At 44.4% G+C, this 288,358-nt stretch overlaps 1 protein-coding gene and 2 pseudogenes across 1 annotated transcript; 1 reads left to right on the top strand and 2 right to left on the bottom strand.

Moving 5' to 3' along the window:
* Positions 1–19,503: 19,503 nt before the first annotated feature.
* LOC144762621 (microphthalmia-associated transcription factor pseudogene) lies at positions 19,504–19,851 on the bottom strand (annotated as a pseudogene).
* A 49,932-nt stretch (positions 19,852–69,783) lies between these two features.
* LOC144763304 (myelin and lymphocyte protein-like) lies at positions 69,784–263,957 on the bottom strand. The gene is made up of 4 exons (XM_078648771.1): positions 263,750–263,957; positions 188,812–188,979; positions 149,789–149,920; positions 69,784–70,468 (listed from the first exon to the last, which is right to left on the bottom strand). Exons 1-4 carry the CDS (start codon positions 263,864–263,866, stop codon positions 70,391–70,393), a joined length of 495 nt encoding a protein of 164 aa, XP_078504897.1. The 5' UTR covers positions 263,867–263,957; the 3' UTR covers positions 69,784–70,390.
* LOC144765535 (18S ribosomal RNA) lies at positions 151,174–152,865 on the top strand (annotated as a pseudogene).
* Positions 263,958–288,358: the final 24,401 nt, after the last annotated feature.

Below are 288,358 nucleotides of genomic sequence, written 5' to 3'. Positions count from 1 at the left end.
CTGTATGTGGTCACAACTGCTTAACTTACAACACCTCTGAAGTAAAGCCCCTCTGCTCGTGCCAAGGTACCAAGGGGGTGAGCAGGGCTTATTTTAGGAGTGTAATCCCCTTATCCTGACTAGAGGAGAGGGTTCCTATTTGTCACAAGTACCTACCTGTGCCAACTAGAGACCCCCAAATCTAACAAGTATATACAATCTAACAAGTATATACAGAGCCACCTTCCTACACTTGGCCAGAGATATTGCCCTGAGCCAGTCAAATCCGCTTAATTAAGGGGTGCGTGAGAGCAATCTCGGGAATAAACCTCAACCCTATCTAATATGAAATTTGCCCCATGGGATCAGAAGGTTGATCCTATTGCTGAGACTGGATTTGCTCCCTTTATGTGTGATTACTGGCATTTGGGACAAAATCCTAAAAAACGACAGAAGATGCGAGCTGTGCCAGATGTACATCCAGCATCTTAATCACATATTATTTCTATGCTCCGTGTTGCAGAATGGTTGTCGTCATTTGTTAAGGCCAATGTTTACTAAACATAAAATCCATTCTGCCTTGGAGGCCCATAAATTTGCTTTGTCCTCTCCAAATGAAATGACATGTAATAAGATTTACCAATTTTTTAAGTTTTTGGGGAATATCTATTAGGGCTTTGGGATAGGCCTGTTGGGTGTTTTAAACATTTTTCCGAGATCCTTTAAGAACTTCTCTTAGGGCTTTGGTGTAATACTGCTGGGTGCTTAAAACTAATGTAATGTTTCCCAGGAATGATTCAATAACAGGATGGCTGAGTGTGACAAGATCTATTACATTTTTTAAGATTCTCATCTGTTCTTAATCTTTAGACATGCAATACCAGTACATTCCAATTCTGAGTCTGTATGCTGCTATTCTTTAACAATGTACTTATAAGAATGTTTTATGCATTATTTGCAGACTGCATATTGCACTATGCAAAATGCACTTTATAAAGTCTCAAATATGAATTTACTGAATAAGATATTTATATGCTTTATTTGCTTTTCTATTGTCTCTTGAAAACAAGTGAGCATAAAACTCATTCTTCTAGTGTGTTGTAAATTGAAATGTGATGTTATGTGGTGCTATGCATGTCGTTAATTTATAAAGGAAGCTTATTGTCATTCTCAGATGATGTATGTAACAGATTGAAGATTTTATACTTTTAAAATTGTTGACCTCAATATATATTATGTGCCACAATTTTATCATTGTTTTAGGTTACGTGGACCTTCGTAGTAGTTCTGCATCAAAATAAACTTAAAACAGAATACTGAAACTGAAACGCCCTTTTTAATACATAAGTCACCCTTATACTTGACCCTAAAACAAACGGAGCAGGCTGCATCGTATTTAAAATGTAGTACATGTGTTTTTAAAGTTTACATGTCCTGGTAGTGAAAAACTCCCAGATTCGATTTCACTACTCTGAGGTCTACCACTCCTATAGGATAACATTTGATTACCTTATTACATTTAATAAGTGCTCACTTTTCATTGGGAACCGGTAGAAATATAATGTTTGTTCTCAAATAAATTGTAATTTAAAATACTCTTTATTGGTAAAGTTGGACTGTTAGTCACAATGCTGAAAATCCCACTTTTAGCAAGTTGGCATTTTCTTGTCCCAACCATATAATGAATGCAGCCTGTGTCCTGGGTCATCTGACAGTGAATAGTTGGCAGTTGGCCCAACAAGATGTTGACAGGATGGGCAGGCAGAGCTATTCTCTGCCCCACTTACATTTTGAAGGAATACCTCCAGCATACTCAGAAAGCCTTTTGTCACCCTTGGTCACTTGGAACCTTGGCAGGAGAAGGAAGGACATCTCCAGATCCTTTGGGGATTTAGCCTAGAAGTTTCTCCTGTTTCAAAGGCTGGCACCAAGCATAAATAATAGACCCTCAGACCAACTCTTCAGTACACTCCTGGACCTGATGGTGATGGCCTGAAGGACTGCCTTGTGCTTTAGAGGACTGTCCTTCTGCTTGAGGCCTGGCTTCTACCTCAGAGGACTGCCCTGCTGCTTGAGGCCTGACTTGCTGCCTTATCCCATGACTTCTAGAGTGACTTCAAGGGCTAGTTGGCCTGCCTCACATGTGACCTACTGGGATATATGAAGCTCCAGAGGCCTTGGATGCTGCCTGAAGTGAGTCCTAACCCCACCCCCCAAGTGATTCCCAACCAGTCATGGACCCTTGAAAGTGGTGCTAAAGGTAGTTATCCAGCCAAAACCTGAAATCTGAGACATAGAAAATGTTTAATCAAAAAGTGGCTTGAGAACCAAAAGAAGAGCAGAACCTACCAGCTTGCCGACCCATCCAAAGTGCATCACTCGTAGGCCTGACTTCACAGTAATTCCCAAAATGGTCTTCTCCGCAGCAGCAAATCCTGTCCAGCTGGACCTCTTGGAAGAGGTATCCATCCTTGTGGAGCTTTCATCTGCCACAGCGTGCAGCTTTGTCCCACTAGAGATTTTCAACTTCCAAAAAAGTGACAATCGCTATATCAAAACATGGGGATGTATGGGTGGAAAGACACATTAAATCACCAGACCAACAAGCTACAGCCTTTACTCTTCACAAGAGTCAATTTTCTTCATATATCTTTAAATCAGGCACACAGTGGAGTGCCACGGTGATGCCCTTTAAGAGATCTCTGATTTCCACTCCCTGGAGGCATGGATGACTATGGCACAGATTAGGGGGGAAAGTATCTCAGCGGTTGATATTTAACTCTCCATACTCCTTCCTAAATCTCAAAGAAAAGAGAGAGGAGTATACTGGAGACATAGATGAGGAGGTTACTGGAGACATAGATGAGGACGATACTGGAGACATAGATGAGGAGGATACAGGAGACATAGATGAGGACAATACTGGAGACATGGAGGATACTGGAGACATAGATGAGGAGGATACTGGAGACATAGATGAGAAGGACACTGGAGCCATAGATACTGGAGACATAGATGAGGAGGATACTGGAGACATAGATGAGGAGGATACTAGAGCCATAGATGAGGAGGATACTGGAGCCATAGATGGGGAGGATACTGGAGACATAAATGAGGAGTACACTTGAGGCATAGCTGAGGAGGATACTGGAGACATAGATGAGAAGGACACTGGAGCCATAGATACTGGAGACATAGATGAGGAGGATACTGGAGACATAGATGAGGAGGATACTACAGCCATAGATGAGGAGGATACTGGAGACATAAATGAGGAGTACACTGGAGGCATAGCTGAGGAGGATACTGGAGACATAGATGAGGACGATACTGGAGACACAGATGAGGAGGATACTGGAGACACAGATGAGGAGGATACTTGAGACATGGAGGATACTGGAGACATAGATGAGGAGATACCGGAGACATAGATGAGGAGGATACTGGAGACATAAATGAGGAGAATACCTGAGCCATAGATTAGGAGGATACTAGAGCCATAGATGAGCAGGACACTGGAGCCATGGATGAGGAGTATATTGGTGACATAGATGAGGAGGATACTGGAGACATAGATGAGGACAATACTGGAGACATAGATGAGGAGGATACTGGAGACACATATGAGGAGGATACTGAAGACATAGATGAGCACAATACTGGAGACATAGATGAGGATGATACTGGAGACACAAATGAGGAGGATACTGGAGACACAGATGAGTTGGATACTGGAGGCACAGATGAGGAGGGTACTGGAGACGTAGATGAGGAGGATACTGGAGACATAGATAAGCACAATACTGGAGACATAGATAAGGAGGATACTGGGTAGATGACGATGAGTGGATAGAAGGAAGAAAGGCAACTTGTGCCTTGGCCACCTCCGCGTGTCTTAGACTGATACAATTCAATTATCTGCCGAGATTTTATTTTCATTCCCCTGGATTATGGAGGATGGAAAGGACTCCCATCCAGGCATGTCAACAATGTGGGAATGCCCAGGGTTCATTTCTGCATACTGTGTGTGGGTCTCTGGTTAGTTCCCAATACTGGTCGAAGGTTCATGATTGCTTGTAGGTGGTGGTGAGTCATGCCTTTCCCGTTATATCAAGGTCTCTTTGCTGGGAATAAAGGATTGTTTGGATGATAGACATAGCACTCAGATATTGGCAGAATTTGGACTTGTTGGTTGCCTAATGTGGCATAGCAAAGAGGTGGAGGGAGATGGTCCCCACCTCCCACACTTGAGGAATGGCGGAGGGGGGATGGACTATTGCACCCTCGCGGAGGAAAGTGTGTATAACAACAGAGGCTGCCCTTCCAAGCAATGGGCAAACTGATTCAGATGGAGGCAACAGGGCGAGAATGTATTGATTTCCAAATGAGAGTCTCTTATTTGTTTCAGATGTATGTCCTGCGGGTTGATGTATGGGCAGAGCTGTGGATTTCCGGTCTGGGAGCTGAATTGGCAATTTGAATGTATCTGATAATAATAATAATACTGTAATGAAAGTGAATGATGCCAACAATCTTTTCTGGTTTAAAAATGCTAATTATTTTTGACAACAAAAGATATGCAACAAATAACCGTTTCCTTGCGGCCGGAATTCGCCCATGGTGCTGAAAATGACGCATGTGCAGTCCTCCGCACACGCCCACTGTGGCGTCAGACCCACGATAAAAAATAGATTTAAAGTAAAGCACAACAAGACACATGCTTGTAAAACATTATGAATTTAGCTACCGGTAATCTCTGCAAAGCATTTACAACAGATTTCAGGCCTAATGGTTCTGTGCAATATGTGTTTTGAAGCTGAGATCGCTATCGAGTTGGAAGAAGGGGCCCGATTCACATAATGAACTTAAGACTAAATCTTAAACTTACTACTATTTGGTATTCACAGAATGCACTTACTACTTTTGGGATTCACAGAGTGAACTTACTACTTTCGGTATTCACAGAATAAACTTACTACTTTCGGTATTCACAGAATATATTTAAGACTACTAACTTTACGTCCGAACTCGGTCCGGAAATTCCGGCCCGGAGGCGGAGCTTCCGTCTTGGGGGCAGAGCTTGCAGGCCAGAGGCGGAGCTTGCGGCTTGCAGGCGGAGCTTGTGGCTTGGAGGCGGAGCTTCCGGCTCGGAGGTGGGGATTTTAGCCATGGCTGAAATCTCCACCTCTGGGCCGCAAGCTCCGACTCCGGGCCGGAAGCTCTGCCTCCGGGCCGCAAGTTCCGCCTGCAAGCTGCAAGCTCCGCCTCTGGGCTGCAATCTCCGCCCCCAAGCCGCAAGCTCCGCCTGCAAGCCGCAAGCTCCGCCTCTGGGCTGCAAGCTCCGCCCCCAAGCCAGAAGCTCCGCCTCTGGGCCGGAATTTCCGGCCCGAGTTCGGACGTAAAGTTAGTAGTCTTAAATATATTCTGTGAATACCGAAAGTAGTAAGTTCATTCTGTGAATCCCGAAAGTAGTAAGTTCACTCTGTGAATCCCGAAAGTAGTAAGTGCATTCTGTGAATACCAAATAGTAGTAAGTTTAGAATTTAGTCTTAAGTTCATTCTGTGAATCGGGCCCAAGGACTTTGCACCACGGACAAGAGACCTGTGATATCGAGTGCTATTTTGGGTACTGCGCAAATTGCCTTTCAACCCATTTTTTTTTACATTCCTCGTAATCTGCCCTGGAGGAAATAGCACCCAGAAAACAGTGCCGTGCATTGAACACTGTGCAACATTACAGTCGCAAAACCATTTGGAAGCATACTCATAAACAAAGGCGGCAACTCAAGTCCGCACCATCCCTGAGGTATTGTTGCCTAACATCTGAATTATTCTTATAGCGTTTAATTAGCACGGATATAATAAAGGATACATTACAACACTGACAAATAAATCATCTCCAACTAAACAAACGTTCTTTAAACAGATACCTTACCTGGAGTTGCCAAACCACATATTTGACATTGCTGATCTTGGAAGTGTTTCTCTGTATATTGTACAACGCAGTAAACATTCAAATGAAATTCCATCCTGCTCGTGTTTGTGGATACCTCTCCGTCCCTGATAGTCTTACTAACACATTCTGTACATTGCTCAGGATTGCAATTGAAGGGCACATAGCAAAGGGACGTAGGTTTGGGACTCCATAGTAACGGGACAATATCAACGTCACCTACTTTCAAACTAGTTTGGGTTGAGTGAAAGCGCATATTGACGCTAAAGGGCAATTAACAGCTGTTTGCGTCTGATAACATGTGGGCATCAATGCTGCTAGTAGCAGACTTCTCCCTGACATATGTCAGCACAGACAAATACACATGCTAACTTTTGATGCCTTCTTCCAGCCACTTAACCTAGCACGCAGGCAAACAACAGTAGTTAGTGGCAGCATTCCAAGCATTTTGATTGGCTCTTCCAATATCAGCATTTGGTCCAAGGTGTTAAGGCAAATATGTATTTTTACTGCCTATGTTGCTCTTCCTTCGACATGCTCTCATCTCTCTCCACCATGTTGATTTTCCGTGCAATGCATTTGTTACCCCCGGGTCATGGAAAATCTCTAGTAGATGCAGATAGCACAAGCAGCAGTTTCATCAGCTTTCTCGTGCGCTGTAAAATAGAAAAATAAAAACATTTATGCTATCGCAACCATAATGGCATTGTGTAAGATTGCATCCAACACAAAATAATGAGTGAGGAGCCTCGCCGAAGAGGAAGTCTACAAACCTCCCTACGAATTCAGGCAAAATCCAATTCTACTAAAGAAGCACGACCTGGTCGGACATGAAATCCTAATGCCAAATAAAACCCGGCACGAACAATGGGGACACACAATATTCTCACTTGTAGCATGTGTTTTCCTTGAAATTAGACTTTTTTTGCGGTTTAAATCTAGCCAACCATCTCAAGAGAGATAGAATTTATGCCAGGAAAAGGATCCCAAATCAGGAGTCAAAATACATTAACTCACGTAGATTTGCTCACCCACTTATCGCAACCTTAGAAGCACTGGGATTCCAGGTCCTTAATGGCCATTTTCTGCCAGAGACTATATTCATATGGTGAATAAGAGACCACAGCGCTAGATTACATCACATATCAGTATATCTGTTTGCTAAAATTGGACGTTTTACAGTAGTTGCAAGATGCGACAGTGACCACTATACTTAGCTGGTCCTTATCAGAAACAATAGCATGCCTGCACCATCTATAACATCTATGGGTCACAATCCAGCCAACATCAATGGAAAAGAATATCTTGGAATCGTCACTCCTTATCAAAGTATAATCAATGGAAGAAAGCAACAACCATCCTAATCTGGCAGACAATAGACCCAATTTAAGCTTGGAACGCTTGCAAAAGGAGCTAAAGGCTTCTCATGGCCTTCAAATGGCTCTTGAATTATCACATGTGATTACTTAAACACAAATGGAATGGAGGGCGTGGCTTGGAAGCCGACGATGGTGGCCGCCTAAGCGGAGGGCTCCGCAACTGAGCCCCTATTTATCCTGGACAGCCGAAGCTCCAGACCCTTACCTCCCGCGAAACAGTAGGGGACGGGACGACCCTCCCTTGGGACCAGGAACCGGAGGGGTTGACCGACGTGGAGACCAGCAGGAGCCCAATTAAGAGCTGACCGGAGGGCCTCGAGAGGAGAGCCAAAATGGCGCCCACGGCGGAAAGTTGAGGTCCCGAGGAGCTGCAAAAGGAAGAGCGACTAAGGGCTGGCGAGACGCCTGCTCATGAGGAGGGAGCTAGCAGACACACCTGGTGATCCCTCTGACCCATAGCCGAAGAAGGGCGCGGTCCGGAAAAACACAAGACATCAGTGGGGATGTTGCTGTGGCTGCCGTACTGCCGAGCAGAGATCCCTGCTGCCGCCCCGAGAGGCGGTGACGACATCGGTGAACACTGCCGGGGAGAAGAGGAGCGCTGCGGGCGGCTGGACGGCGGAATAGTGAAGTCCCCAGAGACAAAGTGCAGAGCAGGACTGGCGGCATAGGCGAGCGAAACCAGAGGCGCAAGAGCAGGGAGCTCCATGCCAGTGAGCCAGCAGGACAGCGGGGGACGCGAGGACGCCGCAATTGAAGCTGACACACTCCCAGCAACAACTTAGGACACCATTGTAGGCAAAGTGGAAAGCGGCGCTGGGGTGCTGGATAACAGCTGTGTGCAATAGCCGCTGTGGCAGTCCTGGTGCACCCCCCCCCCCCTTCTGGAAAAACAAACAAAAAATAATTTAATAAATAAAAAAGAGCACAGAACAGGCACTAAACAACACAGTGGGCAATTAAAACCTCGAGGCACGATACGAACATAAGCTCTGAGGCCGACGGGGAAAAGCGCCCTGGAGGTAGGGCATGGTGAGAGCCCCCCCCCCAACCCCCCTCCCATAGGAACTACCACCGCAGGACGACAACAAATACAACCACCGGCGGGGGTACTCCTGGGGGTCGTAAAAGGGGATGAGGAGCGGAAGAACGCGGATTTACTGGCGCCAACTGCTACTGGCGTAGTTACACTACCAACGGGCTCGACATCAGAGCGGAGCTGCGTGGTGCCCATACGTGCCATATTGTACATTAGGCCGTGACGTCTGAAGTGCGGAACAAGCGGAGCACGGGCTTGCAGCCTGCAGGGGCTGTGCTATACCATATACCCTAGAGATCAGTTCTACAGCACTATCCACTGGGGAGTAACACATGCTGGTTGCTGTTGGAGCACCTGACAATGGGGAAGCTAAAGGGCAGCAAGAGCGGTACTCAGACGACTTTGGAGGGCGAGCCCACTGAACGGGAGGAGCAAATAGAACCTGGACAGATGCGGGACCCCCATCTACAGCAACAGCTAGACAGAATACTAACGGCCATAGCTGATACCCGCACAGCGCTCCAGCAGGATATATCACAAGTAGCCATAGGACTGGGCTTGCTGAAAGCCGATCATGGTAAACTAGTTGATAAAGTCAAGGTGATGGAGGGAACACTCCAAACCATTGAACCAGCGCAAAAAGATCTCAGAACCACGGTGGAGAACATGCGGGAGCGTGTGGACACCCTAGAACAAAGAGCGGAGGATGCTGAGGGACGCAATCGGCGGAACAACATCCGGGTAGTGGGTCTGCCGGAGAAAATCGAAGGGGCGGACATGGTATGATACCTTGAAGAATGGATTAAAACAAGGGTGGCACCAGAGGGCCTGTCCACCTTCTACACTCTGGAACGAGCCCTCAGGATACCGTCCCGACCGCCACAGCAGGGACGACCTCCGAGGCCAGTGGTAGCCCGGCTATTACATTTTCGAGACCGGGACTTGATTCTACAGAAAGCGCGAATGAATGGCCCTTTTCAGGTGGAGAATAGTAGGGTACATTTATTCCCAGACTACACTTATGAGACCCAGCGACGTCGCACTTCTTTCCTGGCCGTCAAGAGGGAATTACGCAGTGAGGGTTTACAATATTCCCTCCTTTTTCCGGCCAAGCTGAGGGTCATTGTTGATGGTAAAACATATTTCTTTGATACCTCAGAAGATGCCTATGTTTGGCTGGAACAATACAAGGCGGGGAAGGATGATGGCGGGCGAGGACCGCAGATCATAATGGAGGGATTACCTCAACGAAAGTCGCGTTGACTCCGCAACAGACAGCGGGGGAGGGGTCAACCATCTTCATCACAGGCAGAAGCGGAACGACGGGATGTGCTGGCAGTGGTATCCACAATGTCGGGGGCGCAGGAGTCCCAATCGCCGGACGGCACAGAATCGGAGAAGGACAACCTCCAATCCGACTCCGAACACTCTGAAGCGGACAGTCTGCGTCTACCGAAGGTCACTCCAGGGACGGCTGAGGGCATATTGGATGAAGGGTGAACAGGCCGGAGAAGGCGGCGGAGTTGAGGACTTAAAGCCAATATGAACTCCCAGGTGTGGGGTGTCAGGGGGGTGTGGCTCTATATTGTTGAGAGGGAGGGGGATGTTAAAGGGGTCCACTTATTAGGGGCTCAGTTGGACAGAGAGCACAGGAGGAGAAGGGTAGCTACCCGTTGGTGCACAAGCCCCCTTCTTCGCCCTTAAGGTGTGCCTGCAGTGTCTACTGCTGGGCTTCATAGTTATTAGGTAGTTATAATGGTTTAGATGGGAACTAGAAGGGTGCTCCTAGGTCCTGTTCTTGGAGGGGTGGGACGTTTGGGGAGTTTGGAGGGAAGTTGGGGAGGGGTAATCACCGATGCACACACAGAGCTACAAATTTCACTGCGCAGGACACTAATGGAGAATGGATGACACAGCTAACTTGCGATGTATAACCTGGAATGTGAGGGGACTTCATATCATGACAAGACGACACAAAATTCACGTCTATCTAGTTCGCAGGGGCATACACATTGCACTACTCCAGGAAACGCACCTGACTAAGGCTGAAGGTATAGCGCTACAGCGTAGGTGGAGGGGTCAAGTGTACAACACCACATACTCAGCTTTTGCTAGAGGAACACTGATATGGATTCGAGCGGGGGTCCCTTTTCAGTTGACTAAGCAAACGATAGACCCAGAGGGCAGGTTCGTTGCCATCGAAGGGAAACTTGGGGGAAGGGACATTGCTTTCTGTAGCATTTATGCACCCAATAAGGAGCAATTGGGCTTCCTGGCGAGGATGTCTGGGACACTATCTGACAAGACCTCTTGTGATGGGAGGTGACTTCAATTCCATAACGGATATATCACTAGACAGATCGCATCCACCACTGGCCGATTCCCCGACACATAGGGTGATCAAAGGAAGGGTAGATTGGCAGATGAGATGGGAGCTAACGGACGCTTGGCATGCGCAACACCCGCTCGACCGTGACTACTCCTATTATTCAGGAATGCACAAGTTACACGTCAGATTAGGTACGGTGCTGTGCCCCTCTACGGTAATACCAGCTATAGTACAATCTGAGTACTTGACTAGAACGATCTCTGATCATAATCCTTTGCTGTTTACCATGCAATGGATGACCGGAATCTCATGTGTCCCCACGTGGAGACTACACCCCGAAACAATGGATGACCTGGTCTTCCAGGAGGCGCTGAAGGAAGGAATTACCCACTACTTTGCGGAGAATGCTGGTTCAACTGCCACACGGGCAATGGATTGGGACGCCTTCAACGTGGTAGTAAGGAGGATCTGTATAGGGAAACACGCGGGAGCACGCAAAGTGCTCTTAAGTGATCTGAACAAAGCTGAAGATCACTTACGCAAGGCAGAATTGGCGAGACCTGGCCACCCTGAACTACAAGAGGAGATTAGTGCAGCGAAAGAAGCAGTAGCTACGGAAATGGAACGGTTACGTAGCTTTGACCATAAGGCTTATACGATGAGGGCCCATGCAGAGGAAGACAAAGCAGGGACTTTGCTGGCCTGGCTGGCCAATCCCACACAAAAAAACTCCCCATCCTGGAGTTAGAAACGGAGGCGGAGAAGATAGTTAACACCCAAAATGAGATCCCACAGTGCTTCCAGCGCTACTATGAGAAACTATATAAAAGCATGTTACAGGCTGGAGACCCTGCCGTCCAGGTCTTCCTGGAGACACTGCGCGTACCAGGCCTCGACCAGGGACAGGCAAAAGACTTGGGGAAAGATGTGGAACTGAGAGAAATTAGGGGTGCCATTAAGCGGATGGCCCGCAACAAAACCCCGGGATTAGATAGATTACCCATAGAATTCTATGGGAAATATGTGGATTTATTGGCACCGAGACTCCAGGAGGTCTATAAAGAGGCGAAAGAGCTAGGACAACTGCCCCAATCTATGAGGGAAGCACTGGTGATCCCATTGTTGAAACCAGGTCGGGAGAGCAGGACATTGTCGATGTTAACCACCGACTATAAAATATTGAGCAGTATCCTAGCGACCCGACTGTTTCAATATATGACCAGATTGATCCATGAAGATCAGGCTGGTTTTATACCTACGCGAAACACAACAATGAACATTAGACGATTGACCCGGCTACTAGAGCAAGACCACCCAGAGGGGCAACAACCAATGATATTATCAGTAGATATCGAGAAAGCGTTCGATAGCTTAGAGTGGGGATATTTATACAAAGTAATGGGACGGTTTGGGTTGGGAGAGGGCTTTTTACGATGGACGAAGGTGTTGTATACGTCGGCGGTGGCCAGAGTGAGAGTAGGCACGCAGATTTCACTGCAATATCCGGTAGCCTGAGGCACATGACAGGGATGCTCGCTATCCCCGTTATTGTTCCCCTTGGCAGTGGAGCCATTGGCAGTTACGATTAGGTCGGGAGACCACTATGGAGGGTTGGGTAGTCGAGAGGGGCAACAGTACACATCGCTGTACGCGGACGATCTGCTGCTTTTCCTTGAGAATGCTGGAGAAGCGTTAACGAAAGCTGGAAATCTGCTCTCGAGCTTTGGAGAAGTTTCGGGATTGAGAGTAAACTGGTCTAAGACATGCCTGTTTCCGGTACGACAGGGGGAGACCCAACCTGACGTGGCTAGAGCAGTGAGGTGGGAACCCACCTGTTTGAAATACCTGGGAATACACATCTACCACACTGCAATAGACATGCTGGAGGGGAACGTGGGTCGCAGAGTGAGAGCATTGAAGAGCAGTATGGCATTTTGGGCCACCCTCCCGCTATCTGTGACGGGCCAAATAGCACTATTGAAAATGATAGCACTTCCACGATGTTTATACTACTTTAGAACACTGCCAGTGTGGGTACCGAGTTCAATGTTCAAATTGCTGAGATCGATGGTAGTGTCTTTCCTCTGGGGGGCAGGCAGACGAAGAGTGGCACAGGCAACGCTTATACGACCTAAGGCTGAAGGAGGGCTGGCGGTCTCAGACTTTGAGATATATTATTTAGCAGCCCAACTGCAGTTTTTTACACAATCTGTAGCAAGAGAATTTAGAAGGCCAGACCAAGAGAGAGGCAGGGGAACACCGCGACACATCCTATCGTTTATCACGTTGCAGCAGAAGTTGGACCTTAGGGATCTCCTAACGGAGGAGAAAACACTCAGACTCTGCTGGAATCGATCCCAGCGTAGGGCGGGAGTATTGCACCCATATGCACTGGAAATTCCGATAGGAATGGTGACAGCACTACCACACGGTGGAGATTGGTCACAGTTGCAATCCTGGGAAGAGGCGGGACTTCAAATGGTGGGGGACCTATATGAAGATGCGTCCATGTTGCCATACCGGACGTTACAGGAAAGGTTTGATCTACCACGTGGAGATTTCCTAATGCATGCAGCGATAACGAGAGCAATACAGGCACACTGGCAGGAGGGATTGAAGGAGCCCAAGACAACAATGGCATGCCAATATGCCATGTTGGTTGCTGGGACCTTTAAGGCGGTAACATGTCTATACTCCAGAATGCTCAACGAAGGGTTAGTGCCCCTGGAGACATTGAAAGGAAAGTGGGAGATAGACATAGGAAAAGAAATCCCTGGTGCTGCTTGGACGCAGATAGTGCGAAGAGCCTGGAAGAGCACGAGGAATGCGAGGTTCTAACTGGTGCACTTTTACATACTCCACAGGGCATATGTGACCCCGGGGAAGATCCAAAAATGTTTTAAGAACACAGAGGCGGCATGCCCCAGATGTACGTGACCTGGGGTGGAATTAGAACATATGTTGTGGTCCTGCCCAGCGATGGGACTATATTGGAAGGAAGTAGGAGACACACTAAATGCGATAACAGAGAGACAACTGGTGTTTGATATGGCTACTAGCGTCCTGCACTGGTTCCCCCACACATCCAAGAATAAGATAACAAGCAAATTTGTGGATATGGGGCTCATATTCGCAAAGCACGAAATCACGAAACACTGGAAGACAACAGTGAGTCCTAGCAGCAAAAGATGGAGGAGCGAGTTCACGAAGTGGCAAATAGTGAGAGTGTGCTAAGATACCAGCTAGCGTGCAGACGAAACAATAACAGAGAGTTGGAGGTGGCGACAGAATGGGAGATATTAGTGCAAGCACTGCGAGAAAACGAGCAGCAAGATGAGAGAGTAGAATAGATTATAACATGAGGAGAATCCCGAGACACGACAGGAACATTGAGCGAACAATGATATAGCACCTCCTGAGCGAACCCAATACAGAGAATTGAAACGGGTGTCAGCGTGGGTGAGGGGGGTGGTGGGAGGGAGGGAGGAAATGTACATTTTGCAAGTTAGAAGTGAGTTGGGGGTGTAAATCAAAGGACTATGTTTAGTTTGTATACAGACATCATAGGGGTCATACAACGGTATATCATGTAAATGAACAGCGGACTGGGGATTTCCCACTGATATAGTGATGTTAATCGGGTCATTGAGATACCCAAGTGTATGTGTGTATTGTGCAGAAAACCAATAAACTACGTCTAAAAAAATTTTTTTTTAACACAAATGGAATTAGGAAGCCCTGCAAACCCAGATAAGAAATTTGGATAAAGAAATCAAGAGGTCAAAAAATCTTCAGGATCCTGTAGCACAAACTAAGAAGGTTGACAAGCTAAGAAAACTTTATAAAAATAAGCTCCATGGGCCACCAGATACGTTTTCCGAGAAATTAATACCAGGACCACGTTCTGCATACACGCGATAGTGGGAGTCGCTTGGAATCCACTCCCGGGTCTTTGCATCCTTTCTGGCTGATTCTAAGCCCTTTCTCACCACTGATAAACTCCCGGACGCAAGACTATTTATGTGATTGGTACATTGGAGCCCACCACACCTTGAGGGAACATTCGCTGATACACGAATACGGGCTTAAACAGATCTTTTTCGACATAGTCACGGGCCCTGCCGGGTCGGAAATATCACCGGTAGAGCGACTTAATAGCAAGTTGACCGCCAGAACAGCCCTGAGGAGTCACAGTGACACTGTTCCCACGCGACGAAACATGTGTCGGCTGGTTGTGGAACAATTAAACCGTTTAAAGTACCTGTGCGAGAAAATCTGGCGTTTTGTTCTGCAGTCTTTGGCTTCTACATGAATTTTATGACATCACTGTGCACTACTGTGAATTGAATTAATTGTTTATGTGTGCATAGGCAACCCTGTTTAGTATTGTTTTGTGTGTTAGTTTTGCTAACATACTGTTGAGCGGTTAGAGGGTCTTCTCCGCTCGCCTCTTTGCACCATACCTACTCTGTCTGAAGTTTACTTTCTTAGCGTCCAAATCTGGAAGAGCGCCTGATATAATCTGAATTACTAAAAACCCTTCTCCTGTTTGTACAACTTTGAAATATGTTCCCATTCCCCTTACCAACTGGAATTGCAACACAGTGAAATAAAAGATCAATATAGTAAAGGCAGGGGGACACAGGGCAACTGGCCTCAATAGTCTACCTGCAGCCATTTATAATTAAGATCTTCAGTTTGGGTCTGAATGCTTCTATACGCTATTTATCTTCTGCTTGGCTACAAAAACTATACTGGATTCCTGACGAAGGTCAGTGCTTCGTCCAATCTATAAAATAGTGCACACTCAATCCCTGATAGCTTTCTTTTTGTAGCATTACTGAATATGGAATTGAAGTACTTTGCAAGGCTACTTTTGAAAGACCGGGATCAGTGGGCTTTCAAAGAAAGATTATTCCTGTATAACCACAAGGGGTTCAAAGCTAAGTCAAGCGCAAATGACTATTTGGTAGCCTTATTGATGATAATCGAGAAGTCAATTAAGAGAAACAACTACCCTATACTTGCTTAACAGATTTCCCTAAGGCATATATTCATGTCAAAAGTAACTTGCTATGGAAGAAACTGACCACCTGGAATATTCCAGCTAATTTGCTCAACTTTTGTATACCAGTAGATGGATCCAAATAAAACTGGGCGAGAATCAGTCACTCTTACTACAAGTGCCCGCTCAGAGAGGGCTTAAGCAATAGTGCCCACACCGCCATACGCTCCCGCCCACTTGTACTGTACAACACATAATTACGATTCCCACCCAAAGGAAACTCAGGAGACATATTTGTGGGAAAGAACTGCTGCAGGTTTATTTCATACAACACAGGTATGACGTTATGGTGGGTCATCTTACGGGCGATCCAAAGCAGGCAGCCCCTCGCTGTCCCGCATGCCTAAGGAGCCATCTTGCACGGCGAGTCGATGCTCTGACGGTGCAGCACATTACCATCTTCGTTATAATCTGCTTCCAGATCGCCCTGTAACTCCGCCTGCAACACAAACCAGATCATTACATCGTTCAAAACTTCGCCTCGCCGCTCTAGCTGCTGGGTCAGGGTTCAGGGTGGGACAAAGCAGCGCCGCAGGAGAATCAGGAAGGAGAGAGGCCGAGCTATGGCTGCTGCTGAATAAATAGCGAGGCGCCCCTCATCACCTCGGTGAGCCCTCCCCTTTGGCCAATGAGAGGTGGACGCGGGGAGGGGCCCTGATAGGTAGGCTCGTGCTAGTCGGGTGGGACTAAAGCGCTGCCCCGCCCATGCTCCCCTGCGGGTCACGCGGTCAGCGGCATAGTGCCCACACCGCTATATGCTCCTGCCCACTTGTACTGTACAACACATAATTACGATTCCCACCCAAAGGAAAGTCAGGAGACATATTTGTGGGAAAGAACTGCTGCAGGTTTATTTCATACAACACAGGTATGACGTTATGGTGGGTCATCTTACGGGCGATCCAAAGCAGGCAGCCCCTCGCTGTCCCGCATGCCTAAGGAGCCATCTTGCACGGCGAGTCGATGCTCTGACGGTGCAGTACATTACCATCTTTGTTATACTCCCGCCCCCCCTGTCAGGGCGGAGCGGTGTGGCACACCCCCGATCGGTTCAGGCCCCCCGACCGCCCGAAGGACTAACGGGGCGCCGACGCGGTTTCCCGGAACCTCCTTCGGCTCCTGGTCCTTGGCTCAGGCACCCTTACTGTGCCAGGCAGAGGTACCCTTACTGTACCCTTCTGCCGCAGAGGTACCCTTACTGTACCCTTCTGCCGCAGAGGTACCCTTACTGTACCCGTCTGCTTCCAGATCGCCCTGTACTCCGCCACAGCTCTGGAGGAGGCCCCCGTCGATGACAGAGCCCCCCCACCTACTTAGCTATTTACATCCTGCCGCTGTTAGTGCCTCTTGTACGTCCAGGAGGGACATATCCATTCCCAATCTAGACAGTGTACCCCGTCTTTATCGTAGCACCCTACGGTTTGTGCATGCCTGATAAACCCCAGGCCTCTCCTTTGCCTCCTTACCCTGACTTTGAGAAGGGGTTTTGGGCCCAGCTCCCACCAGTCTATGTTTCCAACCTTTCTCTCCCTTACCGGCTCCAGCTGATGTGGGCGGCAGTCTCTACCCTGGCTCCAGCTGATGTGGGCGGCTGACTCTACCCTGGCTAGGCACAACAATGACCATATCCGTGCGAGAACCTGGGTCTAATACTACATGAAGTTATGTGCCCATTTTTCTCAAGTGTGACTTCATTGCTTACAGCGGTGTCGCACTACCCCGGAAAGTAAAGTCGTGCCTCCCCAGTGAATGCCAACTTGAGCGCAAGCTGTTCCAACGCCTGCTATGGGTCCCAACCAAACTGACGCAGTAGAGAGCGGCAGCTTCCCCTAAGCTACGGACACGCGTGCCTCCCTTTCTAGCCCAGACCTAACTGCTGGCATCCTAACGGGCATTGCACACCATTCTTAACCAGTTACCAAGTCTCACACCTACTCGCATGGTCGTTAGCCCGGTGCCATGCCACTGATTGGTATACAAGGACGCAGAAAGTGGGTGGTGACAGTCCTATACAACCTTCCTCCTCTTGCCGCCTAGCCGCATACGCTGCGCAAGTCTAAAGTACCACGAGCGTTCATCGAATCCGCTTGTTAACAGCTAAACTTGGTCATACAGTGATATGCTTTGTTAATCCCAATGAAGATTATGATTTATTATAGGTGTTGTGAGAAAACAACTGGGAAAATTTAGCGAACTTTCCACACTATTATATTAAGATATAGTACTGCGCCTGGCGAACACAAAGGTGAGGATGTCCCACTGAGATCAGGGGTCAATTGACCGAGATGTTAAATGTGATGTGTTCCCTAGTGTGATACCTTAGACGGCTCTAAATGGGTTCCTCCCATGGTGGAGTTGTGTGTCGATCTAACCAATGTTACTAAACAAATCGTGGTTGATTGCCATCCTCTCTCACATATACCTGTTCTGTTTGCACCGTTGGATGGTGTTATGTCGACAGCCCATTGGCCCTTCAATTGGAATACCCTCCATTGCCCTCACCAAGTAACCTCGAGAAATCATCCTGTTCATGATACTCCACATAAACATACCAGGATACCTTTTGCTTCCCCTTCCGCGGTTTCGCATTTAACCAATAATGCATTATTGATTTGGGAAGACCGAAGGTTTTTTCTCAATTGCATCATAAAGGATAACATGACAGGCTAAAGGCATGACAGATCAGCTGGAGGAGTAGGCATTTTTTAACAGCTGCACCCTAAGACTTATTCCTGGGAATGGAGCTACATTTTAATTTGGCCAGGAAGATGTCGTTGGTACTCCTTGGGGTTGTGCGAACCTCCCTCACAATTGTGCATACCTTTACAGAAACAGCTGCACACCAAGGAATTATTCCTAGGGAATGGCGCTACCTCTTAAGTTGCCCAGGAAGATGTCGTTAGTCAAATTAAATCTGGTGAGGTCACTGTAGCCTTCACCTTACAATCTTTATCCCAACCTGAACTGAAGTACTTCCATCGAGAGGGATGACCTGGCATGTGCTTGGCATGTGTAGCGTTCTAACATGTACCTATTGGTACAATATTTATTAACCGAACAGGTCGCAAACCGTTGTTATCCCTATGAAATAGCAGTGGGCAACCTGAACTGGAGTATTTTCCATTGAGAGGGTGACCTGGCATGTGCTTGGCATGTTTAGCATTTTAACATGTACATATTGGGGAAATTATTTATTAACCGAACAGATCGCAAACCGTTGTTATCACTATGCCATAGCAGTGTTAAAATAGAGAACAGTATGTTTGCTTTTGTAGGAGCTAAAGAGTTACCTATTTCTGAAATATGCATCGATATTTTTATTGCATATGTGGAGAAATTATTTACACAGGGTTTCAGCTCGCTGTTAAATTCTAGGCACCTTCCCTGCACATCAGTTTACTATTTCGCATTACTACCATAATGTGAGCAACCCTTGAATTTAAATTATGAAACACGTGGAGGTAAAGCTACTTCTGTAGTTTGTCGAGGGGCCAAAGTCACACAGATTTTTCTGTAACTTACTCTTGTTTAAGGAGCGTTACAAAAGTTACCCATACTACTCCTACAAAACCTTGGTGAACCTGCCTATTGATTATTTGTTATACTCTGCTTTATTATCACTGGCCATTTTGCAATTTTCTTCCAGGGATAAAATCTCTACAACATATCAAACAAAGCAATAAAGCCCTAATGTGGCTGTAATGTGTCAGTAAACAGAATTGTTAGTAGTCCCCTGGATGTCACTTAATGAAGGGCTCATTAACAGACACCTTGTGAGTCTAACACAGCAATAATCGAACCTCGCTTCTCCAGCCTAAAATGGAGGCGCCACACCATGCCACGTGCACCTCTTACCTCTTTTTCACAGCGGGAGCTGAGGGTAAGAAGCGCCAGTGGGCTGTTCGATGCGCTGCTTCCGAGCCCGGGTTGCATCATATGGTCGCCGGGCTGGTTAGGGCATGGCAAGCTCAGCACTTGGTTGGCATGTTTACTTCCCAAAGTAGTAGAGAAGTACTGCTTTACCTGATGCCGCTGGGCTTGCTAAATGTGGTACTTGGTCGGATTTTCAAGGTGGGTCTGCACCTGGTAATGATTGTAGTCCAACATGGTGATAGTCTGAAAATTGTGTGGTTTGCTACGCAGGCTGGCAGGCGACTATCTTACTAAGCTGTTCCTCACTGGAGATTAGTGCATGAGACCATAACAACCTAGGCTAATTAGTTATGCGTGTGTAATGAAACAGATCATTCCTGTCCTTGTTACCGCAGTCTCTCAACCCCTGTAAAGCGAAGATTTAAAGTTTCGAACGCATGGCTGCGCGCCAACGGCAGCCACCTCAAGAAAACGAGTTTTAAAGCGCAAAGCATGATCCACCTCGAAATATCGGCCCTCCTGTACCAGCGCGTAAAGGTCCTGGCACCAGCTTTAACCGCAGCGGTGGTTTGCAATTTACATAAGACAAACACCGAAGAGGGCGCGTGATCTAGGACCGACACCACGGCGTAACTTTAATCTTAGAGACTAAGGCTATTACCCGATTGGCGTCAAACACGTTGACGCACACAACGGGCACAGAGCGGCCATGCCAATGTCAAAGTCTCATTCATTGGCAGGGGCGGGGAAAATTGTTATCCTAGGCCCCAGCCAAAAGTAAAACTGAGACCCACAACACAGACCCATAAAGAAACGTGGGATACAAGCATATAAGGCATGGGGCGATGAGGTGCTTTGCTCAGAATCACAGGATGTTCGGCGCCGAAACCGAGACTCGAACCCAGCTCCCCAGGTTGAGCGCCTTAACCGATTCGCCCAACTGGCAGGTCAGTGTAAGTGCGGTAAATGTGGCTGAACTTGGCCCGATGGATGACTTTCGAGCAACCCATTTCAAAATGCATCCTGTCCCACCGTGCTGCAGACTCTAAAACCGGACACCCAAGCTAACTGCGGCACACTTGTGCACTCACCTGCGTGAACAGGTCTTAAAGCCTACAGTGAGACTAATTGATAGGATGGGAAGCGGTCAGGCCAGCAGCCGCAGTGCCGTCACAACTAACAAATGACATCTTCGATGGCCGCACGCGTTACCCCCTGCTTGACTAAATTGTGCCCGCTGCACCAAAGCCCCAAGATCCCAAACGGACACCTACGAAGCGCGATGTACCAACAGACTATATTCAAACTGACTGAAAATCCATAAAATTAAAAGTTCCAAGAGTTAACGGATGAGACGCGTATTGAAATGTAAAAGTGCCCGACTGCTACTGGCTACCGCCCGAAGCAAAAACGCCCCCAAGACACAGGTAACCTTATCCTCTGTAAGGCGCACGTGTTCCTAAACAAAACGTAAAAGCCAAATAAAGTGGGAAAAGAGAAGTGAAGTAATGCCAGCATCCAATTACTGTAAGATCTACGCTGGAATCGCTGGGACTCGAACACGGGTCTCCCAGCCCAAAGGCGGATGCTTCATTTCTTACGCCACCCCCCTAACTATTGTGTAGTGGAGCCAAAAGCAACTTGCCAATGTAAATGTACTGTAAGACGCTAGTCGCGCTAGAGAAGCTGCAAAGCAACTGTAAACCTATACAAATCTGCCCCACTTCGAAGGCATCCTACAACTACCCATGCCGCTGCTGATGAGTTCTTCTCGCCTAGACGCCAATTGCATGTTAATAGTGCCCGACTGTTGCTGTGAGGTCTACGCTGGGACTCGAACCCAGGTCTCCCAGCCTGAAGGCAGATGCTTAGTGTCTTACGCCACACCCCTAACTATTGTGTTGTGGAGCCAAATGCAACTCGGCATTGTAAACGTACTGTAAAACGGTAGTCGGGCTAGTGAAGTTGCCAAGCGACTACAAAGCTTTACAAATCTGCCCCTACTTCGAAGGCACCCTACAACTACCAACGCAGCTGCTGATGAGTTCCACTCGGATTACGTTGGCCACGTGGTGAAAAACTATTGCTCCCTATTCGTGTGGGGCAGCTCACCCGCACTTCATACATGCTCATTCATCACTACAAGTAATTAAATGTCACAGTGCGGCTGAGCCCCATTTTTGTAGTTTCATAAACCAAAGGAACACACTTACACATTGAGAAGGATATGCGCTGGCGGGATATTTCAATGCGTAATAATAATAAGTCACACACGTGGCAGATAGTGGGGTGATCACATTTTAAATTGCCAAAGAAACCCGCTTTTAAATTGCATCGATTTAGTGAAAGCCACCTCCAATATTTATCGGCAAAGCAACCAACCACATATGAAGTTACACATGACAAGTTCAATGAACACAAAGCAGTTCTGACCTGGACACGTTAATCTACACCTTTCTTCTGCTCAATAGGGCGTAATATCTAATACCTACTTGTTGACCACATCTTAACGCTCGTCGAGAACTGAATAGCAATATGCTAATGTATTCCTATGCCTAATGGAATACGCTAGCCATCCATATTACAGGTGGCAGGACATTAGACCAGGTGAAACTGCACATAGAGCCAAGTTCTTCACCATGTGACATTTAGATGGTATTCAATTCCGAATTAAAAGAAACTTTAAGCAAGTAAATCAAATAAGCACATAAATCAAGTCTTGTAACTTTACACACACCGAGGACTAGATCCACAATTCTAAATGAAGACCAAGCTTACGACCCCAATAAAAGCCAGCACTAGCTACAGCAAGATAGTTGCGATATAACAATGGCAGAACGGTCCCCGAAAATTCCTTCAAGCCCCACGTGTGTCGGGCGCTTCAGATGACCGATGCATTACTTGGGGAAGGGCATGTCCCGACGCACGTGAAGGACTCAGCCCCAGTCAACAACCACCTCTGCCTGCCAACTGAGCACACTGACCCTGCGCTAACTCGAATATTTTGAGGCACAAGCGGAGGTGCCAATGTGTCGAGAAGCCCAGCGCGTGCCTGGCCAGGAGGCCCCCACACCAACCACAACCTGGTGTGCACCGCAAAAGGGGGGGCCTAAGCGAGACCCGCTATAAGCCCAGCCAAGCGCATCTCAGCCGTGTCCAAACCGTCGAACACGCACAAAGAGAGGCCTGTTTCCAAAATGTTGCCTGATTACAGACTGGACTAGCTGGAACTCGAGATGTTCCCCACGGTTGCCTGCGAAACAAGACACAGTGCCTGAGATCTGCATCCCCACTCCCCGACCGGCCCCAAAAAGAGGCGTAACACCGGGAATGGAGATTCTCGATACGAAGGTAGAGAAGGGATGCAGGGAACCCCTTGAACTAATAACCTAAGCTCTGTCGTGCAGGAGCAATGGCCGAGGGACAGCGCCACCCCGTGGTAAAGGCGCCATATGCACCCGGAGATCACCCATGCACGACCACACCGTAAAACATTAAGGCACCCAGAAGGTTTTCCTAGAATAGTGGCAGAAGCCTCATAGTCTACAGTCCCAATACAAAGAAGCCTAACGCTCCCAGTATACCATCCCTAATAAAGTAAAATTAACCTCGCCCTACACCTACACAGCTCCGCTTGCTGATCAAAGTCTGCCCGGCAGCGTAACAAAATTACCAGGCAGGACAGAGAGAAAGCCCGCTGACCTCACTACCACCAAAATGTCTGCCCAAGTCTCGGAAGTTCAGGAAACACCCTTCGGTAGACTTCTTACTCGAAAACAGAGTCAGTTGATGAGCACGAGTGCAAAATGCGCAAAGTTAAAACACGTAAACAGTTTAAAATCCAGCGAGTAACGGGTGTACTGTGTAAAAACAGCCATAATGGGCGAATACAATGTAGGTCTCTCCCGGCGCAAGCCTAAGGAGGACCTCACAGCAGGTTCCCAGCAGTCCCCGTGTACGTTCGTTCGCAGTGTCGTATAACTCACTGAGCCATCCGGCCAAAGCAGCGCCGCGGGAGAATCAGGAAGGAGAGGCGCCGAGCTATGGCTGCTGCTGAATAAATAGCGAGGCGCCCCTCATCACCTCGGTGAGCCCTCCCCTTTGGCCAATGAGAGGTGGACGCGGGGAGGGGCCCTGATAGGTAGGCTCGTGCTAGTCGGGTGGGACTAAAGCGCTGCCCCGCCCATGCTCCCCTGCGGGTCACGCGGTCAGCGGCAGAGTGAATGCTTGCTTCAATACTTTCCTAACCCGTTCATTTCAGACCTGAGCATGTACCTAGATAATGCGGACTCGCATCCTCAGAATATTGGTGGCCAGGCGGTCACTTCCTTTCAATATGCTAACGATGTGGTGCTTTTCAACCAAACAGGAACAGACCTTCAAAAACTCTTAAATATTCTGAATAAATATATCTGCTGCTATATCCTCCACACTAGAGACAGTCCAATTAAAAAAATGGAAAACACACAGTCGCACTTTCACACAACCAGCTCCAAAAATTTGGAATTCCCTACCGCCCCAAACGAGAGCAACACCTCACTCAGGCTCTTCAACAAAGAAGTAAAAGCACTTTGGCTAAAAAAAAAAAGCATGAGCCGTAAAAGAGCTCTTTTGAAAATGTCACTCATCCTGTTGCATATTGTATATTATTATCATTAATATTTCTTATTGTATCCTATGGTGTTGTACCTTTCTCTTTGTTTGCCATGTATAACATATCATTAAAAAAACGCGATTGGCTGTGCTGCAAACCTCATCAGCTCAGAGCTCTCTATGTACAGCGCTCTGATACCTTGGTGGTCATGTTCGCACTTTATAAAACACAATAAATACATAAATAAATAAAATTGCAACAAAAAAATATCAGTAAGAAAAACTGTGACGTTCAGCAAATAGCTTAAAAAGAAAGGCAATTGGCACTTGGGAGGCATGCTGGTTATGGTAAACTACAAAAGTATGGCCGCAGGATAGAAGGTCACACCTTTTGCATCTCAATGCATTAAAACCCAAGCTCGCATCATTAGTCGTTGCCTTTCAGGAGTTATTTCGCAAGACCTCCAGCCAGTCTCTGATTCCACCTTCCAGAGTCATGAAAGCAAAACTTGTTCCAGCGTTGGCCTTTGGCACAGAAGCCTACCCATTACCCATATCAATTCTGGCCATTCCTCAACATCTCACGATATAAGACGTATATCGCTCGTATTCCATCTTCCTCAAAACGCTTCACAAACCCAAATAATATTGGTGTTTGGTCAAATCTATCAACTCTTTCAGAAAGCAGCCCTTCTCAAATATTTATTTTTTACTGAAGCAGGCAGAAGTGACAACACTAACTAAAAGCTTTTACCTGAAGGAGATTTATTTGGGAGACAAAACAAATGCTTGCCAGCGCAGCAGTTATTAATTGGGACTCTTCGAACCCTGGAGGCTAAGGCCCAGATGTAGGTAAAATAGATTTACCGATTTTTAATTACCGAATCCTACCGATTCGGTAATTAAAAATCGGTAAATCTAAGGGGTGGATATGTAGGAACATCCAGATGTTCCTTTTACCGAATCGGTAAAAATCGGTATTTACCGATTCGGTAAATACCGACCGGTAATGCCCCATTCATTCCTATGGGCTTTGAAGCCCATAGGAATGAATGGGGCATTACCGGTCGGTATTTACCGAATCGGTAAATACCGATTTTGACAAGGGTGCAGGGGGTGTCACTTTGACACCCTCTAGCACCCCCAAAAAAGATTCAGGGGCCATGTGGCAGGCATACCTGCCCTAAGGGCAGGTCTGCCTGTCATATGGCACAGGTGTGCATGCACACATGTGCATGCACACCGGAATCGGTTTTTTACCATGAAGTTGGATTTCATGGTAAAATACCGATTCTGTAAGGCTTGTGGGACTCAGAAGAGTCCCACCTACATATCAAAAATACCGAATAGGTATAAATACCGATTCGGTATTTTACAGATTCGGTAAATTTACCGATCGGTAAATTTACCGAATCTGTAAAATTCTGGGCCCTACATACCATTTACTAAATACCGGTCGGTAACGGCCGAAAATACCGATTTTCGGCCGTTACCGACCGACCTACATCGGGCCCTTACATCTTTATGGGAACAAGACTTACTGTGCACTGGTTTTAAAAAAACCGCTGCACAAACAAGTAACATGAGCTTCCCTTATTAATGATAAAGAAAAGTTGAGCAAAAGGAGCCACGTTTGGCTCACAATTCATTGATACACATGCCTCCAACCATAAAGGTCTTTTGTCAAAGCGTTTAAATGCCGTTTTAGAATTAGTTCACTACAATTACGTTTTTGGCAATTTTCCTGCTATGATCTGTTTCCAAAATGGTCTGACTCAAGAGCACGTAAACTGCGTCTACAACAAAAAGAATTGTTAAATCATTTAATATATATATCTGACCTTTTTAAAAAAAATGAAAGTAGATATTGGCTCCGTAATGTTTTTTTCAATATGGCACCAGAAGGTTTTGCCCAACAATAATTTTTTTAATGAGTGAAGAACTTGCTATTGTCACTGTACGATTTATTCAATTTATGAACAGAGTAGGAAGGTTTTTAACAGAAAAAAATTTGTCATAAGGAATACTTGTTTAATATCTGTAAGTGACCGTTCAATGTGTAAAATGTAAGCTTTGGGGTTAGGCTGCGAGCAACATAACACTCTGAGGTTCGTATAGACAGACGATGGGCCTCATTTTGCGCTTGGCAGTGCGGGACCGCCCCGCTCCCACACTGCCAAACTTGTGTACGAACCTCCCGCCAAATCAGGAGTTTTCTCCTGGTCTGGCTGGCGGTTCCTTGGCATTCCAAAGGCGGTGCCTATAAAATAGGCACCGCAATGGGAATATCAAAGGCAGTACCTGCTTGGTATGGACTGCTGCTGTCCATGGCTGTTCGAGCAGTAGCGCTGGCTGTTCGAGCAGTAGCGGACCCCTTCCCCCAAGCGCCTTGAGACCCCCCGGGTGAGTAGCGCGCTATACAAGTGTTATGATTGATTGATTGATTGATGGTGTCCCCCTGTGTGGATCCACATGTCGTGTGGCACCAGGGAGCCCCCTTTGTTTCCCCTCTGCCACAGTTTTAATGGCGGACTCACCGCCATGAAAACAGTGGTGGAGAGGAAACTTGTAATATGCTTGGCGGGACTATGGTGGTCCCGCAAAGCATATTGCTGCCTCAGGACCGATGCGCAACTGCCAGGGAATGGCGGTTTCCTGGCGGTTGCGATGGTTGCTACGGTCCCAGTGTGGCCTGAACGCCCTAGTCATGTTAGGGCGGTTGCGACACTACCACCATGAGTCCGGTGTCCATGGACCGCCAGACTCATAATAAGGCCCTATGCTTTACAATATGCCTGCACTGCCTACAAACTTCATGGTATCAATTGCCCCTCGTCTTTTGCTGATAATGGCAAGCTTTAATTGTTATGGCTTTAAAATATGTTGGATGACTTTAAACTTTTTATATCTATTTTAATAATTTGCACAACGTGTTTATGGTTTTTATTAATTGAAATAAAAAGATTTGCTTGATTACTTGCTTTTGCCACTGTGCTATCTAGCCCTGTGAACTCCCTGAATACGAGTCATAATTCGCCATAATTCAGTGATTGGTGCATATGTTGGCTGGCCTGGGAAATCTGGTAGCACCATTCTATCAAATTTCAAGCTCCACAGATCAGAAAATTACAGACATTACTCCATCATATTGCCAAGGTTCACAAAATCTGCCTCTATAGTAGTTCCCCACAGTATTCAGCAATATTAAAAACACACTGCCCTGCACAACCTTAGACGCAGGCTTCAATTTCTGTTATTAATTAAAAATGCTTTTCTTGTCAATTCCTATTAGTTTTAGGATCTCTGACCGACAGATAAGGTGCTGATGTTAGTTCACTACCTTCACGAGTTAAGGTGCAGATTTACTATTATTTTGTGTTGGTGTTCAGTCACTTTTGTACCACAGACCCAATGCAAAATCCTTTTTGGCAGTTTCTAAGCCACTCCTTACTTGGCTTTGGTTGAGTAGCAAAGAAATCCAATGCAGCACATTTCCTTGACTGGCATCACTTTGAACTGGGTCAGCATTACATAGGTGGAACATGCATCAACCCATGTAGTTTGATACAAACCCAGATTTACAGATTTGTAAACCTGTGTTTGCATCAAAATAGTGTGCCTAATCAACAGAGACAGTACGAGGAGAAATATCTTTGTTTTACCATTCAGGACCCTTAGAATGCGAGGGCACCAAGTGGTATTTGACTGCGTTATTTTCTTAGGTAAAATGCATCCTTTAATTAATTTTTGAATGGAAGGGTGCATTTTGCATTATGAAAATAGTGTTAAATGTCCACTTCACCCCATCACAGAATCCCACAGAATCTGGTAGCATTTTAATGTAATTGTTATGTTATGTTATTGGTATTTGTAACGCTCACGACTACTCAAGAGTGTCCCGGCGCAAAAGCCAACAAAAAGCAGTGAAAAGTAAGGAGCGCGCAGCTTAGTTGAACAACACAGGCTTTAGGTGTTTCTTAAATAGTCTGAGGTCCTGAATAAAACGAAGTTCAAAAGCGCATTCCATGCTACCACAGAGTTAACACCTTCAGCGCGGCGCGAATTTTCGCGCTGTGCTGAAGGTTCTAAAAAACGGGCGTGGCCGTGACGGAACGGTTCCGTCATAAGCACAGCCCAACCGGCGCTCATGACGGAACCGTTCCGTCACAAGCATCGAAGGGGTAAAAGATAAGGAGCAGCCCCCCATACGGGCTGGGTAAAAGCGGAGAACCTCCACTACACGCTGTGCAGCTGAGCGCAGTTGTCTCTTTGGCTCATAAAAACTGAAACGCCTTCTGAGGTAAGGCGGCCCAAGCCATGCAGCGCTCCATGGGTGAGGATGAGAGCTTTAAACTGAACACGGCAGGCCACGTGGAGCCAATGTAGGCCCGAAGGTGTTGTTTCATGCTAGATCTACTGGTAATGCCCAGCAAAACTCTAGTAGCGGCATTTTGAACTGTGTGTAGTTTTCTCAGCTGATAGCCCGACAAGCCAATGTACAATGCATTGGCGTAATCAATGCGTCAAAGGATAAGGGCTTGTGTCACCATCTCCTTTGCAGGTCTAGGAAGCAAAGGTAAGAACTTTCTAAGAGAATGCCGAAACACATCCCAGGAAGTCTCTTTATCTGAGGGGAGAACCAAAGGTCCTCGCAGAACCCCCCCCCCAGATTCTTAACTGGATTGCCGATGGATTTAGGCATGGGATACTCAGTGGGCCAGATGGACTTTCTAAAATGTGGGAGGAAGAAACCATACAGTAGTATATTTGACTTGTCCTCATTGCACTTAAGCTGTGAGAGTGCAAGCCATTTAAAAACGGTAGAGAGACAGTTTTTTGCTAGATCTTGGGAAAAGTCATTTTCCTTCCAAGTAAAAAGAAGCTGAGTATCATCAGCATAGGCTATGATCTTCGCTCCCAATTCTTCTGCTAAGTAGATCAGGGGCGTAACATAAAGATTAAAGAGGAGAGGACTCAAAGTAGAGCCCTGTGGAATGCCTGTGGATAACCTTCTGGGGGCCGAAGAGAACGGAGGTATCCATACCTGCTGAGTTCGCTCCTCCAGAAGCGAGACCAGAAATGCCAAGGCTTGAGAGACGCAAGAGTAATTGCTGGTGGGGCACTGTATTGAATGCGGCGGAGAGGTCCAACAAAATGAGGGCTGCTCTACCGCCAGCGTCCAGGCACTCTCTAATCGCCTCCGATATTTCTACCAAGGCTGTCTCGGTACTATACGAAGCCCTAAATCCCGATTGAGCCAGGTGAAGGGCTCCAGATGTCTCCCCAAAGGTGGCCAGCTGCTTAAAGACAGCTTTTCCGCACACCTTTTTCATGGCCGGAAGGAGAGATATAGGTCGATAGCTGGCTGGTATGTTAGGGTAGAGGGAGGGCTTTTTTAATAAAGGTAGCCATTTGGCCTGCTTCCACTCAAGTGGAACTGTGGCTGTCTGAAGTGACAGGTTTATGATGATAATGACTTCCGAATTGACCACCTCAGACACTGCTGCTAGCAATCTGGCTTGACAGGGGTCCACAAGATCGTTAAAGAGTCAAACATGGCTGATAGGAGAGAACCCTGCCAAGTGGGACACCTGAAAATTAGACCCCATACCGTTGCCATAGGAAACTAATTCCTGGCCAGGTGAGCTAGACTCAAAGTAGTCCTGAATCGCCTGAATCTTATGGATAAAAAAGCAGGACAGCCTTTCACACCAAGCGACGGAAGCAGAAAGGGCACTACTCTCAGCTTCTGGGGTCAAAAAGCTCTTCACAATAGAAAACATTTCCTTTGCATTGTTTTTGGACATGGCAATCCGTTCAGTGTAGTAGCTGCTTTTGGCCTCCCTAATTGCAGCATAATAGTCTCTCTGGGCTTTCTTCAGAGCAGATTTGGCAAGGGGCCAGTAGGCTAATCTCTGGCTATGTTCTAGTTTTTTTGCAAAGTTGTTTTATGTCCCTGAGTTTGCTGGTGTACCAGGGTTTTGAAGGGGCATTTCTAACTCGCTTATTGGCGAGAGACAGAGATAAGTAACGTACTGCCTGAGAGATCCAATTACCAAACCTCTCTAGAGCTCCCTCCAAATTAGTGGCCTCAGAGGGGTGAGTATCTACCAGAACTCCACTCAGGGCCAAAGGGTCAATTCTTGGAGTTGGTCTACTTTGGAAATGATCCTTAGTAAAATGCGGCATCTGAATAGTCCAAGAAAATTGGATCAGATAGTGATCCGACCAGGATGTTTGAATGGGTTCTTTGATGCTAAACGGAAAATTGGTGCAAATCAGGTCTAAAATGTATCCCCACTGTGGGATGGACCGTTAGTCCATTGGGTGAGTTGGGCCAGGTTAAGCAAGTCGCGTAGGACCCCTGTATTGCTTACCTCCCCTCGATCCCAGTGAATATTGAAATCCCCAAGGAGGAGAAATCTTGAGAAGCGCAGATCCCTGGGGGCAATTGCCTCATCCAAGGCTTTCAGAAAGGCTCCCGCGGGGCCAGGGGGTCTGTACATCAGTGTTTCACCCAGTGGTAAAGTGGGGCGATATGACGATGGAAAAATTGAGTACCTCACCGTCACCAATCGCTTGGGACTCTTCTCGGGTGAAAGCCCACGTCTCTCTCACCACCACCGATATTCTACTACCTCTTCCTACTTTGAGGTCTACCCTGGCTATTTAATACCCCCTAGGCATGGCCAATTCAATAACTGGGTTAGAAAATTAATTAAGCCATGTTTCTGTCACAAAGAGTAGGTCCAGCTGCTCATCTGACAGAAGCTCAAATATATCAAAAGCGTGTTTCACTTATGAGCGGGCATTAATTAAAGCCGCCCGAATGCAGTGTCCTTTCCGAGTGGTTAAAGGGAGAACCATGGATTGAAAGCCATTTCCCAGATCAGTGCAAAAGCTAAAGTTGAAGAAAGGGCAATTCCAGTGAATATTGTCAAGAACCTCCCAATGGTGATCACACTTAGCCCGGAGAGAATCCAACAGTAATAAATCATTGTGCCTATAGGATCTGCGGCCCCCATGCAGCTGAGGTTTGAAGCGGGCAGCGTGGCCCTCTGCGCTCATCTACTGCGCGTCCTCGCAGCACGCATCTTTATGGGAATCCCCATAAACAACTAGAGGGCGACCAACCCAAAATGGCGCCCGAAGTGTCGACCCCAGTTGGAGTCGTGATGCGTGGTGAGAGGAGCAATGCTGTATTTTGTTGGAGTCAGAGACGTATGTCGATAATTTTAAAAGCTAATCAGAGCATTTAAAAACAATTTCTTTTTGGCCAAAATGTGGCTAAGCAATAATACATTTTCAAACAGAAGACAAAGATAAAATGTGGCTCAGAAAAATGCAGAAGCACCAAACTAGCGCCTGTGCCTCTCAAATTGCTGCTCTCAAAGGCACTGGCATCCACGCAGCGTGCATCTTTATGGGAATACCCCTGAACAACTAGAGCGCGACCAACCCAAAATGGCGCCCACAAGTGTCGACCCCAGTTGGAGTTGTGATGCGTGGTGAGTAGAGCAATGCAGTATTTCATTGGATTTTCTGTGTGATTCTGCAGAATCAAACTAAACAAATTACATCTACCCCTGGTCCTCATTCATTTGACCACTTTTGGGTGTGAGCCTGTGACCTTCAGCTCACTCACTAATCTCAGCCATATGTGCTTACCTCACTGGTCAATATTATAGTATCATAGCCTGGTGACACGATGTAGACCGGTTATTAAAGACACCTTGCTTGATTTATAGACTTATTTTTTTAATGGTACTCTGGTACCATGGTAAAATACATCAGGGTGCCTAGGGCATCAGTGCATTTTTTTTAAATTTTTTATGGGAAGGGGGCATATGTGCCCCTCACCCCAGGCCACTTATTGGCCCCTGGGAACACATCCCCCAGGGCCTGACTTCATATTTTTTTCATTAAAATGGGGAGTGTATATGCCCCCCCCCCCCCCCCCCCCCCCCCACCGAATAACGAATTGACCCTGGGACTTCATCCGCCGGGGCTGACAATTAACATTGGTCCTGCCTCAGCCCGGAGCACAAAACAACACCATTGCCTGTGAGATTGCGGTCTGTGAGCAGTGATTGTGATTCTGCAGCAGGAGCAGAAATTAAGCTCCTGCCTGGTCCAAAAACAGATTTTATTTTTAACTTACTGCGATACAGTGGCAACATTTGTTTTTAAAAAAGGGATGGCTCCCCCACCCTTTCTAATAAGAATCCCTCCCAGGTGGGCCAGTACCTGGGGGGAGTGGAGTCACATCATTCTTTAATCAACTATATGGAGAGGGACACTGCAGGAGTGGATTAAACATGCTGGAATGTGTTCCACAAGACAGTCAACCCGTTTCTGTCATTGTACCCTCAAAGAAGGTTTGTGTGTCATTTGTCAGGACCTAAGGTGCAAGTGCTGCTGCTCCACAGATTTGTGAATAATATGGGAGCATCCTTTGTTTTCAATTCTGCCCCAGGGGCACCCTAATAAAACTGTATGCACACCCTGTAGCCAGTTTTAGCCATCACATTACCACTTTGCACTCCCTGTTCACCTCACCACCCACAAGCTCTTACTTGGGCATCTACCTAATCTCTTGAAAACATCTGTTAAGCTTCTGCTACTTAGTGGAAGAGTTGGAGCCCGGACCATGACTAGGTTTCATGCTACAAGGAGATTCCAAATGATGAAGCATGCCACCTCTGGTGGGTGAGGAAAACTGTCCTTAAAAAGGAATACTTTTTTCCGATTGGGTTGACTTAGTTTCCTGGATCTGTTCCTTTTCTTTCTCTCTCTCTCTTTATCCCTCTTATTCTTGTTACAGACCCAGGTGTTTATTTGTGTGATATATTGGCTGTATCTTCTGCCTGTAGAACACATCAAATACTACAAATTGCAAGTTAGCCCAATAATTTTCTAATGTACATCACCAATTGATATGCACATATACTCTGCAAAAAAGTGAGATATCAAACGATAGGAATGTATGGACATGGGGCACTGCACATGAGGCCATGTTAGCAAGGTGGAATACAGTGTGATGCCAAGGAACATATTACTTGGGGAAGGAGTGTGTGGAACAGGACATTGTGTATGCGCAGGAGAGTGTGATTGGAAACAGTATTTGAAGTAGAAATGGACCACAAGCATATAAATGAAAGTTCCCGCCAAAAAGCTTGTATGTGTGAAACAGAGATCTACATCACACCCAATCTGTACATCTATTGTGTGCTACATATTGTTGTAGTGGAAGCCTAGCTTCCTAGCTCCATGGGCAACAAGTATGACATTGATGCAATCAATGCAGAATACCACATGTTGGATTCCAGCAACTGCATAAAGCTTGGCTTAAACAGCATTTGCTATCTTGCAAAGACAACCTGCTGGTCAATGACAATAATCTGGGGATAAATGACCCATGTATAGATCTTCGAGAAGGTGGTGCTGTGAGAAACCATGCAGCAAGCCCTCTATATATTGGGTGCAACCATTAGCAAAACATCCAGTGCAGCAACCAGCTTATGAGGAGAGTATGGCAATATGTATACACACATTGGGGTTCAAAGCATCCAAATTGAAGACCGAATGTGGTGCATGGAGTTCATGTCAAGCTGATATGTTCTCAAGAACTGGGCTGCAAGCATGTTTAGGGTGGAATTAGACTTATCTTGTGCATCTTGGCTATTCCCCAGCATATTTGCACACAAATTTGCCTTAGATGCTTAGCTGCCCAGTGCCTTTTCTTTTGCAGCAGGGAAAGATCCATCAGCATGGGGATCGGGTGAAGCAGAATCAAATTACCAAGAATGAGTGGAGTTCTTCAGTGAATGTGAGTGAGGGATGCTCATGTAGGCTTGTGTATTTTGTTTCAGAGTGGATTATGTTCAGGTGTTCCACATATTAGTTTTAATTTCAATGCTGGTCAATGATGGTGTGTCCCTCTAAATATGAATGTGTGTTTGTGTGTCGGATGTTTCTTTAGAGTTTTGTATTTTATGATATTGTCATGTGCTATTTGGAAGTGTGCCAAATTAAATGATCAGGGCCGGCTCTAGGCTCATGGTGGCCCTGTGCAGGGAGCGTAGATGGGGGCCCCGGAAGAGGGGGTCTGGACGGGGTGGAACTCAGGAAGGTGTTTTAATGATCTAGGGGTCTACAGTCTAATCCCCTGCAATAAACTATTTTAAAGTGAAGCCTGCTCGAGAGAAAACAAAGTATAATTAGAGGAGGTATAATACAGCAATATATGGTAGACACTCGAGCACAAGAACAAACGTTACGTTCGTAGGCAAAGGCAATGGTGGCACTTGTGCAAGTGTCAAAGCAAACAAAATGCCATTCCCATGCCGTCCCCAGCCTAGGGACGGCCTTGCTTACCTTGCTGCCAACACCAATGGTTAATCTTTTATGTCCAAGAGGGACAATTCATGAGGTGAAAGTAATTTTAACAATAAATGAGCCAAACAAGCCAGGATCCACAAAGACAAATCCAACATCTGTAGATATGAAGTTTGTGCTGCCAACATAGTCAGATCCAAGAACGAAAGTAAGACCTGCCTAGTGAGCACCAATTCTATCCTGCCTGAAGTCGCCTTCTTTTAATGTTCAACAATGAAACTGAGTTACCACTACCCAGTGACACTAGCAGTAGTACCTGTGGCCTAACAGGAGTATCCCCAGGGTTTTACTGACCCAAGGTCAGTAAAGCTTCCACAGCATGTCTCTGCCCCTGCTCAGATTAATGCACCAACCCCAGGTTGCACCACTGTCCACCCAAAAAAGAAATCTAAACAAAAGGGCCCGCAATTAGGCCATTCCAAATTCGGAAAACTAAAGTGGAGATAAGAGGCTTGATAATACGCCCTTGAGAATTCCAATAGAAGCCCATGTTCTGCTGTGAACATGGGCTTCTATTGGAATTCTCAAGGGCGTATTCTCAAGCCCATCATTGCCGATTTAGGGACAGTTTTCTGCCGCTAAAGCGGCGATAATTTTAACTCAGTTTCTAGATGATATGCCCCTCAGTGTGTGAGGTCATTTTTTCCAGCCATTAGATCACAAGGAACCCCATATTCCATGTGGATTTGCCACATACATTTACCACCTGCTGTAAGTAGGTTGAACATTTATAGGGGGACCTGTGCATAGGGTAAGGGGTGAGAAAGGGTGTGGGTGTTTGGGGGGGGTGATGCATTGTATGATTTTTCTGGTTAAAAAAAAGTGGGTCAAGATCTTTCACATCAAGTAAATCCAGATCCGGAAAACCTAAATACTAATAATCAGTCAGAGAGAAATTAAGGCGCAAACATCCCTTAATTTTGCCATATATTTAACTAAAGCCAGGCAGTCGTCAGGAAGGGAACCTAGCCAAACAGCCAGTTTACTTTACAATTAAATGTCATTGTAATGATAAGAAGTGTGTCCCTTTTAATGTCTGAAAAGTCTTTGACTACTTCCAGAAGGACGTTTGATGTCACACTTTTCTTTCGGCGCTCTTCCCTATTTATCATTAACATGGTACATTGCCAGGAAAATAATAAATAGCCTGTGAACACTGATTTGGAAGAAAGAAAGCAAAAGACTTAGTGATATCTAGCCAGCATCTGCATTACAAATATGTGCAAGATTTCACCGCAGTGACAATGTCGCTCTGTAAAGAAGGCATGTGCTGCGGGATGGTGACAATGTCCTCAGTCATAGTAATTGTAAAGATGCAGTAAGTGTACTGTACACATGAGCGCATTGCAGAACTGCCGGCAATACCTGGCAATCCGGAGACTCGGAGTCGGACACGGGACAGGTGTTCTTCTCTGATGATCGTCGTGGCCGCGTAATTGTTCTTTATTCTCACAGTCACACTGCAGACACGATGACGACGCACAGTCAGTGGCACCACCACTCACGTACTCTCCCTGGCGGGAGCGTGACCCACCGTGACGCGTCAGAGCGGCAGCAGGTGTGCAGTTCCGCACTGCGCACAGCGCGCGGCCGCGGGGGCTGTCCCAGGGCCGTCACGTCATACGGTCATTGGTAGTAGGGCTAGATTGACGGCCCTGGGACCCCGTCGCTGGGCAAAGTGAAACTGTAACAACAAGATTTAACAACGCTGCCATTGCTAGCCGGGGTCGGAGCCGGAGGCCGCCAAATCCTGCCAGGGGGCCGCCATTGCCACGATTATCAGATCCTAAGTTCCAATCCGATCCTCGTCGTGGCGGCCCCTGGGGTTTGGCGGCCCTGTGCAGGTGCACACTTTGCACATGCCTAGGACCGGCCCTGAAATGATTTTTCTGCAGTTTGTGCCGTCTCACTACAGACAGCTTTTTTTATGCAGACACATGGTTCCCAATACTTTACTTAGAGTGGGCTTCGAGACTGACTTTGATCTCTTGCCTACATCAGCTTTCTGCTGATGATTAAAGGGCATTCAATCCTTATTCTTTTGTTTTACTCACCTCTAAATGTTAGACCTGTCAGCCTTGGGTGGTCTTCCCCCAAAATGTTTGCCTCTATCCCTCCATTTTGCTGTCTTATTTTTGTTGGCCTTATGACTCTGTGCACTTTACTACTTCTAACTAGACCTAACACACTTGTGATCACTTCCCATAAATATTGTTACATTGGGTTCTACCCAATTAGCATATTTTATTTATGTATAAGTCCCATGTAGACTGGTATAAAATATACTCGGTCTTTAAATGCTACCAGTGGGTCTGCAGCACCTATTGTGGGATCCACTTAATTTGCACCTTAATACGTGTCCCAGGCCTGCCACTGCATCCTGAATGCAGTTTTCAACTACCGTGTCGACTTTGCAAGAAAACTCTTTTACTCCTTCGCCGCCTGTAGCCTTCCTTGAACTCTCAGAGGCCAGCCTTGATGTTGAGCACATCTATATCGGAACCCAGGACTACAACAGTGACTCCAAGGGCTAGTTTGGTGGCCTGTTGATCAGAGCCCCAGGGACACCCAAGGTTCCCACTATCTTGAAGCCACACCTGAACCCAGCCTAAGTGAGTCCCACCAGTCCTGAACCCCCTAGTTGTGCTGCTAAAGGTGCCCAGAGGGCCAAACCTCAAAACTGAGTAGTTAGAACATTTTGACCAAAAAAAGCTTTGAGAACCAGTAGGAGACCGGAAACCAACCTGCTCGCCTATTCACCCGAGGTGCATCGCCGGTCAGATTGAATTTGCAGCTTCTCCCGCTATGTTCTTCTCCACAGCAATAAATCCTGTTCAAAGATTGATTTGTTGATGGGATATCTGGCCTTGTGGAACAGTCTTTGGCTGCAGCCCTCTGCCTCACCTGCTGGAGATTTACAACTTCCAAAAAAAGAGACTAAGTCTGAACATAGAAATCTTCACTGTGGCTTCAACCCAAGGCTATCCAGCGACAATGCTTCCTCCTTGGACACCTTCTGCAGCCTTGGCCTGTTGAACTTTACCTTCTCAGAACTGTTTTCTCAAAATTTCTTCAAAGTTCAAAGGTAAGAATGAACCGGACCAAATCCACTTCTTATATCCAAACTGCTCTCCTTCACAGTCAGCAATATTTTTTTACTTTGACTGGGTCTCACACAACTAAATGTCCATAGTTGACGCTTTACCTTTTAGACACTAGTTTTTACTAAAAACTATGCAAATCATAACTCCAGTTCCGCTGATTTTGTTGTTTTAGTGTCAAATAATTTATAAAAATGTACTCTATTTTTCTAAATTGGTGTTTCTTGTCTTGTGTTTCAGTTTATTATTGTCTGTGTGCTGCATAAATGCTTTACACTTTACTTAACACTTTTCCTTTAAGTTAAGTCTGACTGTTTTTTGTGCCAAGCTACCTAGGGCTAGGAACAAGTTAATTTAGTAACTTTTTGTCGTTCAGACTCCAAGGAATTGTGGCTGTTGCTTGACCGGTCCTCACACCCCAGTCAACCAATAGCCCAATTACTCTTGCCGGAGTATTTTGGTTTTATCATGTTATTGATTGGACAAGTTGTATACTTCCGTTGCTGCGTCAGGGCCGTTTTTTTGTATCTTCATGTTTCCACACTATTTGCATTTTAGCCCTCAATGGAAGTGCACGATCCTCCTGTGTTTACACCTGATTGCTCCCTCCCACTCTCTCTTTCCCCTGTGAGTGCCCGTTGACTCTCAATTCTCTCTCATGCTGGTCTTGCTCCCCCCTTCTTCTTTCCCTAGACTCCGCATCATCACTTGTCATCTTCCAGCTCAACTCACATTCATCTCCAAACACTGACTCTGCTTGATCTCTCTCTCTCCCACCTGCTATTGCTTCCCAACCCCTGCCTCCCTGAATAAGTCATGCCCATTGTCATTGCCTTATTGAGACTTGTAGTGTCTGCTTTGCCCCAAGACTTGAGATGATCACACAATCAGGTGAGAGGGAATAAGCTTTGTTGCTCTCTATTTCCTCTCCAAGACTCATTGCTTTCCACTTCACCAAAATGCTCTGAGAGCAAGCCAATTTCAAGCAAAGGAGTTTTCTTTCTTGGCAGCATGTACTATTGCTTATGGCTAAAGAAAACATTTGAACATGAACTTTGAAAGCAATCATAATTTCTCTTTAATAGTTTATTTTGCAGGATTAAAGTGGGTGATATTTTAAGCTGGGAAGGTCCTGGTTGCGTAAACACTATCTACATAGAATTGGGGTATACTGTAAACTGTGCAGATTTTTTGTAATATAGCAATACAAAGTGGCATAAGTTTCCCCTCTAGCCTTTCACCTCCTAGGAACTAACATGGCAGGGGCAGGCATGAACCAACCACCCCCTTTTTTTAATGAGTTAGGGGAGCCTGACATACCGTGGAGAAGGTGGGAAGGTATATTCAAATCGTATCTGATTGCCATAGGAGGAGGGAATTTCTCAAACGTAAGGAAACAGCACATATTGTTGCACAATTTAGAAATACAGGGTAGAAAAGACTATGAGGACATCACTGGGAGGTTAGTTGAAGATGAACCTTCTGAGAAAGAAAGTGGAGGAGACATGTATGAATACACTTTAAGGAAGCTTGAAGCACATTTCAGAGTAAAAGTAAATGTGGTACTGGAAAGACATACATTTTACAAAAGGGTCCAAAAGAAAGATGAAAAGGTGTCATCATACAGTGCGGTACTAAGAGGAATGTCAGCCACTTGTGAGTTTGGGGCGTTGACCGATTCCTTGATAAGGGACCAGTTAGTCAGGTGTACAAATGACCAGAAAGTGCAAGAGGAGCTACTTACTAGGAATCCTGATTCGGAAGAATCAATTAGCATTGCTAAGGGGATAGAACACACAGCAATATGTATGAGAGAAATGAGAATGTCAGAAACATCCAAGGATAACAGTGGGACTAAAGTGTCTAGTAGTGATGAGGCTGTTTGCAAAGTGGGTTTAAAAAAACAAAGAGGAAACTAAGAAGAGAAGTGAGGGTTTACAATGCTTTAGATGTGGTAGTGGTAACCACTTAGCAAATAATTGGAAGTGCCCGGCCAGGAACATGATGTGCAGAAAATGTAATAGGAGGGGGCATTTCTCAAAAGTGTGCAATGTCTTTGGTCCAAAAGTGCATTGGGTAGAAAATCCAGAGGGGGAGAAGGAAGAAACAAAAAGTTTTATTTTTCAGATTAAGGAGTCAGAGTCTGAAGAGGTTACACAGTACCCCACATGTGAAATAAGTTTAGATGGTCAGAAATTTGTCATGTATACAGATTCATGTTCACCGTTTATGCTAATAGACAAGGAGGTTTTCGGAGAGAAGTTTCCCAAGGGGGACATAGAAATGGAAAAATCTGACATTTGTCCTGCAGGCTATAATAAAGAACCTTTACCATTAGTGGGCATGACAAGAATGAGGATTTCTTTTAAAAATAGACACATGGTGGGGAAAGTGTACATAACAAAGCAGGGTTCTAGTTTACTGGGGTGGAAACACCAGAAGGAATTAGGTATCACTTTAGATCCTAACAACCGTGAACAAGTTTTGTTGATTGAACCTCCAGTAATTGGTACACACTTAATTGATGAATTTCCAGAAGTGTTTAATGACAATCTTGGCCTATTGAAAAATTATTTGCATAAAATTGTACTTAAAGAGGGGGCAGTATCAGTTGTTCACAAAACGCGCTCTATCCCTTTGATGATGAGAGAACCCCTAAGATTGGAAATTGAAAAGTTGAAGAGTCAAGGAGTAATCCAAGAAATAGAAAGCTCTGCTTGGTTGGCGCCCATTGTCATCACGACTAAGGATGGTGGGCGGAGCATAAGACTATGTGTGAATTTGAGATCGCTCAATGCCAACATTCAGGTTGACAGACATCCCCTCCCGAGGATAAATCAAATGTTGAGCACCATTGAGGGAGCCAAATTCTTCAGTGTCCTGGATCTATCCTCAGCCTATTATCAAATTAAATTGCATCCGGATTCTCAGCCCCTCACAGCTTTCACCACCCCATTTGGAAACTTTACGTTTTTAAGGATGCCGTTTGAGCTGGCTTCGGCAGCTTCAGCGTTTCAAAGGGCAATGCAGCATGTATTAAAAGTTTGCAAAAAGACATTATGCTTTCAGGACGATATACTGATATATGGCTCGGATGAAAGAGAACACAATCTCAATGCATGCAATGTTTTGAAGGAGCTAAGGAATGTAGGGTTCACAACGAAAAAAAGTAAATGTAAATTGGGTGTATCTTCAGTTGACTATCTAGGTCATACAATTTCAGAAGATGGGATAAAACCCAAAATAGACTTAGTAGAAGCAGTCATGAGAGCTCCAGTTCCAACAAACAAAGATGAAATTCTGGCATTCCTTGGGCTGGTAGAATATATGTCTAAGTATATAAAAGACTTTGCTAGGATTTCTCAACCACTCAGAGATCTAATAAAGAAAAATGCAGAATTTACATGGGGAGAAAAGCAAGCGAAGGCCTTAGAAAGAATTAAAGAATCCATAATTTCAGCGCCATTTATTGGAAAATTCAATGTGGAGAAGGACACAGTAATTACAACAGATGCTAGTGCCAAAGGCATCAGGGCAACTCTTCCACAAAGTCAGCAGTCCAAGATCAATATAGTGCCGTTTCCATCAAGAACTCTCACAGGGGCTGAATTGAATTATTCAACTGTGGAAAAAGAAGCTCTGGCGGTGTTCTGGGCAGTAAAACACTTCAGCTTTTATGTGTGGGGATTACCTTTTGAAATCCACACGGATCATAAACCCCTATTATCGCTGTTCAGAAAAAAGGAGGTTGAAAACATAACACCCAGGATTGCAAAGTGGTCCATTGGTCTTCAAGGGCACAACTTCAAAATAGTGCACGTTCCAGGACAACAGAATAAAGTAGCAGATTTCTTGTCGAGGGCACCTGTCCAAAATGATCCTGAGGAGAACATGGATTTTGATAAAGTTTTAGAAATAAGATTACCAGCGGTCAATAAGGAACTTTGGAGTGATAATTTGGGAAATGATAATGTAATCAAAAATGTAAGAAAATATGTTATTGATGGGTGGCCTGACAAATGTAAAGAACTGTCCAGTGACTTACAACCATTTTGGAACGTCAGAGATGACCTATCCATAGTGGGGGATAATTTGTACAAGCAGGGAAAATTGTTCCTCCTGAAGGTTTACAAAGTAGAATTATTGATCTCACACACTAGGGACATCTGGGTAGAAGCCTCTGTAAGGCAAGATTCAGGTCAGAGTATTGGTTCCCGAAAATGGATCAGTTGATGGAAGAAAGGGTGAAAGACTGTTATGCATGTGGTCTGAGTGACAAGACAAGAACGATAAGGAAGGCTCCCCTAGGTCCAGTACAGATCCCAGAGGTACCTTGGGACAAGTTAGGATTTGATATTACAGGGCCCATACAAGTCAAGGGTTCTCTGAATTGGTATCTGCTAGTGATGGTGGATTAATATTCAAACTGGATCTCCTGCAAATTTGTAAACAATGTCAACACTAAAGGTATCATAGAGTTCCTTAGTGACATTTTCTCGAAAGAAGGTATTCCCTCTACATTAGTGACAGACAATGGAGTACAGTTGGTGTCGGAGGAAATGAGGGAATTTCTTAAAGACATGGCTGTAAGTCATATACGCACTCCACTCTACTGTCCCAAGGCTAATGGCAAGGTGGAAAGGGCCAACAGAATGTTGAAGGAGTGCATACAGTTGGCAGTGAGATCAGGAAAGAGGGTGGAACAAGCTATTAGAGTCATGTTATGGTCGTATCATACGACACCTTGTCTTAGCACAGGTTACTCTCCTTTTGAGCTGTTAAGAGGGAGAAAGGCGGGCTCAAAGTTGTCTCCTAATTGGTTGTGTCCCAAAGAGTCTGTAACGATCAATAAGGAGGAGTTTAAAAGGAATGTAGAGGCACGTCAAGGGAGATACAAAGCTTGGTATGACAAGAAGTGGTATACCAAAGAGAGGATCTTGAAACCGGGCCAGATGGTTTACATAAGGAAACCAGTAGGCCTAGGAAAAAAAGGAAACAAATACTATGCCCCAGGAAGGATAAGGGAAGTGGGGAGAAATGTAGTTACCTTGGAAGATGGGAAGATGTGGAGCATGGACAGGGTGGCCACTGGTGACACAAGAGTCACAGATGAAGGGTGAGCAGATACTAGAGGGGGCAGCAGTGAGGAGTCTCAAGAGGGTCAAGAAGAGGTGTCCCCATTGAGAAGAGGTTCCAGGATACGCCAAACTCCCGGGTGGCATAGGGAGTATCACACAGAATAATGTTGGCATTTTTTCACACATGTTATTGTAGTGTTGGTCCTAGAGGTGTGACTTCTTAAACTTACATACTGTTCTCTTTTTTCCCCTTCCACTTTTTCTATCTTCCCTTGGGAAGGAAGAGGTGTTGTAACCTACAATGGTATGTTCCTGGTTCCCCCCCCTCCTTTCCGCCTTCTTGGTCCCTCCCTGGAATGTTGGAGTGAAGGCTGGTGTAGAATGTTGACAGCCTTCACCGAATGAACCCAGGAACCAGCAAGCAGAGGGTGCGTCCTCTTATACTTCAATAAACTACAATTCAAACTGTCTTAATTGTGGACTTACTGTATAACATGTATTTCTTACAGTTTCTACTTTTACAGCCGCTTGACCTTGTTTGTTTGACTGAGATTAATGTGGGGCTTTATCTGGCAGCTCTTGGGCAAATTTCCCAGCAAAGGCAGAGCATAATTATCAGTGGTGCATCTGGACCCGTTACTGTGGGGAGCAGAGGGTTGGTGGCCTATGTTACCCTACATCAGCCAAAGTTTACTGAACAAGCGAGTTCACCACTTACTTGGGGCCTGGCTCTGCGTGCCATGACCTCCTCCACCATCATCCCCCATCCAGTCCTTACCTGAGAGATCTTGTCTCCATACTGCAGAACCTGTTCCCTAGCTGACTTGAAAATCCTCCCAACATCACTGCTACTACCCAGCAGCCAGTTGAAAAGGGATGAACACTGACATCACTTCCTGCCATTTTCTTTCTGTATCCTGTGACTCTAGCTGATGCAGGTAAGTGTTTATATTTATTACTAATTTGTAATTGTTTTATTTTGATGAGGGCTTGCTTTAGCAGCTCTCATTTATACATGGTGTCCACTATACCCTGCTCCAGCAGGTGGAACAGCCACATCATGAGGCGCCCCAGTGTGACCTCTTGGGTCTGGTAAGTGCAGGCTGAAAGTTTGTTGGGTTTCCCTGTTTTTTAATCGAGTAATTTGTGAGCAGAACCTTCTTACCGATCTGCGCTTAGCGCGTTTAAGCGGTATTGTTTCAAGCAGACCATTTCATCCTGACTTGTTTGCAGGTAACTCTTACAATAAATGTGGCTGCTTAGAAACCTATTGAAATAGGAAGTTTAAGTTGGTTTCAAATCTTTTGGCGGTGCCCTGTTTCTGCTAAAGTTTCTGGCTTACTTACAGCTTTGGAGAATAATCACGATATGGAAGAAGCAGTTAAGGTGGCTTCAGGGCCCCCTTCAGGCTCCCTATTAATGGCCTCAACCCAACAAATTATTGAGCAGGCAGTAGAAGGTGCATTAAAGCAATGGAGGGGCCTCTACCATTCAAAGTGCCTCATATCCAAGAGATAGTTCATCCTGATATAAATGCGGAGGGTGATCAGAAGAAAGGCCCCTTTATTCAGGGGTCTGAGCTCTCTGATTCATCAATGCATTTAACGTAAAATGTACCTGCCTGCATGCATCTGAGCCTACGGTTAGAGAGGAGGACTTCCTTTCACAATGTATGCACAGTCGACCAGAATCACTACCAATGGATGCTACTATCAAATGTGTGTTGGATAATGAATGGAAGGAGGAGCATATGTCTTCTTTGCCTCATTTCCTGGCCAGGAAATAGCCTGTTGATATATTTTCAGAGGAATTTCCAGGTGTAGTTAAAGTGGATAACCTCATAGCGGGTCTTTCCTTCCAAGTTAACATCATTGCAGAGTATGCTGTCCCACCGGATCTCATTGACAAGAAGGTGGAGAGTGCTGCAAAAAGTAATTTGCAGCCATTAACATTGCCCTTAGAGTAAATACACATAGTAAATAAATAGACTAATTAAACACTGCAGATTTTCTGGAAAATGCTGACTATACGTCCAAAGGCACGAACTGTACTTCTGTCCTGAGAGTCATGGACAAGCAGGTCAATTTTTTTTATCAGATTTGTTCTTTGATAATCTTTCTGCTGCAGCTGCAGCCTCAGGGGCTGGGGTTTCAGCACATTATCACCTGTGGATGCAGGCCTGGAAAGCTGATGCCTCTCAGAAATCCATTTTGATGAAGTTACCATTTGATGGCTATGTGCTTTTTTGCCAGCAATTGGAGGAAATGATTAAAAAGACTGCTTAAAACATGAAATTGGTAGCAAAGCCTTGCCTATGGCAAGAAAGCTTTCCTGCCAGTTGCCGCTAAAGGGTGTTTCCAGCCCTTTAGAGGAAGGGGTTGTAGCCAGGGAACTCCAACTCCAGTATATTCCAGTCCCAGAATCCAGCTTTCACCGCCAGCTCTTCAGCCTCTTCTAAACCATGACAATCAACAAGATCAGTGGGGGATCATCTGCCTTTCTTCACGAAAATCTAGTCCCAGTTTCAGATCCATGCTCAGTCAATCTGGTGACAGAAGGCTATCGCTTGTCGCACAGAAAGCTGCCTTTAGCACAGTTTCAGACAACAACACTCTCAAGGGACCTAAGGAACAGTACGCCCTTATGGAGGAAGTCCACAAAGACCCTTTGAAAAATGCATTTTGCCCGGTGTTACCCCATGAACAGGGCAGACAGAATTATTCAATTCTTGTTTTTGGTACAAAAGCTCTTCGGGTGATTTTATCCTGTGCTAGATCCCAAGGGTGAACATCAAACTTTCAAGATGACCACACTGCAGAGTATCTTTCCACTGCTAGCACAGGGAGATTGCCTTGTACCACTAAATATGCAGGATGCATACCTCCAAGTTTCTACTTTTGTATCCCACCAGAGGTGTTCGCATTTTGCTGTGGGCCTGCAGCATTATCAATTCCAGGTCCTTCAGTTCAGCCCCAAGAGTTTTTACAAAACTCTTCGCTCCGTTGGTGGGTATTTTGCATTCTCGAGGTATCGATGGGTGTCTTTATCTTGATGCTTAAAAAAGGTGGAGGGTCCCCTGTTATTAATATCAGGGAGGGGGATTTCGATTACACAATTAGTGGTGTTCCCTGTTTTAGTTGTAGCAGACTGGGATCGCTGAAGTGAACTGGGGGGGGTTATTTGAGGTTTTAGACTATACTCAAATATGGCCTAGGTAGGATCTTACATAAACAACAAGAAAAATGGATATACAGAAGTAACTGACGGACACAAGAATTTAAAAAAGGGGGAATGTGCAAAATTTATTTCAAACCTCCCGATCTGGGTTACAATCTAAAACATAATATAAAATAATTTTAAAAAACACTCAAGGCGGTGGTACAATTTATAAAAAATAGTCAAAATGTACAAAGTCGACGCGGCGTTTCGGTGTATGTCAGTCTTGACACCTTCTTCAGGACATTAAGGACATTTGACTTGATATCTACAAACAAATAACAATATTTTAGAATCATTGTGTCATTTTTTTATTTAATTCTACTAACATGTTACTTCATGATTGTTTTTTAGATCCTTTCCTATTGGTTCCCCTTAGTAGCTAACGTTCACATCTTATATGCATACTAACAAAGAAATGTATTGCTAGTTTTTCATTACTCTAAGTTATGGCTTAATGTACCTGTGTCTGTATTTTATGTAGAGACTGCTTATCAATTGCAGTTCAGTTTGATATCGAATTCAAAAGGCAGATCACCGGATATATATAAATCCTAAAACAGGAGAAATGGAGATCAATGTATCCCATTTGTTACTCATTAGGGCTCAATACTACACCTATACTCTCAAAGGCACATTAGTTTACCTTAAAGATAGATCATCAGAATATTATCTTTGCACGGAGGGGCCACCGAGGTCAGTAGAAGTTGATTCTTTATGTTGATATACGAAAATATAATTCCTCTTGTTTCCTAATTGTGGAGAATGTTACCAAAGGATTAAACTCATTAACTCATTTTTCTATAAGGATTTGATCTTTTTTGTTACATATTAATCGGATGAGTGAGTACTCACCAACATCAATGCTTGCAATTATGTGGGTCTATGGATATCCACAAAACAGAAAGTCCTTTAGATCAGGAGATTATGATTTCTGTGAAAAATAAAATAAATTTTTTTTCTTATATCTCTGTGTTGCTGGTTTTTCATGGTATATTGATATCTAAGCTACTCAGTGTTGAGATATTCTTACTGACCCTATTGCTCTATTAAGTAAATGGAAACGAGGTATATATCTATTGATTGTGCTCCCAAGTCGGTAAGAATACCGTCATCATGACTAGTTGGAGTTAGACCTCAATATAACCCGCCCAGCGGTCGACTGGCCCTGATTGTGGTTGTAGACAGACTTATACTAAGGGCAAGATTTATTCAGTTGGAAATCAAAGAGGATTTAAGATTTAAAGTATCAAGAGCCCACTAGGTCCTCCCATGCAAACGGGTTTAATCTAGCATGCGCGTCATTTCCATACCTCTTGTTTTAAAAGCGGCCTCCCTGCTCCTCCGTGCGCGGTCCTTCCTTCCGATGTGGAATGAGAAGGTCGCTTCCAAATGCGGCGTTTTTGTACTGCCGCTGCCGGGCTTAACCCGGAAGGAGTGCTCTCTATTGTGCTGTTATTCTCCGCATCGTTTTTGTTTTCAGAAGTGTGTGTAAAAGCCTTTACTCTTTATTGAAAGTAAATTGTTGGGGCACTTACTACTACTGAAAAAAGTCCTTTTCAATTTTACGGAGCTTATGACCCGGAAGTGAATTAAAATATGTAAGCCCTCGTCATATGTGAACATTTATTCGCATTGTGACAAGCCTATAGTTTAGATTTTTTTAAAGGTCTGTACTTATTTCCTTGCGGTATTTAAAAATAATTTTAACAAATGATTTAATGCTAAGGTTGGTCTTTGTAAATTACGGCTATTATAGTGGCCATTTTGGATCTGGACCAACTCGTGAAAACCCATTCTAATATTGCTTCTCGTTTAACTTCCATTTCGATGTAGGAAAGCAGGATACCATGTGCAATATCTTGACCGAGTAATGTGCTCTAATCAGAGATACCCTTTGAACTATACATAGAATAGGATATACTAGCTACAAACATTCGAAAATCGATTAGTATTCGCTATGTACGTGGTCATTTTCATTTATTAAATTATAGTTGGCTGTAATCACAACGGTACTCTATTATAGTATTCCGCACCATCCTCTGTATTTTTGTCACCAAACTATTGCTATCTGGAATATAATACATATTTGACAACAAACATCATTTACAATTCGATATCTTATTTTCAAAGCATGGCATTAGTCATTGTCCTTTTACTTCTATAGGATGTTGCTTCCATTATTCATAAATAGTTTCGCAGTTACAACAACTTATTACAGGACAACTATCTGACAGTGTCTCAAACAATGGTCATTAGTATGTCGTCACTGATAAACTTACAATACATTAGGTTTTCATCTACTATGTTGATCAACTTTGTGGTCTACGTGTACATTTGCCATAAATTATGAACACATATATTTACATCATTGCAATAGTCAAATCATGTGGTACTTATCCCTGTCCTCAGAAACCCGTTATCATAACTAATAATCTTATGTGTACATTCGATTTTCATTTGATATATTAATACACTTTGTGGTCTATGATTATAGTTATCATGATTTATACCCCCAGTTATATTTCTCGTAAAGATAGGAGTAGTCAAATCACGTAGCTCTGTTATTCTGTACTCAAAGCTCCATTTATCATCATAGAATCAATCTTTCCCACTCCTCTCTATTATTGAGACCGGTTCTAAAGGTATTAAAGAGGGACATATAAAATTGTTCTCTTTTTTTCCTTTTAATGCTGTCTTTACCACCTCTCATATTATGTGATATGGCTTCTAGTCCGCACCACTTCAGATCTTCCAATTTATGATTGAAGGTTAGCCAATGTTCGACTAAGGGGGCATTTTTCTTCTTTGTCCTAATTGCGGATTTATGTTCGGTTATTCTCGTTTTTACCTCTCTGGCTGTTTCACCAATATATGCGTTGTCACACGGGCATATTATAATATAAATCAAGTTTTTGCTTTTACAATTGATGAAACTTTTGATGTTATGCTTAATGCCATTATGGGTGATCGTATTCCCCTTCATCTGTGATATGCAGTTGGAACACATATTACATGCAAAATTACCTGTGGGGAGTGGGGTGTTGTAAATGGTTCCTTGTGTTACTTGATGGTTCTCTTTGAAAGTATGAACCAGACAGTTCTTTATGGTTCTGTTTCTGTGGAAACTGAACATAGGCCTAGGGATGGTCACTCCCTGTCTGTCGTTTAGTAATGACCAGTTACGATTGATGATATTTTTGATTTTGTTACTAATTGTACTATAGTTAGTGACAAAGATCAGTTTATCTTTAGTCTTGTCCGTTCTATGTTCATCCTTATTAAACAAAGTATCCCTGTTATAATATTTGGCACGTTTGTATGCTTTCTTAATCAAGTTTTTTGGGTATCCCCGATTTTTAAGTTTTTCGGAGAGAGCATCTGCATGTTTATTAAAATCCTTCAAATTCGTGCAATTACGTCTGATTCTTAGATACTGGCCAAATGGTATATTATTTTTCTGGCTGTTGGGGTGATTACTTTTATAATGCAGAAGAGTGTTCCTGTCGGTTGGCTTAGTGTACAGGTCCACTACTAATGCTGCATTCTCCGCTCTAATTTTGATATCTAGGAATTCAATAGTATCCCTATGGTAATTTGAAGTAAATTTGAGGTTCTCGTCCCCAAGATTTAACCAAAGAATAAACTCAGTTAGGGTTTCAAGGGCGCCTGTCCATATAAAGAAAATGTCGTCGATATACCTCGACCAGCATGTTATATTTTCACTGAAAGGTGCTATGTTGTTAAATATATGCTTATTCTCGAAGCCCGCCACATACAGACATGCCTGACTTGGGGCGCAAGTTGCGCCCATACTGGTACCTTTAATTTGTTTAAAAAAATTATTTTTAAATAAGAAAATATTATTTTTCAAAATTATTTCTGCACATTCCAAAATAAATGTTGCATGATTGCTCAAATCTTCTTGTCCTATTTTTAGGAGGCCCTCTAACATCTTGATGGTATCATCCTGAGGGATGTTTGTATAGAGGGCCTCAATGTCAAGAGTGACAAGCCACTGCTTCGTAACATCATAAGGTAAGCCTTCAATTTTTTCAATCATGCTGGTTGTGTCTTTTATGTATGCTCTTTGTTCAGTTACGATGGGCTGAAGAAATTTATCTATGTATTTACTAAGGGGCTCGGTTATAGAATTAATGCTAGATACAATGGGCCGCATGGGGGGGTTTGTAATATTCTTGTGGACTTTGGGAAGTCCATACAATGCCGGAATGATAGGTGCCTCATTTTTTAAAAATTTGTATTCATCCTGGCAAATTATCTCATCTTCTTTTGCAAAATTAACAAGGCTATTCACTTTTGTAATCAAGGCATTCCACTCTTGTTTATTGGATTGGCAATAATGATCCGTATTATTTAAAAGGAGCATCATCCTGTTGTTATAGTCGTCAGTTTGCATTAATACAATGCTCCCTCCCTTATCCCCAGGTTTGATTGTTAAATTATTGTTATTTTCCAGGTTTTTAAGTGCTGCTCTTTCTTCGCGACTCAAGTTGTTATTGACTGAAATGGGATGCATAAGTAGGTCTGCAATATTACACTCAACGACCTTTTCAAAAAGTTCAACCTGTTTGTGTACCATGGTTATATTAGGAGTCCAATCAGATTTGGGTTTAAGGCCAGATTTGTTCAGGGGACCTACTCTAGGGGGTTTATCTCTAAAAAAATCTTCAAGTCTAATTTTTCTGAAAAATCCTTGTAGATCTCTCTCTAGGTTATATCTATCTATCTTAGAGCTGATGGCAAATCCTAATCCCTTTTCAAGGACAGCCTTTTCTGTTTTTGAAAGGGTGATGTTAGAAAGATTAATGATGGCTGCTTTTTGATTCAGTCCCATTTGGGTTGACTCCGTGTATAATATCTCCTCTGTTGTTGAGGTTGAGGGTAGAACTTCCCTCTCCCATTGTTTCTCGATTGGTTTTGATGGTTCCCTCGGCCCCGTTGTCCTAAAAAAGACAATGATTCTCTATTGGGGGTTGAGGTCGATTCAACTGCTTTGTTTTTATCGCCCATATTTTCATTGTCAGAATCTGTGCTGGTATACGACGAATCAGTGAAAGTTACTCGCTTTTTAGGATATGCACGTCGTGGTGCCTGCCATTGATTTCTATTGGCGAAGTTTTCCCGAGGGCGATCAAAAAAGTCTTTTTGGGTATATGGGTACACTATCTCGGTATTGTAATTATTCACATCCTTCATAAACGTATTAGTTTTCTTACCGAAGAGATAATCTCTGTATCCGGAGACATACTTTTGGATTTCCTCCAGTTTTTTCTTTGCGTCCTCATACGCTGAGGTATCCAATTTTGCCTCTAACTCATCTATCTCTCTTCTTTCTATTATTAAAATTGCATTAGCTGTCTCAATTATGAGCAGCATCCAATCCCTGCTGCATCTGTTTGCAATCAGGGTCCAATTTTCAATACATTTTTCGTGTCGTATAAACACTCCTGGTTCATTTTTGATCTGTAGGCCACTGGGGATTATGGCCCCTCCGTGCAAAGATAATATTCTGATGATCTATCTTTAAGGTAAACTAATGTGCCTTTGAGAGTATAGGTGTAGTATTGAGCCCTAATGAGTAACAAATGGGATACATTGATCTCCATTTCTCCTGTTTTAGGATTTATATATATCCGGTGATCTGCCTTTTGAATTCGATATCAAACTGAACTGCAATTGATAAGCAGTCTCTACATAAAATACAGACACAGGTACATTAAGCCATAACTTAGAGTAATGAAAAACTAGCAATAAATTTCTTTGTTAGTATGCATATAAGATGTGAACGTTAGCTACTAAGGGGAACCAATAGGAAAATTCCCGCTTTTTTAAATTCTTGTGTCCGTCAGTTACTTCTCTATATCCATTTTTCTTGTTGTTTATGTAAGATCCTACCTAGGCCATATTTGAGTATAGTCTAAAACCTCAAATAACCCCCCCCCAGTTCACTTCAGCGATCCCAGTCTGCTACAACTAAAACAGGGAACTCCACTAATTGTGTAGTCTTTATCTTGATGACAGGTAATCATTTCTTCTTCTTTTCTAAGATGGAGCGCTATGTCAAGTAGATGTTCACTCTTCTTCAGGATTATGGTTTCCTACTCAATTTTGAGAAGTTTTTGCTCCTCCCGACTCAGATGATTCAGTTCTTTGGAGCCCTGGTTTTTATGGACTAAGGGGAACTCTTTCTTTCTCCGGACTGGATCTGCTAGTTGGTATCTCATCTGAGGGAGCCTTTGCATGAGCAACAGGCCTTTGCAAGACTGCGGTTACTTAGTCAGGGAGAGATGGCCTAAGGTCTAGCCATAGCTTACCGGAGCCGGCTTCACCTTTATCCATTGGTACATCATGTCTTGTCCCATTGGAACCCACTCTCACTGGACTACAAGTGACTCTGATTAGAGTCACACCACAGATAAAGTTGGATCTTCAGTGGTGCCTCAATCCAGTAACTCTTTACAAGGGACACCAGTGGAGACAGACTACTCCAGTTGAGACAGTGTACTCCAATGGACATACCTACTGATGCCAGCTGCAAGATAGGGTGGGGGCTGTTCTGGGGTCTTGTACAGCCCAAGATAGATGGACATTCCAGGAGTCTCAGTGTTGGAGGGAGTTGGCTACAGCCAGTGCAGCTCTTGTATTCTTTCCTCCTCATATCAGGTATCAGTCGGTATGCATGCAGATGGACAATCAGGTTGTAGTGGCTCCTTATCAACCATCAGGGTGGAATTATCCTTTTATCTGTATCTTCTATCCAGGGAAATATTTACTTGGGCAGAGACCAATCTCCAATCTCTGAAGGCAGTGTATCTTATGGAGAGGGAAAATAGGCCTGCCGACAAGCTGAGCAGAAGCTTTTCCCCCTCGATCTCCTTGTGTCTCTAGCACACAGTCCTTCAGGAGATTTGTCTCCGATTCATCCTTGCTTGGTTAGACCTCTATGTGACCATGGTAAATCTCCTCTCCCTCACTTTTGTTCTCTGGTCCTTGCCAGGGAGGCATAGGCAATAGGCATATTTTCAGTCAATTGACCTCAGAGCCTTCTTGTGAGAAGTTGGCCTGGTAGGGGATGTTTCCAATTCTGGAACCACCTACTACCTGACCAAACAATCCCTTATGGTGTCTGGTTGTAAGTCAACCTTATTAGACAAGCTATCCTAGGGGTAGCATGGACTAAGCAGCCTAAAGGCTTAACTTAAGAGGTCGTGTTAAGCGAGCTGTTTTACCACATACAATCCTGTAATACCAAATGAAAGGACACCACACAAGTATATATTATAAAAATATATGTGTTTATTACTAAAAACAATCCCCAGTATTCTTTATGAATAAAGGGGCACAAGCGTTAAATCAAAAGCACTGTTTAAACATACAAGTTGCACAATTATGGATGAGGGCGGGTGGCCACTCAAACCATATACTAAACAAGTGGTATAAGAGAGGCCACTCGAACAGTGGTTAGGCCTAGGGCCTAGGGAATCGCTGGGAGCAGTCAGGACAAGCAATGCTGAAGTCGGGAATGGCCCTCGGGATTCGGGAGATGTGCGGAAAGCGCACGCATGCACCAATGTTAACCAATGGTGCGTAAAAGTCGTAGAGTTAAAGTTTAAGGACACTTCCGCTGAACCTAGAGGAACAAAACTTAACACACAGACCCTAGAGGTGTGCACCAGTGTGGGAACACCGGCGGAGCAAAGTTACCTCACCCACAGGAAGTGGGTGCACAGGGTCGAAGTGGCGTCGGGTTTTGACACGCAGGCTCTTGGTGCTTGGAGCTGAAAGGGCTGCAGGCAGGTTGAAGATGAAGTGTCCGGTGGAGTCCAAGGGTGGACTCAAGTTGTAGAGTACCTGAAAGCAGAGGGGACAGAGTCTGGGTCACTCAGCAGTGACCAGGGTGGAACCAGGACGGAACCAGGCAATGTCGGGCGCAATCAGGTGGTCGTCGAGGAGCTTCTCTCCGCTGTCACGTGGGCTCTGGGGCATCTGCGACGTCCAGGAGCAGGTCACGATCTGTCCCACGCAGGCTCTCACCGTCGGTGCAGTCGGCTTCAAGTTTGGAGCAAACAAGCCTTGGTAAGAGCAATCCACGCGGGATCGGAAGATTGCTTCTCACTCGGACCAGGAAGGTCAGAGTCGGGGCTCCTTTTCAGGGGAGCTGGTGTGGATCCGGAGCAACCAGATTCACGAGTCTTCTTTGTAGTTTCGTCGGCACAGGGACCACTAGCCAGCTGGCAAGTGACCGGGCCAACGCGTTGAGCCAAATAGAGCCAAAGGGCCCCACGCAGCACTCGTCGAGTGTGGAGGGCTGAACTTCGGCTCAGGAGCAGCTCAGGGTGGGGGCTTCTCAAACCCCGGTGCACAGCTTCGAGGGTCACTCGTGGGCTGCACGGTCAGCGTCTCGTGGTCAATTCAAGATGGCGTGCCCCACGCTTCCGGTCGCTTCCACGGGTCTCAGCTCTGCAGGGACTGTGGATCGGGCTGTTGGAAGGCAGGCAAGCTTAATCTCGTCGATCTCAGTCGCTCGAGTTCCGGCGGGAACTGCAACTAAGTAGACGTCGAGGGCTGGATGGTGCCTGCTGCTGCAGGGTGGTCACTCCTTGACCACAAGGGAGATTCTTCGGGCTTCCACGTTGAGATGGAGGTCCAAGGGTCCAGAGTTTCGTTTCTAATGTTTCTTCCAGGAAATCTGATGTGCATTGGCACTGCTCCCACTCTTATTCCAATCTGGGGGGCGTGATTACCTGCTAGGTCCCCTCCTATGGGTGGGACCCAGAAAGTGGGTGGATACACCCCCTTCCTTTGATCCAGGCCGCCCTGGCACGAGGGCTGGAGTGCCCCAGAACCGGTTTGGCCGGATTATGCAAGGGGCAGCCTTGTGCGCCCCAGGCAGTGTCTGGTTTCTTTCAAACCTCCCTGCTACAATCCACTATCTCCTGTCTGGAGGGTGGTGACACCCTCCTGTGACAGGAAACCCTTTGTCCAGGCCCCATCTGCTGAGTTTCGGTCAACTGCAGGGGTCCAGACATTTGTCTGTGGCAGAGGCATCCATTTTGTGGATCTTAAGGTCTTTGGAGAAATTAACCGCATTTAGTAAAGGAACATGTCTTACCCCTCTAGAGGGGTGGAATGCCATCCCCGTCGCCAGAACTGGCGAGGGGATGGTATTCCAAATCGTATGACACCTTACACGACATGTTTTGATAAAGCCAAACCAAAGTTGCTATTTAACCGCGAGGATTATAAGGCACTTAAGAGTATATGGTATGGCATTATCCTGAAACAGCTTAGGGAGTTGTTCCCGACAGCTGCAGACAGGCTCAGCTCATGCTAGAGCTCCATCTCACATAAAACCACGCACCCTGCCTCCAGGATTGATGAGGCCTTCCATAGGAGTGGCTCACAGGTTTACATGTGTCCAGATATAGGTTTAGATATAGGTATACTATACCTAAGCAAGGGGTGATTACACCACCTTACCCCAGCTGACTGATCAGCCAGTTGTGTCAATTTAAGAACCAGCCAGGGGTGGCAAAAGATATGCTGCAGCCCCTGGTAGGCCTTGGTGGCCCCTATGCCCTGGGCACCTATAGTGCATTATACAGGGGCTGACAAGGAGTCCATTTCCAATTGGTATGTGCCTATAGCACATGTGTCAATAATTTAGTGAGAGAACAGCAGGCTGGGGGTCTGATCAGCAGGCCCACAGCCTCAGTAGTCGAAAACCAGTGAAGCAAAAAGCAAAAATTTGGGGTGACCATAGGATAGCAGACCCTACTCTCCTACACAACCCCCCCCCCAAACGCAGGGACATTAAACTAACCTTGACCAGATAAGTCTTCATGTTCTAAGTGGAAGTACCTGGAGAGACCATCTGCATTACCATGGTCAGTCCCTGGGCGGTGCTCCACTGTAAAGTCCATCCCCTGTAGGGAAATGGACCACCTGAGCAGTTTGGGATTTTCACCCTTCATCTGATTAAGCCATAAGAGGGGCTTATGGTCTGTCTGCACCAGGAAGTGAGTTCCAAACAAGTAGGACCTCAACTTCTTTAATGCCCAAACCACAGCAAAGGCCTCCCTCTCAATGGCTGACCAACGTTTCTCTCTGGGAGTCAGCCTCCTGCTAATGAAAGCAATAGGCTGGTCTTGACCATCTTGATTAAGTTGTGAGAGCACAGCTCCCACCCCCAACTCAGAAGCATCTGTCTGAACAATGAACTGTTTGGAGTAGTCAGGACTCTTCAGGATAGGTGCAGAGCACATGGCCTTCTTCAGGTCATCAAATGCCTTCTGACAGCTAACTGTCCACTGAACCTTTTTTGGCATCTTCTTGGATGTCAAGTCATTTAATGGTGTCACTATAGACCCATAGTTTTTCACAAACTTTCTGTAATACCCAGTCAGGCCCAAGAAGGCTCTGACTTGTGTCTGGGTAACTGGAGGAGCCCAGTCCTGTATGGCCTGGATTTTGCTTTCCAGTGGCTGAACCTGGCCTCCACCTACTAGGTGGCCCAGGTATACAACCTTACTCTGCCCTATCTGGCACTTTGTGGCCTTGATAGTTAGGCCTGCCTTTTGCAGGGCCTCCAAAACTTTCTTCAGGTGGATCAGGTGATCCTCCCAGGTGGAGCTAAAGACAGCAATATCATCTAGATAAGCTGCACAAATGTCATCCAACCCAGTAAGGACTTGGTTCACCAACCTTTGGAAAGTGGCAGGTGCATTCTTCAAACCAAAGGGCATTACCACAAACTGATAATGTCCACTAGGGGTAGAGAATGCTGTTTTGGCTTTTGACTCCTCAGCTAGTCTGATTTGCCAGTAGCCAGCTGTCAGATCAAATGTGCTCAGAAACTTGGCAGAAGCCAATCTGTCAATGAGCTCATCTGCTCTTGGAATGGGGTGAGCATCTGTCCTAGTGACAGCATTGAGACCCCTGTAGTCCACGCAAAACCTAATTTCTCTCTTTCCATCTTGGGTATGAGGTTTTGGCACCAGGACTACTGGGCTGGCCCATGGGCTCTCTGATGGCTCAATCACTCCAAGCTCCAACATCTTTTGCACCTCAGCCTTGATGCAATCCCTGACATGATCAGGTTGCCTGTAGATCTTATTCTTGACAGGCAGACTGTCACCAGTGTCCACAACATGGGTACACCAGTCAGTCTGGCTGGGTGTGAGTGAAAACAAATGCCTGTGGGCCTGCAAAACTTGTCTGCAGTCCATCTGTTGCTGGTCAGTGAGGCTGCCTGCCAAGGCTACTCCATCAACTGAACCATCATCAGGGTTCTGAGAAAGCAGGTCTGGGAGAGGGTCACTCTCTTCCTCCTGTTCCCCATCTGTGGCCATGAGCAAGCTCATGTCCTCCCTGTCCACAAATGCTTTCAAGCGATTCACATGGATTACCCTGTGAGGGCTCCTGGGTGTTCCAAAGTCTACCAAGTAGGTGACTTCCCCCTTCTTCTCAATAATAGGATAGGGTCCACTCCATTTGTCTTGGAGTGCTGCTGGAGCCACTGGCTCCAGTACCCATACCTTCTGTCCTGGTTGGAACTCTACCAGCACAGCCTTTTGGTCATGCCAAGCTTTCTGTAATTCTTGGCTGGCCTCCAGGTTTTTGGATGCTCTTTCCATGTACTCAGCCATCCTGGAGCGGAGACCAAGTACATAGTCCACTATGTCTAGTTTGGGCTTTTTGAGAGGTAACTCCCATCCTTCCTTCACCAAACACAATGGACCTCTCACAGGGTGGCCAAACAAAAGTTCAAAAGGGCTGTAGCCAACCCCCTTCTGTGGGACCTCTCTGTAAGCAAAGAGCAGGCAGGGTAAAAGAATGTCCCATTTCCGCCTGAGCTTCTCTGGTAATCCTTTTATCATGCCTTTAAGGGTCTTGTTAAATCTCTCCACAAGCCCATTGCATTGTGGATGATATGGGGTGGTAAACTTATAGTTTACTCCACATTCCTTCCACATTGCTTTCAGATAGCTGGACATAAAATTGGTGCCCCTATCTGATAACACCTCCTTTGGAAAGCCCACTCTTGAGAAAACTGCAATGAGGGCTTTTGCCACCACAGGTGCTGTGGTGGTCCTCAGGGGAATAGCCTCTGGATACCTGGTGGCATGATCCACTACCACCAGTATGAATCTGTTCCCAGATGCTGTTTGGGGGTCCATTGGACCCACAATATCAATTCCAACTCTTTCAAAGGGGACCCCCACCACAGGTAGTGGTATTAGGGGGGCCTTTGTTGTGCCACCTGACTTACCACTGGCTTGGCAAGTGACACAGGAGCGACAAAACTCCTTGACATCCTCTGACATGTGAGGCCAGTGAAAGTGTGAAACAAGCCTGTCCCACGTCTTGTTCTGGCCTAAGTGTCCTGCAAGGGGAATATCATGGGCCAAGGTAAGAAGGAACCCCCTAAACTGCAGAGGTATGACCAACCTCCTGGTCATGCCAGGCTTGGGGTCTCTAGCCTCTGAGTAAAGGAGTCCATCATCCCAATACACAGTATGGGTACCTTGGGCATCCCCAGCAGCCTCAGCAGCAGCCTGCTGTCTGAGGGGTTCAAGGGAAGGGCAATCTAATTGAGCCTGCCTCAGGTCTGCCCTTGAGGGTCCCCCTGTCCCCAGAAACTCAACCTGGTCAGGTTCAAGCTCCTCAGAGACAGTCTCCTCTTGGACTGCAGAATCAGTTTCCTCTGAAACTTGATCCTCAACCTGGGGCAAGGTGGAAGGCTGAGCCTTTCCTCTCTTGCTCCTTCTCTTGGGTTGTGGCTGGTCTATTGTTTCAAGATCCACCACTGGTTCAGGAAGGCACTTCTTAGCCTGAGCCCTTGTCATGGCAAGGACATGCTCTGAAATCCCTAGCATTTCTGCATGAGTCCTGTACTCCACTTCTGACCATGCTGAGCTTTCAAGGTCATTGCCTAACAGACAGTCTACTGGTAGGTCTGCACTCACCACAACCTTCTTTAGGCCATCAACCCCTCCCCAGGAGAAGTTCACAACTGCCACACTATGGGAGGTAGTGGAGTTGCTGGCGTTGGTCACTAGGTAGCTCTCACCTAGTACAATCTGTCCAGGGTCCACAAAGTCAGGTGTCACCATTGTGACACTGGCACATGTGTCCCTGTATGCTTGAGCCAGTTTCTCATTAATTAAGGGAGTCTGCCTGTATTTGCCCAGGTTAGTGGGGCTTACTGCAGTGGGCAACTCAATGTCCACATCATACAGGAGAACTGCCTGTGTAGGGATTCTGACTAGGCCAGATCCTACTTCAATACCCAGGGTCAACCCAGCTACACCCTTGGACTGTGTTCCACCACTGCTTACTGTACTTGGGGTTGCAGTTGCTTTAGGAGCTGTAGTGGTGGGAACTGGATTTGCCTTGGTGCACTCACTGCCCCAGTGTGAAACTGATTTGCAGGTATTACACCAAGGTGTCTTTGGACCTTTATTCTTCTTCTTCTTGTTACCATTTTGGGAACCACCCTCCTTAGTATTAGTTTGGGGGCCTGAAGACTTCTGGTCTTTTTCTTTATCTTTCTGATTCTGGTTACCACCCTTCTGGTCTGTTTTCTTCTGGTCACCACCTTGGTTCTGGGGTTTCTGCTTAATCCTTGTTCTGACCCATTTGTCTGCCTTCTTGCCCAATTCTTGGGGAGAGGTCAGATCAGAGTCAATAAGGTATTGATGCAACAGCTGGTTTGTGCAGTTATTAAGGATCTGTTCTCTCATCATAAGATTGTACAATCCTGTATAGTCTGAAACTTTACTTCCCTGCAACCAACCCTCCAAAGCCTTAGTGGCACACTCCACAAAATCAGTCCAGTCTTGAGTCTGTGCTTTTTGGGTGTCTCTGAACAACAACCTGTATTGCTCAGTGGTTAGGCCATACCCTTCAATAAGAGCACTCTTCAAAACAGAGTAGTTTTTGGCATCCTCAGGTCTAACTGTGAGGAGCCTGTCCCTCCCTTTCTCAGAAAAGGAGTACCACAAAATTGCAGCCCACTGATTCTCAGGAACCTGCTGTACCATGCAGGCTCTCTCAAGAGCAGTCATCCATTTGTGGATGTCATCCCCTTCTTTAAAGGGGGGCACAATTTTGGTCAGGTTTCTATTGTCATAGGCCCTGTCTTTTTCTCTTGGAAAATTGCTGCCACCAGTGACATCTAAGCCACTTAATTTCTGCTCTCTTGCCAAGGCAAGTCTAGCTTGAGCCAAGGCTACCTCCTCCCTCTCTATCTGGAGTTTGACAGCCCTCATTCTGGCCCTATGCTCTAGCTTTTGAGAAGCATTCATGCCTCTCTGTGATTCTCTGGAGGCACTAGAAACATGAGAGTCCCCTGAGGGAGATCTCACTCTTCTGTTGCCTGGGAGAATAACATGTTGGGTTCTGGGGAGGTGCTGGCCCTCTCCATTCCGCAGTAGGTCCAAGTTGGCCTGGCTAAGCCTGGCAACTGGAACCTGGCTACCCTGATCCTGAACTTCTAAGTCCTCAACATCTGAGTCCTCATCTAAGTCATCATCATCCTCCTCCTCCTGAGGGGGATCAGTTTCAGGGGGGTTCCCTCCATTTCCTGTTTCTAGGGAAGCTTGCTTCGCCTTGTCTAAGTCATCCTGTTCTAGGATTTCTACCAGGATTAGGCAGGTGGGGCTTCTGCCCCTTTTTAACCCTCTTGCTTTGCACAAGGCAATCAAGTCTCTGCGGGTTAGTTTGTCATATCCAAAAGTTGCCTGGGTAGGGTCAACTGTCACAGGAGTAGACCCTGAGGCTTTTCCTGTGTCAGACATGGTTACTAGTGAGGTGTAAGTGGTGCACTTACCTACACTAAGTGTTTTCCTACTGTACCTTGCTAGTGAGTTGTAGTCAGGGTGTGCTAATCCCTTCAACCTACAACTACTAAGTTCAGTAGAACTTAATATGCTAAGCTTTTGATTTATATGTACCTAGAGGTACTTGATGTGATCTTTCAATTTGATATAAAGATTGCAATGGTAAAACAACAGCAAGCTCAAATCCGCACCGCTGCTCACCAATGTGAGAAGTTGGCCTGGTAGGGGATGTTTCCAATTCTGGAACCACCTACTACCTGACCAAACAATCCCTTATGGTGTCTGGTTGTAAGTCAACCTCATTAGACAAGCTATCCTAGGGGTAGCATGGACTAAGCAGCCTAAAGGCTTAACTTAAGAGGTCGTGTTAAGCGAGCTGTTTTACCACATACAATCCTGTAATACCAAATGAAAGGACACCACACAAGTATATATTATAAAAATATATGTGCTTATTACTAAAAACAATCCCCAGTATTCTTTATGAATAAAGGGGCACAAGCGTTAAATCAAAAGCACTGTTTAAACATACAAGTTGCACAATTATGGATGAGGGCGGGTGGCCACTCAAACCATATACTAAACAAGTGGTATAAGAGAGGCCACTCGAACAGTGGTTAGGCCTAGGGCCTAGGGAATCGCTGGGAGCAGTCAGGACAAGCAATGCTGAAGTCAGGAATGGCCCTCGGGATTCGGGAGATGTGCGGAAAGCGCACGCATGCACCAATGTTAACCAATGGTGCGTAAAAGTCGTAGAGTTAAAGTTTAAGGACACTTCCGCTGAACCTAGAGGAACAAAACTTAACACACAGACCCTAGAGGTGTGCACCAGTGTGGGAACACCGGCGGAGAAAAGTTACCTCACCCACAGGAAGTGGGTGCACAGGGTCGAAGTGGCGTCGGGTTTTGACACGCAGGCTCTTGGTGCTTGGAGCTGAAAGGGCTGCAGGCAGGTTGAAGATGAAGTGTCCGGTGGAGTCCAAGGGTGGACTCAAGTTGTAGAGTACCTGAAAGCAGAGGGGACAGAGTCTGGGTCACTCAGCAGTGACCAGGGTGGAACCAGGACGGAACCAGGCAATGTCGGGCGCAATCAGGTGGTCGTCGAGGAGCTTCTCTCCGCTGTCACGTGGGCTCTGGGGCATCTGCGACGTCCAGGAGCAGGTCACGATCTGTCCCACGCAGGCTCTCACCGTTGGTGCAGTCGGCTTCAAGTTTGGAGCAAACAAGCCTTGGTAAGAGCAATCCACGCGGGATCGGAAGATTGCTTCTCACTCGGACCAGGAAGGTCAGAGTCGGGGCTCCTTTTCAGGGGAGCTGGTGTGGATCTGGAGCAACCAGATTCACGAGTCTTCTTTGTAGTTTCGTCGGCACAGGGACCACTAGCCAGCTGGCAAGTGACCGGGCCAACGCGTTGAGCCAAATAGAGCCAAAGGGCCCCACGCAGCACTCGTCGAGTGTGGAGGGCTGAACTTCGGCTCAGGAGCAGCTCAGGGTGGGGGCTTCTCAAACCCCGGTGCACAGCTTCGAGGGTCACTCGTGGGCTGCACGGTCAGCGTCTCGTGGTCAATTCAAGATGGCGTGCCCCACGCTTCCGGTCGCCTCCACGGGTCTCAGCTCTGCAGGGACTGTGGATCGGGCTGTTGGAAGGCAGGCAAGCTTGATCTCGTCGATCTCAGTCGCTCGAGTTCCGGCGGGAACTGCAACTAAGTAGACGTCGAGGGCTGGATGGTGCCTGCTGCTGCAGGGTGGTCACTCCTTGACCACAAGGGAGATTCTTCGGGCTTCCACGTTGAGATGGAGGTCCAAGGGTCCAGAGTTTCGTTTCTAATGTTTCTTCCAGGAAATCTGATGTGCATTGGCACTGCTCCCACTCTTATTCCAATCTGGGGGGCGTGATTACCTGCTAGGTCCCCTCCTATGGGTGGGACCCAGGAAGTGGGTGGATACACCCCCTTCCTTTGATCCAGGCCGCCCTGGCACGAGGGCTGGAGTGCCCCAGAACCGGTTTGGCCGGATTATGCAAGGGGCAGCCTTGTGCGCCCCAGGCAGTGTCTGGTTTCTTTCAAACCTCCCTGCTACAATCCACTATCTCCTGTCTGGAGGGTGGTGACACCCTCCTGTGACAGGAAACCCTTTGTCCAGGCCCCATCTGCTGAGTTTCGGTCAACTGCAGGGGTCCAGACATTTGTCTGTGGCAGAGGCATCCATTTTGTGGATCTTAAGGTCTTTGGAGAAATTAACCGCATTTAGTAAAGGAACATGTCTTACCCCTCTAGAGGGGTGGAATGCCATCCCCGTTGCCAGAACTGGCGAGGGGATGGTATTCCAAATCGTATGACACCTTACACGACATGTTTTGATAAAGCCAAACCAAAGTTGCTATTTAACCGCGAGGATTATAAGGCACTTAAGAGTATATGGTATGGCATTATCCTGAAACAGCTTAGGGAGTTGTTCCCGACAGCTGCAGACAGGCTCAGCTCATGCTAGAGCTCCATCTCACATAAAACCACGCACCCTGCCTCCAGGATTGATGAGGCCTTCCATAGGAGTGGCTCACAGGTTTACATGTGTCCAGATATAGGTTTAGATATAGGTATACTATACCTAAGCAAGGGGTGATTACACCACCTTACCCCAGCTGACTGATCAGCCAGTTGTGTCAATTTAAGAACCAGCCAGGGGTGGCAAAAGATATGCTGCAGCCCCTGGTAGGCCTTGGTGGCCCCTATGCCCTGGGCACCTATAGTGCATTATACAGGGGCTGACAAGGAGTCCATTTCCAATTGGTATGTGCCTATAGCACATGTGTCATTAATTTAGTGAGAGAACAGCAGGCTGGGGGTCTGATCAGCAGGCCCACAGCCTCAGTAGTCGAAAACCAGTGAAGCAAAAAGCAAAAATTTGGGGTGACCATAGGATAGCAGACCCTACTCTCCTACACTTCTCTATTGCTTTTCTCTTATCCCACGGATTACTTTGGTTTTGCTAAAGATTCGGGAGGATCAGGCACAAGCCCAGGTCCTCTTGACAGTGTCAGGTTGGTCACAGAGACCCCGATTTACATAGTGAAGGTAAACGGCTGTGGTTCCTCCATGGATATTTTCTTAGCCATCCCCTTTGAGTCAGCTGCAGTTTTCTCAGGAATCTCTCAGGCAGTTGAAATTGGGGGTTGAACAGGTTCTCCTGTTATCAAAGGGTTACGCTTCAGAGGTAGCAGATGCTATAAAAAAGTCATGTCATGCTTTTACTATAAAATCTTAAAGTCGCCATTGGCAAAACTTTGAGGAACTATGTCTGGCCATATTATTGTAGGCTACTCTTTGTGATCCAGTAAAGATTTTGGATTTTTAGCAGGATGGTGTCAGTTTGGGATTGACAGTCTCCACCATCAGATCTCATTGGGCTGCAGTTTAAGCTTTCAAAGGGGAGGTTGTAGCAGGGATCACCCCTTTAGCATCTTGCAGTCTTTTTGTCTGCATCATCCTTCTGTACATTATCCAGTTCCACCGTTGGGTTTACCCCTAGTTCTTCAGGTCCTGACTCTTCCTCTATTTGAGCCACTAGAATTGGTTGATCTTAAATTATTGACACAAAAGATGTTTTTTCTGGTGGCAATTGTTTAGGATGAAGGGTTGGGGAATTGGATGCATTTCTTCGGTTTCACTTTCATTTGTTTTTTCTAGATGAGGTGGTTCTTCATCCTTGTTCCACTTCTTTACTAAACGTTCCATCTACATTTCACAGGTCTCAGGATATTTTCCTAGCAGTCTTTTACCCAGAGCCCTCCTTGGCTAAGGAGATGCTTCATGCTCTGTAGTTGCATAGAGCCCTTTCTGTGTATTAGAACGAATGGCTTAATTTCACAAAATAGTTGCATTATTTGTCACCAGTGTTTTTCTGAATAGAGGTTCTTGTCCTTCAACATCAACTCTCTGTAGGTGGATTAAGTCCACCATCATCATGTGTTACGAGTTGGCTCCGGCTTTTATTCCTGAGCCATTAAAGACAGATCAGTTAGAGGAGTGTTTCCCAAATTGTGGGTTGCAAGCCGATTTTTTGGGTGGTCGTGAAAGGTCGACCCCCAAAAAAATCAGTTTGCGACACACAGTTTGGGAAATAATGCCTTCAAATTCTGTATTTATCTTGTCACATTAGCCCTGCTTCAATAACAGAGGTCAAATGTCAGGCTATGTCTTATGACAAGTTGCTGCTTATTCTTTTAACAAGTGACTTGTGTTTGCTTTTCTTTGTCTGACGGCAAAGTGAGAGGAGGTTTTAAAGTGAATTATATAACAATCTTAGGATGATTTTTGTTTGCAAAAGTAATTATCTGCAAATTAACTGTATGAATTCATTCATAATTCTGAAGTGTGCTGAAAACATGGGGCATCATTTATGAAAAATGACGCATTGCTGCGTGAAAGCAGCGATGCGTCACTTCTCAGTGCGCACTCCTTGCGACATACCTGGTGCGTCATATTTAATGTATGACACATCATGTCGCAAGGAGTTACAGATACGTTAATATTTCTGACGTATCTGTAAGCGCAAAAGTAACGCATTGCTGGAGTGTGTCACAAAAGTGACGCAACTCCAGCAATGCATCCTTTCACATAGGGCAAGCCCCATGTGAAAGTGCCTGCGTCAGTCTTACGCCTGCTGTGAGGCAGGCGCAAGATTTTGACGCAATGGTGTCCTAGAAGTGATGCAGTGAAATCTCATAGATTTCACTGCGTCACTTCTACGACCCTTTCTTGCGACAATATGCCCCCTTGCATACATTATACCTGGCGCAGGTATAATGTGGTGCAGGGGTTTACAAAGTAACGCATCTAACTAGATGCGTCACTTTGTAAATATGGTGCAACAGGGCGCATTTTTTACGCCACTGGTGCGTCACAAAAAGTCACGCACTGGCAGCGTAAAAGTGACGCACAGCCTCATAAATGAGCCCCATAGATTTTAAAAGGATCAAAACTAATAAAGCCACTTTAATTGGTGAAGCACAAATACTCAATACTCACAGAAACCTGATTTTCACACATTATCATTTCAGTGCTGTGTGCTATATAGTTTTATCAGTAAAACTGTGTGCCCGTGGAAAGCCAGTGGCTCTTTCAATGGAAAATATGCTGTCTTTAAAAGACAGTGTGCTACCACATGATCCATTGTTACTTTAAAAAATCATCCCTCATGCCCAATAAAGATAGGGAGATCACGAAGGTGTTCCATTCTAACCAGTGGGCCATGGTTCTCAAACGTTTGGGAACTACTGGCCTAGAAGACTGTCAGCCTCTTGGACTTCTTTTAGGTGGGCTTCTTTAAGAGACATTTGTTGTGCCGCCACATAGTACAATTTCCTTTCATATTATCAAGTTCAGTTGGGTGAAGGGTGTTCTGCTTCTTTTGGAGATTCAGAGGCATTGAGTTGAGGGTAGAGTGGTGATATACAAGAAAGGATGAAGGCATACAGAGCGTATAGGGAAGAGTATGGGAAAGTGAACAGATACAGAGGACAGAGTGAAAAGGACGACAGATGCAGAAGACAAGGGAGAAAGGGGACCTTGGGCAATATAACCATCAGTTGAGAATGGGGAGAGGAGGGTAAATGGAGAGATACAAGAAGTGTGTGGCACCAGTGTGGATGAAACGTAGTGTGATTCAGAACACATGAAGAATGGGATGATCAGGAGATGTTTAGGATTGATGCAGGGCTTGATGGGAGCAAATAGTTACAGAATAGGAGACCCAGAGACTGTCACAGGCCATATAGGCTGTGCTCAGAGGACTCCGTTAACAGAGTCCTCGGGTGTGGCTGAGCTGTATGCACCACAGAGAATGTTTAACACTTTTATGGCTCATGCTAAAGTACAGTTCAACTCACCCTCCATTGCCATAGTTAATGAGGTAGCTGCATGGGTAGAACAATTGTGTCACACCTCCAGAATCTTGTTTTCATAATCTGGAAGATGTCCATACCTTTGCACCATAGTGCAAAGTTTCGTACTTGATGTTTAGCATAGGAGTTTTCACTGGAAGGATAACCTTCCACTACAAAATACTATGCCTAGACAATCTTAAACTTTTCATATATTTGATGTTTGGCATACAGTGCAGTACATATCCAACATGTGAAGGTTGGGAGAAATTAAAAGTTTCTCTTACTAAGAACGTGCCTCATGGAGATGTTATTTTTTTGGCACAAAGTCCTGCCTAACAATTTAGTTGAGTTTTATTTCAAAACCATGGGTGCTAACTTGGGAACAATCATTAAACACCCAGGGCTTGATGCAAAGTGCTGCAAAGCAGCACAAATTACTATTTGTGTTCCTGTTACACTGCATGGATAACCTTGCAACCCTGCCTGTCGCAATTGAGAATAGGGACAAGCATTGGTGCGCAAAGCAAGGCCAATTGATTTTGTCAATGCTTGTTTCATTAGCTGTCATAATTTTTCAGCGACATTTGGAAGGGGGCGGTTTGATTGGGTACTGCATGATAGTTAACAATACCATAAAGTACATATTGTAGTTGAATGCACCAGATGCAATTAGTTCCACTTGTGGCAAACATTGCTTGTGCACTGACCACAGACATACAGTAAATAACGATCCATGTAGTATTGCCGGAGCTCCCACCCTCCTCCCCCCAGCGCCTTGAGACCCTCACGGGTGAGTAGTGCGCTTTACAAACCCCTGATTGATTGATTGATTGATATTGCCATTATTGCATGACTAGCGTAATGGGGATTTAGTTGTTGGTCTTTTTTCAATAGTATTCATATTGAAAACAGTACACGGAGCCTACATAGTTAAATAATACAAATTATCTTTATTATTCTGACAAATCTATTAAATTATAGAACAAGATATATGACATGGTACAATCTAAAAATGTGTTTTTTACAGTTTAAGAAATACAAAAGAAATACATAGTGAGAGAATGACAGAAAAGTAGGGCTTCTGGGAGATCCTGTAACATGAAGCAAAATTAAGAATAGTCAGATTGTTTTTAAGCCACCTGGACCGTTTTAATCTGAAGATAGAGGCACGCGAGTAAACTACTTCATTATTTTAGGTTTAAGGGAAAAGGATGATGTATCTAACTACACGTATTACAGATATCGAAGCGATATTTAATGGTTCCCTTTTGCAGGAATCGGAAACATGAAATCATTGCAGAATTAAATAAATAGTGTTGTCTAAAGGAAAGTTAATGGTTGTTCAATATGTACATTTTGTTCACAAGAATGGAATCTTTTCATCTATCAAGGTTGTTAGTAGGGTACAAAAAGAGCACACTATAAGACACTTTCAGAGCATTAACCAGACAAAAAAAATGTTTTTTCAGCCACCCGATCTACGTCAGCATGTTGAGTTACTGAACCTAATCCAGAGTTTGGCAGATGTAAAGAAAAAGGGCTGGACGCTCCATCCGTCCTGTTTAGTGGCTTTCAGTGCACTGTTTTGCAGTGTATGAAGCAGGCATTTGACCTTAAAGCATCAGAGGGCTTTATAAGAGAACCAGATGATATTACACTATTTGTTAGTCACGGGAAGATTAAGTGTCACCATGAATCACTCCATGTGGCAGATGGGACATATGCCAATTTTTGACAGATTGTCTGTGTTCTGCAAACCCTAAATCCACCCTAAAGTGAGGCATTGTGCTAGCAAGGTGTGTAACTTAAGGGTGCAACGAAACATGCCTGGCATATTTTCGAGGTCACAAACTTGACTATATGCCAAAGTGTATCAAAGAGTACTGAGGCAATACATGGCACCGTAGCAGCCAGGGTTACGACACAGTTTGCCTTTAATGGACACATTCCCATTCGTTAACAGGGTCGTTGTTTGTGAAACTAATACAGAAGACCTGTGTGTTTGTCACTGTTTCTGTGTCGCACCTACACAATAAAAGCAGATCACGTTAAGAGGACTTGTAAAAAGTTAAAAATACTTTGCCAATTGTTCTTTTCAAGGTGCATTGTACATCGGTGCACATATGTATTTCTTGCTGACCAGCGATGCTTTGCTGCCTGAAGGTAAAGCTGCTTTGAAAGTCAGAGGCCGGGATCTCTACATCCCTCACTTATTTTTGTGAGAATAGCAAGAGCCAGTGAAGGCTCTTTGAAGAGTGCAACGAATTCTTTGGGCCATAAGAGTTCATTATGGGCACTCATTTCAAATTAGAGTTCTGGGGTATCTGCACAGCCAGCAAATAAGGGTTCAAAAGGCATGATTGTACACGATATAGCTCATGCGAGATTCTGAGAGCCTCTTCTACCTGTAGACTTCCTATATATTTGTGTGTATATATATATATATATATATATATATATATATATATGTATATATATATATATATATATATATATATATATATATATATACACACACACACACATATTACGGGGCGGTATGCATTTTGAAAGCAAAATGAGTCTCGGTTAAGCCTAATATGTAAGGATTTAAAATGCGGCGTTCCTCCCTGATTAAACGCTGTTTGCGAGATTGATTTAGACCTACAACATTCCAACGCATGACTTTTAAATCAGAGATTGCATTGTTTTAATTTGAGCCCCTCCCGCATGGCTCCAACCTCTGGTGTCTTGATTTTAACCTCTACACTTCTAGCTGTTAAATGGGTATTTAACCCCACCACCCTCACCCGCCCCCCCCAGGCGGTACGCATTTTGTGTGCATGAGCTACCCAAAATACATGCCCAATAACTGTTCTGCTGCACAGAGACAGGTTCAGTGGGTGAATAAGGCTGAGCATCCGGTCAGGGCTCGAAACTTTGCGTTCACTGTATGCAATAGACATTTTAGACTCTGCGGATATGCGTAGTTTCGCAGAGGAGCAGTTTTTGTGGATATAGTTTTATATATAGTGTGTGTGTGTTTGTGATTTATTTTCGTTTTTTGTATTTGTCTTTTACTGCAAAGAAACTCTAATGTAGTGTGTCACTCAAGCAGAAAGGTCCAAAACATAACCAGAGCTGCTAGAGTGTGCGGATCTCAAAATCACACTCAAAAAGTGTTATCACATTATTTAAAAAGGAAGTCACAGTATGTACTAGCAGTAGACTCCTCTTTAACAGAATCCAAAGTTAGTAGAATGCCAAAGAAGCAACAGAGGGACCATGAAATTAGAAGCCCCCAAGATTTACACTGAGGATTTTTTTTTCAAAATAGCCTACTTTTTGAACACACACATTTATATATATATATACCATTTATAAATCCTACAATGTAACATGCCGATTAGGGACAATCACTTGCTCGACAGCAGGAGGACATTCCTAGTAAGAGCAAAAGTACTGGACAGTGGCAAAACACAAGTGTTGCAGCTGGAATTTACAGCATTGTTTTTTTTTTAAAGTCCTTTATCTTGGTCAGTCATAGAGAGCATTTGTATTCACTTCGGTATGGATATTGTCTTAACAAGAGTAATATATTCCAATGACTACATTAGGTGCATCTCAAAAACATCTTCCCTCCATTCTTCTTCAACTTTATCCAGCCCGCTTCCATCTGATAAGAGAGAACAGCGCATGGATGACATAAGATAGGGTAGCAACATAGGCAAACACCTAAAAAAAACCAAAAAAACATTATAGGTTGAGAGAATGGCAAACACCTAAAAAAAAACAAAAAAACATTATAGGTTGAGAGAATGTAAAATAATGTTCAAGATACTAGACAGTATTTCAACTACTTTTCATTTAGACATTCTATGCTTTTATAATGTTATAGCATTTTGTGTTCTATTGAGAATCCTTGTCACACTGAATATCTTCACAATGCATTACAAGATGGGTATTAGACTAGAACCTGCAATCTGCAATTTTCACAGTCAACATCTGTTGATGAAAGTGAAGATTGTCTCAAGAACATTTGGACTAGTATAAGACTGATGCTTAGCACTAGAGATGAGCCGACTGAATTACCACAGTAAGTTAGGTCATACCTACTTCTAGGATCCGCCAAAGCATGTGAACAAATTCAAGAACAATCACCTGGGTGGTTAGTGGACCATGATGACAATGTTTACTAGCCATGACTAAAGTGCCATGTCATTTGGAACAAGAAATCCCAGCCCAGTTTGCTTTTCTAAAAAACACATTAGTGTACAAACTAAGCTGCTTTATTCTGCCCAGTCTGCCTGTTAACCTTGTGCATTTACCCTTTCCCATACCAGTGCAGCTGTTTTGCCTGTTATGTTGTTTCATATATTGCTCTACAATCCATAAAGAGATGCAAGTGCCACAAATATAATCTTCAGAAAAGTAATGAAAAGTGAATTTTTCAGTCAATCGGGCCTGAGATCAAGACATATAGATGCAGCAACAAGTGGGGCCAGATGAACAGGCAGAAATTATGTACACATCTTACTTGAAATTCCAATATTACCGGTAATCCTTGATTTTCTATGCAGGAAGGACATCCATACAATTACTGTCAAACTGGATGTTGATGGGCGAATTAGTTTAATTACTGCCTTGGCCACAGTATCCCAACTATAAATCAACAACATCATTTGAATGGATGCATGGCTCTTCAAAGTGGATGTAAGGTGGCATACTTCAGCGGTAGTAAAAAGCAATTTACATTTTCCAAGCCTTAGCCCCTTACCCAAAGAGGATGGTGGAACAAGTGATGGAAGTTTGCAGATGCAAACGTGACATTGCAAGAAATGGCCATATTTGTACTTGTGTAGCAGTGGCAATGCATTAAAGTGTAATTGTAACACTGTCACTCACAGAATAGTATGACACTTTGTGACTGAGGAGGACACTGCAAGACAATAGAGATGTTGTGCCTTTCGCCTCCATTTCTTCTCCATTTCCTGAATATAAAGCCTATCATAAAGGGGGTTGTTTCACTGCAAACGAAATCTGCTGATGCCTCTCCCAATTTTACCCACGGCTGACGCGGCAATTACAGCCCTTCAATTTGGTTTCTTGAGGGTTATTCATATGGGTGGCGTCGAGCAGGTAACTCTGGTTTGTCAGTGTCTATTTGCATCTGATAAATGGTGAGGTTTTATATGAAACTATGGTTGACATCAGTCCTTAATTCAGACTTGTCAGTGGTTTTACTGAGGCCTGGCCCTAAAAAACATAATGAAGAGGCCACTGAACACTTCTTTGGTTTATGCCAGGTGCCATCAGCATCTGTTTCTAAGTATTTAAGCAAAGGATTCCAGGAAAAGAGAAAACACAACATCTGGAATCTTATAGTGGCATGGTAATGTAAGCGGTCTCATTATTAACGAAGATGGCAGGCTGGCTCTCCATTAAAAATCTATGAATGCATTTTGCGGACGGATTGTAGAGTCCAGGAAATCAAGTGGCCTGGGGCATAATGCCCCTTAAACACCAATTCCACTCTCCATTTGCATGGTTCTGGCTAAATTTGTTAAGGCAATAAATGCAGAGACCCAAACAGTCGCGGCTGACATGACTGGCGGGTGGGGGTGGGGGGGTGGAATGGGTGCGTGCGGGGCGGTTACTTTGAAAACAAAAAAAGTTAACTTACCTCCGCCACCTGGTCCTGCATCGTCTCTCCTGCCTCCTGCAGGAGCAGGAAGCAGGAAGGAAACAGGCAGCCTCCCTCCCCTAAGCAAATCACAATGCTGCACTGGCAGGACTAGGGCGAGGTTTAGGTAAAAGAGGCAAGGATAAAAGATGCCACGGTCATTCTGCTTAACCAACTGTCCACCTATATAATACAATTTTTTTAAGTGCTTCATTTCAACTCAACGTCGCAAACTTCTTTACAGAAATATTAATTAGCTCTGGTTGTTGGGAGTGTTTTCCATGTGTATTTACTTTTCTAGTAGCATTATTATCTTAATCTGGTGTATGTATGTTACATTAACTGCGTAGCCCTGGTGATGTAATGTGTTACTGGAATGTTTCAAGGTGTCGGCCCTGTGCCAGATGGGTTATATATTGTTTGGTTAGTGAATATTTTGTTGTGCATTAACGACTGCCTTGTCTGCTATTTGTTTGAGCATGAGAGATAATATACAAACAAATAAACATGTTAAGAGATTTGCTATATATAGTACAGTGGCCGAGTTGCTACTGTGAAACACGAGACATTTGTTATTATCCTGATTTCTCCAATTGACCATACACTGTGTTATAGAGGACCACGTAAGAAATGTACATTCACATTCTGCACACTGAACAATAGTACATATTCTCCCTATCCATGTACCATATTATTCAAGGGCCACCCTATTTTTACCATCCTGCATTCTGCTAAGAATGCTCACTGTGCCATAGGACTCAAGCTACACCTCACTGATGAGATTTGAACAGGTTGAAACCGGTCCCTTCAGGTGGAGGGCTTGCCTATCAGTTGGAACAGACTGTTCCTATGAGGAGAAGGGTCAGTACTGATTTGCATAGGGTGAGCCTTTATTAGAGAGGCATGGTCGGTGAAAAACATTGGATTTGAATGCGGCCCGAGTGATTGTCAGTGGCTGAGATTAATACAAGCATTTCATCTATCTCCTTGTTGTTGTTGTAGTTTACGCTCTAAGTGTGATAGGTATGCCCAGATATGTGTCCTGTGCTCAAGGTAACATAGGACTCAAACTGCACCTCACTGATTAAACTTAAGTAGGTACCGTATTTTCTGGCGTATAAGACGACTTTTTAACCCTTGAAAATCTTTTCAAAAGTTGGGGGTCGTCTTATACGCCGGTATCATTTAATAAGCAAGTGAATATAGCCCAAACCCTATATTTTAAAAGGAAAAGTAGGGGGTCGTCTTATATGCCCAGTCGTCTTATACGCCAGAAAATACGGTAGATGCCGGTCTCAAGTTGCTTTGGTCACTTCTAGAGGGGGTGGGGTTGGGGGGGGGCTTGCCTGCCATCTTGGGACAGACTGTTCTCATAAGGAGCATGCTCAATACTGATTTGCATAAGGCCGGCCTTTGTTTAGAGTGGCATGGTGGGTGAAAAATGATTGACTGGAATGAGGCCCCAGTGATTGACAGAGTCTGAGATTAACTCAAGCCTTCGATCCATCATCTTGTTGTTGTTGCACTAATAATGGCCTTATTAAGTTTTGCAAAGAAATTGGGTTCCAAACCAATTGACACACTTATTAACATCTGTGTTGCATGCTCCAACTCTGTCATTATGTGTGGGGCAGGAGTTTGGGGCTTTCGCAACTTTTCACCTTTGCAGACAACAGAAAACATTTTTCTCAGAAGGCTTCTGGCAGGTTCTACTAGCTTGCCAATCATATTATGCCACAAGGAATAAGGCTTGGTGCCTCTGACTCACAGTATTTAATTTGCCACAATCATGTTATGGAGATCTATTTGGTCGAAAGAGGAAACTGCACTTAATAGAGCAATTATTCAGGATTTCTTAGGCCTTGACCACATGCATACAATACCATGGCTCACCCATGTTAGAAAGCAGCTTGAGCTTATGGGGAGAGCAGACTGTTTTTCTAAACCACAACTCATTGCAAATATCTTAAAAGGTCAGTTAAAACAGGCTCTTCTAACTTTTGTACGGGAACATAGGGAATGTGCAGTGCTGGGTAAGAAGAGGTGGTTGAATACTTACTTCTGATCACGAATGAAAGCATAGACATTTTGTGAGGAGGTTACCAATATTTTCCGAAGGCTGTGCATTGGCATTGTAACTTAAAAATATTTATATATAACAGAAATGTGAGGATCTTATTAAGATTGCATTTTGTAGACTCATACTGGAGTTTATTTTTTGGTGTTTCATAATTATTGTGATCTGTATCTTAGTTTTATGGTTGCATAAACTGAATAAAGAATTTGACTAACTTACACTAATAATAACCAGGCATTTATGCCAGGTTTGCTCACTCCTGGTAGATCTCCCTTGGCTCCAAGATTCATAGTTGTAGCTAGTAAGGTCGGTAGAGAATAGACAAAGGTCTTGTGGGCTCTCCTATGGGCTATATGACAAGTAAGATCATGATAGAGATTTGTAACAACTCTACCAGAAACTCAGAAGGCTATTTGTTGGGTGGCCTTTTGTTCAGCCTTCCATAGTCAACAGATACAAACACAGTCCAGTCTCAACAGTTCTCTCCTATACCCAATAATAGTACAGAAAAGGTGCAATAGACGCATTGTGGTGTTTTTCATGGCATTAGCACAAACAAATGTTAAGATGGTAAATGATACAAAACACCAAACATTGTATATCCAGTTTAAAAGATATCCACCTTCTTGGTCTGCCCTAATGAGGAATGTAGCCTTTGCAGCCAAAGAAGGTGCTTGAGTTACCTGCTCATATGAAAGGGACATCTTTTTTAATGGCTTCCGGTTCTTAGATGTTCCAGACTATACAGTGATTCATTGCAGGCAAAACATGTGTGAAGAGCTATTTGTCTGTTTTGATGATTTCTGTGAGAATGCGGGATGAGATTTATACAATACTAACAAGGAGTACTTATTTTCTATGCAGCTCACAGATGATACACTATATAATGAAGGTTTAGTTTGCAGAATGTTTGAATTTTTCCCGAGCCTTTAGAAAATACAGAAATAAGGAGTTTGAAGATATTTCCTCTAACACCTGAGAAAGGCATGGTTAGGGGCACATTTCCACTACTCTTAGGCAAGGTGTGGGGTATCCAAAGTTCCCCCTACAAATCTCTACTCCAAACCACCATTTAGAGAGGCAGTGCCAATGGGAAGGGTTATTCAGAAGTACCTCACACCCTTAAGCAAGGCAAGCAGTGGAACAAAATCCCTCTTCCCTTCACTTCAATATAGGTTAAGAGTGAATGGGAACACTCTACTCCTTTCTGGTCTTTAGGTAAGGCCAATGAGGGAAGAAATGAAATCCACTCCTCCTGTTGGGAAAGTCAAAAGAGGTATGGATGTAGCCCCCAGTCCTGGCCAGGACGAGATGACATGGAGGGTGAAGGCCCTTTTTATTTTTCACCTGACCAGTGCATGCGCTTGTAGTGTCGCGCTCCAGTCTTTGCGTGCTACGTCATGACGTAGCGCGCGAAGACGCCATTTTCGGAGCATTTGCACATGCGCGCAGATCGCGATAAACCTCCGAGAACGCCGGACGCTCGGCGCTCTCCCGTTGGAGTAATTAATAAATGTATAAGTGTTCAACCACAACCTCATGTCTCTGGGGTAATTGTTCCTGGGCATAAAACACATCTTTACAGTGGCGACGAGGGCTGGGATGCCTGCATGTATAAAACGAGTGGCAGGAGAGACCAGCAGGAACCAGAAATAGCACAGGGAGGCATAGACCCAATCAGAGGCCTACCACGAGGGCTACAGGAAGGTGGGCAACCACCACAGCAACACAGAACAGCAGGGGAGCGTGGCAGAAGCGTGCAGGAAAGGGAAGAGCGCCACCCACACGTCAAAGTTCCAGAAGCAGGGGTACAAGCAGCAGAAGGTACAGCAAAGGAATAGCGACGATCTGCAGAGGCCCTGGCGTAGTTAGCGGGATGCAGAGAAAGGGGAGCAGGAGAGCCCCGACCGAACCAAGCGCAAGGTGAGAGCGCGAACGCGCCAGGCAGCCCGAGAGGTCCAGGGGCGGAGCTAGAAAGACGCGCCACAATGAGCGCGCAGGCGTCTTCACTCACGACACCGATCCCGTTCTTGTCGAAACCTGGAGAACCTCAAATGAAGTGGGAGGACTGGAGAGAGTACTTCAAGAACTATATTGAAGCCCTAGAAGACGAAAATGGGGAGGCATTCCCCAGTGCGAGAAAGAGAAGGATACTCCTGCACAACCTAGGCCCGGAAGGAATAAGGGTCTTTCAGAACCTGGTGCCAACACCCAGACCACAAGCAGACGATGACGTATTTAAGCAGGCCATAGAAGATCTCGACAACCACTACCGTCCTGCGGTGTGCGTTTCGATCGACCATTGCAATTTCCAGCAGAGGAGACAAGAAGCCGGCGAATCCATAGATGACTATGTCGCAGCGTTGAGGAAGTTGGCGGTAACGTGCAAGTATGGGGTCCTGCACCACGAGATCATAAAAGATCAAATAGTCATGCACACCATCAACAAGACAGTACAGGACAAATTGTGGGTAAATGGAGAGGTATCGCTTAAGAAAGTAATAGCCATGGTAAAAAAGGCAGAGTTGTCGAAACGGTGTGCCAACGCGGCTAAAAGAGGGACTGTCCAGAAGACCATGGTGAACAAGGTGGATGACGCGGAGCCACCGGGAAGGAGTAAAGCCATGACGACGGAAGGAAAAGGGCCAAATAAGTGGATGGGGAAACCAGGACAACCATGGAAACAGAACAAAGAAAGCAAGACCACGTGCTACAGGTGCGGAAGCCAGGCACATGCGGCCCAAGACAAGCGTTGTCCGGCGTTCAGAGCAAAATGCATGTTCTGCGGCATAGTAGGTCACTACGAAAAGGTATGTCGCCGAAAGACGAAGAGACCCACTGTAAAGTACGTGATGCAGGATCAACAGGAGGAAGAAGAAGAACTGGATGAGGAGGACAATGTACTATGTGTGGAAGAACAAGTGCTGGGCATTGACTGCAAGCGTTCCCGCAAACCACAATGTGACATGGTGATAGGAGGAGTGAAAATCAAGATCGTAGCGGACTCGGGATCCCCGTACACCATTGTCCAGAGAGCAGTGTGGAATGAAAAATTCAGGCCCAGCTTGGGCCCAAGATTAGAACCACCTGATATACGACCGGTGTCGTACACGGGCGAGCTCATCCCCATGGTCGGATACAGAACTCTAAAATGCGAATTCAGAGGTAGGAGTGCGGAGTGCAAATTGTATGTAGCTCAGAAGGACCCATCAGTCTTAGGATGGATGGACTAAGGCGATCTGGGGATAAAATTGGACCCGGGGGGGACACACAAGCGCTGATGACAGCCCCCGAGAGCTGGCCGGACCTAGAGAAGATGAAGAGCAACTTCCCGAAAGTGTTTGGCGGGAAGTTCGGCAAGCTGGAGAAGTTCACACGTAAGATTGTACTCAAGGAGGGCTCCAAACCCGTATCCCACAAGATCAGGAACGTGCCCTCAGCTGTAAGGGAAGCAGTACAGCAGGAACTGCGCAGATTAGAATAAAATGGAATAATCGAGCCAATAGACAGCTCGGAGTGGCTGGCACCCTAGGTGGTAGCGATGAAACCTAACGGCAAGGTCCGCCTCTGTGTAGACCTTCGAGAACTGAACAAGTGCCTAATAGTGGAAAAGTTCCCGTTGCCTCGCATAGAAGAAATGCTGGCCAAGACAAAGGGGGTAAATTGGTTCTCCACCATTGACCTTACTTCCGCCTATCACCAGATAGACCTACATCCTTCTAGCCGGAAACTGACATTCTTCATAACACCCTTCGGATGCTATAAATTCCGCAGAATGCCCTTTGGCTTTGCTTCGGCAGCCGCGGTGTTCCAGAAACTAATGCACCGCCTCTTCAAGGACATCGAGGGCATCCAGTACTTCCAGGATGATATACTGGTGATGGGGACAGACCGGAAAGATCATGACAAGAAGCTAGACAAGGTACTTCGAGTGCTAGAGGGCAATGGCCTGACAGCAGAATGGGAGAAATGTCGACTCGGAATGACGTCGGTCACCTACTTGGGGCACGAGATAGGAGGACACGGCATCACGTCGAAACGAGCGAATGTGAAAGCAATCTGCAATGCCTTGGCCCCAACCAACAAAGAGGAGGTGAGACCCTTCCTAGGGATGGCTGAATATTATAGTAAGTTTGTACAACACTTTGCCACCAAGATGTACTACCTGAGGCAGCTGATAAGGGACAAAACGGTGTTCAAGTGGACAGAAAAGACTCAAAAGGAATTTGAAGCCTTAAAGAAGGACATTAGTCAAGCTGTACCACTACAGGGATACAACCCTCTTGGACAGACGATATTAATGACGGATGGCAGCGAGAAAGGACTGGGAGCGGTCCTCATGCAGGAGAGGAAAGATGGGACGATGGAGACCCTCAGTTTTGCCTCGAGATCCCTATCGCCCACTGAACAGAAATTCAGTGTGATCGAAAAGGAGATGCTGGCAGTGGTATGGGCCATGGGGAAGTTCCGCCAATTCCTATGGGGCACGAGATTCCAACTCAAGACAGACCACAAGCCGTTGGTCAAAGTGCTCACCTCGAGGGGGCATGCGAGTGCCATGCCACGCATTGCCAAGATGACATTAAAATTGCTAGAGTGCAGGTATGATGTGGAATACATACCGGGGACATAAAACAAAGTGGCAGACTACCTTAGCAGAGCTTCAGCTATGGAAGGAGCTCCCAACCCATCTACTGAGAACGAAGAGATGGTAGCAGTGATGGAAGATTCAGAACGGGTGATAAGCAACCAGGAATGGACACAAGCGTATGAAGAAGACAAGGACATCAACGAGGTCAAGGAGTGCATAGTACAGGGGTGGCCAGAGAAGAGACGGTTGCGAGAAGAGCTCCGGAAATTCTATGAAGTCAGAGAGGAGCTGTCAGTGGGTGATAATGGAATATTCGTGTACAGAGGTGATAAGGTGGTCCTCCCGGCAACGCTGGTTCCTCACCTGTTGGCGTTACTGCACGAAGGTCATCTAGGAATCGTGAAAACCAAGATGAGAGCGAAACAGATGTACTAGTGGCCTGGAGTGGACATCCAAGTGGAGAGGCACGTGAGAGAGTGTGATCAATGCCAAAGAGCGGACAAAACTCTGAAGCCCTTAAGGCCGGCTTTGGGAAAGTTTGCCCAAATGAGTAACCCCTGGGAAGAAGTGTCTGTAGACATTCTGGGACCCATGCTTGACACCCAATGAACGCCTAAATATCTCTGCGTCCTCGTCGACAAGTATTCGGAAGTGCACATACAGGAAGAGATGGACACGGAGACAGTGCTAAAGTTCCGTACTTACGTCTTCCTCAGGGAAGGTATTCCCAGATCCATTCTGAGTGACAATGGACCGCAATTCACCTCAGAGAAGTGGCATAAGTACGCGGAGAGGAACAGGATAAAAATCAAGCATACCTCCATATACCATCCTTCGAGTAATGGACAGGTGGAATGGTTCAATAGAGTCATAATGGGGTCCATCCAAGACGCGATCACGATGGGTAAAGATTGGGAGAAAGAAGTCCAAAGCATGATATGGGCCTACCGCATCACCCCCGACAGCACAGGGTACAGCCCTTTCCAAATACTGAGAGGAAGACAACCCTTCACCAAGGACAACGTAGCATGGAGGGAGAAGACGATCACCAGCAAGTGGTCTCCTGCAGTGGTGCAGGACAACCTAGAGAAGGCCCAGAGGATATATACCGAGCACTACAGCCAAAGGAGAAATGTGAAGGAAACAACCCTTGAGAGAGGGGAATGGGTGAGAGTCAAATCAGTGGTACTAAGAAAAAAAGGAGACAGCAAATACAGTCAACCGTTACAAGTGAAAAAAGTGTACGATAGAGCAGCACTGCTCAGCGACCGGAACGTATGGTCCCAAGACCGCGTGTCTAAATGCAACAAGATCCTACAATGGTCCCCTGAGGAGAGCCGGAGGACACCACAAGACCAAAGACCAAGAGAGAAGGAAGAGAGTACCCCTGCTGAAGAAGAGGACTTGGGAGCAGAAAGAAACTGTGACCATGGTATGCCGGAGATGGAGGAGCAACCTGGAGGGGAGAGTGTGACCCCAAGGAGAGAATGAATGAATGAATGAAAATATTTTTTGTATAGCGCAACATTCACTCCAAGCAGCATCTTGGGTACCCTGAGAGACAAGGTGGGGATCCCTGCTGAGAGTTGTGTCGGGAAAGCCCTCTCCACTCCGGTAAGACGCACCCGAGCAGGCAGAGTGGTGGTAAGGCCCACCCGCTTCCGAGACTTTGTACTGGGGGAAAATTTAGCTTCCTGAAGGGCGTTGAGTGACAATTGTTTCTGTTGTTAATAAATAGAGGGAGATATGTAGAGTCGTGCTCCAGTCTTCGCGTGCTACGTCACGACGTTGCGCACGAGGATGTCATTTTAGGAGCATCTGCGCATGCGCGCAGATCACGATAAACCTCCGAGAACGCCGGACACTCGGCGCTCTCCCGTTGGACTAATTAATAAATTTATAAGTGTTCAACCACAACCTCGTGTCTCTGGGGTAATTGTTCCAGGGCATAAAAAACATCTTTACAGCGCTGCGCTTGAGAAATCTATTGTATTTAATATAAATCTTAAAAGGGGCATACATACCGCCTCCTTGCTTTCATTGGTTCCTGTGCTTGACACTTACATTTCCTCCATTTCTATTGACTGGAGCATACTGTTTCCTGCATTTACCCATGCTTGTTCCTGTGTGCTTCTCTTATCATTTTCCGTCGTCAAAGCACTGTTTACATGCGCTTTTGATGCACTTTTTAAAATTGTTTTGCATTCACAGAAATGTTTTGCGTGCACTGCGCTTGCGTACCTAATCTCCCCAGTACAGCATGTTTATAGAGTCATTCTCACCCTGGATGCACGCATTTGAAGGGTGCATACAGTCTCAGTTTTTTTGCCTTTCATTAATATTACACGAGGCTTGGAACAAATTGTGCTCCAAGCCTCGATTTCAGTGCTGAGCCCCGCCTTCCCCAAAGCCTAAAAGTTATTTGCTCTCCCTGTTTGTTTCACTTCATGTTTCTTTGCAGTGATTTTCTGATGCTACTGATGCACCGAGCACTACATCATATGTTTCAATTGTATTGTATATGTATATATAGTGTGGATGGTTAATTGTCTGAACAATGATAAGATGATGCTGTAGGTCCATGTGATGCATAGCTTCCACTAGGTTACATATATTAGTTATTTTTTTCTCTTTGCGCGTTCGACACAGTCCGGTTGGACTTCATTTATTCTGGTAAATGGGTAGTTTTCACCACTCCATCATGGCACCCTTACTCTGTGTCACTACAGAGTCAGAAACCTAGTACTCTCTTTATTTTTACTCCTACCTTGGGAGATCCATAGTGGGCACTGGGCAGCACACGCGTCCCATTCACCGTACGGTGAACCCTGCACGATGCACGGAAGTGAACGGCATGGCACTGCCCATTTCTTTCATTTATCAAGTTTTCATTTCTGGATAAATTCTTTTCAGCCCAGATAGTTGATGCAGAGCTCAGAAGGCTCGCTTCTGGATGTTCAAGAGCAAAGTAACACGTGGTAAGGGCCACAACAGGCAGAGTACCTAACCTGCATGGGCATTCAGGGCCAGCAGAGAGCTTGCATAGTCCACCTCTGCAGCCGCTTAATGTGCCTATTAGGCACTCTACCCCAATCCACTACACGGCCGGGGCCACTTCCTACTAGTTCGGAACTGTCACCAGTTTATCGCCACCAGTGCTTAATTTGTAAAGCATGCAGTGCAGGTGTTCAAATTGTTTTAGGAGGCTACACACACACTTCCCTTAGCTCCACCCACTTCCACCAGTGGCTCCAGCCACTTACTCTAGTTGCTCCGCCCCAGTGCTTAATTTGTAAAAAAAAATATGTCAGGACCCTTTTCGGGAGAGCACGACAGCCTGCACCACCCGTTGCCCCTGCCAGTGACAGTACCAACACAACTACATAACATCTCAGTCCTAAAAGTGATACAATTCAGACCATTTTTATGTATTTTGACTTATTAAGCACAGTTGTTGTGCTCTTGTGGGCAATGGTTGGGATTTTAATTTCAAGGTAAATAAAAAAATAAGAAAAAAGAGACAGAAAGAAAAGAAAACTACTGAGGAAATCATCCAAAACTGGGGTTTTCCCTTTTGCAACATACACTTTAAAAAAATATATACACAGGAATAATACAATTCAAATCAGTTTTAGACCCATATCATCTTTCCATAAATGATTAGTAATGCAAATAAAGACAGAACAAACTTGTTAAAAAGGTGATACAGAGGTCTGCAAGTAAGTTTGTATTGAACCTTTCAGAATTAAAAATGATGATCAAGTAAAGGAATAGTTATTCCACTGAGTAAGGGGCAGCGCTTGCCTCCAAATAGCAAGAGAGGGGCAGAATAGGGAGAAAGAAAAAGGGGAGAGATGATTGGAAAAGGACGGCGAAGAATAGAGCACATGCAATAGCGAGAAATATGAACAGAAGGGGATCAAGGTGCAGAAAGAGGAATAAGGGATATTAAGTAACCTTGCCACTGGGCTGTGCCAACAGGTCCCAGAAATGAATGAATGAATGAAGGAACATTTCTAGAGTGCATGGTAACCCAGGAGCATCCCGGCGCTAAAAAGCCCCGTGAACTCAGAGGAGGTTACTGAAAGAGAAAGGTTTTCAGCAGTTTTCTGAACTTGAGGTAATCAAATTCGGAGCGTATATAGACGGGGATACTGTTCCAGAGTCTAGATGCATTGTCGGTGAACAGTCGGCCTCTGCTACGTGCATGTTTAATCTTAGGAACTAGGATTAAACCTTTACTTCCAAACCTGAGGACTCGTTTGGGTATATATGGTTGAATCCATGGACGAGTCAAAGGTGGGCCCTTTCCTGACAGTGACTTGTGGGTGATACACAGAGCCTTAAATTGAATTATTTCTTGGACAGGAGGACAATGCAAGGAAGCGAGGGCAGGCCTTGCAGAAGAACGTTTGGAGATGTTCAACAACATACGGGCCCCACTGTTCTGTACTATTTGTAGTTTTCTAATGGTAGCCAGGGGGGCTCCCAGGTATATAGCATTGGCGTAATCGAGCCGTGATAATACGAGAGTCTGCACCAAAAGTCGTCTAGCAGCAAACGGGAGCAGGGGGAGTAGCTTTCTAAACAGTCTTAGTAAGCCGGAACAGCTTGCTGCCACTATACGTGATTGCTCTCTAAAATGGAGGTTGCAATCAATCCAGACACCTAGACTCTTTATACATTTTTTGGGGGCGAGGGACCTAGGCAACTCGGCCCTAGGTGATCTATATTTGAGGGAGCAGACTTCCCCAAAAGCAGGAGTTCAGTCTTAGATCCATTAAGTTTCAGAAAAGAACCACTAATCCAGTTAAATACTTTCTGAAGGCATGTGGCTAGATCCGGGTCTAATTGGTTGGATTGCTTCAAGGAGTTAATTAACTGTGTGCCGTCGGCATAAGTGACAATCTGTTCTCCAAATGGATGTACTGATTCAGCCAACAAACTCATATAGATGTTGAACATCGTGGGGCTTAGGGATGCTCCCTGTGGAACCCCACATGTCAACGGATTATGTTTCGAGGAGCATTCCACTTCGAAAACTGAATAGACTCTGTTTTGGAGGAAAGACTGTAGCCATTTTAGTTCCAGTCCGGACACTCCAGCCTCCCTGAGTCTTGGTATCATTAACTGGTGATTAACAGTGTCGAAGGCCGTGCGGAGGTCCAATAGAATGAGGGCAGCGCAGCCTCCATTGTCAAGGGTCTTCCTGATTTGCACTACTGCAGCTAAAATCGCAGTCACTGTTCCTTGTTGAGGTCTGAATCCAGTCTGCGTAGAATGCAGACGGTTCTTATCTTCCAAGAAGGCTGATAAAATTGAATTGCTGTATTTTCCCGCTATTTTACAAATTCCTGGCAGTAAGGAAATTGGTCAATAATTTCCCCAATTATCTGGATCAAGAAATTCTTGGGGCCCTGCTCATATAATTTTACAAGGTAAGCATTGAGCACAATGCACCTCAATCGTATCCAGCAGCAAAACATGGCAACCACGCGCAGCTTCAATGCTAATGCACCTGAACAGTAAACTCGCTTTACTCTCACTCCCACAGGTAATGCAGGGTAGAAGAGAACGGTAAAGAAGCATTACAAGATGCGAAAACTACCACAAACACCACCCACCCAGTATGGGAGCATTATACTTTATTAATCTATTGAAAAACATCCCATTCCACCTGGGCCTCCTAGGGTTAGGTCATAGCAACGAGGCTGGGGTCCCTCCCCCTGGGCTTTACTGTGGTAAAATATGGTTGTGACTGAGATGCCAACTGTTGGTCCCTACTACCATGGGTCTCGCAACAGTAGACCTTGGCATTGTACTTGTACATGGACGGTGCCGGCACCAGAGGCATGATTGCTCAGGGCAGGCCTTGGACACGCATGAAGTGAACAGTGAAGTCCACTCTCCAAAGCCTGACCCGAGCAATCATGCCTCCACAGATGGCACTGTCCGTGTGCAAGTACAATGCCATTGTAGGGGTCCCCAGTAGGCCTCGTAGTCATGTTTTACGGTACCGCTGCAAGCCTAGGGGGAGGGGCCCCAGCCTCGCAGTCACAACCCAATGCTGCCTGGGAGGCCCACTGGCCCAAGTGAGGGAAAGATGCAAAGGATGTTCTCTTCTGACTGCCAGTGCCAGGAGAAAGATGGTCTGCTGGATGAAGGGCAGCAGGGACTGGTTCAGCCTGCAGAGGCTTTAAAGTTAACCCCGGAGGGCCAGACTTCATCACCAAGTGGGAGCCAGAGCTAGCGTACGCCTACCAAGCCCTTGATCATCGGTCGCAGACAGTGTCACGCCACCCACCATGCTCCAGTCCAAAATAAAAAAGCAGCATTGCTACTTACGGTTACTGCCGGTGGTAGTGGGCAAGTGGGCACCAGACTGCCTGACATTAATCAATAGGCTGTCTAGGCGTGCAGCTGCCTGCACTCGACGTCAGGCTAACTAACTGCCTGTGAACCGCTGATGAGTGATGGCGAGGACACGCATGGGCATGGGTGTGCCGGGGATTGGCATACTGAAAGCAAGCATTGGCATAGCCAATAGGTCTTGCCTTTGGGACCTTATGTGTTTAGTCAGAACTTTTGGCTATGTTGTAGAGCATTGTGGCTGCTGTGCATTACGTTGAAAAGTTATAATAAAAAGTGTTAAGCATTTTTGTTACCTTTATACAAACGAAGACGATAATATATACAACTGAAAAACATGATAAAAAAAGATTTTAACATAAAAAATATTTTCTCGTTTTTTTGTATGTGCTCTGCTGGCAACTTCTTCCTGCCTGTTCTCATGCTTGTTTGTTATAAAAAAAAATTGTTATGGGGAGTGGGACATAAATAACAGGGGAGTGGAGGTTGGAAAACAGTAATTTAGTTAGAACACGCGCAGGGGACAGACACTAGGGGAGAGTCAACAGATGCCAGATTCCAAGGGCAGACTGACATAATGCTTAGCTGGTGCGCTGATGCAAAATGGTGGTGGTGAATGATGTTTGGTGCTCAGGTGGTGACACTATATGGTGTGGATTGGAGGTACATTGTGAATTGTGGAGTTGTGGAGTTGAAATAAGTTGTTTGGTGTGTAATTATGTGGTGTGGATTGGAAAAGTGTGGAGTTGGATTGTATGGCCTGGAACAGTGGTGTTGAGTGAAATTATGTTTAGTGAAATTGTTTCATGGTGCGGAGTGCATTTATGTTGATTGGTGCTATGTGGTATAGAGTGCATTTATGTGGAGTGTATTCATGTTTCAATGTGTAGAGTGCAATTATGTGGCATGTAATTATGTGGCACTGAGTGGTATATTGTGGAGTGTATATAAGTGGCATTGAGTAGAGTGTAATTATGTGGCGCATAATTATGTGGTACTGAGTGGTATGTGCAGTGTATTTATGTTGCATTGAATAGAGTGTAATTATGTGGTGTGTAACTATATCACACTGAGTGGTATTTTGTGGGGTGTATTTATGTTGCATTGAGTAGAGTGTACTTATGTGGCATCCAATTATGTGCCACGGTGGTATTATGTGGAGTGTATTTATGTTGCATTGAATAGAGTGTAATTATGTGGCATGTAATTATGTGGTACTGAGTGGTATTATGTTGAGTCTATTTATGTTGCATTGAGAAGAGTGTCAAAATGTGGCATATAATTATGTGGCATTGAGTTGTATTATATGGAGTGTATTGATGTTACATTGAGTAGAGTGTTATTATGTGGTGTGTAATTATGTGGCACTGAGTGGTAATATGTGGAGTGTATTTATGTTGCATTGAGTAGAGCATATTTATGTGGCTTGTAATTATGTGGTACTGAATGGTATGTGGGGTCTATTTGTTGCATTGAGTAGTGTAATTTTGTGGCATGTAACTATGTCACACAGAGTGGTATTATGTGGAGTGCCTTTATGTTGTATTGATTAAAATGTAATTTAGTATCACTGAGTGGTATTATGTTGAGTGTATTTATGTTGCATTGAGTAGAGTGTAATTGTGACGTGTGATTATGTGGTACTGAGTGGTATTCTGTGGAGTGCATTTATGTTGCAGTCAGTAGAGTGTAATTATGTGGTGTGTAATTATGTGTTACCGAGTGGTATTATGTTGAGTGTCTTTATGTTGCATTGAGTAGAGTGTAATTATGTGGTGTGTAATTATGTGGCACCGAGTAGTATTATTTGAGTGTATGTTGCATTGAGAGCAGTGTAATTATGTAGCATATAATTATGTGGCACTGAGTGGTATTGTGTGGAGTGTATGTTGCATTCAGTAGAGTGTAATTATGTGGCATGTAATTATGTGGCACTGAGTTGTATTATTTGGAGTGTATGTTGCATTGAATGCAGTGTAAATATGTAGCATATAATTATGTGTCACTGTGTGGTATTATGTGGAGTGTATTTATGTTGCATTGAATGTAGTGTAATTATGTGACGTGTAATTATGTAGTACCGAGTGGTATTAAGTTGAGTGTATTTATGTTGCATTGAGTCGAGTGTAATTATGTGGCATGTAATTATGTGGCACTGAGTGTTATTGTGTGGAGTGTATGTTGCATTCAGTAGAGTGTAATTATGTGGTGTGTAACTATGTGGCACTGAGTTTTATTTTGAGTGTATTTTGCATTGAGTGCAATGTAATTATGTAGCATATAATTATGTGGCACTGTGTGGTATTATGTGCAGTGTACTTATGTTGCATTGAATATGCTGTAAGTAACTGGCGTGTAATTATATGGCACTGAGTGGTATTATGTGAGTGTATTTATGTTGCATTGAATTGAGTGTAATTAAGTGACGTGTAATTATTTGGTACTGAGTGGTATTATGTGGAGTGTATTTATGTTGCATTGAGTAGAGTGTAATAATGTGGCATGTAATTATGTGGCACTGAGTGGTATTGTGTGAAGTGTATGTTGCATTCAGTAGAGTGTAATTATGTGGTGTGTAATATTGTGGCACTGAGTGGTATTATGGGGAGTGTATGTTTTGCTCAGTGGAGTGTAATAATATGGCAAGTAATTATGTGGCACTGAGTGGTATTATGTGGAGTGTATTTTGCATTGAATACAGTGTAATTATGTATGAAATAATTATGTGGCACTGAGTGGTATTGTGTGGAGTGTATGTTGCTTTCAGTAGAGTGTAATTATGTGGCGGGTAAAGATGTGGCACTGAGTTCTATTTGGAGTGTATGTTGCATTGAGTGCAGTGTAATTAGGTAGCATATAATTGTGTGAAACTGTGTCTTATTATGTGGAGTATATTTATGTTGCATTGAGTAGAGTGTAAGTATGTGGCGTGTAATTATATGGCACTGAGTGGTATTATGTGGGGTGTATTTATAGTGCACAGAGTACAATGTAATTATGTGGCATGTAATTATGTTGTACTGAGTGGTATTATGGGTTAGTGTATGTTGTATTCAGTAGAGTGTAATTATTTGGTGTGTAATTATTTTGCACTGAGTGGTATTATTTGGAGTATATGTTGCATTGAGTGCAGTGCAATTATTATTTATTTATTTATTTAGCGATTTGTATAGCGCCTGGTGACCCAAGGGCATCCCCGCGCTGTAAAAAGGCTGATATAATTATGTAGCATATAAATACGTGGCACTGAGTGTTATTGTGTGGAGTGTATGCTGCATTCAGTAGAGTGTATTTATGTTGTGTGTAATTATGTGGCACTGTGTGGTATTATGTGCAGTGTACTTATTTTGCATTGAGTATGGTGTAAGTAACTGGCGTGTAATTAGATGGCACTGAGTGGTATTATGTGGAGTGTAGTTATGTTGCATTGCTTTGAGTGTAATTATTTGACGTGTAAGTATGTGGTACTGAGTGGTATTATGTGGAGTGTATGTTGTATTGAGTGCAGTGTAATTATGTAGCATATAATTATGTGGCACTGAGTGGTATTGTGTGGAGTGTATGTTGCATTCAGTAGAGTGTAATTATGTGGTGTGTAATTATGTGGCACTAAGTGGTATTATTTGGAGTGTATGTTGCATTGAATACAGTGTAAATATGTAGCATATAATTATGTGGCACTGTGTGGTATAATGTGGAGTGTATTTATGTTGCATTGAGTCTTATCAACTTCAAAAGGATGAAAGGCTGAGTGAACCTCCCGGGATGGGAATTTTCCATTTGGCAACAGGCCCATAATCTCAGATGGAAAAAGAACAACAAAGAAATGTATAAGTTGTGCCAAATGGACCACAGAAAGAATAATATTCTGGCCACTACAACACATAATGTCAGAGGAGGTGTTGGAGTTTTGGACTATGGAGAGTCCTTCTACAAGTCTTATGGTCTAAGGACTGTATCACATCACCAGTGCAGCAGTCAGCGTACATGATCACATAAGAAAGGCATGTCACATACATGTTCATATGAGCGAATTAAACACAAGAATAGCTCCCTAAATAAACAAAATCAAATGGCAAGCAGATAAATGAACAAATAAGGAGCGGAGATTAGAGCATGAAACTTTCACATGACAAACATAAAGACAGTGCGCCAAAGCCATTTGTGGTGGGTAATGATTAAGAAGGAAAAAGCAGAAAAAGAAATCCTGCACAAATGAACACGAAACAAAAGGAGCAGTGAACACGTCTGCCACACCGGCATGCCTAGCAAACAAACACAGTGCTTTTTATTAGTGTGCGAGCGGCGTTACTTTGCTGTTTGTTTGTTGCATTTAGCTTTTTACAGCTAAAAAGCAGCATGAAAGCCACGACCTAAGCAAAGCTGGTCCCCTCTGTGCCTGCTGTTATGTCACCATTCTGCAACTCTTTAAAATTGGTTACAGCGATTCTATTTCAAAGAGGTATCCGGTACATTCTGTTAAGATGCTCCTTTTAAATTGGTGTAGCAGACAGAATTCTGAGACAACGTTGAAGAAAGTCTGCAGTCTAATAAAACAAGGCAATGAGCAGGAAACAATTTAAAGACAAGTGAAAGCTCATTAGACAAGCCCGGGAGTGCGTGCTGTAAGGAATGCAGCTGCCAGAACAGATGTCACCCTGCGCACTCCCGAGACCCCTAGTCAATGGGAGGGGACATTAAGAGATAAGGTGGGACATACCCGAGCCTTTGGCCATTTTCTTGCTTTCTTTTGTGAAAACCTTACGCAAATGGCCAATCAGATGCTGGCCGAAAAGAAAAAAAAAAGACGAGGAAATGATGTGTTAGCTGGAAGTCCCTACTAGAAGCCTCGCCGTTCAGCGCATGCGCTGGTTCAGGCGAGACCTAAAAATACACGCACATGCTGCCTGCCACACAGCACAGCCATACCCCCGCAGAACCAAATCCTGCTCCCTGCCCAATCAGTGTCCCGTTGACAGCAACACTGAAGGGCCATAGGCCATCCACTGAGACGCCTAAAAGCTAATTTGAAATGCGTCATGAGCTGCATGATTGGAATAAGTAAAATGAGTCGGACTGGTGGTTTCTGGAGTCAGTAATATTAATCATTTATATTATTACATATGTGATGCGCGCCGCGCGCTGAGGGATTTTTTAATTTTATATACTAACATTCACATTGTCTGCCTATGACCAATTATATAACATGCAGAGTCAGAGTTGCAGACGCCTGGTGGTGTTATGTAGCCCCGGCCCTGTCAAATCAGTGCTGGTGCTAAGCACCGGAAAGCACTGGCACAAATTAAGCACTGAATACCACCATTGCTTGCCTTCTAGCCATATTGTAGAATGTGGCCACATTTCTGAATAGTGTCTCCGTTCTCTTCTAGGCTTATCAAAGCTGGGCTATAGCGTCAGTTCGTCCCAAGTTACCGACCCCGTTATACTCATAGGTAAGCCGTACACATTAACAGGCATGTAACTGTTCTTATGGGGCTGCTGTTTATCATATAGGAGTTCATCATTTTTGCTAGCTTTACTCTCTCCCTTTTTAGGTGTTGGCTGGACGTGGCAGGGCATGGCCCTGCTCCGCCTCTCAGAGAGAACTTGTAAATACAAGATTTGTAAAAGGGACTCTAAGCCCTCCCCTCTTTTCCATTGGGAAGCGTCACCGTTTATGGTAAACGCTGGCTTCCCATAGGAAAAGAGGGTTTTTGGGTGCCACCCTGTCCTCTTTTCGTACTGCCACTCCGGACGTGGTAGCATGTTTTGTGGGTTCCGTAAAGACTTTTCTTATCTGCTTGTTTAGTTAACAAGCAGATAAGAAAATTCTTCAGTACACCCATGAAGCAGACTATCTGTTCTGAGCACTTTCCCTTCATCTCCCACTCACCTCTGGAATTCCAGCACAGACGAGCCTCGGCTGTGACCTCCCACGCCACCCCCTCCCCGAGCTCGCTGGCAAAGGGTAGAGAGAGGGGTCTCTGGGCACACTGTGGGTTCAGCCAGGGTATGTAGGCAATAGCCCGTGCAAACACTGAACCCACAGCTCGCAAAGTGCAACATGTTATTATCTTCAAAAAGCCACGCATGAGTGGACAGCTAACACTCCATGCAGTTACTTGTTTTTGCTTGTCTCCCTTGGTCCCTGAAAGCGCGAGGCTCTTAACCAGACAGGGAGCCGCAGGACCGTCCGCAACGTTGCTGCATCTGAAAATGTTTTAAGATGCATGAAGGCAATTGTTACTCACAAGAATGATCTTAAAATACACCCTCTCTTCTCCTTTGTCTCTCCATCCAGCCATGCCTATTGGTATCACAGACAAAAGACAGATCTTGTAAACCCAGGGCTCGAGTCGGGGTACCACGCGGGTGGACGGCGTCCCCCCACTTATTTTACCGGGAGCTCCATAACTGGAGCCACACATTCACTCTTTGGCCTCTCTGGGGCGAGATCGGAGCCCATTCAGAACACTGCTCACGCCCTGGCTTCCCTGATGCAATCGCATCTAAGGGGTGAGCGAGGGGAGGCAATGAGTCTGATGGTGCAAGCCACCTTTCGTGACGTCACTTCCTATCGTGACCTCAGCATCCCCCCACTTCCTTTTTTAGGACTTGTGTCCTGTGTAAACATTTTAAGACGTTTCTCTATACTGTCGCAAGAGATGCCTTTGCGGCTCTAGGAAAGACGTATTGTTTGTTGTATCTTGGCCTTAACAATTAACACACTTCAGAAATGATGGCCGGTCTCGAAGAACGTAGGGGCATATTATCAAGGGGCTTTATCTCCGCTTTTTTGGCTTTAAAAGCCAAGAAAGCAGAGATAAAATTATCTCCCTATTACCAAGCTGTCGCTAACGCCAGTTAGCGACAGCTAATAGGAGATAGTGACCATCTTGGGCCCCGCTTTGCATGTCAGTGATATTTATCACTAATGACATGCAAAGTGGGCGTGCCAAGATGTTAGCGACTGAAAACAGTCGCTAACATCGCTATCTCCTATTACCAACTTTTGGAGATATTCGCGCTAAGCGCGAATATCTCCAAAAGCTAACACTTGCCCAGGAGCAGTTCTTAGCCATGTTATCCAATGGGAGGTGGATAACATGGCTAAGAGCATTTGCTCGATAATGCATGAATATCGCTGACTTTTCAGCGATATTCATGCATTGCGGCCGTTTTTTATCGCATTTGCGATAAACCTTGCTAATAGCAAGGTTTATCTGCGATAAAAATCGCCGATGTGCGGCGATAATTTTTGTCTCTAAACAAGTTAGAGACAAAAATTATCTCTATTGGTTGGTAATATGCCCCGTATTCCTTTCAAGCTTCTTGCGCTAACACTCGATGCTGCTGTAAACCATTTTTGCTCTTTTCAGTTAAACCAAGGCAGCGCCCACCTTTTTTTTGTTTTCGTGTGAGGAATTGTGGTTTGTGAAAGACAAGCGTCTTCCCTTCTGAGGGTTATTATTGAAGGTAAACAATACAGCATGGATTTGGGCAGTATGGTTTCCGGCGCTGAGGTATCGCCGTGTGCCCTTTCTCACACATTTGGGGGCGGTACTCCGACTATGTTTTTCTGATAGACACAGCAAACCTACAAAAAACATTAGTACCTAAAAATGCAATTTTCTCCAGAAGCAATTAATCAAACTACAAAAATCAATAGAGATTCTTTACAACAACTCGCACAGAAGCAGTATTACCAAACATAATGAAACTTTATGCCGCAGCACAGCGCCTGCTTTAATACTATCAATACTTGCACCGCGCTGCAGCAATAAGTTTATACTTCAGACCGGCACACCCTTTAATATTAGCAACACGGGCACCGCCACAGGTTTGAGCAGTAAGTCTCTCGACTGCTAAACACTGGCGTTTCTTTTGTTTTTACTTATATAAAGTGAAAGCAAAGCATAGGGCGCTTGTAAACAACAAGCATTGCGTTTTCAATGCAATAGGTCTCTCGTTTTGGAAACTTTGACCAATTGGTATTGTAAAGGACAATGCTTTTTAATATTCCAGGTTTTTAAACACATAATTAAAAGGCATTGTCATTTACAATGCCAATAGCTCAAAATCTCGCAATTGCGAGACCTATTGCATTGCAAATGCTTGTTATTCTTCACATAGGGAAAACGGATGCATTACCAATGCTTGTTTGTTTTACTTCTCTTTCCAGTCTCTCAGACAGACTGGGGAGAGATATGTGTATGTGGAAGGGCCAACGACCGTTTACTTATGAATAATGCAGTATCAAGACTCATTCAGGGTAGCTTTTTATCTTTTTTAACATATTTCCCTACCTCCCTCTGTTTACAGACAAAAGGGGACAGGGGACAGTAACTGAGAATGACAGTACACGCACAGAGATATTTATGTTTTTTAAAGTTGAATGTTCCTAGGGATTCTCCATTTTTTATCTGGAGACCATGAGTCAAAAGCAAAATATACAAGAGCCATACCCATGTAATATATATTCACATTTTGCCTTGTGACCAAGAATGTGGTTTCAACTTCTCTCATATATCACTCGTTTTCAGCCCTCTGACTTTGCCCGCATCCCAGTTAGCCACAGTGAACTGTTTGGGCACCAACGTCCTCTCCCACACAGGGCTTGTGCAATTCCACGTGTCCCCCGAAATGTCAGTGCACACTTGTTAGTTTTGCACAAAGTTTATGAAAACAACTGTTTTCTGTATTCTGTACACCGTGTAAATTTGTGTGAAAATGTGTCCTAGTTTAACAATATGCGCTCTCTATGCTTGTGAGATATACTTATACATTATTTAAACATGATTGACTGTGTTGTACTACTCAGTTGACATTTTGTCCTTTCCAAAAAGGGTGCATTACCGCCATGTCCTCTTAAGTATTTATTTTGGTGGCCCCAGGCAAGAAATATTTCAGGAGATCCTGTTGGGAAGAGCTTTCAAATACATTGCCCATTTTTTGCTAATTGAAGCCCTACGTTGCCTAATCATATTAAAATATACCTTAAAGTTTAAGATAGAGAAATACACAGAAAAAAGTTAGAGAGCAGTGCGACAGAGCACCCTATCCATGAAACTCTTGGTCTGCCTGCTTATTTAAGGTCAAGCGGATAGCTAGCAGTGGCTCTGGTGTCCTAAAATGGTAGCCAAGTAAAATAACAAGAATGTTTCTCTTAACTCCTCAGACATAGCTTTTAAATAACATTACCCTCTTCCTCACAGCCCCACGAGGTTCATAGATGAAAAGTGCCAAGACAGCCCTATTTGGGTTGAATTTGCATGTAGTACTCGAGGCATAAAAAGCCAACTCTGTGACGTAGTGTAGAATGATGAACGCCTCATACCAGTGGCAGCTGGTGACATTTAAAAGTGATGGGCGTACAATTTCAGAGTGTCCTGTGAGGAGCGAGCATAGCAAGCCAGCCCAATCGTCATAAAGGGGGTTCGATGGGGGTTCTGCCCAGAGAAACAATTGAAAAAAGAGTGGAGAAATGGTGCATTTTCAAGCAAATTTGAGAAAGCAAGAAGGTTAATACAGCAATTGTGAAAGTGTAGTTATGACATCAATAAAGAGATGTCATATGATAATGACGTAGCTAGCTTTAGTTACATCATCTCTAGAGTGCAGTGTACAGTCAAAGCTGCCGAAAACTACCCAGAGTTTTATTGGGATCTGGTTTGCATCCATACCAAAGCATGTTAAAATGACATACGACATGCCTCATTAACTGCCTTTGCCAACAAAACATGCTGCATAATGCAGCATTTTCATGCCACAGAATTTAGTAAACCATGCAACAGAATTTCCTCCTGTAAAACCACTTATTTCCATTTCCTTGGTTACAAAGATGGCACATAGTTCTTGGGTAAGAGAAGTTGACTTCTGCAGACCATACTACAGATATAGGAAATACAAGCAGAGAATGTCAGTCGGAGATCCTCTAAAAGTAACATGTGGAGGAAGGGGTCGGTGTGTTAGTGTCAGGTTAATTTGTTTATCCAGACAAGATGTTGTCCTTTATCGGACGCCTCTGTAGCCCCTGCCTGCTTCCGATTTGCCAGTTCTGGTGGTCTCTGGAGATTGATATGTATCAAGCAGGAGAGAGAGGAAAAGGTGTGCTAGTTCACTTCCCTAATAATATAAGCAAATATCAATGGGTACTAGCTATTTGGGAAGCTGTGTGTTTATGTTTCGGGAAAAATCACCTTTGTTTCTTATGAAGACCCTCACCCACCAACCTAATTGGTGGCATGCTTCATCATCGGGTCCCACCCAAGGTGCCAAATGCACCTCGGGTGTGCTTTAACACCTGATTACAGCAGAGCGGGTTATGTGCAGTGGGTGTGCAGTGAAAGTGGAAAGCGTGTAAGTTAAAAACTGTCCAAAGAGTCCCAGGAATTGGAGAAATTCAATAATGGGCCCTTGGCAGTATTAAAAACAGAAAGGTGGATATATATGGAGGTAAATTATGTCTCTAATTGTCACGCCTGCCAGTTTGCGAAGCTCAACAAAGATGGCCGCGCCGCTTTGCGCATGAGTAAGGGAGTCAGGCAGAGGTCAAAAGCCTGACTTCCCTAAACACCGATGCTTCGCGCTCTAGTGTTGGTGTACCCTATGCGTTGCGTCACTTCCGCTCTAAGCCCGTTCCGAATCTGTTCCTGTTTGTTTCCTTTTCGTGCCGGTGCTTCTTCCATCCAGCAAGTCACCGGTCCCTCCAGTAATCTGAACCCATCGGTATTCACACTGATATCGAAGGGTCTTCCGTTCGTTTCTGGCAAACTTTTACGGTTCCCGAAGGCGGTCCCGCTCTGGACCCTTTTGAGTGGTTTTAGCGCTTCTGAGTCCTTTTGTTTTTTCTCCTCAGAGCCGGCTAGGATCTCTCCTTTGCGGTTCCGCCCGTCAGCCAGACTTGGTTCCCGTTGGCCGGCCGGACTTGGGCCGAACAGGCGTGGAGTTTTTCTGGGGCATTGTGGGACTAGTAGTCTGCCTGAGGTTACCTATTATTTTATCCCCCGAGCCATTATTCTTTATTATTGTTTCGCGGCATCATCGGACCAGTCCTTGGGTGTGTCCGAATTGGCAGGGGTTGCAGCTGTGGATGCACTGAAGATTTGGTACAGGCGCCTGGCGCTATTTATATGTTATTATCTATGGTGTTACTGTAAGCCTGGGCTAATAGAGGGTTTCTTTGTGGCACAGATATCATCACCAGACCAACACCTTTTAAAGCATCAAATACCTCTCTGCCCTTACACCTCACACTAGGGTAAGTCCTGTACTAGTGGACATTTTTCTCCTAGAGTAGGAACATACCTTTATGTCTCATTGTTTGTCTCTTTCCGTTTCGGTCAACCCACAGCACTAGTGAGGAGAGTTAGCTGTGGCAGTTAACAAAGGAAACGTGTGGTGCTCAAGAGAGGAGTTTTTACTATTATCTATAGGTAATTCAAACAGGAGAGGTGAAAGACAGGGAAATATAGGCTGGTGGGGTTTTCTTCTCCTGTACATTGTTCATTGTCCTCTTTCTTTACAGTGCCCGTGTCCGACCTGCTGAAGCTTCTGGTCCAAGGTGTCTTCTCCCCTCCTTCCCTTGTTTTGTTCCCTCCTTTCCCTCTTTTCACAGTCGCGTGCTATGGTCTGATAGACGCGGTGGTGTGAGAGGGAGGGGTTGGGCCTATCATCAGTTCCTGGCACTCCTGCGGAAACAGCTTGTGGATCCTTACACTAATATCCTGTGCGGTCTACATGTTTCAGCCAGGTCTTAGAATTGTGCTGGCTTTCCTCAGGACCTAGGTGAGTGAGATACTAGTGATGGTCAAAACTATATATATTATGTATTTAGACCAAATGTGTTGCACAGGGTAAGGTGCGGTAACTGGAAGAAGAGGTATTCCTCTAATAGCTCAGTACTCCGAAATATTCAGAATGAGCCCCATGAATCCTGAGGGGGGCCGGACCTGCAGTCACACATTCATTAAGGTCTCTGGCCCTCTCTTCATACCTACTGCAGCCTGCTACTGGGATTCCATCTCTCCGTGTGGAGCAGGGCTATATTGGGAACCCAAGGAGACCCTGGTAAATTATGTCAGGCCAGCCCCTAGGGTGCATTGTGAGCAAGCCTGACCACTACAGTGGAGCTCGGGGGTTCTCCCACGCAAGACATTTTAGGGAAACAGGGGAAAAATAAGCATTCCACAAGACATAATATTCAGTTGTATTCGGTTTTAAAGCATATTAATTGATTACCTTACAGTGCACTAGATAACGCAATCTTTACTGGGGCTCTTCAATGATTCCTTCACCATTGCCCTCTAACAGTGCCTCTTATCTCTTCATAGGCCTTCTCTCAGAGATGTATTTAGTTTGTTTTTTAGAGCCTCTCTTACCAGCGGAGGGTGTTGGAGCACTTTACATAACACACATACAGAGACAATGAATTATATGTGTGTATACCAGTGTATAATATGTTACATAGACACATGGGAATGTAGGATTTATGTCATCCATACTGGTAGGCATTTTGTAATAGAGAGTTTGTTCTGTGGAAGCATAAACTCAGGATTGAGAATGTAACTCAGTGGTTAAGGTTAACTTTACAAATAACAATTTATTTTTACCCAAATAAACCCTTTTAGGATAATTAAAGACTGGGAAAAACCATAACTTTCTAACTTGTACTATGCAGTTTGCATGCAACTCTTTGATGGCAGTTCATAGCTCACTGTGCTATTACCATTGAAACTTATGAACTGCAAGTAACAAAAGGATCTCTGTGACCAAAGCGTTAACCCACTGAGCATTTCAAATAAAATACTGTTCTCTGGTCTGCATACAACACGCTCTTTGCAGGAGTCTTATAAATTCCTCTGTGCTACCTTAGATGAGTCAACACTGTCACTTGACTAAACTTCCATCCGTCTTCAGCAGGTACATTAATCACAAGAATTATCTTACCACTTTTGAAATGCCAGACTGAAATAAAATTCTCCCTCGGAAACCATTTAGAAGGCTCCTATGTGAAGCAGAAAACAATAGTTCAAGAAGTGTGCCTAATGCAGCACTGCCAACTCAATGACATGTTTCAAGGAGTAAATGTCCATCCTTGTTGTTCCAAGCTTTCGCTCTAGTAACTTTTAATGCCCTGACACTTCTTGCCTTACTTGGCAGCTGCTCTTAAAAATCATCGAAGTACAGGAGACGAAGAAGCTTATTTCGATATATGTATGAAGATACAGAGATGCTAATGGTGACTATTGAGGATGGGATACAGGAGAATACCGTGAAGATGTGTCAGGCTGCATTTTTTAAAACTATGACACAAAATGTGCTAATTCTGTTGGAAAGCCCTCAAGAGTGGTACCTTGAGGTGTAATGCTAAACAAAAACTAAGGGCCACCAGACTATATTAATGCCACAACATGGTTTTGAAGCATAAGGCATTGAGGGAGTAGTAGATAGTAAAAGATGCAAGTGTCTGAAGTGAAGCATCTCTGTACCATTCTAGAAGCCTGATCCAGTTAATTAGGGCATACAGTGGGACTTCATCATATTAGCCAGAGAGACTGTAGGGTGGTCATGCAGAACACCTCACCACACTGTTCTCTGTTCTGCAGTAATATGGGAACACCCACAGCAACACACATGGACCGCCCCTTCCACGCAAAGTGCTGCATGTGAAGGGGCCATATTTACAAGGAGAGGAAATGTCATGCAGGGTGGCTTTTCATTTCCTGGTAAATATGGAGAAGTGAAATGCTCCAGTACGTTACAAAAAGTGACGTACTGGTGGCACAGGAGGCTTGTAAATCTGCCCCTCTGTGTATTACAGAATGCGTGCATTGCTGATTTGTATGTTCATAATTAGCTATGCAGTTTATGTTAGATGTTTATTTCTATTCCTTTTGTAATGTAACATAAAACATAATCTATTCTTTTTTTATATTAATTTATTCCCAAGTGTAGTGTTGTGTGATTGAGGGATGACGGAACCCTTTTGGCTCATTATGAACTCCGTATAACTGTGACGTAAGTTTTATAGTGTAATGAAGTGAATACAGGTTTAGAATGTTGGGTCAGCGGTTAGACTCAGAAAAATAAATACGTGTTATATTAAGCTCCATGTGTGGCGGGAACCCAGGCTGGGGAGGACACTGCACTTGGGGCCATATGTATCAACATACCCTTTTGCGATTTCTTAATAGCGAATATTAAGGAATCGCTATTTAGAAATCGCAAAATGGTATGTATGAAGAAAATCGCTTTTTTTTAGCGATTCCTTAAAATTCCTTAATTGCGATTAGCAAATTGCTAATCGCAATGCCGGAATAATTTCCCATTCATTTCTATGGGCCAGGAGGCCCATAGGAATGAATGTGAAATTAATCTCAATTTGCGAATCGCAATTTGCTAATCGCAAATTGAGAATAATTTCAAGGGTGCAGGGGTGTCTCAAGAACACCCTGCTGCACCCCAGAATAATGACATGTGTGCGCATATGGCACACATACATGCCCTAAGGGCATGTATGAGCGTCACATGGCACCTTTACAAATTGCATAAAGTACATTTGTAAAGAAATCGCAAATTACCACCAACTACAAGTTGGTGGTAATTTACGATTCCTTAAGGGCATTTTGGAATTTTTTTTTGCATCATACATTGCATTTAAACAATCGCAAATTTTGCGGTTCCTTAATTGCAATCGCAAAATAAGGAATGGCAAATTTTGCAATTCCTTATTTTGCACCCAAATACTTTCATACATACCATTTTGCGAAAATGCGTTCACAAACGCCGAAATTTGCAGAATTTCGGCGTTTGCGAACCCATTTGGCCTTGATACATATGGCCCTTGGTGACTAGATAAGGATTAAGTAATCTGAAGATCGACAGTGCTCTCCCAGAGAGTCTGCAGTGGTGCAGGAAACTGCTTGTGTGTGCTACAAATGCCTCAGTCAAAGTGCAGAATCGAAGATTGACTCATATGGAGTCGAAGTGCAAATCCAGCCAGTGTAAAGCATCTGAAGATACCAAACGTCTCACTGAGAAGTCTACACATCGTTGGCCAAGAATCTGCTGGGAAGTCCATAAAGAGAAGTACTGTACTACTATGCACTTAATGCTATACATCAGTGGTTCCCAAACTTTTGACTCCTGAGGACCCCCATTGAGTCACCACTGGAAGCCGGGGACCCCCAAGCAATTTGTATGAGTTAAATTTCAAACATTAACCCCTTGCGCGCTCGTGACGGAACCATTCCGTCACGAGCCACGGTGGGGCTGTGCTGCTGACGGAATGGTTCCGTCACGGCCCGGCCGCCACGGCTGCGCGGTGCTGATTTCGTGCCTGCACGGCGCGTTCTATTGAGCGGGCGGGGCCGTGACGGAACCATTCCGTCATAAGCACAGCGCCACCGCGGCTCGTGACATAGTGGTTCCGTCACGAGCATGGCAGCGCCGTGCGCCCCCCCCTAGCGCCGCGGCGGAATTACTGCCACGGCCAAGGGTTTAAAACAGTATTTCTAAAGAAATACACACGTGTGCACACAAAACAAATACTCAAAGCACTAAGGATTTTGGGGCCAGATGTACGACCATTTCATTTAGCGCCTCGCAATTGGTGACACATTGCGAGTGGCAAATTGCAAGTCGCTAAATGAAATGTACAACAGTTTGTTTAACCCCGTTTGGGATTCCCAATGGGGTCGCGAATTGCGAGGTTCATTAATATTAATGAACCTCTCGCAATTTGCGAGCCCATTGGGAATGCCAGCCCTCCCAGCGATGGTGGCCTGCTGGGCTCTGCAGGCCACCCTGTCTCGGACTGCTTTTAAATAAAGCAGTTTTAAAAAAAAAAAAATGCAGCCTGTTTACCATGCATTTAAAAAAAAAAAATGAAACATTTTCGTTTCATTTTCTAAGGGCAGGCACAGGTCCCTGGGACCACTGCCTGACCGTAAAAAATAATTTTGCATGCATTTGGGAAGGGGTCCCCTGGGGACCCCTTCCCGTTTGTGAATGCATTACCATCTACTTGAAGTAGGTGGTAATTGTGACTGTTTTGCGAACGCAAAACATTTGTACATGGTTTTGAGACTCGCTATTTGGAAGGGAATGCCCCTTCCAAATAGCAAGTTGCAAAACCTATTTAGATAGTCGCAAACAAATTGCGACTCGCGAAATAGGCTATGTACATGGCCCAATAGGTTTTTGCATGTGCAAAAGGGTTCGCGAACCCGTTCGCGCATATAAAAATAGATCGTACATCTGGCCCTTAGTATTTTATATTGAAGTAATAGCCCCTCTGTCACATGTATTTCATTTGTTTTGTAGCATCTCTCATACCATTGTAGGATGTCAGAGCACTTTACATCACACACATATAGAGACATTGAATCATACATGTAAATCAGTGTGCATATAAAATGTTTAAAGAGAGCTTGGTCTGGAAAAGCACAAACTCAGGATTCAGAGCATAACACAGTGGCTAGCATTGACTTTAACATTAAAAATGTATTTCCATCCAAATATATATTTTTAGCAGCATCGGGATCATGAATAACTGGGGCAAAATATAAGTTACTAACTGGTACCATGCAGTTTGCAAGCAGCTCTTTGATGACAGTTTAGAGGTCCCTCTGCTAGATTACAATTGTCACTTATGAAGTGCACAGTAATAAAGAAATCTCTGTGACAAAAGCAGTGACCACGCACCTAGGCACATAAAATTCTGCTTTTTAAGATGCATGTTACACGTTCTTTGCAGTAGGAACATTAACCCTCTGTGCTACATTAGTTAAATCAAAGCTGCCACTGAACAAAACTCCCCTCGCTCTCCAGCATGTACATTAATCACTGGCATTCTCTTGACACTTTTATTGTTGCTGGAAAGTTGCTAATTTTACAAGAAATGTTTCTGTGCTTTTAAAACTGTTGCCTACGGACCCCCTGGGAATGTGTCACGGACCCCTGGGGGTCCGCGGACCACAGTTTGGGAAACACTGCTATACATCATAAAAAGTGATAACGTTAAAGGCGGATGCAACCAGGTTTTGAAAGAGCAGCAAATAGCGACAGCAAATTGTAAGGTAACGCTGTGATCAGAAGCACAGCAAGGAAGAGATCAACCAGGTGTCTTCTAAAGGCAAAGCAAGTCAAACACAAGTATTGAGTAAAGAGAGTCATCATATCACAGTGTTGTGGTCCCTGACGAAGTGCCCAGGGTTGTGTCTACAGAGCTGTCCATCTGCAAAGCAGCACACAACCAAAGTTGCTGAGTAGGTCTCAGACAACTCCAGAGGTCTTTGAATATTAGAAAGCCAAGAGCAATGATCACAATAGTGAAAGTTTTTTGTTCCCAATGGAGACCAAGAAAGAGGCCACTTTTCCAGTAATTAACAAAGATTACCCAGAGACCAGCACATTGCAAGGCCCTTAGAGATGGTTTGCACAAACAAGATCATCAAGCAGCATTGGAAAGAATGCTACTTTCCACCTCAGTATGTTCCACCAATGGTAACATCACCACTTTCTTGAAACCGCCACCACCATGCAATACCACCATGAAGCAAAACATTGGCGATAGGCGGACTGCTCTGATAAAGACATTAAATTATTTTCATTGATATGATAGAAGAAACAGATAACAAGAGGATTATCAAATAGCTTAAGGATCTTACTGGTGAAGGTGTAACAGAAGTCAGAAATAAAATGTCACAAGATGACGAGCATACATGCAGTCAAATGAAAGTAGGCTTAAATCTCAAATACAATTCAATGCCAAATGTAGATTACAAAAGGTAAATTTTCAGTCAAGTATGACAGAAAGTTAGTGAAAACACTGATTCTTATTTGGGAGAGATTGGACTTGCTCATCAAACACTGTAAGTTCAATGAATTTAATGATGAGGAAGCTATATGTCTCAGAGTTATTGATTGATGCCTGTCAGATTCATATAGATGACAAATGCTGAGAGTAACTCTTAGTCTGGAGAGAGTTCTCATGGCTGCCAGAACTGAAGCGCATGCTGATCGACAAGCTGCTGACATTGAGGCCGGAGGTACCTAGGGTGAGTCAGTCATGAACATGAAAATTAAGCAGACGTACAAGGCAGAAAGACACAGAGTGATGTCTCCATGTAAAAAGAAGTTATGCTTCAGGTTTGGGTTTTCGTTTCCATATGAAGATAAATGTCCCACCACTGGACAGATCTGCAAAGGCTGTGGGAAGGAGAATCATTTTATAGCTGTAGAAAGCTGGCTCTGTATATACTATACCAAAGTGAGAAATAGTGTGCGCAGAGTCCAGTAGAACCCCAAAGGTAGGCAAAGGTAAAAGTAGATAGCACCTTGCTCTCTATTTGTGGTAGTGTGGTCGAGCAGTAAGGCTATATTTGAGGGTAGTGCTAAGGATTTGTTGTACACACTCAATCAGCAAATTATATCACACACTCAAAGACTGAACTTAAGACCAATTGGTTTTGTATAAAATATTCTTTTTGTTATTTTATTTTCTAGAACAAAGCAAGTCTGGCACAGGTAAGCAATACATATTTTACAGTAGTCAAACAGTTTGTTTGAATTGCAATTGTATAGGCACTTTGATTTGATTACAGTAGAGCTACTAGCAGTGCAATGCTTTTGATATACTGTACATATACTTTGTATTGGCTTTTAGTGGAATGTCAAGTAGATTACTTTACAGATTAATTTTCTTACACAGTGCTGTATACTTTGACACTGCACTGGGACATTTCCTGTAAACAGGTAAGTAAAAGTGTTTTTGTTATTTAGTTACAGTTTAAAAGGGTTTCTTAGATTTTCCAACTCCACGCTTAAAACTTTTCACAGAAAAACATTTGGTGTTATCCTATGGAGAAAAATAGGATAATCGGTTCAAAGGTAAGTATTTGGTTATGGGAGTTGGTATTTTGGGGGAAGACTCAGGGGGTCCCCCAGGGTCAAGGATGCACTCTTGTTACACCCTGAACAGCACTAGGGCGGCTGGGTGCATAGTGCTGAGGCCCAATGCTATCTAATGGGGGATGGGGACCTCCGGTTGGTGGCTGCTGACGAGCAGATTAGAAGGTTGTAATGGTCAAGCTCCTTAGGTTAGGCTTAGGGCAAAGAATGATCAGTTTAGCACAAAAAGTGCACCCACAGCAGCGCAGGGGCGGATGGGTGCAGGGTGCTGTTTTGGCATTGGGTGCCCTGTTGTTTTCAATGGGGATTTTCTGTTTCATTTTTCAGCTGCAGGCTTGGTTCAGGAAGACTTCAGGGAGGAACCAACAGCTGGGCAGGTAAGTTGGAGGGTTCAGGGACATAGGTAAACCTCAGGTTGTTTTCTCCAGGGCGCAGGGTGGCTGGATGCAGGGGTGTCTTTTGAGGTTGGATTTCATCTTACCAGGCCACTCGTGGTTGAGGGGGTGTCTCTGTGCAGAGGTTGCAGGTGACATCAGGGAGTCCTGGAGGAGTCAACCCACCGTGGACTTGGACTTTGGAGTGCTGAGAGACCTCGCTTGGACTGGTGGGCCACTCGAACTTGGGCCGTAGGCTTCGGGTGCAACGGTTTTTCCAGGTTTCGGGTTTCTTTGTCCCCAGCAGGCTCAGAGTCTTTCCTGGCTGTTTCTTTTGTACAGAGCTGCTGTTCGCAGGAGATCCGGTCTATGTTGAAGGCAGTCAGTCCTCCCAGGGTCTGGAGGTCACTGACTACAGGACAGGGCGACTTCTGCCACATGATCTCTGGAACCTGCAGACGGGCTCGTAGGGATGGGGCCAAGTCAGTTGTTCTCTGCAGTCTCCTCTGCTGGATGTCTTTTTTGTCCTTCTTCTTTGTAGGTTGCAGGAATGTGCTTTCTTGGTTCAGTACTGCCCCAAAATACTTTATTTAGGGGGTGTTTTAGGGGTATCTAAGTCAGTAGCCAATGGCCTACTAACGTTAGGGTAACTACACCCTTGGTGTGCTCAATCCACGTGGGGGAATGAGCACAATCCCTAATCCTGATTAGGGAGTGCCTGCCATCTGCAAGATGGCGGGGACTGAAGAGTGAGCTTCACCTTGCCTCCCCCACCTGAGGGGTGTGATTGGCAGAGGTGGGCACACGTTCTGGGCTGGCTAATTTTTCCCGCAGGTCTTCCCACTGAAAAGGAGGGGAGACAGGAAGGGGGCCTGATCATGCTAGCAGGAGAGGCTGGGGTCACATTACAAAGGCTGCAAGGCCTTTGAAGCTCCCCTGCCACATATGGCTCTTCCTGAGGAGTTGTGAACACCTCTGCCCAGAAAAGGCTTTGTTTCTAGGTGCAGGAGCAAAGACTCCCACCCTAGGGATCAGGAAACATGTCTTGTGGTGGCAGGCTGGTGTGCACCAGTCAGGGAACCCTCCAGAGGCTGGTCGTTTTTCAGGGGGCATCTCTAAGATACCCTCTGAGTGCATTTTTCATTAAATCCCACACATGCATCAGTGTGCGTTTAATGTGCTGAGAAGTTTGATACCAAACTTCCCAGTTTCAGTAAAGCCATTATGGTGCTGTGGAGTTCGTATTGATAAACTCCCAGCACCATATACTCTTAATGGCATTACTGCACTTACAAAGTATAAGAATTGGCTTAGACACTGTAGGGTTGCAGGGCTCATGCACCTGTACCCTCACCACTGGTATAGTGCACCCAGCAAGAGGGGTGGCTGACCTATGCCAGGGCAGTGGGTTGTAGGCATGGCACACAGGGATGTGTGCCTTGTCGACTCTTCACTTTGTTCTGCACCAAAACATGCAGCCTGCAATGGCAGTGTGTGCAAAGGTACAGGGCCTTCCCTGTCCACAGTGCCCTTGGTACATGGTACCTTTTACAAGGGACTGACATGTGGCCAGAGAGGTCCAATTGGGGGTACAAGGTACAGTTTTGGGAAAGAACACATGCTCTGGGAACCTGATTGGCAGGGACCCTGGGCTCAAGGCAAAGTGCATCAGTAATCTGGAAAAAAGTGGGGCGGGGGTTACTGCAAGAGAAACCCAGCTTCCTACAGTATTGGTTTTTAAGGCGAAGGAAAAAGTAAGTGCGCCATGGCACAAAGACAAAATGGCTGAATGTTCCAGAGGTGACATTCGATGCACTCCCAAGGCCAAGTGATCACACCAGTTGAGGCAAGTACACACCAAACAAAACAAATCGTCATCTAAATCTTCAGAATCAATGTCAAGTGAAAGTGAAGAAGATGGTTGTGTAATGCCTATGTTTACCTCAGAAAAACTTTCTCATGTTGGACTAGCCGCATGGGAAGAGAAATGCATGTCAAAGAAAAGTCGACATGAAAAAGTGACAAAGTCATTCAAACATTGTCTGAAGATTACACTAAAAGTAAATGGTTATTCAATACCTTTTATTTTCGACAGTGGTGCATCAATACATATGCCTGAGATGAAACAGAGTGAACTATCTCCATTGCCACTAGTTATGAAATGCTAAAGTACACACACTGGCCACATCAACACCATTAAAAATTCAAGGTTCATTTGTAGCACGCATGAAACACAATAAAACAGAAGTATAAGCACCCATTCATGTACTTCGAGGACTTGGTATCAAGTGCCTGTTTACTCTGCTTCAGCACAGCTGTTGATATGGGACTGATATCAATGAATGCTAGAAGACATATTGTTGCATTTGCAAGAAGAAGTTTGTCCCAAACTGAACATGCTTATTCACAACCTGAGAATGAAAGCTTAGTAGTGGTGCAGGCTTGTGAACATTTCCACTTATTTTTATAAAGAAAGCCTTTCACGCTTGTGACAGATCATCAAGCATTTTTGACTATCTATGGCAATCCAAAGGCAAAGATGCCTCCTCACGTTGACCGTTGTAGTCTAAAATTTCAAGAATACAACTACACCATTGTGCACCATTCAGGAAAGGATCCAAACCTCACCACTTACTTCTCACAAGTGCCTCTACAGTGTCATGGTACCCCTTTCAAGAAGGCTGAAGCCTAAATAAATTTAACAGAGAAAACAAGCACACCAGCTGCCACGAGTCAGGATAGTGACATGCTCAAACGAAATGACATTATTAACCATCAGTCTTTGAACCACCACACTCGACCGCTTATCCATTACAGTGAGCACCAGAAGTTAAAAATGTCAAAGATGAAGTGTCTGTAACTCAAGGAGGCATTATCCTGAGAGGTTCGATAAGTTAGTCCTGAAAGTCTGTGACAACAGGTAATTGGAGTGGCCATTAAGGACTCCATATAATCGTTGCCACAAAGACCGAGTCTGGTTTCCTCATCTCAAAGAGAGAGTTGAAAGAGAATTGAAGGTTGTCATCTCTGCAACTACCTTTCTTCGAAAGCCACTTTGAACACCTTAAACATGTCAGAGTTGCCAATGCATGTATAAAAAAGAATTGCTGTTGACTTCTTCAGTCCTCTTGACAATTGACATCACCTGATGGAAATTTTTGATGAATTCTCCTGTTTTCCAATGTTAGAAGATCTCTCATCTATCACTCAAGAAAGAGTCATTGAGGGCTTAGAAGGCATTTTTTTGTGACATGGGTGTTCCTACGATCTTACAATATGGCAGCGTCCCAACATTCAACAGTCGAGAATTCAGAGACTTCCTCAGTCATACTAATGTGAAGCATCAGAAGAGCACCCCTATTTGGTCAAAGGCTGAGGGCCTGTTGAACCTTTCATGAGTGCTCTTAGGAAAGCTGTTCCAGGTACTGTATTGGATAACCTCGACCTTAAAACTATCTGGAACTCTACTCTTCAAGCTTACTGTTCGGCCCCTCAATTGGCCACAGCTGAAAACCTCGCAACCTTGATGCTCGGGGGAGCAATGACTACCAAGTTCCCTTAATGGACCAACAGATGACCATATAATGAGGAAGAAACTCATATAAACGACTTGGACCATAAATGGAAACTGTAGGCCTATTAAGACAAATGCTGATATGTAAAAGACGTTATGCTCACTAGAGGAGATGGAGTGTCTGATGCTCATGCTCCCGTCGATGATGCAATGGAAACCTGATTTTCATGTTCCCTTTGATGATGCAACCTCTCATGTTGTGACCAGCAAAGTACACATGGTGACTGCCCAACGTCGTGAGAAGTCCATTCTGCGAGATTCCTTGCATTTCCGACAAGTGGCTCCCTTTCTTCTCCGCCGACCCCACCTCACTCCAATTGGCTGCTCTCTCGAGAAGCACAGGTCGGCCCCCTTCCCTCCCACTCCCTTATGACCTCCCCTCCTATTCCTCCCCCCTCACAGTATGTCCCTTCACACATCACTTCAGCCTTACCACTAGCCAATACGCTCCTCGTCCCATCTGCACCATCCCGATTCTCCAATCTCTTCTCCTCCCCCATATTCCTTCCCATCACCCCCCTTTTTAGTCCACCTCTCCTCCAACCCTCTCCCCCAGTGAACTTTCCCTATGCTCCCCTTATCCCTTCCATCCCTCCTCCCCACCCCCTCCTCCCCTCGTTATTCACCCCGCTTCCTCCCCAATCCCACTGCATCTCTCTCCTCCCTCCTACTCCTCCAGTAATGCTGCACTACTCCCCTTCCCCGCCCAGTAACCCCTTCCACTTCCCTCCCTCGGGCTCAGCAGAACCACCTCCTTTCCTCAACGTCCCTTTCTCCCAACCCCTCTCACTCTGCCAGATGCCCGTTCCCTCACAGCCACCTCTCCTAGCTGACAGGTCCTCCACAACCACCGCACCTCTTTCCCTCCCAAACCTCCTATATTCTCATGCCTCCACACAGGCCTCCCCTCTCCTTCTACCCTACCGCCGTGTTCCGCACCCTTCTCCCCTAAATTTGTCCTCAATTCCTCTCCCTCTTGCAACACCAACAAAGACAACTCTCCCTTAACCTCCGATTCACTAACTCCCGCTCTCAACCTCCACCCTTCCCCTCTTATGTACCCCACACCCCAAATTACCTCCTGTCCTGCCACCTCTCCCTGCCCTCCACCACCAATTCCACCCCCCTTGTTTCAATCGAGCCACCCAACCTTCCGTGCTCTGCCTCATTCTCACTGGAAAACACGCTAGGCTCTCTTATCACCGCCATCTCCCAGCTTACAGCTGCCATTTCACTTTTATGCTCTAAGATTGCCACCCCTTCTTGCACCGCTACTCCTTCCCAACTTCCCACGAGATGCACCTCGCCCCCTCACCCCAGTACAGCCAAGCTCAACCTGTTGTCTGAAAACTCTGTTAACTCACTCAAGCCCTTGAACGCCACCCTTCCTCAACCGGCATACCCTAGCAACCCCACTATCTACACCATTCCGACCATCACCTCCGTCAGAACAAAGCATACACCTAAACCCTCCCGAGCACCCCCACATAAGTACAATATCCCGATCACCCTTCAGAGCCCTAGTGCCCCCGTCACCAAAACAGTCTTGACAGAGCTGCGCTGCATGCTTCACAACTGCAGATCTGCAGTAAAACACAAACTTGAAATCTCCGATACCATCACCCTTCACAATATTGACATGCTCTTCCTCACTGAGACCTTGTTCAAAGATACATCTCACTCTATATTTGATCTCCTATTACCCACAGGCTATTCTTTATTTAGGAATGACAGAACTGACAACACGGGGGGAGGTGTTGCAGTCATCTTCAGAAACGCCCTCCAACTTAAGGCCTCTCCTAACAGCTCCTCCAAAACCTTTGAATGCCTTTCTCTTGAGCTTCAATTGCAACACCGTTCACCCCTCAGATTCCATGTCATTTACCGCCCGCCTCGTAGTGGCCCTTCATTTATGGATGAACTCATCGACTTCATCAGCGACCAATACTCGCGAAGTGACAATCAGACCTTCGTTGGTGACTTCAATCTCCATTGGGGTGTACCACAAGACTCCTCTGCGAACTCACTGGCCACTTTCCTCTCTGCAAACGATCTTATCCAACACTGCACTGAATCAACACACTCTAAGGGCGCAATCCTGGACCTTGTTATTTCTAAAGCAGGCATGCTTTCTACCACTACCCCAATTCAGGTAGATTGGTCTGACCACCTCCTCATCCCATTCTCTCTTCAACTTTCACACTCTATAACTCTTGGCCAACCCAAGAGGGCCATCTCATGGTTCCGTGATGCCAAAAATATTGATGTCTGTCCCCTCTGTGAATCAGCCTTGTTATCACTTCCAAGGCTAGACCTGAACCTAGATGTTGACGGTCTCACCTCCCAATGCCTCATAGTTCTTGCAGCTGAAATTAATAACGTCGCTCCACTCAAAAGCAAAAGGTTAAGGCCCACTCCCTCAGCACCTTGGTTCAACAAATCCCTTTATGAGGAAAGGAAGCAGCTAAGATTCCTGGAGAAACAATGGAGGCAATTGCCCTCCACCGACAATTTGGCCATGCTTCGCTCAGCAAGATCCAAGTACCATAAGCACATCTTCCTTGGGAAAGCGGCGCACTTCAAAACCCTCCTTGATTCCGCCAAAAACAGACCCAAAAAACTATTCGATCTCATCAAAATGCCTACCTGCTCTCCCCCAACCTCCAAGGTGGATGATTCTACAAAGAGAGCAGCGGATTTCGCTATTTTCTTCGATGAAAAAGTGAAATCACTTGTGGATCAGGTCGCTCATCCTACCCCTCCAGAGGAGCGCAAATCCTTAGCCACTTGGCAGAGCTTTGACCCCATATCTGAAGATGCCCTTCTCAAGTGCATACGAGAAACTAAGCCCTCCAACCATTCTCTTGACCCTATCCCCAGTGCCATTGCCATTGACTTCTATACCCATTCCCTCTCATATTGGACCACTCTGATCAACCTCTCCCTCTGGCAAGGCTCCCTTCCTGCCTCCTTCAAAACTGGGCAGGTCACCCCTCTTCTTAAAAAACCCACTGATGATGCGAATGACCTCAACAACTTCCGCCCCATCACTAACCTTCCCTTTCTTGCGAAGATCACAGAAAGATGTGTAGCAAAACAACTCTCTCGTCATATCAAGGACAATGATCTTCTTGACAACTGTCAGTCCGGCTTCATCCAAAACTGCAGCACTGAAACAGCCCTACTTCAAGTGGTTGATGACGCGTTGAGGATACTCGATTCAGGGGAGTCCTGTCTTCTAATTCTCCTTGACCTTTCCGCAGCCTTTGACACTGTCAATCACAACACCCTCCTCAACATTCTTCAACAGAGAATGGGCATGGAGGGCACTGTGCTTAAATGGTTTGCATCCTTCCTTTCTGACAGATCCCAAATGATCAAAATAGCGAACAGTCTTTCACCTCCTGTGGCGGTAGGTCAAGGTGTTCCCCAAGGCTCGATACTTGCTCCCACATTGTTCAATCTCTATTTAGAACCACTGGGAAATCTCCAAAGTAAATCCGGGATTCACTATCATCTCTATGCTGACGACACTCTACTCTACCTCAAGATTGCCTCTACTCACGATCTCTCCATCCTAAGCTCCACTCTCGACTCCATTCAAAACTGGATGTCAACTCATCAATTGATTCTGAATCCCTCCAAAACTGAATTCCTCCTCTTCTCCTCCTCACTCTCTCCTCCCCCGGTTCAATCATTGATGGATCAGATGAATATACTAAACAATAAACCCATCATTGTCGACAGCGCCAAATCCCTTGGTGTCATACTAGACAAAAACTCAATCTAATTCCCCACATCAATTCCATTGCAAAATCTGCTCGATACCAACTGCGCCTTCTTTGGGGAATCCGTCGCTTCTTCCCGGAGCGGGACCTTATAACCCTGGTGCAATCACTGGTCCTCTCCAGACTCGACTACTGCAATTCTCCTCTTACTGGCCTCCCCAAATCCCACTTGTCCCCACTTAAGTCTGTTTTCCACTCAGCAGCTCGTTTCATTTATGGGGCCAAAAGAAGCGATCACATCACACCGATGTTATCTACCCTCCGCTGGCTTCCCTTTGAGGCTAGAGCTATCTACAAGACCGCTTGTATCACCCACAAAGCCTTGCACTCCTCATCCCCTCGCTACCTGGCGAATAAACTGAAACTCTCTGGAGGCTCTAGACCTTCTCGCAGTGCGGAGAATCTACTCCTTGAACCTCCCACTTTCAAGAAGGAAAGAACGATGGCCCAATCCTTCTCAGGCAACGCAGTGAGAATCTGGAACTCATTCCCGCCTCAGCTCCGGACCACCGCCTCCTCCCAGGCCTTTAAAAGGGACCTCAAAGTTCTCCTCCTCCAGAGACACCTCCAAAAGTAACTCACGTTCTCTCTTTTATCTGAAGGAAGACCTCCCACTACTGAAAATTTCTACTTTCCATGACCATGGAGTGCCTTCCCAGTGTGTTCTTGTGGTTAGAGTGTTTGCCTTTTATTGCAGTATTATCCATGTACTTGTGTTTGGTACCCTCTTGCAACTTGCACTCACCACTTTGCCCCTGTAACACATGGTTTGCTTCCTCTCACATGTTTTTTACCTTGGATACTTGCACAAGTGCCGCCTTTGCCAACGTAACGTTTGTTCTTGTGCCTGAGTGTCTAGCATATATTGCAGTATTATACCTCAAATTATACTTTGTTTTCCCTTGTAGCCTGCACACCTGTCACTTTTTCCTCCTGTGCACTTTTAACTACCTCATGTATTTTTGGTTGCTCACAATTTTTACTACCTCATGTATTTTTGTTTGCTCACAATTATCACTTTACCGTATGTAACGTAACGTTTGCTTTTGCAATCTGTTGTTCGTGTAATGTTTTCAGTTTGTATCATTTCTGTTCCTATTGTGAAGCGCTCTGACGCCTTCGGGTAAAGTCTGCGCTATATAAAATTGCATAAATAAATAAATAAATCGCTTTTCATGCACTGATGTCAATGTAGAGACTGGGTCTGAAAGGACAATTGAAAATTCCCTGACAGCTGTTGCTTCTACTTTGCCAATGCCGATTACGGACGCCTCTACTGCCTGGCCCCAGTTTCCGATGACACGATCAGGACATGTGATAAGAGTGCCACGAAAACTCATTGAAAAGCTATAATTGTGTATATAGTTATAAAAACAATTATTTTCTTTTTTTACAGAAGGGGAGATGTGGTGTTGTGTAAGTTAGCAAAGAAGGAATACTTTTGTCTCCTAATGGACTCTGTAAGACTGTGATATGTTGGAGCGTAGTGAAGTGAATGCAGATTTAGAATTCTGGGTTCGCGGTCGCATGCAGAAGATTAAAGACTTGTTGTACTTAGCTCATGTGTGACGTAGTCATTAGCAGGTATCCAGGCTGGGGAGGATGCTACAACAAGTACCATACAATGTGGTACTAATACAAAACCCTCAATGGTTCCTGAACTTAAATGAAGTAAAGCACCCTAGGATTTTCATTGAACAGAAGATTGCTAGTAAGATGAAAATTAGCCTAAGCACATTCATCCAGGATCATTTACAGAATATGCAGGAGAGAATATGCACCAAGATAATCACCAGGCTCACTCTCAGCCTCGATCTCCAGCCTGTTAAAAAACTCCTTTACTCAGCCCAAATTTCTTTTGGTCTCTGCCTAGGATATAGAACATTTCAGAAACATTCTCAAATACAGAGAGGGAAGCCTTTCGTCAGTGTGGAGAAAACAGGCAGCGACCTCCTCATCCACCTCAACGCAATCCATCCTCCCACATGCACTAAGATCCACCCCATAAAGCTGGATTCGGAGACACTGTCAGTCTCATCGGTAGATGTAGAAACCTTATAGAGCTTCTTTCCACAGGTTCCCAGGATCCTTTCAATAGCAGGTTTTCCCAGGAATAGATAATGAAATCCAGCACTTTCTCCATACAGCTCAGATGTTTGGAGTCTGAGTATGAATTAGCAGGTACATGCATCATTGTAAGATTTTGCGATTCCTAAATTGCGAAAACTAAGGAATCGCAATTTAGGAATAGCAAAATCCTATGCATCAAGAACTAGCAAAGATTTTTGCGATTTCTAAATATTCTTTATTTTCGATTCCTTATTGCGAATCGCAATTAAGGAATTGCATTACATTGATTCCTATGGGCCTAGAGGCCCATAGGAATCAATGGGTAGGCATTCTCATTTTACGAATTCGCAATTAAGGAATCGCAAAATGAGAATGCAATTTCAAGGGTGCAGATGTCATGTAAGTACATTTTACTCACACACATGTCCCAAGGGCAGGTGTGTTTGTAAAATATCAGTTTCAAAAATGCATTTATTTGCACTTTTGAAACTTTTCGCAAATTACCATGAAGGTTTACTTCATGGTAATTTTTTCCTTATAAATTGCGAATTCGCAAATTTAAAAAAATCATGCATAGCATTTAAGAAATCGAAAATGTTGCGATTTCTTAAATGCAATCGCAATTTGAGAAATCGCAAAAATTGCGACTTCTTAAATTGCGAGAAAAAAAAATGATGCATCCCAAATAAGCTGTTTGCATTCGCAAACGGCCGAATTTTGCGATTCGCACCGTTTGCGAATGCAAAACAGCTTGATGCATGTGGCTGCACATTTATGAACTCCCAGGTACGCAACTTCTAGAGAGGAATATGCACTTTGACATTAGGTATTTCAGATTCAGGAAAACCTCAATGGTATGTTGGCAAACAATTTGTCACTGTTCATTATTGAAGACAAACCCCATGCCAACATCGCATGCAGCTTTAAGAGCAACTGGTTCGTTTGTATGTTCTTTTTGGGTAGATAAAAGCCACAATGAACAGTTCTATTCCATGAACTGGTTAAAGTGTGGAATTTGAATTTGGCTACCCATTTTGGTGTTTTTTCTAATCTGTGCTGCTCGGATTCTGTATCGCATCCCATGGGTGATCTTTAAAATAAACTTTCTGCTAAACTGATTATGCCAGTTAATTTCTTAATGCTGTACGACTCACAAGGAGGGGCACTCTTCGTAATTCTTTTTAAGCATGTGACATCGTCATGAACTTTGGCAATGGGCATTCACTAGCAGTCTGGTAAAGTTATGAATAATGATGGTGCTTTGTCGGCTGCGAGGTTAATGAGTCTAATACTTAAGTAGAGAGTTGGAATCCAATTTACAGTGCAGTACCAGCTCAGCCAACAATGAAATATGTGGCTAGCATAGAAATAACCAAGAAAAATCCTCGCTATATGTGAATGTTGAGCTGATCAGAAAACAGTAACACTTCCCACTTATTTTAACAGTGTAGGTAAGTGCATTAAAGGCAGGAAGTTTACCTGAATGTAGCTTCTGTTTGCAGGCATTTCACTTCATAATCTGGTGGCATTTTTCTAAAAACTGCAAGAGATTGTTTCTACACTTTTGGAGTTTTAAAAAATGTAAACTGATTGGAAAAGACTATCCTTCACATTGAAAGAAGGGAGTATTTCTCTTCCTGATTTTCAGATTTACCATTTGGTCAACAAGATAAAGCACATGCAAATTCTTTGGAGTCTGTCTAGATCATTTTCCTAAGCCCCTGTCCTCCATAAATCCATTTTATTCCATTCCATTTTTATCCCATTTGATCCAGGCGGTTTTGTTTCAGATACACTTTCCAAGAGAAAATTAAAAGGGGTGAGTGAATTGACTTTACATCTCAAATACGTGCTTCTTGGAATATCATATGTATTACATTCTCTTCTCTTTCAATTTTTAGACCATCTTGTGCGTTGCAGCACTTCTTCTCAATGTGCTTTTTGGCTCCACTAAAAAGGAAGAGGATAGATTACCTTTGGGGATGACCCCTGGAGGTCATCTTCCTTAAACATGTAACTGGTTTTTATCTGAACTGTAATTAAATTAGGCTTATCCAGTTATAATAATGATTAATTAACATGATTCTGTATTTATACTGAAACAATGACCTGGATGACATATTGGTCATAGGATTGGCAACTTCTAATATATAAGTTCATTTTAATATGGTGTTTTCCAAATATATTTTAATTGGAATATATATTCAACAAAGACCCTGTGTGGAAGAAATGCGCATAGATCTTAGAAACAAGATAAACTAGTTAGTGTTCACGAACTAGTGTCTCAATGTTAATGCATGGGTGGCAGGTTGAATTGTATTTAAAAAGTAGGACATGTGTATTTACGTTTTATATGTCCTAGCAGTGAAAAACACCTAAAGTAATTTTTCACTGTTGTAAGGCCTTAGTCTTACTACATTTAATAAGTCCTTACTTTGGAATTGGGAGCAGATTTGCTACATCTAATAAGTGCTAACTTTGGATTTGGGAGCAGGTAGAGATATCCTGTGTGCACTTAAATGAATTGTAATGCAAAAATCCTCTTTAATGATATAGTCACCTTTTAAGTCACAATTCTGAAAATGCCACTTTTAGAAAGTTGGCATTTTCTTGGCTTAGACACTTGTGCCTTCTGCTAGTGTCCTGGGTCACATGAATGAGACTGTGCATTACTTCCTGACAATGGCACAAAGGGGGCTTATGTGTGAACAGAATGGTCTATCGGGCAGGAAGACAGGGGAGGAGCTGCACCCAGCCCCAGGTGCACTTCAAGGGGCTTTGCTTCCTGGACACACAGAGGAACCTGACACCAGGCCCGCCCTGCCTTTTGTTATCCCCAGACAGTTGGAAGCCTTGAGAGGGTAAGGGGAGGACTTTCCAGAACTAGATGTCAAGTGTAAGGGAGGGAATCTCACAAAAACAATGGCTGGTACCAGGTATAAAATTGGACCACAGGGCCACTCATCACAATGCGCTTGGACTTGTGGAAGTTACAGAAGAAGGAGTGCCCTTTTGCCAGAGGGATGCCCAGCTGTTTGAAGCACTGCCTTGGTATATGAGTGTGAAGCCAGGAGATACTTGCCTTTATTTGAGGCTAATCAGAGTGACTCCAAGGGTCAGTTGACAACCTCCAGTGCAAGCTACAGAGACACAAAAAGCTTCAGAGACCTCTTGGCAACTATCAAGCTGACCTGCTGCAATTAGACCTGCCTGGACTTGTAATTGGACCTGCCTGAGACCTGCTAGCCTCTGCTGGACTGAGCCCTGATCCCTAGGTGGTGGCTCCCCAGGTCCTGGACCCTTGCCTTTCAACATAGTATACTCCTCCTGAAGAAAAGGTGAAAATCCTAAAGTTTGGGATTACAACAGCAAACAGGCCAATGGCATTAAGACCCTGCAACTTGCAACCTCCGCCAACGTGAAGTTCTGGGGAGGCTCTTCACTCTAACAACCATAAGCTAGAACTGGAAATGTGAGAGCTACACTTCATGCTACAGAAAAGACAATCATCAAAGATAACCAACATAAAGCTACAGCCAGTGGCAGGTCCTCTGCAAAGGCGGAAGGGACTCACCCCACTGCCAGGGGCAACTAAGAAAAGGAAAAAATAAATAATAATAAATAATAATAATAACAGAATCTTATTATCATTTTTGTATTCCTCCTCCTGCGGCAGTGCGTGAGAAGGTAGGGTGGAGCTGCAAGTGAGGAGTGCTAGACACTACTATGCCCAATGGCTGTTTGGTTAGCCCTCTCGGGCCGCCCAAACAGTTATGCGCATTCCCTGTTCTCCATGCAGCCTGCATGGCGAACATGCCCACCCCTACAGCCCCTGGCTGAGTGTCGTGCCATGGCGCTTAGACCAATCAGAATGATCCAATGGAGCATTGTGGCTGGCTTAAGGATGAGAGCATGGCTGCCTGCTTCCTGTTCTGACCTGGAGTCGGACACAGGCGTGCAAGAGAGAAAACGCGGGACCCGGCGGCGGCAGGGTAAGGTTTTTTTTTTTAAACCAGCAGCCCGTGAGCCCCGCCACATCCACCACCACCCCCTCACGCCCACAACCCATGCCGGCCTCTCCTGGCTACAGCAATGAGCATCTGCGACGTTTGACCTCCATTTTGCACTACAGCGACGAGCGTCTGTGACGCCTGACCTCTTTGCGCTACAGTGACAACCATCTGCAATGCTCAGCTTCTCCACCACGAACGAAAAATTTTGCACAGGACACTGAAAGTAACTTTTCAGCAGGACTAACCTGGTCCATGTATCTGATACATACTCCAAATGTAGTCATTCTGAACTTATGACTTTCCCGCATTCTAAAGCACCCAGATGACAGTGAGTGGCACTTTGTTACTAAAAACCTTTAGAAAATGTAATATTACCAGTTCTACAAAGTGGATCTTTGTCAATCTAGTATCATTTAATTTATTACAATTTACTCTATTTTTTTTCAAAATTGTTTTGGGATTTTTCTTTGGCATTTTTCTTTTATTGTGTTGTCACTTTATCACTGTTTATCACTGATTAAGTGCTGTATAAAAACTGTACACATTACATGAAAGTTAAGTGTTACTCCCTTTATGCCAAGCTACCAGAGGGGTAAGCACAGGTTAATTTACTTCACCCTGATAAGGACTGTGGTTGTTGCTTGACTAGAGCATCCACCCCTCTCAACCAATATCACCATTTCTTATAAAGACATTTTGCCATAAAATAAAAAGATGTCTTTTTGGATAAATACATTTAATTAATCAGTCAAATAATGCCTTTTCATGAAAATAATTATTTTTTGTCTCAAAATACCAAATTGTATTATTCCTTAAATATATTTGGTCCCCAAACTTCCACTTGGTACTTTCATCAAAAACACATATGCATTACTGTTCACATGGACATATTCTGCATTTAATGTCCAGTTATCATCAACAACAAATTCCAGGGATGTCCATCAAATGGCAGGGATTTCAACTATCAATTTTCCAAGGATATCCAGACATATGTCAAGATTTTTCATGATACGTTAGGAAAAGGTACCACTCTGAATGCTATGGTTGTGCAAATGACTGCCCCAATTATTTCAAGAATGCCAACAAATTGTCAATAAAGGTCAACATTATGCCCAAATCATCTTTATGCTATTGTGTCAAGAACAGGGAAAATATGACAGGGACTGGCGCCATAATTTCAGGGATAGCTAAAATGTCATCTATTAGGCCAGGGTCACTGTTTTGTGTTCACTGTGCCTCTGGAACCAATCTGCACTTGACTGAAGAGGCCCATATACCAGAGGTCTTCAACCTTTTCTGTAACTAGATCTACTTATGTGCAATGAAAGTGATCTCAACCTGCTATTAATATTAGTGTTGTAATAGTGACCATGTAAAATAATGTTATTTTAATAGCTACCCCATACAAGATTACCAGCAATGATCACCTGAGTGCATGATGCAGAGTTGTCAGCACTAATGTAAAACGTTTTTTTCAATTTGGAATTCCTCTACATGGGTTATACTGGGCAGTAACAGTTGCCATGTCCCACAAACCAGTTTATTATTAGTAATATTGCATAATTTATCACTCAAATAAAAGCTTTAAATATATTTCAGATATCCATTTTTCTTCAAAGGTAGGCTTATGAGTTCTGCAAAGACACACCTTTCAATAGTGGGATACATATATTAATTCAACCAAACAAAATTTTATAAAGTAGCTCACGAGCTACTCGTTGGAGAAACCCGCATATATGCTGAGAACAGTCTTGGATTGCTTGTGTTCCGGTTTGGAGAGGACCTGGCTTGGCAGTTTGGGATGGACTGTTTCTTAAAGTATGTCTATGACAGATTTGCATATGTTGGGGCATTCCTCCCATCAGTTTTTGTGTGTTTTCAAAGCCACTCTTTTGCCAGAGATAACTACAATTATGTCAACAATGGCATGTCAAATACAATAATAGCAACACTATTCCAAAAAATTTCTAAAACATGTCAAAGGTGGCCACTTTTGTGCAGACAAAGTCAGAGCGTTGTTATGAATGCCCACAACATGTGAAGGATAAGCCACTATTATGTAAGAAATAGTAGGAATGATGTTAAGAATACCCACAATATGACAAGGATGGACAACATTACGCAATAAAAGTTAGAATGTTACGGAGAATAACCAGGATATGCCAAGGAGGGGCCATCATTATATCATGAATAGCCATAATGTTGCCCAAAATGCCTATGATATATCAAAAGTGTGCCACTATTATGCCATGGATAGAAATAATGTTTCTAAGAATGATCATGATATGTCTGGATTGGAACCGATAATGAAAAATAGAGCCCAACTGCCTTAACCCCCAAATCAAACCCCCTCCAACCTTAAACACATAAATTCAGAAACGCTCATCATTCATTCATCATGATACTCTTATACACTGATACAGGTGTAAACAAACATGTACAGACACTGTTAGAAATGTGGTTACTGGTTAACTGGGGTGTGAGCCCTGGTCAAGCGGCAACCACAATCATCATCAGGGTAATGCACAAGCAAACCTCAAATTAACCTGTGGTCAAACCCCTGGCAGCTTGGCAAAGAGCTGTCAGGCTTAACTTAGAGACAATGTGTAGGGTATTTGTGAAACACAAACAGTAAAACAGTGAAAACACCACACAAAAAGGATCTCACACCAGATTAGAAAATAGAGTTTAATTTAATAAATTAAGCAAGACCAGAATGACAAATATCCAAAAATAGAACTGAAGATATTGAAGTTTATAGTGAAAATAGCCCCAAAAAGCAAAAAACGCCTATTGGGGGTGTCTGGTTGCACCGGGCTTGGACAAAGTCGTAAGTTCAGGCTGACCGCAATGGAGCCTGGGTAGGTTACATATATCCTGTCATGCCCACTGAACAGAGTACCTTAAATCCTGGTTGCGGAGCATTGCATGGATCTGCCTCAAGGATGCAGCATGCTGTCAAAGCAATGAGTCATTCGGAGATGCGGCGAGACTGTGATATGAGGTCCTATTGCATCGTCGCCAAGGACCCCGTTGACGGGGCTTGCGATGAGAAGTCTGGTATCGGAGAAGCGGCACATGGCTGATGATTCATTGGCTCTGAGGAGCTGCGAGGCTCCGATGCGCATCATTGTCGATGAGAGGATCTGGGCTGTGGATACGCCACGCTGTCAGGGCGATGCTTCAGATCCGAGGACTGTAGGAGTGATCTCTGTCTTTGTGATGGTCCAATCCATGCAGAAGTAGTGATGCATTGGCTCTATTTAGAGATGTACCACTCAGACTAGGAGAACATTGGTTGTGTACAGGGATGCACCACTCAGCAGAGAAGATGTGTTGGTGGTTCCACTGGCAAGCACCTTAGGCCCACTTCCAAGAGCCAGGATAGGGGCGGCACTACTTGACAGTTTAGACTCACAGATGGCAGAGCCAAGGTGCATGGTTGTGTGAAGGCTGTTATGGCCCTAAGGCTTCAGATCAGGAGGCCATCCAACTAGCCCTTAAAGTAACTCTGGGTCTTGAGTTCAAGAGATGAAGGTTAGTCTTTCTTTCCCAGGTGAGAGTGTAGTAGGCAGTAGGCCATGACTTCAAAGCAGGAGTCTAGTAGAGTGCAATCCAGTAGAGTGGCAGTCCTTCAGCAGCACAACAGTCCTTCTTCTTGGCAAGGTATACACAGGCTCAGAACTGTACTGAAGTGGTGTTGTCAGAGGTGCCTTTGAAGAGCACCAAAGCCCTACCTTTCCTGCCCTGGCTCCAGACTAACTACAGGGGGTAGCAGCTCTTTGTGTGGAAACAGGATACAGCCTATTCAGGGGCAAGTGAGACTGGGTCCAGCTCCTCATTTCTATCCTGCCAGTGATGGCCCATTCACTTACATTTAAGCTCCCATTATGTGTGGTTGTCTTGGAGGAATACCAAAACGCCGGACTGCCAACTACACCCAGTCATGTGACCATAGACAGGCTGCAGGAACCAAATTGCTAAGTCAAGAAACTGACCATTTTTAATAGAGGCATTACCAGACTTGTCATTTAAAAACCACCTTCACCATAGAGTTTTAAAGCAGGATTCCAGAGACACAAAACTTGAATTAGTTTTTCCTCTCTTATTGGAAATTACACACATAAAATATATTAAGGCAACCCCAATGTTATCCTATGGGAAAGAGAGACCTTGCAGTAGGGAAGGACATATAAAAACTTAAAAGTACATGTCATACTTTTTAAATACATTGCACCCTTCCCTCTGGACTGTTCAGAGACTTCCTTAGTGATGTCTGGTATGTACTAAAAAGGAAGGTTTGGGCCCGGCAAAAGGTGTATTTTGCTGGGTCGACATGGCAGGTTAAAACTGCACATACAGGCTTTGCAATGTCAGGCCTGAGACATGTTTAAAGGAAAACCTAAGTGGGTAGCATATTCAGTGCTGCAGGCCCATTAGTAGTATTTTATTTACAGGCAATGTGCACATGCACTGCAATTTACCAGGGACTTATACATAAATTAAATATTCCAATTGGGTATAAGCCAATTCTACCATGCTTTAAGGAGACAGCACCAGCACTTTAGCACTGGTTAGCAGTGGTAAAGTGCACAGAGTCCTACTGCCAATAAAAACAAATTCAGCAAAAAAGGGTGGAGGAAGGAAAAAAGTTTGGAGCTAACCATGTAGAAAGGGCCATTTCCAACAGACTCATATAGCTGCAAGACTTTTCATCTTCTCCGTCTTCATATCCAATGCCAGTTGGCTCATCAGACTGTCCACCTCGGTTCTTGCCTATAGCCATGGAAGTGAGAAAAGCGTGACAGGTGGGACAGGCAGAAGCTTTCATGATTACCAAACTCTCCTTGTTCCACTGACGTTCTTGCATCATTTACTCAAGGCTGAGAATGCCACCCAGTCTGAGTCAAGCAGCTAAGAAGAAATGGATAATGGGATGTATTTGCCTGGTCCATGTTTGGGGCATGCACAACTATAAGCACGGCTAAAGCTGGTGCATGTATTTTACCAAGCACGTCATATGGAAGGAAGGTTAGGGGTCCGCTGCTCTCCATCTACCTGTAGTGTGCATGTCAGGTCTAGACATTGGGTAAAACAGATGCATGAGTTTAGATTAGGTAGGGTCCCACCAACCACTTCCTAAAATGCCTGATGCCCCAAAACAATAAGTTTCTTTATGTCAAGTATTTTGAAGATGCTGGTCACTAAGCACTTGTGAAAAATTGTGTTACTGGTTGAGGAGGTAAAGCCCTACTCAAGCAGCAACAACAATTACGGTCAGGGTGAAATACAAGCAAACCCCATTAATCTGTGCTTATCTCTCTTGCAGCCTGGCACAAAAGCAGTCAGGTATAATTTAGATGCAATATGTAAAGTATTTATGCAGCAATTAAACAGTAAAACAGTAACAAAGAAAAAACAGCATAAGAAAAATCCCATACCAAATTAGAAAAATAGGGTACGTTTAAAAAAAGCATTTGACACCAAACAATAAATATCCAATCTGTAGAACAGGAGTTGTGCAATTTTTTTCAAAATTCTTTTTATTAAAGCATGCTCATCACTAAGAATGTACAGCAGGACAGCATGAATAGCTTAATACATACACAGCACCTACAAGTGTACAATAATTAAACAATACAGTAGTGCAGTAATTCTGGATAAGAAGGTTCTTGTACGGCCCATTCATTTTGGAACTTAGTGACCCTTTTCGACCCACCACCTGCAAAGGCATCGGTCGCTCAGTGGTTGCACTCACCCTGCTAATATTCTCATAACCCTGCCTGGGGCTCCAGCTTTTCTCCCACTTCCTGCAACATCCCCATCTTAGATACACCACCATTTCCGTCTTTTGACACCAATCAAGATTGGCCTTCCAGTCTGCTATTGTAGATGGGTCAGGGCAGCCCCATGTTCGCGCTATATTCTTCTTCGCCACCCACGCAGTCAGGGTGAACCTGATTTTTTAGCATTTTGTCCAGCCTTCTTCCCCTGATATCATTGACAAGAGCCATTTTGCATCCAAAGAGCCATCAGCTACAATCACTCAGGACATCATGCCCACAATCGCCCTACAGAATTCTTGGAGTCTATGGTATTCCCACAAGACATGGTAGAAGGGGATGTATGACGTTATAACGCATACTTTTACAACGCCTACCTTTACAACGAAATTTTTACAACGCAGACTATTACAACGCATACATTTACAACGCAATTTTTTACAACGCATATACTTTTACAACGCATACCATTACAACATAAGTATTGGTAAGTATATAATTATTTTTTTAATGTAAAATAAGTAAAATTAATATAATTTAATTTAATTTAATTTAATTAATTTATTTAAATGTATTATTTTTATTTTTTTACCCTGTACCCCAAATACCCAAAACTGACTCTTAACCCTAAAAATACCCCTTTACCCAAAAACCCAAAACTGACCCTTAACGGTAAAAATACCCCTTTACCCAAAAACCCAAAACTGACCCTGAACCCTAAAAATACCCTTTTACCCAAAAACCCAAAACTGACCCTGAACCCTAAAAATACCCCTTTACCCAAAAACCCAAAACTGACCCTGAACCCTAAAAATACCCCTTTACCCAAAAAACCCAAAACTGACCCTGAACCCTAAAAATACCCCTTTACCCAAAAACCCAAAACTGACCCTGAACCCTAAAAATACCCCTTTACCCAAAAACCCAAAACTGACCCTGAACCCTAAAAATACCCCTTTACCCAAAAACCCAAAACTGACCCTGAACCCTAAAAATACCCCTTTACCCAAAAACCCAAAACTGACCCTGAACCCTAAAAATACCCCTTTACCCAAAAACCCCAAACTGACCCTGAACCCTAAAAATACCCCTTTACCCAAAAACGCAAAACTGACCCTGAACCCTAAAAATACCCCTTTACCCAAAAACCCCAAACTGACCCTGAACCCTAAAAATACCCCTTTACCCAAAATACCAAACATATAACATTTTAAATATAATTATATACTTACCAATACTTCCGTTGTAATGGTATGCGTTGTAAAAGTATCTGCGTTGTAAAAACATGCGTTGTAAATGTATGCGTTGTAATAGTTTTTGCGTTGTAAAAGTGTCGTTGTAATGGTAGTGCGTTGTAAAAGTTGCGTTGTAAACGTTACATACCGGTAGAAGGTGCTCTCTTGACCACACCCCGTAGACACCCTGTAGTTGTTGACCTCCCAATCCTAGCGAGTCTGGTCCTAGAATAGTAGGATCGGTGCAGTATTAGAAGCTGAACTAGTCAGAAAATCGTGCATATTGCAAATTTGCGGGGCTCTGTATCGCTTCCTCCCTGTCCTTGTTTTCTAAATCAACAAAATCTCCCCCCAGGCCTCCTGCAACACCACTAATGGATCAGGGGAGTTGTTCAGTAATTTTGAGCATTTAGTAGATATTGCCTTGACCTGGATGTGGTCTGTTAAGAGACGGTCCTCTAGAGGTGTAGCCTCTGGGAGCTGCTCTCCTTCCCTAATATGCCTCTGAAAGGTGTGGCTGAATTGGATATATGGGTACCTTTTGGACTCCTGTGACTTAAATTATTTGCTTAAAGAATCAATCGGTATATAGGCCTGATTATGCCAGATATCAGGCATTGATATACCAATGAGCTGCCACTTGGCTAGGTCTGTCAAGCTTTCCACCTCACTGAGGAGGTCACTGTTCCAGAGTGGTGTCATATTTGTGTGTTTCCCGGTCCAACCCAGAAAACTTGTGGCCTCCTTCCACACCTGGACCACCGTATGCATGTGGTGCTTTAATCCTCCCTTACAGTAGAGGAGGTGCTCATGGCTACCACGCGCCATCGCCTGTCTATCCGTTCTGTACGCCAGCTCCTGTCAATCTGTAAAGACCCAGGGCCCTATTCACAAGAGGTAAAGTGAGATGAAAGTCTAACCTTCTGATTTTTGGTATTCACAAAGGGCATTTACTTCTCATAAATGTCCTTTGTGAATACCAAAAGTTGAACTTTACAATTTTCAGTATTCACAAAGGGCATTTAAGAGTAGTAAATACTCTTTGTGAATACCAAAAGTCCTAAAGTTAGATATTCGTCTCACTTTACCGTTGTGAATTGGGCCCCCAGTCATTAATCACCACTAATTGGGCCACCAAGAAGTATTTAGTGGTATCTGGAATTGCCAATCCCCCCTCATAGACTCCCCTCTGAAGCTTAGCAAGTGCTATACAGGACACCTCTCCTTGCCACAACAACTTACGAACTTCAATATTTCAAAAGAACTCCCTGGGAACCGCAAATTGTGTTTTGTGCAAGACAGAAGCACTATCGTTTTATTCAAGGAAGCTCGACCCACAAAAGATGTGCTCCAGTGTCTGACATCACCTCTCAATCTTTTCAATAAGGGAAGAAGATTAACGGTCACAAATTCCTTAGGGTTGCGGGATATAGTTACACCAGCGTTTCTTGTCAATTTTGATTTATTATTCCCAACAGTAATTTGCTACTCCCTAGACAGTCCCATTTTCAAGGCTGTAGGGGATCCAATACCAGCCATAAATCGTGTAGAGCCATGCGAAGGCCTGAGCTGCCCCTCATCCTGCGTCCGTACCACTCCACCCTGTCCCTTGTCTGCCACTTTTGCCCTGGTGTGTGCGGTCCCACAAGGGGCAAACATGCATATCAGCATTGACCAGAATAACAAAAAAAGTTCAGTGGAGCTCTGTGTCCCCATCCATACTGCATGCAATAGGGGAAATTGCTTGGTGAACAACAAAAAACCTGCATATAATTAGCAAATCCCAAACTCCCCCCTCCCTGCAGCCCTATATCATGAGCTTACAACTTCCCCCTTCCCAACTTGCAGAGTACCTGTCGCCTCAAATTAGACATTCAAAGAAATGGGTGAGCTGCCCTAGTCAATCTAGTGGCAATACAGAGTTATGTACCTACTCTGTGTGATCCCTAAACATGTGACAGACATGCAACACCACCATCTCTCATGATAAGTAACCTTTCCCAATGGGCTGTGTATTCCCCTCTGAAGCTCCACCCCAAACCCCCATCGCCACAGCAAAGCTCCCATCATCCCTTCATATTAATAATAATTACTGTAACACCATGTCTCTGCATATATCATGCTTACGCGTCTCGCACAAGGTCTTCAGGCTGCCATCTATTAGGCGAAAAGAGTTGCCAGTACTGATAACATCATTTCAGTAAATAAATTTGTCATCCACATCAAGAAAAATAATTCAAGATAGGGTGTTGCTACTTAATCGCAGTTTTATTTTATAGAAATTCAATGATCATAACATAGTTTGTTTTTTCATAAAAAAGAGAGAAGCATTAGAAAAGTCATGAACACACCATACTATATTCATTTGAAACTTCAATCATCCGAAACCTCAATCATATCACAGTCAAGAACATTCAGCACACTCATACCTGATTATTGTCACACATACCACATACTGACAAACTACAATACAAATGATAATGAAATACAAGCTGGGTCTGCATTGATTATACACTAGTTCACTACAAATTTTTGGAAACCGTACAATCCAGTAAATCTTTCGAATTTTACACCATTCAATAAGATTGATTCAATGTTAGGTAATGTACAAAAGAATATAAGGGATCCAAGAGTAGCAATATCTCCTAGACGCTCAAGCAGACCAGCTGAGACATGGCCTACGCGTTTCAAATCCCCGTCTATTCGTGAGGGATTCTCATCAGGGCCTCAAACACTGCAATGTGGAGAGAGAAAAAACATGGAAAAGAGTTTTCAGAAAAGAGAATTAAAAGAAATACAATAAGTGGGTTTCTGCCGTGAAACGTGCAGTCTGTTGAAAAAACACATCAAGAGTCTCGCTTATATGCAAAACACCTGTCATAGGCTGAGGCTCCAATTTAATTGTAACTCTATGGAAATCTCCTGTTCTAATGATAACCCTACTAGGGACAAGATGGATTAAAGAACACGGTAGATTTAAAGAACATCTATCCTGGATTTGGCGTCCTGGGGATTGTCACTGCTCCTTAATTGACACTGCACTTTACTAAATACTTACCAACAAGATAACGATGATCTGGTCACAAGGGGGTAAGTCTTGGATTGTGAGAACGGGCTTCTCTCGGATAACGTGCCTGAAAATAAAGGATTTGCGGTGTTTAACTTGACTGTGGCATTAAGTATGGGTTGGAAACGATTTTGCGTAGGAAATCAAAGCAGGGTCTTACCACTACGAGAGGATATGTTGATGTTAGTGGCTAGAAGAAATAGACTGGCGGCAAGCGACGAACGATGGGTGAACCTGCACAGTAAATTAAAAAGACCCTTAGTTCGTGGTTAATTGGCCCTGGGTACTACACAGGGATAGAGCTAGCTCGGTGACAGCAAATACCTCGTATGAAGCTGAACCTGCAGCGGAAGATGTCTGGCATATGTCCGTAAGAACCAATAGCTGCTCTGGATAGCAAAACGCTAATTTTCTGCAAGGGAGAAGAGTAATACCCTGTTGTTGAACCAATACCTTATGGGCCCTAAAATAAAAAATCTAATGGCACTTGCGTTTACCTTTCAAGTGGGTTGGACATAGGGATTTACACGGTGTCTGTCTCGGTCAGAATACCGGGTTTGGCAGAGTCAGTACATTCCTGCTCCAACACGGGTGCTGAAAAAGATGTCAAATGGGAACGCAATTAATTGCAGTTCTACTAGTCTAGCACTAGCACTGGGAGCATTACGGGAGCATTGGAGGGGGGACCAAGGCAAAGCTACGAAAAGTAGCCCTCACGCTAACCACACTTACCGGCAGGCGTTGTATCTTCGGCGTCTCACTTCGCACTGACTTCTCACGCAGGCGTGTTACCCTGTCGTCAGGATCTCTATCTTATAACGGGGCGGTCACGATGGCAACTCGTTCCTTAGGGGTGGTCCTAGAGCCGCGGACTAACCGTATTGGTCTAAAGGGAAGTATACGTGATCAACGTTGTGAAGGTTCCTGGGTCTCAGCCCGTAACTCATTATTGGCGCATGCACGTTGCCGACCATAACGGAACACTCTCTAGAAAAGATATTTCACTGCTATAACTGCCCAATTGGAGGGGCTTGGCTCATGCGTGTTACGTCATGATGCACTATACTAGGACTTAGAGCCACACTGGTTCATTATAAAGAGTGTACAAAGGAGTGGACAGAAGTGAGGACACAGGACAAGGATCCTATCAAATAAAGGGAAATGCTCTCTCCATGTGTACAAAAATATGCGGCAAAGCCAATACCAGTTGTCATAGTTTCAATATCTCTGATAGTTCATTCAAGCCTGACACAGCCGTGTCAAACTTAACAATCAGTAGTGCCTCCCTTTTGGATAATTTGAGGCTCAAGTCACCCCCCCGTGGGTCTTTTTCTATCCTCGAGATGACTGTCCATTTGAACTAATTTAGACCATGTCGCATCCGTGCCCAGTGGTTAACCAACGGAGCGTTCTCTACGTTTCTTTTCAGTCTGGACTTGTGTTGTGATATGCGTTGACGCACTTCTTGTTCAGTTTTGCCAATGTACAAGCGGTCGCACGGGCAACTTATCCCATAGACTACGAATTTGGATTTACAGTTGCTAAATACCTCGTGTTTCCAAGAGATACCCTTATGCTGAAACACGGTACCCTGTATGGTGGTTTCACAGTTCTTTAATCCATCTTGTCCCTAGTAGGGTTATCATTAGAACAGGAGATTTCCATAGAGTTACAATTAAATTGGAGCCTCAGCCTATGACAGGTGTTTTGCATATAAGCGAGACTCTTGATGTGTTTTTTCAACATACTGCACATTTCACGGCAGAAACCCACTTATTGTATTTCTTTTAATTCTCTTTTCTGAAAACTCTTTTCCATGTTTTTTCTCTCTCCACATTGCAGTGTTTGAGGCCCTGATGAGAATCCCTCACGGATAGACGGGGATTTGAAATGCGTAGGCCATGTCTCAGCTGGTCTGCTTGAGCGTCTAGGAGATATTGCTACTCTTGGATCCCTTATATTCTTTTGTACATTACCTAACATTGAATCAATCTTATTGAATGGTGTAAAATTCGAAAGATTTGCTGGATTGTACGGTTTCAAAAAATTTGTAGTGAACTAGTGTATAATCAATGCAGACCCAGCTTGTATTTCATTATCATTTGTATTGTAGTTTGTCAGTATGTGGTATGTGTGACAATAATCAGGTATGAGTGTGCTGAATGTTCTTGACTGTGATATGATTGAGGTTTCGGATGATTGAAGTTTCAAATGAATATAGTATGGTGTGTTCATGACTTTTCTAATGCTTCTCTCTTTTTTATGAAAAAACAAACTATGTTATGATCATTGAATTTCTATAAAATAAAACTGTGATTAAGTAGCAACACCCTATCTTGAATTATTTTTCTTGATGTGGATGACGAATTTATTTACTGAAATGATGTTATCAGTACTGGCAACTCTTTTTGTTATGTGATATGTAGGCTCAGCCTTGCTGATCAGAGCCAACCCTATTTTGTTTTACATTGTTATAGCGGGCGTTCGCCCGCGAGGTAGTTGTGTGACTCCATTTCATTTTGGAGACAAAGAGTACCTAGTACTCTGCCCATTTCTCGATCTGAGGTTGACTGACTAGCTGCCGTTAGATCCTAATTGTTTTCTATCTCATTCTATGACATCTTGTTTTCACTTTCCTTTACACTTTTCCTTTTTTGTTTTCTAGTAATGGCAGACAAGGACACGTTTGCATACAGTGAAGAGCACATCAGGAGCCTGCTTAGCGATCCACCAGTCTTTGCTTCCGTCTCCCTCAGTGTGTCTGCAACATCCCAGAACGAATCGGATAGACTTTTGCGTCTTAAAAAGAAGCAAATTAGAACAGACCTACATGGTCATTTCCTTTTACAACATTTGAGAGAAGGGACGATTCCAGGTGGGTTACAGATTAAAAATATACCAGTAATTTTTACTGAGGACCCCATCTTTAAAAAGGGTTTCTCTCTCATTGAAACTAAGTGTAGTAGGGACCTTATGGTCTTAACAGTCGAGACAGCAGCCAGACTTTCCAAAATTGAATTAGACGAAATAGCTAAATTAGAAGCTGAGATCAGCATTAATCCCACGATAGCAGATGCTAAAGCACTGTTAGATAAAGTGGAAAAGGAGATACAGGAGTTCAAGGATTACACAGTTACACAAAAAACTAACCAGTTTGAGAAGGATAAAAAAAGTTTCTCATTGGAGAATATATATCCATACTTACAGCCGGATTTTTATATCAAATTGGAATCCAGACGCTACCTATCAGACAATCAAGGCAGGTCTAGAAAACATTTCATTTCTTTTGGGGAAACCTCCTCATCCTCGGGCACCGATAGTGACAATAGCGGGAACATCAACCGTCCCAATAGGAATAGAAACTGGAATTCCAACCAGCAACAACAAGGACAGGCCCAGAATTATTTTTTAGGGAGAGGACAAACGAGACCGAGAGCCCAGGTGAGATACACGATTCCATGGGAAATGAAGACCCGTCGACAACATTACAAGAACTAAAAGTATCCCCTATTTTTAATCTCTCACAAAGAGTATTAACCAAAGCGGAAGAGGGTATATTGTCTAAGAGACTATCCTTTGTGCCTTTCAAAAGAACGGACTTTGTCCGAATGAAGACAGAATTAATTGAATTCTGTAGAAAATTAAGGTTAACCATGTTTTTTTTGGAAAACCCCATACCACCTTCCACCGAGGTAACAGGCTTACGAAATAAGTCTACATTCTGCCCACCTGGCAATAAGATTCCCAAAGAATTAGTTATCTTTGAAAAAAAAAACTGTGCTGTCTGCTATTTCGCAAATGGAAAGAGAGAAAAAATGTGTTAAATTTAACACCACGAAAGAAGAAATGACTGCTCTAGATACTCTAAAAAATGATCCCACGGTAGTGATAAAGCAAGCCGATAAAGGCGGGTCAATAGTACTATGGGACACCGTAGACTATACCAATCAAATCAGGAGACAACTAGATGACCCCAGATGCTATCGGAAGATTGATAAGGACCCCACAAGTGAACTGCAAAATCAACTTTTTGCTATTATTCAGGAAGGATTTGAACAAGGCTTTGTCGGCACCAAAGAATGGGAGTACTTGCAGATTAAGCATCCAAAAATGCCGATGTTTTATGTACTACCAAAAGTACATAAAGACCAGAATAGACCTCCAGGGAGACCCATCGTGGCAGGATGTGGTTCTCTCTTGGAACCTATTGCCAAGTACGTGGATTGTTTTCTCAAACAATCCATGAGCCAAGTGGTGTCATATTTACAGGACACAACCGACTTTATAAATAAGTTGGAAACTGTGACATTTTGTGAAGGGACAGATTTGCTGGTCACCTTAGACGTGACATCTCTATATACGCAAATCACCCAGGAGGAGGCAGTGGCAGTGCTCTCCTACTTCTTAGATTCACGCCCAAGACCAATGCGAGTTCCAACCAAGTTCTTGGTGGACTTAGCGTCATTTGCGCTAAAGAAAAACTATTTTTGCTTCAACAAAGAGTTCTATTACCAAATCAAGGGGGTGGCAATGGGGTGCCCCTTTGCCCCGGAGTTGGCAGTATTGTTTATGTCAATGTACGAGGACACTTAAATACACAATAATAACCCTTTCGGACACCACATTGGAAAATTGTATCGTTTCATTGACGATGTTTTCATGGTATGGACTGGAGGAATCAATAATCTGGCCCTGTTCCACCAATGGCTAAACGCTAGAACACCTGATATACAATTCAGTCTTTCCCACTCAGAAACCAAGATCGCTTTCTTAGATGTGGAGGTGTTCCCCAAAGCCGGCAAGTTGGCAACCTCGTTGTTTGTGAAACCAACGGATCGCAACAAGGCGCTACTATTTCAGAGCAATCATCCAAGGAGCCTAAGAGAAAACTTGCCGTATGGGCAGTTTCTGCGCGTGCGCAGAAACTGCACGTATGAGAACGATTTCATTCACCATGCGGAAAAACTTGTTTCGAAACTTTGTGATAGAGGGTACCCCAAAAAACTTGTTAGGAACTGCACGAAGAGGGCAAGGTGGACGCCCAGAGAAACACTCCTGGAGCGAAAAAAGAAACCAGAACAAAAACGTCAGGTTTGTGTAACTACTTTTTGTCCTAATGCCAACCAGCTGAAACGCTTAATCGGGCATAACTGGCATCTAGTGAAGAATCTAGACGAAAGTCTTAGAGACCCACCGCTGTTTGCATTTAAAAGAGAGAACAGTGTTGCAAACCACGTGGTGAGAGCGGCGATGCCATCTCAAATCCAACCATCCCTTCGCCAGATGATGGGATTGGCCCCCCTGTTGGGGCACCACAAATGTGGCACATGCCTTTGCTGCGAAACCACCATACAGGGTACCGTGTTTCAGCATAAGGGTATCTCTTGGAAACACGAGGTATTTAGCAACTGTAAATCCAAATTCGTAGTCTATGGGATAAGTTGCCCGTGCGACCGCTTGTACATTGGCAAAACTGAACAAGAAGTGCACCAACGCATATCACAACACAAGTCCAGACTGAAAAGAAACGTAGAGAACGCTCCGTTGGTTAACCACTGGGCACGGATGCGACATGGTCTAAATGAGTTCAAATGGACAGTCATCTCGAGGATAGAAAAAGACCCACGGGGGGTGACTTGAGCCTCAAATTATCCAAAAGGGAGGCACTACTGATTGTTAAGTTTGACACGGCTGTGTCAGGCTTGAATGAACTATCAGAGATATTTAAACTATGACAACTGGTATTGGCTTTGCCACATATTTTTGTACACATGGAGAGAGCATTTCCCTTTATTTGATAGGATCCTTTTCCTGTGTCCTCACTTCTGTCCTCTCCTTTGTACACTCTTTATAATGAACCAGTGTGGCTCTAAGTCCTAGTATAGTGCATCATGACGTAACATGCATGACCCTCCAATTGGGCAGTTATAGCAGTGAAATATCTTTTCTAGAGAGTGTTCCGTTATGGTCGGCAACGGGCATGCGCCAATAATGAGTTACGGGCTGAGACCCAGGAACCTTCACAACGTTGATCACGTATACTTCCCTTTAGACCAATAAGGTTAGTCCGCGGCTCTAGGACCGCCCCTAAGTAACGAGTTGCCATCGTGACCGCCCCGTTATAAGATAGAGATCCTGACGACAGGGTAACATGCCTGCGTGAGAAGTCAGTGCGAAGTGAGACGCCGAAGATACAACGCCTGCCGGTAAGTGTGGTTACCGTGAGGGCTACTTTTCGTAGCTTTGCCTTGGTCCCCCCTCCAATGCTCCCGTAATGCTCCCAGTGCTAGTGCTAGACTAGTAGAACTGCAATTAATTGCGTTCCCATTTGACATCTTTTTCAGCACCCGTGTTGGAGCAGGAATGTACTGACTCTCCCAAACCCGGTATTCTGACCGAGACAGACACCGTGTAAATCCCTATGTCCAACCCACTTGAAAGGTAAACCCAAGTGCCATTAGATTTTTTATTTTAGGGCCCATAAGGTATTGGTTCAACAACAGGGTATTACTCTTCTCCCTTGCAGAAAATTAGCGTTTTGCTATCCAGAGCAGCTATTGGTTCTTACGGACATATGCCAGACATCTTCCGCTGCAGGTTCAGCTTCATACGAGGTATTTGCTGTCACCGAGCTAGCTCTATCCCTGTGTAGTACCCAGGGCCAATTAACCACGAACTAAGGGTCTTTTTAATTTACTGTGCAGGTTCACCCATCGTTCGTCGCACGCCGCCAGTCTATTTCTTCTAGCCACTAACATCAACATATCCTCTCGTAGTGGTAAGACCCTGCTTTGATTTCCTACGCAAAATCGTTTCCAACCCATACTTGATGCCACAGTCAAGTTAAACACCGCAAATCCTTTATTTTCAGGCACGTTATCCGAGAGAAGCCCGTTCTCACCATCCAAGACTTACCCCCTTGTGACCAGATCATCGTTATCTTGTTGGTAAGTATTTAGTAAAGTGCAGTGTCAATTAAGGAGCAGTGACAATCCCCAGGACGCCAAATCCAGGATAGATGTTCTTTAAATCTACCGTGTTCTTTAATCCATCTTGTCCCTAGTAGGGTTATCATTAGAACAGGAGATTTCCATAGAGTTACAATTAAATTGGAGCCTCAGCCTATGACAGGTGTTTTGCATATAAGCAAGACTCTTGATGTGTTTTTTCAACAAACTGCACGTTTCACGGCAGAAACCCACTTATTGTATTTCTTTTAATTCTCTTTTCTGAAAACTCTTTTCCATGTTTTTTCTCTCTCCACATTGCAGTGTTTGAGGCCCTGATGAGAATCCCTCACGAATAGACGGGGATTTGAAACGCGTAGGCCATGTCTCAGCTGGTCTGCTTGAGCGTCTAGGAGATATTGCTACTCTTGGATCCCTTATATTCTTTTGTACATTACCTAACATTGAATCAATCTTATTGAATGGTGTAAAATTCGAAAGATTTACTGGATTGTACGGTTTCAAAAAATTTGTAGTGAACTAGTGTATAATCAATGCAGACCCAGCTTGTATTTCATTATCATTTGTATTGTAGTTTGTCAGTATGTGGTATGTGTGACAATAATCAGGTATGAGTGTGCTGAATGTTCTTGACTGTGATATGATTGAGGTTTCGGATGATTGAAGTTTCAAATGAATATAGTATGGTGTGTTCATGACTTTTCTAATGCTTCTCTCTTTTTTATGAAAAAACAAACTATGTTATGATCATTGAATTTCTATAAAATAAAACTGCGATTAAGTAGCAACACCCTATCTTGAATTATTTTTCTTGATGTGGATGACAAATTTATTTACTGAAATGATGTTATCAGTACTGGTAACTCTTTTTGTTATGTGATATGTAGGCTCAGCCTTGCTGATCAGAGCCAACCCTATTTTGTTTTACATCTATTAGGCGAGGCAGAGCACCTCGTTTCTGTGTCTGTTTCCTGACGCCTGCCTTTGGAGTCTCTCGCACACCTCCAGAACACTGTGCACCATCCCTCAATCCAGTTCCAAGCCTCTTTGGGGGAAGCAAAGTGACAAGTTTTGCCTTCTGAAGTAACTCTCAGTTTAGCTGGGCAGAGAATCATATACTTAATCTCCTTGTCCAGTAGCTCCCTCTTGACGTCCTCAAGTCTGCGTTTCTGCCTCTGTACCTGCAAAGTAAAGTCAGGAAAGAATCTCACACTTGCGTTCTACATCTGCAAGTTTCCATGGACCCAGGCCGCCTGAATGATTGACCCCGGTACCTATAGTTGAATATCCAGGCTATATTAGTATGTGGGGGGCACCTGGCCCCGGTCAGGGGCCAAGCACCCGATGTCCTTTCTCAATGGAAAATAACATAGAAAGTTGCTTGAGACGGAGTGTGTTCAATATCAGATCATCCAGGGAGAGGTCAACACTAGATCCCTCCTCCCCCTCTGGGACCTCCACCACACTTATTTCATGTCTCCTGGACCTTCCTTCCTGGTCCTCCAACCAGGCTGTAACAATCGCATGCTGTTTTGTTGAGCTCTGGACCTGATCTTTAAGTCACTTTATTGTTGACTGGAGCAATTCCATTTCCCCCAGTTTCGATGTGGTCGCCACTTCATCTCACTAGTCATCGCAGTCCAGGTCTGACCTCTGGCTGTCGTGGGGGGCTTGGAACTGTGGCCTCCCTGCCCACCTCGAGCTCTATAGCCACAATCTTCTTGCTTATGCCACATTGGGTGTCTTATGTTGTGGTTCAATATCCTATATTTCTCGCCAAGACCCAGAATCTCCATAAGGGCAAGAAGAAGCCTCAGAAAGGCCCAGATTCTTCCCTTACTCCAGCGGTCCTCCCACCACTCCTTGGTGGCACAGGGATTAGCCGTGCACACCCAGGCCGCCCTGCAGACCAGGATCATTCAGTTCATAGTGGGACAGTTCAAAATGAAATGCGGACGAGGTGTCTCAACTGCATCGCCGACTGCCACCGGACTCTGTGCTGCACCACTATGGGCAAACACATAAGCGAGATATGCAATTTTAAAGGTTTAATTAAAAATAGTGCCTAAAAGCACAAGTGAAGTGACATTTGCTGTTATCTGATTGTGCCGGACTGAGTCAAATTCACAAGTTCAGAGCGGCCATGATGCAGCACATGCTTGACACAGGCACCTATTTAGGACTACTGAACAAGGCACCTTAAATCCTGGTTTTGGAGCATTGAGAAGTCCCGCAATGAGGATGTGCCACACAGAAGTGGTTCCAGGGAGCTGGGACGATGTGGTTGGAGGTCCTGTGTCAAGGTTGCATCATTTAGAGGCAGTTCCGGGTTGATGTGTGGATGCGATGCAAGGTCCTATGCTGAGGATGCATTGCACAGCAGCAGTTCTGAGGAGGTGCAAGGTGCAGCGTTGGGGATGAGTCACAAAGTGGTGTTCCAATACAAAGTTGTGAGGTGGTGCATTGTACTGCATTGGTCCTATGAGTACAACAGCTTGGCTGGATGAGCACCCCCAGGCCTACCTCCAAGGGTATAAGAGTTGAATGGCATTACTTGGGTGGCAGCACTCACAGCAGACTGAGTCCATGTGCTAGGGTCAAGGTGGTTGGAGTCTTTTCGGTCCCAGAGGCTCTGATCATGAGGCCAGCCAACTAGCCCTTGAAGGCACCCTGGTCGTCCTGGGCTCAAGATGCAGGTTCAGTCCTTTTTAATCAGACAGCAGGCCAGCAAATTTGGAGTATTTTGTGCAGCAGAGCAGAACAACAATACTTCACCCGAGTCTTCCACAGATCCAGGCCCAGATGTGTACTGAAGATCTGGGTCCAATATTTCTACCTTTTGATAGCTTTGAAGTGGAAGAAACTTCTCCCTACAGAGGTATCTGGAATTCACTTCCTCCCTACCCTGGCCCCATTTAATTTGGGGGCACAAAATCTAGTGTAAAACCCATTGTGAGTGTGCTGAGGCAGAGATTTTGGGATGTGCCAGTATGGTAGGTGACAGAATTGTGACTTAAAATCTGACTTTACCATTAAAGAAGGTTTTAAATTACAATTCATTAGATACCAACTTAGACGCCCTTACCTGCTTCGTTGGCCATATTACTTCTTTGCTCCTTGTTTGGATCTTTCTGTGCCCTGCTCGCCAGACCTGCTTCCACCGCTGGACCTCAGCTCTTCCCTGCCCCCCTGTGTTTCGCGGACAGCCGCCTGCCAAACTACGTTACCCAGGAGGCAGTGCGGTGCGGTCTCACGATAGGAGGAGGGGGGCAGGAGCATAAAACTCACGGTGGGCTCCCGCGACACGGGACGCATGCGGGCTCGCCCGGGAGAAGCCCAGGACAAGCGCGGGACCGTCTGTGGCCGTCAGGGGCCAAAGGAGGCCGGGCTGGGCCACCCCTCTAACCCCTCCTGTAACTGAACGTCTAGGACTTCCTCCTATTGAAGTGGTATTTTAATTAACTTACTCAGTCAAGGCTTTTGCCATACAACGTTTTGCTTCTAGTATTTCTCTCTAGAACTTTGTTGCTGGGCCTTATTATCTTTTATGGATGTTGTACACTTTTTATAAATTTAATTCAGATTTTTAGTTTGAGTCCCTGGAAAACACCATTTATTAAGAATCCTTGGGGATCACTATGGAAAAACCAAATCCTTCAGACAGCAGGCCAGCAAATTTGTAGTAATTTGTGCAGCAGAGCAGAACAACAATACTTCACCCGAGTCTTCCACAGGTCCAGGCCCATATGTGTACTGAAGATCTGGGTCCAATATTTCTACCTTTTGATAGCTTTGAAGTGAAAGAAACTTCTCCCTACAGAGGTATCTGGAATTCACTTCCTCCCTACCCTGGCCCCATTTAATTTTGGGGCACAAAATCTAGTGTAAACCTCATTGTGAGTGTGCTGAGGCAGAGATTTTGGGATGTGCCAGTATGATAGGTGACAGAATTGTGACTTAAAATCTGACATTACCAATAAAGAAGGTTTTAAATTACAATTCATTAGATACCAACCTAGACGCCCTTACCTGCTTCGTGGGCCCTGTTACTTCTTTGCTCCTTGTTTATATCTTGCTGTGCCCTGCTCGCCGGACCTGCTTCCACTGCTGGCCCTCAGCTCTTCCCTGCCCCCTTGTGTTTCGCGGACCGCCGCCTGCCAAACTACGTTACCCAGGAGGCAGTGCGGTGCGGTCTCGCGATAGGAGGAGGGGGGCAGGAGCATAAAACTCACAGCAGGCTCCCGCGACACGGGACGCGCGCAGGCTCACCCGGGCGAAGCCTGGGACAAGGGCGGGACCGTCTGTGGCCGTCAGGGGCCAAAGGAGGCCGGGCTGGGCCACCCCTCTGACCCCTCCTGTAACTGAACGTCTGGGACTTCCTCCTATTGAAGTGGTATTTTAATTAACTTACTCAGTCAAGGCTTTTGCCATACAGTGTTTTGCTTCCAGTATTTCTCTCCAGAACTTTGTTGCTGGGCCTTATTATCTTTTATGGATGTTTTACACTTTTTAAAGTGTAATTCTGATTTTTAGTTTGAGTCCCTGGAAAGCACCATTTATTAAGAATCCTTGGTGATCACTATGGGCAAACCAAATCCTTCAACTTCTCGCCCCTTAACTAGGCAAAAGGCAGCAATGAGTCAACCACTCCCGAGCTTCAAAGCTATTGATAAAATGCTCCAAAAAACAATAGGGGTGGTGGCATCGGCCATAGAAAACACTGAAAGACGACTCTCAACTACCCCTGCCATGCCCCCCCTCTGCCTAATGAGGACTTTTCCCTAGCTATAGTTAATTCCCCGGAACTAACGTCAACATTGACGCCCTCCTTCGTTGAGTTACCATGCGCACAGCTGGCCCCGGACGATAGTGTCCCTATTGACCTTGCTCTGTCCCCATCCCCCTGACAGGGATAAAGGCACCTAAACCCCGTCCCAGAACTAAGAAGGTTAAACCTGCTAAAAAAGTCGCTAAGAGAAATTATTATTATTATTATTATTAAATTGTATAAAGCGCGTAGTCACCCGTGAGTATCCCAGCGCTAGGATCCATACATCTGAAGGTCAGAGGGGCGAGGAAAGGGGAGTCAATTAGGGAAAAAGGTGCGTTTTCAGCCGCTTCCTGAATCGGAGATAGTCTGGATCTGTTCTAAGGTCGCGGGGTAACGAGTTCCAGAGACGGGCAGTGTGGACAGAGAAGCGCCTTCCACCCGTACGTGCCTTCTTGACTCTAGGGATGGTGATAAGATGTTCCTGATCGGATCGTAAGGATCTTGGAGCTTTGTAGGGTCTGATGAATTTTCTTAAAATGGGGGGACCTTTGTCTTGTAAAAGTCTATGAGCCAGACTTAGGGCCTTGAACTTCACTCGCTCTCTCACTGGGAGCCAGTGGAGGAGCTTCAGAGCTGGTTTGGCCGAAGCTCTGGCAGGGGTATTGGTGAGGATCCGAGCTGCGGAATTCTGGATCCTTTGTAATTTGTCCAAGGTTGCCTCAGGAGCGCCTAGGTAGATGGTATTACTGTAATCCAACCTTGATAAAATAAGGCCTTGGATTAGCAGTTTTTGGGAGGTCGGCGGGAGTAAAGGCAGAATCTTCCTGATCGACTTAAGGAGTCCAAAGCACGTCCCGGCAACTTTTTTGGCTTGTGTCTTAAAAGACGGATCTTTTTGGAGCCAACTACCCAGGCTTTTAATCTCGGACTTTGGATCAGGAGGTTCACCCAGGCAGGGGGGCCAGATATTCTGTGAGAGGTACAGCCCCTTCTGGCCAAGGAGGAGAATGTCTGTCTTTGAACCGTTAAGTTTCAAAGAAGAGCTGTTCATCCATCCTTGTATTAGTGTCAGACAGTTGTATAGGTCCGCTGGTTCTTGACTTGGATGAGATAAGGACACCACTAATTGAGTATCATCAGCATAGCTGACGATACTCACTCCGAACGGATTAACGATCTCCTCCAATGGGGACATGTAGACATTAAATAATGTCGGGCTTAGGGAAGAACCCTGAGGCACGCCACATTGGAGGGGTGTTTCGGGGGAGTGGGTGTCATTCTCCCAGACCTGAAAGGAGCGTTGGCCCAGGAAGGAAGAAAGCCAGGTCAGCGCAGTTCCCTCCACACCGATATACCTAAGTCGGTGAATGAGGATCCGTGGTTAACGGTGTCGAAGGCCGCACTGAGGTCCAGGAGGATCACTGCCACTGATTCTCCCGCGTCCAGAAGTACTCTGGCCTCCTCCACCGCTGCAAGAAGGGCGATGTCAGTGCCCTGCCCTGGGCGGAATCCAGTCTGCGAACTTTTCAGCAGATTGTTGGTTTCCAGATATTGTGAAAGTTTTTTATTCACGAGCTTTTCAGCAATCTTACTGGTTCCGGGGAGAAGAGAAATTGGCCTATAATTGGCCAAGTCCAGGGGGTCCAAGGAGGGTTTTTTCAGTAATGCCTTGACGACCGCTGCCTTCCAGCTAGAGGGAACAATTCCCAGTAGCAGCGAGGCGTTAATGAGATGGGTAAGGCGGGGGACGATGGTGGGCGCTACTTTCTTAAGGATACGCAGCGGAACAGGGTCCTCAGGAGATCCGCTTTTGATGGTGTCTAGCGTACTTTCGACCTCTTCGATAGTCACTGATCCCCAGGAAGTTAGGCGGGGGGAGGTGGGAGTAGTGTTGATTTCTTTTTCCTCGCTCAAGTTAGTAGATGGAATAGAGGCAAGGATTTTCTGGATCTTCTCCTCGAAGAAGATGGCCAGTTTAAGGCATTTTTCCTCATCTGCTGTGGGGTCTGGTGGAGTTCTACGTCCAGAATCTGGGACCTTAAGGAGTTCTTTCAAAATGATAAAAGACTCCTTGCTGGAGCAAGAGGAGCCTTCTATCCTTTCTTGGAAGAATAAACTTTTTGTCTTGCGGAGAGCAATCTTGTAGTTTTTTAATGCAGTATGGTAGGCATCCTTCTTAATCATGGATTTATCCTTCCTCCAGGAGCGCTCCGTTCTTTTGCATTCCTTCCGTAAAAGATGGAGCTCCGGAGTATACCAAGGGGCAGGGCTCACTCTTTTGGTATGCTTGAGGTTAGTAGTTTTGGGGAGGAGTTTATCCAACGATGATGTAAGCCAGAGGTTGAACTGTTTATCGGCGTTGACTGGGTCGGTGGTAAAGGCAGGGATAGATTCCTTAAGAATGGTGGTCCATTCGCCTGGTACAAGTTTGTGCCATCGCCGGTCGATGACCCGGGTTTTGGGATGTTGGGTGGGTGATATAAAGAAATACCAAGAAATGGGGATAAAAAAAATGATCTGTCCAGGGAAGGGGAAGAGGGGGGCCAGTGGAGATGTCCATGATGTTGGTAAGCACAGGATCTAGAAGGTGCCTCTTGTCGTGGGTCGGTCCTATGTTGACTAGCTGAATATTAAATGACCTAAGGTCAAGAAGGAGTTCAGACGCAGTTAGATCTGTAGGGTCTGATAGATGAAGATTGAAGTCACCCACGAGGAGGAAGTTGGGGGAGGAGATAGCTATCTGTGACTCAGTGTCAACAAGAGCACTGAGGAATTTCCCTGGTGTTCCCGGGGGGCGGTAGATCAGCAGCCCTGAGAGGGAGTGTGCAGGGGATATCTGAAGAGTGAAGTGACAACTTTCACAGTCTTCAATGTTGGCATTACTAGTTCTACAGGCAAGGTGTTCTCTGTGGATTATTGCAAGGCCACCCCCTCTGCCCCGAGGTCTATGAAGAGTTTGAACAAGGTATCCTGGGGGAAGGGCGTTGACAATATCAGAATCTGACCAAACAGAGAGCCAGGTTTCTGTAAGAAACAAGACGTCCAGACCTTGATCCTGTATCAGCAGGTTAGTTTCGTGGGCATGCTTAGAGAGGGACCGACAATTAAGAAGGCCCATCTGTAGTCCAGGATTGCCAGTGGTCATAGCGTCTGGGTTGCAGTGTTCGTAGTTAATATAAGGTTTACCTTCTGCGTAAATGTAGCGACAGTCCTGATTTTTTTTCGGGTGGAGAGCCCGGAGCATGTCACTCGTGTATACCAAACGGACTTTTGATAAGACGGGCAAAGTCCCTGGGCCTGGGTCCGGCTGGGCCCGGACGGGCCCAGACGGGCTTGCCTTATGCGCGCCCGCTGCGCCCGTCCGCTGCGCGAACGTGGAATGCACATCTTTGTAGCAGGTTAGGGGCGTGGCCTCGGACGAGTGGGCGTGGCCTAAAGATCGGCTCACTCGCTGCTGGCGTACGAATAAGTATTGATTCCGCAGCAGCGTTTATCTCGGCTGCGCGGATGTGCTAAAGAGGAAGCAAGTGCCCAATGAGGTGCAACAAGGGGAGAGAGTGATGTGAATTAAAATCAACTTTAGAACAAACAAATTTTAAAAATGGCGATTTTCAACAACAAGACTCCCGGCTGTGCCTCAGGAGAAGGATCTGACCCGAGCTATCAGTCAACTCGTATATGTAGGCTCGGGGGGCGTGGCCTCGGATGAGTGGGCGTGGCCTAAAGACCGGCTCGCTCGCTGCTGGCGTACGAATAAGTATTGATTCCGCAGCAGCGTTTATCTCGGCTGCGCGGATGTGCTAATGAGGAAGCAAGTGCCCAAAGAGGTGCAACAAGGGGAGAGAGTGATGTGAATTAAAATCAACTTCAGAACAAACAAATTTTAAAAATGGCGATTTTCAACAACAAGACTCCCGGCTGTGCCTCAGGAGAAGGATCTGACCCGAGCTATCAGTCAGCTCGTATATGTAGGCTCGGGGGCGTGGCCTCGGACGAGTGGGCGAGGCCTAAAGACCGGCTCACTCGCTGCTGGCGTACGAATAAGTATTGATTCCGCGGCAGCGTTTATCTCGGCTGCGCGGATGTGCTAATGAGGAAGCAAGTGCCCAAAGAGGTGCAACAAGGGGAGAGAGTGATGTGAATTAAAATAAACTTCAGAACAAACAAATTTTAAAAATGGCGATTTTCAACAACAAGACTCCCGGCTGTGCCTCAGGAGAAGGAGAAATGAACCCATACCTGATCTTCCTCAGCCTGCTCCAGGTCCCTCCTTTTCCGCTCTGGCACCCCCTGTCTGGGCTACCCACCTACTAATTGATCTTTATGCCCAAATGGAACAGCTTATCAATTCGCATTTTAAATCTTTATCTTGTAGGATTGATAAACTAGCTACCTTGATAAATAATAAATGCCCAAGCGGTGCTCAGCCAGTGACCACAACTGGGAACAACGCCGCGAAAGCGGCATCGGGTACAACTAAGCCGGCCAATAAAAGTAACAATCCAAGAGAAGGTGTTCGCTTGGACAACCCTGTACAGGATCCGGTTTCTCTAAATAGGCAGAAAAGTAACACGGCTACGTTAGTGTGTGGCCCACCATCTACATCTAAGGGGTTTCCAAATATAACCAGTCTGATCCCCTGAGACTCTTCTCAAAGTCGAAAAGTTATTGAAAAAGAGCGGCCAGAATAGATTGGAGTTAAAGTTAACCCCGCCATGAAAAATTCTGCGAAGGATCCTATAAAACTCCTCCTTGCCCCCAGCTACAACCTGAAGCATCTCCGTACGTAGTTGTTTTGACCGGAGTGCCCTCGCTGGTAGGAGAGCGAGATGAAACTTTCCTTGAGCTGAAGAATAAAATTATCTTCTGGCTGAACAATCATAGACCCCTCATGGGGGCAGGCCAAGGGGAAATTCTATTCGCCCGAAGAGTTAGTTGGTTGGGGACCAGACCTAAGGATATCATGGGGACTGTGTAATCATTAACTTTAGGGATCCAGGAGTGGTCAACCACATTTTGTTTCATGGTGGCCCTTCTAATCTGGATCCAATCAATACTCTACATTTAGGGTATTTTTATTCACGAGCTCAAGCACTGGGTAGGTCTGTTCTTTCCTATTTTTTCCAGGGAGGACAGGACCTAGAATACAATATTCCCGTAGCTAATAGTTACAGTGTGTTGAACAACGTGGATTGACTATCACCTCTTTTGGGCCCCAATGTTCTGGGAATTAACCAAGCAGGGAGTAAGGCGGAGGCGGGTGTGAGTGACGAGGTGGGGTCATATGAGTCGGGTATTGGGACTCAGGCGGTTGGCATGTCAAGATGCCATCCATCCTTAAATACCAGCCCCATTGGAGCTGGTAGGGAGTTGGACATTTACACCAACATAGAATCGCCCCCTCCCTTGGACCGCAAACCGACAACAGTCTCATCGGTCCGAGCAGAAACCCGTAGATCGCTGATTGGGTCATGGAATGTAGCATGGATAGGGTCTAAGTTGGATGATCCAGATTGGGGAGAGTTGGCGGATAGGCATGACTTGTGTTTGTTCCAAGAGACCTGGTCAGTGTCGGCCCCTGCCAGGGTGGGTTACGCAACACTATACACACCGGCAGTGCAGGGTCCCAGGTGTATCTGGGTTGCCTCCCATTTGGGGTGTTCGATTAAGCTAATAGATTCTCACTCCCCAGACATCCTTTGTATCTTACATAAATTTTTGGACGGTTTGACGCTGGTAGTGATCAATATATATCTACGCCCCACTCCACTCCAGCTGGGCTTATCCCAATTGGAGGCGCTTGAGGAACTTCTCCTTTAGTTTCCTCCATCGTCCTACAAAATCATCGGGGTGTCTTTAATTCCCATTTCGAGCCGTTCGCTGGGATCCCCTCTGTAACTGCGGATGAGGACTCCAACTGGCATATTCCGGAGTGTACTATGTATCCGGTTAAGCGTATATTGCCCTTGGCCCTTGAGATTAATAAGCTGACAGTAACTCACTCCCTCAGGGCCTGCAATGGTAGAATGCCTCCCGATGTACCTGGCACAAGTACATATGGTAGACCAGGGAAAAGTACATCCATTGACTATATCTTGTTCAATGTGGATTTCTGGGTCCAATTTAGAGCCCTTACTGTTATCTCAAGGGTAGATAGCGACCATAACCTCCTATCTCTAGAACTGAACTATACTTTGGGACACCGAAATGATTTGGGGGTACTGGAGACTATTAATGACCTGAATTTAGTTACAGCGGCGGGTGGCAGACGCATTAGGTGGCCAAAGGTTGCGCTAGCCCCAGACAAACTTGCGGAGATATATCACCTTGTTGCTTGTTCGTTAATAGAGGCAGGTGACCTCGTGGGCGCCAACCACGATTTGCCCTACTTCCAGGATCTACAACACATTCATAACAAGCTCCTTTCCAGCTTAGCGGGTTATTTCTTCAACACTGATAATATGAGGCCACGGGCAAAAGACCAGGCGCACTGGTTTAACAAAAACTGCAGGACGGCTAAAAAGACCCTTATAAAGGAAGTAAAATCAGGGTCTCTGTCGAGTATTAGATCAGCTAGGCAGAACTACAAAAGAATGATTACGCCCGCTAGGTCAGAGTGGGAGGCTTCAAGGTGGGAAAGTATAAAGGAAGCCTTGAACGGAAGAGACTACAGGGCCTTTTGGAACCTAGTTAGATCAGGTTCTGTAGAGGGGTCGACAGCCATACAGCTTACTCACTTTAGGCCCCTCTACACTCTTTCTGACCGCACTGCGGTAGATGATTTAGCCCCACCAAAGAACACTCCTGACTCACCTCAGCCGGGCGTATTGGGCCTTGAAATTCAGGCGACCTTAAAAAGTTTAACTACTGGGAAAGCTCCGGGGCTAGACAGGATCCCTGGAGACCTATATCTATATGAACAGATGGTATGGGCTCCTTACCTTTGGCTATACTTTAATGCCATTCTACAGGGTATGGAGATCCCCCAAACCTGGCTAGGTGCAGAAATTATACCCATCCACAAAAATGCTTCCCCTCTCGACCCGGCCAACTACCGCCCCATTAGTCTTATTGATGTCCTTCAGAAATTATTTGCCCGCCTCTTACTAACAAGGTTACAGAGTTGGATGGATGAGCATCACATCCTAACCTCCCTACAAGCGGGCTTCCAAGCGAAGGTCTCTACCATCGACCAACTGTTTAGATTACAGCTGGTATACTGTAAGACGGTATTCCTGGGGGCGGGTAGTTTGTATCTGATTTTTGTGGACCTTTGTTCCGCATTTGACCTGGTCCAGCGGGACAAGCTTTGGGTAATATTACAAGAGATGGGTGTGCCGGCCTATTTGTGCCACCTATTTAAACGCTTGCACCAAGGTACCTTCGCTAGGGTGAGGTTTGGGAGGAACGGGGAGCTCTCGGCTCCATTTCCGGTGGAAAAGGGAGTGAGGCAGAGGTGCGTGCTGGCCCCCACGCTCTTTTCCCTCTTCCTCCATGGGCTGATTGAACATCTATTGGGAGCGAGGGACCTTGACTCACCTACTTTAGCGGGCCGTAAGATACCAGCCCTGATGTTCGCTGATGATACCCTTTTACTATCAAAATCTTTCATGGGTATTCAGCGAACACTGGAGGCGCCTTGTTCCTTTTGTAGAATGAGGAATCTGGAGATTAAACTCTCCAAAACTAAAGTTATGGTTTATAACGCCAGATCATCCAACTGTCCCCATCCCCATTTGGATGGTCGGGGGCTGGATTGAGTGTCAACCTTTGACTACCTGGGGATAACTCTAAATGATAGAATGGATTGGGGGTCTCATATGGTGAAGGCGAATCTGAAGCTGGCCCAATCCTCTGGCGGCATCCTAAAGGTTTACAACAAGAGTTCTTTTAAGCCGTTGGGACCGCCCGTGGAAATATACAAAGCCTAAGCGAGAGGAGGAGCACTATATAGCACAGATCTGTGGGGGTCATCTCTGCGCCACTGCTCTAACCCATACTGAGAATAGCTTTATTAGGCGCCTTCTGAAACTACCCAAGAGTTCCCCTCTGACCCCCCTACGGCTAGATCTAGGTTTGCTCCCCAGCCACGAGATTGTTTCAGACCGCCCCCTGCTGTACTGGAGGCTACTTTGGTCCACCCCTGAGCTCTCGAGCTACAGGGAAGACCTAAGGGACCTTCTGTCCAGAGTGGGCGTGGGAAGAATCCCCTGGTTGAAATACATGAAACAGCTTTGTCATGCACTTGGCAAGGGTGACTTGTGGACTTCCTCAGAGGAAGCCTGCGGCCTGATCTCCAAGAGTTCAATGAGTTTGCTACTCAAGCAATATCGAACGGAAATCATGCTAGCAAATTCCCCTTTGGGTAGGCTGACTAATACCTTTGTAGATATTAAGGTTATTCCCTACTTTGAGAAATTCTTGGACGATATCCAGCCCCTACTGGCTAAGAAATTACACGTCCAGTTTAGACATGGAACTCTGCCCCTAAGGGCTGTAACACATAAGTAGTCCAATGCTCCCCAGTCTCTGAATTCTTGCCCAGGGTGTGAGGGTAGCGAAGAGACAAATCTGCACGTTCTGCTCTTCTGCCCCTCCTACTCTAGGGCTAGAGCCAAATGGATCATTCCAGTTTGCAAGTCTAGGGGTCTCAGGGATTATAGGGAGGTATTCAGAATTCTAAAATATGACACCACCCAGCAGATTGTGTTTGCAACAGCTAGATTCCTATTGTCTATGTGGTGCTTAAGAGGTGCTAAACTTAAAATGAAAAATTGTTAAATTGCTGCTTCTGTGCATCCACCAAACACTGTATTTAGCACCTGCTTTTTATAAACAAAATATAGCCCAGGGACTGTGCGTGATTACCTTTTTTTTAACTTGTACAGTTTCTTGTTATTTTTTTAATATTGTGCTTCTTTTTAATACCATATGAATTCGGGCTGTTTTATGATTGTCATATACTATTTGTCTAAATTGCTCTAATACAAATGTTCACATATGTGCTTTTATGGTTTTTAACCGATAATAAAGCTTTTTGACTGACTGACTGACTGACCAACCTAGATATTCCTAACTGCTCTGAATTGAAAGTTATCACTGTTTAAATGTAATAAAGTATCCCATTGCTAGAAGAGGTGGGCTTTGCAGCAGTAAACAATGAATTTAAGAGTTCTTCACTACCCGAAAATGTAAAACTTAACAATACATGCCCAACTTTTTAAATATACTGTACCCTACCCTTTGGGCTGTTTAAGGCCTACCGTCTGGGTGACATACATGTATAAAAATGAAGATTTCAACACAGCAAAAACTGTACACAGGCTGCAATTGAAGGCATGAGACATGTTTAAACAGGTTTCTTGAGTGGCACAATGATTGTTCTAGACCTACTGGTAGAATGTAATATACAGGCCCTGGATACCTGTAGTTCCGCTTTACTAGGGGCTTACAAATAATTAAAATGTGCCAATTGTGTGGGAGCCAATTTTATCAAATTTAAAGGGGAGATGCAGAAGTACTTTAGCATTGGTTAGCAGTAATCAAGTGTGTACAGTTCTAAAGGCAGTAAAAAAGTGTTAACAAAACAGTAGGGTAAAGATAAATAGTTTAGGGGTGACCCTGCAGAGTGGTTGAAATCCAACAGCTCTGTTTTCATTTGTGCACCTTAGAGAATTTTGACTGTTTTGGGCACAGTCTTTATCGAATTTGATGTGCAAGTTTATTAAGAGAGCAATACATAGCTTATTACATTTTATACAATAATTAAACACTTACCACCGCTGCAACATTTTCTCCATACGTTTTATAGTCCTGGATAGGATGATATCCATTTACCACAGTAACATAAGCCTGCAAAACGGCTGCACTCAAGTAAAACAGAGCAGCAATTGAATGGTAGAAAGCATCCTAGAAAAACATTAAAAACTGAGTTTAGGTGTTACCCGAAAATTATACAATTATAACAAGCACAGGAATTTGTGGAAGCAGTAATTATCAAAAACTGTTTTCTGAATAGTAGTCATAGGCAAGATCAGTACAATATGCTCAAATGTACTTTTAGTAGTCTACAAAACTAACATATCTGGTCCAGATGACCTATTTTGGAAACTATGGATGTAATTTAAGGATTGCCAGAGGACGCCGCTGGATAGCCCCTGTCTTTGCGACTTCTGGGCTCAGAGGTGGAAAACTCAGTGGCAGTAACACAGTGCAACTCATCCTTATGGGCGTCGCTTGGACCTCAACTCTCATACTTTTCTTAAAAAATTGTTTTTCCACTAATAACGAATAATGTTTCACTATTCACTATTAGTTTAATAAACATGGAGTACAATTAGCTGAAATAAGACCTTTGCTGGCAGCTAAGGTAAGTAAAAAAATGCTTTTAAATGTATATTGTGTACGTACTTGTGGGTGAGTGTGTATTTACGTGGGAAAGAGTTAGGTGTACGTGTGAATGTGTTTATGTATAACCATGTGCATGTGTGAAATTGAAGGTCAAAGGGCATGTGATGTCACTTCTGCTACCCCTGACATTTTGGTTAATTGGAAAACCTCAGATTTCTAGGTTTCAAATGAGTCTTCAATTGCTTGATTGTCTAGTCCCACCGAGAGCAAAAATACAATTACTTTTCTGCTTTGATCCCACCCTACTGGGAAACAAACGAATATCTATCATATAAAAACATATGCTTCTGTGGCAAAAACATTTTTGCTCTACATTCACAGATTTATTTAAGCCCAAGAAAAACTTTAAAATGGGTGTAAATAGCATTTGTGTCCTTTTTAGCACTTGTCCCAGTTAGGAGCCGAGAAGAAATGATTCTTTAATGAGTTTAATTTTTCCACAGGTGTGACCACAAGGCTCCAGTCCATTGCCATTCTCCACCCAGTGCAACTCCACAACATCTGACTGTTCCTTGGGAGGGCCTGGCTGCCTAGGCCTGGACTAGGCACCCCTGTGCCCTGCTTAGACTGTACCTCGACCCAGCTCTCCCTTCTGTTGTTGTGGAGCAGGTTGGGCCTTTCTATTGCCTGTGCGACTGCCTGGTCCCCAGCCGCTTAAAGGCAAGCAGGAGCCATAAAAGCAGACTCACAAGTCATGAGAAGGTCGGTCCAGTATGGGCACATGGCTCTTCCTCCTGTCCAGCAGGTGTGGCTATCTGGTTGATTCTACCAGCAGCATGTGCTTGTTCCAAATATTAAGCCATGCATGTGTACAGTCAAACTGTGAATGGCTCATTAAATCAGTGATGGTTCCTTTGAATGCTCCATCTTTTATTTGAATAACTGTGGTAATTCAAGAGCTAATATTTGCCAATGAGCAATGACCGCCTGGGATGCATGCTTGTATCAGACCAAAACTAATTTGGGTTCACCAGACCACTTTGGTGACTCTAGAGAACCTCAGGCTGAACGTATGTCCCTTTGATGGCTACGATACATTTGGATGTCAACATTCTTTGATAATTCTGTGCCTACCATGGTATCCACAGGTAGCAGGATGTAGGCTTCAACGCTAGAGAGGGATCCTGAGAAACAGCTACCACATCCAAGGAAGGCAGCAGGCATGCAAATTACAGGACTCTTTAGACACTCCGTAATTATATTGAGTATACTTTCAATTGGTTAATGAGAATCCATTGGAGGGCAAGTCTGGTGCCAGTTCCAAAACTTTGTATGAGAGTTGCAGTAGTTCAAAAGTTTGTTGTTGGAACATGAGATCGAGCCGGCGGTACAGCTTGGGCCAAACTACTACCTGTCTCAGCCTGTGCCCTCTTGATTCTCTAGAATGAGTGTCCTGGGAGTCAGAAGAATTTAAGGTGTTCAAAGTTGGTCGGTTGTTTGAGTACTTCATCTAGGAATCATGGATTAGTACTCCAGTTCTATTCGTTGCTTGTAGCAACTGGGGCCATGATTAAGAGGGATAGCTGGGGGCAGTCGTACTGTGTTGCTAGACGTGAAATTCTTCAACTGGTGCAAGACAAACCAAAGTAAAAGCATCTGCCAAGAATGTTTTAATTATTCAAGAACAAAAGTTGAAGGTTCAAAGACAATAGGATACTGATGTAGTTTGAACATTAAACAATGCTGACTAGCAAACCAGCAGGGTTATTCCCATGACCAGCTGGAGGAATTCAAATTATTTGGTTCCTGGGGGGGTGGGGTAAGTTTGCATAGCTGAAACTTAAAGGATTGAGGGAGGGGGGCCACCGGGAGTGGAGCCTTTGACTTAATTTTACTAAACACAGGAAACCTCAACTGGCCCATACACAGAAAGGATTTACAGATTGATAGCTCTTTCTCGCAAGAGTGGGTGGTGGTGTATGGCCTCTCTTAGTTGGTGGAGTGATTTGTCTGATTAATTCTAAACAAGACTCCTCCATGCTAACTAGCTAAGTTAGATGGGTGTTCAACTCCTTAGCAGGATAAGAGGTGTTCAGCTACACAAGATCATGCAATAACGGATCTGTGAATTGTGATGCCCTGATGTGACCAGGGCTGCATGCACAACACACTGAGCAGATCAGTGGGTATTTACCCTTTGCCAAAATGTGCTGGTAATGAATTGAACCCCATTTGTGATAGGGATTGGGAATTGCAATTATTTCTTATAAACAAGGAATTCCCAGTAAGTGTGGGTTACAAGCTTGCGTTGATTAAGTCCCTGGCCTTTGTACACACCACACATTGCTATTACTGATATGAGGGTTTAGTAATGGCTTTGGATCGGCCTCTCTGGGTCAGCAATTGTTCTGGTATAGTGTGGATAGGATGATCAAACTTGACTATCTAGAGGAAGTAAAAGTTGTAACAAGGTTTTTGGAGGTGAATCTGAGAAAGAATCATTAATGGTGGTCCAGTGACTGATAGTAAAAACCAGAACCCTCACACGGCCTGACCCTCTCTGTGTGTGTCATGGCCAGTTGAACAGTCTGCGGCTGCTGGGTGCTTGTATATGGACTGGGCTTGGGATGGGCTCCTCCACTTGGGAGGACCAAACCAACAAATTAGGGACCAGGGACAGGTGATGCACTAGGCCCTCTTGGAGGGGAAACCTGTGATAGATAGCCCTCCCAAAAGTAAGCCCATGCTCATCCAGAACGCTCTTAGGGGTAAACAAATTGCAGTGCCTCCCTGGGACCCCTGAAGTCCTTGCTCCCGGGTCCTCTCTAGCCCAATCCCATCCTGCCTCGATTTCAAGTGACTGAGGAGTGGCCTGTCTTGAGTGGCTGGGCTGCCTGAATGAGAAGGAGATAGGGCCATGAGAGAATTCCAGCTCCATTCTGTGGAGATGTCATGCTTCCCTCAAAGTCAGTGTGAAGTGCTCAAAGGGTGGGATGCAGTGGCCGCTCCTCCGCTATGGCGGAGGAGCATCACCCCACTGCTTTCAAGCAATGAGGGGAGAGGAAACATAACATAATATCATGGTATGTTTCCTTTGCGGGCGGGAGGTTGGGCAAGGCTGCTCTGCTCACAGAGCAGAGCAGGGGCGGAGTGGTTTGCCCACTCAAGTGCACAATGACTGGTCGGCCCTCCCAGGCCAGCCAAAACAGTCATTCGCACTTCCCTGTTCTCCATGCAGGTTGCATTACAGTCTGCATGGAGAACATGCCCACCCCTACAGCCCGTGACTTAGCGATGTGCCAAGGCGCTCAGACCAATCACAACGCTGGACTGCAGCATTGTGATTGGCTTAGGTGAGGGGGCCTAGCCGCCTGCTTCCTGTACATGGAAGCGGACTCAGGAGAGCAGGAGCACTAAAGCCATTTGACCCGGCCTCGAGGTAAGTTTTTTTTTTACATTTCTAAACCCCACTTCTCCCCCGGCGTGACACCCCCACAACCCCAGCGACACCTGCGTGACCCCCGTGGCACCCACACCCACCCCACCACCTGCAAGCCATGCCATTCACCAGTAGGTAAGTAGGTGGTTATAGTTAGGACCTAGTTTCAATAGGAAAAGCATTTTTTGACAATAACTTTGGCACTATTTGACGAATACTCATGAAATTTTCAAAACTAGTTTGAAACTCACTCCAGCTGCTGTCTTGAAGGTTTTGAGATGATTGGTCAAGCGGGGCTGGTAAAAGGGTATTGACAGCCATTTTGTGACTCGGACTCCGCCTAAGTCCCAAACAAAAAGGTAACAAAAAAGAGAAGATGGCAGGGTAGGAATAAACTGGGGACCCCCATGGCCTGGTGCTGATATCCCCTGGGACTTTGCCTGAGCCAAAAAAGCATTTTGTTTACATTTTTGCAGTAAAAATAATAGCAGATTTGTGAATTGGCATGAAAATGTGAAAAAAATCAAGTTTTCCGTGCTTGTTTCTATTTAAGCTCCCGGGTGGACCAAGTCCAGGGTACATATTTTATAATTAATATTGAGGAGGGGGCGCAAGCGGCCTCCCTCCCCATGGCTAATAACAGCTTCAGGGACTGCCACTTCCCCAGGGCCAGGACAATATTCTAAAATGGAGTAATTGAACTTCAACGGGAAGCAATTAGAAAAATAAACATGCCAGATGCCGCAGTTGAAGCTCCACTTCTGTAAAGCACAAATGATCCTAACTTCTTGGGCTTGGCAAAGGCAAAGCAAGTGTGTTTCCTCCACAATCCAAAATTATCTGAAATCCTAATGAAATGCATAGTTGATCCGTAAGCCACACAAAATCAACAGCAGAGTCAAGATGTTTCATTTGTATTGTTGGGCCAGTACCCTACACAGGTAGTGATACATGGTCCATGGTTGCTGGAGTAAGGGTCGCAAAAAGTGGTTTCACATTGTGCACTAACTTTTCATACTCAAACAGTATTTCTTTAACTGACCTATATACAAATAGGTAGATTCACAAAATATGGAATCACAGGATGTCACAGAGCTATCTGCTCAATTAATATTTGTTAGGCAGGTTGCTATTTGTGACCCCCTCAGTTTGGCCATAATTACAAGGATGCTGGGGTCATCAAGCCTCCATGTGGGTGATTGAGTTTAAATTGAGAAATATCTTCTCTGTTGATGGAGCTGTTTTCATGAAAGAAAACCAGACTGCATTTAAAACAAAATGTTTTCTGTCTGTAAAAGCTTCACTGAGGGTAGGGAGCGGTCCTGAAACTTTTTTCACAATCACCAGAGGGGAAGGGGTCCAAATGTATTGTGTTTGGATTGTGGTCACAGAACATTAAGACATCAGGATCAGAATTGCTGTTTGGAAGGGATGCCCAAAGCACGTCCCTTCCAAATAGAGATTCTGAAAGCATTAATAAATGCATTTTGAGATTCAGAAACCCTTCTCTGAATTGCTAAATAGGTTTAGTACATTTGAAAAAGGCTTCTAGCATTTGCAAACTCTCTAATTTACTGAATTAGATGGTTAGCGAAGACACGCTTTGTGTTAGCCAAACCAGTCCCTGAAGAAGAGCTGATAATCATAACCTATGCTTGCTTACCTCAGTACTTAGTGTTCATATCTACAAGCTGTTGGTGTCCAGAGTAGCCATTACAATAAAGTAAACAAAGTAGAACCTGCATAAACCATAGCCCAGGTCTACATTTGACAATGAAATCCACAAAAGGGAGTGAAGCAGCAGTTGCTTGCTAAATTGATCAAACAAGAAGTACGCATCATAAGCCGCGAGTCCTTTTTATTGAGTGTGGCCTCAGTAACACCCCCTTTTGTACCGCTCAGTAACAATAGTCATGGCAACACTCTCCATTTGCTGGAGCAGATCCCACTTCAATTTCACACCCCTGCACTGTTTTTTAGATCAAAGCCTACCAGGCAGGGGTCCTGTCTGATTGCAAAAGACATATTAGGGACATGTTGAAAGCTTCCTTAGGAATGCATTCCACCCATTGCTTACTATTGGCTTTGTGTATTGTAACTAACCTTTGCTTATATTCTATTTGCTGTCTTTATTAGGTCGAGCCTACAACAGCGCATGGGCTGTTGCTCGACTTTTAGTGAGTGGGTTTTAAAAGTGCTTCCCACTGGGTTTTGCAGGCCTAATGCTTGCGTTCAAGCAAGCGTGAACGTGCACAGCTGCCAGCTTTCTGCACCCCAGGCGCCATCTGGAGCGTGACGTGATTACTTTCACTTTGGGCACTGCTGCGCATGCACCACTCGTGTGTATGCCGGCGCGCGCGTGCATGCGTGCACACAACTCCCTCCGCCTCTGTCTCCCGCTGCAGCCCCCATCTTTGCATTCCCTGACGCCATGCTTGGTTTTTTTTTTAGCAATTGTGGCACACTCGTTTGATACTGTTGTGGCCTTAACATTTATTAAAATGCACTTTAAACTAGTTAGTAGAATAGGAATTATTTGAAAAATGAAATAAGACCGCTCAGGCATTAAATGTGGAAATAAATATAGGGGTTTAAGTTACAAAATGTTCAGGTGATTTATAATGTAGAACATTCGAGCTAATGATACAAGCTGTTCACCAACAATAACCTCAGGGTTTCCACACATAATCTGCTGGTGTTTATGGAAAGAACAGGGACAGCACTGCCGGGCACTTTCATAGGAAAGTACAAATTTAACCTGCAGGCACATTCTCAACAAAGTACATCAATTTTACTCACCAGTACTTGGACCTATCAGCTGGGATTTTATCACAAAACCACCAGCGGTGCTTCAGTAACAAACGGGTTATTAATAGGACTTTAAACCCACTCGGGAGTCAATTTCGTTAGCTAGAGCGTCGAGAATGGCAGAGAATTCGAACGTTAATACAACGCAATCTAAAATTAAATAGCATAGAATATTTCAAAAAGATTCATTACCTAAAATCATCCTTTCACTTGAGTAAACGCGAGATACGCTGGTGCCCTAGAATTTCACCTACAAAAAATCCCTACTTAATATCGAATTATTTGTAATTAACAGCTACCCAACGCGCACTTGCGGTCAGCATTTTAATGGAAAAACAACATCCTGCTGTCAAGCAGCAGGTGGCCATTTTTGTATAAAAAACTTGGAGTCCAGGGGAAAACAATTTTTTCACATACTGCTAAAATCTCTGTCCAGCGAGGAATAGTGATCGAAGTTTGCGGATTCATCATCTCGCCCTCGGAGGAAGAGTAAACAGGTGCGTAGCTTGGTTAGTGAGATTGGGGAAGCGGGGGGGGGGGGTGAAGCAGTAGAGCACATGATAGGCAGTGGAAAGGGAGGAGGGCGGATTGTTAATTGGTACTAAGAGAGAAAAAACACCATCTTTTGTAAAATAACCAACATTTTTGAAGACTTTCAAGGGAAAGAGGAGAGTGCATGTTTTAGTCTGTGTTATGTGCAAGTTCCTGGTGAAATCTGACAGACACCTCATCATACCGACTGAACGCACTTGAACCCAACTCATTCAAAAATCAGGATCAGCTGTGCAGAGCAGTGTTCGAAGGCCGGCGTACACCGCGCAAAAAAAAACGTGGAAGAGTAAACTTCAGATTCTTTTCCTCATCAGTGAGTGAGCCAGGAGTTGTGCTAGCGCGTGCACCTAAGCCTCAGCATGAGGGGCAGATTTATGAGGCCCTTGCGCCACGTTTACACCGCTGTTGCGTCACGCAAGGTGGCGTAAACGTGGCGCATCCCTACGAACGATTTACAACGTGACGCATCTAGGCAGATGCGTCACGTTGTAAAGCCCTGCGCCGCTTGTGGGCGTTCCGGCGCAGGGTGGGCGTTCCGGGGCAGGTGCGCCTCGCAAAAGTGGCTGAGTGAAATCTATAAGATTTCACTCAGTCACTTTCAGGCCAATGCTGCGTCAAAAGCCTGCGCCTGCTTGAAGCAGGCGTAGGTCTTGATGCAGCATTGGTCAGATAGGGCACCCTCGAGCCTTGCTGGAGCTGCGTCGCGCTTGCGACGCAACTCCAGCAATGCGCCGCCTTTACGGCACAGATGCGTCACGCATCTGTGCCGTTTTTGCCCCATGGTGCGCCGCATTGTAAATGCGGCGCACCATGGGTGGCGGAGCTGTGGCGCACTGTGGCGCACATTAACTGGCGCATCCCTGGGGATGCGCAAGTTAACATAAATCTGCCCCTCAGTCTTTAATGCACTATGCATAATGCAACGGCAGCTGATGTACCCCGAGCACTTAGTCCATTCCACTCCGGAAGCGCTGTACCTTGGTGCATACACCCTGAGCTCTGGCAGTCCGTGCACGCCGACTCCCAGTCCGCAGGAAGCCGCTTCACTGGATCCGGTGCACTGTGAGCCTCCAGCGGTGTGCCGGTGAGCACGGCCCCGGAGCCTGTAGTCCACTGGCGTAACGAAAAGTGAGGGGGCCTCCCTGCACGGTACTTAGAGGGGCCCCCTCAGGGATCAATCAGGAGCTCTCCGGCCACAGTGCTGTGCCGAGGGGGCCCCATGGTTCTAGGGCCTGTGTTACACCCCTGCTGTAGTCCAGGCACCCTCTAGGACGGCCCCTGCCTGCTCGATGCCCCCAGCCGTTCTTCACAGTGCACACTGCTGCAGCAAGAACCAAGCACGACAGGTCCTGCCTGGGCTTTAAATCTAGCCCACTGATTGATCCCTTTAAACACGAGGACGCTTCAGACGGGTCGGCGGGGTCGGAGCAGCAGGCCCAGTTCCCCCTTGAGCATGGGGTAAGTCCGTTGTGAGGGGGTGACACCATGAGTTACCGCTTACCGCACTGGGTGACACCAACCCCAGTGACGCCACTGATAACTGGCCAACCTGGTATACTGGAGGCATTAAGACAGTGACAAATAGTATCATCTGTCCACCATGCGCCACCGTTTGCCTTCAGTGTTATCATAGGCAGTGCTTTAATTGCACATATAGAAGTCTAGGTACTCCCTATTTACAGCATGTTTGCTTCCGAGAAGTGCTGGTACTCTCCTATTAAATATATTCCAGCCCTCCCCACCAAATTAAAGAAGTGCAGGTACTCCGTACCGGACAGTGCCTGCCCATTTAAAGCACTGATTATAGGAAATCAAATAAAAAAAACCTGTATCAACATTGTAAAACTATTTTAACAAATGGATGCCTTATAAACAGCTCGTTACTGTGTGATAAATCTGGTTACAACACCAGTTATTCATATTTTGTATTGCAATTTCCAGGGTCATGGATCAGCCTAAACCTAATCAAATGTAAGGTATGGCACATTCGCACAGCAAAGTGTGTCTTCTTGGTGCTGGTACGCGTCAAGGAGTCCTATAGCATGCTGCTCTGGGAGCCCCTCATACCAGAGCACTTGCTGCACATGCCCACAAGGACAAGGTGGTTAAGGCCTGGCGCTGATCTTTTCACAGAGAGGTGGCCCTCTTCTCTGTCATACTGTACGCATTGCCAACACTCCAGGCACATGGAGACTGAGGATCACGGTCAGGTACAGGAGTGTAACACAGGCCCCTGCTAGCTTGTGAGCCCCCTACCCTTTAGATGTGCCCTATTTCGGCCAATGCCAATGGATATCCACAGATATGGGAGACTCTGGGCACCCTCTTCACATTTCGCTTGGTGCATCATTTTATGTTACGTTTCTGGTGAGGCAGAGAAGGTATTAACTAAGGCAGGAGCAACTAAGGGCAGCTCTGAATATAGAGATACGTCATCACGTTTGTGGCATATGCATAGCACATGCCCTGTATTTACTGTGCACTGCTCAAAAGACGGCTCAGGATCAGCTTAACATCTTAAGTTGACATCTTAGGTCATCTATATGACTGGAAGTGCGTGCAAGTATCTCAGCTTCTTTAAAACCCCACCAGCTACTTACTACCTTTGCTTGCAAAAATTCTAGAAAGCCACATTAACAAACAACTAACATCGTTTCTAGAAAAATGCGAGATCCTAGACCCCTTGCAATCTGGTTTTAGAACAATACATAGTACTTTAGATGCAGGAACGCCAGGGATGTTAGTTTGACATTGTCTCCCACTCCATTCTTATCCGCAGATTACATGAAGCAGGTATTCATGGCAGAGCTCTGCTTTGGCTCAGGGACTTTCTTGACAACCGCACCCAACATGTCAAGTCAGTCAAAATCAGCTTTAGTCGAATATATATAATCACTAGCAGCCCGTCCCGACGTTGTCCGGGTATGAAATAGAATGTGTGTAATGTGTGTATTCAGATACGGTCATTCGCGTGTTCCCCCGCTTGAGGCCCAGCTGCAGCCCTGGTTGATGTTAGCAGGCACGTGTCCCCCCGCTTGAGGCCCAGCTGCAGCCCTAGTTCATGTTAGCAGGAGCATGTAATTAGTGTAGTGATCTGCCGCCTGAGCCTGGCTACAGCCCTGCCTGATGTTAGCAGGCGGGTGATAGTTCAGTAACTGCACGCATGAGAGGCTGCAGTAATTGTCCCCGCAGACATGCTCAGTCGCGTGTGCCCCCGCTTGAGGGCCAGCGGCGACCGTCTAACAATTAGAATTGTGTGAGTCTTGAATGATTGTTTCCCGCTGTTCTTATTTTTTTATGACCCACACCGATGTTCTTCGTCCCGAGTGCTTTTTAGACGCACCCAGGCCAAGCCACACACTGCGTTCGGCCCTTTCAGACGCACCCAGGCCAAGGCACACACTGCATTTGGCACCCCCAGTAAGTGTGAGACAATGGGCAGTCCCCCAAGGGAGTCTTGCGAATGGTTACTTACCACGCTTCGAGGTGAACGCCTTTGTGACGCCCCAGCACACGGCCACGGCAGACGATCTGATTAATGTACGACCCAGGTGGCATGAAGTGCGGAACGTAGTACACGCCCCCAGCGTTTGTCACGCCCCCAGCGTGCCCCTTGATGCGGCGCAATTGCGTAATTGGCGCTTCACGTGGCATGAAGGGCGGACATACGCCCACAGCGTTTGTCACGGCCCCAACGTGTCACGCCCCCAGCGTGCCCCTTGATGCGGCGCAATTACGACTCACATGGCATGAAGGGTGGAATGTACCACACGCCCCCAGCGTTTGTCACGCCCCCAGCACACGCCCACAGCAGAACGCAGACACGCACACAAGGGACTACTTTGCTGACACGGTTCTTTTACCTTTTAAATGTATATGGTGGCCGTCTGCATAGCCTATATCCTTCTGCTGCAACTGGCCTTTCCAACGCTGTATTGGGTGTTGTGATTGGTGCTGTGGATACTGAGATTACCCGCCTCAAAGGTTTGGGCTCTCTCTTTATAATATTAGTATGGATAAAAGCACACAAGATTATATACAACTATCGTCAGATTCATTATATCTTAAAACCGCAGTTTAAAACTACATAAAAACTTTACATTTAAGAATAATATAATACACCATAATATCAGACAAAGAGGACAATCCAAATATATGGTACATAGCTAATCATATTCATACACCAATTTATCATAAAAGGTAAGAGTATTCCTCACTTTTATAGCAACAGTAATAAAAAGAGAAACAGCATGACAGATGCAATAAGTCTCAAGACTGCATGGATACTTATAGGCTTCAGGCTGCGTTGTAAAATTCCTAAATAATAGGACAGGGCGTAAAACACGTTTCCTGATTTGGTAATGAAAAGCACAACATAATATAAAATCAGTTGAAGATTGACTGACACTCCATCACAAGGGATTCTAGGAAGTTTATTAGACCATATATCTCTTTTTGGGATTGCTACAGGACGATGTTCAATGCCTAATCGGAACCTGGTTAGATAAAATCTTTTCTGCATATCTGTGACTATCACAAGATAGCCCTGCAATCCACTCTGTACTAATTTACGGAAGTTTTCTGCATTTCTTTGAATTCCCTCTCGCCTGAACATTTATTGGTAAAAATGGCTTTTAGTTAATTCCTGCCATACTGCAGGATGTTCACTGGATTCTAAATTTGAAATTCTACGTCTATTTCCTTAAAAAGCCTATTGACTTACACCAGCCAAGGAATTTTATTACAGCTCGAGGGCAAGGCCATCATTAATTACATCTCTGGTAAATTTCATACCTAGTTTGCTCCAAATGTTATGCCAATCAGTAATCACACAGATCGATGTTATCTCCCACATATGTTACACCTAGTTCCCTGTGAGTAATAAAAATAGGGATTGAACGTGATACCGAAAGAAGCCTTGCCAAGAATGAGTTCTCCTGTATTTGCAAAGTATTTTGCTCCCCCCCTCCCAGAGAATTGCTCCATAGATGGCTGAGGGTATACATGTTGCTCCTGTAAAGATGCAAAACACACAAGATGATGGACGGAATTTTGCACATTGGCAAAACATTCACCCCCAGTTACAGATCTGGGTTTAATCCATCGTTATTTTGCTCACCACGCCACCCCAGTTCAGACATGGCCCTATGCAAATCAGTCTTGACCCTGTGTCTCATGGGAACAGCCCAGCCCGAACTGCCAAGCCATGTCTTCCCTGGACCGGAATCAAGCATCCTAGGACCGGTTTCTGGCTATCAGCCGTCATCAGCCAGGATAGCTTGACTCCAGTAGGCTAGTGAGCACGGGACTCATGTCTGGGCAAACCCTTCCCACATAGGACGAACAGCAAAACACAAGATGATGAACGGAATGTTGCACATTGGCAAAACATTCACCCCCAGTCAAAGATCTGGGTTTAATCCATTGTTATTTTGCTCACCACGCCACCACAGTTCAGACATGGCCATATGCAAATCAGTCTTGACCATGCGCTTCATGGGAACAGTCCAGCCCGAACTGCCAAGCCATGTCTTCCCTGGACCGGAATCAACCATCCTATGACCGGTTTCTGGCTATCAGCCGTCATCAGCCAGGATAGCTTGACTCCAGTAGCGTAGTGAGCACGGGACCCACGTCTGGGCACACCCTTCCCACATAGGGCGAACAACAAAACACACAAAATGATGGACGGAATGTTGCACATTGGCAAAACATTGACCCCCAGTCATGAGGATTATGAATCCGAAACCGGTCCCAGGATACTTGTTTCCGGTCCAGGGAAGACATGGCTTGGCAGTTCGGGCTGGACTGTTCCCATAAGGCACAGGGTCAGACTGATTTGCATATAGCCATGTCTGAACTGGGGCGGCTGAGTGAACTAAAGAATGGTGATGGATTAAACCCAGATCAGTTGACTGGGGGTGAGTGTTTGATTTGTTCAAACGCTCCGTCCATCATCCCCTTTTGTATCGCTTTGTTCACCCTAAGTGTGGCAGGGTATGCTCAGACGTGAGTCCCTTGTTCACTTGGCCACTGGATTCAAGATAGCCTGGCTGATGAGGATTATGAATCCGAAACCGGTCCCAGGATGCTTGTTTCCGGTCCAGGGAAGACATGGCTTGGCAGTTCGGGCTGGACTGTTCCCATAAGGCATAGGGTCAGACTGATTTGCATATAGCCATGTCTGACCTGGGGTGGCTGAGTGAACTAAAGAATGGTGATGGATTAAACCCAGATCAGTTGACTGGGGGTGAGTGTTTGATTTGTTCAAATGCTCCGTCCATCATCCCCTTTTGTATCGCTTTGTTCGCCCTAAGTGTGGCAGGGTATGCTCAGACGTGAGTCCCTTGTTCACTTGGCCACTGGATTCAAGATAGCCTGGCTGATGAGGATTATGAATCCTAAACCGGTCCCAGGATGCTTGTTTCCGGTCCAGGGAAGACATGGCTTGGCAGTTCGGGCTGGACTGTTCCCATAAGGCACAGGGTCAGACTGATTTGCATATAGCCATGTCTGAACTGGGGTGGCTGAGTGAACTAAAGAATGGTGATGGATTAAACCCAGATCAGTTGACTGGGGGTGAGTGTTTGATTTGTTCAAAAGCTCCGTCCATCATCCCCTTTTGTATCGCTTTGTTCGCCCTAAGTGTGGCAGGGTATGCTCAGACGTGAGTCCCTTTTTCACTTGGCCACTGGATTCAAGATAGCCTGGCTGATGAGGATTATGAATCCGAAACTGGTCCCAGGATGCTTGTTTCCGGTCCAGGGAAGACATGGCTTGGCAGTTCGGGCTGGACTGTTCCCATAAGGCACAGGGTCAGACTGATTTGCATATAGCCATGTCTGAACTGGGGTGGCTGAGTGAACTAAAGAATGGTGATGGATTAAACCCAGATCAGTTGACTGGGGGGTGAGTGTTTGATTTGTTCAAACGCTCCGTCCATCATCCCCTTTTGTATCCCTTTGTTCGCCCTAAGTGTGGCAGGGTATGCTCAGACGTGAGTCCCTTGTTCACTTGGCCACTGGATTCAAGATAGCCTGGCTGATGAGGATTATGAATCCGAAACCGGTCCCAGGATGCTTGTTTCCGGTCCAGGGAAGACATGGCTTGGCAGTTCGGGCTGGACTGTTCCCATAAGGCACAGGGTCAGACTGATTTGCATATAGCCATGTCTGAACTGGGGTGGCTGAGTGAACTAAATAATGGTGATGGATTAAACCCAGATCAGTTGACTGGGGGTGAGTGTTTGATTTGTTCAAACGCTCCGTCCATCATCCCCTTTTGTATCGCTTTGTTCGCCCTAAGTGTGGCAGGGTATGCTCAGACGTGAGTCCCTTGTTCACTTGGCCACTGGATTCAAGATAGCCTGGCTGATGAGGATTATGAATCAGAAACCGGTCCCAGGATGCTTGTTTCCGGTCCAGGGAAGACATGGCTTGGCAGTTCGGGCTGGACTGTTCCCATAAGGCACAGGGTCAGAATGATTTGCATATAGCCATGTCTGAACTGGGGTGGCTGAGTGAACTAAAGAATGGTGATGGATTAAACCCAGATCAGTTGACTGGGGGTGAGTGTTTGATTTGTTCAAACGCTCCGTCCATCATCCCCTTTTGTATCGCTTTGTTCGCCCTAAGTGTGGCAGGGTATGCTCAGACGTGAGTCCCTTGTTCACTTGGCCACTGGATTCAAGATAGCCTGGCTGATGAGGATTATGAATCCGAAACCGGTCCCAGGATGCTTGTTTCCGGTCCAGGGAAGACATCGCTTGGCAGTTCGGGCTGGACTGTTCCCATAAGGCACAGGGTCAGACTGATTTGCATATAGCCATGTCTGAACTGGGGTGGCTGAGTGAACTAAAGAATGGTGATGGATTAAACCCAGATCAGTTGACTGGGGGTGAGTGTTTGATTTGTTCAAACTCTCCGTCCATCATCCCCTTTTGTATCACTTTGTTCGCCCTAAGTGTGGCAGGGTATGCTCAGACGTGAGTCCCTTGTTCACTTGGCCACTGGATTCAAGATAGCCTGGCTGATGAGGATTATGAATCCGAAACCGGTCCCAGGATGCTTGTTTCCGGTCCAGGGAAGACATGGCTTGGCAGTTCGGGCTGGACTGTTCCCATAAGGCACAGGGTCAGACTGATTTGCATATAGCCATGTCGGAACTGGGGTGGCTGAGTGAACTAAAGAATGGTGATGGATTAAACCCAGATCAGTTGACTGGGGGTGAGTGTTTGATTTGTTCAAACGCTCCGTCCATCATCCCCTTTTGTATCGCCTCATGGGAACAGTCCAGCCTGAACTGCCAAGCCAAGTCTTCCCTGGACCAGAATCAAGCATCCTGGGACCGGGTTCTGGCTATCAGCCGTCATCAGCCAGGATAGCTTGACTCCAGTAGCGTAGTGAGCACGGGACACAAGTCTGGGCATACCCTTCCCACATAGGGCGAACAGCAAAACACACAAGATGATGGACGGAATGTTGCACATTAGCAAAACATTCACCCCAAGTCAAGATCTCTGTACTGGGGTGAATGTATGACATTGTTCTGCATTCTGTCCTCCAACTGTTGTTTTTGCATTTGTCACCCCGAGTGGGACGGGTATGCTCTAACGTGAGTCCCGTGCTCTCCATGCCACTGGAATCAAGTTATCCTGGCTGATGAGGGCTGAAAGCCCGAAACCGGTCCTAGGATGCTTGTTTCTAGTCCTGGCTTGGCAGTTCAGGCTGGACTGTTCCCATGGGGCACAGGGTCAGGACTGATTTGCATATGGCTGGGTTCAAACTGGAATGGCATGGTGAGCAAAAAAACTATGGATTTAGGCTCAGATCTCTGTATTGTGGTGAATGTATGACATTGTTCTGCATTATTTCCATCAACTGTTATTTTTGTATTTGTCACCCCAAGTGGGACGGGTATGCTCAGACGTGAGTCCTGTGCTCTCCATGCTACTGGAATCAAGCTGTCCTGGCTGATGAGGGCTGAAAGCCTGAAACCGGTCCTAGGATGCTTGTTTCTAGTCCAGGGAGGACCTGTCTTGGCAGTTCGGACTGGACTGTTCCCATGGGGCACAGGGTGAGTACTGATTTGCATATGGCTGGGTTCAAACTGGAATGGCATGGTGAGCAAAAAAAACGATGGATTTAGGCCCAGATCTCTGTACTTTGGTGAATGTATGACATTGTTCTGCATTCTGTACATCAACTGTTGTTTTTGCTCCTGTAAAGATGCAACACCTCCTGAATGTCTTTACTTCCAACTTTCTTGGCAAACCTAAACAAAGCCTCAGATGAGCTAACAAAACGTGGCTTTGTTAATTCTAAGTGTGGAGTTCATGAACCGGAACTTAAGAACAGTGCACCCAAATAAGAGAAATTCTTTACTTCTGATAATTTGTGCTCTCTAACAAAGTATGATTTATTTTTGGGTCTGCCTCTTCTGCACACCATAGTGTAGGTCTTAGCCAGATTTAATGTAAGATCTTTATGCTGCATATATCCGATGAAACCATCAATTAATTCTTGTAAACCGTTTGCGATTCAGGACATTAACACCGCATCGTCGGCATATAGGAGCACAGTGGTACAACGAGGTCCAATTTTGGGTGCATCTGCATCTATCATCTGTAGCTCCCGGTCAATCCCATTCCCATAAAGGAAGCTATGACGCACCCTTATCTTATCGCTCTTTTAACACTAATTCTTGATGTGCACTATCCCTCCAGGCAGAATCTTACACATGAGGTCATAGAAGAGTATATCTGAGAGAGATAAGAGACAATATCCATGGGAGCACCCATGTCAATCAAAGTTTTCCTTAGGTTTGAATGGTTAACTACATCAAAGGGACTAGAGAGATCAACAAAACAGAGATAAATAAACCCTGCTTTGCTAATGTATATTTACTCAGCATAAGATGGAGGTTTATACATTATTCATGTTCTCTAGATCCTTCCTGAAACCATACTGAACATCTGTCAGCACATTTGTATCCATCATCCAATCGTCCAATTGATTTAAAACAATTTTCCCCAGGAATTTGGCTGAGGAGTACAGGGAGGATATTGGGCAGTAACACCTAGGGTCCCCCCTGTCTCCTTTTTAGGTCTCAGCCTGATGTAAGCAGCGCATTCGCTGCTCTCTTCATACGAGGCTTCTTGGAATCGATATGATTCCAGAAGCCTCGTCCCTGCTCTGCCGTCAGCTTTCCTTCGTGCACGTCGTTTGGCATCATGAATTATGCCAAAGGCAGTGCAATGATTGCACTGAAGGCATGTCAATCCTTCCTTGTTGCCACCATGTCTCCTTTTAGGCACGCCCACCGGGATCGGATCTTTTACCCGCGACGTTAGACTATTGCCTTTAATTACTGGAGAAGCACTATTTGTTTTCGCCTCTGTCTGTCTATCTCAGAGGCACGTTGCTTAAATGTTGCGGTCTACCAGAATACCAATTTCTCCCCCTGTTTCCCCCTGCTTGCGATTCCGCCTCTTTTCCTTTCCGTTCCTGTCATGCTGTAATGTCGTCTATCCCCCTTCCCTCCACATCAGTCCCACAAACGGTTATTTTATTAACGTGTGGTATGCTCACTATGAGTTGTGCTCAGTGAAAGACTAGCCCCCCATCTCCTCCCTGATCCATTAAGCAGCCCTGCCCCTCCCTTTGTTGGCCTCGCTGTGCTTGAGCACTACCTTTGTTGGCCTTGGTTGCTTGAGCACTACTAACATCTCCATGGTCTTCATTTAGAGTATGGAGGGAACTAGACATCCTCCAAGTTCAGGAGGATAGTCTTAATTTGGAGTACAATGATCGGCTGAATTGTCCGGCTATCCATGTGGGGGAGGAAATTCTTCCGGTTGCTCCTACTCCGCATTTAGATTTTCTTTCAGAAACTAAAGGATTTTCAGACCTCTCCAAACTATAGATGAGTCCTTGGGAATTGTTTTCAGTGCAAACCCCAGCCAAGGCACAGTTGTGCTCAGTGAAAGAACACCACCCCCCCATAATCTCCCCAATCCATTTAGCAGCCCTGCCCCTCCCTTTGTTGGCCTCGCTGTGCTTTCACTTCCGCTCTTTTCTTTTAGAGCTGCTGTCCTTGGGTAGTGACACAGATGTCCCTCGGAGACAGAGGCGTGGTTTCATCTTCTGAGCCTGTCTCTCTACTATTCTCTCTCTACTACTCACTCTCTACAACTCACTCTCTACTACTCACTCTCTACTACTCACTCTCTACTACTCACTCTCCACTATTCACTACTACTCCCTCTCTACTACTCACTACAACTCTCCACTGTGCTCTACTCTCTACTACACTCTCTACTACTCTCTCTACTCTCTCTCTACTACTCACTCTCTACTACTCACTCTCTACTACTAACTCTCTTCTACTCACTATAACTCTACTATTCTCTACTCTCTACTACGCACTCTCTACTACTCACTGTACTACTCTCTACTACTCACTCTCTACTACTCACTACAACTCTCTACTATTCTCTACTCTCTACTACTCACTCTCTACTACTCTCTATCTACTACTCACTCTCTAATACTCACTACAACTCCACTATTCTCTACTCTCTACTCTACTACTCTCTCTCTACTACTCGCTCTCTACTACTCTCTCTCTGCTACTCACTCTCTACTACTCACTCACTACTACTCTCTTCTACCGACTCTCTACTATACCCTCTACTACACACTCTCTACTACTTTCTACTACTCTCTACTACTTACTCTACTACTCACTCTCTACTACTCACTCTACTACTCAGTCTCTACTACTCACTCTCTACTACTTACTCTTCTACTCTCTACTACTCACTCTCTACTACTCTCTCTACTACTCACTCTCTACTCTCTACTACTCACTCTCTACCACTCACTCTCTACTCTCTACTACTCACTCTCTACCTCGCTCTACAGTTCTCTCTACTCTCTACCTCTCCATCTCTACCTCTCTATCTCTACCTCTCCCTCTCTACCTCTACCTCTCTACGTCTCTCTCTCTACCTCTTCTACGCGCACACATATGCATATATATATATATATATATTACCTACTGGCGGTCGCCAGTAGGTATATATAGTTAGGATTTTTTCTCTATGGGATTTTTGAAAATTCTATGTCTAATAACTTTGGCGTTTGTGGACGGAATTGGCTGAAATTTTCAGGAAAATTGAACATTTTGTTTCTGAGCAGCTACTGAAAATTTGGGGGGGGGTTCGTCAAGGGGGGGCCGAGAAAAAAGGGGGGTCCCAAAACGCGTTTTTCCCATGTTAATTTCCATAGGGCGGTTGGCCTCACTTTTAGCCCGAACGGCTGAATGGATTTGCACGAAACTTGGCAAAATTGTAGGGACTGTTAGCCCGATGTGCCTTTGCTAGGTCTCAATATATGTGCTCCAGTGGATTATGAGAAATTAACGTTAAAAAAAAGATATATATCTGTAAGCGCGCTCTGGGCAGCGCCCCGGTTCGCGTACTTGACGCGTAACGGAACTTCGCGAAGCGAAGCTGATTGGCTCTCCGGTGTCTGTCAACATTCTAAACAGTCCGGAGCGGCCGCCATCTTGTCTCTGGGTAGGATCGAGAGACAAGAGGAGGCCAAAGCGAAGGGGCAAATGACCATAAGGGGGCATAGTAGATCCTCCCTGACCCCCTAGGTTTGATGTGGAGGCTTTAAAATGGCCCCGCGGGGCAAAAAAAAAAACAAAAATATTTTTTTTTCGTGGGGTGCGCCCGGTACGCGTAACGGAAAGCGGACTGGGGAGCGTACTACAAGGAAACAAGAATGATTGACTTTTAACTTATTGTATGTTTATAGACTTTTTTTTTTTTTTTTTTTTTTGCTGAGTGACGTCTCGGCCTATCTCCACGGGATGCAGTCCCTACCATCTCGGCGTTTAAGCCCAGGGGGACCGGTAGTGTGGGAGAGATAACGTCTGTTAACGTTCGATTCGAAGGAAATCAGGAAGTGTTGATAAACATTGTCTGCGCCATCTTGCCTTTTTTCAAATGCCACACTTTTGTCGTGCACGGCAGCCATTTTAGATGCCTTGACCAGACCCACTCTCTGCACGCTGTCGATCCTTAGCATGGCTCCCCACCCTCGCAAGCATCTCCCCCAGGCACTGGTCACCCCCGCTCTCTGTCTTATGCATGGGCAATAAACCTCCCCCCATCTGCGCTGCTCTTCCTTGAGAATCACACCCTGTGCCCGCCCGACACCTCCCTTTCGCCCTATTCACTACCGTACCCTCTGACACTCCTCTTCCTCTGTGTCCGATTGTCCAGGCCGGTCCCAGGCTATCACCTAGCCCTGCAGATGTAGTTTATGGCCCCAGCTGTAAAGAATCACCCCTCTTCAAAGGAGTTACAGTAGATCAAGGCCCCCACCCGGTGAGATCCGTCACACCACACGCGTTCCTACTATCTGAAAACCATCCTGTATTGTGATTGGGGAGGGGACCGAGCCTGAAGCGGAAGATTCCAGGGATGCCTCTTTGTACATCAAAGTTTTTACAATTATGTGTCACATTAAAAATATATAGCACTCCAACAAAGTAGTAGGATTATAAAACTTTAATAACTTATAAATATATACAACGCAACAAAAACAGTAAATACTTTTAAACATTTTTTTGAAAAAAGAAGCAACAATGGTCAGTAGCTGTGTTTTGTGCGAATAGTCCCAAGGCAGCACAACGTGCTGAGTTCTGGACGGCACCCAGGTGATGTTACCTGGGTGCCGCACTGGTTTTTGGTATCCTACAATGCAGCTCCGAAAAACGGCGCGGGGCGTCCCGGGGGGTGCGGCGGAGGCCTCGTCAGTAGCGGTCTGTTGTGCGAATAGTCCCAAGGCATCAGAACGCGGTGAGATTTGGATGGCACCCAGGTGATGTCCAGTAAGTTGCAGCACTGGTTTTGGTATCCTACAATGCTGCTCCGAATAACGGCGTGGGGCGCCCCGGGGGGGGGGGGGGGTGAGGTGGCGTGAACGGGCCTCCCCAGGTGGAGGCTCGTCTGCTGTAGTGGGGCGCCCCTTTACCGTTTCAGTTGCCATTCCGCCCGCTTTTGGTACACTGTGCCAAAATCCGCCATTCAGCTGAGTTGTGCCCACTCTTGCGGTGCAGCGATAGGCGGCTGCCACAGGACTCTCAAAATGGCAGCAGGCTCTTTCCTTTTTGGGCCTGGTCCACTGAAATGGCCCTGGGACACCTTGGAACTCGGACGCTTGTCTGCTAGGTCTTGGACCCCATTCTCGAAAGCGTCCCCTCAGCCTTGAAGATTCTACAAAAGTCTTGGGGGCCCCCGACTCCTGCAGGCTTCCGGTGGGGAGCGGCTGCCATGATTGCTCGCGGAATGACCACGACGGAGCCACGAGATGGTGGTGCTTTCATGCTGACGCCAGCTTCAGTCTGAAACATCCAGAAACAAGGTGGGGCTTTCATCGTTTGGGAAAAAAAAATGTTTTAATCCAATGAAAAGTGTTATTTTTAGGTCATATGATCAAGCCTTCCATTATTAGGAAACCAAAAGTAAAATGAACCAATGAAAAGTTTTATAAACAAGTCACATGACCTGTTATGCGGCATAGGGCTATAAAAAGCGTAGAAAATCCGTTGGCACGTGAGGCGGCGTCAGTAGCGGACCGATGTGCGAATAGGCCGAAGGCAGCACAACGCGCCAAGATCCGGATGGCACCGAGGTGGTGTCCAGCAAGTTGCCGCACTGGTGTGGCCATCCTACAATGCTGCGCCGAAAGTCGGCGTGGGGCGCCCCGTTGGCCTGTGAGCTCGCGTCAGTCAGTGGGGGCTGTTTGAGGATCTGACTGCATTGGAAAGCAATGTGATGCTGTGCGTCGCCCCCAAGATGGAGGTTCCTCGGCTGCAGTGGGGCGCCCCTTGGTGTTTCACTCGGTATGCAGCTGAGTTGCGTGCGCACTTGTGGCGAATAGGCCGAAGGCAGCACAACGCGCCGAGATCTGGATGGCACCGAGGTGGTGTCCAGCAAGTTGCCGCACTGGTGTGGCCATCCTACAATGCTGCGCCGAAAGTCGGCGTGGGGTGCCCCGTTGGCCTGTGAGGTGGCGTCAGTAGCGGACCGATGTGTGAATAGGCCGGAACCAGCAGAAGGCGCCAAGATCCGGATGGCACCGAGGTGGTGTCATAGTTGAGAGTTCTGAGCAGCGCTTGTAACACTGTCTGAAGCTTATTTGCACCTGCTGCAGCTTCACTATTTTCGGAATGGAAGACACCACAAGGCGCTGAGATTCGGTTGGCACCGAGGTGGTGTCCAGCAAGTTGCCGCACTGGTGTGGCCATCCTACAATGCTGCGCCGAAAGTCGGCGTGGGGTGCCCGAAGGGGGGGGGGGAGGCGGCGCAAACGAGCCTCTCCCGCTTCTCCATGTGGAGGCACTTCATCTGCAGTGGGGCGCCGAGATCCGGATGGCACCGAGGTGGTGTCTAGCAAGTTGCCGCACTGGTGTGGCCATCCTACAATGCTGCGCCGAAAGACGGCGTGGGGTGCCCGAAGGGGGCGGGGGGGAGGCGGCGCAAACGAGCCTCTCCCGCCTCTCCAGGTTGAGGCACTTCATCTGCAGTGGAGCGCCGTCTAGCTGAGTTTCGCCCGCTCTTGCTGCTACAGCGACAGGCGGCTGCAACAGGACTCTCAAAATGGCGGCCTGTTCTTTGGATTTGGGCCTGGTCCACTAAAATGGCCCTGGGACACCTTAGAACTCGGACGCTCGAATTTTTTTTCCTTTCCTCTACATGCAAAAAAGGTAAATGCCCGGTACGTTACCTGCCTCATCTGCCACGATGTACTCTCCAGAGGAACCGAAAAAAAATATAGTTATGTTAATTATACCATGCATCGTCATATGGAGAGGTGGCACCGATTAATTATAGTGCTGCACAAAAGAGAGATTTGGAGGACAACCCCCGACCTGCCAGTACATTCACCAAAGAAGTGGCACTAACAGCATCAGAGGCAAGGGAAACGGTCCCAAATATTCAGAAGAACTTTGGAAAGATTAAAATGACATGTTTAGATTGTGGCAAATTAATTTCATGTGGACAGATGAGTGTTACTCTAATAAATACAGCATATGAACATCATCATAGTCGATGGTTGGTGGAGACATTTTGACTATATCCTGGACCTGCCCGTCCTCGCCTAAAATGGCGCCGGAATAAATGGGACTCGTAACTCCTCGTTGTGTACTGGTTGCACAACCTTGATATCACGAGATACGTATGCAGTTTTGAAGCACATGGCGGGCGGGGACGAGAATTGATTGAATATTTCGACATCCCTATTGATATTAAGTTCTGATGTGTTATTGATTACTGTACTATTGAAAGTTCGAATTAACGTCACCCATGGTACTTGCCCGCAAATGTATATCTAGATTATTTTATTGTAACTGGCCCTGTCGTATTTTAATTATAAAATGTACGTCCACCGATTCCGCAACTGTTAGACACCTTAGTTCTTGCAACCTAATGGCCCGCCCTTTACGTTCCTCTACAGTGTAAATGTCTCCTCATCATATACGATTACAGTTTGCTCCGTGGCCGGCCCACGTGGTTATAGGCCCGTATTTGTATACTGACATTTTCACAATAAAGGTTTTTAAAAGAAAACATGGTAGCAGTATTTACATTGGTAAAGTTTTTAATAATAGTCACTGTTTTCGAATCAGTAAAAGGCAAGTGAAATAAAGCAGTCCAATTACATGAAGGGTAAAAGGTATAATACGCAGGAACGCAGTAAAGATAAATGGTCAAGGGCTGTTGTGTTTTCTACTCCTGCAACATAAAGTGATCGATAAGAATCTGATATTCAGGCGTATCGGCGACTAAGACAGCAGGCCGAGCCTCTTTTGCTCAACGGCTCAGTCATGGGACGAAGAAACGCCCTTTTTCTCGAAAAAGGAATATATTTTACTTGCAGGACAGTTGTAAATTTTCCGGGAAAGTACATTAGCCTGGAACATTATAACATATATGTTTAAGAAAAAATAATGTTCGAAAGTAATAAAAAGTGTAATTTTTAGGTCATATGACCAAGCCTTTCATCATTGGAATAAGAAAAGTAAAATGAACCAATGAAAAGTTTTATTAACAAGTCACATGACCTGTTATGCTTACGTTACGCGCTGCGCGCCGCGCCCCGCGCCCCGGATCGCTTCCGGGAAGCTGCGCTTCGCGCACCGGAGCACTTCCGGATGCGCTAACGCGGCGCGTCATATGACGCATCACGCGACAACGCAGGTCCAGAATATAGTCAAAATGTCTCCACCAACCAGCGGTCGGAACACAACCCCTTTCAGCAGGCTAAATAGTTCTGTTAAATGACAACAGAAGGGACAGGCAACAAGAACCATCAGTCAAAGAGGGGAGGGCAAGTTCTTCTCTACCGGGTCACGTTGGGGCGCTACCGGAACTGATCGAATTGGTAGTCTACAGTGTTTCTGGATGTTTCAGACTGAAGCTGGCGTCAGCATGAGAGCACCACCATCTCGTAGCTCCGTCGTGGCCATTCCACGAGCAATCATGGCAGCCGCTCCCCACCAGAAGCCTGCGGGAGTCGGGGGCCCCCAAGACTTTTGTAGAATCTTCAAGGCTGAGGGGACGCTTTCGAGAATGGAGCCCAAGCCCTAGCAGACAAGCGTCCGAGTTCCAAGGTGTCGCAGGGCCATTTTAGTGGACCACGCCCAAATCTGAAGAGCCGGCCGCCATTTTGAGAGTCCTGTGGCAGCCGCCTATCGCTGCACCGCAAGAGCGGGAGCAACTCAACTACATGGTGAGCGAGACGCTGTAGTCGCAAGAGCGGGCGGTAAACAGCTCAATAGCGGAAGAGGCACAGTGTAGCAAAAGCGGGCGGAATGGCAACTGAAACGGTAAAGGGGCGCCCCACTACAGCGTGTCTTTAGGTCAAACGGATTGTGGGACAAGGTCAAGAATGGAAGAGTCACCAAAAGGCAAAAAGGTCCGCTTGACACCGGGAGCCGGCCACCTATGTCGGGGGTGATCTCAGGCCACACCAGGGCAACACGACTTGGGGAGGGGGCCGGAGCCAAGCGCCCCCTCCGAGTCCGCGCCATCACACCGTCCCTCGGGGGCCTCCGTCAAGCGGTTCAGGGAGGCACCGCATCACATTGTTTTCAAATGCAGTCACGTCCTCAAACAGCCCCCACTTACATTGAGAATAGTGAAGCTGTAGCAGGTGCAAATAAGCTTCAGACAGTCTAACAAGCACTCCTCAAAACTTTGAACTATCAGAGTGCATGAGTTTCATGCTCGATCGATTGAGCTAGCCGGATCGGGCAACAAAAAGTATAAAATAGTTATGTAAATAGTTATTTAATAAAATGTTTTACCCTGTTACTTTGCTGGTGTGTTGTATATATTTGTAATATTTGCATAGAGTTTATCGTTATTTTGGGCGGGGTGGGTGGCGGAGCCGAGCTGTCTTGCAGCCATCATGGTGTGGAGCTCAGTTCATCTCATTAGTTTCGTATTTCTCATGAGGGGTTGTTCCTAATGTTTCTATTTTAGCGAGGTCAAAAAGAGATCCCATTAGTGGCCTACTGATTTTGCTCGATTCCTTTTGTTTTTTTACACGATTTTTCACTACCTGCAAAGACTAAACAGAGTATTGCGACTCTGTGCTTGTTTGTAAATAGAGAATGAACCAAAGAGAACCAATTCTAAAACAGTAAATGCTTGGATAACAATCAATCAAATGGAGAGAGAAGCAGCATTCAAAGCAGATCAGTGTGCATAAACACGAAAATGTTTTTACTTACCACGTACTTGACATTCGACAGCTTATGATATTTGCTATTAAAAAAACAATGAAATTCATTGAAAAAACCATAGGTTAGAGACCATATATAGTTAGGAATTAGCATTTACAAAACCTTTAAAATTCACTGAAAAAACCATAGGTTATAGACCATATATAGTTAGGAATTAGCATTTAAAAAACCTTTTTTTACTGACACAAAACCATTGAAATTCCATATATAGTTAGTTGTACTAACTATATATCGCGCACCCGCAATCCACTGCTGATCATGTCACATATTACATCATTCATGACATGGTCAGTGACATCACTGATGACATCACTGATGACATCTCAAATGACATCACTGATGACATCACTGATGACATCTCATTTGACATTACTGATCACATCACTGATGACATCATTCATGTGATAATACGATGAACCTCTTCAGACTCTAATATAACCTTAGATACACTCAGTGTAAACAGACACTCACAGACTGTCACTCATCCATGGAGTTACTCACACACCTAGTCAGTCATGCAAAGAATCAATCACACCTCCATTTCCTCAACTATACAGTTATACACACCTTACTTATTCAAACATATACTAACACATATTTACTCTCTTATACAATCCCTGATACAAGTTCACAATGATCCATACAGCCACTCACACATTCACTTGCTCTTATGCACAGTTATTTATATATGTCAACTCTCACATGTACTGTGTTTTACATATGTACTTACTTTGACATGTAGCACTTAGATATCCATTCACTCACCAATACACTCATGCACACAGTCAACCGCCCATAAAGGTGTTTCCACATGCACTTTTGAACCCATACATCTAGTGAATCAACTGCTCACACATCTATGCACAGAGTTATACACCTCCCAGCCACCCACACACACACTCAGTCTCCCATACAAATACTTAGGCAATCAACCAATAACCCATATAGTTACTCATATAGCTACTGATCAACACATGCAGCACTTTACAGAACAACAGACATAATGATGCACAAATTAAGACAGTTTAGTCACTAACCCATGCACTCAGTGAGACACATTTAATCAGTCACTCATACAGTCAGTCATGCACCTAATAAATCCTTCATCCAGACACTTATAAATCCACTCATTCTTCAATATGTAAGACATATTTTAACTTTACAGAAACATACAGTCACTGGATGTTGTCATCAGTGATGTCATCAGTGATGTCATCTGAGATGTCATCAGTGATGTCATCAGTGATGTCACTGACCATGTCATGAATGATGTAATATGTGACATGATCAGCAGTGGATTGCGGGTGCGCGATATATAGTTAGTACAACTAACTATATATGGAATTTCAATGGTTTTGTGTCAGTAAAAAAAGGTTTTTTAAATGCTAATTCCTAACTATATATGGTCTATAACCTATGGTTTTTTCAGTGAATATATATATATATATATGCATATATATATGCATATGCATTTATATATATGTATGTGTACATATAAATAGATATATAAAATATATGTACATCTGCATATCTATATAAATACAAATATAAATGCATGCATACATATACATATATGCATACATATGCAAGTTATGCATATGAAAGTTTGAAAAACACTAATAAAAGCAAAGCTAAAAAGCCACCTAATTACAAACAGAATTGTTTTAACTTAAACAAGGGTGAGACATATTGCATTTTCAATGCTTGTTTGTTTTGCGCTGTCCAGCATGCATTTGTCCCTACTGTGGGGCATAGGACCTCTCAGAATGGCTCCATGTATTATTTCATGGGTGCTCACTTTCTGGGAACGCTTTTCTTTTTCCTTTTTCAAATGGAGGTGCTATTTTTCGGCAACAACCTACCCCCCGCCGCTGACCTTTGGTGGCCTGAGGAAATGGGCTGTCCCCCGCTCCCGCAAGCTGCGCAAAAAACATGGGCATTAAGTGGCAGACGGACCTATCTTTTTTGGCCCAAATTCAACAGGTGACAGGTGCTTGTTTTGGCACCTTAAGAAACCTGCGTAAAATCCTACATCTTCTGCCAGTACACTGTCGCCGGTCTGTGGTTCATGCCACAGTTACCTCCCGCCTCGATTATGCAAATGGCATGTATTTGGGCCTCCCAACGTACCAGATAAAGAAATTGCAGATGGTCCATAATGCGGCGGCAAGATTGATTAAACATGTCCCATTCAAGCAGCACATCTCTCCGCATCTCAAAGCATTGCATTGCCTGACAGTTAAAAGTAGAATTAAATTCAAGGCCCTTACCCTAGCCTTTCGGGCATTCCACGGATCCTGCCCTTGCTATCTGAAGCAAAGACTTGGCGCTTATGAGCAGCCTCGTTCTCTCCGTTCAGGTTCCCAGAACCTGTTACGCACCTCTCGAGTTAGGAAAGCTCGGTTAGGGGCAGATCCTTTTCGCTTAAGGCTGCTATGCTTTGGAATGCCTTGCCAAACGCATTGCAACAAATCACTTCTGAAACCATTTTTAGGAGGGCAGCCAAAACCTGGCTTTTTAACCAGGAGTAGCCTCTTGGACTCTCTGTGTTACGTAGGCTGCCTGACGCCCCACTAGCTGCTATAGCGCCGGGACACCTCTTAGGAGGTAGTTGTTTGCGCTCTATAAAATACAGTATTATTATTATTATTATTTCATGAGGCACTCCATGAGAGAGTACATGTGTTTTCAGTTGTCTCCCTGGAAAGCTAGTTCAGAAAGTAGTAAATGTGCTGTATCTCTTGGAAGAGGTTTCCTCACGCCTACCTTTCTGATTGACTAATTCTACTTACCTTTGCCCATACCAGTTCAGCAACCTCACATGCCCTAGAGGCACAATGCTCTACCAGCAAGCTTATTTATTTTGGTCATTGGTCTTTAATAAGAGCCTAACTTAAACAATCCATCGTCACTTGAGTTAGGTAAGGGGGGGAATGCTGAAGCACCCTCAAAACAACCATGCTGGAAATCAGAAGAGAATGAGCAATCAACAGGAATTTAAAAAGTTGTTTTTATCCTGCCACATTTGCTGTACATTCAAAGACAGTGATCAAATATTAGGATCTGTATTCCGAGAAGGGCTGGTGTTTACTTTTCTTTCATTTGACTGAAAGTGAGATGATTTATCTAACAATCTTGCTGGATACTGGGGCTGGGAGAGGTTGTAGTATGTTATTTTGTTTCTAGCACGCATCACAAATTAAATGACAGTAAAATAACTATACAAATATTTCAGAAAATATCAGAATTAGGAAAGCACAAATGAATAAAAATATTTGATTCTGTGGTGTAGTTGAAATTATTATTTTAATACAATCAAAACAAATAAGTCCAGGGAGGATGCCGATTTCCGCACATAATGTTTGTGCACTGTATAGTTTTTTCAGTAAAACTGCATGTTTTGGCAAATGTACTTGTAATTTCAATTGAAAATGTGTTGTCTGCAATGGCAGTGGGCTTCGACACCATGCATACTGCACTCTACAACACTTTACACCATATCACACTACATCACTCCTCTCTTCAAAACTCTACTCTATGCCACTCTATGCCCCTCCATTCTACAACACTACTCCACTTTATACCAGTCCACTCTACACCACTCTGCTCCAATCCACTTTACACCAGTACACAACTCTCTACTCTACATCCCTCCACTCTACTCTGCCACTCTAGGACCCTCCACTCTAAGACCCTCTTCTCTGGGACCCTCCACTCTACAATCCTCCACTCTATGGCCCTCCACTCTATGCCGCTCAACTTTTCTCAACTCTCATCTAAGACACTCCATTCTACTCCACCCCACTCTACTCCACCAAAACAACACTATAATCTACAGCACTCCACTCTACGACACTCCACTCTGTGTCATTCTGTTTCATTATACGCCACTCCACTCTATGTCACTCTGCTCTACAACACACTACTTCATTCACTTCACTCTACAACACTCAACTCAACGAAACTCCACCTACGACACTCTCCTCCATTTTACACCACTTCTTTCTACACCACTGCACTCTACTCTGCTCCACTCTACAGCACTTCACTTTAAGACACTACTCCATTCTACGCTAATCCACTCTATGCCACTCTACTAGCTCTACCACACTCTATTCAAGTCTACATCACTTCACTCTATGCCACTCCATACCCTCTAGCCTAAACCACTCTACTTCACTCTACTCCACACCCTGCAACTTCACTCTACACCATTCGACTCTCTGCCACACTACTCCACTGTATGCCACTCCACTCAACTCCCTTCCATGACATTCCACTCCACTCTAAGACATTTCATGCCACTTTAATACCACTCTGGTATATGCTACTCCACTTTATGCCACTCCATTCTACTACAATTCACTCTTCGCCACTCCAGCCTACCCTACTCCACTCCACCCAGTGCCACTCCAATCTTCAACTCTATGCTCAAATCTACTTTATGACACTCTAATCCACTCTACAACACTTTCCTCCACTACATGACACTCAACACTATGCTACGCCTCTCTACTCTATGACAATCTGGGGCACATTTACAAGAAAGTGGCAAAGCGAGTCATTAAGCCGAGAAGGCTAATGATGTGCTCCGTCACTTTAGAAATGCAGGGCTGCACCATAATTACAAGAATATGGTGCAGCCCTGCATTTCCCCCTGCACTGACGCTAAACTTAGCAGCCTAGCGTCAATGCAGGCACCTTTGCACCTTAATCTCAAGGGTCTCCCTTCCTGTACATAAACAATCTTTGAATGGCGTTTAGTAACTTTTATGTGTGCTGCTTATTGCATCACACATAGAAGATACAAAATGTCATTTCTTTTAATGATTGTTTATGTATACCAGGAGAGACCTTCCTGCACATAAACAATCATTGGCGTTTTGCTGTTTCCATGTGTGCAAAAATGAGGAGAAAGAAATAATTTCTCCTAATTTCGTCTGTTTAAGACGAGGTTTACCCTGGTCTAAATTTTGGCACTGCCTTCTATTTACACCACCCTTGTAAATGGGGGCAGCATAAAAAACAAAAGGTGTTGTGATGGAACGTCCACCGCGTCACCCATTGCCCTCCCCTTTCACGCATAGTACAGCATGAAAGGGGGTCTTATATACAAATCAGTGTTAAGCCTCGTTAAGTGGCTTAACACTGCCTTGTAAATAAGGTGAAGCCCCTATCGCCACACCAACGTCACTAAAAGTGACGTTTTGGTGGCAATAGGGGCTTGAAAATATGCCCCTCTATGCTACTCCATGCTACACGACTCCACTCTATGCTACCCCTTTCTATGCCGCTCCACTCTACACCATTCTACACCATATTGCACCACTTCTCTCTATGCCACCCCAATTTTGTCCACTCTACTGCACTTTACTGCAGTCTATGCCACTCCACTGTACGGCACTCTACTGCACTCTACACCTCACTTCTCCGCTCTATGCCACACTACACCCCTTGACACTAAGCCACACAACTCCATTCTACTCTACTCTACTCTACTGCACTCCACTCCACTTAATGACAGTTAACGCCACTTTACTCAACTCCATGCCACTCCACTCAACGCCACTCCATGCCACTTCCCCCTATGCTGATCCACTCTACAACTCTCTATTCCACTCTATGCCACTCTACATCCCTCGACTCAATGCCACTCTACACTAGTCCATGCCACTTTACTCTACACCACTGTACTCTACTCTACACCACTCCACTGCATGACACTCCACTACACTTCATGCCAGTTCACACCACTTTACTAAACTCCTTGCCACTTCACTCTATGCCATTCAACTCTGTCACTCCACTCTGACACTCCATGCTATGACACTTCACTCTTTGCCACTCTTACCTACTCCACTTCGCCCTATGGTAATAGACTTTACAGCTCTCTGCTCTTTTCTACAACACTCTACTCCATTATATGCCCCTCCACTCCACCTTAGTTTATGACAGTCCATTCTTCTGCACTCCACTGTACTCCACTCTACAGCACTCCACTCTATGCCGCTCCACACAATGCCACTGTACTTTACAACACACTACTCCACTCTACTACACTGAACAACACTCCGCCCTACAACACTTCACTCTACAACACTACTCCATTCTATACTACTCCACTCAACCACTGTATGCCACTCTACTCCACTCAATGCCACTCCGCTCTATGACACTCTACAGCATTTACTCTACAACACTCCAATCTACAACACTCAACTCCGTCCTATGTCACTCTACACCCCTCTACCCTACGCCACTCTACACCACTCCATGCCACTTCACTCTATACTACTCCACTCCACGCCACTCTACTCTACTCTACGTCACTACACTCTACTCCACTCCATTACATTCCACTCAACTTTATTCCATTTCACCTCACTCTACTTGACTCCATGCCATTCCACTCTATACCATTCCACTCTATGTCAATCCACCCTACTCCACTTCACCCTGTGCCACTCCACTCCACAACTCTCTACTCCACTCTACTCCACTCTACAACACTCTACTTCATTCTACAACACTCTACTTCATTCTATGCCACTCCACTCTATGCTACTCCACTGTACACCACTTCACTCTACAACACTCTACTCCATAATACACCACTCCTCTCTATGCCACTCCACTCTATTCCAATCTAAGGTACTTCACTCTACGACATAACTCCATTCTATGCTGCTCCACTCTAACCCACTCTACTCCACTCAATGTGAATCCACTTTACAATACTCTACTCCACTCTACACTATTCCGCCATACAACTCTCTACTCCGCTCTCTGCAACTCAACATCCCTTGATTCAGTCGAGCTACACCACTCTCTGCCACTTCACTCTATGCCACTCTACTCTACTCTATGCCACTCCACTCCACGAAAATTCACCTACTTTACTCGACTCTATGCCACTTCACTCCACTCTACACCACTTCCTCTATGCCAATCCACTCTATGCCTCACCATGACACCCTGCTCCACTTGACTATAGTCCACTTTAGGATGCTCTACTCTATGATACTCAACTCCACACCACTCCACTTTTTGCCACTCCAAGCAACTCCACTCTATAGCACTCTATGCCACTCCACTCAATGCCACTCTACTCTATAACACTCCACTTCAATCCATGCAACTCCACTGTACGTCACTGCACTCCACTTTTCTCCATCCTACACCACTCCACTGTACGCCATGCTACTTTATGCTTCTCCACTCTACCACACTCTACTCTATGACACTCTACTCCGCTGTGACAATCTACTCCACTCTATGACATTCTATGACACTCTATTCTACTCTATGCCAATCTGCTCTATGTCACTCTACTACACACTATGTCAGCCTACTCTGCAACACTCTACCCCACTCCCTGCCACTTTGCAACACTTTTCTCCACTCTGTGACACTATACAACACTCTACTCCACTCTATGCCACTTCACCCTAAAACAGAACACTCTCCACCACTTTTTGCCACTTTACTCTGTGCCACTCCACTGCACGACACTCTACTTCACACTTTAACACTCTATTCTACTCTATGCCACAAAACACCCCTCGAATCTACTCCACTCTAAACCACTCCATGTCACTTCACTCTACACCACTCTTCTCTACTCTACGCTGCTCCACTCTTTTGCACTTTATGATGCTCTGCTCCACTCTATGCCAATTCACACCACTTTACTCAACTTCATTTGATTACACTCTGTGCGACTCCCCTCTTTGACTCTCCACACCACTCACCCCAATGTGAATCCATTCTACAATTCTTTACTCCACTCTACTCGATGACACTCTACTCCACTCAATGCCACTCCACTCCACTCTAATCTGACAAGTCATTCTATTGCATTCCACTGTACTCCACTCTACAACACTCCACTCTACGCAACTACACTCTAATACCACTCAACTCTACAACACACTATTGCACTTCGCTTCACTCTATGCCATTCTAATACACTCTACTTTATTTTACAGCACTTCTCTCTATACCAATCCACTCTACTCTACTCTGCTCTCTACAGCACTTCAATCTATGAGACTACTCCATTATACACTACTTCACCCTATTGCTCTATCCCACTGTACGCCACTGTTTGCCACTCGACTCTACTCCACTCTACTCCACTCTACATCAATCCACTCTACAACACTCTACTCTACTTCATGCCACTCTACAGCCCTCTATCCTATGACACTTTATTACTCTCTACGCCACTCCATGTCACTTCACACTATGCCACACCACTCTACGCCAATCTACTCTACTATAATCTGCGCCATTCCACTCTACTCCACCCTATCCCATTTCACACCACTCTATGCAATTTCATGCCACTTTCCTCTACTCCATGCCATTACACTTAATGCCACCCCAGTCTATGCCACTCCTTTCTATGACAATCCTCTCTAGGCTACTACACCCTATTCCACTCTACCCAGCACCACTCCACCCTACAACTCTCTACTCCACTCTACTCCACACTTTGCCTCTCCACTCTATGCCACTCTATGCTTCTCCATTGTACTCCACTCCCCTCTCTGCTACTTCACTCTATGCCACTCCACTGTAGGTCACTTTACTCTACTTTACACCACTCATCTCTATGACACTCCACTCTACTCCACTCTGCGATACTTTACTCTTTGGCACTTCTCTATTCTGAGCTATACCACTCTGTGCCACTCTACTTTACTCTACTCCACTCTATGCCACTCAACTCTACAATACTCCACTCTACAACTCTCTACTCCACTAAACATCCCTCGACTCTATGCCACTCTACATCCCTCAAATCTTTGCCACACTACACCACCTCACTTCACTCTAAGCGACTCTACTCCACTCCACGCCACTCTGCTCTGCTCCACTCAATGACACTCCACTCTCTGCCACTCCACTCTACTCCACTCTATGCCAATCCACCCTACTCCTATCCACTCCACAGCTCTCTGTTTCAGTGTAATCTATGACACTCTACTCCACTTTATTTAGTCGCAATATAGTTTATGACACTCAATTTTACTGCACTCCACTCATTGGCACTCTACTCATTAGCCCCACCCCACTCTATGCCACTCTATTCTTCAATACACTACTCCATTCCACCTCACTCTATGCCACTTTACCCCATTCTATGCCACTCCACTCGACTCCACTCTACAGCACTTCATTCTATGACATTACTCCATTCTATGCTAAACCTCTGTATACCACTGTACTCCACTCTACTCTCTGCCACTCCACTCTATACCACTCCACTCAACTCCACTCTATGCCAATTTACATACCTCCACTCTACACCACTCTACACCATTTCATGCCACCTCCAGTCTTTGCTACTCTACACTACGCCTCTCCAATCTACTCCAGTCCATGATACTCCACTCTATGTCAGTTCACGCCACTTTACTCTACTCCATGCCACTCCACCCTACACCACTCCACTCTATGCCACTTCACTCTACAGCACTCCACTCTACGCCACTTCATCATGCTTCACCTCCCCATCTCACTCTACTCTACAACTCTCTACTCCACTCTACAACAGTCCACTTCACTGTTTGGCACTCTACACTACAACACGCCACTCAACACCACTCCACTTGATGCCAGTCACTCTGTCAAACCACACCAACCTACTTCACTTTACTCCACTCCACTCCACTCCACTTTAAACCTCTCCACTCTATGCCACACAACCCTTCATCACTCCATGCCACCCCACTCTTTGCCTCACTCTGCCACTCCACGCCACTTCAACCAATCCACTCCACTCAAATACACTTTACTTCACTCTACGCCACTACACTCTGACACATCACTCTTCGACACTCTAGTCCAATCTATGCTACCCCACTCCACTACACGCAACTTTACTCCATTCTACTCAGATCCACTGTACCCCACTCTACTCCTCTCCACAACACTTTAGCTCTGACACTCCACTTCACTCTGACAGTCTATTCCACTCTAATATTCTATGACACTCTACAATACTCTGTTCTACTCTACTCTATGCCACTCCTCCTGACACCACCTCACTTTATGACACTAAACTCCAAGCTACGCCGCAGCACTCCGCAACAATCTAACCCTCTCTAGGCCACTCCACGATGCTTAACAACAATTTACTCCACTCTATGACACTCTACGAAATTCAACTCCACTCTTTGCCACTCCACTATGTGACACTCTACAGAACTCCACTCTATGACCATCTTCTCCACACTACACACCCTACTCTATGGCACTGTACTCTATCTGACACCACTCCACTCTATGCCAGCCAACTCTGCAACATGTTACTCTACTCCACTTCACTCTTCCACACTCCACACTATGACACTCTACTCCATTTTACACCAGTCTACTTCATTCTACTCTATTCTGTGACACTTCACTCTATGGCACCACTAAATCCTATGCTACTCCACTGTATACCACTATACATTACTCTACTCCACTCTATACCTGTCCACTCTATGTCACTCAGCACCACTCCACACTACTCCACTTTATGTCACTCTATACCCCTCCACTCTACACCACCCTACTCCACTCCATGCCACTTCTCTCCAGGCCACTGCAATCTACACCACTCTGCTCTACTCTACAACACTCCACTCTACTCCACTCCATGAAATTCCACTCCACTCTATGTCAATGCACACCACTTTAGTTGACTCCAACCGATTCCACTGTAAGCCAATCCACTCTATGTCACTCCACTCTACACCACTCCAGCCTACTCCACTCCATTTTATGCCACTCCACTCTACAACTCTATACTCCACTCTAATCTACAACAATCTCCTTCACTCTATGCCTCTCCACTCTATGATACTCTTGCTAGTCTGTTACTCCACTCTACGCCATTCAACTCTACAATACGCCACTGCGCTCTACTCCACACCATGCACTATACATCACTCTACTCCACTCCACTTTATGCCACTCCACTTTACGCCACTCCACTCTATGCCACTCCACTATTCACCACTCCTTGGACTTCACTGAATGCCACTTTATGCCACTCCACCCTATTCTATTCTAAGCCACGCCACTCATGTCACTACGCTCTACAACACTGTACTCCAATCTATGCTACTCTACTGTATTACACTACTCACTCCTTAACTCCATTCTACGCCATTCCACTCTAAGACAATCTACTCCATTCTGACACTCTCACTCTATGGCATTCTTTGACACTCTATAATACTATATTCTACTCTTCTCTACACAAACACCACTCTACGCCACTCCACTCTGTGTGACTCTACCAACACTCTATTCTACTATACACCATTCCACTATACCACACTCTACGACAATCCACTCAATGATACTCCCCTCCACTCTATTCTAAGCTACTTCATGCCACTCCGCTCTATGCCACTCTACTCTATGCTACACCACTCAACAACTCTCTTCTTCAGTTTACAAACCTCTACACAACTCTAGGCCACTGCACTCTACAGCAATCAACTCTCCCACACTTTACACCACTTCACTCTATGACACCCCACTCCCCAACACTCCATGACACTTTATGGATACTCTACGCCACTCCACTCTATGACATTCTTCTCCATTTTAATCTACAATACTTAACTCTATATCAGCCTATACTCTACTCCACTTTATGCCACTCTACTCCACTCTATGCTACTCCACTCTAGGCCACTCTACTTCACTGTACGATACACCACTCTGTGCCACTCCACTCTTCAACACTCCACTCCATGACACTCCATTCCAGGACTCTCTCTTCTACATCACAAACTTTTAGCCATGCTGAAAAGCAACAACATTGGTGTTCCACTTGGCTAAAAGACATTGGCAAAACCATTAGCTCTCACATAGGCGAGACCAGTTTGCTTTGTAAAGCTTTGTTTTCTAATTTTACCACAAGCCTTGCTGAATATTCTTTTTGGCACTTGCATTTCTTCCCCTTATCTTTTGCTACCCCTATTGTTTACATTGAAATATTTCAAAGACATCTGGCTGAATTTAGAGTTTGGTGTTTCAGCGCTCTAACCATCATCTCCTTGTGTTTGCTTTGCTCGCCCTAAGTTGGCAGGGTATGCACAGACGTGGGGGCCCATGCTCACTTTGCCACTGGATTCAAGCTAGCCTGGCTGATGAGGGGTGTTACCCCAAAACCGGACCCAGGACGCTTGTATCTGGTTCAGGGAAGACCTGGCTTGTCAGTTCGGGTTGGACTGTTCCCATGAGGCACAGGGTCAAGTCTGATTTTCATATAGCTGGGTCTGAACTGAGGTGGCGAAGTAAGCTAAAGAATGATGATGGATTCAACCCAGATCTGTGACTGGAGGTGAGTGTCTGAAAAGTTTCAGTGCTCCGTCCATCCTCTTCTTGTATTTGGTTAGTGAAAAATCAACAATTTTGTCCACGAAGTGCAGAATTCATTTGACCCATTTCCCCTTTTAAAAGGATAAGGGTGGAGGAAATGTTGCCATTCGATTTTCCACAGGATTTGGCACTTGCTTCATAAATTATGTGATTTACCATTACCACTCAACTCTAAATCAGGTCGATTGACTTTAATAATGGGATTTACGTCCATAAAGTAGGTTTTAGGCCAAATGTTAGATTACAGTTGAGGGAGTTGCCTAATTTAGTTGTATCAACAAATCTATATGGAATATAGTGAGATTCACATAGCTGAAGAATTTACAGCATTTGTAAAAAAACAATACATAAAAGCTGTTACAGCAGTCCATTGGCCTGTAGTACAGTGTTTATCTCTGGTATCCCCAACATCACAACTAATTAAAGAAATTACCAATGACGTCCAAGAAGCTTTCCCTCCATGGGCTCCAACCAAGTACAGGAAGAAGAGGATGGATGTAATCACAAAGCAGAATACTGACACAAACATAACCCATCCTTGCGTTAGCGGATCAGGTATTCTAGTTGAGGCTACAAGAATCCAGACGAGGCCTCCAAACACCTAGAATCAGAAACAAAACAAAAAAGTCAAGATTGGCTCAGTTCAAGGAGACTTTTAATCATTACTAAGAGTAAAAATTGTAAAGCTCCCTTGGGGACTGCTAATTTCATTTTTTACAAAGCTTTTCCTGGTTTAATGCCAACTTTTTAAAATTAAAGTATACTAATTTTGGGTACATAACATGATAAAATCAAAAAGTGAAAAATCCAATGTCGCCTAATCTAACATTTCCAATAAATTTGAATAATGTGCTCAAAATTATTAGTAGGAGCTTCAGTGACACAAACTAAGTTGTGTTAAAAAACCTGGTGTACCCACTTGTACATTTGCAATTTTTCTTTCTGTTTGTATCTCCTCCTTGTGTGACTTTACATCTTGTACATTTGCAATTTTTTCTGTTTGTATCTTTTATGTAACGCATGTAATCCTAAATCCTTATGTTTTGCAACTGGTTCTTATGTAAAGCGCTCTGACACCTTCGGGTAAAGTTCGCACTACAGAAAATCGCATTAAATAAACATCCCAGGTGGCCCATGTACAATTCTTTTTTTATTTTTATTCATTTTATTACATTTTGAAAATATAAAGCTTCCAAAAATCATTTCAGAGTCTACATTTCCCATAAAGGTAACTGCGCAAGTGGAGCCACATCACATACCCCCTAACTTTGCTTGTTTGTGCCCACTCTTTAACATTTAATAAGGACTAGCCTATTTGTGAAGTGTTTCATTTGACTCGAATCTGTATGGCAAGGTACACACCATTCTGTTTGTTTATGAAGCCCTCACCCACCAACCTAGTTGGTGGCATGCTTCATCATCATGTGCAATTTGAAAAATGTGAAGCACTCGCTAAGGTGCTCTGTCTGCGAGGGGATACCCTCTTAAAGCATCACTGGACATACAACATGTATGACAATACAAACATAGAGGGGAGAGTCTTAGCATGGTAGCTTATATTCACAACACAATGTAGATGCCGATTTCTGTTGTGCTGTGTAGACGATAAAAAAGCGGCAAAGGGTGTAAATATATTGGTGGTATGGTTAATGTGAGGATTATTGAGGTATGCCTAAAATATTTGTGGTGGGCTAGACAGCGTAAGCATCACACACAAATAAGGTGGTAGGTGCATGAAGGGAAAATTATCCTTACGTTGGCTTTTTGCCACAAATGCCCCATGGAGTCGTCCGGCAGAGGTTTTGACCCTGGAAAGATAAAGGGTCCCTGAATGGTTAGCGACCTGCAAAGGAAAGAGCTTATCCAGGCCGTTGCTGAAGTGCGTATTACTCACAATACTTTCGATCAAGACCTGCGATGAACCTGTTGCTCTGTCGTGGACCTCCGTAAGTATGCCATGAGATATGCTGCGGCCTTAAGTATTGTCCGGTTGTGTTCAGTTCACCTGTGATTGCGAGGACATAAAGGTGAGACTACCCTCGCTGGGTCATGCCTGTACTGCGCGTGTGCGGGAGGAAGGTGTCTCCTTGTTCGCACATGCGCGGTACTGCTTGGTGGCGCCTGCGCCTTAGGTGCATGGCTCGTGAAACTATACCGGCAGAGTGCCGGAATGTGCAAAAACATTTGTAATATTAAAAGGAACCCACTGTGGGTGGGAGGGAAATGAGCCAGAGACACTGCAACTGGCCAATACAGTGTTGATGGAACAACGGTTAAAAACGGAGAGAGGGGATCAAAGGGTATACTATGTCACACATAGGGAATGCCTTACAATAGCACTATCATGGTTTCAGGGGACTCCAAGGTATGGAGTCGTTTAGGCCAAGATGCTGTGTCGAAAGACGGTAGATCCATCTTTGTTCTTTGGTTAACAGAATCCGGTCATTATCGGGTTGGTTGGTGTTAAACTGCTCAATGACTGTCCAGATCATGTCGTTGGGAGTGTGGTGATTAGATAGGAAATGTTCTGTCAGTCTGCCGATGTTTTTTCCACATCTAATCGTGCTCCTGTGTTTGACCACTCTAGTCCTGACTTTTCGGGTCGTCATGCCCACATAGCGGAGCCCACAGGGGCATTTAATGAGATACACCAGGTTACTGGAATTACAGTTAGTGTGTTGGCGTTGTGTCCACGTTTTGCCGGGTTCAAGGTTAAGTGTTTTTGTTTGTTTCGTAAGGTGGCACACACTGCAATTGTTGCATGGGTAATGGCCAGTGACCTTAGGTAGGCCCCAGGAATTGAGGATAGTGTTGTCCCTGGGTTTGGGACTGGCTCGTGGCCGTATGGACACCAAATGGTCTCTGAGGTTATTGGCTCGTTTGAATGCAAAATGTGGGGTCTCCCAGTCTCTGGTTCCTGAATTGATTATTCTCCATTGTTTACGGATAATGCTTGAGACCTGATTTGTAGCTGTGTTTTTTTGGTCACACAAGTCATGGGTGGAGATTCAGGGTCTTTTATGACTGTTTCCAGAAGAGACTCTCGGTTCTGGTTGCGGGCCCTCTTGCTAGTTTTGGCAATAATGGCTTTAGGATATCCGCGTTCCTGTAGTTTGTGTGACAGAGCACTGGATTGCTTTTTGTAGTCTGTTATTTGGCTACAGTTCTGCGGATTCGCAGGAACTGCCCGAATGGGAGGTTCTCTCTCAGCAGTCTGGGATGGAAGCTGTCAAACCGCAGTAATGAGTTCCTAGCTGTAGGTTTGTAGTAGGTGGTAGTATGCAGGGTCCCGTGTTCTGCTGTGATGCTGAGGTCCAGAAATGCCAAATCGGTGGCACTGGAGGTGCAAGTGAACCTTAGATATGGGTCACGATTGTTAAGCCAAGTGAGAAATGTGTTCAATGTGTCCGGTGTGCCTTCCCAGATCACAAAGATGTCTTCTATGTATCTGCACCACGTTTTTATGTTGTCCGAGTATGGGTTGGTGAATGCCATTATATGTTCCTGCTCGAAGTGCTGGACGTATAGTCCGGCCATGCTAGGTGCAAAAACACTACCCATTGAAGTTCCGTTGGTTTGCAGATAGTAAGTCCCTTTATACTCGAAGTAATTCTCCTTGAGTGCTAGGGCTGCGCAATCTAGAATGAATTGCCGTGATGTGTGGTAGTTCCAGGGGGTTTGGATGAGCACATCATGTAGCACTTTGAAGAGTGGCGTATTACGGGAGACTGGTATAGAGACTTTCTATATTTTTTTGGGGGGGGGGGAAACACAGGCCCCTGTATAATTGGATAAAACCCTCACAGGGAAATAACTTAATTGGGAAAAGATTTTTCACCGGGTTCAGTACACATATAAAACACGTCACGCACTCATATATTTGGACCACAATGAAAAACGGAAACCGTATAACATATATATATATAGAAAAAATATGTTATCTTTTTAATTTTTTTACTTCATTTGTTATACGATCAAAAATGTGTTTTGTCAAAAGTCAAAAAGATACATACATAAATAGACATCATAAAAATGCATTCATTTGATGAGAATAATTCATTAATACATAAGAATCAATGAGAACATATTTCAACCACCAGACAATATATAGTGTGTCCCCACCCCGTAAGATGAAAAGGGTTGGGAGACAAAACCTGGAACAAAATACCCCTAAAGAATATAGTTGACCCGTCACAAATGTATCTAAACATATGTGTTTGATCTTGAAAGCACTGGTTGCAGATGTAAAAGACCAACGCGTTTCGGCAAAAGGCATATACTTCATACCAGTGGTTTACTATTCCAAACGTGTTCCTGATTGTGATTAAAGTCAGTTACAATCACCATGGGAAAACAGGTAGCACGTTGGTGATTTGCCAGGTTTCAGCTATTACCTTCTTCCTTTCTGTTGTTTTTGCCATGTACTAGGCATGTAGACGTTGAAACAAGATTATGACATAACAGATAATTTCCGTATGTCTATTCAATACGAGGGCCAGGTACACACTGTCCGTTCGAAAGGAAAATCCCTCTATATAAGCAAAAAAGTGGGTTGATAGCCAAGAGGATCCAAGGAAGTCGCACTCACTAATTTCTTATAGACTTCTCAAGGCCGCAGTCCAATACTGATCTCTATCAATCTGGCTTATAAAAAGACTCGACTGAGATTCTCAAATATAGTAATCTTGCAGCTTGTCAGGATCACCAACAATTAGCGATCTATGATAGTCTGACTTCTAAGTTGATTCAACAGCACGCCATTCCGATACGGTAGCTTCCTCCACAGACTTTTCCCAATTAAAATAGAGACTTTCTATATCCAGTCCCACCAGGAGTTGGGTGGTTTGATCAAAGCTTTCATCTGTGATGGTGTTCAGGAGATGTTTGGTATCCTTAATGTAGGCGGGGGTCTGTTGGACCAGTGGGTTGAGGAAATAATTACAGTACCTAGAAAGTGGTTCCAATAGTGAGTTGAACCTTAGAATCTCACTGAAAACAAACATAGGTTTCACACACGTTATAGTTAAAAATTATCATTTAGAAAACCTTAGAAATTCACTGAAAAAACTATAGGTTTCACACATGTTATAGTTAGCTGGACATTTCACTCATACAAAACCATTGAAAATCCCCCGTTATAGTTAGTTTAGTTAACTATAACTCGCGCGCCCGCAATGCACTGCTGATGATGAAACATACTACATCACTCATGACATGGTCAGTGATATCACTCAAGACATCACTGATGACATCTCAAATGACATCACTGATGAAATCATCCAGTGAATGTGTGTCTTTCTGAAAATATTTTTTTTTATATATGTATATCTTAAGGTCGATGGAAACATAAATGGGTAAATAAATGTCTAAATGGATTTGTTTTTGTAAAGTTGATTCTATACCTGACTTATTAAGTGTAGCTTAGTGAATACATGTATGACTCGGACTCTGAATTGGCGGTTGGCGAGATGCCTAAACTGGAGGCCACGCTGGCGGCCATGCAGAAATCGCTGCAGTCCATTGAGGGCGCCATGTCGGCGGTTAACCATCGCCTTGATCACATGTCAGCGCAGCTGGAGAAGCACAACGCCCGCATGGGGGAGGTTGAGCAGAGGGTCTTGGCCACTGAAGACGGTCTGGCAGCGATTGCAGGCAGGGCCTCGGACATGGACAAAATTCTGGCGGTCATAAGGGCTAAGAATCGACAAATGTGGGGAAAATGGAGGTATATATGGAGCGCCTCATTACTGACATCTTCGGGACCGATCACTTATCGGCCATGTTTCTTGATGAGCGGGCGCACCGGTCGTTGGCGACCAAGCCGCCGCGGGTGCTCCCCCGCGCCCTATTATCACTCGCATCCTGAACTACAGGGATCGGGACGCCATTTTGAGAATGGCGAGGGAAAAGGGCACCATAGAACACCAGGGAAACAAGCTTGAGTTTTTCCCAGACTTTACAGCGGCGGTCCAGGCGGCAAGAAAATAATATGGACCGGTTAAACAATTTTTGCGAAAAGAGGAAGTGCCATATGCCATGTTCTATCCTGCTAGACTTCGCATTGGGGCCCCTGCTGACAATAAAATATTTAATACTCCAAAGGCGGCGATGGACTATGCGAAAAAGCTGAAGCGGAAAAAACGAGACTCTGCCACGGCCCCAGAGGAAGAGGAGATAGCTGATGAGGAACTTTGAACTTCGGGCACAGTGCTAGGAAGCCTATTTTGAGGGATCACACGAACTAAGGACTGGAATCTCCCGTTAGGAGAACGAGTATAATACTATGAGGGCGGGGGTCAGCGCCCTCGGGCCGTCGGGGTATGCGATGGACTATATGAACAAATTGCGCTGCCATGTTGGATGGTCTACTACTGAGGACTGGAGGAGTCTGGCCACCTTGGGGCGGGCTTCAGAGGATGACAGTGTGGGTGGAAAGAAGTGAAGGCGTCTAGCTTTGATATCCTTTGAGTGTTATTTACAGTTCTGAATGCCGCCGTCATGCTTTGACATTGTTAGGATGTATGGTTCTTGATGCTTGATCAACTCCTGTTACGGCTGTGACGGGAGGAATGTGCACCCTAGCGCCTTCCATATGGGTATACCCCAAATGATGCTTGGACGATTGGGGGGCGATGAGTTGGGAGTTGGGATGGGATGGCTTTGGCTGGATTGGGTGGCTGAAGTGGGTGGGGGGTTGTTGGGGGAGGGGGGCCAGTTGAGGGGATGTTTTGTATCTCTCTCCTGTTGGGAGAGCCTGTTGAGCACACACAGCCAGAGCACAGTTCTTACTATGCTGCATTTTCTAGAAGCTGGAGGGCAGGATTGGATGTATAAATACAGATTGCATGTTAAGGCCTGTTTCCTTTCTCAGGGTGTCCACGGCTTGCTCAGCGACTTAACTTGCTTCAGACATTGGATGATTTTGATGAACATTCAGTGGTAGCAGACTTAACTGGCTCACGTGGAACGTGAGAGGCCTCAACAGTCCCAAAAAGATTAGACAGGTGATAGGGTATTTGACACGACATAATGCACACGTTGTTTTCCTGCAGGAAACGCACCTGGCGGCACAAAAGGCAGAATCAGTGGCCAAACAGTGGGTGGGATACGGGCTAGCTACGACATACTCATCATACGCCCGGGGTGTAATGGTCCTGATCAAAAGGGGTATACAGTTCGAAAGTTTGCGGGAGGAGGTTGACCAGGAAGGACGATACATACTGCTGCATGGCAAGCTGTGTGGCACGTTGTTCACAATGGTTAATGATTATGGGCCTAATATAGACGATCCGGAATTCTTTATGGTACTATGGAATAGAGTGTATGACCTACCACCGGCTGCCATTGTGTGTGGGGGTGATTATAATGTGGTGCTGGACGTTGCAGTGGATAGGAAAACTTCTCACCCTCTACATGAGAAAAAAGCTGTGAGGGTGTTGAGAGATGGCTTGACTGATCTGGGCCTGGTAGATGCGTGGAGGTTGCGTCATCCTGGGGACACCGTGGGCACTTGCTATACGTATGCACGAGACACGTGGTCTCGATTGGATTACTGGTTGTTGACTCGGGATGTGAATGCATGGGTTTCTAGTATCGAACATCTACCACGTACACTGTCTGACCACGCACTGGTTGTACTAACGCTGGAACTGCCGAACTACGCCTCCGCGCCATATACCTGGAAATTGCAACCCACGGCCTTATTGGATCTGGTGTTTAAGGAGGAATTACGGGAAGCGATAGATCTTTACTTTACTGAGAATGCGGGGTCGGTGACAGACAACAGCACTGTATGGGAGGCATTTATTGCGACCATTAGGGGAGTATGCACAGGGAAGCAAGCTGGGGTACTTAGGTCATTGCGGGACTCTCTCGCAAGACTGGAGCGCGACCTGCAAGGCCTTGAACACCGTTATGACGCATCTCCCACGGATGAGATGCTGGCGGCAATTAGGTCCAAGGTGGACGAATACAATGCGCTGGCGGATCAAGAGGCTGGCCACCTGTCTAAAAGACGGAGAGCTCGATACTATGGGGCGGGTGGCCGACCCGGTCGCGCACTGGCAGAGCGTCTAGCTGAGCGATGGGCGAAACACTACACTGTACAAGGGATTACTGTTGATGATCATGATGCGGAGGGGATTCTTAATCAGTTTGTGCAATACTACCGGGGAATGTATGACCATAGGAAAACAGCTAGCGAGGACAATGTGGGCCAATATCTGGATGAGGTGGCATTGGTCTGGCTTTCTAAAGCTCAGCAAAACTTTCTAATGCATCACATCACGGCGGAAGAGCTGAGGGAGGCTATCGCTGCTTTGCCAAACGGCAAGGCAGCGGGCACGGATGGTCTTTCCTCCGAATTCTATAAAGAGTATATAGAAGAGTTGTTACCGCACCTGGCCGAACTGTATGAGGAATCGTTCGAGCAGGGGCGACTGCCAGACACACTAAGAGAGGCCCTCATAGTTGCGCTGCCAAAACCCGGCAAGCCGCAAGATCAATGCGAGTCTTATAGGCCACTCTCCTTAATGAACACTGATGTAAAAATCTTAGCTAAAGTGCTTGCGACGCGGTTGCGCCTGCTTCTCCCAGTCATGGTCTTACCGGACCAATCAGGATTTATCCCTTCACGATCTACTGCTCACAACTTACGGGCTATGTTCGCTGTCCTCCATTTAATAAAACCGGATCTACCAGCTGTAGCTGTTTTCTTGGACGCTGCCAAAGCGTTTGATTCTATTGCATGGCACTTTCTATTCACAGTTTTGCACCGCATGGGAGTCCCCCCTTTCTTTATTAACTGGGTGAAGTTGCTGTATACGGACCCGGTAGCCCGGGTTCGGATAAATGGGCATGTCTCGGATGTCTTTCCCATTCAACGCGGAACCAGGCAGGGCTGCCCGCTTTCACCTCTTTTATTTGCGTTGATAATGGAGCCGTTAGCCTGCATACTACGTCAACGGCACCCGCACTCGGCTCTGCGTTTTGAACAGAGGCCGCTGGCTGTATCCATGTACGCAGATGACATGGTGCTGTATGTGAGGGAACCGGAGAGCTCTTTGGAGGGAGTGATACGGGAGTATATCCGCTTTGAGTGGTTTGCGTGCCTGTCCATTAACTGGCCAAAGTCGTTTATTATGCCGCTTACCGACAGCCAGTGCGGTTCCCGCTAAACTTTCCCCTAGAATGGGCCACGGAGCCGGTCCGCTATCTCGGAGTCTGGATACACCGGGATCCGGACGAAATGCTCAGGGTGAACTATGGCACGGCGGTCTCCAGGCTCGAGGATCAGGTAGACAGATGGAAAAGGCTACCACTATCTCTCGCTGATCGTGTAGCGTTGATAAAGATGGTGGTCCTCCCAAAATTTTTGTATTTATTCGTGAATGTCCTGTTGGTGCACAAGAGTCATTTTTTTTACCACACTTCGATCTCTGTTGATCACATTGGTCTGGGGAGGCAAGAAGCCCCGCCTGGGCTGGGATACTTTAACGAAACCATATGCACCTCTATTATCTGTGTGCCCAAGCACCTTTCGCCACATACTGGTTGTCGGCTCCACCCTACACGCCGCATGTTGCGGTGGAAGCCGGGGAGGTTCAACCATTACCACTATAGGCCATGATAGTGAGCTCTCAGACGGTTTATGAGAAGAACAAGGTGGATACGGTTCGAAGTACGACCGCGGCCTGGACTGCGCTTGGAAAACGTGCGGGCAAACTTCCCTTGTATGCACCGGCGATGCCTCTCTCGCATCATGAACGTATATCGGTTCTAGGGGAGGCTGGGGCACTCCGCCTCCTACGGACTGCCGGACTGCATGTTATGGGAGATGTCTTCCCGGGCGGCACCTTTATCACATTGCAATCTTTTCTGGCAATGGGCGGCAATGCTAGCCTGGCAACATTTATATACATTAGACTCCGGGCCGCGCTCCGGAGCCTGTATCCGTCTTTTCCGGCGGAACCACCGGCCACCGGCACTTGCAACTCCTATACACGTCAAAAGACAGAACGAAGCTGGTGTCCCGACTCTATAGCACTGCGCAGCATGATGAGGAAGTGACAGATGGCCGCTCGAAGTGCAAATGGGATGCGGTACTTCAGCAACCATTGACGGGTGAAGAATGGGAGGAGTGCTGCTCCATGACGGGAAACTATGCCGCGAATGGCAATTTTAAACTTATACAATATAAGTACTTGCACCAACTCTATTACACCCCGGCACAACTGCGTAGGTATGGGTTGAGAGTGACTGATAATTGCGTGCGTTGTGGGGCCGAGGCTGCGGACTTTGTCCACCTGGCTTGGGGGTGCATCAAGGTTGGTGAGTTTTGGATAGCTGTGGTGGCGACACTCTCTGCTATGACAGAGATTGAGCTCGAATGTACTCCTCGAGTGTGCCTATTGGGTTTAATCTCAGGTGTGCCGCAAGGACTGCGTAAGCTTGTGTCTTTGTCGCTCCAAATGGCTAAGCGCAGGGTTGCAGTGTGCTGGGGAGGGCGCCTGCCCTGAAGGACTGGCTGATGGATTTGGCGCATTGCCGGGACCAACTTGCTTGCTACCACGAGGAATTGCTGGCTAGATCTAGACCTGCTGACATTTGGGGGCCGTACACTGCCTATATGCTTGCTAGAGCAGATGCTGATTAGGGGGCTGAATGAATCGGACTGCGTGCACACTTGGCACTGACAGATTTACATTGTGGGGGGCGAAGGGACTACTGGGGCATGCTTGCTAGCTGCGTTGGGTTGATGTATGGCTTTACACTGATGGGTCGTGCAGCCACACAGGGCTATTATTGGAGGACGGGGCCGAGTCTTGGACGAAGGAGGGGACTGAACTGTCACTTGCTGGGTGGACTGTCTCCAGCGCACTGGCTGTGTTGTGCTCTGTATATAGTTAGCTAGGGGTACACTTTGAGGGGAGCTGGGTGTATGGCCTACACTATGACTTTGAAGAGAGTGTCCAGATGCTCTCCAACACTCTCGACGGGGGTCACTCCACAGCTTTATAATGACTGCTGTCTTCTGATGATGATTCCACAATCGACAACTGTGCTTTTACGACATGGTGGATATGAAGTTTAAACCGCGGCCGGCCCTGCGGGGTTGTTGGCGGAACGCTGTGTTAATTGAAGTATGTTTGTGGAGCGGCCGGCCAATTGATGGTTGTAGGCTACCAGCTGTGTTCAATGCTTTACTGGACAATAAAGTTCTTTGAAACTTAAAAAAAAAAAAAAAAAAAAAAAACTATAACATGTGTGAAACCTATAGTTTTATCAGTGAATTTCTAAGGTTTTTTAAATGCTAATTTTTAACTATAACGTGTGTGAAACCAATGGTTTCTTCAGTGAATATATATATATATATATATATATATATATATATATATATATATATATATATATATATATATATCAGTCTTTATCTTACAATCTATATTTATGTTTGATCTCTTCAAACTCTTTTAATTCTACCTTGTCAAACACATCTCCCAGTCTAAAGCTAAAACTTCCCTTTTCATTCATGGTGTAAAGTCTGAGTTTCCCTAAGTGGTCTGAAGGAAAATTAGTATGGAAATGTCCCAATACTTTCCTTCAGCATGTCCAATGTCCTCATCACCGTGCTGAAGAGTGAAAATCTATATAGAGTCACAATTCACTGGGTTTTAGGTATCCAAGAGATTTCCCATAAGGGCATGTGTGCTAACGCATGATCTATCAAACCCCATACATTTCTCAGTTTTCTTCCTCATTCACTCCAGTGGTAACCTGAGCTGTTTTGCCTGGTAATGGTAGGTGATGTTCAGGTCGCCCGTGCCCCTTCTTTAGGCTGCATGGAGCACTGTCTTCCCTTCTTTTTGGGACTTCCTCCCTAACAGATGTACCCATTACACACTTACGGCAGTTCAGTAAGCTCTGCCTTACCTTGTCATGATGGTAGGGCTTGAAACACATATATGTATACTAGGAAGTAGTGTCTTTTAACTCCCCCTATTTCTCCGACCCAAGACACAGCATGTGCATGCCAACTTTGAAGAGTAGCATTGGTCGATCGATACATCGATGCATAATTACTTGCAAGGTACCTCCCTTAGTGATTGCTATGTCTATGCCTCAGTCTTCTTAATCAAGTAATGTGGACCATCTAAATAGGATGATGCTTTGTTCATGGACTGATGTCTCTCTACCCAGTGACACCAGGAGTTCCCCCAGTATTAATGCTGAGACTTCCCAATCTCTTAAAGTGATCTAGTTCTCGAAGTAGGCCATCTGTAGAAGGCACAGGGATGGAGAGAGTCGGTGGGCTATCGTCCACAAAGAGTTTTATTCGAAATGTTATGATCCCCTGCTTGATAACCTCTTTGGTGCAGTTAGCCATGAATTTTTCAATGAGTGGTTCATGACAGAGCCAAATAATAGCAGCCATAGGTTGCGTCTCTGCCTTGCTTCCATGTGGATTGGTACAGGTATGGTAAATAATCCATTTACTCTTATCGACACTCTATGAGACTCATAACATGCTAACATTCAATTTATTATGCATTCACCGAAGGCCATTCACATCACCACTGCCCTCAAGAATGCCCAGTTTACCCAGCCAAAAGCTTTCTCTACATACAATAAGAGCAGCACCAAATGCTTGTGCTGTTTCTTGGTGATAACTACCAAATGCAGTTCTTTGTTAGTGTTGCTGCGTACTTGCCTTCCATTGAAGAATACTGCTTTATCTGGGTGGACCAGGCATGATCCCCTCCAACCTGGCCGCGACAGTCCCCACAAATAGTGGACTATCTGTATTCAAGAGGAAATTCAGCCTTTAGGCGGAACAAACATCCTGGATATTTCTCTCGTTTCAGCAGTAGGACAAATATGTCATTGCTCCTTCCTGAATTGACTTGACAATTATCTTTAAAGGAGCTGAATAACTCCACCGCGAGGTCTAATAAAATCTGTATAAAACTTTATAAAAATTGCGAGTGTGCCCAGCTGGTCCTGAGGCATTCCTGAGTCTGGGGCACTTGACTGTTGTTAGCACTTCTTCATTCACTATCGGGCTCTACTCCTGGTCCCTACACAGGTGGATCACCCGAAAATGTCTTACTAGAGTTCTCCAGCTCACAAGTGAAATCACCCATACTCCCCCAAAATAGCCCTCCATGGCCTACTGGGACCCTTACGTCTACCATCGGTTGCGCAGCTGTCAGAATGGCACTCCTTAGAAACAGTGGGAGGCCTCTTCCAAGATGCCCAGAACCTTAAATTCGAACAAATTCGTCAGGACTTTGTTATTCCCCCGGGACAGTTACCAACATATGGGCAACTGCTGGTGGCACTCCGATCATTATGGGGAGCACTAGATGAAGAACCACTTACCCATGCAGTGATAAATACTTTATACCTTATGGTGGGATATCAACATCTAATCACATGGCTATAAAAAAGCTACTAGGGAACACGCAGACATCTCTTTGCTTCACTCCCACTGCCTCTGGGAGGAGGACTTAACAAGACCTCTTCACGACACTGAGTGTCCTGGAATCCTTGAGTTCCTAAGACTGTTTAGGAGAATGTTCTTTTTAAAAATATCAATGTAATATAGCAATCTACCAAAATAATATGATATCCCCCACTGAAGGTGAAACTTTTATTACTTAGGGGCTTATTTAGAGTTTGACAGATAGGGCATTCCACAACAAAGGTGGTGGAGTAAACCCTGTCAACCAAACTTGCAGCTCCACGGTCTAGTTACTGTCAGTGGAACCACCATGTTTTGGCTACTGGAGACTCCGTTGACTCCACTGGCGGAAACCTTTGACCGACAGACCGACTGGAATTTGACTGTCGGTCAATGGATGTAACACCGCCTGCCCTATTGAAGACAGATGTTTTGATGTCATTTTATCCTTTTTAGAAATACCAGGAAAAACCTGGTGTTCCCAAACAGAAAATAGGATTGATGATCCTCCCATATACTATCAAAAACTCCCACTGTCATGGCTATTACCTTTGTGCTGTCAACAAGCACCTGCCATGCAAAGAAGTTTGCTGTGCTAGTGCATTGAAAAATGGTGTTTGCAGAGCAAAGCTTCAGTGCCCTCAAAAGACGGTGAGTTTATCTGACTGCTGACCTGGCAGAATGGAGTATAATTCACCAAACTTTACAGACACTCCTTACTCTTTCGTGCTGTTGCCATAATGTCGAACTCTATGGACAGATCTAGAAAACTCCAATTTAACAACAAGGCTTCTGACTTTGTAGTATTAAACTTCCAAGCCGATATTTTTGATTTTTTATGATAATGTCTAAGGGGCATATTATCAAGCCTGGGCGATAAAATTATCGCCACTTTATCGGCAGGAAACTGCCGCTAAAGTGGCGATAATGGGCTTGATAATATGCTCTATGGAATTCAGTTCAGTTTAAAAAAACTTTATTTCGGTTATTACGACCTTAAAAAGTGCAGCAGTAAAAATGAACTTATACAGCAATACAATTATTTCTCAGTATCAAAATGGGGAAACACCAGTAGTTTTAAAGTCTTGATTTCCCTATAGAATATAGAAACTGTATTAGGGGCATGTGAATTATGCTATACAAATCTGGAGATGCATGATAATAGTGAATAAATAATTAAAACAACTATCATAAAAAGTAAGGTAAAAGCACAATATAACAAATTGATCAGGGTTAAAAAGGTAGGCAATTATAAAAAACATTTCAGTAAATCATTGCCACATGCCCCGAAGCTCATTTAGTAATTTTTAGTAGGGCCCTTCTTGTACACCACATAGAGAACAGAAATTTAGAAACTGAAAACACAATCGGGGTACTGAGATCTGATTTTCAGATCCAAAATGCTTCCAGATGGTTCCTGTATCCAATGTTTCTACAGATCTGTGTCAGCCATCGCTTTCACGCCTTACGGTAACCGGGGCAAGCAAAAAATACATGTAGGACTGTTTCGGCAGGGAAACCACAAGCGGGGCACCATGCCTCGCCATCCTTGCTCCATTTCACTGTGTAGGAGCGGAGTGGTAGGACCCCAAACCTAAATTGTAAAAAGATCTTCCTTGCCTCCACCGGTGAAATCATATCCAGTATTGGCTCAAAGCGGGCCACGTCCTTGACTTCCAAGAAGGCCATGGAAAGTTTGCCCGTCCTGGGACACGAGTGAAGTTGTGCGCTTCTATATTCTAAATACCGGGATTTAATACGTTTCCTAGTGGTTTGGGGGCAAGCATGTTCTGCGTCCGTCCAACAATTGCCCAAGCCCAGATTGGTTAGTACGGACTTTACGTGTGCAAACCAAGTTAGTTTAGCTGTGCCCCTAGCTGACATAACCTCCGCTAGCTCCTCCCTATATGGCTCTAGTTCTGGAGTGCACCACAAGTGCCGCCAGTATAGAATTGGTCTGAGGCTCGATGTATCAGTTATCGCCATTAGTCCTGAGTCCAATCGTATTGGGATCAGCGGAGTACTTATTGGGAGTCTATACAGCTGCCTCAGAAATTGATTTTCTACTTTAGGAAGGGCATCTAGTTTAGAGTGACCCCATAATTCAGCACCGTAAAGTACTCCCCCTCTAGCTTGGGCATTAAAAATTTCTAGGGCTGAACTAACAGCTCCCTTGCTTGTTTTATTATATACCTTAAGTATGCCGCCAGTCGATTGGGCTAATTTTAATGTGCTCTTGGTGATTTGTGCCTCCCATTTCATGTTTTAAGCAATGGTAAGACCCAGATAAATAAAAGATGACACTCTTACCAGGGGTTTTCCATTTAGTTGAGGATTAAAACGAGAACTTTTTGGGCTTTTAAACACCATATATTTAGTTTTCTGTATATTGATATCTACCCTCTTTCTTTACAAAAAAGTTCGAATTTGTCCAAAACCCTCTGGATCCCCATGGGGGATTTTGAGACCAGAAGAGTGTCGTCAGCGAACATCATTGCTGAAATATGACGTGACGCTAACTTCGGAGCATCTAGATCTTTTACCGTTGCCAGTTCATTAATTAGCCCATTTATGTAAAGACTGAATAGTATCGGTGCTAAAACGCACCCCTGGCTAACCCCACGATTAACAGGAATTGGGGCAGTAAGTTGGCTGTCCTTCCCGAATCTGATTTGTGCATAATTATCTTCATGCAATCTCATGAGGAGATTGATGAGCTATGTAGGGACCCCCCATTTTAGAGAGGACTGACCATAGCTTTCCGCGTGGCACCAGGTCGAACGCCGACCTCAGGTCTACGAATATCAAGTATAAGCTTCCCCCCTGTAGGCAAACTGTCTTCCAGTATAGAAGCTGTAACCTTAGTACCTGGTCCAGAGTTGATATCTTTTCTCTGAACCCCGCCTGGAGAGGAGACAGGACCCTGTTTTCTTCCATCCAGTTTTGTAGCCTGGCTAGTAAGACCCTAGCAAATAGTTTCTGGGCTATATCTATTAGACTTATGGGTCTATAGTTTGTTGGCAATAGTGGAGACCCCTTTTTAAAGATGGGAATAATCTTCGCTCCCAGCCAGCTATGTGGAATCTTCATACCCTGGGTTATGGCATTAAAAAGACCAAAAAAATACGGGGACCAAATGGCTGGTTCCCCGGGGATCTTATCCAGACCGGGGGCGTTACCTGGAGCTATTTTTAGTAGGGCACCTTCGATCTCCTTTAAGGTTATAAGTGGGCAAGAGATTGTACCCGGGTCTGCATCACACTCCTGAATACTTTTTATACCCTTCTCAGATAGAATTGACTTTAAAAAAGGCCCAGCCCTAGGGTGTTCTGTACAAGATTTTTCATCTGTATAGAGGGTATGGAAGTGAACCCGCCATACCTGCTCATACAGGTTAGTTTCGATTGCTGTGGTGGGAGTGGGGGCACCTGTATTAACAATGCTCCAAAACATCCTCATATCCATGTCTCCCAAAGCCGTTTTAAGTGAGTCCCAGTTCTCCCTTTCCCAAGTCTGTTTCGCCTTTTGGGTCATTTGATTATATGACTTCCTTAAGATATTAATAAGGGAATGGTTTTTATTTTTGATAGAGTCCAAAAGTGCCTTCTTGGCCCTACGGCATTCGCTGTCATACCATGGATGGCTGGGAGGCATACTTGGTCTAGGGGGGACTTTCGGGAAAAAGAATGTCAATGATGCCTCCATTAATTTACTGTAGTTTATATCTACAGCTCCCAGATCTAAGACCGCATTACTTTGGTGCAGAACTGACGCCTCTTCAAACACAGGAATGAGCGCTTCGTATAGATTGCTCATCCTGTCTTGTGACTGGAGGAAGTTAGTCCAACGAACTTTCTTCCTGCAGTTAGAGATAGTTAGACCAGGATTATTAGGGCCTTCGATGGAGGTTTTATGATGTACACTACGAACCTTTATTTACAGCACTAAAGCGTGATAGTCGCTGTCCGGTCGTAAAATAATTTTAAAATCAATCATTCTATCCCAGGAGTTAGAATCTATCAGGATATAATCAAGTATAGACCCACGATTCTTACTATAAAAGGTATAATCAGTGGATGAATCTGAGCTTGATCTCCCGTTACATGCTCTTAAAGAAAATCTTAATACCAAGCAATTCAGCTGGATTGCTAGGGGGGACCAATGTTTAACTAATGGGCATCTGGATTCCGGGATTGCCAGGAAAAGGTCCTCGTTCCCGATATTGTCCAGGGATATGCCCTCAAGAGGTTCAAACTGGCAATTGAAGTCCCCGCCAACAATAATCACTTGGTTTGAGTCCATAGAACTTAAGAAATTAGACAGACTCTCTACCGTAGTAGATTCTTTACCTCTGGGAGTTGGTCTCGAATATATGTATGTATATGTATGTATAAATTGTTTTATAGCGCGCTCAATTACTTGAGAGTATCCTGGCGCGAAGGAGAACAGAGGGCGGAGGATAGCACAGGGATTGGCTTATGTCAAGTTTCTGAACAGATGAGTTTTTAGGTTCTTCTTAAACTGGGCAACATTTTGGCAGGAGCGCAAATGGAAGGGGAGAGTGTTCCACACACGGGACACCACTACAGCAATTGACTGCCCGCCCAGCCTGGCCCGCCTGAACCGTAAATGGGTCATTTTGAACAGTGAGGCTGACCTAAGGGCTCTTGTGGGGGCGTAAAGGGAAAATCTTTTCTTTAAGTAGGCTGGGCCTAGGTCATGCATAGCTCGAAATGCGAGCACTAACGATTTAAAAAGAATGCGCTGCGGTACCGGAAGCCAGTGCAGACCGACCATTTGAGACCGAACGCTCTTCCATCTCGGGATGTTACAGAGGAGACGGACAGCGGCATTCTGAATGACCTGCAACCGCTTGATCAGGTAAGCAGGAATGCCGCTAAACAGAGCGTTCGCATAGTCCAGCCTTGCCAAAATAAGTGCTCGTGCCACGGCCTCCCTGGCATCGCTGGAAAGTAGTGGGAAGAATTTTCTGAGCATCCTTAAAGTGGCAAAGCAGGTCCCTGACAGTTTCTTTATATGATCTTCATATCTCAAGTCCTCCCCAAACCAGACTCCAAGATTTTTCGCAGGGCCACCCATTACCTTAGGGCATGGGATGTTAGGGGGCCACAGCGAATTCCTAAAACTGGGGGGGAAGGAGCCATAAAAAAGGACCTCTGATTTTTCCTCATTACACTTTAACTGGGCCGAGGTTAGCCAACAAAAGACTGAGGATAAGCAGAGCTGAACCATGGTTGTGTCTAGATGGTCATCTTACCAGGTAAAGAGCAGCTGCGTATCGTCAGCATACCCAATAATTTTAGCCCCATACTGTTCAGCCAGATACACCAAGGGGGTAATGTATATGTTGAACAGCAGGGGGCTAAGGGAAGATCCCTGTGGGACCCCCGTGAGAAGCGGTTTAGGCTCAGATGAAAAAGGAGGCATCCAAACTTGCTGTGTCCTACCAGAAAGAAACGAGGACACCCAGTCTAGGGCCTTGCCACCGATACCAATAGCGGAAAGCCTAGCAGTAAGGAGGGCATGAGGGACAGTGTCGAAGGCGGCAGAGAGATCCAATAAAATCAGGACCGCTCTGCCGCCCCCGTCCAGACACTCGCGAATAGACTCCGACATCTCGACCAGTGCCGTCTCCGTACTGTAGGCCGCCCTGAAGCCTGACTGGGCGGGATGCAAAGCATTAGAAGTCTCGACAAACCTTTCCAGCTGGTTGAAAACCGCTTTCTCACATATTTTTGCCAGTGCAGGCAGGAGGGAAATGGGACGATAGTTGCCTGGGACAGCAGCATCGAGGCCTGGTTTTTTTAAAAGCGGCAGAAGTTTTGCCTGTTTCCATTTGTCCGGAACCTCAGCTAGAAGGAGAGAGCGGTTGACAATCTATAATAATTAAAATAACGGGAGGAATATGTGGAAACTGCAATTGGACGCAAAGAATATCAATGGAGCCTGTTTCAATTTGCGCCACCTTACATCCCAGGTGTTTCCCCCTATCAAGGTCATGAGCCCACCAGACGGTCTCCCTACACTTCCTTTTGTCGCCGGGATACTAAAAGTGGCAAAACCTGGATAGGTTGCCTCTTCACAGGCCCAAGTCTCTTGAAACATGCAAACCTCATGTAGGTCTATAAAAGCCCCCCAATCAGGATGCCCAGTTTATTTTTAATACCTGCCACGTTCCATGACAAGACCTTTGTTATTTGTCTGTCTTGTAGGGTGGGGGGTCTAGGGGGCATGATAAGAGGAGACACCGGTAAGGGGGTTAACAGACCGGTGGTGACCTCTTCATGTCTGGGGGGCGAAGGGTCTAATTTTTCCTGCTGGACATCAACTCCTCTGGGGATAGTATCACTAATGCTAGGGAAGCCACTCATGCTTCTACTTGCAGAACCATCCCTTTTGCGAGAGTGCACCCAATTATACTTAGACCCTTGATCCTGAAATGGAAGTAAGATACTCTCTATATTGCATGGAGATGGTCTATTTAGTCAGTCCACCCCACCTAGTGGGCTAAATCTATTGCCTGTCGGGACATTAAAACAGAGATCTGTTGTCCATTGTTGATCTCGCGTAGTTAATCTACTATGTGATGGTGTAAAACTCCTACCCCTCCTCTGATCATAGTTTGGGTTACGAAATCTATTGGGGGGATAAAAGTAACTTAGATGGAGGTGTAAAATGTTACTCATGTTCCTCCCGAGCTCATTTGCTAAAATACTATGTGCTATGTGGGGATTCCTAAAATTAATTATTATGCATTCCCCTGAGATGTCCTTACTTCTTTCACCTATCCAGCCCACTCTTCTGGTGGTTTGAATCTCTTCTGAGATTTCAAACCCATGGGTGGTATTATTCACTAACCAATTGACACATTTGTTTTTCAGTTCTTTGATGGCTTTCCAGCAGGCCTTCTTTTATGGCCGGAACCCCAGCAAGCACCACAACATATTGGGATGAGGCCGGTGGGAGATTAATAGTTGGCAGTACAAAGGTTTTCGATTTAGGGAGCAGGGGTAAACCGTTTCCTTGAGCAACCAGTTTTGGGGGTTTCTGGACTTCCCCTTTATTTCCAAGCAATGGTTGTTTAACATTCATTGATCTTGCCTGTGCCACAGGGGGTACCGGGCCATTCAACCTCCTATCTTCGTGTACAATAGCCTGGATTGTGGTAGAGGGTAGGTCTATAGTGCTCATAGGAGGGTCAGCCAGATGAGTGACCCAACTAGTCTGATGACAGTGACTGGTTCCTTTATCAGGAATAGCTGTATTTGACTCAATCATTTCTAATAAATGATCCACCCTTGTAACTAGCCCCTCAATCCTATTCATTAAAGTACTGAGCTCCTCCTTGATAATGACCCTTACTTGCATGTGCAGATTATTCACCAGTGTTGTTACCCATCCTGGCTGTTCGTTAGTATGGTCAGTGATCGCCCCGTCGATATCAATTGGCCTAGGTCCTTCCGGGGAGATATGGGGTTGGGGTGGTATTTTCCTTCTAGCCTGGCATTTCACTTTAGGCATTGCTCTCGCTTTATTACTTCTGCCCGGTTGCTTCCTAATAGGTGCCTTTGGTGGATCTATACTAGACTCTAAATCTACAATTGGGGTAGTAGGAGAGTCTAATGGTATAACCTCTAAGTCTGTAGTGGAATTGTGGGTCAATATTTCTGTATCAAGATTTGGGGTAATGGATATGCGTCTCTCTGTCCTCTCTATTTCTGTAGTGACTACACCCAGAGCTTTCTCCAACATCTGATCTATGGAGGTGGGTTTGTGTGTTGGTTTTGGCTCAGATGACACTTGTTTTTTACCTACATAGGCCCTTTTCCCCATTTTCGTTCTGCCTTTCTTGTATACAATTAAAAAAATAAATGAAAAGAGAACAAATAAGAAAACCCTCTAAATCGGTTACCCGAAGTATGGCCACACACTTGAACTAGATTACACAAACAATGGTGTGCCCAACACAAAAGTTAATAACAGGCCTTTGTTTTAACAAAATCCCCTGTTTAAACAGTACCTTTTAGTCCAGGGTATAGAGGGCAGTTGTTAGGGTTGGCCCAGCCCAGCCTCCTCCTGCCGCTGACGGCCGTAGACGGCCCCGCCCTTGTCCCGGGCTTCTCCCGCGCGCGTCCCGTGACGCGGGAGCTTTCCTTTGATTTTATGTGCCAGCGGGCGCGGGAACAGCGTCAGCGGTGTCCTGGCCGCAAGTGTTACCGGGATATGTAGTCTCCCGGTCGGCGAACACAGCGAAGATGACCCGATGGTCACCGCGGGGCTGTCCGAGTTCAGTGGCAGCAGGAGAATAGGAGCGTCGTCCTCTAGTAAATGCCCCAGTCTCCTTTCAGCGTCCCCCACTTCCCCGGAGCTCTCCTTTGATTTTATGCGCCAGCGGGCGCGGGAACAGCGTCAGCGGCGTGCTGGCCGCAAGTGTTACCGGGATATGTAGTCCCCCGGTCGGCGAACACAGTGAAGATGACCCCATGGTCTCCGCGTGGCTGTCCAAGTTCAGTGGCAGCAGGAGAATAGGAGCGTCGTCCTCTAGTAAGTGCCCCAGTCTCCTTTCAGCGTTCCAATCGAAGCTCATGTTAGATGTCCTTCACATCTAACATGAGCTTCGATTGGAATTCCATAGAGCATATTATCAAGCCCATTATCGCCACTTTAGCGTCAGTTTCCTGCCGATAAAGTGGCGATAATTTTATCACCCAGGCTTGATAATATGGCGCTGATACTGATCTTATATTTCTTGGCATAAAAAAGGAATGTAACATTAACATGCAATCTTATTTTCATGACTGCAAGCACCTCTCTTTCAGATACATCCACTGGAAAATAGTATACTGGTTCACTCGTTCCTTTTGTACAGAGATCTTTGAACTCCCATTCTTACCCCCTCTAATACATATTTGTTCTTGCTACTGGGGTCACATGGTTTCAAATTCTGGGCTGCGTTAAGACAGGCTTCCTTTTTACTGGAGGTCACTATTTGTCAGTTTTTTTCCCACCCCCTGTAATATCAAAAGCCATCGAAAATAGGCTTTAAAGGTTTCTCTGACCTCATATTCCTGACCCTTTCAAGTTGAACATGAAAGAATCTCTGATTTGATTTTAACAACTAGATGCGCAGTCAGGGGTCTGATCTCATATGATCCGGGAGAATTATTTCTGTTGTGTCAGTCTGGATGTTTTTAGAGACAAGAAATAATTGAGAAACATTTGGCTTTGAAATGTATGCCCAGGTGTGCCTCTCATCAAGAAACAATCATAAAAAATTACTCTATGGTAGCTGTGTAGTCTCCCTCATTCAGATGTTTAATGTCAAGCTATTTTCAAGATTTAGGGGCCGATTATGATGGCGGACGGACCTGAGTCCGTCCGCCACCATAGAGTAGGAGGGACCGTCCACAGGGGCAGCGGCGGTCCCTCCGTGCAAATTAGGATGTGATCGGCACCCTGGCGGTCACATCCTGTATTTTTATCATTGCGGCGGGTGCTGCTTGAAGCAGCACCCGCCGCAATGATAAAAATTTAAGTTGTGCATTTGCACGCACAAAGCGGCAGGCACCTCGTGGTGCCTGCCGCTTTGTGCAGGCAAATGCAGGGGGGTACCATAGGTACCCCCATGTGCACCCCCCCACCCCCCCCTTCACCCCTGGGGGCCCGCAACGGGCCCCCAAACACAAATCCGTATGCCTTTACACGGCGGAAATGCCACCGTGTAAAGGCATCTTTCTGCAGACATCCTAATATGGCTGGCGGTGTCTGATAGACACCGCCAGCCATGTTAATGCTTTTCCACCGCGGGCGGAATCCGCCCGCGGCGTAAAAGCGGAGGACAGATAGTAAGACCCACCAGCCATCCTAATATGGCGGTGGGTCTTTCAAGGCTCAGCGGCGGATTTCCCGCATCCTCCGGGCCTGCGGTGGCTTCCGCCGGCCCGGTGGATGCGGGAAATCCGCAATCGTAACAGGCCCCTTAATGTCTATCTATTGACTATAGGTTATATTGAAAATTCTTCAACCAGTAGCGCTGAGAAAGATGGTAGAAAAAAAAAACGTAGGTCCTCATTTACTACAAAATGACGCAGGGCGGTGTCACAAGCCATTATGCTGTGGATGTATGACGGTACAATGCGTACCGTTACAACGTGTACCTTTACTACGCAGGTTTAACAACGCAAGTCGTTAAAACGACTTGCGTTGTGTGGTGCTGCATAGTAAATAGTTTAATTTACTATTCCAACTCCAGTCCCCGTGGATAGTAGGGAAGGTGTTGGATAGTAAATTAAACTATTACCTATCCTAGAGCGCCCTCCAGCGAAAGTCGTTGTAATGACTTCCGTTGTTAAACCTGCGTTGTAACGGTACTTCGTTGTAAAAGTTCCTTGTAAAGGACGTTCCCCATCCAGAACATGGGGTGCACCATATTAACAACAATACGACGCATCCCTGTATCTTCCCCTGAAATTGCGCACAATTGGCAGGCATGTGCCAGTGCAGGCACCATTGCGTCATGTTGCAAGGGTGCATGCATGGCGGGGACTATTTTTTTGGGGGGCAGGAAGGGACACCTTACCCTGCAGCACGCATTGAAAGAAGACAAAATGTAGAGAAATAAAAGTATTTCTACTAGTTACACCATTCCTATGCCCCCCCTGGGGAGGCGTAGGATTCTGACACATTCGCAGTTTACGAAACGTTGTAAGTCTAGGAATATGTCCGGTTCCATGGATGTTGTGTGAGAACACCCACAGCAACACCCATGGAACTCCCCTTTCATGTGGAGTAATGCATGAAAGGGGCCCATATTTACAAGCCCAAGAAAAGTCACAGAGGGTGAATTTACATGACCTTGTAAATATAGGCAAGCCCATTGCGCCACCAGTGCGTCACAAAAAGTGGCACACTGGCGCTGCAATGGGCTTGTAAATAATGGCCCTCAGCATCTTACAGCTGAGCCATTTTAAAGCCATCTGTGTAATAGTAATAACTTTGGGGCATATTACCAAGCAATAGCGATAATTATCGCTATTGCTTGGTTAGAGACAAAAATTTACCGCTAAGCTGCGGCGATTTTTATCGCAGATAAACCTTGGTATTACGAAGGTTTATCGCAAATGCGATAAAAAGTCAGCGATATTCATGCATTACCGAGCTAATGCTCTTAGCCATGTTATCCACCTCCCATTGGATAACATGGCTAAGAACTGCTCAGGGCAGGTGTTCGCTTTTGGAGATATTCACGCTTAGCGCGAATATCTCCAAAAGTTGGTAATAGGAGATAGCGATGTTAGCGACTGTTTCCAGTCGCTAACATCTTGGCACGCCCACTTTGCATGTCATTAGTGATAAATATCACTGACATGCAAAGTGGGGCCCAAGATGGTCGCTATCTCCTACTAGCTGTCGCTAACTGGTGTTAGCGACAGCTAGGTAATAGGGAGATAATTTTATCTCCTCTTTCTAGGCTTTTAAAGCCAAAAAAGTGGAGATAAACCCCCTTGATAATATGCCCCTTTATTCGGTAGCCAAGTACCATCAAATTATACATACACAAAACGTCGCAATAAATATATCGGAATGCATTTTAAAATATCTTTTATCTCGATTCACTTTTTTTTTTAAATGGATGCTATTCGAAATCCCTTCCCTTCCATTATTACTAGCGTGCAAAACATGAGCAAAATTCAGGCGAGGCTATATATAATTCAAGCACACATTAAAAACACATAAAATCTGTCTTTCTGCTTTGTGTATAAAATAGACATTATTAAAACAGACAGTGGTTAAAAGAAGATTTGGTCTAGGCACTAGAAGTCACATTCAGTAGTCTGCTATGTTTGTGCCAGACTGCCGGTAAAAATGTGCTCACAGCAATAACAATAACAGGAGTAGTGTCACTTTTAAAATTTCTAATAGCCACTAAATATTTAATCCGCTTCAGGGTGCGACATAAAGTGATAATCCATTTCGGGAGTGGCCCAAGATAGCTGGGGCAAAAAAATAATATGTGAACCTCATTCTCCCCTTCCAAGCCACATGCTGGACAAAGACTAGGACTTGCAACCTTATGCCATTTGTTAGTTAAACGATTCAGAAAAGGGGGTGGTGATGAACAGAGTGTCTGAATTAAGCAGACCACTCTTACCCAGTCCAAAGATCAGGGTTTGATCCATCACCGTTATTTAGCTCACTGCCCCATCCCAGCTCAGAACCTGGCTATATGCAAATTAGTCCGTCCCTGGCCCAGTGCATCATGGGAACAGGGCAGACCAAACTACCAAGCCAATTCTTCACCAGAAAGGAGACAAGCTTCCGGGGACCGGTTTCTGGCATTTCAGCCTCGTCGGCCCGGCTTGCTTGAATCCTGATGGAGCAGTGAGCAAGGGACTCATGTCCCCTTCCAAGCCACATGCTGGACAAAGACTAGGACTTGCAACCTTATGCCATTTGTTAGTTAAAGATATCAATGGTAAGGGGCAAGTTGAAAACGAAAATAAAGGCTTTTAGCTACAGGGTCGGAAATAAAATCTAGAAAATCCTCAAAGCAAGGAAACAGTTTGATGTCTAGGAATCTATTCGTCAATATGTCTACTAGCTGGGTATTTGAATAACTATCTTGGGTCTAGGCACAGTAGCTAGATTTCGTGGTGTTAAGATCATATTTGCACAGTTTTCCTGGGTTAGTCCAAAATGTTATCAATCCCAACTTGTTTAACCAGTCAGAAACGTGTTTAACCCAGGGTATCGACTTGGCACCTCTAATAGAGAGCACTTCAACAAGACAATCTCTAAATTCCCTTAGCTCAGTAGTAACCCATAATCGAACCCAGTAGACAAGTGGTCTAAGAGCGGCCAGGTCTGCAATTCCTTTAAGTCCTAAATCAAAGAATAGGGGACTTAGCTGCGTACTGCTAGGAACAGAGACCAACCATCTAACAATTCTATATTCTGCAGCAGTAAGTATGGAGACATCAGCACATCCCCATATCTCCGCTCCATACAGAGCTGCCCCTTGTGCCTTGCCGCAGTAAATTTCAAAGGCTGGCAAAAGAGCACGAGTACTTGTTTGTCTATGCAACCTGTTAATAGCATTCACTCTATGCTCAAGTAATAAAGTGCTATTCCTAAGCTGGTCTTTCCACTTTAAGCTCTCTGTTACCTTTACTCCTAAGTAATCAATGCTCCTCACCCTCTCCAGTGTTTCACCCCCCCAGTACATATCATTACATGTTTGACCACTCCCTTCCCAAACACAATAAACTTGGTTGTATTAGGATTGAGCTCCAAACCCCTTGACACACAGGAAATCTGTAAATTCATTGACAAGGAGCGGGAGTCCCATTGGGGTCTTGGAGATGAGAAGCCATCTTTGTACCTTGAAGAGGACCCCCAACATGGCAGTTCCCTTCAACGGGTTAGGTGGATGGCCGGTATTGGTTTAAACATCCAATGTGGGAGTTTATTTTTGAAAAATAGAATATTAACGGTCCCCACACCATGCAAGTTTTCTCCCAGCATGTCAGTGTCATTATTGAGTTTTTTCTGCCCCTCACCAGCAGGTTTTTACCGGCAGTGATGAACAGGAAAGAAAAGGGATATTATTCCTTCCACCTTAAAAGGGACAGCTGGTGAAATACGCTTCCACTGACGGCCCCTATTCCATTGGAGGAAGATTTCCAACAACAGGGCAAACAAAGGCTCCTTAAAGGAAACCTTATAGTCTGCCCAACACTAAATGAGGGAGGTGGACCAAGAGTTTGGTGGACAGGGTATGCTGTCTCATATGCGTCAGAGTATTCTGTCCGCAAAACTCCAAACCAGGCACAAAGCTCCATTTAGAAGTGGAAATGGCCTAATTTTTACGAGTGGAATCTCCTGATTGCAGTTCACAAAATGTGAGTTTTCACTTTTAAATTGATAAACTTGTGTAATGTTAAAACTATATGCTGTAATACTACAGGGGGGTAACTCACTCTGCTCCCAGGGTCAATAGTATGTGTTCCCAAGTAAAGATGTCTTGCAAAACAGGGACACTCACACACTTTTGGAAGACACATCCCAACCCTGCAAATTACTTCAGATCTAGTTTGCTCAAAGGTATGAGTGTCAAGGGTAAAAACAGACAGTGAATTCTCCAAAAATTGAAGTGGCTATACAGTTTTTTCACAGGGAGTTAATTTCCGCATAGAGAGAAAACGATTAAGTTATTATGTGTAAAAGTATTTTTACAATGAATTTGAACATACAAACAAGTGAAAACATGTACATACTTATACATGTGCTTCTCAAAAATTATTCTGCAGGAGTCATCTGCCCCAGCTCTTACAAGATAGTGCGTAGAGACAGGTCCAGTAATGAGTATCTGTTGGAAGGTGGGTTGTTAGTTGGTGTAGGCAGGGACCTGCCACTAGTAATAAGGCCACAATCACAATATAAAGTCCACTCAAGGTCTCAATAAATTATTCTCTTGCTCAACCATTGGTAGCTGTCAATGAACAGGCAGGCTTAACTTAGGAATTATGTGTGTAAAGCATTTAAAAACACCAATATATTAAATAAGTAAGCCACAACACACAATAAAAATCCAACAACAATTTTTAAAAATAGGGAATATCTTCATCTTAAAAATAACACCAAACTGACAAAAATCCAATATAGGAAAGTGAAGATATGAATTTTTAAAGAATAAACACTTTCTAGAGCCTAAAAAACAAAAGTGCCAACGTGGGACATCTGGTCACGCTTGACTGGGACAAAATCAAAGTTTGAGGCTGACTGCGATGGAGTGCGAGTCGGAAACACCGAGTGGGAAGCCTCGGTCATGTTTTTACCTTTGCACTCAGTCTTTTTTCTGGAGCTTTTTCTCTTGACATCGTGCCAGGCTCCTCATCAGGCCAGGTTTCAAGTCAACAACAGAGGTTGGTTCAGCAGACGCCTTGGTGAAATCCTGGAAGTCTTGAGCTTTGACAAACCTGAAATCCAGGCTGCACAGTGGTTCAGCGGCTTAAACTCCTTAAAAGTCCCATGGATGCCTTCCAGCTGGGCTCTTCTTGGTGGAGCTGATACAAGTGGAGCCCTCTTAACCTGTTGATTTCAGGGAGTCCACTCCTTCACTTTTTGAAGCATGGCAAAGACCTAAAGGCAGAGGTTTCAACTGTGCAGCAGGTGCAGTCATTCAGAGTGCAATCCTTTGGGGTGCAGGTCAGGGTTACAGCTGGGCAGTCCTTCTCCTTGTAGCTCCAGGCAGGGATATCTTGTAGCTCTTTTGTATCTGTTGCTTTCAGTAAGTCCCTCTTTAATCCTTTTGAAGCAAGACAAAGTCCTTATGGGTGTAGTCCTTTTGAGTGCCGTCCTCTTGGGGTGCAAACCAGAGGTTCCAGCTAGGCAGTCCTCCTTTCCTTGATTTTCCCAGGCTGGGATCTGAATTGCTAGGCAGCTCATCCATTTGTATCCACTGTGCCAGGTAACACGCGGGGGTGGGGGGAGGGACCCTGACCAATGGGTTGTAGGGTGCCAACCTCCGGTATGACCAGTCCTCCAAAGTGTGACCAATTCTTGACCCAGAAAGCACTATTCTTCCAAATTTCAAAATGGAGAAACTCTCTCCTGGAGATTAAATCTGGCTAAGCCATCCCACTGGTGTGGCTAAGGGCCTGATTTTGATATTGGTACCAAAATATAAATCCCACAGGTTATGATGGGATTTATATTTCATCAGATGACCATGCCCCAGAATACCCGCACGGCCTCACAAGTCATCGTGGACGGCCGCCCCTCGCTCTGTCTAGTGAGAGGCGAGCGCGATCTGGACGACGTTGGTGGTTATACCAGTACCTACAACCAGGCAGGCAACACAGCACCAGGTGAGGCAAGGCCTGGTGGTAGGCCTAAAAAATCATCAGTTAAAATTAAAGAAAGGTGCGCAGCCGCAGCATAAGCAGCACGCACCAGTGAGGGTGGCGATGGCGAGGCAGGGCCTGCCCTGATCAATTAATGAAGCTGTGCAGCAGCCTGCCTAACAGAGTTGATGTAATCCCGAGTGAGTGAGAGTCCGACTGTTTAATTTATTATTCGATTCAACTGATAATTATATGTTGATTGATTATGGCGTGCCTGCGTGATGATTGTGATTATTCGATTCAACTGGTGAGGTGATCACTATGTATGTTGATGGCGCGGGCTGGTGGCCGCGGGCCCTTAGTTTGATGTTGCGGCTGGATTCAGTTTTGGTTTCCGTTTTACCAGTGCTGCGTGTTACAAGTCTGTGGATGACGGTGACCTAACCACAAGACCTAAGGCTGTATGATGCCAATTTAGGACCATATTCCACATATTACCCATTATGTATTTTTAAATTATATATTTTGGGGTAGTTACCTAGCTTTTTTCGTCAAATTGCATCTAGCAATGGGCACTGGTTGTAATTAGACTATATAAGTTGTTTACCTTTCTTGAATAAATATTTGATAAAATAATGTGAAATGGGGAGGGATGGACCTGAAGATCTTAGATGGCACTGTTGGCAGTCGCAAGTTAAGCGCTGCGAGCTCCGAGCCACTGACCTCGAATCCCTCTTCAATCATCTTTATGGTAAATAATGTTTATGCATCACCCTGCCATGCAGGACCGTTAAAGAAAAGGGGGCGCTGCTGATCCTGAAGGGGCCCAGACTTGGATGTGCAGTGTGCACTGCCCTCTGAGGGTGGATCAGGTGCAGGAGGGCTGGAAGGTTTCCCAGGCCCTGCAGGTGAGAGGGAGGGAGGGAGGGAGCTCAGCTGCCCTGGACATGCGTTGTGCCGGCCCGTGCGGCCTCCGACGACACTCTGACCAGCCTGCATAATACGCGTCGCGATTTGGGCTATGGCTGCGATCTGGATGGGGGCCCTCCACAGCCCCTAGGTTGAAGGCATTTCTGGGATTTTAGAAAGTGGCTGCAGGCAGCGCACGGCTCGGCGCACCTGTCCTGCGGCTGGGGGTGGTGGACTGTGCCAAACTGAATACTGGCCTGTACTCAGGATGTTGGTGCACCTGCGCTGGATGATGTACCGCCTGCTTGTGAAGGACAACCTCGGACGCGAAGAGTGCGAGGCCCGCCACCCTTCCTTGAGCTGCAACTGGCACGGGCGCTCCAACTCAGCAGAGTTTGTTGGACGTTCTTGCTTTCAGTAGCCTCTGATGTCATCAGGGGGATGGCCATGGCCACCATGGAGATTGCAGCTTTCGAACCCCTAGGACACAGTGTGGGGGGATTGGGGCTGTGCCCGGAAAGCAGCGTGTCCAGTTTTTTTTCAGATTGCATTGCAAGCAATGCGCGCGCATTCGCTGCGTTGGCAATTAATTTGGCACACCCCAGCATACCAGGCCGCACGACTGGCCTCGCCCTCACCTCTGGCACAAACCGACTCCACCGAGTTACTCATGATAATACTGGCTATTCGGTGCGGCTTCCAGCCCTGGTTGCAGGAGTGGGTGTGGGCGTGTGGGGGGGGGGGGGGGGGGGGGTATGCTGGGGTCCTAATGAAGACAGAGTTGTAATTTCTAAAACAGTTTTGTAGATGAATCCAGGGTCCAGCGTCTAAAATATACTCTCAGATGCACGATGAGGCACAACAGTGGCATTCACTTGTTGTTGGGTGTTTTGATTGCTTTATCTAGGTGTAAACCACATCAAGGAGGTTCTCGAAAGCTTGGCTAATGTAAGCACTATTTACAGTGAACTTATCATTGTTTTAACTTTCTGCTGGGCTCCGCTTTCACACTTCGGATTGTTATATCTGCCCATCAGCTGTTTTGAAATAGTTTGTGTTTGATCATGTGGCATGTTTTCAGTTTTGACGTTCCTGTGCTATCAGTTGATGCTGGTGTTTCCCAGCAACAATACATTTTTGTTTGAGGTTACATGTTCCAATATATTGCCAGTGTTTTTGTTTAAATTGCCTCTTGTAAATCTGCCTGACGTCATTTTGCCAATGAATATGAATGTGATATTCTTCTATTGGTGGTTGCAAATGAATCTGCTGTTGTCATTTACAGCTGTTTATTAAGCAATTTTAGTCTCTGCAATTGTAATATTTAAGACACAACTTTGAAGGTAAGAAATTATTTTCTTTTGAAAGTGCCCATAAAGCACCCTTTGAGGGCAGCTGGTGTCCCTTTTCCTGGCCTTTGGTAGTTCAGCGGTAGGTACAAAGTTGACTTAAACAGCCTTGACAACAGATGAATTTTTGCATGCCCTTGTGTGGTCTGAGAGGTGTCAAGAGAGGAGTGTTAAACCGAGGGGATGTCTGGTTGAAGTGTGTGGGTGAAAATCTCTAGCTACCGCCCAATTGTGTAGGAAAACACTCCTGTAAGTATGATATTTATGTTGTGACCTTGTGACAAGCCCTATTCAATGCCACTTGAGCATAATAGCATTTGATTAAACAGACAGTCCCTTGGATAGTGAACTCTTTATGCCCCTGGCTTTCTTGAGTGACTCGCGCAGATTTATTTTTCTTAAGAATTCATTGTTTCATTATTTTTGGCAGAGGCCGGCAGAGCTACAGTGTGTGTCTACTACGGAAATACCTGGGGGCAGATTTATGAAGGCCTTGCGCCGCCGGTGCGTCACTTTTTCCCACGTTAAAAATGACGCACCGGCGGCGCAAGGCCTTCATAAATCTGCCCCTTGGTGCTTAATGAAGTTTATTTATGCCTCTACTTTCTTCACTTTATTATTACTACCAGACTGGTAGTAATAAAAAAGTGAAGAAAGAGTACCAGCACCAGAAGCATGGTAGTGGCAAGAGGGATGTTGGAGGTGAAGAATAATTTTGCAGAGGGTAGGGAGGAAGGGTGGGAAACAGAGAGAGACAGGTAAAGAGGGGTGAGGTCAGATACCGAGAGAGATGACGGAGCAAGAGATCGGCGAGGAGAGAAGGAAAAATATATAGAAAGGGTGTTCAGGGAGGGATAGGTAGAGAATGACACTCAGAGTTAGAGGTAGAAGGGGTGGGGGTGAGAGATTAAGAGAGAAGAATAGAAGCAAATAAGTGAGAGATAGAATACCGGGGAGGGCCTTGAGAGGTGGGGGCCAGATTCATTGCCTACTTTGCCTTGCCTTAAAGAATATATGGGTGAGAAACCACCCCAATTACGTATACAAAGTTGTGATCCTCATCCTCTTTCTGAATACAAATGCCCTCCAGCCCTGTTGATGAAACTTAAACCCTGGTGGCATCAGCCATTCATGAGTGCGTTTGTAGTCTGTTAAGATAAGACTGCAGTGTTGTTTAGTGCTGTGCAGCATTAGTTATGTACAAACTTGTATGAAATGTGCATTATTAATTTGTAACTTTTAAAAGTTTGCAAGCGCAAGTAATGCACATAAGGTGATGGTAGCACATGACAGTGGTGGCCACAGCTTGTGATTCACACTTGGGAATCTTGCACTGTTGTCACGTTACTATGAGCAAGGCTCCCTTGCTGAAATTCAGATTGGATATTACATCTAACTTTTAGCTGTGCCAGTTGAGGATGTTGGTGGAGGTGGAGCCAATAGAGTAAGTGGGTAGAGCCAGAGAAAAGTAGATGTGGCCTCCGACAAACATTTGAGCACCTGCACTTCATATTTTACAAATTAAGCACTGATGCCAGGTATATTAATTATTAATGGCCATCTGAGAATGAAGTTTAAATTGCCTTCATCGGAAATCTCTATTCTACTTTCGGCACTATTTATTCTTTTCTATTTCTTAAAAATCTATAACCAAATATAATAAGATATTTACATACTAATTTAGCATTTTTAAGCATAGTAAGCAGTTAATTATCATGCACAATGTCTTTTTATGATGGTATGTGTGTTCATCAAATAATCTTCACCACAAGCTTTCAGTAAGCATGTTATGCTTTGCAATGGGAGATCTCCATAGGAGATGAAATAATACATCCAATATCCAATTTTATGTTAGTGAGTCAGAAATACTCCTATGGGATTATGAAAGATGATTTGACAGTGTCTCAAGCAAGGGCTCAAGGGAGGTGACCCAAGAAATCAGGTGGCCGAACATGCTAACTTAAAGTCAAAATTGTGTGTATTGCAGACAAGAGGTTGGTTTTGCCGGAGCTAATGACCATCAGGGTTCCTACTCTTGTAACTGCTGTATCTGTTGCCTATATCAATGAATCAACCACTTGATCACAAATCTGCAAAACTGACAAAAAGCACTCTGAGATGTAAAACCATGACCAGATGTAGCAAGTCAGTCTCACAAAGAAAACCTGAGGACCCAGTTTCAAAACGGATTGATGTGACATAGACAGGACATTTTAATAATTTTCTCCACTGGTTGCCAGAGATGGGACAGAGGTGCCAGGTGTGTCTGACAATGACATTTCAAGTGAACCAGTAGTGTTGATGCTCATTCTACAAATGTTGCAGATGGGTTGGGAGATATGTGACAGCCCCAAAAATAGCCCTTTTGAATCGTACAGCTCATGCAAACCTAACACACCTATTGCTTCTTTGCAAAGTCTGACATGGGAGACCAGATTCATAAGGGCTTTTCTGTGTGTTTGTTGACTTAACTCTTGACTTGCTCCTGAATTTCCAGAAGTATGTCACATCTTTTCATGGAAAACATCTCTGTGACTCAAGCCCAGCATGAGTTGTTCAGTCGCTCAACAGTGCAGGAAAAACACCTGTATAATGGGTGTGATTTCATGTCTCATAGAATGAAATACTTAATCAAATCAAATCAAATTTGTCTTTGTTCGGATTTCCATAGTTGTTGAAATTCCATAAAAGTACATAAAATATATTACAGCATTTACATGGATAAATAAAATGGTAAAAGGCAAATTTAATTTCTTACCCAATTTTTAAAATCTAGTTATACACAAATATACACAAGAAAAATTAAAAATAATATACATTATTTAAAACTTCTTCGCCCTAAACTGAATTTGATCAGGGAGCAGTCAGCTCATACTAGTATCATCACAAAATACTATAGGCGATCAAACGTCATAGGTTGCGACGGTGTCTAGCACAGAATTTAAAAAAGTATGCTAACGATTTAGCAATCAATTCCTGTTCCAGTTGCTGGAGAACCAAATATGCTGGGCGGCACTGCCGCAGCCCCATTACCCTCGGAATGGGAAGAACCCACCTCTTACGCGGAACCGTATAGAATTTACAAAAGAGGACCACATGAATAGTAGATTGTGGGGAGGTGGAGTCACAAGGACAAGGGCATAGGTTTGGGGACCAATCATTTTGAACGGGGAAGGATAACAAACGGTGTAATAAATTGAACCTAAAACAGGTCAACAGAAATTTTCCATATTGGCTTATACTATAATTTAGATATGGTTGAATTGTGGACACAGTTTGGATTAGTAAACAATGTTGGACTGATGTTTTCCCAGCCTCCTTTAAGAGGCGCAGTTCACTCAAGTGCGAAAGGCAAGCTGTTCTTAGTTCTGTTTTTGTTATGTCCAATATTGCAGGGGGGTCATCAAAATATTTCTCAAGACCCATGTCCATAAAAAATGTCTTAACATAGGCCAACCATTTGATCCTCCTCATGTTATCAAGCTTCAGACAATCCCGTACAATTGCCCTTGTCAAATGGCACTGCTCCGTGACCCAGATCCGCCACCACAACATGACGGGTTGGATTTTTATTATATACGAAAGATAATCTAATCCCAGTTCGTTGTGGCATCCATATGTAGTCGTGCTTCTCGGCATCGATAGCAAATACTTTAGGAAGGAATTCTCAATTAGTTGAAGCTGGTCCGTATTAGCTTCTCCCCAGACCCCTGCCCCATAGGTTGCTACGCTTATACACTTTGCTTTATATATTTTAATCATTTCTATCGGTGGTTTTTTCCCTAGCTTTTGCGCAAAGGATTTGAGTGCTGTTACAGCCCTAAGAAATGCTAGCTTGCGAGAATTGATAGCTTCCCTCCACTTAAACTTATTGTCAATCAGGATTCTTAGATAAGGGTATGTTAGTGTTTGTTCAAGGGGCTCTTTGTTGACGCAAATTGTCTTTAAATTTCTATGTTTTGGAAATACTTAATCAATATCCTCCCATTAAATCATCACACTGATCAAGAACGCTAGTCTTTGGTGTGGAGGACTGCAACCATCATTTCATGTTCCAGCAGGTTTGTTTTTAGTTTGCTAGCCTCTTTCACTTGTTAACTGACTGCAAACAGGAGCTCGGGTATCAACATCAAAGTTATAAAATGACAGAATATATAAACATATGTATTGAAGTCAGGAAGTAGAGATTAATTAAAAGGGAAGTCAATTAAGCACCTTGCAAGATTCCACAAAGGTGGCTTTAAAGATTGATTGGAGTTGTAATGTGGTAATTGTTGAAAGCATGTTTTCAGGAAGAGTTTGCTCAATCACAAAGCTGGAGTAAGTTCAACTGACAAATGCAGTGCAACCACAAGGCTTGGTCTTGTATGTCCATGGGTTCTAAGTGTTGATGTGATATCACGACTTCTATGGTCCCCTGACCCTCTTCTGCCCATTGATTGTTTAGAACTAAGAGCCCCATGCCTTGTATAGAATTGAAACTTACATTGTGCTATGAATGTTATGGTCTTTTTTTTAAAGATTTTAGGTGGGCTAACACTGTTTTTTGGAGTGAAAATTGCTGTATTTAGAAAGTTGCTTATGGGACAATAGTTGGAGGACGATTTCATTTTTTGAAGCACCCTAGAACAATCTTTGAAAAAAGGTAGGTTTTCAAATCGCATGCAAATTTTCTAAGACTCGCCAGTGACTAGCCTGAGCGTTAAAAAATGTTGTGCTGAAAAATTCAAGATATGACCTTGTGCATTCCTGGGGGTCATTAAGGGCCATATATATCAAGCAAAATTGCAATTGCCGAAATTCACAGAATTTCGGCATTTGATATCGCAATTTTGCTTTGTGGTATGTATGAGGCAAACGGCGGGCAAAATAAGGAATCGCAAAATTTGCGATTCCTTATTTTGCAATTGCATTTAAGGAATCGCAAATTTTGCGTTCCTTAAATGCAATGGAGAAGCACCAAAAAAGTGCAATTTGGCCTTAAGGAATCACAAATTACCACCAACTTCAAGTTGGTGGTAATTTGTGATTTCTTTGAAAAATGCACTTTTTTGCATTTTTCAAAGTGCAATCTGAAGCACATAAATGCCCTTAGAGCATGTATGTGCGCCACATGTGCACCCATGCTTATTTCAGGGGCAGCCGCGGCCCGTGGAGGGTGTTTTGGTGGGGCATTTAATAAAACGAATTTCGTAGCGCGCCCTGCATCCCAAAATGTGATGCAGGGTGCGCTACAAAATTTGTTTTATTTATTAAATTGTTTACTTACCTTCAATTATCCATACTCCGGCTTTTAGCAACCCCCACCCCACCTCTCTGCCCCACCGAAACACCCTCCACGGGCCGCGGCTGTTCAGGGGTGCAACAGGGTGACCTTTTGACACCCTTGCACCCTTGAAATTGCATTCTCAATTTGCGATTCACTAATTGCTAATCGCAAATTGAGAATGTCTTCCCATTCATTCCTATGGGTCTCTAGGCCCATATGAATGAATGGGGAGGTATTCCTTAATTGCGAACCGCAATTTGAGATTCGCAATTAAGGAATATATAGGATTCGCAAAATCTATTGTAAATCCTACATACATAGCATTTTGTGCTTCTCAAATAGCGATTCACAAAAAATCGCTATTTCAAAATCACAAATGCGGATTTTGATACATATGACCCTAAGACTATAAAGTTATTTAGCCTTATTGAGACAATGCCTCCAGAGCATGGCTTACTTGCAGCTCATTAACAAACTAAAGGTTTGTCTGTGTAAAATGTCAAACTCAGAACTGGAAGAGGAGTGTGCCACCATTTCCTGGTACATGCACTGTGGATGCGATCAACCAAGAGAATCTTATGGCCATGTCCAAATATGACTTTACAGTGGCACAGAGGCACTACCAGCTTCCTAATACTCTTGGTTTCAGAGTGGAGGTCCGTCCTTGTACAATCAGGGCTTAGCTCCCAATGCATCTTAAATTTCACAGAGATCTTTTCCCTTGTTTGGGCCTAAGTCTGCTTTTGCAGGTTTTCTAGGATTGGGAATCGTTTCTAGACACTCTTAGGGGCATATTTACAAGCCCCTTAAGCTGCCAGGTGTCACTTTTTTGATGCACCGGCGGGGAAGTGTGGTGCTCCATTTTTACAAGTCCATGGAAAGCCACCCTGTGTGGCTTTTTCTTTTGGCCTTGAAAACACAGGCCATTTTCACGCGGCACTTTGCATGACAGGGGTTTGCTATGAGTGTTGCTGTGGCTGTTCCCAAGCAGCACCCATGGATTTTGCTGTATTCCCTTATTTACAACTTTTTGTAAACCTGGGAATGCATCAGAATCCTGCACCTCCCCAGGGGAGGCGTAAAGAGGCACAACAAGGAGAAATACTTATATTTCCTCTCATTTTTCCTTTTTCTATGCTTTCTAACTAGACACATCTTAAACCAATTTGTAATTCAGGGGTCAATAAATACAACACATACAACAGCATCATCAAGGATGCCTAGCATCCCTTTTAGCCATTTCCCCAAGAAATTTGGAGAATGGGCTTACTCTTTTGATATGAACTGATCCTCTTGATTCGTCAACCCCTGAGACAATAGCTAAATAGAAGATCAGCTCTAAGATCATTAGAGTTAAGCCCCCTCTGGGAATTCCAGTAGCCCTCTCAAGCCTTTGACCTGTAAGTCTGCAATTGTAAAAAACATATTTGTGCCAAAAAATGTATCTTTCTACAGTTGAACGGTGATTACTATGAAACCCGAATCAGCTATTTTGGGTACCACAAATATTCCTAAGTATCATGAACATACTGGGCAGTTCTATGTAACTGGAATAATACGTAGTCGCCAAATTCTAGCATTATGACCACATTTCCATGGATACAAAGATGGCACTTCAGGGCTCTGTGGCCTCACAAATTGTCACCTGGCAGACAACATGGACTCTCTCTCAACATGCACTTGTATTCCAGTGGATTCTGTTTACAATCCCACATGCAAAATGCTCCTTACATGGATCTCCCTAACATTGAGCTCTAATTTCTTGAAATCTGCCTCATGGGGCAAGTGGTATGTATCTTAAACTATTTCTGCTGGAAATTCAGCTCTGCATTTCCTTGGGCTTAGAGATGAAGCTTAAGAGACCTTCTTCAGGCAATATCCTTCATTCAAGAGACCACAATTATGCAGAAAATCATCTAGCAATTCAGTTTCATTTTCACTGTGGACAGAATGATAGCCAATGGCAGCTATGTATTCCGTGAGGGAAAACACAGTGCCCTAATATAGCATTCTTGGCATATTAAGCCTGTAACTTTCAGCATCTTTAGGTTAATATCCGTTTGCATCTTTTATCTCTTAGTTAATTAACAGGTCTACCTCTGTAGACCTTCCCCAAGTTCAATAAGAAAAGGGATCATAATTTCCCTCAAGAAAAATGTAACTTTGTTACCACAACCTTATTTAACGTCGTCAATCACTAACATGTCTACACTTGCTAAAATGTTGTCACCTGTCAATTCCAATCCCAACTTGACAATAACAACTGCCCTTACCTTTTGCAGTTTGGTTTGTGTCCTCACCATGGCACAAAAAGCACCTTATTAGGGTTCTGAGACCAGAACCTCACATTAGCAAATAAAGGGAAGGGCTACCAGCTGGTCATGCTGGACCTAGGTTTAGCTTTTTCGTTGTTAGGTCTGGCTTCCTAGAACTGGTCGATCTTCTTAGATAACCCATAACCTTCTGTTTTAGGAGAGTGCTTAAAGGCAACGGACTAAGACAATTGGCCACCAGTCCCCGTGGGGTAGTGAGAGCAGTTTAAATGTTGGCCTAAATAGATTGCCTAAAGTCTGCAGGTGGTTTATTTTCAGGATATATGAAGTAGATCCCCATCGGATGTACATAGATTATCCATCCCCAATCCATTCTTTCAATTCTGTTGCCCATAGCCCAATATTTAAAACCGAACAATCACTTAAAAATTTTGAGGATCAGATTGTACAAGAGCCCTGTGAGTGCAGCAGGGATTTGAACACGCCTTTTACTTTACCTCGGTACAAAAGGGGGTGGTGATCATATAGCCATGTCTGAACTGGGGTGGCAGAGTGGGCTGAAGAACGGTGATGGATCAAACCCAGATCTTTTGACTGGGTGTGAGTGTTTGATTGGTTCAGATGCTCCGTCCATCACACCCTCTTTTGTACCGTTTTACTTTACCTCTGCACATATGTTTTAGAGAAGAGGCGTGCAAAAGCTTTAATGGTCTCTTCTGTAACATGCCGTTTTAGGACACACATTTTTACTTCTGTACTATGCAAAGGTGGCGCTGTAATGAGTGCGTGACCCCATGCAAAAGAGGAACGTTTTTGCATGTGAGCATGCACTGTATGAATTAAGCAGAGGTTAGGTTATAGAAGCCCACAGATCAGGCACTAATTTTGTGACTGCTAGCATGCAGCTCACAGTGCTCCCATCAAGGCTGTACTTTTGAAAGAAGCACTAGTGTGTCACTGGGCCCCCAGGAACCCTTGTGACAAAGATTACCTAACATCAACCTCCAACCCCTCCCCACCTACTCCCTGATAATGTTGTTTTTTAAAAATAAAAAAATACATTGCCCTAATGAATTTGAATCCTCACTAACATAGAAATTGTAGGCTTCATACTCCATCTTGGTTGCATAATTTTTTGGGCATTCTCCTGTATCTCCTGGAAAAAATCGTATTTACATGTACCAGTAGAAAAATGCTTGAATGTACTTTTCGCAGTCAAGACGAGAACCTTCAAGAGAACATTAAAATAGTACTTCAATACAATGGCTCATGCCCAAGGTTACACCTAGCCTTCTAGCAGAATTAGACAGAATCTAACAACATTTGTTCTAGTAAATGTAGTGTCCGTGAGAAGCTCCATGTTCTAGAATTGTGAGAGAGTTCCTAAATGTATTTCATTGAAGCTGTTTCACTCTACTGAATTCTAACTGGTCTGGGAACTGTGTACAACTTCAGTGAGTTAATTAAATTCTTCGTTCAGAACCCTATAACAGTGGGATCTATTTAGAAGTGAGAGGCCTTTCCTTACTGACCCTTGGAGACAAATCCATATAAGATTGGTCTCCCATTTTATCCTTTGTATTTTACCAGCCTGAGCTTTTCTGACTTTTTTGATTGCTCTTGTACTTTAACTGAGCTTTGCACTTTGAATATTTGATTAATTGATTTAACTATATTACTTTACTTCTGTATGACTTCCAATCTGAAAATATATCTTTAAGGTTTAAAACTTCTAGGTCTGCCATGTCTGTAGGACTAAATAGGTTTTACATGCTCAAATTGAATATGTCATTTAGAATGCTTTATTGAGACAGGTTAAGAAAGGAGCACCACAATCCACAAAGGCCCACCAGCCACACAAAAGAACTAGGTGGAACACAATGTCACGCCCAACCCTATCGGCAGAAGGCTCCACCTGCAGTGAAACAGGGATCCGCTTAAAACAAATGTCTGGCCAGGGTCATGCCCCGTTGCTGCTATTTTTAAACAATATAATTTGAGAAATCTAATTTTTAGGAAATTTCAAAAAGCTCTACCATCTTTCCTCTTAGACATTTAAGGTCATACAGCTTTTCTGCTTACAAGTCCATTAGCTTTGAATGACACAATTTGAGTTATCCGCAATTGAATCGTTGTGGTTTAAGAAGCTAATTATTAGTAGTCACTTGCTAAATCTTTAGGCTGACCTGTGCAATTGCCATGGCCATATGAACTTATCTGTAGTCATTTTGTGAGGTAGGTTGATCCCGTTTTTGTTTCTCTGTCACCACTGACTTAACATTTTGCCTAAAGCGAACTACAAAAATTATGGAGAAATTAGACAAATGCTCTTCACTGAACCTATCACGTGGTAGAAAATTGAGCCTGGAAAACTATCAATATATCCACAAGTATTGAATGTGCTAGTGATGATACTTGTTACCTTCCCTATAATGTTTGAAAAAACTGAAATAAAATAACTTCCAAATTCATTTTGAACTATAATGTTCACCAGATTAAATATAAAAAGTGCAAACTTCTAAATCAGAAGGAGATTCGGTGCTGCTGATTTTAAGAAATATTATATTTTTTAGCAGTACCTAGTGTTTATGGTTTCAAAATATAAAACCTTACCTAACACCCAAATGGGTTTCAATTGAAAAAAAAACTATTGTAGCACTCTTTCCCTTGTCAGCAATTCTCACAATACATCTTAAAAAAATAAGATCTTGTTCTCCAATTCTAAGAATTTATAAATTATATTATCTTGAGGATTATGAGATCTGCTGTTGATTCGAATTGCACTTTTGAAATTCTTTAGCTATCTCTGTGGCAGATGGAAGTAATTGATCATCTGTCCTTTTTTGGCATTCACCTGATTTATATCTTTTTTCTTCTTAAGTAATTAGCATATGTTCAACCAAATTTATTGGTACTGAATTGAAACATTAATGTATTGCCTTTAAACAAAAAGGTGCACTCTTTTGCTAAGTAGAATACTGTATTCATAATGAAGATGTTGTAATTGTATTTTGAGTTGGACATTCGAAGATGAGATCAAAAACTTTTCAGCTTTGGTGATTTGTATACATAAAATTAAATAACTGATTGTCATATGCCATTATCAAGATAGTAAAACTTCTGATGTAGACTTTAAAAGCATCTTAATAAATAGTCTTAGAGGTAAATTCTGGTTTATTATTGTAAAAATAGTCGGACATGGCAGATAAGAATTTGTGTTTATTTACATAATAAAGTACAACATTCATATTCATTAGGCCTGGGTGGTAAACTTTGCTCTGTTCTCAGAGTTTTCAGAGTTTTCTGCACTCTGCGGTGCTCGCGGAGTGCAGAAAACTCCCCTTCGTGTAGCACAATGGCAATTTTCCTTGCTCGCGCTCGCCATTGCTAAGTTGCCCAGCGTAAGCTGCCGCTCGGGTAGAGTTTGTAGCCGAGCAGTAGGAACATCAGCGCAAATGGCAATTCGCACTGCACTCTGCTGTTTGGGGAACTCAGCTGAATTTTTCTGTCTCTTTGCGGGGTTACCCTACACGGAACTCCGGGAACTCCATCATGTTGGTGTATGTTTAGAATGCCATCTTGAGCTAAAGAAAATTATATTAAGGCATTTCGCGGGAACTCCATCATGTTGGTGTATGTTTAGGAATCTCTTCTAGAGCCAAAGAAAATGAAATTGAGGCTCTGGATCTGAGATAATATGATATAAGTTCCTAGAAGAATGCAAATAATATATATGCAAATATGTAGAATGAGTACAGTAGAAAAAAGTTAAACCTTCATCAGTGGAGTATGTAAGTCTCCAATGATCAATTAGTTTAGTATTGGCTACAAAAGCTTTGAATAGAGCATAATATTTTTGTAGGATGGATAATAACTGTCGAAATTATATCCAGCAGGGGGTCTAAAATCATACAAACAAATCCTTTTGAATAGGTAGAGTTCCAAAAATGTGTATCATCTTGGTTGAGAGCATATATATTAAAGAAATGAAGTGAGCATTTATCAATTTGGATTTGAAGGTAAACATATTAACCTTCAGAATAATTCTTGTTATTTAGAATCTTGAAATGTAATTTAGAAGAAACAAATGTAGCCACACAATTTTTTCATCCCTTTGCTGGCGTGGAAATTATAGTACCAATCCTTGTTTTTGTCATAAAAGCTAAAAAGATGGCTCGTCATTTTACGGACATGCATAAAAATGACCTGCAATGTCTTACCTATTTTGTGATTGATGCTGTCCCCAAATTAAGATGGTGTGGCAATAGAGAAAGGATGCTCAGGCAACTAGAGACCCGCCTAATACTAGCACTTGATACTAAGGTCCCTTTTGGTCTGAACACTACTGAAGATATGTATACTTACCTTTAGTGTTTATTTTACTGTGTCCTATGTTTCCTTGCCGCTAATAATACCGAGTTTTGGTCTGAATATTTTTGTTTTTTTATTCGTATATAGGTATTGACTAAGCTACACAACACCGTTCATGTTCATCTTCACTTCGCACAGACTCACTTAATATTTTTCATTTATTTTCCTGTACATGATCCTGAACATGATCTGAATTTATTCTAGTTATTTTATCCGAGGACACCTCCAGTGATGTTCACAGTTTATGAATACTCTGAGCCTGCAAACTGACGTGCACACATGTTTACATCTGGGCGTATTTGCACATTTACATTGCTTTATAATATGGTTGCACTGATATGTAAATTTGAATTGAATTGTAGATTACATAATTGCATTTTTTGCACATTTAGAAGGTGGTCAGTCGATGTTTTTATATGGAATTTTTTACCGACTTTTATCTATTTTTAGACTGTCCTTTGTGGTGATTAGATGTGTTGTACTATTAATATGTGTAGTATTATTTACAGGACACTGATTATATCGAAGAGGACATATTGCATTTATGCTTTTACAAAAGTGGTGCTTATTGGTTTTATTATTGTATTTATTTAGGATTGTTTTTATTTATTGATATATTTAAACATCATATTTAAATATGTATTTATTTATTTAGTACAATGATACATGTGTCTATCCAATGAATTTTTGTTGGTCACAATGAATCATCTGTTTTACATTGGTTTTTACTACTGTGCCCTTTTCACCAGAATGTTTTTCAATCTGTTTGGACTACAATAACATTTAGTCTGTTTTCCATATTAACTGATCATGTGACACGGGTTTAGCATTTTAAAATGAGTATTTCCGCAAAGCCTACCATATGTGATCAAGGCCGACATTCCGGCCAAAACGCGTCATGGCAGGCAGTTGAGAGATAATAAAAATATTTTCTTTTGCCACAAAGAGGAGTTTGCTTTGTTCCTTTTCGCCATACCTGGAGGTTCTGGAATGAATGTTTGCAACATCCAATGACTTACATCCAATGACTTACATGAGGGCAAGTTCAGGATGATCACCACCTATTCAGCGGAAGCGAATTTCCTGAAACATATGCTCAAAAAGAACTGGCATATTTTAATAACGGATAATGTTATAAGTAAAAATATTCCATCATATTTGTTAGTGACCTTCAAGAAGGAAAGATCATTAAGAGATAGGCTAGTACAAAGCCATCCAGAAAAGGAACCCCACGTTGGGAAATGTAAAGCCTGCTCTAACAGCAAAAGGGTACTGACATACAAAGTTCTGGGTATAAACTTGAAAAGATCTATAACAAAATTTCTGACCTGTGGCACATCATATGCTGTCTATTGTTTAATGTGTGTCCTAGTTGCCTTTGCTACATCGGCAGCACAATCCACCCTTTGAAAATAAAGATATTGGAACATTTGAGGGCTAAAAACAATGCATCATACCCAGTAGCAAAGCATTAAGCTGAAAAACACTCCAGCAATAGAAATGTGCTACAATATTATGTGGCAGGCAACATAAGAGGTGGAGACAAACGCAAAAGATTGCACAGGTTAGAGTCACGCTACATAATTGATTTACAAACTAAATTCCCCAGAGGTCTGAATAGTAGTGCAGAATTAGCCTCACATCTGGGCGTATGAATCACTTATGGAAGTAATGTTAATAATTGGCCGTTCCCATGAGATTGAGATTGTAATCTTGCATGCAGGTACATTGTTATGCTAGTGACTTTTGCCGATCCACGGCTAGATTTAAATGAATAGAATGTCACATAGCTATTTGGTACATACACGCTAGAATTGTACGTAGGTGATAAGAGATATTCTCGAGCACTGAAAGTATACCATAAGCATTATGATATTGTCCACATATGTTATCACTAATAGAAAATGAATCTTCATTTTAATTTCTAATTTTGAATTTTCACTGCGAACAGGCTGTGTATTATATTGCGATATTGGGTTTTTCACAATGCATTAGCGGATGTAAAACTGGGATGACATCACACACTACAAGACGGCGCTCATTTTTAAGCTATTGATATTGTCCCTTGCCGATGGTTACCTGGAGCATGTCTGTCAATTTATACATAGAGGGTACATCAGCATGCAATGGACATCTGCCGATCTACGGCTAGATTATAATGAATAGGATGTCACATAAATAAATGGCAGATACACGGCAAGATTGTACGATGGTGTTAACAGGCATCTTCGAGTATTGGAAGTACACTGTGAGTACCGTGATATTGCCGACGTATGTTATCAATAACAGATAATGAATTTTCAATTTACCAATGTGAATTGATTATGTATTACATTGTGATATCGGTTTATTCATAACGCATCAGCATTTGCGAGAATGTGATGGTAATGAAATGCATACATCACACATTACAAGATGGCGCTCATTCGTACGCTTTCTGTATTGTCCATTGTCGATGGTTACCCTTGTGTATGAATGTTTAAAAGATGGCTGCCTGCGGTGTTTCGGTAACACTGAAGAAGGCAGACCGCCGAAACGCATTTGTTCTGGAAATCAAAGATCTTTGACAATGCCACTCGCGAGTGCTTACTTTCCTGAAATACAAGGAACTTTTGAGCCTTAATATATATATATATATATATTGCCCGAAATTAAAACACTGCTAAAAGACAGGAATACAGCAACAAAGGCAAAAAAAACAATTCCTCAGTTAACATTAACTTCAAACACAATACAAAATACCAATGCTAAGTTTTCAAGTGTTGAAACAATTGCTTTAACCAGCGAGTCCAGCTTTGAATCAGACTCCACCAAGCAGCAAGTACCAACCAAACTAAACCTGGAACAAGAATTAGATTTTTTAGTCGAAGAGAGACTACAAACATTGAGACCACAACAACAAAAGAGGCCAACAGGAAAAGAAAGAACAAACGGAGACGAGAGAGGAGGGGGAAGTGCAAACAAAAGTAAGAAAAAGAAAAAAACTCAATGGCAGAGGAAACGACAGTAATGGATAAATCTGTCATCAATCTGTCCACTGTCATCCTGACGAAAGCAGAAGAACAACTATTAGCTCTTGGACTCAATTATTGTCCTAGCCAGTGTTTTAACTATGCCACCACCCGTATAGATATCTTTTGTTTCATCAGAGAGTTGAAACTCAAAAAATTATTTGCAATGAAAACACTTAAATGCACTGCTGAGTCGGACACTTGCACTACAGAAATTGATGATGAAGAAAAATGATTATTAGCCTCAGATGTATCCACCCTTCTAACTATGCATGATCTCAATGAGGCTACAGGATCTCAACCCTCAGGTCCTGACTCAGATCTAACAACACAAAGGAGGCTGCACAAAATCAACATGTCGCAAAAAGGCGCTGGGATCAGCCCATTCAAAGCCAAGTCTAAATTGATTCCACTGATACCCAAGGACGCAGTAGATACATTCCACGATTGTGTCATTAATGATATCAAAAAACTGTATCATCAAACACAAGGCAAGAAAAGAAACAAAATCCAGTACAAGAAACAAGAATATGTTAATCTCATGAAAAAATTAAGCAAAAACAATGAGATCGTAATAAAAAATTCAGACAAAGGTGGAAACCTGGTCATCTGGCCAAAGAGTGACTATGTAAAGGAAGCCAACAGACAATTGAGTGACTGCAATTTTTATGAGAAATCTACAAACAAGGAATATGCCAGAGAGACTCTCTACAAACAGCTATTGCAATGGCGCAGGGAAGGACTAATTTTGTCAGATGAATTCAACTTTATGAACAACGAATTTCTGGTTCTCCCTGTCTTATACCTAATTCCTAAAATTCACAAAGGCACAACACCTACACCCGGAGGACCAATTATATCGGCCATTAAAAGTGCTGGTGAACAAGTGGGCCAATATCGCGATTTCTTTTTGCAGGATATAGTTAAATATCTGCCCAGCTATGTGAAGGACACGAGTGACTTTTTGGGAAAAACTAAAGATTTATGTTGGAATGATGATATGCTGTTAATCACTTTAGATGTGAAGTCTCTTTATACGAGCATAGACCACGATAAAGGATTGGCTGCAGTTAAGCATTTTTTGGCCAAAAGAACATACGAATACCATGAGCATAATAAGGTTATCGTAAATCTCATTGAATGGATCTTGAATAACAGTTGTACAGACAACGCAGAGCAGTGACGAAGGCAGCCTCTTTCTCCCCCAGCTACGCGTGCTTGCAGGTGGGCTGGTGGGAGGAACAGGTCCTGAAAGTAGAACACAGGGTATGGGTCAATGAAAAGATAGAATGCTATCTTAGATATATTTTATGACATTTTTATCTTGTGGCAAGGAGATGAGACGGAAGCCTTCACTTTTGTTGAGGCAATTAATATTAACTCCCTCAATATCCACTTCACATTACACATCAACAAATCTAGTATTGAATTTCTAGATGTGAAGGTATTTATCAAAAATGAGAGGATTGAAACAACCCTGTTCAGAAAACCCACCACCGGGAATGCAACGCTTCATGCCACCAGCCTGCATCCTAAACACTTGATAGCAAGCATTACCTATGGTGAAATACTGAGATTGAAAAGAATATGTAGTCTGACTTTGGATTTTGATTTATGTCTAAGGGAAATGATCAATAGACTAAAAGCGGGTGGGTACACCAACACCATAATAAAACAAGCAATCGCCAAGGCCAGTGTATGCCCCAGGGAGAGCTTATTCAAAACAAATATGATTGCTGATCTTGGGGCAGGAGTTAAGGAGGCTACTAGGGAAAAAACGAATAAAAACGAAGGTCCCAGGTTAATCACTACATTCAGCAGTGAGGAAAGGAAAATCAGGGCTATAGTTAAGAAACATTGGCCCATAGTACTGACTAATGTAGTGCTAAGTACAAGACTGCCCATTACTCCCATGATGACTTTTAGGAAAGCCAAAAGCATGGGAGCTGTCTTAGATAAAAGTAGCCCTGAAACTAGACAAAATAACATGTGGCTTCAACCAGTGCAAGGATTCCGCAAATGCTCTACTTGTAGAGCGTGCAAATTCGGAACAAATGCAACCCACTATCGAACTCCTTTTAGCACCAGAGACACGGCTATTTCAGGATGTTTCAATTGTAAAACGGAGCTTGCCGTATACGTCCTGACATGCACCTGTAGCCTGAACTAAATTAGTAGCACAAAGCTGCAGGTGCATGTCAGGATTTAGCAGCATCTTCGTGCAATTTTGCACAATGATCTGCCTACCCTGTAGCACGTCATTTTAGGAGAACCCACAATAATGATGTAACATGTTTAAAATATTTTGTGGTGGGGTCAGTTCTGAAATCCCGACGAGGGGGAAATCATGAACGTCAGTTGAGACAACTTGAAACCAAAATGATTTTGGAATTTGACAGCAAATGGCCAAACGGGTAGAATAATACAGAGAATATGTGTAATTTTCTTTAATGCCTCTATTTCCCAGTTGTATTAAAATGTACACATCCATTGTATGAATTCACAACCAGCCAGCATGTGTGTTTTTTATGAAACACATAAAGTTTTGATTACTCTTCTGTCTTAATAAGTAGGTTCCCTATTATTAAGCATAATATCATATGGGTGTTAATGCCTTAAGAAAGTATTCAAATAACTCTAATGCCTTTTTTTAGGAAAATAAGTCATTGTATCACCTCTTTGCACTATTTATCCAATATGATGAATTTTAGGAATGTTATTTATATGATTTTACTACCCAGAAAAGGTCTTCTATTGTTAGTAATATTTATACATTTATTTATTTATACGGACATCACTTTAATTCACATGACTTTTGCACTTTTTGCACAGTTTTGCACAGTAATTTGATTGCTGATTTGTTTCAATTTTTGCACTATAGTGGGTCCTCCACACTACAGCATTCTGCTCAGATTTAAATCATGTAATTGTCTTTTCAATATTAGCTCAGCTTATTCACTTTTTAGCGGCTCTTTTCTAGGATTTATCCAATTACTACAATTGGGCGATTCAGGCCCCTGAAACAATGTCTAGGTCAAAGAAAGAGAAAGAAATATAATCTTGATTGTGTATATTTTAGAAAGTCTTCTTTACCAGTGTATTTATACAGACAGAACTATTACAAGAGCCTGTACCATTATGTTAATATGCTGCTAAGTGTAAATAATAGTCAAATATATTTTAACATTTTATAATTGCATTTGTAAGTATTTAAGCAATTGAGATTTATCTCTGTTATTTATTGATGAATACGATGTAGTGTTAAGCAAACAGAATGAAAGTATGTCTTCGCTTTTTATGGTCTTGTGACCAAAAACGAGATGGAGGTGGGTGCGCACTTTAAGCATTTATAAACTATCATTTTTTGCAGTGACCCGTATGTGAACAAAACGCGTCATAAGCTGAAATATTGGTCTAAATAAACCATCTCGCCAGATTCTTGTGGTCTGTCTCCTTCTTCGTATGTGTATATATATATATAATTATATATATATATATATATATATATATATATATATATATATATATATATATATATATATATATATATATATATATATATATATATTACCTACTGGCGGTCGCCAGTAGGTATATATAGTTAGGATTTTTTCTCTATGGGATTTTTGAAAATTCTATGTCAAATAACTTTGGCGTTTGTGGACGGAATTGGCTGAAATTTTCAGGAAAATGGCACATTTTGTTTCTGAGCAGGCCCTGAAAATTGGGGTGGGGTTCGTCCAGGGGGGGTCGAGAAAAAAGGGGGGTCCCAAAACGTGTTTTTAACATTGAGTTTTCCATAGGGCGGTTGGCCTCACTTTTAGCCCGAACGGCTGAATGGATTTGCACGAAACTTGGCAAAATTGTAGGGACTGGTAGCCCGATGTGCCTTTTGTAGGTCTCAATATATGTGCTACAGTGGATTTTGAGAAATTAACGTTTAAAAAAAGATATATATCTGTAACAGCGGACCGGGCAGCGCTCCAGTACGCGTACTTTTCGCGCAACGGAGCTTTGTGAAGCGAAGCTGATTGGTTCTCCGGCGTCTGTAAACATTCCAAACAGTCCGTAGCGGCCGCCATCTTGTCTCTCGGTAGGATCGAGAGACAAGAGGAGGCCAAAGCGAAGGGGCAAATGACCATAAGGGGGCATAGTAGATCCTCGCTGACCCCCTAGGTTTGATGTGGAGGTTTTAAAAGGGCCCCGCGGGGCAAAAAAAAAAAATAATAATAATAATCGAACGGCTGAATGGATTTGCACGAAACTTGGTAAAATATTAGGGACTGGTAGCCCGATGTGCCTTTGCTAGGTCTCAATATATGTGCTCCAGTGGATTTTGAGAAATTAACGTTCAAAAAAAGATATATATCTGTAACAGCGCTCCGCTTCGCGTAACGGAGGTTTGCGAAGCTGATTGGTCATTCTGTCACTGGGCTATAGTTGGGCTACATCTGGCTGATATTTGGGCTACATTTGTTTTTTTTGTCTCTGGCGGCCATCTTTGGGCTACATTGGGCTACATTTGGGCTCCAACATATATATAGGCCAATGTAGCCCAATATATATTTTTCAAAGTTAATTTTCGTAAAAACCACTGGAGCATATATCTTGAGACATAGCAAAGGCACATCGGGCTACCTGTCCCTACAATTTTGCCAAGTTTCGTGGAAATCCATTCAGCCGTTCGAGCTAAAAGTGAGTCCAACCGCCCTATGGAAATGAAGGAAATGAATGGGTAATTTGTAATTAGCAAATAGCTCATCGCAAACTAGGAATGGTAAAGAATCGCTATTTATTCCTTAAAGTTCGCTATTTAGGAAATGCAAAAAACTTTGATGATACATATGGCGGTTCATCTCTAACAAGATAAGAAGCATAGGGATAGATTTATGATGACTGGCGCATCACCAGGGATGTGTTAGTCATTCTGTGCCGCTGTTCCGTCACCTATGGTGTGCTGCATTTACAATGCGGCGCATCATGGGGCAAAAACAGCACAGATGCGTGATGTATCTGTGCCGTAAAGGTGGCGCATTGCTGGAGTTGTATCGCAAGTGTGATGAAGCTCCAGCAAGGGTCGGGGGGGCCCCTGTCGCAGGGTTTCTGTTCTCACACAGAACTGTGGACAGAGGATTGGAACCTCGGCGAATTAGGGTGCCCCAAAACTCACCTTAGTAATCAAAAACCCCTTAGCAAGCTAGGTACAGTGTCACATTGGATATAACAAACTCTCAATGTTTAGACAATCCAGAATATGAACTTATAGTACCTCAGGATACATGGAACTCATGAACAGTCGGTCGTTATATATTTCTTAGAAACCAGAACATGGAGTTAAGAAGAACACATGTGTATTTGAAATGTTTATTTACTAATGCCGTCTTCTCAGGCGTAGTATCTTAGATAATACAAGTACACATATTATCAGTAGCAAAATTACCAGCATAGTTACTAGTACATAAAAAGCGAATGGTGACAGTATGTTAACATGCTGTAAATGAATAAGAGTTAGCAACACTTATAAGCAGCCATGGGCCGTGGAGGGAGTTACGGTGGGGCAGGGAGGCGGGGAGGGGGAGGGGCAGGGTGGAGAGGGCTCCACCCTGCCCCTCCCCCTCCCCGCCTCCCTGCCCCACCGTAACTCCCTCCACGGCCCGCGGCTGCTTATATCTCACCCTCCCTAATACACATATTATATTATTTGCTAAGAAGGTCTGTTTGTGTTGGTTTAGTACGTGCCCATACTTTAGTGTCTTAGATTTGAAGGAATCACATCAGCATACACCAGCTCTCTCTTCATGTGAACCGCATCAACTGTTGTGTATGTGTGTTCGGCAAAGCAATATAAAACCCGCCTCATGCCCAGAATTGGCAGAAGCTGCACTTATGTTATGAGTATGAAGTCGTGGAGATCAGACCTCATAACAATTCTGTATCGTGTTGTTCTTGAAACTTCAGCACTCGCTGTACAGATATAGTTTAACAAGCAAAGCAGATAGTAGAGCAATAACATATTATTCTCATGTAAACCACGATGAACTACTAGGTTGAAAGCTAAAGCAACAACTAAGTGTCGTGTGCAGAAGTTGCAAAAAAGGAAAAATGGCGTTTAAACCGGTAATGAGCCCATGCTAACTTAACACGGTGTAAAGATATCCAGGACCTAGATGACACCTCCCCATGATCCGGAAACGAACTGAATAAGATAATAGAAGTGCCATCTCATGAGAGCAGATTGCAACTTTATATGTGGACGGTCCGCAAGGTAAAACATTAAAAACTAGGAAAATTTAATGCTAAAGAAAAATAAAACAGCCAAGTACTTTATCGAGTCTTAAGCCAATAGGCAAGCTAAATAATAAAAACTTGACAAATAAGTCAATGAATTGTCAATGAAATGCTAGTACTCAGCATATCAAACATGAAAAAGGTCTATGACATAACTGTGTATGCAAAATAAGCTGCAACAGCCTCCAATAGGAAGTCACCGTCTTCATCCGAAAAGAGTTCAGCCATCCAATTTAAAAGCGGAAAAGAACATACGTGCTCTCCCAGCACCGGATCCTCTATCACCATCAGAGGACAGCTCGGTGGGTTTTCAAGAAAGCTCTGTTCCAAGAAAGACTGTGTTGCCGCCAGTAAATTCCAGGGACCAATTAGTCCATGCATCAATGCCACAGCCATAATCCTTTCGCCAGGACAAACCAACTCGTGAGTAATGATAGGAGTCATCAGCTGATTAAAGTCGACGTCAGGAGAAACCGGTCCGCAGAGACACAAATCAATGGCCCAATCGAAATCACAGGTCAGGCAGTGAAATACAGGCTGGACACAGGTGAAGTAGGAGAATCGAAAAGATAATCCATATGCCGTGCTTAATATCGCCAACGGCATTGTGCCATAATATTCTAGCATGCGATTGCGGAACAGTGTCAGCAGCTGCAGGGCGGGAGCTTGCACAGGAGGGACATCCATATTTAAAAATGTAAAAAAGCACAAGAGCGTCCGCTGGTAATGCAAGTAAAAATGGGAATCCACGAAGCACAGTGGAAAAAAATAGAATGAAAGAAAGCAGGGATGACTCCAAAGATTTTCTCAAATGAAGTCACGAGACCGCTGGTAACAACTTTAAAAATGTGCGCCAGGCCCTTTGTGGAGGACGCGTTAAAGATAGTCCGAACCATCTTGCTGAAATGGAAAGGCAAATCTGTATTTAAAAGGGTCTGCACCTCTGTACGGGTGTTCGCTATGTGAAGCACGAAAGTTTCACGGGCCGAACTCAAGGCCACCTCTCTTTGAGACAAAAGAGCTCTTATTCTTGCCATGCCGTTGAAATCTGCTCCCAAGGTTGGTATTTGTGGCCAGATTGAAAACTCCCTATGTTCATGTGTGGGAGGAAATAGAACATTTCTGCAGCAAATAACCCGTTCACTTACTGTTACGATAAAAGGAATACTTTTAATTAACCCAGAACAATCTTCATTATTGAGCATCAAATAACTACCATTTTCCAACAACTTGAACGTGGGGATGATAGCAGGAACTGGCGTGCCTTGCAATACGCAAGCCATATTTGGTCGGTGTTTGTTGCATGAACCGTGTAACTGTATGTGCCTACACATTAGTGAATGATCTGGCGTCTCAGTGCATTCCTCTCCATTCAGATAAACTTCTTGATCATCTTTGAAACATCTGTATGTGTATGGAAGCGACCAGACCTCATGAAGAAAAGCACTACCTAAAGGTTCATAACGACCTATTGGTATATATTTCATACAATTTGAAAACTTATATAAAGCAAAAGGCAGCGTTATTAAACCGTGGATAAGGCACGTTGCCAAAAAACCCGCAATCCTCTGCTGATGATGTCACTGAGCATGTCATGAATGATGTAATATGTGACATCATCAGCAGTGGATTACGGGTAATAGTATCTCTAGTTTACTCCCCTATAGCTGTCTTTCTTTTAACATAAGTGTCTGTTTCCTTCCCTTATACTTACTGTTCTTTTTTTTAAAAAAAATTTTTGGTTCACTTCCGGTTCGAGTACCGGCGAGCGAACTGGGAAGCGAACTACGAGAAATAGAGGTTGGCACAGTTCCAAATATTGTACCAATTTTTTAATAACGGGGAGGTAGTTCTGAAAAGAACTTTTTTTTTATTGTTTTTGTTGTTTTATATTTTTTTTATTATTTTTCTGAACATTTTTTTACTTTTTTTGAATTTTTCTGAACAGTTTTATATTTTTTGGGGTTTTTCTTGCAGGGGGCAATGAAAACGATTCATTGTAAAGGGCTCAACAGGAGCAACAAAACAAAAAAAAAGTATTTATTATTTGGGGCGTTTCGTACAAACTTGCATATGATAGTCAATAGCTCTGTTGATCAGAGTGATGCTTCTTTCTCCGTAGCAAATGAATCCATTGCAATGTACGCAGACGTGTTTTACTTCATGAAATCTCGTTTGAATATTTGGCACCATCTCCCTGCCCTCTGGTCCCGTTACTTCCGGTACAACAGATCTTCTGGCCATAATAGGGAGATTATCTAGGTCGTTACGAAACTGTGCAGCACTGTAGTTGTTAGGATGCCACCTAGTCATATGGCGATGCATTGTGTAGTTTCCGAAACTGTATTTTTTGTCGGTCCCTCTGGACAGTCTATCTTGACATATAAGGCAAGTTACGTATCTTGCATTTACTTTTTTCTGACCTTTGGGAATTTTAAAAAATTGCCAAATGAAGTTTTCTTTCCGGTGAGACGTCCTGGGCTCCTCAGGCAAAAAGTGCCTCTCTTCGTGCTCGTCGTCCTGTTCCTCTTCTTCCTCTTCTTGCTGAATTATAACTTGAGCAGGTGGTCCACTCTTCCTTGGATGTGGTGGAGGTGGTGGGGAAGCACCAGCTGAAGCTACTAAAGAAGCCATTGCTCACTGGTAACAAAGGGTCTTTCTCTCACAATGATGAAAGTCAGAGTGAGGAAAGAAGGAGGGATTTTCATCATTTGGGAAAAACAATAGTTCTCAACCAATGAAAAGTGTTCATTTTAGATTATATGACCTAGTCTTACATCATTAGGAAACCAAAAGTGAAATGAACCAATGAAAAGTGTTATTACCAAGTCACATGACCTGCTGTGTTTACGTTAAGCGCTTTGCAGGGCCTCCCTGTTTGCTTCCAGAAACCTGTGCTTTGCGACTCGGTAAGCGTACCAGTTCGCTAACGTAGCACGTCATATGACGTATCACGCGACAACGCGAAACGTCATGCGGACGGGAGGCGTCACGATGTTGTTTTCTAACGCGGCAGTTGCGGTAAAGAAACGTTTACCGGCTCGCGGTCTATTTCGCGGCATCAAGGTCAGCTAACGGGAAGCTTCCCGATTCACGAAGCGGGAACGAAGAAAAAAAATATTTAAAAAAAAAATTATTAATAAACATATAAAATATATTTTTGGATTTAAAGAAGAATACATTTTACAGCTACAGATATTAGCTGTTAAAAAACCAATGAAATTCACTGAAAAAACCATAGGTTATAGACCATATATAGTTAGGAATTAGCATTTACAAAACCTTGAAAATTCACTGAAAAAACCATAGGTTATAGACCATATATAGTTAGGAATTAGCATTTAGAAAACCTTATTTTACTCACACAAAACCATTGAAATTCCATATATAGTTAGTTGCACTAACTATATATCGCGCACCCGCAATCCACTGCTGATGATGTCACATATTACATCATTCATGACATGGTCAGTGACATCACTGATGACATCACTGATGACATCTCAAATGACATCACTGATGACATCACTGATGACATCTCAAATGACATCACTGATGACATCATGACACACCAATACCAGTTACTACATACGCACTCACTGATTCCTACGTCTACACACACATTCACTCATTCACCCATACAATCACTCATACATACAGTCACTCATTATTACAACACTATAATATGCACTCATACACCTATGCAGACAGTCACACACTGCCACTCATCCATGGAGTTACTCACACACCAAGTCAGTCCTGTAAAGAATCAATCACACTTCCATTTCTTCATCTATACAGTTAAACACAGAACACCATACTTCAGTGACATCACTGATGACATCACTAATGACATCTGAAATGACATCACTGATGACATCTCAAATGACATCACTGATGACATCATGACACACCAATACCAGTTACTACATACGCACTCACTGATTCGTACGTCTACACACACATTCACTCATTCACCCATACAATTACTCATACATACAGTCAGTTATTATTAGAACACTATCATATGCACTCATACACCTAGTCAGTCCTGTGAAGAATCAATCACACTTCGATTTCCTCATCTATAGTTAAACACAGAACACCATACTTTTCACACATATACTAACACATACTTACTCTCTTATACAATCACTGATACAAGTACACATTGATTAGAGACCTGCAGGTGATTAGGCGCGATACAAAACCTCACTAACAATAACAATAACGATATGCACAGCGTCACACACCTCCCAGCCAGCCACACACACACTCAGTCTTCCATCCATCCAGTCATTCTTCAATATGTAAAACGTATTTAAACTTTACAAAAACACACAGACACTAGATGATGTCATCAGTGATGTCATCAGTGATGTCACTGACCATGTCATGAATGATGTAATATGTGACATCATCAGCAGTGGATTGCGGGTGCGCGATATATAGTTAGTGCAACTAACTATATATGGAATTTCAATGGTTTTGTGTGAGTAAAATAAGGTTTTCTAAATGCTAATTCCTAACTATATATGGTCTATAACCTATGGTTTTTTCAGTGAATTTTCAAGGTTTTGTAAATGCTAATTCCTAACTATATATGGTCTATAACCTATGTTTTTTTCAGTGAATATATATATATATATATATATATATATATATATATATAAACAAAGGTTATTGGGACGTTATAGTTAGGCTCAGATTTCATACCTAAAAAAACATTGAAATTTAGCAGTTATGTGAGCTAACTACAACTTTCGACACCGCAATGCACTATTAATGACCTCACATATTACAACACTCATGACATAGTCAGTGACATCAATGAAGACACCACAGATAACAGATCAAATGACATAACTGATGACATCTTCAAGTGAGTGTTTTAAGAGTTTATGGGTGCTAAACATATATACTATTCTACTATAAAAGTTTGATTAGTATACTAATTGTACTACTAATGAGTGATATCATCTCTAACATGTGTGATCTGAGTGGGTGTTTGACTGACTGTATCTGTGTGTAAGTGGCTGCATGGGTGTGTGAGTACATGCATAAGTGACTGTATGGGGAGGCGAAAACACCGGAGGGACTCACACACGGCCGGGCTTGGCTCCGCTGTGTGTCCTGTGGCCGGGCTGGGCTCCGCCGACCTGCGACCTGCGTCCTGGTGACAAGAGGGCCGGGCTTGGCTCCGCTGTGTATCCTGTGGCCGGGCTGGGCTCCGCCGACCTGCAAACCACAACTCCCATCACCCCCTGCGGCAAGGACGACGCCGCGCAGGCAAGCAGGAAGCGCCTGGGGGCGCATAAAGGAGCTCTTGCGAGGGGAGCTAGTGGGAGGCGAAAATACCGGAGGGACTCACACACGGCCGGGCTTGGCTCCGCTGTGTGTCCTGTGGCCGGGCTGGGCTCCGCCGACCTGCGACCTGCGTCCTGGTGACAAGAGGGCCGGGCTTGGCTCCGCTGTGTATCCTGTGGCCGGGCTGGGCTCCGCCGACCTGCAAACCACAACTCCCATCACCCCCTGCGGCAAGGACGACGCCGCGCCGCCGCGCAGGCAAGCAGGAAGCGCCTGGGGGCGCATAAAGGAACTCTTGCTCCCTTGTCCGTGAGAAGCCCGGGACAAGGGCGGGCCGTCTGTGGCCGTCCGGGGCAGGAGGAGGCAGGGCAGGGCCACGACCCTTGGCAGTTTCGCCCATGGATTGTAACAAACTCGCAGTGAGTGTTTAGCTACCTTTTCTTGTAACATTTTTATTAATAACAAGCTTGTCCACTGAGTGAATGGCAAAACTGCGCCCTGCCAACACCCCTGCCTTAGCCGGGACTATGGATAATTATATGGTCAAGATGGTGACAAAGATTAACTCTGACCGCCGTCAGTCGCTAGGCCGGAGTAGCCCTCCTGCTTCGCCCTCAGCAGCTGTTATTGCTGTAGACAATCTCGATATTGATAACAGAAATGAAAGTGTTCTATGCGTTCCTCCCCCCGTTGTTTTGGACACTGACATTGCCTCCTCTTCCTCCTCTTCTTCGGCGGATATTCCTGATATTCTTGATAGCAATGTTGTAATATCATCTTCTCCTACTGCTGTTCCATCTTTGTTTCGCCGCCCAGTTAGGGCTTGTAGAAAATTGATCAATAAGCGTGGGGGACAACGTAAAAAGAAATCTGTAACCTCTCAGTCTCAGTCTGTTAGGGCAGAGGTAACAAACATTGATAGTAATGAGGGAGCTCAAGGAGCTGTGAATAACGATCAGCTTCAGCTGCTGGCCGACATGATGACCACTAAGATGGAGCTTATGTTTAAACCTCTGATAGCAAAAGTCGATATGGTCACAAAAAAGGTAGCCAGATTGAGCAGTTTACTATCTCCACCAGCCCCATTGAACACCGAAAACACTACGAATGTTAGTCAGAGTGACCTCTGTGAGGGTGCTGTTGCAGACAGGAAGGGGGTTGATTACAAATTAGACCAAGTTTCCAAAGAGGTTTCCAGACTTGGGTGCCTCCTATCCACACACTTGTCACAGACTAAGCCACCTCCAACCACTGGACCAGAGACATCTGCAACGGCAGCCGTTTCTGGTTCGAATAGCGGTAAGGGGGCCAAAGGTACATCTCTGGGACATTCTGTCACTCGTGTGAATCCTGCTCAACCCCATTTAAAGCCTGTTACCATAGCCCCCACTCTACAGATGAAAACAGCCCCTAGTAAGGCAGGTGAAAGTGGTTCGGGGAGGGCTATGGGGAGGAGAAAACCTGCTGTTAACTTACCCCCTGATTGTGCACCATATACAGTGGTCCTAACAAACGTCCCTCCTGTAGATCCAAACTCTTTTGAGGCATGTGATGAGCTGACCAGCTCACTAGGCAATAAAGTCATTGCTTGGCTAAATAAATTTTGTGGGTTTCCCACCGCTTTTTGCAACGACATATTGTCAGTGCGCAGGGTTGACTGGATTGGCACCTCAAGAAAATCATCCAGAGGCGACTGTGTTATTGTAAATCTAAGACACCCGCAGCACGTCGCAACTGTTTTGTTAAGGGCGGCTTCTTTACCAGTCACTGAGGATAACATAAGTGTGCGTCCGTTGGGGTATTTTTATAATCATTTGAACATGACTCTTACTCCAAACCCTCATGTTGGTCAACAAACCCTGGCTCTCCCTTTAAACAGGCAGGTCTCTTTTCCGGGGATGTATCAGGAACATCAACCTTCGGTGAACATGGACTCCTACTGTTATAATCTGTGTAGACCCAACCCACAATCTCCCCCTGTTTTGCCTCTGTTTAATCGGTTTGCACGTCTTTCATCCCTAAGCGACAATGATTGACTGTCTACCAATGGGGGTTCCCTAAATGAACATTGTCGGATAGTGACCTGGAACATTGCCGGCATTAGGGCTAAGGCAGGGAACGATGAATGGATTAATACACTAAAGTCCTTTGATATTCTTGCATTCCAGGAAACTTGGGATTTAACTAATAGTTTTTCTTTGGATGGATATACTCATTTTTCTTTACCCGCTATCAGGGAAAGGGCAGGCAGACCAAGGGGGGGTTTGCTAACATTGTTTAAATCATCTCTTAATGGGGTGCTAACACATCACAATTCTGGAGCCGAAAATTGTTTGATTGTGGAATTTAATCCTCCCTCTTTTTCGAATATTTTGTTTATTAATTTTTATAATTCTAGTCCTAATGAGGACATTAGGCAGAATTTAGATACTATTGATTCTTTTTTGTCAGTCTATAGAACAAAGGTTAATGAGTTCGAAGTTATTCTTTTAGGTGATTTTAACATTCATCCCTGCAATCAGTTATGCACAGATCCCTTAGTAGAGGGGCCTTTGTATTCCGTACTTTCACACTTTGAGCATTCTACTAGGGGGGAGACTCTTGAATATTACCTAAATGTTTGGAATCTGTATGAATCTAGCTGTAGGGAAAGTGACACAAGAACTCCTACCTTTAAAGGTAATGGCAACGGTACTGTAATTGATTATATATTTGTGTCTTGTCAAATTTTAGAGAGGGTGGTTTTGTATGGCACTATGGTCTCAGCATTCAGCGATCATAACCCCGTTGTAGCGGAGTTATTACCTAGTGCCTTTTTCAATCAGAGTCGGACAGGGGGAAATAGAAGTCAAGATGTGGTGTTAAAGGATCAGGGACGTAGATTGAAGTGGTCTTCTGTTGTACCAGAGGATGTCCTCCACGCAGTCCTTAATACCACTGAAAATGATGTGTTGACATGTTTAGATACAACGGCATCAAATTCTCAAGTTATGTTTGCCTTCGGGAACATCTGTAAAACTATCGACACTAATCTGACAAATATGAAAAAACATTCCAAGCCCAGGGAGAAACAATGGTTTGATCATGCTTGCTCAAGTGCCCATTCTGCTCTGCTCAAGGCCCTCAAAGCTGTCCCTAAAGACCGCCCATTAATAATCACATTAAGATCCTTATATAATAAGGCCCAAGAAAACAGAAAGAAGGAGATTAGGGACACAGCTTGGTCACATCTGTCTGATCCCGAGATTGTTAAAAATAGTGCTGATTTTTGGAGGGTAGTTAATCAGCCCTTTTTTTCAGACAAGGACCAAGCCTCCCTTGAACTAAACATCCCGGATCGTGATTGGATTGGTCATTTTGAGGCCATATATTCGAGCAACCTAGTCGAAGACGTGTTAGACAGTCTTCCTCTTGATTATGAGACGCAGGGAGTTGTTTTTGAGGTATTCGAGGTAGAGAAGGCTATTGATCAGACCCAAAAAAACAAAGCACCTGGGCCTGATGGAGTCCCTGCTGACTTTTTTAAAATGGACCCTAAGCTCTGGTCAAGGGTGCTGTGTGGTGTTTTTAATGCTCTAACTAGATCCAGTATTCCGGCTTCTTGGAAGGAATCTGTAATCATTCCAGTATTTAAGAAGGGAAGCAGGGTGGACCCGGCATGCTATCGCCCAATATCTCTTATTGATTCGTCAGTAAAAATTTTGGGCAGGGTCATCCTTTTAAGACTCCAGTCATGGCTTGATGAACGAGGGGTTTTATCCAACCTGCAGTACGGTTTTAGATCTAAACGGGGCACTATGGACCAGTGCCTTAATCTGCGGATGATAGTGGATAAATACACTAGGGCCAAAGATGGGTCGTTATACTTGGGGTTCATGGACCTATCTTCGGCCTTTGATCTCGTGAATCGCAATAAATTGTGGCATATCCTTGCAGATTTGGGTCTTGATCGAGCACTTGTAAATCTTCTTGCTGATCTTCACTCAGATCTCCGTGCTTCCATTAGGGTTGACCCTGGGGGACGTCGTACGAGCCATTTTAAGTCCAAAAGAGGGGTCAGACAGGGGTGCATTTTGGCACCCCTGCTCTTCACTGTTTATATTAACGCCCTTGAATCCGATTTAGTGACAGCAACACCGAACATACCACGTATAGGAGAGACCTGTGTCCCTGTCCTCCTGTACGCGGATGATGCGATGCTCCTGGCCCGTACAGGACTGGGACTCCAGCGGCTATTGGATGCCTTTGGGCGCTTTATGGCTTCATTAGATCTTAGAATGAACGCCAAAAAATCGCAAACTATGGTGGTTGGTAAAGGCGCACGCTGTAAGAAAGTTCAAACATTTTACTGTAGCAACGTGGAAATGCAAAGAGTTTCGACATTCCCATATCTAGGAATCACGTTTGAGGATAAGGGGAGTTGGTGTCCTCAAATAAGAAACAGAAACAGTGCCCTAGTGAGAACATCCTCTGCCATTTTGAGCTTCAGCAGAAGGCTGGGGGCTAGGCCAATCCCAGCCCTCATGGTCATCTATAACGCCAAGTGCGTGTCTGTTGCAACCTATGGCTGTTCATTATGGGGATATGGAACAATAGATTGCCTTCAGGTCTCTGAAAATAAATTCTTTAAATCAGTACTGTCTTTACCTCAGTCTTCACCATCTTATTCGATTCATTGTGAACTGGGGGCCGATTTTATCACAGACAAAATTCGTTTGGCCCCTCTAATTATGTGGCTTAAAATCTGGCTAAATAATGAATTATCTTTAAACCAGGCCATTCTGAAAGATTGTCTTCTACTTGACAACGCCCATAAAATCAAATGGTTGACCTATGTCAAAAATGGATTCAGCGCTCTGGGTCGACCTAACCTCTTTTCCTCACCGGAATCTATATCCCGGAATGACATCGTCAGAACTAAGAGTGATATGCTTAAGAGGCTGTCACTATCAAGAGAGGAAAAGGAGTTGATAAAACCTCTGGTTAGAGCACACACTCTGGTTGCTAACTCTTCAGGTCCAGAATTTTATCTCACTTTGGTTAACCGCCCTTTTCATAGGTTTTTACTAACTCGTTTTCGCTTCAATATGATTCATCTAATATTAGGTCAGTACACAACTTGGTGTAAACCTGATGAACTTCCTCCATGTACCTGTGATGGCTTTTCGATCCAAGATACCACACATTTTACCTTATTTTGTGGCCACTTCAAAGTGGAAAGGAGGAAGTATCTTGTGCCAATTTTAAAAAAGGCTGGGTTCCTGCAAGTAAGACCAGCATTTCTTTATCTGCAGCTGTTAAATCATCCCAGTATTGTCTTTTGTGTAGCCAATTTTTTGGTGTCTGCGGTGCGTACCAAGAAAAGACTTATGGAGAATGCGAAATCGGCAACACCGTTGTGAGGTCTTTTGCACCTAGCACTTTATTATAAAAAATACTATCATATATTAAGAATTATGTCGCTAGCGGTATGACGATGTATTTTAGACTTTTATGACATATCCTTTGAGTTACTTATGATGATTTTAAAAGTCGTTTCTATTTTTGTATTGTTTTATAATGACCTTGATACGTGGTTTTTTACACACAAAAATGCTGATTTTTTTAACTTTGTATGTATGTATAATGTGTGTATTCTCTTTATGTATCGTGCCTTTTTTTTATATTGATTTATCGAATAAAGATTTTTGACTGACTGACTGACTGTATGGGTGAGTAAGTGGATTTCTGACTAGATTTCTGACTAGGTCTGTAAGTGAGTGACTGTGTCAGCAGTTGTATAAGTGGGTGAGTGGGTATTGAAGTGGTTTTATGGGTATATGAGTGAGTGCGTGAGTGATTTTGTGGATGTGTGAGTGACTGTATGGGTGTAACGTAGGTGTGTGAGCAGCTGTGGTGGTGAGTGAGTAGGTGTGTGAGTGACTATTGCTGAGTGAGTGGCTGTATGAGTGACTGTGTAGGTCAATAATTGTGTGTCTGAATGACTGTATCAGTGACTGACTGGCTGTGTCAATGGCTGTATGGATGACTGACTGGCTGTTTCAGTGAGTGTTTGGTTAAGTGTGTTGGTGTGTGAATGATTGTAATGAAGAGTGATTGTGTGAATGACTATATGGGAGAGTGCTTGTATGTGCCAGGGTATGACCTTGTGCACCTGCGTCATGGACAATTGTTATGTACGTATCACTAAAGACTACATTTCCCAGAATGCCATGGTGGCATGTGCGTAATTCTGTTGTCGTGGAAAGAACATGTCCGTCCTGATCTAAGGAGGGGAATCCTCTTTCCTCTATGGCTGCCGTTTTGTATATGCGAGCCGTTCCTTGTCCCGTTACAGACTTGCGGTCCTATTCCGCACCAGAGTATGTTTGTTTTGTGTTCATGCACCGTCTGAGCCGTACCGGAGAGTGAGGCATCCAGTCTGCTGCAGCGCTGCTTCGGGTAAGGCTGTGACTAAGCAACAGTTTTACCGAGGTGCGTGCAGCGCAGTAGAGTTTGGAACAAGCACTTGTCCTAAACCATTGTCTTTGAAGGTATTGTCAGTTCAGACATTTGTTATCGTTATTGTGGCCTTCTTACCCGATTATATACGGAGAACTGTTTCTGGTTCCATCGTATTATGCTGTTTAGGAGATACCGTGTTTAAGCAAATGAAGCAATTGGCATGCCGTTTTAATCAGAGACTTCCTGAATATTGGGTACCATCGAGACTGAAAAGCTGTACCTTCCCTGGGATCTGATACCTTCTCCTTCCCTTGTTTGCTGGAGGAAATTCTTGTTTTGATGTTATAAGAGAGGAATGGAACAACCAGGGTATGTATGAGTAATTGGAGATGTTTGATAACCAAGAGGAATGGTGAATGTGGAATAACCTGTGTATTTTGTGTTGTAGGTTTATCTTCCTTCTGTGTGCGACAAATCATGCCTGAGGTAGTAAGATTTGAGGAACTCCTTGATTGGTTGAGCTTATGTTACGGGTACTCCTTCTCTTCTAGATCTTAATGAGAGTAGTTATGATAACAAGCATGTTTTAATTAATCTGTTCTTTGGTTGCAGGTCTCCCTTTCCCAGCTGTTCTCACCCTAATTCCTATCCCTCACTTGATTGCCCCAAAACTCTGTAACTCTATTGTTGAAGTTGGGGATGTCGAGAGGTGGACCCCTGCGAGCATCGCTTGGATCCTGAGGAGTTCCCGTGGTTTTGACAATATGGATGTGTGAATGGTTATGTAAATGGTTGTGTAGGTGTGTGAGAGAGTGTGTTATACTTTTATGGGTGGGTTGAGAGGCTGTATGGGTGAGTGAGTGGGTGTGTGAGTTAATGTGTAGGTAAATAAGTGGGCGTGTGAGTAGCTGTATGGGTGGGTATGTGACTGGCTGTACTGAAGTGTGACTGGTTATATAAGTGGCTGTATGGTTGAGTGAATGGTTGTGTGAGATGATGTATGAGTGAGTGACTGAGAGTGTGAGTGTCTCTATGGAGGAGTGAGTGGGTGTATAAATACTGGTATGTTTCTGTGAATGGGTATGTGAGTTGATGTGTGGCCGTACGAGAGGTTGCATGGGGTGAGTGGGTGTGTGAGTGGTTCTGTGGATGATGTCAGCAGTGATGCCATTTGAGATGTCATCAGTGATGTCACTGACCATGTTATGAGTGATGTAATATGTGAGGTCATAAGCAGTGCAATCCAGTGGCGTAAGTTATAGTTAGCACAGGTAACTATAACTACTGAATTTTACTGGTTTTGTGCGAGTGAAATCTGAGCCTAACTATAACATCCTTGTAACCTTTGTTTTTTTCAATGAATTTCCAAGGTTTTTTTAAAACCTATAATGTCCATGTAACCTTTGGGTTTTTCAGTCAATTTCAAAGGTGTTTCAAATTCTATTTCCTAACTATAACATTCCAGTAACCTTTGGTATTTGAAGTGAATTTCTATGGCTTTTTTAACTAGTAGTCATGTTTGAAGAGCTGTGAACAAAGGGAGCTGGCCTCCAACCAGTTCTCAGGAATACAGCTGTGTTGGACTTACTGGAGGTAACAGGAGGGCTTGTGGGCCCCCAAGGACCCTCAGCAGCCATGGGGACATTTTCTCCCAACCAGTAGTGTGCCAAGAAGCAGGTTTTCAAAGTGGTGGCAACAGGGTGTGAAGCCACCGGCAACTTGCCAGCCCGTTTCTTTCTATTTTGTCTTTGATTAGTAGAGGGGGGTCACTTTCTCCCCTTCTCTGCGCCGGTTGGGTCACAGGGGACCCCATCCCCTGGGGCCAGGCCTTTACAAAATGGGGAAGGAAGGCCGTGCAGCCCCCTTCGGAGGCCAATTTCGGCCCAGGGGACCACATCCCCGGGGCATGACCTTTTATTTATTTTGAATTGTTTTATTTAGGGGAGGGGCCACATTCCCCGGGGACCGGCATACCAGTAATAGGGAAGTTGGCCATGCAGCCCCTCCTCAGGCTAATTTCAGCCCCAGGGACACTCATCCACCATGGCCCGGTCATGTCCTAAGGAGGACGGTGAAGCGCGGACCCCCTCCCCTGGCTGAATTTGGCCCTTCGGACCCCATACACCGGGGCCTGGCCATTTAAAGTGGGTGCCTCCGGGGTACCCACTCTCCACTGGGACAACAGGTGGAGTCTGAAAGCCCCCGCAGTCCCTCTCGGCTCCCCAACTTGTGCAGGAGCTGGCTTTTCTTTTACACATAGGGAGCTGTTAAACATGCAGCTCCATCTGTGTAAAAGCAATGCTGATCAGCTTCCAGCAAGTGAGACATTTTTTTTAATGCTCTCGCTTGCTGGAAGTGGAGTGTTTGCTGTGGCTTTGTAAGAGCGGTACACCTCCTGCTAAGCCACAGCAAACAGCTATGTCCTGTGAGTGGGCACCCCGGGACATAGCAGGAGCTGGCCCTGGTGTTAGTAGTCCCCAGGGCCACCTATGGGTGCAGGAGTGGGGCCACACAGCGCCCCTCCTTTCTTTTGCTTTGGGCCTTCCCCATGAAGGTGACGGTCTCCGGGGATGAGAATAGCCTGAGAGGTGAGCCATTTTTTAAATGGAAGATGGCCCCTGGAAGGTGATGGCCCCTGGGGCTTGGGGGTTGCTTAGGCCACACCAATACATATTCCTTTTGGTCCCCAGGGAGATCCAAGAGGTCCCCCCATATTAATACATTAGTTCCAGATAGGTGGTGGGCCCTGGGGCATAGGAGTCCAAGGGTCCGACAATTACTGTTTGGCATGTGGCCCCAGTGAGGTTGTCATCCCCGGGGACCTGGGAGGGTCCGAGAGTACCCATGTTATTAAATAAATGAGCCATGGGGAGGTGGTGGTCCCCAGTGCCCTAATAAGCCCAAGGAGGTGGGCGCATGTGCCCCCTTCCTTCATTAGGAACATGCACCCAGGACCTGGCACACCAGGGGGTGATTGCTAACGAAGCGCTGGAGGACACGCTTCATTTTAAAAAAAGATCTCTGCAGAATCTGCGGATCCAGTACAACTCCCACCAATTCTTTTTTTTTTAATGCTTTTTTGGATCTACTGGGTCTCTGTGGAATTCCCCAAGAGGTCTAGGGGCTCAGGGTATTTCTACCCTGCCCGTTTGTTTTTTTTATTGACAAAATGGCTTTCCAACACTGCCTGGTTTGAAGTATTGGCAGCCAATCAGATCTCAGCATGAGATAGGGAGGGGTTGTGGATCCTTCGTGTCTCTATGTATACAGGTTTGGATTTCTGTTAATTTCTCTAAAACTACTAAACGGATTTACAGCAAATCACAAAACGGCACTTTCCTGAACCAACATCTACCTCTCTGCCAAATTTGGTGTAATTCCTTTCTGCTGTTAGGGCTGCAGCTGTGTCTAAAGTCCCTATGAAAATTAATATGGGGAAAATGTGTTTTGGAATCCCCACTCTTTCTCTGCCCCTGCTTGATGGATCATTTTGAGACTTTCACACAGCTGTTGTGAGTGGCAAACTAGTTTTGAAAATTTCACAAAGATTCATCAATTGAAGCCAAAGTTATTGGAAAATGAAAAAAATGCTTTCTCTATGGAAGGTAGGTCCTAAATATAAGTACCTACTTTTTTTCCTTTAAGTTCAAGAGTCAAATGTGAGGGAGCTGATTAATGCCAGGGTTGTTAAATACCAAGGCTGCCTAGTCATGATTCCAGCACATACCCTCTCTTTCTCCATCGTACACTACCTATGGGGCATATTATCAAGAAAAGGAGTTAAAATTATCGCCGCTTTCATCGGCAGGAAACTGCCGCTAAAGCGGCGATAATGGGTTTGATAATATGCCCTTGTGACTTCCCATAGAAGCCCATGCTCTGGTGTAAACATGGGCTTCTATTGGAATTCTCGACAGCATATTATCAAGCCCATTATCGCCACTTTAGTTGCAGTTTCCTGCCGCTAAAGCGGCGATAATCTTAACTCCGTTCTTAATATGCCCCTATATATTTATCTTAAGCTTGCAGGTTTTGATTTCAGGTTTGCCAGCTGCTTTAAAGCCTCCAAGCGGCACCTCTGCTGAAATAGGGTGTGTGCCAGATTGTTATCAACATTCCTAACTCCCAGCCCAGTAAGTTACAAGCAGGGCCAGACTGGAACCCAGAAGTTGCTCCGGTAAAATTGCTCAAACCAGATATGCTCCCTTCCTCTTCTCACTCTATCTTTATCTTTCTGCTCATCATCTATCACTTCTTCTATCCGATAAACTCTTTTCCCTTTCAAATCTCTCTCCCTCGTCCTCTCTCTCTCTCTCTCTCCAGACCAATTCTCGAGCCCTCTGGGCCTGTTGCATTTAACCTCCAATAGTTGTGGATAGTGACAGAAGCACCTGCAGCAGCCCTGGGCTTTAAAAATTGTTCTCTTATGGCTCCAGCCCACAGGGGAAATGCCCGATGGAAGAACAGGCCAGTTTGGACACGGTCACAGGCTCATTTCCGTCCTTTAACAGACGAAAACATAACAGTAAATGTGGAATGAGATATTGAAGGAGGTGAAAACTGGGCCGGGCTATAGATCGCTGCTAACCACCCAATTGTGGCCTCAGAGCACTATGAATTTTTGAACAGTGGAACGTGACAGGTGGTCTACAGTGATGTATTAGGTTGGCTCCTGTGCTGACTTAAGATTCTTGGCATGTAGATCTAATCCCCTGACACACCTAGTTCACATCACCCTTCTAAAATAAGAAGAGAATGTTCATATTTGTCTTGCCTCTAAGCACTAAAACGAGTTTCTAATTAATACCCAACTCAGTGACATTTTATCAACAAAGGGTGAGAAAATCTGCCAAAATTGGAAGCTGCAACCGGCACTCAGATTTATACAATGGATTAATCAGTCCTCCGCGTTAACATAAGGATTCGATTGAGCTAGCTTAACAGGCTCCCACTGCAGGGACCAAGGGTGCGGGTATAGCCAAGAACCTCGCTTGGAAATACACTTCTCCCTGTCTCCCTCTCTTCTCACCTCACTTCAAGATCAACCTGGTGTCCCTAGGTCTTACGTGTCGCTTTCACTAAGTTCTGTTTTTAAACCACGAGCACATTGCATTCTGGGGCTTGTAGTTACGTTTTTCACTGTGTAAGTATGGGCTGATGAGTCCCATGTTGCAGTGCTGTCGGCTAAACATCCAGGAGTGACTGAGAATGTTACACATCAGGTAGGGTCACTTGACATCTACGTATAAACAACACGATAGTTACATTTCCTATGTGGGTTCAAGCAGAAATGGTTAAAAAGGTTCCCTCTGAGGGATCTCCCTGGTCCTTGTGTAGTAAACATGTCTGCTCACATTCCAGGGGTTAGCTCCGCATGATGGCAGCAGATCAATTAACAGGGCCGGGCACGCTCAGTGAACACGAGGCTTTACTCTTAAAACAAGTTTTCTTCAATTTCAGCCGCAAGGAGTTTCACATGTACAAAGCCATTCACTGACAGGTGTCTTCCGAAGAGGCCTCCATTTGGCTGCCAGGATGAAGCCTGAAGTTAAATCGTAAATAAATCGTAAATCATACGTTCTTATATAGCGCCCTTCACCGTAAGGTCTCAGGGCGCTTGTTTTGGGAACCCGTCCTGGCTTTTCCCTGCGAGATAGCCCCTACTGGGAATCCCCAAGGTGAAAGCCAGGCATCCCATTGCGGTGGGTCCGTAGGGGAGATTAAGCAAGCTATTGCCCAGAGTTGCAGAGTGTGAACCCATGATTCAAGTAGGCACCGAGGCGAGAATTATCGAGTCCGTGGACAATTTGAACTCAAGACCCTGCCGCGTCGGGAATTGAACCCTGGTCCCGGGTCTGACCTCTGCATCCGGGTCTGCCTCCTCTTACAACCTTTAATCAAGCCCACTGAAATTAAGCAGCAGTGAGGAATACATTATGTATCTAAATTGACCAAATTAGGCAACAAGAAAAGAAAACAAAGGAGCATAGTAGTATTTCTCTACTTAACCATTTAATGGTGACTGGGCCAAAGTGTCACCTCCTCAGTGCCAGATTAACAGAGAGTAACAGCTGAACACAGTAGTCAGCTACTGAAAGGCTGCCAATTAACCTTTCCTTTGCAACTGTAGTGATTTTTTCTTAGTAATTGTGGATCCATTTGTGATAGAAACAAATTTGTTTTTGTGGCAATTTGAAAACTATGTACCTGTTCTTTGAATGTGTGACAATTGAGGTAAATCCATAGTTATGGGGAAAACTCCAGTGTTGAATGATTGCATACATACAGTTAGTACTGAAATTGGAAAACATTTACTCTGGGAACCCATATATGGGTGATCAAGTGGTGGAAGAGGAAAGTGGGTGGAGACACGAGGGGGCAGAGCTTGAAAACCAGGGTCTGACAGTCAATGTATACATTTAATATAAAAACAATCTGCTGCAAAGAAATTACCAACATGGATGTATCTGGAAGTCAATATTTTCTAGCTTAAATAGTCAAGAAGAGCTTGCATTTTAAAATATTTTACTGGATTAAAACACCTGCTACAGAAATCTTTGTTGGCCCCTCGTAATTTGGAGGGGATTATAATAGTGGTAAAATAACTCATGTTGTTAACGCACTTCTGGGAGAGTGCTGGGTTTTTCCCAGCCACCGTTTTGACTCATAAAGTAGCATAGAGGGTTAATGTTCCTGCTGTGGAGCACATTGTGTAACATGTAGATCACAAGTTTGTATTTGATTTAAATATGTAAGTGGGCTATTGCTTTGGACACTGAGATCATTGTGTTGCTTCCACAGTTCATACATTGTAAGCCTTCTAATAAGGCACAGTGATAGGAGCTACACACAAAGTGTAAGTCATGGGTTTAGATCCTTATTGTTTTTTCCTCAATCTGTTGTTCTTTTAAGATTGCAAGGAAGGGTTCCTCTGGGAAGTTATAAAGTCTTGCTAATGCAGAGAACCACAATCACTGTGTTACACTTCATGTGCTGGCTTTGCATTTCTCTTATTCACTCTTAATGTATAATATCTACAAGTATGGATGATGAGTGATTCCTACATCTTAAAACCCTCATTGTTTTATGTAACATTTCTAATACATTGATTTACTGACTTGTATGATTTACTGTGCCTCTGTGTCTGATGTAAAGCGCCCTGACACCCCTTAATGGGATGAGCAGCGCTGTAAAACAATTATATAAAAGAAAAGCCGGTCCCACGTAAATCAATAATTGTAAAATTACTCATACAGACAGATAAATCTGCTAATATAGACCATAAGTTTCACCTAACCCCTTTTAGATTAGACACCAGGCGTGCAACGCCCATTGGACTCAAAGGACTTCAGCCCTTCCTGCCGTGTGTGTCAGCCCGGGCTGAGACAGCTGCCCGGGCTGACACACAGACAGTTTTTGAGATTATCGCAGCCGCACCCGAGTACGTCAAAGGACTTTAAAAGACCATTTATGTGTTAACAAGGCTTTGTTGTTTTTCCATCCCTTCATCTCCTCTCTGCCTATTGCTGGAACAATTAGCCGCTCCTGTAATTTTTAATAGCCCCCCCCCAAAAAAAAAAATTAGCCCTAGTTGTGCCTCTGTTAGACACTGTTTACTTTTTGGTAGCTTACCCTCAACAGGGTTCATGGTTTTACAGTTTTCCCCTTTGTCCCTGCGATGGAATCGCAAAACAATCTATTGCTCACTTTTATGTTTTTCAGCAGGTTTTATTCCCAATCCAGAAGGTCTTTTCTCCGACCCATCCTGCTGTCATCAGGGGTTAAAAGTCATACTGTCAGTTTATCCCGTCTCTAGAATCAAAATATGGTCGCTTTGTTATATCTAGCTTTATCTGTGGAGCTTTGAAAATTAGAAATTCTCAGAAATAGAATTGGCTCAACATAACTGTAGCATTTTTAACGTTAGGTATCCTTGTACTGCATTTTAAATAGTGATCCTTCTTAATCTTACAATTTATCGTTTATAACTATTTCATTTTACAGGTTTTATGTGTTGAAATTATTATAATGCTTTTTGTTCAAATGCTATGCTGGTTTTATGTATCCCCAAGTAAAACCAACTGATAATTTTGTCTGACTCTTTTCTGAACTGACATTCCGAGTAACTTAGCATACCTTTTCTGTGACCTTTTATGGACAATTTAGAGGTTTTAGTTTTCCCAGGTTTGTCTTAATCAAATTGTATTTTATTGTAATGAAATGCTGTAAAGCGTACTCAATTTTATTTTATACTTTTACACTGAACCTGTATTTTATCGTGTTTTCAATATTTATCCTGTTCGCTTTTATGGTTTTTTTTAACTGAATAAAGATGTATGACTTACTGAGACAGATAAGTCATGCATTCTTAAAGTGCAGGCATATCTCTCACAGATGGTGTTAAACAAAGTCAAAAACCTATCTCCTCTTAAGTACTCATGAAGTGACAGCAAGCTCTGTGTCTTTGTTTCCTTCTTATATATACCAAAGGGGATGATGGACGGAGTGTTTGAGCAAATCAAACACTCACCCCCAGCCAACTGATCTGGGTTTAATCCATCACCATTCTTTAGCTCACTCCAGCACCCCAGTTCAGACATGGGCATATGCAAATCAGTCTGACCCTGTGCCTCATGGGAACAGTCCAGCCCTAACTTCCAAGCCATGTCTTCCCTGGACCGGAAACAAGCATCCTGGGACCGGGGGTGGGTCCCTTGCTCACTCTACCACTGGATTCAAGATAGCCTGGCTGATGAGGATTATGAATCCGAAACCGGTCCCAGGATGCTTGTTTCGGGTCCAGGGAAGACATGGCTTGGCAGTTCGGGCTGGACTGTTCCCATGAGGCACAGGATCAGACTTATTTGCATATGACCATGTCTGAACTGGGGTGGAGGAGTGAGCTAAAGAATGGTGATGGAATAAACCCAGATCAGTTGACTGGGGGTGAGTGTTTGATTTGCTCAAATGCTCTGTCCATCATTCCCTTTGGTATTGCTTTGTTTCCTTCTTATGCATTATCCAAGGTGTAGGCTCCAAATGCCTCCCAGCCAGAATGATACTTGAACAAAAGGAGGGCCAACTGTCCTTTAAATTAGGTTTTTGTTCTGGGTCCACCTGAAAGTGAAAATAAGAAAGCCCCTTGCTGCCTGCAGGTTGCTGCTCAGAACTGATAGCAGGCAACTTGGGGCGCAGCTGAATTATGTCCTGGTGTCGGTAAATGACACCATGACAAATTCAGCATGTTTCCCTGAGAAATAGCTGCCGGACCTGGGATCCTGTGGGTTCCCCCTACTTTTCACACTGCATACAGCGGCTCTGCTTATACTTAAGTGATAGCAGCGTGACCATTTCTGCGCGACAACCATCTCTCCAAACACTGGGCTTATCCAGGCAAAACTTTCATTCCAGGTTGCATGATTCCAGGTTAGGAGACGAAGAAGGTATATTTTCACGGCAAGTTATTATTTTCTATTGCATTCTACAGAGGAACAGGGGTAGGGTAGATCGTCGCTCCAATTATTTTACTCGCTATTATGTTCAGGATGACTATTTCTATAACCGCTAACGAATTAAATCACACCATAGCGCGAGAGTCTCTCGAGATAAGACCGATGAAGCCATAGCTAAGCGATGACTTGAGAAATAGCGTTTTAACCGCATTTTGAAAGCGTCAGAGTAAATGGTAAGCAGTGACGTTGCAAAAGTCCCAGGGGCTCTTATGCGGGCAAAGACATGGGCTACCTTGCCCTGCTTTGGTAGTAAAAAACGAAAAAGCTAGTACGTCTTTAAGTACTGTACAAAACGTGTTCATACAACCCGGTTCAATGGTTTCAGTGTGTCAACCTCGAAATGATGACTTGATGAGTTGAACCCCCGGGATTTAAAACACTGACCTGGCGATCGCAGCAGATGTCAGCGGCGAGTGTTAGCACTAGCAGCCAGATTGCAGTGATTTGTTGTGAATCTTAGGATGCTTCTATATATACTTTCCCGATTGCACTTAAGGGGTTAAATCACAGTGGCATCGTTCCGACTAAATAAACTGTACAAGCTTGCTTCCAAATATCTCTTCAGTGGGTTTTGCTGTTTCACTCCAGACGTCTGGAATGGGGAAACACATATGCACATGATTTATTATCTGGCACAGACAGGCAGCAATGAGATGTCGATTTGATCTTCGTTTTGAGTTTCAGAGGCGTGGTAGCTGTCATTGGTGCAGCAGGTGGGGGCACACAGGTAGGAAGACCCACTGCACGGCAATCAGGACTGTAATTTACCACCCAACCATAGGGCCGGGGCCCATTTTAATTGCTAGCATGTGTCCGCCGCTACAGTGTTGGTTTGAAAGGGAGTGCTGCACAGATGTTTCGAATACATTTTCACTTCTGCACAATTCTGAGATGTATTATGTGAATGCGTGATCACCGCTGTCGTCTTCATCTGGAGATAAATAGGTGGTTTAAAAGCCCATTCCAATATTATATTCATTTGCTGTGACTCAGCTGACTTTCACACGTTTTGTCTCTTAGCCCCTGCAGCTGCTCGCATAGCACTCGAACACGTTCTGCTTTCCATCGGCGCCTCAGCGTGCAAAGGAAGGCGCAGCACCTGCCGCTGTCCAGAGCGAGGTCGTAGCATTCCACAGTGCAGCAAGATCAGTGGAACCGGGGCCCAGGGTAGTAAGGAGCCACCTACAACCAAATTCTGGCATAACTTAAATAGGGACATTGCCCTTTTTCCATATTACGTGAGAGCCTGTGGCAAACTTGCCACCCCACCATTTCAGAGAGTGTAATGAACGGAAATAGCGCCTACTTACCCAGTCAGTGAGCATGAGAAAGTCTGGTAGAGAAAGGCAGACTTTGAATCCCGAGGGTAAGCTGCCCGCGCTGACATCCCCGTACACATTTTCTGGGTTGGCAGTTCCAGTCGCCATGTTGCTACTTTCCTGCTTCTTGGGGAGGCTTTACACACCTGCGCTGACCACCTCGGGCGAACACTGAAGGTGCAGAAAGGCTCTGGCTGATAACTCTGCTCGCTCCTGGTTTGCTGCGCCACTTGTAGGCGAGGCTAGTGAACCGGTTTCCCCAGCTTATCTCGCCGGCCCTTTTCCCGGCCTCGAGCAGTAATGAGATCAGGAAATTCGAGGCACACCTGTATCGGAATGTACAGGAGTGCACACTTCCCTGAACACAGGCATCCATGCACCTGTTCGTATATTTTTCGAATACAGAAATACGTTAACCTAAAATAAATACATATACCACGGCCTAGAGGGGGGAGGCCATAGAATTCATGGGGCACACTGAACCAGGGCTGATCCAGGGTCGGGCTTGATTTTAAAGGTCCAGGCATGAGTCAAGCCAACCAAAAATAACGTTCTTCGAGCTATATGGCTACAGTCACTGGTGGTGGTACTCTAAAATTGCCTTTTGCTCACCCACCCCGCACATTTACCCATATACACAGTCTCACGTTCACTGACTTACCCTCACCCTCTCTCACACTCATGCTCTATCTCTCATACCCTAGCAAACACTCAGGAGCAGATTAACAAGCCCCTTGCGCCAACTTTGCGCCACTTTTAACATGGGGAAAGTGACGCAAAAGTGGCGTAAGGGGCTTGTAAATCTGCATCTCAGTCTTACACTTGCGCACACTCTCACTCTCACTCACTCACACTCAGTCTTTATAACTTTTTCTCTTTCTCGCTTTCTCTCTTGCACTCATTTTCTCTTCTCCATCCACTCTACCGCTTTGTCTGGCTTTCAGTCTCTTATTTTCGCTTCTTTCGTCTCGCTCCCCACCACCTTTCCTATCTCCTTCTACTCCCTCTCCCTCTCTGCTCCTCTTTCACTCTCATCCTCCCGGCAAATCAGTGATAGTTTCCCTGAATAAAAAGTACAGATGTACTCAGCGTTGCCTAGCTGTCATTGGAATTGGCATGAAAGTGTACGGACTTCTCTGAGCCTTTCTTTCTTCTTCACCTCAGCTGTTGGTACTAAACCTTGGGGATTAGGAGAGGTATATCTTTCCTAGGCTTCGAAGGTCTCATAGGTCTCAGATGATCAGGATAATTAACACGTATGGTGTGAGACAAAGTTGTATCCGAGACCTCAATTTGTGCACATATTTGTCTAATTTTCTTCATTTTGCACACCTAGAAATAATAAGTATTTGTGGCCTAGTGCACTACAGTTTAGTATAGTTACATTGTGTTTGCATGTGACATGCCTAACAGCGACCTTTCTTTTTCACGTGTGGCATTAACCAAGACCCTTACATTTTACTAAAGGTATATGAATAACATACTTACCAATAGGGTCTTTCAGCCAGATATCTTCATCCATTGGTTTGTTATTGTGTCATTCATTTTTTCCCTAGGCACACTATGGCACTCAGAAGTAGTTCCCTTTTGTACCAGGGAATAATATAGCAATGTCTGCTTTTTGAGATGAAAACATATTTTTTCTTTGATCATTTTTTGTTCTCTTTTCTAGACTGATGAGGACCTGACAGATTCCAGAACACTAATGTTAGAAATGGGATTTCTGGTTGGCAGGGCATGCACCTAAGTCAGGCAGAAACCACCACTATAGTTAGAGCAAAGTTGTTACTCACCAAAGATAACCGCCTTGGCAGCTTGGCAGAGCAGTCAAGCTTATCTCCAGGGCAGTGTGTAAAGCATTTGTGAACACATTCACACAATAGAGACACACTAGGCACACCACAAAAGAAACTCCGACCAAGGTTATATAAGAAATAGCCTTTGTGTTACTTATAAACACATTAGAACATAATCACATATGTACACTGTGCCACTTGGTACTAGGTATTACTTTACAGGGGATTGTATACATTACAGGGCCAATCAGGCCACTGTCATAACCATTAGAATGCACAGTAAGCAAAGCAACCAGTAACTACTGGTAAAACACTGTACTTAGCAAAAACTCATTAGGCATACATCATAATCAGCAATGCGTTATTCCCAAAATCATCATACTCCTCTTAGGCATAACACATATTGCTGCACATTACACTGGTGGAGTGCACACATTAGGGAAATTACTAAACATGGCCAGCAATACACCATAGTACCACATTTATAAGATGCACATATTATGTACACACCTCATCCGCAGCCTAATTCCAGCAGGGCCCAACACATGTACATAGGTCCACTTCCAGGGCTCAAAGGCGCCTTAGGCAACTTCCCGTAACTGGCAATGTACCCTTACATCAGGGCACCACCTGTGCTCATTGGCCAACTTCCGGTACTCACAGGCACCAAAATACGTGTACCTCAGAACCTAACACAGCCCATTGCCCGTGGTACAATGTCCCCACATACAGCATGGAGCATCGAAACCTCTGACCGAAGTCCTGCCCCAACCTCACACTCCAGTTCAGTGTAGACCCTCCTCGGCGACACCTTCCATGTTGGGGCCCCTACTAGGCTTGCCCGGGAATGCTAAGAAAAGGAAAATGCCCTCCAAAGTAGGGGGTTGCGCCGACGGTCACTCCGGCTGCTGCCCATTACCATCTATGGCAGCTGCTACCCTGGCCACTTGCGGTGACGCCGACTCGGCTCCTCACCTGACTTCTTTACTCTCTTATGGGTGAGGTGGAGCACTGCTTCCCCCATGTGGCGAGACAAAAGAAAGCTCCCGCTCACAACGTTGCGGCATGTCAGGGATCCTTCAAGCTCCCCCAGACCACCGTTTCCAGGCCCCCAAAGAAAAGACTCAGGTGCATCTTCAGACACGCGGATTCCACGCTGAACGCCTCTCCTCATGCCAGGCAGCGCCTGACTTCCGGTGATGGGCACATCCTGTCCTATGCTTCTGCTTTTGCTGTACGGGCCACGCCCACTGTCAAGCAGAGTCTCCGCCTGACTTCCGGCCCGCAGCTGATCATGGAGCGAGGTCTCTGTCGATCTTGGAGACAAGGCGCCTCTCTCTTACCTGCGCCAGTCGGGTGATCATCCCGTCAAACCCCCTCCATGGGCTCAAGCACTAAAGTTCGAAAAGCACCCACCATGGACTCCTGGTGCATGGGGCAGCGCTGAGGGGCACAGCAAGGACAAAGTGCTCCTCACTCTACCGGTGGCCCCAGCTGCACCCAGCTGGTCGGCAACATAAACTCCGGGCAGCCCTCCTCTCAGGGCAATAGGGCTAGCTAGGGCCTACCTTAGGGGTGACCAATATGTAGTAAGAGGGGAGTCACAGACGTGGCACCCACTTTATGGGCCACGTCACAGCGTGCAGGGTCTGCAATGGCAGAGGCCTGAGACAGGTTTGAAAGGCTACTTTGGTGGGTGGCGCAATCAGCACTGCAAGCCTACCAGTAGCATTTAATTTACTGCCTTGGGTACCTGAGATACCACTTTATAAATGGACTGATATGTAAATTAAATACGTCAAACAGGTGTAGAGCAATCTTACCATGTTTTACCATACAGAGCACACTGGGCAGCAGTGATAAAGTGCCCAGAGTCCTAAAACCACCAATACCAGGTCAGAAAAAATACAAGGAGGAAGGCAAAAAGTTCAGGAATTACCCTGCACAAAGGGCCAAGTCCAACAACTAACATTTTGATAAACCATGGACACAAAATAAGTATTAACAACGCCAAAACGCTGACAGTCAAAGACAGACCATTTGGCTTGGCCAAAGCTTGTTTATACAGTGCTTCAGGCAGCCCATCCATTTCTAAAAGCAGAAAATAACAGCTATTAATATTACCCACATTAATGGTACTCAATTTATGGACCTCCAAAAGCTGGAAGGAGAGGGCTGCTTTCAGAGGATGATAGCAATGATGATTTCACTGCTTCGGGTCCACAGTTTTTTTACGCCAAGTTATGTCCCTCTATGGTAAATGCTAATTTATGTTTTAGTTTTAATGTATGATATATAGTTTGATAGTTTTGTATATATATATATATATATATATATATATATATATATATATATATATATATATATATATATATATATATATATATATATATATATATATATATTCACTGAAAAAACCATAGGTTATAGACCATATATAGTTAGGAATTAGCATTTAAAAAACCTTATTTTACTCACACAAAACCATTGAAATTCCATATATAGTTAGTTGCACTAACTATATATCGCGCACCCGCAATCCACTGCTGATGATGTCACATATTACATCATTCATGACATGGTCAGTGACATCACTGATGACATCACTGATGACAACATCCAGTGATTATGTGTTTCTGTAAAGTTTAAATATGTTTTACATATTGAAGAATGAGTGGATGTATAAGTGTCTGAATGAAGGTTTTAGTAGGTGCGTGATTGACTGTATGAGTGAGTGATTAAATGCGTCTTACTGAATGCACGGGTTAGTGACTAAACTGTCTGAAAGTGTGCATCAGTATGTCTGTTGTTGTGCAAGCTGCTGCATGTGTTGATCAGTAGCTATATAAGTAGCTATATGGGTTCTTGATTGGTTGCACAAGTATTTGTATGGGAGACTGAGTGTGTGTATGGCTGGCTGGGAGGTGTGTGACTCTGTGCAGATCAATGTGTACTTGTATCAGTGATTCTATAAGAGAGTAAGTATGTGTTAGTATATGTTTCAAAAATGTAAGGTGTTCTGTGTTTACCTGTATAGATGAGAAAATGGAAGTGTGATTGATTCTTTTCAGGACTGACTAGGTGTGTGAGTAACTCCATGGATGAGTGGCAGAGTGTGAGTGTCTGTATAGGTGTATGAGTGCATATGATAGTGTTGTAAAGATGAGTGATTGTATGTATGAATGATTGTATGAGTGAATGTGTGTGTAGACATAGGAATCAGTGAGTGCGTATGTAGTAACTAGTATTGGTGTGTCAATGGTTTCAAAAATTATACTCTCTATTTAACACTGGGTGTAACGGAGGTTATATTAGAGTGTGAGGAGATGCATTGTATTATCACATGAATGATATCATCAGTGATGTGATCATTGATGTCAAGTGAGATGTCATCAGTGATGTCATTTGAGATGTCATCAGTGATGTCATCAGTGATGTCACTGACCATGTCATGAATGATGTAATATGTGACATCATCAGCAGTGGATTGCGGGTGCGCGATATATAGTTAGTGCAACTAACTATATATGGAATTTCAATGGTTTTGTGTGAGTAAAATAAGGTTTTTTAAATGCTAATTCCTAACTATATATGGTCTATAACCTATGGTTTTTTCAGTGAATTTTCAAGGTTTTGTAAATGCTAATTCCTAACTATATATGGTCTATAACCTATGGTTTTTTCAGTGAATTTTCAAGGTTTTGTAAATGCTAATTCCTAACTATATATGGTCTATAACCTATGGTTTTTTCAGTGAATTTCAATGGTTTTTTAATAGCAAATATCATAAGCTGTCGAATGTCAAATACGTGGTAAGTAAAAACATTTTCGTGTTTATGCACACTGATCTGCTTTGAATGCTGCCCCCCCCCCTCAATTCTATTAGGAGTACTCTCTCTTTGCAGATAGTGAAAGGTAGTTAACGCAGGCCTTTGCCCCCGTTGTAATACGTCGTGCCTGCTTCTCTCTCCATTTGATTGATTGTTATCCAAGCATTTACTGTTTTAGAATTGGTTCTCTTTGGTTCATTCTCTATTTACAAACAAACACAGAGTCGCAATACTCTGTTTAGTCTTTGCAGATAACGAAAAATCGTGTAAAAAAAAATAAGGAATCGAGCAAAATCAGTAGGCCACTAATGGGATCTCTTTTTGACCTCGCTAAAATAGAAACATTAGGAACAACCCCTCATGACAAATACGAAACTAGTGAGATGAACTAAACTCCACACCATGATGGCTGCAATACAGCTCGACTCCGCCACCCACCCCGCCCAAAATAACGATAAAGAGCGGCTGCCATGATTGCTCGCGGAATGGCCACGACGGAGCTACGAAATGGTGGTGCTCTCATGCTAACCCCAGCTTCAGTCTGAAACATCCAGAAACACTGTAGACTACCAATTCGATCAGTTCCGGTAGCGCCCCAACGTAACCCGGTAGAGAAGAACTAGCCCTCCCCTCTTTGACTGATGGTTCTTGTTGCCTGTCCGTTCTGTTGTCATTTAACAGAACTATTTAGCCTGCTGAAAAGGGTTGTGTTCCGACCGCTGGTTGGTGGAGACATTTCGACTATATTCTGGACCTGCGTTGTCGCGTAATGCGTCATATGACGCGCCGCGTTAGTGCATCCGGAAGTGATCCGGGGCGCGACGCGCAGCGCGTAACGTAAGCATAACAGGTCATGTGACTTGTTAATAAAACTTTTCATTGGTTCATTTTACTTTTCTTATTCTAATGATGAAAGGCTTGGTCATATGACCTAAAAATTACGCTTTTTATTACTTCCGAACATTATTTTTTCTTAAACATATATGTTATAATGTTCCAGGCTAATGTACTTTCCCGGAAAATTTACAACTGTCCTGCAAGTAAAATATATTCTTTTTTCGAGAAAAAGGGCGTTTCTTCGTCCCATGACGGAGCCGTTGAGCAAAAGAGGGTCGACCTGCTGTCTTAGTCGCCGATACGCTTGAATATGAGATTCTTATCGATCACTTTATGTTGCAGGAGTAGAAAACACAACAGCCCTTGACCATTTATCTTTACTGCGGTCCTGCGTATTATACCTTTTACCCTTCATGTAATTGGTCTGCTTTATTTCACTTGCCTTTTACTGATTCTAAAACAGTGACTATTATTAAAACTTTACCAATGTAAATACTACTACCATGTTTTCTTTTAAAAACCTTTATTGTGAAAATGTCAGTATACAAATACGGGCCTATAACCACGTGCGCCGGCCACGGAGCAAACTGTAATCGTATATGATGAGGAGACATTTACACTGTAGAGAAACGTTACGGGCGGGCCATTAGGTTGCAAGAACTAAGGTGTCTAACAGTTGCGGAATCGGTGGACGTACATTTTATAATTAAAATACGACAGGGCCAGTTACAATAAAATTATCTAGATATACATTTGCGGGCAAGTACCATGGGTGACGTTAATTCGAACTTTCAATAGTACAGTAATCAATAACACATCACAACTTAATATCAATAGAGATGTCGAAATATTCAATCTATTCTCGTCCCCGCCCGCCATGTGCTTCAAAACTGCATACGTATCTCGTGATATCAAAGTTTTACAACAAGTACACAACAAGGAGTTACGAGTCCCATTTATTCCGGCGCCATTTTGGGCGAGGACGGGCAGGTCCAGGATATAGTCAAAATGTCTCTACCAACCATCGACTATGATGATGTTCCTATGCTGTATTTATTAGAGTAACACTCATCTGTCCACATGAAATTAATTTGCCACAATCTAAACATGTCATTTTAATCTTTCCAAACTTCTTCTAAATATTTGGGACCGTTTCCCTTGCCTCTGATGCTGTCAGTGCCACTTCTTTGATGAATGTACTGGCAGGTCGGGGGTTCTTCTCCAAATCTCTCTTTTATGCAGCACTATAATTAATCGGTGCCACCTCTCCATATGACGATGCATGGTATAGTTACCATAACTATATTTTTTTTCGGTTCCTCTGGAGAGTACATCGTGGCAGATGAAGCGTGTAACGTACCGGGCATTTACCTTTTTTTGCATGTAGAGGAAAGGAAAAAAAATTCAAGCGTCCGAGTTCTAAGGTGTCCCAGGGCCATTTTAGTGGACCAGGCCCAAATCCAAAGAACAGGCCGCCATTTTGAGAGTCCTGTTGCAGCCGCCTGTCGCTGTAGCATCAAGAGCGGCCGAAACTCAGCTGAATGGCAACTGAAACGGTAAAGGGGCGCCCCACTACAGCAGACGAGCCTCCACCTGGGAAGGCCTGTTCACGCCGCCTCCCCCCCCCCTTCGGGCACCCCACGCCGTTATTCGGAGCAGTATTGTAGGATGGCCACACCAGTGCAGCAACTTGCTAGACACCACCTCGGTGGTAACCGAATCTCAGCGCCTTGTGGTGTCTCCTATTCAGAAAACATTGTTGTGCTGCCTTCGACCTATTCGCCGCAAGTGCGCACGCAACTCAGCTGCATAGCTTGCTAGACACCACCTCGGTGCTAACCGAATCTCAGCGCCTTGTGGTGTCTTCTATTCAGAAAATATTGTTGCGCTGCCTTTGGCCCCATTCACACATCGGTCCGCTACTGACGCCACCTCACAGGCCAACGGGGCGCCCCACGCCGACTTTCAGCATTGTAGGATGGCCACACCAGTGCGGCAACTTGCTAGACACCACCTCGGTGCCATCCGGATCTTGGCATCTCAGCGCCTTGTGGTGTCTTCTATTCAGAAAATATTGTTGCGCTGCCTTTGGCCCCATTCGCACATCGGTCCGCTACTGACGCCATCTCACAGGCCAACGGGGCGCCCCACGCCGACTTTCAGCATTGTAGGATGGCCACACCAGTGCGGCAACTTACTAGACACCACCTCGGTGCCATCCGGATCTTGGCATCTCAGCGCCTAGTGGTGTCTTCTATTCGGAAAATATTGTTGCGCTGCCTTTGGCCCCATTCGCACATCGGTCCGCTACTGACACCATCTCACAGGCCAACGGGGCGCCCCATGCCGACTTTCAGCATTGTAGGATGGCCACACCAGTGCGGCAACCTAGACACTAACTCGGTGCCATCCGGATCTTGGCATCTCAGCGCCTAGTGGTGTCTTCTATTCGGAAAATATTGTTGCGCTGCCTTTGGCCCCATTCGCACATCGGTCCGCTACTGACGCCATCTCACAGGCCAACGGGGCGCCCCACGCCGACTTTTACCATTGTAGGATGGCCACACCAGTGCGGCAACTTACTAGACACCACCTCGGTGCCATTCGGATCTTCGCATCTCAGCGCCTTGTGGTGTCTTCTATTCGGAAAATATTGTTGCGCTGCCTTTGGCCCCATTCGCACATCGGTCCGCTACTGACGCCATCTCACAGGCCAACGGGGCGCCCCACGCCGACTTTTACCATTGTAGGATGGCCACACCAGTGCGGCAACTTACTAGACACCACCTCGGTGCCATCCGGATCTTCGCATCTCAGCGCCTTGTGGTGTCTTCTATTCAGAAAATATTGTTGCGCTGCCTTTGGCACCATTCGCACATCGGTCCGCTACTGACGCCATCTCACAGGCCAACGGGGCGCCCCACGCCGACTTTCAGCATTGTAGGATGGCCACACCAGTGCGGCAACTTACTAGACACCACCTCGGTGCCATCCGGATCTTGGCGCGTTGTGCTGCCTTCGGCCTATTCGCACATTGTTCCGCTACTGACGCCGCCTCACGTGCCAACGTATTTTCTCCGCATTTTATACCCTATGCCGCATAACAGGTCATGTGACTTGTTTATAAAACTTTTCATTGGTTCATTTTACTTTTGGTTTCCTAATGATGGAAGGCTTGATCATATGACCTAAAAACAACACTTTTCATTGGTTGAAAACTTTTTTTTCCCCCAAACGATGAAAGCCCCACCTTGTTTCTGGATATTTCAGACTGAAGCTGGCGTCAACATGAAAGCACCACCATCTCGTGGCTCCGTCGTGGTCATTCCGCGAGCAATCATGGCAGCCGCTCCCCACCAGAAGCCTGCAGGAGTCGGGGGCCCCCAAAACTTTTGTTGAATCCTCAAGGCGGAGGGGACGCTTTCGAGAATGGGGTCCAAGACCTAGCAGACAAGCGTGCGATTTCCAAGGTGTCCCAGGGCCATTTCAGTGGACCAGACCCAAAAAGGAAAGAGCCTGCCGCCATTTTGAGAGTCCTGTGACAGCCGCCTATCGCTGCACCGCAAGAGTGGGCGCAACTCAGCTGAATTGCGGCTTTTGACACAGTGGACCAAAAGCGGACGGAATGGCAACTGAAACGGTAAAGGGGCGCCCCACTACAGCAGACGAAACTCCACCTGGAGAGGCCCGTTCATGCCGCCTCCCCCTCCCCCCCCCCCCGGGGCGCCCCACGCCGTTATTCGGAGGGCGGCAACTTACTGGACATCACCTTGGTGCCATCGTTCTGCTGCCTTGGAACTATTCGCACAACAGACCGCTACTGATGACCCACCCCCCGCGACGCCCCACGCCGGATACCGAAATCAGTGCGGCACCCAGGCAACATCACCTGGGTGCCGTCCAGAAATCTGGACGTTGTGCTACGTTGGGACTATTCGCACAGCCGACCGCTACTTCCTTCATTTTCCCTAAAAATGTTTAAATGTTTTTACTGTTTTTGTTTTGTTGTATATATTTATAAGTTATTAAAGTTTTATAATCTTACTACTTTGTTGGAGTGCTATATATTTTTAATGTGACAGATAATTGTAAAAACTTTGATGTACAAAGAGTCATCCCTGGAATCTTCCGCTTCAGGCTCGGTCCCCTCCCCAATCACAATACAGGATGGTTTTCAGATAGTAGGAACGCGTGTGCTGTGACGGATCTCATCGGGTGTGGGCCTTGATCTACTATAACTCCTTTGAAGAGGGGTGATTCTTTACAGCTGGGGCCATAAACTACATCTGCAGGGCTAGCTGATAGCCTAGGACCGGCCTGGACAATTGGACACAGAGGAAAAGGAGTGTCAGAGGGTGCGGTAGTGAATAGGGCGAAAGGGAGGTGTCGGGCGGGCACAGGGTGTGATTCTCAGGGAAGAGCAGCGCAGATGGGGGGAGGTTTATTACCCATGCATAAGACAGAGAGCGGGGGTGACCAGTGCCTGGGGGAGATGCTGGCGAGGGTGGGGAGCCATGCTAAGGATCGACAGCGTACAGAGAGTGGGTCTGGTCAAGGCATCTAAAATGGCTGCCGTGCACGACAAAAGTGTGGCATTTGAAAAAAGGCAAGATGGCGCAGACAATGTTTTTCAACACTTCCTGATTTCCTTCGAATCGAACGTTAACAGACGTTCGGGCATAATACCAAAGTTAAGCGATATTTATCCCTAACGATGCTTAGCAACACATTTTTTACCGCTAAGCATCGTCAGAAATTATCGCAGATAAACCTTGCTATTATCAAGGTTTATCGCAAATGCGATGAAAAACGACCGCAATGCATTAATATCGCTGAAAAGTCAGCGATATTCATGCATTACCGAGCTAATGCTCTTAGCCATGTTATCCACCTCCCATTGGATAACATGGCTAAGAACTGCTCAGTTCCGCACTGTTCACTTGGCGCTTCTGCGCTTTCTGGAATTTATTCTATGTTAATCCAGTTTAAACCACTCGTTTGTTTTGTTTACATGTATTTACCTTTTATTTCTGAGGTATACTTTTTTTGTTGATAAATTTTCAATTCATTTTTCAACATACATATAACTATTCATTTGCAAACAAAAATTCATTATACATATTTACATTGCAGTTGTTCATTTTTGTACGGCACATATGTTACATTTCATTTAATCAACTTTTCTTCAATGAGCCCAATGCATTTCGGCACTTGTGTGTGCCTTCGTCAGGGGCAATCTCTATGAAAAAAATATAAGAAACATGGTGTAAGTGTCTTTTGTTTGAGAGGGGGGTTTCCTTACTGTATGCCCTGAATATTCGCCTACCTGAATGTACTGGCTGTGTCCCTTATATTGTAATGTATTTCGTGGTGACCTTTGCTCTTCTGTTGAGAAACACAAATCAAAAAACGGAACCAACTGTAACTAAACCACTTTAACTGGTGTAATTAATAATTAAATTCCACTTGGTATCCAACATACCTCCAGTGTTCTCACGTGTGGCTAATGAAAAAAATATAAGAGAACAACCTTTGTTTAAACTACTATTTTCAATGCACTGCTTCCATGTTCAAAGCTGCTGTATTGACAACGTACCTCAAATGCAATAGCCTCGGTTCTCTGTAATACACAAAAGACAATTCTACCTTAGCCACCACTATCAATGACACTCAATTAAGAAAAAACGGGTCGCGGTAGCTCTCCGTGTTTTTACCTTATCTTGTTCTTTCTCTTCTTAATCTAAAAGACCGAAAAGCAACGTTATCAATGGCCCGCATCACCCATTTGCTACCATTTACTCCCCTGATTAGCCGCGCTGTCAACATACCTGTGCCTACTGCTTCTTTCGTATTGTACAAGTTCAAACTGACCGCTACCTTGCTTCTCAATCCTGCTCAGTAGAAAAACGCCGCTTCCGCCCATCACAACTACGCGGTACTCGCTATCGACGACGGACTGCCACGATAGTTCTCGTTTCCAAACAATCCTTCTGGGCGCCATCTTAACACTATGTAGGGTAACCTTGTTGCAATCCTTCACTCTGCCGGTTAACATTATCTAGTGCTAGGTGTCACTACCTTATTTACTCATTGCTTGTGATTTGAGTGTCCCACTGTGAGGGTGTGTCGTGTGTATGTTTTAACGCCCTGTCTGCCGCTATAACAAATTATTTAGTGTGTCACACTGGGCTATCTGCCTATCGTGATGTTAATTGCTGGGATTTCTACCTGTGTACAACTAAGGAAATGATATCCACTAAAGAAGATCTCAGAAACTCGTACAATGAGATTTTGAAGATCATGAGTTGCCATAGTGTGTTGTGATCCAGAGTTTAAGTGCATTGTGTTGGGGACCTAATGTCAGATTCCGTATTTACTTGGATACCTCATCAATTGGTGTACAGTTTGTTCGCTAAACTTTCAACAGGTCATTTCGAGTCTCATATTATGTTGTTGTGCAAGGTCATTATTCGTAATTCAGGGTACACAGATTATGGACTACATCTTCAGTGCCTATACACATTGTTTACTGTTGTACCTGGTGACATTACTATTAAGATGTACAACCTACTGTGTTTTTGGTATTATCATTCACAAATATCTCTACAGGAAACACGCTAAGTCAAATTTGTCGTTAAGCCCAATTGGCGTCATGGTCTGTAGATATTTAATCCAAAAAAGTTCTCGTTGCAGTAATTTCTGGTGGTTGTTTACTCCTTCTTTCAATGGAACTTGTTCCAGAATCTGAAATCTTAGTTGCGAAATACTATGATTTTCTTGAATCCAATGTGATACCAGTGGCGAGGTTAGAGAGTTATTACGGATCCGACTTTTGTGCTCTGATATTCGCACTTTTATCTTCCGCTCGGTCTTGCCGATATACATTCTACCGCAAGGGCACTTGATTCCGTACACTACGTTTTGCGTGTTGCAGTCACTTGTGTGTCGTAATCGTATCTGTTTACCAGTCATGGGATGGGTGCAGATATCTCCTGTAATTGCGTTGTTGCAATTGATGCAATTATGACACCGGATCGTTCCTTTGTCAATATGGCCTGTTTCTGGTTGATGTTTGAGTTTCAATTTTTCTTTCAAATTTAGCCCCCTGGTGTGGGCATGTAATGGTAATTCTTTGAACAATCCGTGAAAGTCTGGTTCCTGAGATAATAACTCCCACCTATTGTTGATGATCCTCTTTATTTTGCTTGATTGAGTCGTGTATTTTGTTACAAATACCATTCTTTCCGTTTGTGATTTAGGTCCTGTTTGTAATAATTTCGATCTGTCCATAGCTGTTACTTTTTGGATCTGTTCTTGGAGTATGGTTTTGGGATATCCCCTGTCCTCATATTTCTTCATTTGTGTCTTCAGGGTTTCCTCGCATGTTAGAGTGTTGGAACATATTCTTTTTATGCGGATAAATTGAGATAGTGGTAAATTTTTGATTAGACTCCTCGGGTGGAAACTTGAGTAGCTGAGGGCGCTGTTTCGGTCTGTGGGTTTTGTGTATAGTTGTGTTTCAAATCCATCAATTGTCTTGATGACTCTTACATCAAGGAAATCAATCATTTCATTGCTTATCTTGTGTGTAAATTGTATTCTTGTTTCCACCTGATTGAGGGCTCTTATTAGGTGTTCCAATTTGTCTTGTGTGTCGTCCCAAATCAAAAAAATGTCATCTATGAAACGACAATAAAACTTAACATGTGACCATTCATGCCAGCTCATCAAATTTTGTGACTCAAATTGAGCCATGAAGGTGTTTGCGTATGCCGGGGCCCCAGCAAAGCCCATGGATGTTCCAGTTAATTGGGCAAAAAATGTGTCTTTCCATGTGAAATAGCTATTGTGGAGACTGAATTTTAATAACTGTAACAAAAAAATTTTTTTGTCTGTCGGTATGTCATCCAATCTGAGTAGTGCCCATTCCGCGGCTTCCAGACCAGCTGTGTGTGGTATCGATGTATAAAGTGCCACCACGTCAATGGTGCACAGTATCCAATGGTTTTGGTAGCCTTCCTCTATCCAAGATAATTTGTTCAAAAAATCTGTTGTATCTCTGATGTATGAACCCCATTGTTGAACAAATTTTTGCAAATGATAGTCAATGTATTTTCCTAGGGGGTCAAAGATGGATCCGCACCCCGACACTATGGGTCTGAACGGTGGATTGGTTGGGTGTTTGTGTATCTTTGGGATCATGTGTATATGTGGTCTTTTCGGATTTTTGACTGTTAGAAAAGCCACTGTTTGGTCATCCACTGTATCATTGAGTTTGGCTGTTTGTAGTATTCCTTCCAACATTTTCTGGAGTGTGATTGTTGGATCCGAAGGCAATTGCAGGTATGTGTCTTGATTGGAGACATGTTCATGTACTTTGTGTTCATAATACCAGGTGTCCATCAGTACTAGTGCTCCCCCTTTGTCAGCCGTTTGTACTGTTAGTCTCTCATCATTAGCCAGATTGTTAATAATGTGGTATTCATTTTTCGTCATGTTGTTATATCGTTTCCTCTTGTAATCGAGTGTCTTTAAATCATTCTTCACCATGATCTCAAAGGTGTCAAGCATTTTGTGCGAAATTGGAGCTTGAAAAACACTTTTTGGTTTGAATTTTTTATCCGGTGTTTCTGGTTGAACTTCTGTGGGTTCTACCACATTGGCAAAGTAATGTTTAAGTTTAAGTGTTCTCATGAACCTAAAAAATGCTCCTTCAGTTTCCAATTCATTCGCTGGAGTGGTGGGCACAAAAGATAATCCTTTGTTTAACGTTGTTATTTGTTGTGGTGTTAGTGTTGTTGATGAAATGTTTATTATTAGACTACTGTCCGTCCGCTTCTTAAAGCTTTGCCGGCCACTTCCTCGCCTGGTCTTGCGCTTGATATGGATGCTGTTATTTGTGTCGTTGGTGGTTGTCCCTGATCCTGGTCCTGTGACAAAAAAGCCGTGTGTCTGCTTGTTGTTGCATGTTGACTACTAATCGTGGATAATATCTCTCCTTCCTGTGTCGCTCTAATTGGTCCCCTCTGTATCGATGTCTCCTTATCGGTGACCAGACTCTCTTCTGATGAATGTTGGGCCGGTGTGGTTCTTTTAGATGGGACAAACTTACGACGGGCGTAGATGTCGGCCCAAGTGTACACCTCATTGAGCTTGTAATCTATGGTGTCACGTTTGTACTTGCGCAGCTTTCCCTCTTGTAGTTCCCTCTCATATGTTTCAAGTTTGAGATTGATGCCATCTAAACTGATTTTCCAAGAGTCCGCTTCCATCCTAGACTCTAATTCTGTTTTCAATATGTTGATCTCCTCCTCAAGTTCCCTTATGGTTTTAGCAAGTTCCTCTATTATAAGTAATATTAGATCTAATGAGCATTTGTTGAGGATGCAATACCACTTATCCATAAATTTCGTGTTTAAATTGAATCGAAACAACATTGGTTTTATTGACAGTCGTAAACCCCTTGGTATCCGTTTCGCTTTGTGATATTGGATTAAGGTTGATGCGTGCATCCTTTGATTTAATTGTCTGCGTGTGATGTACTCCAGTTGTCTTAGTTGCTGACTTACGGACCCCCCGTGAGCGTCCATGTTTCTGACTTCCTTTATAAGAGAGTAAATTTGGTCTGCTTGGTCATTGGAAAAAGCCAATGTGCTAGCTCTGTTGTCCGTTATTGCTGTGATTGTTTCAAATTGCATCTTGATGGTTTGGGTGCCTCCTAACTTGTGACTGAATATTGAATTGGAAAGAGTTGTAGGAGCACTCCGTGTTAGACAATTTTCCCCTTTCGTACAACGGTGCCGTGATTGTGCAGGGTTGTCACTCCTAGTACTTAAGTAGTTATGGTGGAAATGGATTTCCACCCAATCACGCACTGTTCACTTGGCGCTTCTGCGCTTTCTGGAATTTATTCTATGTTAATCCAGTTTAAACCACTCGTTTGTTTTGTTTACATGTATTTACCTTTTATTTCTGAGGTATACTTTTTTTGTTGATAAATTTTCAATTCATTTTTCAACATACATATAACTATTCATTTGCAAACAAAAATTCATTATACATATTTACATTGCAGTTGTTCATTTTTGTACGGCACATATGTTACATTTCATTTAATCAACTTTTCTTCAATGAGCCCAATGCATTTCGGCACTTGTGTGTGCCTTCGTCAGGGGCAATCTCTATGAAAAAAATATAAGAAACATGGTGTAAGTGTCTTTTGTTTAAGAGGGGGGTTTCCTTACTGTATGCCCTGAATATTCGCCTACCTGAATGTACTGGCTGTGTCCCTTATATTGTAATGTATTTCGTGGTGACCTTTGCTCTTCTGTTGAGAAACACAAATCAAAAAACGGAACCAACTGTAACTAAACCACTTTAACTGATGTAATTAATAATTAAATTCCACTTGGTATCCAACATACCTCCAGTGTTCTCACGTGTGGCTAATGAAAAAAATATAAGAGAACAACCTTTGTTTAAACTACTATTTTCAATGCACTGCTTCCATGTTCAAAGCTGCTGTATTGACAACGTACCTCAAATGCAATAGCCTCGGTTCTCTGTAATACACAAAAGACAATTCTACCTTAGCCACCACTATCAATGACACTCAATTAAGAAAAAACGGGTCGCGGTAGCTCTCCGTGTTTTTACCTTATCTTGTTCTTTCTCTTCTTAATCTAAAAGACCGAAAAGCAACGTTATCAATGGCCCGCATCACCCATTTGCTACCATTTACTCCCCTGATTAGCCGCGCTGTCAACATACCTGTGCCTACTGCTTCTTTCGTATTGTACAAGTTCAAACTGACCGCTACCTTGCTTCTCAATCCTGCTCAGGTAGGCGAATATTCAGGGCATACAGTAAGGAAACCCCCCTCTTAAACAAAAGACACTTACACCATGTTTCTTATATTTTTTTCATAGAGATTGCCCCTGACGAAGGCACACACAAGTGCCGAAATGCATTGGGCTCATTGAAGAAAAGTTGATTAAATGAAATGTAACATATGTGCCGTACAAAAATGAACAACTGCAATGTAAATATGTATAATGAATTTTTGTTTGCAAATGAATAGTTATATGTATGTTGAAAAATGAATTGAAAATTTATCAACAAAAAAAGTATACCTCAGAAATAAAAGGTAAATACATGTAAACAAAACAAACGAGTGGTTTAAACTGGATTAACATAGAATAAATTCCAGAAAGCGCAGAAGCGCCAAGTGAACAGTGCGTGATTGGGTGGAAATCCATTTCCACCATAACTACTTAAGTACTAGGAGTGACAACCCTGCACAATCACGGCACCGTTGTACGAAAGGGGAAAATTGTCTAACACGGAGTGCTCCTACAACTCTTTCCAATTCAATATTCAGTCACAAGTTAGGAGGCACCCAAACCATCAAGATGCAATTTGAAACAATCACAGCAATAACGGACAACAGAGCTAGCACATTGGCTTTTTCCAATGACCAAGCAGACCAAATTTACTCTCTTATAAAGGAAGTCAGAAACATGGACGCTCACGGGGGGTCCGTAAGTCAGCAACTAAGACAACTGGAGTACATCACACGCAGACAATTAAATCAAAGGATGCACGCATCAACCTTAATCCAATATCACAAAGCGAAACGGATACCAAGGGGTTTACGACTGTCAATAAAACCAATGTTGTTTCGATTCAATTTAAACACGAAATTTATGGATAAGTGGTATTGCATCCTCAACAAATGCTCATTAGATCTAATATTACTTATAATAGAGGAACTTGCTAAAACCATAAGGGAACTTGAGGAGGAGATCAACATATTGAAAACAGAATTAGAGTCTAGGATGGAAGCGGACTCTTGGAAAATCAGTTTAGATGGCATCAATCTCAAACTTGAAACATATGAGAGGGAACTACAAGAGGGAAAGCTGCGCAAGTACAAACGTGACACCATAGATTACAAGCTCAATGAGGTGTACACTTGGGCCGACATCTACGCCCGTCGTAAGTTTGTCCCATCTAAAAGAACCACACCGGCCCAACATTCATCAGAAGAGAGTCTGGTCACCGATAAGGAGACATCGATACAGAGGGGACCAATTAGAGCGACACAGGAAGGAGAGATATTATCCACGATTAGTAGTCAACATGCAACAACAAGCAGACACACGGCTTTTTTGTCACAGGACCAGGATCAGGGACAACCACCAACGACACAAATAACAGCATCCATATCAAGCGCAAGACCAGGCGAGGAAGTGGCCGGCAAAGCTTTAAGAAGCGGACGGACAGTAGTCTAATAATAAACATTTCATCAACAACACTAACACCACAACAAATAACAACGTTAAACAAAGGATTATCTTTTGTGCCCACCACTCCAGCGAATGAATTGGAAACTGAAGGAGCATTTTTTAGGTTCATGAGAACACTTAAACTTAAACATTACTTTGCCAATGTGGTAGAACCCACAGAAGTTCAACCAGAAACACCGGATAAAAAATTCAAACCAAAAAGTGTTTTTCAAGCTCCAATTTCGCACAAAATGCTTGACACCTTTGAGATCATGGTGAAGAATGATTTAAAGACACTCGATTACAAGAGGAAACGATATAACAACATGACGAAAAATGAATACCACATTATTAACAATCTGGCTAATGATGAGAGACTAACAGTACAAACGGCTGACAAAGGGGGAGCACTAGTACTGATGGACACCTGGTATTATGAACACAAAGTACATGAACATGTCTCCAATCAAGACACATACCTGCAATTGCCTTCGGATCCAACAATCACACTCCAGAAAATGTTGGAAGGAATACTACAAACAGCCAAACTCAATGATACAGTGGATGACCAAACAGTGGCTTTTCTAACAGTCAAAAATCCGAAAAGACCACATATATACATGATCCCAAAGATACATAAACACCCAACCAATCCACCGTTCAGACCCATAGTGTCGGGGTGCGGATCCATCTTTGACCCCCTAGGAAAATACATTGACTATCATTTGCAAAAATTTGTTCAACAATGGGGTTCATACATCAGAGATACAACAGATTTTTTGAACAAATTATCTTGGATAGAGGAAGGCTACCAAAACCATTGGATACTGTGCACCATTGACGTGGTGGCACTTTATACATCGATACCACACACAGCTGGTCTGGAAGCCGCGGAATGGGCACTACTCAGATTGGATGACATACCGACAGACAAAAAAATTTTTTTGTTACAGTTATTAAAATTCAGTCTCCACAATAGCTATTTCACATGGAAAGACACATTTTTTGCCCAATTAACTGGAACATCCATGGGCTTTGCTGGGGCCCCGGCATACGCAAACACCTTCATGGCTCAATTTGAGTCACAAAATTTGATGAGCTGGCATGAATGGTCACATGTTAAGTTTTATTGTCGTTTCATAGATGACATTTTTTTGATTTGGGACGACACACAAGACAAATTGGAACACCTAATAAGAGCCCTCAATCAGGTGGAAACAAGAATACAATTTACACACAAGATAAGCAATGAAATGATTGATTTCCTTGATGTAAGAGTCATCAAGACAATTGATGGATTTGAAACACAACTATACACAAAACCCACAGACCGAAACAGCGCCCTCAGCTACTCAAGTTTCCACCCGAGGAGTCTAATCAAAAATTTACCACTATCTCAATTTATCCGCATAAAAAGAATATGTTCCAACACTCTAACATGCGAGGAAACCCTGAAGACACAAATGAAGAAATATGAGGACAGGGGATATCCCAAAACCATACTCCAAGAACAGATCCAAAAAGTAACAGCTATGGACAGATCGAAATTATTACAAACAGGACCTAAATCACAAACGGAAAGAATGGTATTTGTAACAAAATACACGACTCAATCAAGCAAAATAAAGAGGATCATCAACAATAGGTGGGAGTTATTATCTCAGGAACCAGACTTTCACGGATTGTTCAAAGAATTACCATTACATGCCCACACCAGGGGGCTAAATTTGAAAGAAAAATTGAAACTCAAACATCAACCAGAAACAGGCCATATTGACAAAGGAACGATCCGGTGTCATAATTGCATCAATTGCAACAACGCAATTACAGGAGATATCTGCACCCATCCCATGACTGGTAAACAGATACGATTACGACACACAAGTGACTGCAACACGCAAAACGTAGTGTACGGAATCAAGTGCCCTTGCGGTAGAATGTATATCGGCAAGACCGAGCGGAAGATAAAAGTGCGAATATCAGAGCACAAAAGTCGGATCCGTAATAACTCTCTAACCTCGCCACTGGTATCACATTGGATTCAAGAAAATCATAGTATTTCGCAACTAAGATTTCAGATTCTGGAACAAGTTCCATTGAAAGAAGGAGTAAACAACCACCAGAAATTACTGCAACGAGAACTTTTTTGGATTAAATATCTACAGACCATGACGCCAATTGGGCTTAACGACAAATTTGACTTAGCGTGTTTCCTGTAGAGATATTTGTGAATGATAATACCAAAAACACAGTAGGTTGTACATCTTAATAGTAATGTCACCAGGTACAACAGTAAACAATGTGTATAGGCACTGAAGATGTAGTCCATAATCTGTGTACCCTGAATTACGAATAATGACCTTGCACAACAACATAATATGAGACTCGAAATGACCTGTTGAAAGTTTAGCGAACAAACTGTACACCAATTGATGAGGTATCCAAGTAAATACGGAATCTGACATTAGGTCCCCAACACAATGCACTTAAACTCTGGATCACAACACACTATGGCAACTCATGATCTTCAAAATCTCATTGTACGAGTTTCTGAGATCTTCTTTAGTGGATATCATTTCCTTAGTTGTACACAGGTAGAAATCCCAGCAATTAACATCACGATAGGCAGATAGCCCAGTGTGACACACTAAATAATTTGTTATAGCGGCAGACAGGGCGTTAAAACATACACACGACACACCCTCACAGTGGGACACTCAAATCACAAGCAATGAGTAAATAAGGTAGTGACACCTAGCACTAGATAATGTTAACCGGCAGAGTGAAGGATTGCAACAAGGTTACCCTACATAGTGTTAAGATGGCGCCCAGAAGGATTGTTTGGAAACGAGAACTATCGTGGCAGTCCGTCGTCGATAGCGAGTACCGCGTAGTTGTGATGGGCGGAAGCGGCGTTTTTCTACTGAGCAGGATTGAGAAGCAAGGTAGCGGTCAGTTTGAACTTGTACAATACGAAAGAAGCAGTAGGCACAGGTATGTTGACAGCGCGGCTAATCAGGGGAGTAAATGGTAGCAAATGGGTGATGCGGGCCATTGATAACGTTGCTTTTCGGTCTTTTAGATTAAGAAGAGAAAGAACAAGATAAGGTAAAAACACGGAGAGCTACCGCGACCCGTTTTTTCTTAATTGAGTGTCATTGATAGTGGTGGCTAAGGTAGAATTGTCTTTTGTGTATTACAGAGAACCGAGGCTATTGCATTTGAGGTACGTTGTCAATACAGCAGCTTTGAACATGGAAGCAGTGCATTGAAAATAGTAGTTTAAACAAAGGTTGTTCTCTTATATTTTTTTCATTAGCCACACGTGAGAACACTGGAGGTATGTTGGATACCAAGTGGAATTTAATTATTAATTACATCAGTTAAAGTGGTTTAGTTACAGTTGGTTCCGTTTTTTGATTTGTGTTTCTCAACAGAAGAGCAAAGGTCACCACGAAATACATTACAATATAAGGGACACAGCCAGTACATTCAGGTAGGCGAATATTCAGGGCATACAGTAAGGAAACCCCCCTCTTAAACAAAAGACACTTACACCATGTTTCTTATATTTTTTTCATAGAGATTGCCCCTGACGAAGGCACACACAAGTGCCGAAATGCATTGGGCTCATTGAAGAAAAGTTGATTAAATGAAATGTAACATATGTGCCGTACAAAAATGAACAACTGCAATGTAAATATGTATAATGAATTTTTGTTTGCAAATGAATAGTTATATGTATGTTGAAAAATGAATTGAAAATTTATCAACAAAAAAAGTATACCTCAGAAATAAAAGGTAAATACATGTAAACAAAACAAACGAGTGGTTTAAACTGGATTAACATAGAATAAATTCCAGAAAGCGCAGAAGCGCCAAGTGAACAGTGCGTGATTGGGTGGAAATCCATTTCCACCATAACTACTTAAGTACTAGGAGTGACAACCCTGCACAATCACGGCACCGTTGTACGAAAGGGGAAAATTGTCTAACACGGAGTGCTCCTACAACTCTTTCCAATTTAAGAACTGCTCAGGGCAGGTGTTACTTTTTGGAGATATTCGCGCTTAGCGCGAATATCTCCAAAAGTTGGTAATAGGAGATAGCGATGTTAGCGACTGTTTCCAGTCGCTAACATCTTGACATGCCCTCTTTGCATGTCATTAGTGATAAATATCACTGACATGCAAAGTGGAGCCCAAGATGGTCGCTATCTCCTACTAGCGGTCGCTAACTGGTGTTAGCAACAGCTAGGTAATAGGGAGATAATTTTATCTCCGCGAAGCGGAGCGCTGTTACAGATATATATCTTTTTTTGAACGTTAATTTCTCAAAATCCACTGGAGCACATATATTGAGACCTAGCAAAGGCACATCGGGCTACCAGTCCCTACAATTTTGCCAAGTTTCGTGCAAATCCATTCAGCCGTTCGATTATTATTATTTTTTTTTTTTGCCCCGCGGGGGGCCCTTTTAAAACCTCCACATCAAACCTAAGAGGTCAAGGAGGATCTACTATGCCCCCTTATGGTCATTTGCCCCTTCGCTTTGGCCTCCTCTTGACTCTCGATCCTACCGAGAGACAAGATGGCGGCCGCTACGGACTGTTTGGAATGTTTACAGACGCCGGAGAACCAATCAGCTTCGCAAAGCTCCGTAACGCGAAAAGTACGCGAAGCGGAGCGCTGTTACAGATATATATCTTTTTTTTAACGTTAATTTCTCAAAATCCACTGGAGCACATATATTGAGACCTAGCAAAGGCACATCGGGCTACCAGTCCCTACAATTTTGCCAAGTTTCGTGCAAATCCATTCAGCCGTTCGATTATTATTATTTTTTTTTTTTTTGCCCCGCGGGGGGCCCTTTTAAAACCTCCACATCAAACCTAAGAGGTCAAGGAGGATCTACTATGCCCCCTTATGGTCATTTGCCCCTTTGCTTTGGCCTCCTCTTGACTCTCGATCCTACCGAGAGACAAGATGGCGGCCGCTACGGACTGTTTGGAATGTTTACAGACGCCGGAGAACCAATCAGCTTCGCAAAGCTCCGTAACGCGAAAAGTACGCGAAGCGGAGCGCTGTTACAGATATATATCTTTTTTTGAACGTTAATTTCTCAAAATCCACTGGAGCACATATATTGAGACCTAGCAAAGGCACATCGGGCTACCAGTCCCTACAATTTTGCCAAGTTTCGTGCAAATCCATTCAGCCGTTCGATTATTATTATTTTATTTTTTTTGCCCCGAGGGGCCCTTTTAAAACCTCCACATCAAACCTAGGGGGTCAGGGAGGATCTACTATGCCCCCTTATGGTCATTTGCCCCTTCGCTTTGGCCTTCTCTCGTCTCTCGATCCTACCGAGAGACAAGATGGCGGCCGCTACGGACTGTTTGGAATGTTTACAGACGCCGGAGAACCAATCAGCTTCGCTTCACAAAGCTCCGTAACGCGAAAAGTACGCGAACTGGAGCGCTGCCCGGTCCGCTGTTACAGATATATATCTTTTTTTGAACGTTAATTTCTCAAAATCCACTGGAGCACATATATTGAGACCTAGCAAAGGCACATCGGGCTACCAGTCCCCACAATTTTGCCAAGTTTCGTGCAAATCCATTCAGCCGTTCGGGCTAAAAGTGAGGCCAACCGCCCTATGGAAAACTCAATGTTAAAAACACGTTTTGGGACCCCCCTTTTTTCTCGGCCCCCCCCTTGACAAACCCCCCCCAAATTTTCAGGGGCTGCTCAGAAACAAAATGTTCCATTTTCCTGAAAATTTCAGCCAATTCCGTCCACAAACGCCAAAGTTATTAGACATAGAATTTTCAAAAATCCCATAGAGAAA

The sequence above is a fragment of the Lissotriton helveticus genome, chromosome 6 (assembly GCF_964261635.1).
Source record: "Lissotriton helveticus chromosome 6, aLisHel1.1, whole genome shotgun sequence".
Lineage (NCBI taxonomy): Eukaryota > Metazoa > Chordata > Amphibia > Caudata > Salamandridae > Lissotriton > Lissotriton helveticus.
This window is presented reverse-complemented; position numbering and strand designations above follow the sequence as displayed.

What these genes read in the sequence shown, in the direction of transcription:
- LOC144763304 (XM_078648771.1), bottom strand. Translation starts at nt 263,866, where the DNA reads ATGGCGACTGGAACTGCCAACCCAGAAAATGTGTACGGGGATGTCAGC. An exon ending in AAGCTTCTTGGACGTCATTG is followed by an intron (nt 149,921 to 188,811) that starts GTAATTTCTTTA and finishes ATGTTTTTCTAG; the next exon opens with GATGCTTTCTACCATTCAAT. An exon ending in GAGAAAATGTTGCAGCGGTG is followed by an intron (nt 70,469 to 149,788) that starts GTAAGTGTTTAA and finishes GGTTTTTTTTAG; the next exon opens with GTGTTTGCCTATGTTGCTAC.